This window comes from Monodelphis domestica, chromosome 4 (genome assembly GCF_027887165.1).
Source record: "Monodelphis domestica isolate mMonDom1 chromosome 4, mMonDom1.pri, whole genome shotgun sequence".
Classification (NCBI taxonomy): Eukaryota; Metazoa; Chordata; class Mammalia; order Didelphimorphia; family Didelphidae; genus Monodelphis; species Monodelphis domestica.
In genome coordinates, this window is record NC_077230.1 from 299,253,580 (window position 1) to 299,509,560 (window position 255,981).

Here is a 255,981-nt window from a genome sequence, read left to right on the forward strand (position 1 = left end):
TGATTTCTGGGCTGCTTTCCCCAGTTGGGAGTTCCTGTCTTTTAAACTGTTTTCTTTTTGAACTATTTCCCATTTTTCTTGCCAATATTCTTCCATCTTTTGGATAGGCTCCTATTTAAATTCTTCAAGAGCTTGTGGCCAATTTCCATTGTTTTTGGAAGGTTTGGATATATAGATTTGAAGGTCCTCTTCTTCTATTTCCTCTGTAGTCTGGATTTTTCCTCCATAAAAATTATCCAGGGTCAAATTCATCTTCTTGTTCTTCTTGGTGTTGGGAAGTTGATTTTTTGCCATCACTCGGCTGTTTTTCCTTCCCTTTCCAGTCAGAAATCTGAGTGAAGAGGGCAGGCTCTCTGTGTGCATGGAGCTAAGGAGCATGGTTTTTCCCTGAGGCCACCTCTTGAGACTCTGTGGCTTCTATTGTTTGCAGTCCTTCTCTGCTCTATCTCTGGACCAGAGGTCTGTGCTCTTCTACCTGTTGGGGTCTCAAGTCTAGCTGCTCTCAGGGGTAGACCTTTGATGGTCTTAGTCAGCTGCCAAGGACCTAGAGATGCCTCTGGCTCATTCACTGATTCTAGCATACCCTGGCTCTCAATCTATGACACTGGCTCCATTGGTGGGATGGGAGAGGGTAGATTACCTCGCATATTAATGGAAGATATTTCACCCCCTTATAGTGTGGAAATGCCCAAATCCCACATACCTTCAATGCTGCACCCTACTATGAAGTTCTTTTGTTCATATGAATTCATTTTTTTTTGTCCTTTTGAGGTAGTCTATATCAGTAGGCATTGAAGAGAGGAAGAGTCCTGTGCAAAAGTTGCAGCCATGTTTACCAGGAAGTCCCATTGCACACCTTACAAATGGGAAAAGATGACAAAAGATGGAAATGGTTAATGCTGAAGAGGTTGTTATGTATTAGGCACACTAGTGTATTGATGGTAAACCTGTGAATCAGTACAGATGTTTTAGAAATCTCTTTAGAATTGTATAAATAAAGTGACTAAAATGTCCATACCGAGAGTCAGAGAATTCATTAAAAATAATATACCCAAGCAAGTAATTTATAAGAAGAAAGTCCCCATACACACCAAAATACTTAAAGCAATATTTTTTTTAGATATCAAAGAACTGAAAATGAGATAGATGCCCACTGATTAGTGAATGGATAAAGAAATTGTACTGTATACATGTTATGGAATAATTATTATGCTGTATGAAATGAGAAAATTGATGAATAAAGAGAAGCATAGAAAAATCTATATGAACTGATGCAGAGTCAAGAAAACAGTGTACGCAGTTACTACAACAATTAAAACAGAGTAAACAAACACACACACAAATCAAAAGTAAATGTCACAAAATCAGAAAGAACAATCATAATTTGAAAGAACAAATATGAGAAGACACTCTTACTCCACCCATTTGCAGAGGTTGAGGTCCATAAGAATTGTACATGACACATATGTTCAGCTATTTTAACATACTAATCAATCATGATGATTTTTCCCCTTTTCTTTTTCATTTTGTCTTTTACTAAATGCTACTTGCTATATTGGATTGCTCTTTCAGAGGGATGTAATGAAACACTGGGGTAAATTATGGTATATTCTTAAAATGAGGGACAGACATCAATAAAACTCATTTTTAAGTGGAAGTTGCAAAAATATAAAGAACAGTCATGCTTGGTTGCATTCTGGGTGCTAAGATGGCAGAATAAAAGATGATATGCTCCCCCAATCCCCCAACACACAAAATAAATCACTTCAAAACTAAGCTGGAGGAATACATCTCACTGGGGTAAGAGAAAAGAGCAGTTCAGGCAGCATCTGTTAGAATTGAAAGAATTTGGAACAGTCCAATATGTGGTGACTCCACCAGAAGCAACTAAGCTGCAGAACAGGAATGAATCCAGCCCAAGCCACTACACAGGTATAGAAGGCAGGAAACCTACCTCTCCCATGGCAGTCGAGTTGCAGCTCTAGGGCTACAACAAAGCAAAGAAAGGGAACTGGAACTTCAGAACTTCACTTATACTCACACATAGCAGAGCCCTGGGCCTGAAAGAGAGCAGAGAAGAACTGGAACTATAAAGACCTACTCACTCCACCTTGTAGCAGAGTACCTGAGGTGGTGGACCCAAAAGCAGGGGACCTGCTCATACCAAGCTACTTGGCAGGGGCAGAGAATCAGAGAAAAGGTATCATACCAGCATATCAACAATGGGGGAATTGGTAGCACAAGATCCTGAATATAGCTGGAAAAAACAGCAGCAAACTTCCCCAGAGCAAGCCAACAGGGCCACTTCCTCAATAGAGACGCACTATGAGGATCAAGGGTAGTTGGGTCTATCCTAGACACCAGAGAAAAGTACTCTGTGAGCATGGAGCAGTGCACCCTCTACCCCAGAAACAAAGAAGAACCTCAACAGATAGTATTAAAGTAATGAGGGTAAGACAACTAGAAAAATGAGCAAAAGATAAAAACAAATGAACCATAATAACAACAAAACAAAATCAAAAACAAAAAACCCACCCTGACTGTAGAAAGTTACTTTAGTGATAGGGAAGGTCAAAATACAAACTCAGAAGAAGGCAACAATGTCAAAAAGGAAGCATGCAAAGCCTCAAAGGAAAGTGGAAAAGAATGTCAGGCCTCAAAAGAACCCCTGGAAGAACTTGAAAAGAAATTTAAGAATCAAATAAGAGGATTGACAGAAAAATTCAGCAGTTGGCAGAAAAAAAATCACTGAAGAAATCAACTTCTTAAAAACTAGAATAGACCAAAAGGAAAGTAAGGCACAAAAATACCTTGAAGAAAATAACTTCCTAAAGCATAGAATGGACCAAATGGAAATGGAGGCAAAAAAATCCCTAAGAAAACAACTCTTTAATGAGTAGAAGTGTCCAAATGGAAAGGGAAACACAGAAACTCAAGGAAGAAAAAAAACTTCCTAAAAATTAGAATTGGACAGATAGAAGCTAATAAAACCATATGTAAAGGTTAAATTTAGGGTTGAGACTGAATGTAATAATTATTTGGTCACCAAGGATTATATTTATAAAATCCTAAATGAAAAACACTCAAGTTAGAATGGAGTTTTATGGTGATTTAATTACAACAGGATGGAGAGAGAGAGAGAGAGAGAGAGAGAGAGAGAGAGAGAGAGAGAGAGAGAGAGAGAGAGAGAGAGAGAGAGAGAGAGAGAGAGAGAGGAGTTAACTCAAAACCCCTCTGGCTCAGGCTGAGCCAGACAGGAGTTTAAGGCCTTGGAGAGTCAAGGAAGTCAGTCCCTTTCAGTCACTCGACTGATTTGAAGGAAAGCTGTCTGCAGGGCTCCTCCAAGCTCGAGCTCCAGGATTGAACTTGTGTCTAGCCCTTTCCACAGGAAGTGACGAGAACTCCAAAGGCAGTTCTCTACCTCACTTCCTGCATCTCACATGTGCCAATGGTGGCTCAAGCTTGGCTTAGGACAGCCCAAGGGACAGTCAGTTGTTTCTGATTTGTCATTTGCTATCACATGCCCGTGTAGTGTAGGTATGCACATTCCTGGGTGCTAGACCAAGCCAGATGGAGAAAATCTAAAAATCACAATCCCCCTGATAATGATTGGGGAACTAGTCTCCCCAGTTGATCACTAAACATAAGCATCCTGTACCTCAAAAATTTCTAACAGCAGGTGTATACGAAATTTTACCCTCTAAGAGGAAAACTATAATAGTTAGAGATAAGGGGGAAATAGAAGAGAGAGAGACAGCAAAACCAATGTTTTGCTGGATGCATTGACAAAAGCCAATTAGGGGGCAGTCCCCTTTGACATAAGAATGTACATTCAAAATAAATATTCAATCAAACTTCAGTTCAATCAACTGTACCCCAAAGTTCATTCTGGATCTTCCTATAGTGTAAGGGTTTAGGTATATTTCTGCAAACAGTTCATTCCCTGGATTTAGGAGTTAGCAAGCTTCTTCTCTGAAGATCTTTCTCTAACAAAAATTTAAATCTTGGATTTTATGAAAATACAATCACCCCTGAAGAAGTTGTTGAACACCCAGTTCAGCTCAGGATGCAAGGTTTAGTTATGGGGGTGTGTGAGTCAATTCAAAGAACAAAAACAAAAGAAAGAAAAAAATAATGAAAGAAAAATTGAACCCTTTTAACTTATATATATATATATATATATATATATTTATTTATTTATTTATTTAAAGAATTCAAAATCAGTATCAAAATATCAAAAATCTATGTATACAAAATTTTGAGTAAGCAAGAATAAATTTCTAACAGGCCCTTGTATTAGGGTTCAATTAAAGTAATTTCTAATCCCACAAGTCTGTAGGACAGAATTCAGTAATATTTTATTTACCCATTTGCAGCTAAGGCTCCATACTATAGGAGAGAAAAAAGGACCAGATTTTTATTTTGATAGGGAAGTGTCATTTCCTGTTCTGATTTTACCTTCATTCTCAGGGATAGAGGGAGCCAGGATGATAGCCAAATGTTGGAACTTGTCTATAAGTATTTTCATGAAAAGTGTGGATACAAGGAAGGCCTATGTCTTAATATATGTCAAGCATCGCAACCTCGAGTCTCACACTAGGTTCAAGTCCTTAGTATTGGCTTAGAAGTACATCAATCCTACCTGGATTGGTTTCTTCTTTTTTTTTTTAACCTGTATGCTCTTTTGGTACTATTTCAGGTTAAGTTTGTGCTCCTTTTTGATCCCATTTCCTGTTATAGATTTAATTTTCCTTTACTTGGAATTTTTACATATGAGACTTTGATAGTCTATATTTCATCCAAAAATTATCTTTTTTTATTTTTATTTTTTTATGTTTTTGATTTCTCTTATCAATTGATTCATATACTTTATAACTCAGCCATGCATCCCTAAGTGATCCCTGTGTTTTTCAATCACACTCATCCGGGGGGAATGTAAAATTATTATTATTTTAAATTGCAAAGTTTAAATTCCTTGAGAGAGAAATTTTAGGTTAAGAAACATGCTACCTCTCCGAATCCAGAAACTGAACTATTTGGAGAAAACACCATGAAGATGCCTCCACAGACCACAAGCTGCACAAGAAGATCAAAAATGAACTTTGGGTGTGGTTGATTGAACATTTATTTGTATGTATACTTTCATGCCAAAGGGGACTGCCCCCTAACTGGCTTTTTGTCAATGCATCTAGCAATTATTGGTTTTCTTCTCTTTTCCTCTTATCCTCAAATTATTGTAATTCCAAAGTTGGTATGTTTACAAGACCCAGTGGAGAGACTAGTCTTCCTCGGGCCTCAGGGGGAATTGTAAAATGGAGATTTGAACCCTAGACTTCAATCCCCAGAAGTCCTTGGTATTTCCCAGAATTCCCTATAATCTCACCTGAGTTTCCACCTGGGTGATGTAAAAATGGAGATTTGAATCCAGGACTCCAATCCCCAGAAGTCCTTGCCCCACTTCCCCAGAATACTTTGTAATCTCACTGAATTCTCACCTGGGCTGAGAGCAAATTATTATTTAAAGGGTCTCCACCTATGGTGGGGTCTCTCTTCTCTTTTCTACTTCCTCTTCTGAGCAGAAGCATCTCTTTCATTATGTAGGTGAGGTTGTCTAGGCCTCTCTGGACCTAGACATGTGCTTTTCTTATTCTGTATTCTTCAATCCTTAACTTTTAATAAACCTCATAAAAATATAATACTCCTTGCAGAGAGAAACTAATTTCTACCTGCCTCAGTTTCCCCCTAAATTTTAATCTTTACAGTTGAATTTTAACTATTACAATGAGATCACAATTAGTACTTAAACTGGCAGTAACACCTACCTGGCCCTCTTCTATGCTCTCGCTCAGTCTGCTCGGCCATTTGCAAGATATAGTAAGTAAGCTTTGAATGGGCTAATCAGCCCTAAGCACGTGGTTTTCTTATTTGTATTTTCTTTATTCATTGATTTCTAATAATCCTTTAAAAATATAATATTTCTATTACTAGAGACCAAATTTATTTTTTACATGTAAGACATCAGGAAACAATAATACAAAATCCAAAAAATGAAAAAAAGAAAAGACAATCTAAAATACTTCACTGGAAAAACAACTGATATGGAAAATAGATACAAGAGAGATAATCTAAGAATCATCAGACTACATGAAAGCCATGATAAAAAAAAAGAGGCTGGATGCCAAATTACAAGAAATCATCAGGGAAAACTGCCCTGATATCTTCAAACAAGAGGAAAAAATAGAAACTGAGAGAATCCACTGATCACATACTGAAAGAGACCCCAAAATAAAATACCCTAGGACTATTGTAGCCAGATTCCAGAACTCTCAGGGGAAGGAAAAAGTACTATAATCTGCTAGAAGGAAATAGTTAAAAGATTGAGGATCCATTGTCTTGATTATACAGGACCTAGCAGCTTTTACATTAAAGGACCAAAAGGCATGGAATATGTTCCAAAAGGCAAAAATCTAGGACTATAATCTGGAATTACTTACTCAGTAAAACAGCATAATCCTCTGGGGGGAGAGGGCAGGGAGAATAGATATTTAATGAAATAGAGGAATTTCAGACTTCTCTGACCAAAAAAACAAAAATGAAAAAAAGAAAATTTGATGAGCAAATTTGATACTTCAGAGAAGCATAAAAAGACAAAATGGAAACTTATTTTGATAAGGTTGAATATAGTACATTCATACCTGGGGAAATGATGTTGAAATACTGAAGATACCTATAATACTTTAAAAATGTAAGGTACCTAATGCAAGATGCAAGATACCTAAAGTACCTACAATACTTAAGATCTTTATCACTATTAAAGCTATGAAAATACATAGAAAGAAGAAAAGAAGCTAACTAAGATGGAGTGATATTTTTAAAGGGATAGGAAAGAGGAACACATGGGGAGAAGAGAAAAGGAGAAATAGAAGGGAGTAAACTACATCTCAATAAGAGGTACATAAGTGACAAATACAGAGGAGGAGAAGATGGGGTGGTAATTATGACTGAATACTCTCATTGGAACTAGCTCAAAGTGGGAATAACACAACACACATACTCAGTCAGCTAAAGAAACCTACCTTACCATATGGGGAAGTAGGAAGGTAGGGAGCATAAAGGGTGGGGGTGGACAAAAAGGAGGGTAAATTTGGGTGGCAGTCATTGAAAGCAAAGCATTCATGAACAGTGAATAGTTAAAAGGAGAGAGTAAGAATAAACACAGAGAAAGTAAGATAGAGGGAAATACATAATTAGTAATCATAATTGTGAATGGAATGAATATACCTGTAAAATGGAAAAGGATAGCAGAGTAGATTAAAAACCAGAACCCTACAATATGTTGTCTACAAGAATCACATTTAAAACAGGGAATCACACATGGAGCAAAAGTAAGAGGCTGAAGCAATATCTACTATGCCTCATAAAGGAAAAAAAAAAGCAGGCTTAGCAGCCAAAATTGATCTTAACCAAAAGAGATGAGGAAAGAAATTATGTCATGATAACAGGCACCAGAGACAATGAAACAATATCAGTATTAAACATATATGCACCAAATGGCATAGCATCTAGATTCCTAAAGAAAATGTTACATGAGTAATAGGAGGAAATAAAGTTTTGCTAGGAGGGACCTCAACCTTCCCCTCTCAGAAATAGATCCAACCAAAACATGAATAGGAAAGAAGTTAAGGAGATAAATTGAACTTTAGAAAATTTGGATATGATAAATCAAGGGGGGGGGAACTGAATGGTAATAGAGAGGAATATATGGCACCTTCACAAAAATTGACCACATAATAGGGCATGAAAAATTCTTACCCAAATATAGAAAAGCAGAAATATTAAATGTATACTTTTCAGACCATAATGCAATAAAAATTACACTCAACAAAGGGCTGTAGAGAGACTAAAAATTAATTGGAAACTAAATAATTTTATCCTAAGAATGATTGAGTCATACAAACAAAACCAATGTAACTAAAATTAGAAGGAAAGCAACAAATTAGGAAACAATCTTCATAACAAAAACCTCTGACAAAGGTCTAATTACTCAAATCTATAAAGAGCTAAACCAGTTGTACAAAAAATCAAGCCATTCTCCAATTGAAAAATGGGCAAGGGACATGAATAGGCAATTTTCAGTTAAAGAAATCAAGACTATTAATAAGCACATGAAAAAGTGTTCTAGATCTCTTATAATCAGAGAGATGCAAATCAAAACAACTCTGAGCTATCACCTCACACCTAGCAGATTGGCTAACATAACAGCAAAGGAAAGTAATGAATGCTGGAGGGGATGTGGCAAAGTAGGGACATTAATGCATTGCTGGTGGAGTTGTGAATTGATCCAACCATTCTGGAGGGCAATTTGGAACTATGCTCAAAGGGCGATAAAAGACTGTCTGCCCTTTGATCCAGCCATAGCACTGCTGGGTTTGTACCCCAAAGGAGATAATAAGGAAAAAGACTTGTACAAGAATATTCATAGCTGCGCTGTTTGTGGTGGCCAAAAACTGGAAAACGAGGGGATGCCCATCAATTGGAGAATAGCTGAACAAATTGTGGTATATGTTGGTGATGGAATACTATTGTGCTAAAAGGAATAATAAAGTGGAGGAATTCCATGGAGACTGGAACAACCTCCAGGAAGTGATGCAGAGTGAGAGGAGCAGAACCAGGAGAACATTGTACACAGAAACTGACACATTGTGGTGCAAGAGAACGTAATGGACTTCTCCAGTAATGGCTTTACAATGTCCCTGAACAACCTGCAGCGATCTACGAGGAAAAAAAAAAACCTATCCTCAGAGGACAAACTGAGGGAGTAAAAACACCAAGGAAAAGCAACTGCTTGACTACAGAGGTTGAGGGGACATGATCAAGGAGAGACGCTAAATGAGAGCCCTAATGCAAATACCAACAACAAGGAAATGGGTTCAGAGCAAGGACACATGTGATATCCAGACGAATCGCCTGTCAGCTAGGGAAGGGGAATAAAATTATCTGTTTCCAATGAACAATGTATGAAAATGACCAAATAAAATAATGTTTTAAAAACTAAAAAAAAAAAAGAATGATTGAGTCAAAGAAAAAATCATAGAAACAACATTTTCATGAAAGAAAATGACAGTGAGGAGACATTTCAAAATTTAGAGGATCTAGCAAAAGTGATACTTAGGAGAAAATTTACATCTATAAATCCTTACATTAATAAAATAGAGAAAGAGTAGATCAATTAATTGAGCACACGACAAAAAAAAAAAAACTAGAAAAAGAACAAATTTAAAATCTCCCATTAAATCCCAAATTGTAAATCTTGAAAATTAAGGGAAAAGTTAATAAAATTGAAAGTAAAAGAAAAATTGAACTAATAAATGAGAAAAGGAATTGATTTTATAGAAAAAAGATAAACTATTGGTAACTTGATTTTAAAAAGAAGAAAACCAAATTTCCAGTATCAAAAATGGAAAAGGTGAAATCACTACCAATGAAGAAGAAATTAAAGGCTCAAAGGGCCACAAAACTATCCATACCCTTTGACCCAGCAATATAATCCACTACTAGATCTGTGTCCCAAAGAGACGAAAGATAAGGGAAAAGGATATGTCTGTACCAAAATATTTTTAGAAGCTCTTTCTGAAGTGGCAAAGAATTGAAAACTGAAGGGTTGTCCATCACTGGGGGAATGGATGAAGAAATTGTGGTATATAGTTGTAATGGAATAATATTGTGTCATAAGGAATGATGAACAGAATGAGTTCAAATAAACCTAGAAAGACTTATAGAAACTGATGCAAAATGAAATGAGCAGAACTAGGAAAATCACGTATACAATAATAGTAATGTTATATGATGGTAATCTGTGAAGGACTAAATCATTATCAATTAAGCAAATCTCCAAGATAACCACAAGGGACTTATGATGAAAATGTTATCCACAGCCAAAGAAGGAACTGTTGGAATCTGAGTGCAGATCAAAGCATGGCATCTTCCACTATATTTCCTTCATGATATTTCTATTATATGTGTGATATGTATTTTCTATCATGACAGGAGAAATATGGAAATATGAATTACATGAAAGTATGGCTATAAGGAAATCAGCCTAATGGGGGAAGCAACATACTAAAAACTTTGTGCAAATGATATGTATATTACATAAATTTCAGATAACTTCTAGGGAAAGTCACTAGAACTGTGATGGTGAAACTATGTGTGCCAAATAGGGCATGCAGCACCCTCTCTATGGGCATGTCTATAGTCACTTGCTAGAGTTCATTACTAGAAAGCCAGAGGGACTCAGGATGGAACTGTTCCCTTCCCCCTCTCCTGAAGACCTGAAGACCTAAAGACATTTCTCACTTTACCTGCCCCTCTACCCAGCAGCCCAATAAGAACACTTCTTCCCTCCCTTGTCTGGGGGATGGGGCCAGGAAATCTGTCTCTAAAAGGTTCACCATGATTGCATTAGAATAAGGAGGAGCAGGAAAGGCTTCTTGAAGAAAATGAGACTTTAACTGAGATTTGAAAGAAGCCAGGGATGCCATGAGGTGGAGATGAGGGGAGAGTGATCTAGGCATGGGGAACAGACAACCCATGAAAATTTAGTACTAGAGTCTTGTATGAGAAAAAGCAAGGAGGCCAGTCTAAGGGAAAGTGAAGAGGAGTAAGGTGTAGGAATAATAATTTAGTTCCTCTTGTGGACAAAGCAGAATTAGGGTCTCATCCAAAGAATTGACAGCTCAGACTCTCTGTGCTGAGGGAACAAATTTTATTATAAGAGAATATAGTAATAGAGTACCTAGTAAAAGAAGAAGCATGTAAGGGAGGGAGGTAAGGTTAGGAGGTGAGTAAGGCAAGGAAGGGAGGTAAGGAGGATGGTTATGGGTTTTTCAGGAAATGCTTTTTTTCTTGATTAGTTACTAAGGAAGGAGTCATTTGTTTGGGTGGTTGTTGCCTTGTTTCCAAGGAACTGATGTCACTTTATCCATGGTTCATTTTGGTCTGCCTGGCTTTATCCATGTTTCACTCTGTTTGCTCAGGATAGAGGGGCAGGTGAAGTGAGAAATGTTTTCAGGCCTATGGAGAATAGTGTCAGAGATTGGATATGAACTCGGATCTTCTTGACTTCATACCCAGCACTCTATCCACTCACTGCCCCACTTAGTTTGTAGTTTGTAACTTTTTTAAATGTATAACAGATAAACAAACATATATAACAAATAAATAAAATATATACAAATAATTGTGGAAGGGAAAACACTAACTGTGGGAGAGGGAGGGGAGGTTGTGAAGATTGGATTTAGCTATCTCCTGATTTGTAACAATGAAGATGTTTAGCCTAACAAAACCATGCTTGAAGACTGAGTGTTTAGCCTTTGATAGAGAAATTGATAAATCAGAAACCAGCTGACAGACCCCTAAGCTGTCCTAAGTCAAGCTTAGGCTACAATTGGTGCAGAAGAGATGTAGGAAAGGGAGGTAGAATCATCTAGATTTTTTTTCACAGCGCTTCCTGTCGTCTATCTCTTTCCTCAGAGAGACGGCTCTGGCTGGCAGCGTGCTAAGCATTCCGACATCTTGGCTTGGTGGCAACTATTTGTCTTGGTTTTGGCAGTGAGTTTGCCCTTGAACTAATTCAGGTTCAGGCATCTTGGCTGAGCCCCCTTGGCATTCAGGCTGATGCTTTCCTCCTTTACTCTCCAAAACCTTATCTTCCTAGAGCCCCTAATTTCCCCCCTGGCACAAGCCAGGCGGGAGAAATCCTATACCATTTCCTTCTCCCTTCTTCTTAATTCCTTTCCACTATATTAATTAAATCACCATAAATTTCCAGCTGACTTGGGTATTTTTTTATTTGGGATATCCATGGTGACCAATAATTAATATAGTTTAGGTCACAATGCTAAAATTATCCTTTACAAGATCCGAATACAACTAGTTAGAAATGACAGTTGAGCTGCGCATTGAAGGAAGGTAGGGATTCAATAAAAGGATATAAGAAAGGAATGCATTACAAGATTAGAGAATAGCTTATACAAAAGCCCAGGCATAAGAAATGGAATGTCATTAAGCACATACATTACTATGTTTATATTGCTCTTTTCTTCTTTCTTTTTTTTATTAATTGAAGGTACGATTTGATCAGCATTCGACTAGCAATTTATTAAATATCTACAATGGGCCATGTATCATGCTAACCTCTAAGGATACAAAGAAAGGCAACAACAACAAAAAATCACTGCTCTCACAACCACATTCTAATGGAGGTGGGGTAGGGACATTCAAATAATTATATACAAAAAAATCCTAGAGAGGATAAACTGGAGATAGTCCCAGAGATAAAGCCCCAAATTAAGGAGGATTAGAAAAACTTCTTGAAGGTGAGACTTAAACTGAGGCTGAAGTAATCCTAGAAAACCAAGAGGCAGAGATAAGGAGGGAGAGTGATCCAAACACAAGTAACAGCCAGACAAAACACTCAGAGTAAGAAGATGGAATTGCCTGTTTGAAGAAGAGAAAGAAGAGTAGTGTCAGTGGATCAGAGAGTACCTGGAGGGGAGCAAACTATAGGAAAATCAAAAAGATAGGAGGAACCCAGAAATAAAGGACTTTAAAAGCAAAAGTGAATATTTTCTATTTGATCCTGGGGGTAATTGGAAGCCACTGGAATTTATTGAATAGGACAATGACATGATCAGACTCAAGGTTTAGGAAGATCAATCTGACAGTTAGGTGGAGAAGGGACTGAAACAGAAAGAAACTAGAGGCAGAAAGACCAACTGGCAGATTTTTTAAATAGTCCATATGTGAGGTAAGTACCAGATGTGGGTTTGTACCAGAGTGGATATAGTGTCAGAAGAGAGAAAGAAATACAGTCATCCTTCACTATATCACAGTTCACTTATAACGGCTTCACTATATTGTGGGTTTAATAAAAAATTCTAATTCAGTATTGTGGAGTTTTCACTATATCACAGGATTTTTTTAAAGAAACCACCAATTTATTGAATGAAAAATCCAACAGCAACTCCTCCACCCACCCACCCATGTCCCAACAAGAGAGGAGGTTAGCCTAGAGCTTTGGACAGCTGGAAGGGGGGGGAGGGGATGAAGGGAGAACACCTTTCTGTCCAAACCTCTGGGATGGCAATGAACTTAGGGGATCTTAGTGGACAGAGCACTGACTGAAGGACCAAGGCCTATAACCTAAGCACCTTGAGTTCAATCCCCTCCATCTTTGGGGTGGGAGAAAGGGAAGCTAGGGCTCAGACTTGTACTTGCCATGAGGAAGAATGAGGCCTGTGGACACAAAGCCAGCCTGGGGCAAGAACAAATGGTGGAGGGATCCTAGTGGGGTTCACCTGATCTGAGAGGATTCCAACAGAGGGAAAAGATGGGGAAGGAACAGGTAGGAACAGGGGGGAGGCAGGACTAGACCAGAATGTGAATGCTTAGAGAGTGCAGGGCTTGGTGCACAGGGAAGTCACACCTAACGGGCCAGAGCAGGGTGGTGGGAGCAGAAGCCAGAGAGTTCTCAAAGACACCCATACAACATCAACCGAACACTTCCAAGGACACTGGGGATGCTGGGCAGGGCCCCTAGAAGTGGGGCCCAGGGACAGATGGGTCCTTCCCTATGTGAATCTAAAAACTACTCAGACTCTACTTCAGAAGATTTGATTAAGCTATTCCCCATTTTTAACAATGAAGATACTTATTCAGGAATGTATTGAGAACTTTTAAAATTACTCCACCCTACTCAGACAGTGCCTTAGGGGAAGATAAAGTTGAAAACTCCTGGTTGAACAATGAAAAGTCTCTAACTCATACCTTATAGTGAAGCCAAACCCTTAAGCTAGGTCATCTATTTTTAGATCTAATACAAAAGGGTGCTAAGTACCTATAAAGGTTAAATTAATCATTTAAAGGTCAAGCAACTTACAAAAGGCAAGCTTAACAAAAGAGGTGTGAAGTTTTAATCTAACCAGAGAAGGTGAGAACCAAAGAAGATGAGAACTAAGAATGGGCAGTCCTGGGAAAAAACGTCTACTGTGATTGGTAAATGTGAAAATTTAGGGGAGGTGACACAAGAGAAATTTTCTTTAAAAGGAGAATTCAGTTCAGTTTGGAGTTAGTTCAGTTTGGAAGTTGAATTGGAGTTAGTTGGGGTTCAGAAATTCAGTGGAGAACTGGAGCTTGCTTGAGACGATCTTGTGGTGAGTGATAAAGACTGACTCGCTCTCCCTTAGGCTCAGGCCTAGGCCATTTGACCTAGGCCCTTTCTACTTTTTTCTCTTCTCTCTCTCTATCTCTCACTCTCTCTCTCTCTCTCTCTCTCTCTCTCTCTCTCTCTCTCTCTCTCTCTCTCTCTCTCCTTCCCTTAATTCCTTCATTTGTATCAATTAAAATCTCCATAAAACCCAACTGACTTGGGTATTTTCATATTTGGGAATTTTCCCATGGCGATCACTTAATTTTAGATTTTAAATCAAGACACTAAAAATTATCTTTACAGTTTGGCCGAAACCTTTACAGTTTTGGCAATTCATAGTCTTGGCAAACCACATTTTGGCGGTTTTCTACGGTTACACCTATCATGCCCAGCTAGCCAGGAGATGGAGAGGCTCGGCCACCTTTCTCCCTTTCATTCTGGATGGCCAGCCTCAGGCCACCCCTTCTTTCCCCCTTGGGACAGGCAAGCTGATGAGACAGAAATGACATTTGGGGGTGGGGGTGGGGGTTGTTGAACTAACTCCTAACTAATAGCTGGGGGTCCATGGGTGCCCCTCACCAGCACTGTGTTCTCTGTCCTGGGTGCCAATTGGTTCAATGACTGTAGCATCCATCTGTTTGCTCTCTCATTTCTTTGTGGATTTTCACCTTTGACAGGGGTCAACCCACAATAGGTGAGGAACCACTGTATATATGAGAGGAATTATGAAATAGAAGCTACAGGACTAGGCAATTGATTGGATATGGATGTGAGAGACAGATTGGCACTGAGGGTCACACCTAGGTGGAAAGCCTAACTATATGGGAGGAGAAGGATGCCCTCAACATTATCAGGGAAGTTAGGAAGAAGGAAAGGTTCAGAAGAGAAGATAACAAGTTTAGTTTGGGATATATTGAGTTTAAGTTTCTGTCAGTCTCCTAAGTCTAGATGTCTGATAGACAGTTGAAGATACACACCTGGAGATCAGGAAAGAATTTAACACTGGAAAGTAGATCTGAGTCATCTGGACAGAGATGATCAGTGAATCCATGGGAGCTAATGAGATCACCAAGAGAAATTGCATAGAGGGAGAATAGAAAAGGGTCTAGGACAGAGCTGTCATAACATGGATACTCAAAAGAGTATCTCAAAAGATCTCAAAGAGAGCAAAGGAGCCATCATACAAATAAGAGGATAACCAGGAGAGACCAATGTTATGAAAACCTAGAGAGAAGAGAATATCAAAAAGAGAGTAATTGACAGGGTCAGAGGTTTCAGAGAAGTCAAGACAGATGAGGACTGAGAAAAAGCCATTAAACTGGCAATTAAGATCATGAGTAACTTTGGAGAGAGCAGTTTCAGTTGAACAATGAGATCATAAGCCATCAGGTGGCAGAGAGTTAAGAAGAGAGTAAGAGGAAAAGCAGACATCAAATGGAGGTTTCAGTCATAAACAGAAGCGATATGGGACAACATCTAGCAAGGACAGAGGAATCAAAGGTTTTTGAAGACAGGAGAGACATGGGTGCATTTAGAGGCAATAAGGAAGCAGTGTGTCTCAGTGAGAAAGTATAGAAGATAGAGAGGGTGATCCACTGGAAAAGACTTCTCTTAGCTCTTGTCCACTACAAGGTATCATCAGGATAATATCAGCATTAAAATGAAATGGGGAAGAGTGTAGCTTCAGGAAACTGAAAGCACTACACAATTTTCCCAAAATGCTCAAGCTTCTTTCTTTCCTTCTATGGATAAACAAAATTAATTATCCATTCATAGTATCTGTCCTAATATATTTATTAATAGACCAAGTCAATGGATTCCCTATTCTTCCATGTCATAATCTGGGAAATATATTCTCTTTATCTATTTGGTTTTTTCTGTGTGAATTGCTAGGCCAACTGCTTTTGAATAACTGTCTCTCATACCAAATAGATATGAAATGGAACACGTCTGCCAGTTTTTATATAGTGATCTACTCATGTCATCAATGATAATGAAATCATTTTAATTACATTTCCATACCTCAGTGCCAAATATGTTATGTGTGGAAGTGGGAATGCCACTTAAGAAGTAAAAATGTGATGTAGTGGAAAGAGTTTTAGATCTGAAATCAAAGCTTAGGGTTCAAATCTGAGCCTGTCTACTACATACTAGTTGTATGAATTTGGGAATGCCACTTTATTTCCCTTTTCCTTATTTTTCTGACCTATAGAGTAAAAAACTAGATGTTCTTTTCAGTTCATTTCAATTCTGCCTTTTAATTCTGCAAGTAAAGAAGAGTGGCTAATGATGAAAAAATATATAAGAAAAGAATTTATGCTAGATTTAATACATTTTTTAAAGCACTAGAGAATCAAATTTCAAGCTATCTCAGAGAGGATCTTGTAAAAAATGGGTTAGATAAGCAGAAGCATTATTACCATAAAGAGAATAATGGAAGCTGATGTCATCAGCAATTATTGGCTTAAGTGTCTACTATATCTCTATAGAACTATTTATGAGAATGGTTTACATACATATTAAGGATAGCCTTGATAAAAATGTGAGAAGAAAGCAATATGACTTTTGCTAACTATTTTCCATGACTGACTACATTTTCAGCGTCATACGATTGTTACCAAACTCTATAAGAATATTGTCAATTCTCATGTTAAATTCATTCATCTTTCAGCCATTCAGCCAAGACCAGCCCACGACTTATTTCACTCTACTTGTCACCTCACTCTCTACCTTCTTCTTCTATGCCTTTGGACTTACAGCTCTTCCTACTCCTGACTACCTCCCACATTCCCTTCACTAAGAACATATCTTACATTTCTTACAGTATTCTTATGTTATTGTCTCCTATAATGTTGTTTCACCTAATGTGTTCTCACAGTACCAATAAGCAATGTAGATAGAATAGGATTTGTTTGGACCTTACAATGAATTGCAGAACATCCCCATTTTACAAATGAGGGAATTGAGGTTAAGTGACTTGCCTAGGTCACCCTGCTAGTAAGTGTTTAATACCAGACTTGGACTCATTTTTAAGACGCCAGGTCTAGTGCTCTCTCCTCTGTGACACTTAAGGAGAAACCTAAATAGACGCTTGTCAAGTAAGATTAACAATAGACACTATTTGATGAGAACAGTGAAAGAAAGCTCCATGTTTTGTTGATCTGTCAAAAATTCATGGAAGAGGAGGGTCTGGAGCTGGACTTTGAAGGCCAGATAGGACTTGGTTTGGTAGAAAGGAGAAGAGAAAGCATCCCAGGATCTAGGAAAGATGTGAGAAAAGGCAGAGAGGTGGGAAATAATCATTTGTCCCCAAACCAGTCCTTGAAAACTATAGGGCTTTTTTTTTCAAATAAATTTATGACAGCATTTTAATATTGAATACTTGATTCTAATCTTGATTCTGCCTCTATATGATTTTGGGTGAATCTCAACTTCTCTGTGTCTTAGATTCTGAAACCTTCAAATCCTGGGAACAGCGCAAAAATGGAAGATTCTTAAAACCTCTCTATGTTAAAAGGTTTGAGGTTCTGTTTTATTTTTAAATAACTGCCTCTCTTTTTGGTCAATGGGACCTGAGAGCTTGGCAGTCACAGATGCTAAGCCACACAGTGGACTCAACCTTCAATTCTCCACTTGACAAATCAGAGCTGAATAATCCAAGAATGAATGGGATATTAATCAGGGAAAGAATAAAGTAGAATTTCTCTTAATTTTACAGTGAGGAGTGTACCCTTTCCTTTATATTGTTATTTTTTTCAATTTCCTTTCATATTTTTCCAAGTTGGAAAGAATTTGAAAGCTAAGTGAAAATTGAAAGGATAATATTTAAAGTAGGGACAAGTCTGTGATCCATTGTAGTAGTGCAATCAGTAATGATGATTTTCCTTTTATTTTAACAAGTAGAATTAAAGCATTGAGACATATGTCTGGTATAGAATATGGCTCCAAGAGAAGAGATAAGCTGAGTTTTGACAAAAACTATTATGCAAAACATGAATAAACATTTTTTGTTGTATGATATGTAGGAATGGCAAGAATATGGGACTTCTCAGTAGGGAATTATTAATGTTTTCTGTCATCCTTTTTCTGTCAAATCCTTTTTAAGGTCTGGTGAGCTATGGACCCCTTCTCAGAAGAATTTTTAATGCCAAAAATTAAATGCAAAGGATTACCAAAAAACAATTATGTTGAAATCCAGTTATCAAAAATCCCTTTTTTAAGTTTGATTAATCCCAGGCAAAGGCCCTCTACTCTAAATTCATTTAAAATATGAATTACCTTCTCTACTGTGAGGAGGGAAGGGAAAGAGAGAGATAGCTGGGAATTTTAATGTAACTAACAAACACATAAATTAATAAAAATAAAATAAAGATAATTTTAAATGTGTTTTTACATTTTAATTAAAATGGAAGTTATTATTCAATTTAAAATACATAATTAATGTTCTTAATGTGTTTTAAAATGAGTTAAGCATATCTGGAAGGTTAGAATATATTTTATACCCAAGTTCTTGGTCTTGTCCCCTATGGAGAGAAAGGTAGCTTTGCTTTCTCATGAAAATTGATTATTAACCAGCTCTGTGAAAGATATGTTGATGTGGGGATTTAAAAAATCAATCCTTGGAAAAGCTCCATTTCCTGATCCTCCTTTCCCTCCAAACCTCCCTGCCCCTCCTTAACCCCTGGACCTTCAAACACCAAACCATCATGTTTTTCTTGTTTTCAGAATTTTCCCCCACCTACTCAGATGAACTCTTGGTTCATATCAGAAACAGTGGGGGTAGGAGGAAAAAAATAGTAAATAAGAGCCAAATCCATTTGCAAACCATTAGAATGGTCAATGAAGCTCATTATCAGCTGTAAGTTCCTCGACAGCAGGAAATTATTTTTTTTATTATTGCATGCCCACTATGCCCTATCTTCTTAAAAAATAATTTTCCCTAAATTACATGTCATAATTTTAGCATTATTTTTTTAATTTGAGTCCCAAATTCACTTCCTCTTCCCTACCTAAGAAAGAAAGCAGTCTAATAAGATTTTACATGTGCAATCATGTAAAACATTTTTCCATATTAGTCCTTTTGTAGAAGAAAACTAAAACAACAAAAAAATGAAAAAAAAAACCATGCTTTGGTCTATATTTAGACTCCATTAGTTTGTCCTCTGGAGGCAGATGGCATTTTTTATCATGAGTTCTTTGAGATTGTTTTAGAAAATTTCTATTGTTGAGAAGAGCTAAATTATTCACAGTTCTTCGTACAGTATTGCTGTTACTGTGTACAATGTTCTTCTGCTTCTGCTCAGTTCACTCTGCATCAGTTCATGAAAGTCCAGATTTTTCTGAAATCATTCTGTTCATCATTTCTTATAGCAGAATACCATTCCATTGCAATCATCTACTGCTGCTTGTTCAGTCTTTCCTCAGTTTATGGGCATCTCCTCATTTTTCAATTCTTTGTCACCTCAAAAACAGTGTCTATAAATATTTTTGTGCAAATATGTCATCTTCCTTCTTATTTTTATTTCTTTGGGATAAAGCCCTAGTAGTGGTATTGCTGAGTCAAAGAGTATACATGGTTTAAAGCCCTTTGGGCATAGTTCCAAATCACTCTTCAAAACAGTTAAATCAGTTCACAACTCCCACAACAGTGCATTAGGGTATCAACTTTTCCACATCCCCTTCAATATTTGTAATTTTCTTTTTCTGTCATAATATCCAATCTTCATAGGTATGAGGCATCACCTTAGAGTTGGTTTAATTTGTATTGCTTGAAAAAAGCATTAATTTAGACCATTTTCCACATGACTATAGATGGCTTTGATTACTTCAACTGAAAACTATGTGTTCATATCAGTTGGAGAATAACTGGTTTTCTCATATACTGGACTCATTTCTATATATATTTGAGAAATGGGTCCTTTATTAGGGAAGCATGTCCATTTTTTCAGTTATGATTATTGTGTGTTTCTCTCTAATCTATTCCAGCCCTACTCCCTCTCTCTTTTCACCCTTTCATCTTCAAAAATATTTTGCTTCTAATTACCTCCTTCCCTAATCTACACTCCCTTCTATCAGTCCTACCCCCTTCTCTTGATACCTTCCCCTCCTACTTTTCTGTAGGATAAGATAGATTTCAATACCTGAGGGTGAGTTGACCCCTCTTTGAGTCAATTCTGATGAGAGTAAGCCTCAAGTGTTCCCCGCCCTAACTTTCCACCATTCCTTCCACTATAAAAGCTCTTTTGTATCACTATTATGTGAGATACTCATTCTATCTCTCCCTTCCCTCTTTTCTCAGTGTATTTCTCTTTCTCACTCCTTAATTTTTTTAGTTATTATTCCATTATATTCAACTTCCAACTCATGCTCTCTATCTCTATTCTTTATAATCACCCCAATAATGATAAAATTCTGAGAAGTTACAAGTATTATCTTCCTATGTAAACTTCAATAAGTTTAACTTTATTGAATCCCTTATGACCTCTTTTTCCTGTTTATCTTTTTATGTTTCCCTTGAATCATATTTGAGAGTCATCTTTCTATTCAGTTCTAGTCTTTTCATCAAGAATACTTGAAAGCCCTCTATTTCAGTAAATATCCATTTTTTTCTCCCTGAAGGATTAAACTTAGTTTTGCTGAGAAGATAAGATTCTTGGTAGTAGTTCTAGCTCCTTTGCCATCCAGAATATCATATTTCAAGTTGTCTAATCCTTTAATTTAGAAGCTGTTAAATCTTGTGTTATCCTGACTTTGACTTTGAATGGGGGGGAGGGAGGTGGCTGCTTACAACATTTTCTTCTTGATCTAGGAGCTCTGGGATTTGGTTATGTTATTGCTAGGTGTTTTCATTTCAGGATCTCTTTCAGGAGGTGATCAGTGGATTTTTTTCAATTTCTGTTTTACCTTTAGGTTCTAGAATATCACAACTTTCCTTAATAATTTCTTGAAAGAGAGTATGTAGGCTCTTTAAAAAAAATATGGCTTTCAGGTAGTCTAATAATTCTTAAATTAATAATCCTGGATCTATCTTCTAGGTCAGTTGTTTTTCCAATGAGATGTTTCATATTTTCTCCTGTTTTTTTTCTATTCTTTTGACTTTGTTTTATTGTTTCTTGGTGTCTCGTGGAGTCATTAGCTTCCACTTGCCCAATCCTAATTTTTAAGTTATTATTTTTATTAATGAACTCTTGTACCTTCTTTCTCATTTGGCCAATACTACCTTAAAGAAGTTCTTTTCTTTAGTGAATCTTTACACCTTTTCCATGTGGCCAATTCTGCTTTTTAAGTTCTTCTCTTCTTTGAAATTTTAAGCCTCTTTTTGCCTTTTGACCTATTGTGGTTTTTAAGGTGTTAATTTATTCAGTATTTTAGTGCCTCCTTTACCAAGCTGTCAACTCCCTTTTCATGATTTTCTTGTATCACTCATTTCTTTTCCCAATTTTTCCTCTATCTCTCTTATTTGTTTTTAAAATCTTTGGGGGGCACTTCCAGGAATTCTTTTTCAGGCCTAAGGCCAATTTACATTTTTCTTTGAGGCTTTAAATGTAGCAGTTTTGACTTTGCTGTTTTCTGAGTCAGTGTTTCAATCGTCTGTTCCCATAATTGCTTTCAGTGAATTTCTTTTTTTAATGTTTGCTCATTTTTCTAGCCTTTTTGTAGACTTCTAACTTTAAAAACTTTTAAAGTTGGGCCCTGCTTCTGTGATGAAATGTTCCAAGCATCAGGTTTTTTGTACAGCTCCTTTCAGAGGTAGATCTAGGGATCAATAAGGTTTCAGTTTTTCCAAGGTGATATAATCTAAGGAGTGGTGTGTTTACTATTCTGCTCGCCTATGCTCTGATCTATGATTGACTACAAGTACTCTTTTCTACCCTAGAATTGTGACCCGGGTCCCAACTCCTCTGCTACTATGTACACATATACTAATACTCCTCCTAGCCCTGGGACTGAGACCCAGTACCGCAACCTAGAACTGTATATGGGTAATGCAACAGAGTCATGCACCCAGTGCCATTAAATGGACCCTGTAATCTCCTTCTGACCAGTTATCTGACCCCCTTACTATCTGTGGGCTGAGAACTCCAGAAGCCTTTGATGCTTATTCAGCCACCCCCAAGGTCTGAACTGGCTTGCCAAGGTGGAACTTGCCTGGACACAATAGTCTGTATTCCAATCACACCCCTGCACAACAACCCTTTCCTTCAAAATTTCTAAGTTGTCTTGGGATAGGAAATTGTTTTACTCCTTCTTTTTGTGGGCTGTACCACTCCAAAATTCATTTTGAGGTCTTATTTTAAAGTTGTTTAGAGGGGAATTTGGTAGAGATCAGAGGGTCCCTGCCTTTTCTTTGCTATCTTGACTCCATCCTCCTGATAAACCCTATCTTACACAAAGCAACAATAAGTGTACCCATCACATAGCACCTTAAAATTTCTTAAGTGTTTTTCATACATTTTCTCATTTTGGCCTTAGAACAATACCATGAAGCAAGTACTACAAGTTTTGTTATTGTCCCCACTATATAGATGAAAATGTTGAGTCTGAGAGAAGTTAAATGATTTTACAGAAATGAAATTGAAATCCACACCTGTTCAGACTTCTGATCCAGTTCTCTATTCCATTATGCTATGATGCCTCTCATAATAATCACATAATAAAATTGTAATTAAATGAGTGACATTGAACAAATATTCATTGAGCCCTTACTCTATGCTATAGCATTATGCAAGTTAATTAGGACAAAGTAAGATAATTCAATTGACTACAATAAACCTTATAATTCTTTTCATCTTTTAGAATACAGTCAGTATGAACTGGTGAACTAAGGCTTTGCTCACCCAGCATGTGAAGACCGCTTCGGCGGAACAGGTTGAAGAAACCAACAAGAAGGTTCAACAGCTGAGATGGCGATACAGCAAAGCACTGTGGAGTGCTTAGGGTGTGTTGGAGCACAAAAGACAACACGGCCATCCAATGCAGCTGAGGAAGTCTCCAGGTATAACAACTTTTCATACCAATGGACTCAGGTTTCCAACGCCGAGAGAGTGGGACTATCTCTGTGCATCGACTTTTCCACTTAAATCTTCAAGCACAGGTGTCTTTGTGCACAAAAACGCACAACAACAATCGTCTTCCTCGGTTCGAGAGACAACCAACAGTATGAAATATCAAACTTTTGTTATAATCACTTGTTTTATCTTATGGCAATGAAATAAGATTTTGAAACATATTTTAAAATTCTTCATCCTCAAACCAAGTTTATCACATTAGATATTAATTGTAACTTCTATGAATGATCTATGTTTCCAATTCTAGCCTTGGTTTTTAATAGGTTTTAAATCAGGTGAGTTCTCAGATCATTTCAGCATATTAATATCCATCTATCTCTTGGATAAATTTTTAACCTGTCATCACATAAGTCCAAGGACAAGGCCATATTGTAATATGTCATCTTCATTTGGAATGTCTATAATTCTGGATCAATTCCCCTTCTCAGTGTATCAATATATGTATTGGATTGCATCATTCCCTTAAAGAGGGCAACACTTCCAGTGTCAGTGTAAATTTAAAAAAATTTTCAAAACATTCTCTGGATACATGTTTTACAGTCTGATGAAAATGCTCCAATCGTCTAGGTTCAACTGGACTTCTTTTGAAAATGGTTTTTCGCATATCCTTGAATGAAATAGGCAGGTTCATAAGTAGAAATTATCTTTCTTTCTTTTCTAATAATAAGTATTATAATCTTTGTCTTGTCCATCACAAGTATTTTTTTTCTTCCTGGCATTTCCAGGAAGTTTGTTTGTTTTACTGGTCTTGTTTTTCCTCCACCTTTAAGAAGCTTATGCTACAATGTTGAGGAATCAATATCATCCCCCTAAGTCCCTCTAAAGATCTTGTTTTCTGATAATTAATTAAGCTTTTTTAAACAGCAGTTTCTCAGTTCTTCTACCATTGTCTCTCTTTTTTTGTCACTTACCTTAGTGCTTCTTAGTAACTGATCCTGTTTCTTTTGGGACTTGAATGATCCTTGAAATACTTGACCTCCTTATACCAACAACCACTACAATACCTGTAACTTTCATTGAAGTGTGCTCTTTAAGAGCTATACAAATTTTGCCTTTTTTTCTTGGAGCAATGGTTGTTCTTTGAAACTACAAAATTAAAAAAAAATACACAACAAAAGGGAGCAGTGAAACATACACATGTGGCATGAAGTTAACTGACAGAGAATTAATTAAAGGTGGGAAAGCAGGATAACCTGACTTCATCTGCTCAAGGTCAGATTTTCTGAGTCCTCCTGAGTATCAGCAGAAACACACAATAACCATTCTATCACAGATTAAATATATCAGAGTTATTGCTTGCCACAAATAATCCCCATATTCCAGAGGGTTCTATGGGTGTACAGGGGTATAAAACATGGTTCTTGACCTACTTGGACTCACAATCAAGTTAAGTAAATAGGAAGTGTACATTAAATGATGAAGAAATGATATAAGATACAAGTCTCCATACCACACTGCCATTAATAATTTCTTTGGGCTTCAGTTTCCAGGCACAATTTAACAATATTTATTGATTGAGATGACTGGATGATGCAGTTTTTGTATTTCATAAAGTTGGAAAATGTACAAACCTAGTTGATTTTAAGCTTTCTTTGTTGTTGGGCCAACAACAAATTCTACTAGATATTTAGTGGTCTAATGAATGTTTAATACAGAATTGCATGGCTGGTATAAGTGTACCTAGTTAATTGTTTTAAACTAGGACTACAAACCCCAGGAGCTTACTGTTTCTCATCTATATCAGCTCTTAAAGTGGATCCTGTTGATCAAACTACAGGTATTTATTAAAAATCTACTACTATATTTCAAATGCTGCTCTGGGGTTAAAAAATAAGCGCTGACCTCAAGGAGTTTACAATCTATTGATCCTAGTGGTGTGAGATGAGATGATGCCCTCACTTTCTTCTTTTTGAGATCCTAGAGCCATCCAAACACTTTCCTCTCACTTCATGACCTGATTCCTCCCATCCCCCCACAGCATCAGGAAAAGAGGGATATTATCAGTAGGGAAATTATTCCTCTGTTCAAAAATTTTCAGTGACTTCCTATTGAATTTATCGCCTGTTCAAAGCCCTCCATAATCCACTCCACCTACCTGACTAGCTTTATTTCCTAAACAGAGGCTACATGATCACCTCTAAGGGATATTATAGATAGGATTCATGATTTGAGTGTGGAGTAGAATAAACAAGATCCAATCCAATCCTAAAATTCTGTTTCTATGGTTCTGAGACCTTTTTGTGTTGGAAAAAGTTGATCCAACAAATAAATTCATACTATTTTATTGACAGATAACAGTTTAATTTATTAACTCATTCAGGAAAGACATAAAGTAAACCTTAACCCAAAGGAATGAATCTCAAAAAGTAGACTTTCATGTATCAGCTATGAGGCAATAGGCTGTTAATTATTTGATGACAATAGCATGAGGGCCTTTTCTTTCTCCCTTATTTAAAACCACAGTCTACTCCACATATGTGTAGACAAACTATAATATTTTCTGTGCTGCATATATAGGTATGTATGTATAATCTATCCATCCATATATATGTATATGTATAAAAACAAGTCTTCTTCATCTCCATTTAGTGTTCTTTCCCCAGAGCTCTGAATTTGCAGAGACCTGACTTAAAGTCCTTTCTCTGCTATTTATTGGCTTTGCCATCTTGTATAAATCACCTAGGTCTCAGATCTGTAAAATCATGTGGTCAGATTAAATTATCACTAAGATCCCTTTCAGCTCTAAATCCTGTGATCCTATATCATTAACGCAATTCAATTCAACAAGCACTAGTAAATTCCTATTATATACAGATGGAAAGGTCCTACTATCTTTAGAGTGCAAAAGCAAGGCACATGATAAGGCTTCTTCTTTAATGTCATTTCCACGATGAAATCATCTCAGTCCCTGATGTTGGACCTTTTGGCATTTGGTGGCAAGAACATTCTCTTCTGGGTCTTCAATAGTAACTGGTATCTATAAGAGCAGTTGTCAGGTTGCTGACAATAGCCTCATGGGGGTTACTTTCCAGGATGATGGTGCAGGGACTAAGCTGGGAGCAAATTTGAGCAGGGGAGGGATATTGCTATGCCAAAGGCTCTTGAGTTTGAGTACTGGGGAATTTCTATCAGAATTTGAGAGAAGATGATGGTCAAAGTAATGGGGATGGTTTGACTTGTCTGGCACATGCTGCCCCCAATCTCTTTCTCTCAGGGTGTCTTGCTGCTTCAACTAGGCTCGCTTGATTGACTCTCTGTATGACAGCTGGTTAGTGGTTGGTGGAGATGCTGGCCCCTTTCCAAAGGAGTCATTTCCCTGAATGAGGGCTGTGAGGGCTGGACTGAAAGCAAGACCAGAAGCCTGTGGCATGCTTCTCCTCTCTCAGGTTTTTGTCCTTATCTGCTTGGTAGTGGAAATTGGGAAGCAGTTGTTGCTGGTGGTGATGAGGAAGATAGACTCCTTCACAGTGATTTCTTCTCTCAAATGAATTTAGGTAGGGTGATTCTTATTAATTAATTACTATCAGAAGTATAGGGGCAGCTAGATGGCATAGTGAATAGAGCATTGGGCTTAGAATCAGGAAGATTCATTTTCATGAGTTCAGATCTGTCCTCAGACACTTAACCCTGTTTGTCTTGGTTTCTTCATCTACAACATGAGCTGGAGAAGGAAATGACAAACCACTCCAGTATCTCTGTCAATAAAACCCCAAATGGGGGGAGTGGGGAGAACAGCTGGGTAGCTCAGTGGATTGAGAGCCAGGCCTAGAGACTGGATGTCCTGGGTTCAAATCTGGCTTTGGACAATTCCCAGCTGTGTGACCCTGGGCAAGTCACTTAACGCCCACTGCCTAGCCCTTACCACTCTTCTGTCTTGGAACCAATACACAGTATTGATTCCAAGGCAAGGATTTAAAAAAATAAAAATAAAATAAAACCCCAAATGGGGTCACAAAGAGTCAGACAAAACTGAAAAATGACTCAACAAAAATGAGAAGGATATCTGAAACATTCTCTGGGTTGTTTCAGAGATTAGGATAATATTAAATATGGGAATAAATAACACTTCAGACTGAGAGGTAACCTACAAGTGAATGCTAGCCAAACTAATCTACTCTGCTATTCAATCAAGGCTCAAAAGCTTTAGATGACAGTAATATAAAGGAGGCATGATTTTCAAAATGTGCTTTGGAGAATACAAATACTTTGTCCCAGATCTTTAAAAAGGTGCCTGTCACCAAATATTTCCCAATTTCCCACAATTGTTACAGTATCTCTTTAAAGACCTCTTGTGTGAATCTGAATCTTAGTTGTATGAAATGATCATGTTACATTATATATGTTTTAGCAACAGAATAGAAGGCGAATGGGAAGGAGCAAAATCTTATTGAATAATCCATGATCAACCACTGTCATCTAATAGAATAGAATGAATGGACCATAGTTATATATTCTTGGATAGAAAGTAAGCTGAGAAAAGGGTTATAAAATGATAACCAAGAGAGAAAAGTTAAGTTTGAGTGTTCTGGGGAAAGGGGTTGAAGAAAGAAGAAAAAAAGTAATGAAAGAATGCCAAAGAAACACTATCTGCTTCATAGTAAATGCAACCTTAGAGCTAGAAGGAAAATATTAAAGATGATCTCATAGTCCAACTCACTCATATGCCATATGAAGCAACAAGATCCAGAGAACAGAAGTGATTTGCCACATGGTCTCATCACTAGTAAATTTAAAAATCATTATTCAAATTTAAGTTTTCTAGTTCCAAATATTGGACTCTTTCTAGTATTTCAGGTTTGCTAGCTTCAAATATTAGACTCTTTCCAGTATTTTCAAGCTGCTTCATATAAAATAATGTCCATAGAGATGGACTCATTTAATCAAGGTCCTTTAGATAAGTTAGAATTTAAATTCATGTGATCTGTGTCCAGAATCAATATTCTTTCTAGTATTATACACCTGCTATCCCTCAGAATTTCAGAGACCAAATCTTTGTTTGGCTGAACTTGGTAAATGTAATTATTAACATTTATGTAATTATTTAAAATTGATGAAATGTTATATGTATATATTTATATGTGTATAATATATATGTATACAAATTTTTACTCTCATTTGACAACAGTCCTGAGAGGTAGCTATTGTCCCCATTTACAAATGAAGAAATTTGGGCTTAAACAAGCTAAGTGATTAGTCTAAGATCACACACTTTATATACTAAGAAAAAAAAAAGAAGAAATCTCTCCCATAGTTTAGAGGACTAATAAGAATAGCTCAAATTGATATATTACTTTTCAGTTTGGGAGCATTTTATATATGTAAGGTGGAAATTTCCATCCCCACCCAAATGAATGGAACAAGACTTGGGTTAAAACACGTACTTAATGGATTTGAGAAGAATAAAATGTTTTGATCACTGTATAAAAACAGATGATGCCACACAGGTAGTATCTTGTGATTGACTGAAAGAATTAGATGCACCCACAGGATTATATATAAAAACAGCAAACCTATTCATTCCAGCAACAGGCCTATCTAATGGTTGAGGGGATACAGTCAAACCCCGGAGAGGAAATCACCTGCCCAGGCAACTATGAAAGTTTGGCAGATCTATCAGAAGTCCCACCACTGACCAGAGTTGGTCCCTCCAAATGCTAGCAGTGAGCTCTTTGGGGATACCAGCTTTCAGAGTCCAGCAGATTAAGAGAACCCTCAAGAGGACTCTAAAGGCAAAAACAAAAAACAAAAAAGAGCTTCATCAACCAGTTGCTGTGAGTTCACTCTTTGGTACAACATGTGCCCTACTGTTATTATTTGTTGTCTGAGAAGCTGCTTGTCTTTGAGAGAGAATATACTCCAGATTTTTGGAAGACATTTTATACAAACTGTTCTTATTATATTGCCTTAGTAAATATCCCTTTTCTACAACCTAATTGAGAATACAGGCTGATAACCAATGGGAAGCACATGGGGGTGAGGGGGCTCATGAATGACAGTACTAGAAACCTTGGCCCCAGTGTTACTCTTGGAACCTGGCCCACCAATGGATGTGGGAAGTAGAGAAGCAGCCCCAAGTGAATGTACATTATTTCATTTTACTATCTACAATAACACAATAAGGTGGGCACTGTTAGCCTCATTTAAAAGGAACTAATGAAATGAAACAGTTTGACTAGGATCTTTGCTCAGCACTGTGATGGTTAACATTTTTTTATCTATGATTTGGATTAAGGGACAGAGATAATATATTTATCAGAATTTCAGATGACACAAAGCTGGGAAGGATAGCTATCATACTAGATGGCAAAATCAGGATTAAAAATGGTCTCCACAGACTAGAATATTGGGCCAAATTGAGTAAGATTAAATGTAATACTGATATATATATATATATATATGTCTTTTGTTGACTCATTTTTCAGCCATGTTCCACTCTTCATAACCCCATTTTGGGTCTTCTTAACAAAGATACTACAGTGGTTTGCCATTTTCTTTTCCACTTAATTTTACAGATGAGAAAACAGAGACAAAGAAACAGAGTTAAGTGACTTGCCCAGGGTCTGAGGACAGATCTGAACTCATGAAAATGAATCTTCCTGATTCTAAGCCCAATGCTCTATTCACTATGCCATCTAGCTGCCCCTATACTTCTGATAGTAATTAATTAATAAGAATCACCCTACCTAAATTCATTTGAGAGAAGAAATCACTGTGAAGGAGTCCATCTTCCTCATCACCACCAGCAACAACTGCTTCCCAATTTCCACTACCATTATTTCCACTACCAAGCAGATAAGGACAAAAACCTGAGAGAGGAGAAGCATGCCACAGGCTTCTGGTCTTCTTTACTCCAGGTCCAATACTCTCTTCACTGTGCTACCTAGCTGCTCCACTTGCCACATACAAGTACTTAATAAATTTATATCAAGTGAGACATTTTACTGTTCTATACCAGATACTTTCTTGGTTGTCCAACAGCTGAGAGACAATTCTAAAAGGAACCATGAATGAGCCAGAAAACACTGAACCAAGTCATCATAAAATCCCAGCCTTGGTTCTGCTCTCTTCTAAAATACCACTCTTTCCCCACTCTACCAGCCACAACCCTGTGGTAGACTGTGTATTGCAAAGGGGCTATATGTTTTTGTGGATTAAGAAATAGAGAAGGAAGAAGGGAAGAATCTGACAGATATTCTCTTTCCTCATCTATTACTCAATGGGAGTTTCCTTTCTCTTCATAGATAGATACATGATAAATCTGAAGATCATTCAACAATGCTAACAGATGTCCTACAAAAGATACAATTCTGAGATTTGAAAGTGTGAATTTTCCATATTTTTAACAGAGAATAGATGAGGTTACTAAACTAAGTGAGGATCTAGATACAAATTAGAACAAACTATACCCAAACACCTATAGGTTTTAGATTAAAGATTTGTTTTAGAGAAATAAAAATGAAATATTTGGAGTATGATATCCCCAGAGATTATATGATATAAAGGATAGAGTGATAGACTTTGAATTATAAAGATCAAGGTTCAAATCTTGACTTGATTTATTAGCTGTACAACTTTGAGACAAGTCACTTAATATCTTTGAACCTGTTTTCTAATCTGAATAAGGGAATGTTTATAAAGCACCATACAAACAAGTGTCAGGTATCATTATTTGGCAGAAAGGCATCTTGGTGAACTTGATATAGGGCTGGTTTCACAGTCAGAAAAATCTGAGTTCAAAAATTCTACCTCTTACACATACTAGTTGTGTGACCCTGAGCAAGTCATATAACTCCCTAGGCAGCTCTCTAAAGCAATGAATTGCAAAGCCATTGCTTCTTCCCAATGGCAGAGGAAATTTCCTCATCAGGAGTTTCCCATGCCAATCAGAGGTCCAGTACAAGAAGAAAATTGGCAAATGTAGCCAAAAAGGAAATTTCGCAAGCAACAAACTAGATTGAGCAAGACAAACACAGCCCCCCTCTTTCTGAGCTTGTTTCCTCAACTGTAAAATGGGCCAGAACATGTTGGATTAGATGACATTTAAGGTCTTTGCTAGCTCTAAGACTCAGTGAAAATAATTGTCTAGGTAACTTTATGACCTGGTCAAGTCACTTAACCTCTCCAATCTGAGACTATAAATTGCAGAACAAGCCTCGATCTGCATTTATAGAGAAGTAATGAAATTGCAGGGAAATTTTCTTCCCTTCCCCCACCCAACAGAGTTATAGGAAAATAAGTCCTTAAGGTTATTAATACATCTTAGCTGTTGCCCCATCACCAGAAACTATATGTATCTTCTCATACTTTTCAGAATCTCAGAATTGGAAGATCCTCCAGAACCCCAAACATTTGTGAACAGAATATTGCTATTGAATCTGATCTCCTTCATGCTAATACTTTGTTTTTTACTTGGTACATTTTGTTTTGACACAATAGTTCAATCCTCCCAAACCCCTAAACAACCCCCAAAGGCAGTATAAGTAGTACTTTCTAATAGCATGATTGTGCCTGATATTACACGTCCTTTTCCACTGTGGTAGTTGACCAGTTGTTGATGGAAAAGGCAGATGTGGGCTTTCACTCTGCTTATATGGTACTCCTGGTAATACTTAATCTTTAAACTGACAGCTGAAATGACCTCACCTGAGGCAAGTATCCTTCCAAGTAGGTTGTCAGACCACCTGGCTTAATGACAACAGCTGGCAAACTGGTAGGCTCTTTTGTTGTTGTCTGGTCTGATTCAACAAACATTTGTTGAGTTTGTACTGCTTTTGGAAGATTGAGTGGCAAAATCACCTTGTTTCAGGAAGATACTGTGATGAAGGAAACATATTGTGATGATCAGGAAGATATTGTAATAAAGGAAAAATCCTGCTTTGTCACTATGGATTTTCCCATGCTAAATAATATTATAATATTATGTTCAAATACTATGGCCCTAGGGCTAACATGCTAAAGGACAGCTCTTACCCATACACCTTGAAATGGAGTGGAATTTCACATAACTGTAGTTATTTTATCTACAAAAACTTTATATTTTTGACTTGATTTCTGGTTTTGCTTCTCTGAAGAATTTCCATCCTTTTCCAGAAACTAACAACAGAAGTGTCAAGAGGGGGACTGGGGAAATGGATAAGTTGTCTGAGCCAACAAAGAAATTCTCTCTTAAAGTATAAAGTGAGAGAGGTTGGTGAAGTGAAAAATAAGAAGATGATTTCCAAGATTGCTCCCAATACTAGGATTTAATAGTTTCTCATTCATCTCTTTAATTCTCTTTAATTAATGGAGATTGCCTCTGTATTCCCATATATGTTCTTATAGTACCTGGAACCAGGAAGGCTGTGTGGTGAAACAAGAAGAATCCTGAATTGTAGAGTCAAGAGATATGGAGTTTCAATCCCAGCTTTGATCCTTAGGAGCTGTGTGACTTTGGACAATGCATTTAAACTCTTCATCTCAAAAGTGAGAGAGTTGGACTGGATGGTCTTTACTGCTTTAAATCAATGACACCTTGTTCTACTACTAACTACCGTTTACATAGTGCTTTAAGAATTACAAAGTGCTTTACAGATATTTCATTTTGGATCAATAAGCATTTATTAAATGTATTGCATGATAATACATGCATTACCCAGATTGAATCATCTGCCAGCACTGGGAAGGGGAAGGAAAGGGAGAAAGGAAGATAAGTTCTATCATATAACTTAGTAACACTTTTATGGAAATTTGTTATTATATAATTGGTATAAATAACAATAGAAAAATGGAAAAACAAGCATTTATTAAGCATCTATTTTGCATTGGCAAAGTATGGGCACTTGTGCCCAACCAGCACTTGGGGAGCTGCTCTGTTCCACCTCTTCCCAGCACCTGAGGACATTTTTATATGCCCCATCCCTCTGTCCAGCCCTCCAAAGCAAACACTTCCTCCCTCTGCTCTCTAGGATAATGCTGGGGACTCATAAGCAGCTTGAAGTTGCAATTTGGGCACCTGACCTTGAAAACCTTCACCAACACTGCCAATAAACTAATTTCTAGGGTTTCAAAGAAAGACACGGGAAAAGTCTCTGCTTCCAAGGAGTTCACATTTAGTGGGGGTGGGGGAAACAAATAACTATGTAGAAACTAGCTAGATATATATGATAAATTAAAGATAATCTCAGAGAGAAAACTCAAGATTAAGGAGGAACAGGAAAGATTTTGTACTGAAGGCAAGATTGTAGCTAGGACTTGTTGTTTATCCTTGTTTCAAAGGGAGTCATTGACATCATGGGGTGACATCTTGACTTGCTGGTAAATTGAATTCAAGTGAGGCAATGGTGCACAAAGTCATCAGCCTCACACCCTCTTTCAGAGTCACTGAAGTGCAGTGGCAAGACTAAAGTCAAGATGACTGGCAATGGCCCTGCCTTAGGGATGTGGTGAGTGACATCTTTGACATCTGTCCAAGCTCTAAACAATACATTGCTTGGTCTAACTGCCTTCATGGCTGTCAGGAACAAATTATACTCATCTGCCCATTCCTCATGAGGAATTCACCACATGCTTGGAGTAGACATTCCTCTAACTCACTGATGGGTTTGAGGTTTGTCAGCTACCCTCAACCTGGTGTAGCCTACCTGTCAAGACAATCTTACTGTGGTGTGGCCACTATGCATGCTGCAACTTTTTGGAGTCACCAGTTGAGACTTGGGTGAAAGGCAAACATCAAATATGGATCAGTAACCCTGAACAGGAATTGGCAAGCCCTTTCACCAGAGGTCCTAGTCCCCTCCAAATACCTGGGACTCCTCAAACTAGGACTTAAAGGAAGCCAGAAAGTGAAGATGAGGAAGAAGGTTATAGGCATGGGAAACAGTCATCTGGGAGGTCATTTCTTGTTTGAGGAACAGCAAGGGGGCCAATGCCACTACGTTGTGCAGTATGTGAACATACGTGAAAAAGTAAGGAGTAAGAAGACTGTAATTAAGCAGGAAGGAGCCAGAATATAAAAAGCTTTAAAAACCAAACAGAGGATTTTCAATTTCATTGTGTGGGTAATAGGGAGCCACTGCAATTTATCAAATATCAGAGTAACATGGTCAGACCTAAGTTTTAGGAATACTTTTACCTTGGTTTGAATACTGGTTCTGTATGACACTAGGCAAAGTCCTTAAATTCTTTGAATCTCAGTTTCTTCATCTATAAAATGGAGATAATACATATTTTTGTGCCTTCTTAGTTCATGAGCTGGTTGCTAGGCTTAAAATGAAAGAAAGCATGTGAGTACTTTTATAATCATAAAACATTATGTAAATGTGATTGTTATTGTTTCTATGATCCATGAAGGAAGTGAGATAGAAATTAAAAATAATTCCAAGGATTATCTCCCTTGTTGAATATCTGTCTGACTAGGATGTCAGGGTACTGCTCACAAAAGTACAATATGGTTCTGCCTCACTTTCTTGGTAAAACAAACAACACAACTTCAGTGTAACAAAAACCAAAAGACAGGTTATACAGAAGGTTATAGGTTTCTGTTTGCTTCTTTGTTATCACCTGTCACACTTTACTGGGAAGTTAGGAAAACAGAGCTGTTTATCTGACTTGGTAGCAATCTCCAATTCCAACTTTTTAAAAACTTCAAGGTTTGAAGGTGACTGTGTTAACACATTTAATAAATTGCTTTGTAAATGAAGCAGCCCATACTGATTGATTGTGTTTTACAATGCTGTATTTGTGAAAGAAATTATTTCCCCCCCTAAAATGAAACAGTCCCATACATAATCCTTTCCCAAGAAAGTCAATGAAAATGATGCAACCTTATATGTTGCTCGGTGCAGCTGGGAAAAACTGAGGAAGCCTGTGAGCTTAGCAACCCAGTTCACTTTGAGTTTAGGTCTCTACTGCAAAATGTGAATGAAAACACCAAGACAAATAATGCAAACAATTCATCCAAATCCAGTCTAAACCACAGGGCATTTATTGGGCTCATTGTACCAAATAGGTGAAGATCATTTTTTAAAAGATAAAGCTCTAAAGGAACTTGTGTGCTACTGGAAAGTGTTAACATGTAAACAGATAAGAATATACATGATAACCCCACAATGCAACACGTCAATAGATGAGTAAGTACAATTTCCCCTCAGTTATCTGGATAATTCAAAGAGAAGCCATCTTAATTATCCGGTACAATGTCTATTTGGATACCTCTACTAAGAGAGATAGGACTTCTTTCCCAGGTTTTAGAGTTAATCATAAATACTTGCATGGATACAAAATGATCAATGTGTCACTTAGCTCCTAATCAAATATAGTCCATTCTCTTGATATTTAGAGAATGAACTGTTTTGCAGATAGCCTTCTATGGCTCCAGTGCATATTTTATATTTAGCTCAGGGAAACTAGGTAGTACAGTGGATAGAATGTTGGGCCTGAAATCAGGAAGATTCATCTTTGTGAGTTCAAATCTGGTCTCAGACACTTACTAGCTATGTGACACTGAGGAAGCCACTTCACGCTCTTTGCCTCAGTTTCCTCATTTGTAAAAAGAGCCGGAAATGGAAACATCAAATAACTCCAGTATCTTTGCCAAGAAAACCCCAAATTGGGTCACAAAGAGTTGGGATAGGACTAAAACAAAACAACCACAAATATTCAGCTCAAGTTTAGAAAACTTTGTATTTTCATGTGTTTGTTACAAAATCAATTTAAAACAAAGATAAAGCATTCTCTCACAAGGGAATCATATTGTCTAGTCACTTTAGAAGTTCACTTTCTATCCTTTTTTTTTTCATAAACATCAAAACCCTGAAACTCATACTGAATAAATATCAGCATGCTCCTGGCAGAAAGGTGGTAGGTGATGATTGTGGGAGGCATACATTTCTTTTTCTTTTTGCTTAACTATACAGCTTTGCTACAAGAAATGGATTGACTGGGTCTGGAAGTCATTAAAGTTTTTTAAAAAGAGATAGAAAATCCATCAAGCATCAAAACAAAGAAATAAATGCCAACATGTGCTCTGCCCCCAAACACCTCTCTAGAAAAAGGAATTACAAATATTTTCTCAATAGTAATTTAGTATTCAGAATATTTCTAGGTTTCCAAGATAAGAAAAGAGCCTCTTTTACTATCTCAGCAAGCAGGAGCTATTTAAGTAGTTAGATAATGGAACTCTTATTGATTCGATCATTTCTATTCTCCCTGATTCTGCAGCCCTGCCTTCCTAAAGTGTCTGGGTTGAGGCAAGAGAAGCTGACTCCTCATTACATTCTTACTGTCGTCACTGTGCCAGATGGGAGCCCAGATTTTTCTCTGTTGCCCTTTACTCTGGAACTAGGGTCACAGAAGGCAAACTACCAAGAAACTGCCACTAGGAAAAATAATCAGGATTTCTCTGTGCTGAACCACTTGTGCCTGGAAATCAAACATTGGCCACCTCCCGAACTCCCCATTTATTCTGTTGTTGTTAACTAGTTTAGCGTTCTCTTATCACATGCTCATGTGGGCAGAATTAAGTGGAATTAGCTGAAAATTATAGAAAATTCACTTACCTTTAAAGGAAGCTGTTTGGTCATGGTTGCTGCAGAGTGAGTGCTGCATTAGGACCCAAGTGAATGGCACTGCCTGGAGATGAATCAATTTGCCCTGGTTTTATTGCCCATCGTTATTTGCCCGGTTTCCCTTTATGTGTTAGCTACTGTGGTTGTAAATGGCCTGATCAGCTTTACATAGTCCAAATTGGAGACAGATTACATCCCAGGAAAAATCACATTGTTTCAAAAGAAAGTAATCATAAGTACAATAATAAAATAATCTTCTGTTGACCTTTACTAAGTTCTTATTTGCTTAAAGAAAGGATATGTAAGAGAAAAGAAGTAACCTGCAAGGAATACTTTCGAGGTGTATTAAAGTGGCATGGGCATGTAGTTGGATTTTAGGGAGCACAGTAGATAGAATGCTAGGACTGAATGCTCAGCTTGGAATCAGGAAGACCTAGGTTTAAATGTTGCCTCTGGGTTCAAATCCAGACTCAGAGACTTCTTAGCTGTGTGACCTTGGGCAAGTCACTTAACCCTAATTGCCTAGTCCTTGTCACTCTTCTATGTTAGAAATGACACCAAGACAGAAGGTAAGGGTTTTTTTTTTCTTATGTTGCCTCTGACGAGTACTACCTATGAGATCCTGGGCAAGTAATTTCACCTCTCTAAGCCTCAGTTTCTTGATCTGTAAAATAGCACCTCCCTCATATGACTGTGTAAGAATCAAGTTAGATAATACATGTGTTTTGCCAACATAAAAAGTACTATATGAATATCAGATGTTATTATTGCTGTGGTTGTGGTGATTGTTAATTTTTTACTATATTTTACCAGTGTGTATTTGAGAAGCATTCTGGGGCACTGGATTAAGAATCAGAAGATGCCGGTTCCTGTTCCAGCACAACTAAGGAAGGCTCTGAGGTCTTAGATAGGTCACTTTGATTTGGTAAACCTCAGTTTCCTCATTTGTAAAATGCACATAATAATTAACAGTACTATATCTTTTCTATCAAATAGGTCATAATGAGGATCAAATGAATACACTGTATTAAAAGCATTTTATAAAATGATATAAAATTCAAAAGTGCTCTGCAAACTTTATAAACATATAAATATATAAATGCTCACTATTGTTATCTGTAAGTCATAAAAGACCATATAAATGCAAAGTAATATTACTATATTTCAAGAAAGCATATATATTATGTATCTGTTCTATGAGCATCTTTGTGTTTGTTTCACCTGCACGTTTATATTTATGTAAAAGCCAACATTTTTGTATGATCTATACATGTAGTTGAGAATGTATGGATATAAATACAAATATCTGAAAATGAACTGAAAGTAAGAAATGCACATCTTAGATTGATTCTCTATATTCCCAACAATACTCTTAAGATATTAAATCTGTCTCAAGAAAAATTGCATCACCAGAAAATGAATCATTCTGATACCACTTCTCCCTCCCATCCCAAGTATATAAAAATATAAGGGATCCCTTCCATGCCCCTCAGAAATCCTGCCTTCTCCTTGCCTTCAGGGGATTAGTCTAGAAATGAATTCAGTTATCCCACAGCCATTGCCCTATGCATACAGTAGTACCATCCAATATATCCTTAGGGTTATCATCTGTATCATCATCATCATCACCATCATCTTGTTCTCATCTTTATGTTCAATGATACTCAGACAAAATAGTAGTACGGCAAGTCACTACCTTTTCATTATATTTTTGTTTATTTTTTGGTAAATTATTATACAGTTGGATAACATGATTGATCTATGTAATTGAATGAAAGGACTGGGATTCAGGGCTAATGTTCTAAAGGTTCACTCAAAGCATCTTTGGGACAACAAGAAGAAGGGCAGGAACTTAATATGGATTTCCTTTGGTTCCTCACAGTTTTCAATTCTTCCACCAGGTCTCAATATTCTGCTTTCTTTTTTTTTTTTGAAATTTTTATTTAATTAACTGGTTTGGAATATTTTTCCATGGTTACAAGATTCATGTTCTTTCCCCCTTTCCCTCCATCCCCCTCCCATGTCATTGACCAAGACCTATTTTCATATTCTTGCTATTTGCATAGTGATCATTTAGAGTCTATATCCCCAATCATATCTCCATCAATCCATGTGATCAAGCAAATGTTTTTCTTCTATGTTTCTGCTCCCACAGTTCTTCCTCTGAATGTGGATAGCATTTTCTCAGAAGTCCCTCAGAATTGTCCTGGATCATTGCATTGCTGCTAGTAGAGAAGTCCATTACATCTGATTGTGCCAGAGTGTATCAGTGTTTAAGTTTCTCCTGGTTCTGCTCCTTTCATTCTGCATCAATTCCTGGAGGTCATTCCAATTTGCAAGGTCTCAATATTCCGAAAACCGTGTACGTTCCACATTCCTGGGAGATTATGAATGCTTGGTTATGGCAACATTTATTTTAAAAGAATCTTTCTTCAATTTTTGTGGATCTGTTAGTTTTAAATGATTATGGATGATAATTTAATTATGATAATATTCAAGTTGCAATAGAATTTATTACATATTCATTCTTTATTATTGTTGTTATTATCATCATCATTTATCTCATTCTTTGCATCTTTTTTAATGGAATCCAGATTAAAATTATTCTGGGAAAAGTTACTAGGGGCAGCTACATAGCACAGTGGACAGAGTGCTAGACCTTGTTTCTGAAGGACCTGTGTTCAAATCTGGTTTTAGATACTTCTTAGCTGTATGTCTCTGGGCAAGTCACCTAACTCTGATTACCCAGCCCTTAACTGTTCTTTTGTTTTAGAATTGATAAGTCAGAAAATAAGGGTCTAAAAAAAAGGAAAGTTACTATCTTGCTATATTTGAAGAAATGCAAACGCTCAAACCACAATCACACTTTCATTCTTTAGCCTGGCTCTGCTCCTCATTCTGTAGTCTTCTCCATCCCTTTTATATGTTGCCTTCTCTCATCATAATATAAACTCCTGAAGGATAGGAACTAACTAACTTTCCTTTTGTTTGTTTTTCTACTGAAAATACCTTCTAATAACCCAGATTCTCCAACTAGAGTTCATCCTCAATACTTCCCTCTCCTTGACTTCATATTTAATCAACTAATCAATTAATTAAATGACTTTTAGGCACTGAGGATACAAAGACAAAAATGAACAGTCCTTGTCCTCAATGAGCTTGCACTCTATCGAGAGAGACAACATCTCTGTATGTATATACATGGTCTGACAATTAACATGAAGAAAACAGAGGTTTTCCACTAGCCAGCACCACACCATCCATATGTGAAACCATCTGTTACAAATTTTGAATGCTATGGATAAGTTCATTAACCCTGGCAGTGTATGCTCCAGGAATGTCTACATTCATGATGAGGTTGACGGATGCATTACCAGAGCTCACTCAGTGTCTGAGAGGCTCTGAAGGAAAGTGTGGGAGAGAAGAGGTGTTCGACTGCCAACCAAATTAAAGGTAGCCATTGCTTGGACCTCATTGTTGTATGGCTGTGAAACCTGGACAGTCTACCAGAGCCAAGCCAGGAAACTGAATTGCTTCCATTTGAATTATCTTAGGAAGACTCTGAAAATCACCTGGGAAGATTAGGTCCTGGACACTGAGGTCCTTCCTCTGCCAAGCATTCAGACTCAACTGCAGAGAGCTCAAATAATTTGAGTGCCAAATGTCCTTTACCTAAAAGAACTCACACGAGGCAAATGCTCAAATGAAGCTTAGAAGAAATGATACAAGGACACTTTCAAGGTCTTTCCGAAGAGCTTTAGTATCTTTTGTGAGACATGGGAGACACTAGCACAGGTATCATACTGCATGGTGTGCCTACATCAAAGAAGGCGCTGTGCTTTGTAGGCAAGGCAGAACTGTAGTAACTCAAAAGAAACATGAGATGTGCAAATTTAGGGACATCTTCATCCCAAATGTTCATACAGGCTATTGGTGCCGAACCTGTGGTAGAGCTTTCTGAGCTTGTATTCATCTGATTATCCACAGGACATGCTGTACATTGACCCAGATACAGAGATGTCATCTTGGTCCTCTTCAAATGTTAAGGCAAACAACAACCAACATGTGTGTGTTCAAATATACAAAATGAATACAAAGGTAATTGAAAGGAGGATGAACTAGTGACTGGAAGAAATCAGAAAAAGGTTGATATTGAGTGGAACTCTGGAAGAAACTAGAGGTCCTCAGAGGCAGAGGCATGGGGAAGAGCTGGTGCAAAGGCTCCAAGATGGAAAACAGAGTATCATCTGTGAGAAAGAGCAAGAAGAACAGTTTCGATGGACTGGGGAGTCTTGGGTAAGATGAAAAAAAGACTGAAAAGGTAGATCAAAGCCAGACCATAAATGTCTTTGTGTCAGACAGACCAGTTATCTATTTGATCCTGGAGGTAGCATAAAATTAATGCAATTTGTTGAACAGGGAAATGACATGGTCAGACCCCACAATTAGGAATATCATTTAGACATCTGTACAGAAGATGGATTTGAAGAGAAGGGAGGAAAGGGAGTAGAGACTTGACTTAGGGAAATCAATGAGAAGGGTATTGCAATAATTCAAGCAAGACAGAAATAAGTTCCTAGACCTTGTCAAGTCTACATTTACAACACCCCTTCCGTCCAACCCTGTCTCTTCATTCATATGAAGTCTCCTCTAGGTCACACTTCATCATATCTTGAACAGACTATGGCTATAACCTCATTCTTAATCTCCCTGCTTCCAGTCTCCATCCCATTCAATCATTCTCCACTACACAGCCAAATTGACATTTCTAAAACATGGATCTAACCAGATCACTCCTCTGTTCAGAAATCTTCAGTGGCTCCAAGTTGCTCAAGGATAAAATAAGAGAGTTAAATACTCGGGAATATGAGATCACATTCTTTTTCTGTCTTCTTCACTTTCTTGCGAGTGAGCACGCACACACACACACTTCATTCGTAGAAGACTGACTTTCCCCATATGTGGCATTTCTTCTCATTCTTATGTAAAAGTAAATCATTACTAGTGTCTAGAACCAAAACCTTGAGACACAGACACAGTAGAATCATTAAATTGGGGAGACCTCTCTCCAAATCTTATACTTTACAAAGTACAAAGTACAAAATATCTAGAGAGTATTCCCTTTTCTCCTCTGCCTTCTAGAATTCTGAGTTTCCTTCAAAGAAGCAATACACAATATATATTCCTTGAAGTCAGAAGCATTTAGGAGGTGGGGGTACATTGCCAGCAGCTAGCCCAGTGTCTAGCATATAGTAGACACTTCAAAAGTGTTTGGGAATATAATCAAATTCAAAATGATTTACAAACATATGCCTGCTATCTTATGATAATTATGGTCAGTTATTCCTGTCCTATAGGTTGGGAAAATAAATCATTACTAGTGTCTAGAACCGAAACCTTGAGACACAGACACAGTAGAATCATTAAATTGGGGAGACCTCTCTCCAAATCTGTGGGTTGCTTACAATTATCCACACATTTTCCTTCAAACCAATCATCCTCTTGAATGATAGATAATGCTCCTGTAATAGGTGGGTTTAGGAGAATTCTACACTCCCCCTGCCCAATCTCCCAGGAAGGAGTATATGCTCTTGACATTTGCTGAAAGACATATACTTTATTGAAGTGATGCAACAACTTATGATAAGCTTAGAGGTACCATTGCTGATCTGAGGGCAGGGAGAGAAATTTCCCCTGCCTTTGTCTGAAAATTCGTGTGTGTGTGTGTGTGTGTGTGTGTGTGTGTGTGTGTGTGTGTGTGTGTGTGTGTGTTTTAACTCTTACCTTCCATCTTAGAATCAATATTGTGTATTGGTTCCAAAGCAGAAAAGAGGTAAGGGATAGGCAACGGGGGTTAAATGACTTGCCCAGGGTCATATGCCTAGAAAATGCCAAGGCCATATTTTAACACAGGACCTCCTCTCTCTAGGCCTGGCTCCCAAACCACTGAGCCACTTAGCTGCCCCAGTTGAACTTATTTAATTTTATTTTTTAAATTTATGTAATTAATTAATTCAGAAGATTTTTCTATGGTTACAAGATTCATTTCTTTCCCTCTCCTTCCCCCACCCCCTCCCATTGCCAACACACAATTCCACTGGGTTCTACATGTGTCATTGATCAAGACATAGTCTCATATTATTGATATTTCCACTAGGGTGATTGTTTAGGGTCTACATCCCCAATCATATCCCCATTGACCCATGTGATCAAACAGTTGTTTTTCTTCTGTGTTTCTATTCCCACAGAGTTGAACTTATTAAAAAAAATATGATAGCATAATATATGATAGTAATCTGAATTATTTAGATAATTAAATCAAACTTACATTTCACTTTGATAATTCCTAAGTGATCCTGTGATTATCTATATAAATATAATGGAATGAGATTCTAAAATGGCAAAATAAGGGGATGAAAGCATGAAGTTGAGGGTTTGGGAGAAGATGAAAGAGCCCATTCAAATTCAAATTCCTGTTCATCCATGGAAAATCTCAGTTCCTGCCACAGTTAGAGACTTAAGACTTATTCTCTGGAATAAAAGTCTCTGGGAAATAGCCCATCTTCCTTTTTAATCTTCCAGTGGATCCGATAATGCATAAAAATGATTATTTACTATTAAGGGAAAGGAGTAAGAGTGAAGGAAAGCAAAAAAATTCAAGTGCCAACTTTTTCTTAATATCCTTTTCTTATTTAAACTATGTTGTTGACCTGTCTAATCTCTCAATGTATCCCTCTATAGCAAGCTCTTTCTCAAGGGTTTCCAAGTAGTAGTGCAAGGCTCCTGGCACAGAATGTGCCATTTCCCTTTTGACCTTAGGTCAAGCTAATTTGCTTTTTTCCCCATTCAAATTCATCACTTTCCCTCCTCCCCTCTTCCCCAGCTGATATGTACAATCTCCTTTGTTCTCCTGGGACCATCTTGACTTTTGATCTGGGCTGGAGGCACTCTCTTTTTCCTTCCAATCCAAGAAGGAAAGCTCTGTCTTATGCATCTCCGGTCTAGAGACCCAGACTTTTCTTTTTCTTGAGAATGGTACCTTGAATTTATCATCACCTACTACTCAGCACACTGCTAGATAGTCAAATCGGCTATCCAATTCTTGGAGGCTTTTGTACATTCTGATAATGTTGCATGAACCCAAATAGAACTTCCACTGCCTCATTGTCCCATAGAGGTTCCCAAAGCTATGTCTGTCCAAGGCAACCTTCTTAACAAAACAAAAAGGTCTACTGTAGGGGCATAGAGAATATCTGTTGCTAGAGAAGAAGCCGTGCTACATGCAATGAGACCAAAAACCAAAAGAGTGGTCACCAGCTAATTATATAGATAGATATGTATGTTTGTGTGTGTGTGTGTGTGTGTGTGTGTGTATCCACAGTAACTCGTGAAATCATTTACTATGCTAAAGGGACTGTGGTCTATATTGTTAGAAGTAATATCCATAATGACACCACCTATCCTTGAAATAATAAAGCCAATATTAATTCAGTCATATAAGTGTTGTACAATAGGGGTGATCAGAGAACCCACAGTTCTGTGGTGCTGAGGTACTTCTCCTAGAACTGGGTATTCATTGTAATCCATCCCTCTTTGTGGGACATGTATTTTTCCAATGCTTGCTGGAGCATATGTATGTATCTTGTTAAGATGACATAGAGAAGTCTGCTTCTCCTTTGCTGCAACTCTCAACTGGTCATCAGTAAGGGTGGGAGATGTTGCTTTGAGAATGATTGGCCAGAATTAGGATGCATTATGCACTAGTCTGCTTTCAGAAGAATAAAAGAAAAATAGCCCCACCTTCCTGTCTTTTAAAACTCTTTCAGGGACAGGTAGGTGGCTCAGGGGATTGAGAGCCAAGCTGAGACAGGAGGTTGTGGCTTCAAATCTGACTCCAGGCACTTCCTAGTTGCATGACCCCAGACACTTTGTCCCCATTGCCTAGCCCTTACAGATCTCCCCTTTTTGGAACCAATATACGGTATTGATTCTAACACGAGTTTTTTTAAAAAGTTCAGCTAAATTATCCAGAGAACCAAGGCAAATATGTGCATGGTTGTGGCAGAAGTACTGATTTGGGGATCAAAAATGTGCATGGGATTACTGTTTTCTATTTACCATCTTTGTGATTTCTCTGAGCCTGAGTTTCCTTTTCTGTAAAATCAGAGAAGTGTGCTTGATCTTGAATGTTCCTTCCAACTTTAAATTTTACAAAGCACCTAGAAATTAGTTGTTTCAACTATCTGAAAAACTGAATCCATTTTTCATTTCATTTTTCTAGTATTGTCCAGCTCTGTGAGCCAGTGGAAAATGTGAGATTAGAATTCCAAGGTCCTCCCTCCTGCCTGAGAGCTATGTCCCTCTCAAAGCTGAGTCTCAGACTCTGCACTTCCATATACAAAGTAGGAAGAAGGAAGCATGTTGGAAAACAAAATCAATTTGTGTTTTTCTCTCCTTAAAGAAATTATGTTACAAGAACCTAAACTCAAATCCTGAATATGTTAGAAAAGAATCTCTCTCATTACAAAAAGGATCCCAATTTACAAAATAGCTGGCTCACAATTGCCTTTAAAATGAACTCTTCTTTAAAACTTAATTATAAATTTCATTAAAATATTCACACATGAGCACCTGCACTAAGTTTCTACTCTGATCATGATGATCAGAAGTGACCTTCTGGCTATGCCAACCACCTGCCAAGCCTGGCAGAGCCTGTCAAATTGGCAAGAATTTGGTTACTGTCCAACAATTGTCCATGTGTGTCTGTCATTCAGAAAGTAGCATACCTAAGACTGGAAGTCATCACTAGAGGGTTAGTCAAAAGGTGATTTTTTTTTAACCACCAGGTAGGAAAACCTTAAAGGAGGTTTTGTTAAGGAAAACAAACTTCGTATCTATTATTTGGAACTAGAAATGTGAGTCAAAATAATATAGTGGACAGAAAACTGGTCTTTGAACTAGGAAGATATGTGTTCATGATCCAACTCCTATTTCCTCTGAAATATGGAAGGAATAGATCCACTTTTTTGAAATGGTATAGTGTTAGCAACCTAACTAGGAATGGAAAATCTTAGATAGCACATTATTCAGTGCTTACTTCTGCAACCTTAGGAAAATTGCTCCTTGAGCTCCTTATCCTCAGTTTACAAATCTGTAAAGTAAGGGGATTGAAGTAAATTTGTGTTTGAGTTCTACTTCTCTGTCAAGCACCATTATAGAATGGAAATTCTTCCAGGCTAGCAACTACTTTTGATTTTTGTCTTTGATGCCCCAGTTCCTGACTATTGAGTACCCCACACATAGAAAGGGCTTAATATGTGTTCATGGACCTAAATTGAACCTTTAAGGCTCCTTCTACCTCCAAATCTTTTAAGAACTATGAATCCTTAAAGGACATGAACACATTTATGAAGTAAAATCAGTACAACTCTTCTACTTCTGAAACAAGTTTAATTATTCAAATTTTTTTAATGAACCATGTCAAATCCCATTTCGAATTCCCGTTACACTAAGCAATATTAATGACTTGGCCTTGGGCTTCTCCCCTTGGAATCCCCCAGTAGCACCCAAATTTCCCTCTTCTAAAATCTCATCTCTTGGCAAAGGAAGAAAAGGAGAGAAAACAGGTGAGGAGTTGAAAATCAGTGAAGTCGATCGGTAATTCCTGCTAATAAAATACTTTTTCACTATCCACACTGTAATTGGTTTACAGCCCCTTTTGTTTATTTATCCATAAGAGCTGCTGTTAAATGGCTTGGGAAGAGAATTGCCTAATGGCTCCATATTGAGTCAAATGTTCAGCGTCCTTCCTCGGAAAGGAGGGAGGCCAGTGGAGGGGGCGGGAGCCCGTTCCCCATCTCCTAGCGGAAACCCATTTTAACTATAATGGACCGGCAGATTTTATGATATCATGAAACCATTCATTTAAGAAACGTAAAAATACTCCGCTCAGCTGCTTTACTGGATTTCTGGGTGTCTGGCACGTAGGAAAACTCGACTAGCAGTGGCTGAATATCTTCCCGACATTAGAACGTCTTCTTGGGGATTCCGTTCCCCCACCCTTCACACACCTTGCCTAATTCTCGTCTCTTGCAGGTATTATGATATCTAACAGTGGGAAAGTAAGAACATGCCCTTAATCGAAATGCCTTCAGCTTTTTAACCCCTGATGTTTGCACAACCTCCGTGTGTCATGTTCCTGACTGGGAGAGAGCAGCATTGGAGCTGGTTTTTGCTGAGTTCCTCCTTTATGCGGAGGGCCAAGCAAGAAATATTAAATGGAAGTAAATGAAGCATTTAAATGGAAGCCAATTTACAGAAATGTGTAATTAGTGGAGAAGTGCAAAGTAAATATGAAGTGTGTGTGAGAGGAAAAGAGAGGGAGAAGGAGACAGACTGAGGGAGGGGGTGGTGGGAGACAGGCAGGCAGGAAGGGAGGAAAGGAGGGAGGAAGGGAGGGAGGGAGGGAGAGAGGGAGGGAGAGCCTGTAATCGGGAGGCTGAGTGAGTGAGCGAGCGAGTGAGTGAGTGAGCACAGGTAGGAAAACGATCTTTGTCCTTTTCAGTAGCTCTCCGCCTCCCCATAGCCTCGTCACCAAGTCAACCAGCACCAACTTGGAGCAGATTATCTCCGAGGGTCAACACATTTCAGCCAAGCTGCTGAGAAGTCTCCCAAACTACCCCTTCAATAATCAATGTGGTCACTCCCGGTCACTCTATTGATAGCATTGTGGTCTTCCACAGCCAATACCAAACAATGGCCTTATTGACTCCCTGGGAAAGAGAGATTAAAAGTGTGGGAGGGGGCAAATCTTTACCTCCTTTCACTATCTCTGCCAGGAGATTGCCACAGATGGCCTTTTTCCCTGAGGAATACATCGAAAGTTACACACGTACACACTTAAAGTCGGCCTGATTTATATGCCTTTGCAAGTTATGGCCAGGTGGCAAGCACTTCAGAACAGTGACTGTCAGCCCCTGACTACTTGGGTGACTGGAAAAGAACTTCTTAGCTCTGGGCCTCAATATTTTCACTACAGATATTATCACTGGACAAGAGGGTGGGATGGATTAGAGCAGTTATTCTTAGCCTTTGTGTGCATGTACCTTAGATCTCTGGTAGTCTGTGGAAGCTTATGACTCCATTTAGAATATTTTTAAACGCATAAAATACATCAGATTATAAAAGGAACCAATTATACTAAAATAAAGATGTTATTCCCCTCTCATTCAAGTTCATGGATTCCCTGAAATTTATCTACATATCCCAAATGTAGAACCCTCTGATTAGATGGTCCCTTGGGTCCATTTCAGCACTAGTATTGTATGATTCTACTTTACATGGAAACCACAATTTTCAAATGCACCTTAAGGCCTTTTCTTATTCCCTTACCTCACCTGAAATGAAATCCTGTATTTTTTTAAAGATGAGAAAATTGAAGAATAAGTTTTCTGAAGGACTCTAAAAGCACAAAACAAAACTTGGCAGCCACAGAATACAGCATGACAGCTTAACATCTAACCCATTCAAGACAAATATTTCTGAGATGGTTTATAAAGAATAAACATATCCCATGCCAGACCACCAAACTAAATTTGCTTCCCTCTCTTTTGCTTCACAGTTACAAAGTTGTTGGTTTGTTGGGTTTTTTTTAATGCTTTGTCAATAAACAATGAGGCGCTGAGCTAAGCCCTAGAGATATAAAGGAATATTAGAAATTCCAAAAACTTTCCTTTGAGCACTCAATACACAAGCATCCAGCAAGGGCGTTTGGGTAATCAGAGGAGCCCAACCACCTACAGTCTACTTTGTCTTCGCTCTTGATGGATACAGCCATCCTGGATAGAATCATTCCTTAGGGATGACTCCATGGATTCCTCCTTCATGACTAGGTAATTGTACATTTCAAGATTTGTTCCACAAAACTGGTCTACAGGATTCTCACTTCGAAAAGGTTTCCATGCCCTAGCTTTGTACCTTTTTTTTTTTTTTGGTACCTTCTTCTAGACTGGGAGAATAATTTTTTTTTTAAAACAGACATTTCAGACTTTATGGTCAGTTGTCAGATTTGGGGCATTTTCATGAGTTTAGATGGAAATTTGTCCCCAAAATGCTAACCGAATTGGTAGTCTGTTGCTGAATCAACCCTTAGAAGTTTATCCATTGCCTGCTCACCACTTGGGTCGGAGGAAGTTGAGTTTTAACCGGTGTTTTGTGTTGTTTTGTTTTCCAATAATTGACCTTTCATAGAAACCTCAATGTGAGCTGACCAAATGACAGCTCAATTCTCAAAGGTAAAATGGCTTGTTTTCCACAAACCCAACACGTCTGAAACTGACATTTTGCTAGTTGGCGAGATTCAAGCATCGGATTCAAAAGGGGGCTCTCATTCACTAAGGCTATTTGGAATAATTGCCTATTTAAGAATAAGGACTTTTGCTGAAAGATATTCATAGTATTTACATTGAGTTTAATAAAAGTTCAAGTCATTGCAGAATTTTAAGGACTGCAAAGCAGTTTCTTCATCTTATGATAAGTAGTATGAATATTGTTATCCCATTTTACAGCTGAGGAAACAGATTTAGAGAGGGGAGGGGAGATGTCTCGTTAGTTTAGAAGCTGGTTCTGAATCCAACTCGCCTGACTCACAGGCTGGTGTTCTTTCTGTCACGCCACAGCATTCCACGCCAAGCTACTTCTAAGGCTACGTGTATGCGCGCATACAAGCTGTGCGGTTTTTTGTTTGGTCTGTGCTTTGCAAAGATAAGAGAGCCCCGAGGGAAAAAAAAGAGGTAGCCTGAGGGCATACCGGTAGGGCACCTGTGCTGCCGTGGTTTGGGCTACTGGCTGACTCAGTGGGAGAAAGGTGGAAAACGAAACAAACTAGAAGAAATCAGAGCTTTCAGGTACCGGGAGTATGCTCTTTAAGGTAGTTGGCTGGCCCAATAGGGACCTTGGGTGGGGCCACGTGAGTTACAGCAGAGCCTATGGAGCTGAAGCACTGAGCCATTCAGTCCCCACCACCCCCCAGCTTCAGGTGAGAACAGCACGAAGCTGTCAAAGTGAGCTGGGCAAGTGTTAGGTGAGGGACTGCTTGTGGGCCGGGGGCAGCTGAGGGGAAGTAGGAGGGCTGCGAGACGGACACGCGACGCAGAACTCTCTCACAACTCACAACTTCTTGGTCCCTTGCTAACCATGAACGCCGAGGAGCAGTACTACGCTGCCACACAACTCTACAAGGAGTCGTGCGTATTTCAGAGGTGCCAGGTGCAAGATTACAGTCCCAGTCCCCCGGCGTGTTTGTACATGGGACGCCAGCCTCCGCAGCCGACGCAACCCCCTTATCCAGGAACCCTAAGCGCCCTGGAACAGGGCAGTCCTCCGGACATTTCCCCTTATGAGGTGCCCCCGATTACAGAGGACCCAGGGATCTCCCACCTCCATCTCCACCATCCCTCTCAACTCCCTCACCCGCACCAGCAAACTGTTCCCTTCGCAGATGGGACTGAGTCCGGGACGCTGGAGGAACCCAGCAGAATTCAGCTGCCTTTCCCGTGGATGAAATCGACCAAGTCTCACGCCTGGAAAGGGCAATGGACGGGTAAGCTTGGTTACTTTTTTCCCGTGCTCCTCTTCTTGTCCACCATACTTGCCTCATTTCCACCAGTTTCTAGTTCAACAATCTCACAACCCTATCAGTTTTTCCTTACTTTACACCTCCTTCGCCTCCTTCCAGCACAACATCCCCTCTGGGTCTTGGGAAAACCTGCATGACAAAACTCCGTCCTTTTCAACCAGACGCCTCTCTTCCAAGAAAATCTCTTCGTATTTCCTGTTTAAGTAAATATATATACACACATATATATGTATGTATGTATATATAATTTCCTCAGTAAGCCCTAAACAAAAACACCAGCCTGACCCAACTACACTCTTTATCTGATCTTCCCATCTGCTGCCAGATTTTTTTTCTCCAGATGTCGGCCTTTAAAAGCCAAAGCCAGAAATGGGCTTAGGGGCCAGGGTGATTCCCTGACCCTCCTGCCCACATCTGGAGAAGAGATCCAAAGCCACAGACTGACTGCTCTCCAAGAATTCAGAGCACTGCATAATGGTAGCCCACATAGCCCTAATCAAACAGAAGTAGCAGACAATAATAACATGAATGTATGATAATTAGGATTACAATGAGAAGCACAATGATAATTAGTAACACACTTTAACTATTGGTTGTAGGTGGCACCTCAGGCCTTACACCAGGCTGATTGCTTTAAAGTCTTCTGACTTCACCAAGGAAGGGAGAATTTTGGACAGGACTTAAGGTTATTGCAGAGTTGAGAAAGAAAAACCAGCATTCAAGAATACAGAAAGAAGCTGGAAATGTGGGACAAGAGTCAGGGAAAAGAAGCAAGAGCTGGGAACAGCATTCTTCTCCCTGAATTTGGGTTACTCCTTATGCTTGGAGATCCAGAAAAGTGAGAGGATGGTGCTGGAAATACCTTGGAAGATCATTTAGGTCTGGGAGATTTTTTTCGTGAATAAAGCCTTCCCATGAATTCCACTTCAGTGGAAAGTTTAAGAGGCTCATTGAGATAGAATAGTGAGGTTCAACCAATAGGATTTAAGAAACCCATGCTCTCTCACTCCTTTGCAATGCTCCAGGGCCCAAAGACATTGGTGCCAGGGTCAGATCTCCCTCACTGCAAATGAGGAAAGAAGTGGGGGGAGGGGGCAGGCCAACTGTCCCCCAGTAGCTTCAGGCCCCTTGGCAGGGCTGTCTGAGTCCCAGGTCATTCCTCCCCTGGTTCTTGCCCACCCTACTCCTCCCCCACCCCCTGCAGAGCTCAGGTTGAGAGTTCAGCTGCCGAATACCCAGTCTCTGTCTCAGTAGCTGCACAATGTTATCACGTCTTGACTGGTGCACTTCTGGTCACACCTGCACTGCAAATATTTCATTAATCCTTTCTTTCAAATAGACAGTTGGGACAAGGGGGTGGGGGGGGACAGTCTCTCTATGGAGCTCATTGCTCTTTTCACCTGGGATTGGCCTGCCTTAACCTGTCCTAAGACAGGGAAGGCTGAGTGTGGAAAGTAGGATTTCAGTGGAAGCGGGATATGAGCCTTCAGGATGCCAAATATTGTGGATTTTCTCCTTTTATTTTTCCTGTAGGGGCCTGGATAAAGAGTCAAATAAATGAAGCTAGTGCTAGCCTAAGACAAAAGGATGTTCAGGATTTAATTAAAATTTTCTCCTAGTGGGAACCCTCTAAGAAAACATGTCCCAGATGTTTGGGGGTAAGATAGGAAAGGCTCCTACTTCCCAGAAGGATTCCAGGTTTACAAATTCAGTGGGTTTGAAAATGGTAAGTTTTTCTTTGGAATGGAAAGATGCTGTGAGTCCCAAGTCCTTTCCATCAAATGGACATTTAAATTCTCAAGGGGGTGCTTCCCACTCTGCATCCCCACCCTCTGCTTCTTCCTAATATTGAGGGGATGAAGACTTCCACAAATTTGGGACCATGGCACCCTGCTTTGTTATTGTCTTGGACTAAGCATCCCTCCTGTTAAGGGAAACATGGGGGTGGAAGTAATTGGGAAGCCAAGTTCTGAGTTGGGGGCAAGGACAAGATCAAAAACACAGCCCCTCAGGGGAAGAAGCGTGAGCTTGGACTAGCCACATAACTGGTACCTTGTGCAAAACTCAGAGAATTTCTCTTGGGTATTGGGGGCACTAAGAAGGAATAGTAAACAGGAGAAAATCATTGGGGTGGACAGGACAATTGTCTGTTTTTCCCTTCAGAGGTGGGGCTGGTCCTTTTGTCAGAGCTCCCTTTCTGACCTTTATTTGCTGCCACTGATCTGGCACCTTCCACATAAAATCTGGATCAAGATAATCAGTGCAGATGCACTGGGAGGGATGTTTCTGAATCACAGAAAGAAAAGAACCCCCCCACCCCAAAGTAGAACCTCCCTCTCAACAACACTTCTCTCTCATATTATTTTTAAGAACTTACCCTAAGCCTTGTCCTCTTGAATTTCTGAGAATAAGAAATCCATGAGATCAGGAAATTGCTGGATTGTGATGGAAGGAGAGGAGGGGACAAAGGAAGTAGAGGGCATGAGGGGATAGTGATAAACTATTGTCTTCTGGCTTCTGGCAGCAATGGACTCCCACCTACTCCTACGGTTCCTTAGTATTAGAATGTCATAGTCAAAGCTGCTGGGAAACTAAGAGATCAGCTGTGATGAGGAGAAATTATCGACAATTAGGAGATTTTTTAAGTGATACATAATCATTATGCAAAAAAAAAAATATGTTGCTCAATAAAATCTCCTAGGATCCTTTTCTCTGGCATCTCCTCAGCTCTGTATACCCTGCAGCAAAGCAAGAGAACAGAAATCTTGCTGCCTCTGAGTCTTTGTAGATTGGAAGTATTAATAATCTAGCAAAACTGGGAGCTGAAGGATAGGGGTCATTTGCATGGAGCTTCTAAAACAAAAGTAATTATAAAGCACTTCTGTTTGCTTTTTTCCCCCATCTGTGAAGCTCAGAGCCCTGCTAGAGGCACCAAGTTAAGAGAGTAGGGTGATGTAGTTAGATGCCATTGTTAAAATGTGGTTGGAATGATAGGAGATAGGACCACCAATAAGGATATGGAAATACTGCAACTCATAAGAGCAAACTAAGTATTTCTGTGTTGGGTATCTAGGGGTTGGGGGGAGGATGGGGAAGTTGCTCACCCATAAATTAACAGATCTCTAGAATATATAATCTTGGTAATTATCATGGCTTCTCCAGACTCTAATGACAATGAGAATGTGTATTTGACTTGAATTATTCCTTTTACTTAGGAGCCTTTTTTTTCTTTTTTCTTTGGTAGAAGGGAGGGATAATAGCTCTGCTTCTCCTCTGGGCCTGAGCCTGCTTCCAGGCTCTCAGGCCCTTGGAGATAGGCACCCCACTAAAAGCAAGTGCCCTTCCCCAAGTATTTATCATTTTTTACTTCCTCCTTTCTGAATGTAGGAGGAGCAAAATTATTAGCCAGTTTTTGTCTAGTTTTTTTTTTTTACATTCTCTACTCCCTTTTACATATGAGAGTTTAACTGATGTTGGTTGATTCCTAAAGCTGAAATGACCCTGTCTCTTTCATATTAACACTTGAACATTTTCCAGAGTTTCCTACTTCATCCAAAGGAAAGAAACATAGTGTAAGCCAACAGAAGGCTCCTTTCACCTCTTGAACACTTTAATGGAGCGTTTCTCACTCATGCTAAAATAATTGTTTGTTATTTAATTCGATTGAATAAGAAAAATCACACCTGAGCCACTCAGAGACACCATTCCCCTAAACTACAAGACTAATGTAGCTTTCAGCAGCACAGATCTGCTTCTGGCGCCCTGATAGGATCCAAAGCAAGCAGTAGCCCTTTCACTTTACCTTCAGTCCTTTCCACCAGGCCTCCGAGGAACCCGGAAAGAGATGAGCCCTGGCTCTCTGCCTCTAGTCTTTCTCTGCTCCGCTCCTCAATCCAGATTCAAGAGAGTTGAATTTGGTTCGAAGTGGAAGCTGTTGTTATGTAGGACGCCTTCCATTGCCGCACAATTTGACATCTGGTTCACTGCTCGACCCTAGAACTACCCGAATAGTCGTTTAGTTGGACTGTTGTTTAAAACTGAATGGGTGGATGAATTAGCAATCCTAAAATGTTAATGGATAGGTTATGTTCAAGTATGGCCTCCACATTCACTGGCTGCCGTGTAACTCTGGAGAAATAAATCACTTAAGCTCTCCGTGCCTCCAGGCAACCCACTTTTCGAGTCTATAAACTGAAAGACAGTCGTAGGTCATTGGTAAGCAGGAGTTTCTTCCCCAGGAATTCTTAAGCCAATGAAATCCCATTGTCGAAAAAGAATAAAAGATAGCATAATGTTAGGAATAGCCTCCGTTTCTTCATATATAAAGTGGGCCTATTCATGCCTCTAGTGTCCGGGGAGTCGGTGAAGTTCGAATGTAATAATGTAGTATGGAAAGTGGTTGATGTAATAACTTTAATTCGGAGCAGTTGTGGTGATAAGGACACCCATGAATACCACCGGGAATCGAATGGTTGCTGTTTAGACTGCATTGATGGTGTGGGTCAGAGATAAAGAATAAATGAGCAATGTCACTAATCCATGCGTCCGTCCGGTCCCTGACAGGCGGCTCCTACGTGGTGGAGCCGGAGGAGAACAAGCGCACGCGGACCGCCTATACGAGAGCGCAGCTGCTGGAGCTGGAGAAGGAATTCCTCTTTAACAAGTACATCTCTCGGCCTCGCCGGGTGGAACTGGCCGTCATGCTGAACCTGACCGAACGGCACATTAAGATCTGGTTCCAGAACCGCCGGATGAAGTGGAAGAAAGAAGAGGACAAGAAACGAGGTGGAGTGACAGGGGCTGGAGCTGGGGCTGGCGGTAAGGAGCCAGAGCAGGACTGTGTGGTGTCATCTGGGGAGGGGGCCAAAGAAGAGCTACCACCGCAACCTCCGGGGATATCCATCCCGGCCTCGGCCCCTGCTGCCGCCTCTGCGCGGGAAGGGAGACTGCCTCCCAGCCTAAGCATCTCTCTCCAGCCCCAGTCTCAGTGCTCCAGCGCCCAGGCCGCGCGGCCTCAGGAATCTCGGTGAGAGCTTGGGCTCCTCTCGTAGCCCTTTGGGAAAGAAGAGATCAGGACTAGGGAGCCCCGAGTGTCTGCCTGCTGGGGGGCAAGAGTCAGGAAGCATTCCCTCCCCCACTCTCCACTTCTGGGCACAGCTACTGTCTGAGTAGAGAGGAGAGAGACTTCGCAGCCTCGTGCGCGCAAACTTGTGCGCAAACACCCGGAGAGAGAAAGAAACTGAAGTTTATGTGTTTTTGTTTTTAAGATTTAAGATTCTTTTTCTGTTGTGTTTGGGGGCGACGGGAGCAATGTGGTTATGCTTTGAGTCACGGGCCTCCCAGGCGCCCCTGAAACTCCTAAATAGGCTTCCCCGAGCAAGCTCCAGAGAGTCTCTGCTAGGAGCTTACCCTAGGAGCAACCTCTTCGAAATAAAAGTAAATTAAATTAAACTGGGCTCTGCCACCTTTATAGGCCGATGTTTGCTGCTGCCCATGTAGAAGGACGCAGGAAGGGGAGGTGAGGGAACTAAGGAATCTACATCCCTCCCAAATAACTATTCATCTCAAAATCTTTGCAGTCTTAAGTATGACAGATATAGAAGGAAATATTCCATAGCCGTCTATTTCTGGTTTTGCATCAATGTAAAGCTGAGGCCATCATTGTCTTTAACGCCATTGGTGTATCCGGTTACAGAGAAAGTGATACATTTGAAGTTTAAAACAAACTTATTCGAACAGTCTCAAAAGTTGTCACCCAATGGTCGTCTTTTTTCCTGAAGATATTAAGACAACAGTGGGGGGAGAAACTGCTGTAAAAGGAGGGGAGGAGAATGGGACGTTCTACATATCTGTTTTCCATCCTCTCCTGCTTGAGAGCTCCCAGGTAGAGGAAAAGATAGGAGGGGGCATTTAGGAGAAAAGTCTGGTAGCAAAGGGCCCCTAAGCAAGGACTCTCTGAACAAGATTAAGATTATTTTTTTCTTTTTATGATCCATATTTATTCCCCAAAACAAAGCATCACAGGAACTCCCGGGAAAGAGAAACTTGAATTTTCTGGAGTTTATGAGGAATTTGAATTGTATCACTAAGGAAGGCTGTGAATTCCTGCTGAAGGTGGAAACCTAATATTTGCACTAAAATATATGTATATGTGTAAATATACATATGTGCATATATGTGTGTGTAGGTGCCAATAAAAGGTTTCAGTGTTTTTTAAGAATGAGAGAAATGAGTAATGAATCTCAGTCTTGAGTAAAATGATTTCTCACTGTGGATTAGGGAAAGGAGAAGATCAGATCTGTTTTATTATCCTGTTATGAAACTCCCTCAAAGTTGGCTCAATCCCTTGAAATCTTAGCAGTAAGGAAAATTAAATATTAAAGGTCACCCAGGCAGTAGATGTCAAAAGCTAGAAATGAATTTGGTTCTTCCTGCCTCCCACACCACGAGTCTATCAGCTATGTTATTCTGCCTCTTAATAATTTAAGAAATAACTCAATGGTATTTTATAAAAGGCTTTTTTTATGCTTTGAGAAGAATTCTCTGGTTTCAGACACACCAGACATTGTTTTGACATCAGGTGATGTTTCTGGAAAATATTTAATAAATCAAACCAACAAAACCCCACCAAATAAATGTAGAGGTGCACTCAGCTGCCTTCTTATCCTTGTAGAGACTCAGCTTATCAAAGCAATCCTAACCAGCAGTTTGATTTTATTAGGAAGAAATATAAATATCCATACTAATCATAGGAAAACTAGCAGATATTTTAAGAATACTTATGTGATGAAATACATCTGGAAGGTGATTTTTTGGTTTGGTTTGGTTTGGTGAGGATTAGTTGCAGTTTACTTACGATAAAAGAGTCCTCTACATCCCTTCAACACCAAATAGTAAGGGCAGAGAAAAAGAGGGTAACCTGAAAGCCTTTGAGCTGGAGGGTATGAGAGGGGAAAGGAGAGGATAATTAGCATTAGCATGGAATTTAATATTGACTATTGGCTAATCAACAAAATAGGTAACTCGTGGATGAATAATGAAGAGGTAAGTACAGTATATAAAGACATTATGAAGCCTAATTGGGAAGCCATCTCTGATGAGAATTGGGCCACTAGGCTGCAAAGATGAACCAATCTAATAAAACCATTCTTAAACATTTATTTTATTCCCCTAATCTCTTTAAGGGTTCCTCCCCCCCAAAAAAAAAACATTCGAATGAATATTCTGAGTCTCCAGATTCAAATTAGCGATCTATTTGTCAGGACTAGTAATTGATTTCGATACCAGTAGACTTGGAATAGGATGCATTTGGAGACTTCTAGGAGCCGCTATCTTTATCCTCTCTCCTCATCTATTGAGGACTAAACGCAGGAATCATAGAGCTAGAGCTTGAGCTAGAATAGATCTCAGAGGTCATTTGGATCATTTCCTCATTTTACGTAAGAGGAAACTGAGACCCAGTGAAGTGACATAAATAATCCGAGGATACACTGAAAGACCGCAGACCCGGGGCTAATAGGCTGAGTGAGCCGATTCTGTCCTGGGAGCGAACAGAACCCCTCCGGGCCCTGGTTCTCTGTCTATGGTGTTGAGGGGGAATAGCAACCAAGGAGAGAGCGAGTCCAGCGCAGATGAGCTCCGAGCAAGGTAGCTGCTGCCGGGGCTGCGAGTCTCTCTGGCGTTCTCCCGAGCTTTCTTTTGGACAGCGAAGAACCCGCGACTCTGGAGTGCTAGAACACAGCCCTTCAGTCTTAAGTAAATCCTAAAACCAAAATTCATTTTTTAATCCCCCTCCAAAGTTCTAAATTATCAATGTTTTCGCCCTACAGTATTGGTCCCCTCAAGTGGTACTCTCAAGCCCCTCCCTTTCTCTCCCTTGGAGAATCCTGAACTCTCGGTCGCAGAGTACTGTTGTCGCCGCATGGCTTTCGTGGCTCTGGGCTAAATTGCCGTTGGACTGGGTCAGCATCTGAGCGTGTGAATGAGGGATGCCAGCGTCTACAAAGAAATTAGCTGGCCGAAGAGGAGGCGTGGGCGCTCTGGTTAAATCTCCCTGCCCTTTCCTCTCCAGCTTCCCATGGTTAATCCTGCTAACCTGAGGCCAACCCTTCCCGTTACATCGTTGCGTAGGCTTTTTTTTTCCACCGAGGAAATTTTCCCCAGCTCTCACCCTATTGCCAGATGTGGTTTAGAGACCTCCAGCTGCCAGGCATCTGAGAAAGGAAAAGTTCTTTTGAGTCACAAGGCAACTGCCCCGTCTAGGTCCAGAGCGATCCCATGGGGCTCTGATTCCTTCTCTCCCCCCTTCCTAGAAGAACTCCCCACAGAAGAGGAACCCAAGCACCTTAACAAATGGCCCAAAGCAGGAATGATGAAGTCAGTGGGAAGGCACTGGTCGAGAGGTCCATGCTGGCAACATCAGCACCACCTCACTCTAGAGCGTCTGAAAGGAATCTTGAATCTTCTCACCCCGGTAAAGTCCCCAAGTCCTCCCAGAGGGGGATAAAAGGAACTTTTGATCTTCCCGGTGAAACTCCGAGGCCAGACTTCCCTAATGGCTTCAAGTCGGGTGGGAAAGGGTGAAGGGGAAAAGGGATGAGGCAGAGGCCAAGGAGCAAGGAAGGCACCTAGATCAAAGAAAACATAAAGGAATAGAAGTGAGGTGGGAAACGATGTCTCCAGCTGCGGGGAGACTCTGTCCTAAACCCATCCAATACTCTCACCAGAAATTGGAGAAAGCCATTCTGATAACCCTAGTCAATATGTCAAAGTGATTTCGCTTTCGAGATAGATCCTTTTCGGGAAACTGGCTCTTAATATTTTATTACCAGAGTCTAAGTGACTAGCCTACTTAAAATCAGGAATTATTTTCATTTCAGCTGCCTCTCCTGTCAATCTGAATCAACCTGAATCATTCCTGTAGTGCCTTAGGACCACAGGAAGGAGGCTAGTGACTAGAGAGCCCAAGTTCCTGGACTGGGGATTGGCACCCAGCTCTGGAGAAACAAGAGGGGGTGCTGAATGACCCAGAATCTCTGGGTTTGCGTTCGAAATCCAAGGCTATTAGCTCCAGGCCAGAAAAACCGGTTGGAGGGAGCAATTTCTCCTTTGTCTGAGAACTGAGGATCTCCGACTTCAGAACTTGATCTCAGGCTTTGAAAAATAACCAAAACCAGAAGGAAAAGGAATCAAGGAAAGCTCTGTCACTTCTGCCATTCGACCTTCCCTGGCAAAGGTCTACAGAGGCTTTCTTCCGGCAGAATGGAAATACTTCTGAATTGGGATTCAAAGGTACGAGTTCTGCATCCTTGACTAGTCAACTCCTGAGTTTTCTCATCTGCAAAATAGGGCTAATAATAACTTCCACTACCTACCTCACAGGGTTGTTGTGAGGCACAAATATGATAATATATTTTAAACCCCTAATAAATTAGGTGGAGTAGATGACCCTGCTGGCTTCCATTTAAATTTTAAGAATTATTCCATTTCTTTGTAAATCTAAACAAGGAAGTCTAATATTTTGGCCCATTATACAACGCTGCTTTTGAGTATTAACAGCTAATCTACTTACTCAAACATGAAATGGAGGTCAATTCATTTATTACTATTGCCAAATTGCATATATTCTTTACTTTCCCCCATTATTATCCTGGTACCTCTAGTTAGAGTCTTGGTAATTAACGACAAAAATTAATAACCTGACCGTTTAATCTATATAAATATTATAATTATATTTCTTCTCAGACCCAGAACAATCCACACGCTACTTTCCGCCCAGAATCATAGCTGAGTAAGGAACAGCGACCGTGGCTTTCTCCTGAAGCTGACTATGCGGCCACGGGAGAAAGTCAAACAAGAACCTGACTCAGAGGGTGCTGTTTTGGTAAACTTGGGATCCCTTCTTTGAGTTCTTGAGTTTCCTATCCAGGAAAGGGGGAAATTGGAGTTGCTTGATCCCACAATCTCTTCTAACTCTCCCGCTAAGTAGGGTCCTACAATCTATCCTATTACACCCCTGGGGGTATCTATTTTGGATCCTTTTTTGATCTATATAGCCCCTGGAAAGACGTTTCCCCCGACCTCCATTGCCTTCTATTTGTTCTTGCAAATAAAGGAAAAAAATCTAGACGCACACAAAAATGAAATTGCCCCCTGCTAGAATCAGAGCTTCATGAAGATTCGAGATAGAGGGAAATCTAACGGTTGTTCTCTGATTTCCAACTTTCTTAGCTGAGAATGTGCGCCTGATCAAGAACAGGCAACTGATCCTTGCGTACAATGTAAGGTTTCCCTGCTCTTTAGACAACACTTAAACCCTAATTTGTACTCAATGAATAGGACCGTAAGCCAGTTCCTATCCTCATCCGGAAGCCCATGAGAGAAATCTCGAACCGTGCTCCTACCCCACTTTTCGTGCTGTTCTTGATTCCGGAGTAAAAAACAACAAGCATTGTGGGTCTCTCCCCCGAGGGCATTGGTTACTGGTCTAAGACCTTACTGGGTAAGACAGTAAAGAGCCGGTATCCCGGTGTCCCTTAATTGTCAATGCAATGCAGACTAGGAGTGCTGAAATGCATTCAGGTTCTAAGCTTTACGTGTTTTTCTTGCTGCGCTTCTTAAAATCACCGTGATAGAGATGGGATGGAGGCCACTGTAGAGTGGAAAATGTGGCTGCAGCTACGGACTCCGATGTTTGGGGATTGTCCTTTCTTATCACTCTCTGCTCCCACTTGCAGGGACCTCGTCCATCTCAAAAGTTTAGTAGAGTCAAGACAGATGAAACAGGTCAGTAACTTATAGAGAGGGTTGTCTATCTCCAAGAACGACATAAATTAATGTTTCTAAAAGTATGGTATTAAGCGCTTACTTGCCCTTGGAAGGCACAGTAAAGCGGAACTTAAGAGAGACAGATTTTATACTTGAATGTCAGAATATGAGGTTTGGAGTTAGTATTTTACTTTTGTTCGACGGTCTGATTTCAGTATAAGTAGTGCCAGGTGTGGTGTCCAGAATTCGCTTTCCGAGATTTTTTAAAAAGATGAATTGCTGTCTTTTCTCTTTTACACCTGTCATTTCCCGATCTTCCTCTCCCAACTCTACCTTGTAGGGTACAAGGAACAAGTAGGCAAAATTGACACAACGACCTGGTCTGTGGGCGCATCTTAGTGGCCTCCCCGCTTCTCTATTAAAAGAAAGGGTTTCATCATCTAGTATGGTCATTTCAATTAACCAGTTGAGTTACTGGTCGATGATGTTCTACTTTATTTCATTCACTGTGGTATTGTTCTCTTGGTTCTACATCAACTTTTCCAGGTCTTCCCATCTTTTTCTGCATTCTCCAAAGTCATCATTTCTTGTAAAATATTAACTAGCATTCTGTTATAGTTATCCCCTGAACCATTGTCATTTAGCTTTATTTCCAGTTCTTTGCTCCTACAGAAAGTACTTGTAGGAATATCCAAATCTTTATGGGTTCTTCCTTTCTGTCTTGGACCTCTAGGGAGCATGTGCTTAAAGGTGGAGTAGTTCAAGAGTAGCTCTAATTTTGAAGCTCATCTAGTTGCTCTGTCTGGTTCTTTTCCAATGCCAACAATCCTAAACAAACACGGAGGTCTAATATCTGTGTTTTCAAGGTAGAGATTGGATGTTTGATTATTTTATAAGTGCATTAAACGACTAACTTGGACCATTCAGTGTTCCAAATTTTTCCTTTGGGATTGTTGTTTTTCCATATTAAATTTTTCTACTCCTCTACAACAAAACTTCTCTGGGGTTTTCTCTATAAACAAAGGCATGAATATATATACTCAGGGAACTGCTCTACCATGTTTGATTTCCACTCCTACCATTTAGTTGTTATGAGCAAATTACTTAACCTATCTGGGTTTTTGTTAGCATAAAGGATTATTTAAAAATATATAGCATTATTTTATTATCCATTTCTGAAATCACCTTTTTCCTTGACAAGCATACCATCAATTAACCTATATTGTTCCTGGAATAAGACGACCCTCTATAGAAGATGCTGGCCTGTTTCATCTGTCTTTACTATAATTTTCAGATGGACCAATGGCTCCTGGTCGAGGTCCCTGGAAGTGAGAGCAGAGAGTGATAAAGCATTTTCAAGTACTTATGTGCCAGGCACTGTACTAAATGCTGAGGATTCAAAAAGAGGCAAAAGATAGTCCCTATACTCAAGGATCTTGCAATTTAATGGGGGAGAACACATACAAACAAATATATGCAAAGCAAGCTATGTACAGGATAAATAGTAAATCATTAACAAAGGGAAGGCACTAGAATTAAAAGCAGTTGGGAAAGGCTTTCAGTAAAAGAAGGGTTTGAGTGGAATGTAAAGGAAGCTACTATTACATTAACTTTCCAAGGACTGGCTAAATACACTCTTTTGCTTTCAGCATATACCTTGCAGGAGGCAAGATTGCTTTAGATTGTTAAATGCTAAGGGAGCAAGAGTACTACATAGCACCACATGCAAGTGATTAATCAATATTCTTCAATGAACCAGATGAACTAACTAGATAATTGTCTGAACCTTCTTGTCTGTGGAAATACAATCTTTGAAGACCAGCAAGTATGACTTCTGTGGGAAAGAAAATTGAAATAAACATGTGGGGACATATGGAGACCAATTTTAAATAATTAAATTATTTAAAGGGGGATTCAAGTTTCATTTTATATGAAAAGGGCAACATGACAGTTTCTTTGACTTTTACTAGATCTTTTTCACCTAAAATGATTGTCCACCAATAAGTCCAAGATCTGCACTGAAAAAGATTTCTCATTTGGTCACTTGCTGTCTGTGTGACCTTAGATGAACCTTCATTTCCTCCTTTGTACAATGATGCTAATGATACTTCCGTGAGCTACCTCACAGGGTTGTTGGAAGCAAAGGACTTTGTAAATTTCAGAATTCTACTGAAATCTGAGTTCTCCTTCCTTCACCTTAAAATGTCTGCTAGGCTTGACATTACAGTGGGGAAATAATAACAGCTCTCTGGCAGTTAGCTGAGTCGAGCAACTGAGAGCAGAGAAGGTCCCCTTAAGTCCAGCTCTTGGAACTGAACTTATGTTCCAGCAACAATTCAGCCAGTCCATCAGCCATCAAAACCTTCTGAGCTTTGTAACCAAGGAATAATGTTTAAAATTGACCAAATAAAAAGGTAATGTAAAAAAAAAAACCCTTTTGAGCAAAGGCATGGGGTCGAAAGGTGTGGGGGACTTTTAAATAGTGAAAATAACCACTCCAACTTCCAACCAACGGGAATCATGATGTGTCCCAGGCACAGAAAGAGTGGATTGTACTGCCAAATTTTAAACCATATCCATATACACCTGTAATGTCATCCTTCAATACAAGTGACATGTTTGTTTGTACATATGTAAGTATACAAAAGGTGGATATTTGCTTAAAATTCCATTACATACAAATATCTATAATTATCTATCTACATATATATGGAGGGAGGGAGAGAGAGAGAGAGAGAAAGAGAGAGAGCTTTCAAAGTTTTTTGAAAACCTTCTCTTATCCTTAGAAATAAGAAGTCAAAGTTTTTAAAAAGCATAATAAACTTATAATCAAAAGTTTTATTCCAGGCTCTACCATTTACTAGTTATGTGATCTCAGCGGTCCTTAATCCATCTGAAACTCAGTTTCCTCATTTGTCAGATGGGAGCAATCATACTTGTACTCCCCACAGAGGATCATCAATCAAACTTGTACTCCCCATAGGATGGAATGAGGTTAAATTTGTAAAGCTCTTAACACAATGCCTAGCACATAGTAGGCATTTAATAAATTCTTGTTCCTTTCTCCCTCCCATTTTTCCCTCCCCCTTTCCCCTCCCAATTGTGGCAGTTGGGTTTAATGGTCTCTAAGGTTTTCTAATTCTAATTCTTATCAGGCAAAGAGTAGGGTTTCTGCTCACAACAGGATGTTATTTGGTCCCTAATAGGGCAGTTCTCTGCCCAAAGATCAGTTACTGACTAATCTTATTTTCCCTAAACAGAGGACAATGGGCAGAGAGCCAAAAGGCATGCAGTCATGTTCAGTGTAATAAGTCTGAATGCAGAGAAAATACCACTTAATTATTTTCAGTAGCAATATATGGTTGTCATTTGAATGTCTTCAAAATTTTATATTTTATTTAAATGTCCATTTTAGTAGATATCTTCACCGAGAAAGGAGTGCAGAAGATGAAAGTCCAGTATAAATATGATTTCTTAAATGTGATAATTATCTAGAGAAGTCAGTTGTGCCTAAAGGGTAGTCACTCAAGGGAAAGTTACCTATACAGTAATTATTAGGGTCATATATTTCCACAAACATTTGCTGCATGTGGTGCATGTGTCTGTAATCTCTTCTACTAGGGAACTAACTGGTGGATCTCAAGCTTTCCAGTTCTGAGCTGTAGTTGGCTAAGCCAGATGTCTGTCCAAGATCTGGCATCAATATGTCCAGCCATTGGGAATGGAGTGGGGTGTCACCAGGCTGCCTAAGAAGAGGAGAAACAGCCCAGGTCATAAAGGGAGCAAGTCAAAGTTCCTGTGTCAATCAGAAGGGGGACTGAGCCCAAGAGTCTGGTAAGATTAGGAGACCTAGCCTAAAACAAAACAAAACAAAAAATCCTTTATCCATATGTGACATTATATCTCCTCTGTCTGACCTTTTCTAAGACTATTCTCTATCTGGCATGTACTCCGTCCTCCAACTCCCTCAAAACTCAGCTCAAGAATTCCATGTGAACTGGAATGATCTCCAGGAATTGATGCAGAGTGAAAGGAGCAGAACCAGGAGAACCTTATACACAGAAACAGATACTCTGTGGTACAATCAACTGTGATGGACTTCTCTATTAGTAGCAATGATCCCAGACATTTCTGAGGGACTTATGTGAAAGAACGCTATCCACATCCAGAGAAAGAACTATGGGAACAGAAACGCAGAAGAAAAACATATGATCAATATGATTGGGGATGTAGACTCTAAAAGATTACCATAGTGCAAATATCAATAATATGAAAATAGGTCTTGATTAATGACACATGTAAAACCCAGTGGAATTATGACTCGGCTTGGGGGGGGGGAGGGAGGAGGAGAGGGTAACCATGGAAAAATATTCTAAAATAATTAAATAAAATTTTCAATTAAAATAAAACCTCAGCTCAAGCATTTTCTTCCCTTCATGGCCTTTTCTCCATTCCCTCACTTGCTGGTTTCTTTCCCACAGTGATCATTTTATGTTCATTTGCATGTATGTCTTGTATTTATTTATCTGTGAACATGTTATACCACCCCTTCTCCAGTGGAATGTAGGCTCCTTGAAGTAAGAGACTGTATCTCTTTTGTACTTGCATCCTTAACACCTTGCACTATTCCTGGCACATGGTGGTGATTATTGTTTGCTGACTGACTGATCAAATAACTTCCTTCAGATCCAAGACTAATTTTTTGTCTTGCCTTAAACCTAGATGGCAATCTATTGAATGCATCCATCTGCATAGAATTCTAGAATATAATTATGGTTTCATGTAATCTATCTGCCACTCTTAAAGCATCTGAGAAAAATAAGGGACATTTCATTTTTTGAATGACCAGAAAAGAGATTCCACAATCTCCCTTACTAATTCTAGAAAGGGCAGAGGTATTTCATGCGACTTGAGGTTCCTGATTTCCTCTCCTCCCCCAAAAGAATTCACTATTTTAATGTTGTGGATGAGAGATGGGAAAAACCTGCAACAGTGCTGACTCACCAAGGACTGCAGAACTGCCAATCAAGGAGGACATTCTAAAATGGAATGGTGACTGGGGGAGGACAGTTGAAGAAGGAGAGCCAAACTGAAGAAACTTGGTCTCTTGCCCTTGGGACAGAAAGGAGGAAGGACAGAAAAGTTCTGCTCTCTCATTTCTCCCTACAATATTCAAGGGACTGAATCTTCTAACCTGTTGTCCAATTTCCCAAAATCTAGACTATTCCACCATCCTCCAATTTAGGAATTATTTTAGGATTAGGGAAACCTCAAACCCTCTCTCCCCTCAATACCCCTACTTTCCCCTTCTCCTAAATAAACCCCTTTTGTTTAAAGTTATTAAAGAGATAGTTATCTGTCTGTTATATCAGGATACTCAGAGCAGATTTCCAGTGATACCAACTATAGAATTAATTTGATGGGGGAAGGGAGGAGGGAGGGAGTAGGAGAGGGAGGAGAAAGGGAGAAGAAGAAGGAGGGAAGGAAGTGAGCAGATTTGATCTTTAATTCATCATCTCCCTCTCAGAGTAATTCCTAATACACTATCCAATTATATAAACTTTGGTATCAATATGAAGATCTAGGTATTCACTGAGTCATTCAGCAGAGTTATGGTAGTAACTGCAATTCCCTAGAACATATAAACAACTTCCCTCAATTTAGCACATCATAGTTATATTAGTTTAATTTCTCTTCCTCTCTCAATCACCAGTCATTATTTTCTATATCTCTAAGCTTAAAAAACAAACAAAAATGTTTGTCCACAAACTATTCTCAAATTTCCTTCATAGGCATAGTTTTCCAAGAAAACAGAGAAAATGAAATATAAAGAAGAGTTAAATGACTTTAGATTTCTGTTTGTTGTTCAATTTCTCTTACTTTTAAGCAGAACTAGGCCACACAGACGATAGAATGCTGAATTTGAATTCAGAAAGATCTGAGTTCAAATTCTGAATCAGACATATACTGTGTGACCCTGAATGAGTCATTTAGTTTGTCCCAGTTTCCTCATCTATAAATTGGAGATAATAACAGCTACATTCTAGGATCATTCTGAAGATAAAATGAAATAATGCAGACATCCCTTCCACATTGTAGGAAGATATTACAGGTGTCCTTTCTCATATTGTGGGGATTAAGGGCGCAGTGCTCCTTTGACCTGGAAATTTTTTTGGCCTTCCTTTTGTACCAGAGAAGAAGTCTGAATTTTTCATTTTTCTTTTATGAAGTGTTTATAGTACCTTCCATAGTTAGCATTTAGTTAATAGCTTAGTAGCATAATAAAAATTTGCATTTATAGGTTATTAAACTTCTAAAGATATCTCTACATTCCTAGTCTTTGTGTGTCATCTGCTAGTTTTTCCATTCTTTTTGAAAATTTTAACTTTTTTTTGTATTTTAGGTTTAAAGATAAATTATATATACTTATGGTATTAAAAGTTAAAATATGTTAATATGATAACATACTGTATATATATTTTTTTCATTTCTGAGTTTCTAAATCTTTTCCATATTGTCTGTAGCTTCTGCATAATTCCCAAAAAACTCCCATTTAATGTTTTATGCTGACCATCATTATATCAAAACCAGAATGGGGAAAGTAGAGATGTGGAAGGTATACCTGTATTTGCAGAGTGCTATATAAACACTAATTATTTTATTGTGCTACTAAATGTTAACTATATTTTTATAATGACTTGAAACATTATTTAAATATTATTATAACTAATTTAAATCCTAAAGAATACAAAGAAAGAATTAGAGCCTTCCCACACATAGTTTGGGTTTTGTTGTTTTCAAATCACTAATGTTCTTTGAGAAGATCATAGATTGGTTGATCTGGTAAAGTTCTCTATCAGTATTAAGAGATGGAGAGATAGCCTTGGCGAGCAGAAGACCTGGGTTTGAGGACTGCCTCTGATATACTAGCTGTGTAGTTGTAATAAGTCATTAAACCTCTTCCTATCCTAGGAAACTCCAACAGAAAACTGTACAGCTTACATTGAACTTGATCTCAAAAAAAATAGTTTCGAGAAAGCGTGCTTCAGAAAAGTGAAAACAGTCACAGCTACAGTTTTGTGAACAAAATTCCAGCCAAACCCTAACCACGCAGATACTCCCATGGAGTGCTGCATGGAGGGCAGAGCTAATTAGAGTAGCACAGAACCTTTTTATCCCCACAAATGCCTCATCCTAAACACCACCCATCCAGAGACCATTGCAATATCTCATTCCCAACAGTGCATTCTAAAGCTTCTCCACTCCCCTACCCAAACCTTGCAACTTTGCCATCTGTACCCAAGATCTATTGGACCTTGCCATTTGCTCTGCAGCCAAACTCTCCAATATGTCTGCTCTTCTAATTACATGGACTCTTTGAAAGCTAGAACTGATTTTTCTCTTTGTATTTCCAGTGCTTCAGCACATAGTAGACACTTATAAAATATTTTCCATTCCTTTTTTTAAATCCTTACCTTCCATCTTAAAATCAATACTATCTATTGGTTCTAAGGCAGCAGAGTTTGGAAAGGTCTAGGCAATGGGGGTTAAGTGACTTGCCCAACGTAATACAGCAAGGAACTGTCTGAGGTCAGATTTGAGCCTAGGACCTCCTGTCTCTAGGCCTGGCTCTCAATCTACTGAGCCATCCAGCTGCCCCCCTTCCATTCCAGTTTAAGTAAATTTGATGATTTTTCAACCCATGAAGTAGCATTTATTCAGCCATGCTGTCATCAGCTGCTCTGCGACCAAAAGTTGCTCCAAAGTAATGGATTGTTTTATCTAAGACTTTTGATGAAGGCCCTCATGGAGGAGTTGTAATCTGGATGAGCTGAGAAAGAACTTGTGCCAATGAGTTCATATATCTCTTGAAGTATGATTCAAGTTCAATATTTCCAGCAGGAATATCAGAAGAGAAAGTCTAAAGACAGGAATAAGCTAAAGACGTCCAAAATAAGTCATTCATTAATATGTAAAATGAGATCAAAACTTCATTTTTCAGTGTCAGCTTTCTCATCTTTAAGATGGAATTACTGATGCATGCCAATAAAAAATATCGCTATCGTGCTCATTGGATGTTCATTGTCATCATTTCCCTGCACTGATATTGACTAACTATATCTGCTGTAAGTATCAACTATTTGACCCATAAAAGGCATTCAAACTCTCCGTGCTAAGGACCCAGAGCTACTCCATTTTGAGAATCATTCCATTTTGTTCAAATATATATGTCTTTAAAAAATAAAACAAAAACCTAACCTTCCATCTTAAAATCAATACCATGTACTGGTTCCAAGGCAAGAGTGATTAGGGCTAGGCAATAAGGGTTAAGTGACTTTCCCAAGATCACACAGCTAGGAAGTATCTGAGACTAGATTTGAATCTAGGACTCCAGTCTCTGGGTCTGGCTCTCAATCACCCGAGCCATGCAGCTGCGCCCCCATATATATTATGCAGCATTAGTAACCCAAAATAGGATATATCGTGGTAATCTGTTGTGCATCCTGTTCTAAGAAACAGCCTAGCCCTTCCCTATTCTGTTATGCAGAATGACTGCCCTAAAACTGGATTCCAAGGGTAAAAGAATTACTGTAACAGATCAGCCTCAAACTCTAGCAATAGGAATCTTGATCAATCAACTTTTGCCCTGTCCCCTCACTCTGTTCTTCATTTCCTAAAACCTGTTATACACAGTTCATTTGGGGTGTCTTTGCCTGTTTAGGTGAGATTCCCTTGCTGGAAAACTCAATAAACCCTTGTTGGTCCAAATGATGTTCATCAGCCAATCTGTTGTCCCCATTCCCAACACGGATAATTCCCTATAGAACTTTATAAGATTATTAGTTGAAAAGGAAACACAAATCTACACTGGGAGTTGGCTCACCAGGGAGTTGCCTATGCCAATAAAATCACAGGCTCAGTTCCTATCTCTGTAAGTGATTTATGGAGCTTCATAGGACAGAAGGATGATGGGATCCCTGACCATTAGTGTTGATCTCTGAATTACTACTAGATGAGTTATAAAAATATATCCTTTTCACAAACAATTTTCAGCACTGTTTGGCTAATATTTTAGCAGAAAAGAGTTGTCTACATTGCATATTCATTTAAAAGCTTTTTCTATTAGCCTTTCTTTAGAACTGTTCCAAGTTACAGGAAGCTGTAGAGCTCAGGAAAGGTTATCATTGTTTCTAGTGGGCTGTAAAACTTTTTAAAAATGATTAATCACCTGGGGCTCCAGGAACTTGTGGAAGTGAGCTCAAAGTGAGAGTAGTAGGAAAGATTATTTGAGATGTAATGACTGCAGACCTGGAAGGTCAAAGTCAGACTTGTGAGGCCAGTAGGAAAAGGACAAAAGGACAAAAAAGGCTTCCTTCCCATTCAAGGTAGGCAGTTTATCCACAATGCCCCTAGACTGGAGATCCAACTCTGATCAGGGCATTCAGCAGCAGGTTGTTGCTAAGCTGGTTGCCCAGAGCAATGCCCTACTATGAAGAGTTTTGTCTGTATTACCATGGTAATGCAATGCCAAAATATGCAAACTTCCCCAAAGAGTCCCAGGTAGTTATTTGATTTGAAAGTTGCTTGTATAGTGGGATGCATTAATATGGCTTCCAAAGCTTTAGAGGTGTATTTATTTAGAGTTTAACCTTCACTGATGGCCTATAGTAAACTGAGATGTTTGTTTGTGGACACCTCTTCCAAACCTTTCTCAAGAACACATAAATTCAAAGTCTTCTCCAAAGAAAGTCATATATATAGCAAATTGGAAGAAAAGATAAGCAACACTAACTAAATGGGGAAATTAAGCTGAATACATAAAATAACCTTTTACCCATGATACTCCAACACTACACTTGTTATTTCTTACTTGGTTTGTTTGGGTGGTGCAATTGCTGGACAAAGAAAAACCCTCACTTAATATATCCATCTCCAACTTATGAGAAAGAACGCTATCCACATCCAGAGAAAGAACTGTGGGAGTAGAAACACAGAAGAGAAACAATTGTTGGATCACATGGGTTGATGGGCATATGACTGGGGATGTAGACTCTAAACGATCACCCCAGTGCAAATATTAATAATATGGAAATAGATTTTGATCAATGACACATGTAAAACCCAGTGGAGATGCTCGTTGACTATGGGAGGGGGTTGGGAGGAGGGAAGAGAAAGAACATGAATCATGTAACCATGGAAAAATATTCTTAATTAATCAATTGACATATTAAATAAATAAAAAATTTAAAAATATCCATCCCCAGTAGCTAATATTTCTTTGTAGTTAAACTTCTTGAGAAAGCCATCTACAATAGAAACATCTATTTCCTTTTTTCTCTTTCTTCTCATCTCTCTTCAATCTAGCTTCTGACCTCATCATTCATCTAAAAATGCTCAAAATTACCAACAATCTTTTAATTGCCAAATATAATGGCCTTTTCTCAATCCTAATCCCTTCTTAATTTAATTGAAGTCTTTTGACACTGATCATCCTCTTCTCTTTGATACTCTTTTCTCTAGGTTTCTATGAGAGCACATCCTGTTTCTCCTGCTTCCTATGCAATCACTCTTCAGTGTCCTTTACTGAATCTTCACCAACTGGATAATCCCCCAAAGCTCCACTCCAGATTCTCTCCTTCTATACTATGCCCCTCAGTTATTTCATCAGCTCCTTTGGGTTTAATTATTATCTTTATGCTAATGATACTCAAATCTAAGTAGCCTTAGCCTATCTCCAGACCTCCAGGCTCATATCCCCCTATTGAAATAAATGATCCATAAATATCTTCAATTCAACATGTCCAAACCCCAAACTTTCCCATTTCTAACTCCCCTATTACCGTTGAGAGCACCATCATCCTCCCAGTCACTCAGGCTCAAAACTTAGGTGTCATCCTGGACTCCTCACTCTTTCTCACCCTCCATACCCAATCTGTTCCCAAGTGTTATCTCATGTACCTTTTAAACATCTCATATCTGTCTCTTCTCTTCTGATGCTGCCACCACAGTAGACCTTCATCACCTCCAGGCTGAACTACAACAGCCTGCTAGTTTGACTCTACCTCAAGTCTTTCTCCATTCCAGTTCATCTTCCATTTAACTGGAAATTTATTTTCTTAAAGTGAGGGTCTGCCCATGTCATCTTCCAGCCTTTCAATAAAGTCCAGGGGCTTCCAATCACCTCTGGGATTAAATATTCAGTCCTCTGTTTGGCATTTGAAGCCCTTCATAACCTGATCCCTTCTACCTTTCTAATGTTCTTATATCTTACTCATTAGAAGGTACTCTTCAAACCACTGACACTGGCCTCCTTGTGTGTATCACACAAGATACTCCATCTCCAGACTCCAGGCATTTTTCACTCATTGTCCTCCATGCCTGGAATTCTCCCTCTCCTCATCTCTGCCTTCTGGCATCCTGGTCTCCACTAAAATTCTAGCTTCCAATGCAATCTATCCACCACTAAAGAAAGAACTGATTGTAGATGGAAACATACTATTTTTTCCCTTCAAGAGTATTTTTAAATGATGTTTCTTCTTTCACAACATGACAACTATGGAAATACATATTATATGAGAGCATAAGTATAACCTATATAAAATTGCTCACTGTCTCAGGGAGCAGGAATGGAAGGGGGGAAGAAATTAGAATTCAAAATGTAAGAAAATGAATGTTAAAAATTGCTTCTCTGTATAATTGGAGGGGAAAATAAGATAAAATCCTACCATCTACAAGAAGCCTTTCCCAATCCCTTTTTTAAAAACCCTTACCTACTGGTTTAGAATCAATATTGTTCCAAGGCAGAAAAGTGGTAAAGGCTAGGCAATGGGGGTTAAGTGCCTTACCCAGCGTTATACAGCTAGGAAGTGTCTGAGGCTAGATTTGAACCTAGGACACCATTCTCACCCTGTCTCTAGGCCTGGCTCTCAATCCACTGAACTATCTAGCTGACCCCTCCCAATCCCTTTTAATCACCTCCCCTCTATTAATCAATTACAATTTATCCTATACATATCTTGTTTGTACATGGTCGTTTATAAGCAGTCTTCCCGTTAGGAAGTGTCTGAGGCTAGATTTGAACATAGGACCATGGGGATGGCCCCATCCTGTCTCTGGCCTGGCTCTTAACCCACTGAGCCACCTACCTGCCCCTTACCAATCTCTGAATGCTATCACCTTCCCTCTGTTAATAAACTACAATTTATCCTATATATATTTTGTGTGTACATGGTTGTATGCATTCGATCTTCCCCATTAGACTGAAAATTACTTGAAATCAGGAGATTCTCTGTTGTCTTTCTTTATAATTCAACTGATTAGCCCAGATCAAGGCATATAATAAGCACTTAATAAATATTTATTGCCTAAATGAATTAGTCAATTGCCTCCTCCAGTTCATAACACAGTGACTTACACTTGAAAATTCTTAGAATTGATATTTGTAATAATAATAGCATTTTTATACAGCTTTAAAGCTTACAAGTCCTTTACCTATGTTATCTCATTTGATCCTCACAGTAACCCTGTAAGGTAGGCATTGTCATTAGCTCCATTTTATAGTTTTCATAATTCAGGCTGAGAATCTATTACATATTTATAGTGATATACATCCTTTTAGCAAAAAGTAACTTTTAAAACTGAGGGGATCAGTCTTTTTTTAAGTCTTAATTATTTATTTGTTGGTTTGTTTTTGCCAGTTACATGTAATAACAAATTTCCACATCAGTTTTCTGAAGTTATAGGATCCAAATTGTCTCCCTTCCCACCCACCCCCACCCCCAGAACTGGTCAACAATTCAATCTGGGCCATATATCATTATGCCAAACGTACTTCCATATGATTCATTTTTGTAAACTAATAATCTTGTAAAACTGAAACCCCCCAAAATACATGGGATTACAAAATAAACTAGTTATATTGAAATATAGTCATCAAAATATTTTAATAGTTCATCAGCAGTATTGTACAATGATCAGCTGTGAATGATTTAGCTATTATGAGCAATAAAATGAACCAAGACAACTCCAAAGGACTCATGATGAAAAATGCTATATACTGCCAGAAAAAAAAAACTGATGGAGTCTGAATGCAAATGAAAGTATACCATTTTCACTGTATTTTCTTTGAAATTTTTAGTGATATATAACTTCTTTCACAACATGATAAATATGGATATACATATACATGATAGCACATGTGTAACACATCAAATTATTTTCTATTTCAGTGACAGGGGATGGATGAGAGGAAGGGAAAGAATTTGGAATTCACAAAGTGAGAAAATTAATGTCAAAAAATTGTTCCATGAGTAATTTGAAACAAAATAAAATGTTAATCTAAAAAATCCAACAACAACAAGCTCATGGATTCCCACCATCACCACCACCACCACATTCACCATTAAGAAAACATTATGCTAGAGACAGTGGGAAATATGAAGTTGTGCTATATTCTGAATCTCTAGTCTCTCCCTCCTCTCTAGGGAAATTCTTATCTTTCCCAAACAGGAGATATTTGGAAAAGATGCATTGCATAGTCCTTTGCCAGGATTGTGAAAGGCATTGTGCAGTGTTGGTTTTCTGTTTTTGTTGCTTTCCCCCCCCTTTGTTCTAGAAGAAAAATTATAGTACACTCTCAAATGATTTTTGCAAAGAGAAAGGGAGAAAAGAATCATTCCACACTCTACCAAATTACTAACTTCAGCAGAGCTATTAAAGGATAATGCCAGTATAACATAATTTTAAAAATAAAAGTAAAACAAAAATTTATAATTTAAATTTTTATTTTTTTACAGTTGGCAAAATGTTTTTTTTTTAATTTTCCAGAATTCCATGCTACTTTTATTTATTTATTTGTTTGTTTTGGGGAAATTCTAATTAATTTAGAATATTTTTCCATGGTTACAAGAATCATATTCTTTTCCTCTCTTTCTCCCCCACCCCTCCTGTAGCCAATGTGCAATTCCACTAGGTTCCACATGTGTCATTGATCAAGACCTATTCCCATATTATTGATATTTGCACTAGGGTGATCACCTAGAGTCAACATCCCCAATCATATCCCCATCAACCCATATGATCAAGCAGCTGTGTTTCTACTTTCACAGTTCTTCCTCTGAATGTGGATAGTGTTCTTTCTCATAAGTCCCTTTGAATTGTTCTGGATCATTGTATTGCTACTGGTAGAGAAGTTCATTACATTTGATTGTGCCATGGTGTATCAGTCTCTGTGTACAATGTTCTCCTGGTTCTGCTCCTTTCACTGCATCAGTTCCTGGAAGTCATTCCAGGAATGGAATTCCTCCAGTTCATTATTCCTTTGGGCACAATAGTATTCCATCACCAACAGATACCACAATTTGTTCAGCCATTCCCCAATCAAAGGGCATCCCCTTATTTTCCAATTTTTTACCACCACAAAGAGCGCAGCTATGAATATTCTTATACAAGTCTTTTTGTCCTTATTATCTCCTTTGGGGTACAAACCCAGCAGTGCTATGGCTGGATCAAAGGGCAGACAGTCTTTTATCGCCCTTTGGGCATAGTTCCAAATTGCCCTCCAGAATGGTTGGATCAATTCACAACTCCACCAGCAATGCATTAATGTCCCAATTTTGCCACATCCCCTTCAACATCTATTACTTTCTTTTGCTGTCATGTTAGCCAATCTGCTAGGTGTGAGGTGATACCTTAGAGTTGTTTTTATTTGCATTTAAATTTTAAAAATTTAAACAAACACACTCAAAAATTCTACTGTGTAATCAATCTTTGGATTCATTATTCTCATGTAATAATTTAAAGAAAAGAAATTGAATTTATGATTGTCAACACTTGAACAATTAGCTTTCGAATGAAAATTTTACAGTAAAAAAAAGAACACATGCTCTATAAAGGAATACTTAAATTCTCATCAAAGTACATTTTGGAAAAATAAGACTTTTAAAAGTAATCTTTGATATGAACTGATGCAAAGAGAAGTGGTTTTATCTGAACGAGGCCCTACAGTTCTTTTCATCTAGGAATCTTTGCTTTCAAATATGCTGACTCCCAGATGCCTTATCTCTTTTACCTTTATGCTTAACAGGGAGGGATGAAGAAGGGACTGCTCCCTTGTGGCTGGCTGGCTACTAGGTGTATGCTTGCTTCTTTTGACCTTTGTGACTTTTTTTGCTGACTTGATTTGTATTTTTTAAAAAACCCCAACAGATCAGAACTTTAGGAGACACAATCCTACTAGTTCCATATTCCAGTTTTCTTTTCAACTGGTTTTTCAGAATGCCCTTCAAAATTAAAGAAGAGTTAAAAATACTAAAACATAAAACTGCTGGGGAGTAGTTGAGACACTTTTGCAAAATGCCTATTAACTGGCCTTTTTTGAGCTCCATCAAGATTCATAAAACATGGCCGGGAGTGATGGTGAGAGTCAGGAAAACTCACCACTGAACAAAAACTAATATTTAACCTCTAATACCCTTGGGGTTAGGAATTTTATCCTCATCAGTTGTGAGATGTCACAGTCAGTTTCATCTCTCAGAACTCTAGTATCAGCCCCCAAATCTTCACAATCTTAATTTGAAAGCATAGAAAGAGTGAAGAAGGGGGAATTTCCTGGAACCCATGAAAACCAAAGGAAATCATGCAGGCCCAGAGAGTGGCAAACTGGAGGGAGGCTCTGTAGCCAAGATAAGAAGCTAGCCTGCTGGGCGCCAACCTCAGACTCCTGCTTTCCCCCTAGAAATCACTGGCTTAACACTGAAGAAGGAGAATATCAAAAGCTCCCTGCCCAAGTATTTTTTGATGATGAATGCGCCATGCCCAGTGGAGTCTGGGAAATGCATGTTAATATAGTCTCCAGACAAGTGAAAAACAGCACCATTTTTTTTATGCCCAACTTTTTGACCAAGGATTGTTTCTTTTAGACTGTAGTTCTTAACACGGAGAATCTATGATCTTTTTTTAATTGATACTTATATTTCTACATATCTAGCTTCTTTTGTAATTCTATTATTTTATTTTATGCATTTAAAAACATTGTACTGAGAAGGGGTCCGAGAAACAAACAAAAGATAAGATTGAGAATCTCTACCCTCATTTCCCCTCTCCCAGTCCTTTCCTAGCAGAAACAAAACATAAAACCTCTTTTCTTATGAGTTGGAAAAATGATTCCTGGACAGCAAGTGCTACCAGGAAGTTTGGTCGGGGATGTCAGTAAACCTCCCGCAAACAGCCTTCTCGGTCAAGCCTCAATCACTTTCGTTCTGTACGCCCCGCCAATCCTCTGAAATTCCGAACTATCGCAACCTTAAGTCCCACAGTGCCCCCCGAAGTCGGCGAGGTAGAGATGCAGCTAAAGACGAATAGAAAAGCTCTGGGTTGGAAAATCAACCTGTGAACATCACCTCGGGCTTCCCCCAAACCACCTCCCATCCTCAACCCTTCCTCTGAACACCCCCGCATTAAAAACAAACAAACAAAAAAATACATAACAAGGAACTTCCGAGGGAGGGAGTATTGTTTAATTGACTTTACAGAAGACTAGGCTGCCTAGCGGCTGGGACTCACCGAAAAGCCTGGGGTTACACTGCCACCTGCTGGGAGTTTATCCGATCCTCAGTCTCGTTTTTCCTCCATACCCCCTCCCCCATCTTTTCTGGTCCTACCTGGAAAATGGGAGACAGAATCAGGGGAAAACCCGGTCTTTGTCTGTCTGTCTGGTTGTCTTCCTTTCTTTCTTCCCTCCTTTCTTATTCCTTTTTTTCTTTCCTTTGTTGTTCCCTTCCTTTCCTTCCCTCTTTTTCTTCCTTTTCTCCCCTCTTTCCTTTCTTTCCTTCCTTCCTTCCCTTTCTTTCCTCCTTTCTTTCCTTCTCTCTTTTTCTTCTTTCCTTCCTTTCTTTTCTTCTCTCTCCTTTCTTTCCTTCACTCAGTCTTACTGTCTGTCATTCTCTTTCTGTCTGTCTCTCTCCCTCCAATTTATGAAGCATGGGACAAATCATCTAGGGTTCCTTATCAAATCTTCTAGTTCTTCTGGATCATTTTCTGGACTATCTAGTCTAATCCTCCCATTTTTCAGATTATTTGGGAGTAGTATTAGTGACTTGCCCATAGTCATTCCATGTTTACATATTCTATGGCTGCTATTAAAATCCTTGGAATCTTGATGAACACCAGGAAGACAGTAGAGTCTCAGTCAGAAAAAAAAAAAGTTGGAGAGAAATGGACACTAGATGTGTTGAGAGGAAAGAGAAGAGAAACGGAGGGGAGTGGAGCCAAGAGTCTGGAAACTGGTGCAGTATCTTCTATAGGGCTCCTTGATAAAGGAAAAGAGAATATTGCATCTCCTTAGGAAAAAGAGGGGGGGGGTCACAGCATTTAAAATGCCAACAAACTGAGCAGATAAAGGCTTTCCTGAATAGATACACAAGGAGCCAGAGCTCAGGAGGAAGGGAGGTGTGGAACTGCTGTTTAGTGAGTTAGACCTTTGTTAGGAACCAACAAAAGCTGTTAAAGGCAAAGAGGGTCAAAGCAGTTGATGCCATACCAGAGAAGTCTTTCACTTCTGACACTCACCTGCCCCTCTATACCAGGACCAAGTTTCTGAATGGACACCCTGAGAAGTAGTACTTTAGCCTCCCCAGACCAGACAGTTACTTTCCAGGTCAGCTTGTAGGAACTTTGATGAGAATAGGGCATCTTCCGCTTCCATGTTTCAAATGCTTAGGAAACATGGTCATCCCTACAAACCCTATGGAGAAAAAGTAAGATCTCCAGCACTTCTGAATAGATTGTTAAAAGAGAACAGTTCAAAGAATTCAAGGTGGTGTGCAAACTAAGGAAAGGTAAAGGCATATTACTTGGCTGGCCTGCAAACCAAATGGAAGCAGAAAGATGGAATGGAAGGTTGCTCTGTAATATATTTGAGACAGAAGAAGCAGCTCCGAAATAAGATGAATCTCTATTTGAAAGCGAGTTTCAAGGGCAGCTGTGTGGCTCAGTGGATAGAAAATCATAACTAAAGATAGGAGGTTCTGGATTCAAGTGTGGACTCAGACACTTTCTAGATGTGTAACCTTGGGAGTCAGCCCCCATTCTTCTGCCTTAGAACCAATACACAGTATTGAGTCTAAGATGGAAGTAAAGGAGAGGGGAGACAGAGAGGTGGGGAAGGAAAGAGGAGGGAGACAGAGACAGAGAGACAAAGAGAGAGACAGAGAGACAGAGAGAGAGGAGACAGGGAAAGAGAAGGAAAAGAGACAGAGGCAGAAAAAGAGGAAGAGAGAGAGAGAGAGATTGAGATTTACCATAAGATCATAGATATGCTCAGCAAACACTTGTGACCTGTTTGCTTTCCCCAAGAAGATAGATAAATAGATATGTTGAATTTATATATCACAGAGCATTTATAAAGAGATCTGTGTTGGAGGAGGGAAAAGAGGGCTGGAGTGTGTTAGGGGGTAAGAAGACTCTGAGGGGTCAGAAGGAATACCGACTCTGTTACTTCTCATTTATGAGTCAGAGGATCTGTGTGATATCAGATGTTTCTCTGTGCCTCACTTTCCTCATTTGTAAAATAAGAGGATTAGCTGGATGTAATAGGCATATCCCTAGTCCTTGTTATTAGGGAGGCTAAAGTTGTTAAATCTCTTGTGCTTTATAATTCTAGGTTGCAGCAGGAGTGTAGCTAATCTGATACCTACACTAAATTCTGCACCAGTATGGTGAACCCTTGGGAGTAGATACCACCACATTTTCTAGGAACAAGCCCAGACCAGAAAAAGCAAGGTAAAGTTTCTGTGGGGTCGAGCTGTGAGCAGTCATAGTGTTTACAATTTGGGAGAGCCAAGGGTCCTAGTCCCAATAAAATAAAACCAACTGAAGAGGTTGGACTAGATAGTCTCTGAGGTCTCTTCTGGCTAAATTTTGATGGTATAATCCTGTGATCTCCCAGTGTTCAGCAAATTAACCCTGTCTTTTATCAAGAGTCACCAAGGTAGGAACAGCAGGATTATAGAGTTGATCCATATACAGTCAATCTGAAGAAACAAATTCAGATTTCACAACCAACTCTGCAAAAACAAATGATCACTCAGATTTATATGCCTTCAAAGGTTCCTTCACCATAGCCCACTAATCCTCTGAGGTGTTGTGGGCCAGTATTTTCATCCCATTTTACAAATGTAAAAAAATGGTCTCAATTGAAAATAACTAGCCCAAGGCAGCTAGGTGGCTTAGTAGATTGAGAGCCAGATTTAGAGACAGGAATCTTGGTTTCAGATCTGACCTGATACTTCCTGGTTGTGGGACCCTGAGCAGGTCACTTAACCCTCATTGCCTAACCCTTACTATTGTTCTGCCTTGGAACCAATATATTGAGCCACCTAGCTGCCCCCTGGACTAATTATTTCTTACTGTCCTTTACAATATTGTTGTCCATCTATATTCTTCTCTAGTGTTTTTTTCATCCTGTACTAGTTCACACAAGTCTTGCCAAGTTTCTCTGAATTCTTTTCTCATTCGTTAGATGTGATTAAATGCTATTGTGCTTAAAAATCATAATTTGTTCACCAATAATCCAATTAAGAAGCATCCATATTGTTTCCAATTCTTTTTTTTTTTTGCTACAAAAGAGTGACTCTATACATTTTTGTCCATTTATATCCTTTACCTTTGCTTTGATCTCTTTAGGGAGACGGCATAAACCTAATAGTAGCATCAATAGGTCAAAGAGGGGTGATATGCATAGTTTAGTGCATTGTGGGTATATTTCCAAATTGCTTTTCATTTCAGAGAGATGTATGTAGTTCAATATGTTTTTTTACATTTTTTTTACAAATTTTACAATTTTACATTTTACATTACATACTACATTTTACAATGTAGTTCAATATGTTTTAAGAGAGTGAAAATAGTATACTTAAAAAATGTAGGTTGGATTTTAGTGGAATTTAAGTCCTATCTAGAAGTTCTGAGGACATGTAGGAGTCAACAACTTTTCTTTTCTTTTCTTTTAATCCTCTTTTAATCCAGGAGATAACTGTAATCTAAATCTAGTTCATGGAATTATGTATATTTCTAACACCTAGCAAAAGTCTTACTATCAAACCCCTGAAAGTTGTAGGTCATTTTTTTCTTTACTAAAATGATTTGAGAAATATGTTTCATCTTGATTTTGGTGGAATACAGATAACTAATCTCTCTTCTTTGCTCCTCCAAGATTTTGTATCAGTACTTTCAGACCAATGGAAGGTCTTCTATACCAGAGGTATCCATGTCAGGGCTGATGCTGGTGTGGACCTAACCAGACTAAAATGTAATTGGGAAAGATTTAACCAAAGAAATAAATATATAATACAGAAAAAGAGTTTGGATTCGCATTGTTATTTCTCTTATAAAATATCGCCTGGTTTCCGTCTGCATCTTTTCTTTTTTTCATGTTCAACACTGTGAGCACACCCTATCCTAGCTCTGCCCAGGGAATTCCCAGTGGTGGCAAAAGAACTGAGCCCTTATCCTTTATAAGCCCCCCCCTCCCTGCTGCTCACAGATGATATAGATTATCACAATGTGGAATAACACTCTAAGTGTCATAGGAGAATTGCAAGTGACTAGAGTCCTGGATTGTGAATGGCCTCTAATCTGTTGCTTAGACACTTAATACTTGTCACTGATTCCACTAATCATCAATAAATTGAAATTATTTAAGTGCCCCACAACAAGAGATTGTATGTTTGCACAACAGTAGTGCTGGCTCCTACATTGTTGCTCACTGTTTGCTTTAGTTGAGTTGGAAGGGAATTTATCAAGGATCACTTGCATAAACCCTATTATTGTTATACTTCAGACACAAAGTGTTAAGATAGCAGAATGGTGATGCTGAAGGTTCTCAGATAACGAGTGAATAATTAGAAAAAGGCTCCTTTTCGAGCAGGGAAAACCCAGCCAAGGTCTGAAAGCTAAATAGCTGAAGGTCTACGCCCCTCTTTCCATGCATAAAATGCCCACATGTCCTCATTACCTAGAAAATGCTGAAGAGATAGGGTCCTGCCTCCATGTAAGATAATCTTATTGCTTGGGAGTCCTGAGAAAGCTGGGCATGAGCTGAATTCCTTTTCTTTACGGTGATTATGTGTGTATGGTTATCTAGATTGTCAATGTGAGGCTAGGGATCACTTCTTGTCAGGGCAAGGGCAGTTCATGTAACATAATTGCCTGTAATTTGAGGACAGGATTTCTGAGGAAAGGATTGCGCTGCAGATTGAGTTGCACCTATTAATATTATCTTTAAAAAACACCACGGCTTTATAAGATTATTCACTTAAAAAGTAATAATTTGGAAATGTTTTGTGTGATAATATATGTATAACCCAGACTGAATTGCTTGCCAGTTCCAGGATGGGGGGATGGGGGAGGGAAGAAGTAGATAACTTCGGAAAACTTACATAGAAATTTGTTATTACATGTACTTTATAAAAATTTATTTAAAAGGGGGCGGCTGGGGAGCTCAATGGATTGAGGGCAAGGGCTAGAGACAGGAGGTCCTAGGTTCAAATCTGGCCTCAGACACTTCCCAGCTGTGTGACCCTGGGCAAGTCATTGCCTTGGAACCAATACACAGTATTGATTCCAAGACAGAAGGTAAAGGTTTATTTTTTTTAAATGATTTTTAAAAAACCCTGCCTTCCATCTTAGGATCAGTGCTGCAGAAAAGTGGTACAGGTAGGGGCAGCTGGGTGACTCAGTGGATTGAGAGCCAGGCCCATCGATGGGAGGTCCTGGGTTCAAATCTGACCTCGGACACTTCCTAGTGACCCTGGAAAGTCACTTAACCCCCACTGCCTTAAAAAAAAAGTGGTACAGGCTAGGCAACAGAAATGCTCGGGGTCATATTTGAACCCAAGTCTCTAGACCTGGCTCTCAATCCATTGAGCCACCTAGCTTCCCCACTAATATTGTCTTTAATTATTGCTGGTTAAAAGACACAAATTTCACTTTGAATAAAGTACCATCAAATTTGTGTTTGCTGCTTCCAGGAACACATGAGCCAAAAGGTCACCTGACCTTTTCCTCTGTAAACTAATCTATTAGCTCTTGACCTAGAAGTCCAAGAAGAAGGTTAACATGATGCATGCAACTGTCATAAGATTTGGACTTTATGTAGATTTTATTTTCCTTAGAGGACCTGCCTGAGATTGCTTTCTAGGCTTAATTTTAGCATCAGCACATCATCTACGGAAGATTTTTGATATTCACAATTTATAAGGGAGTGTTGGAGTGACCCAATATGGCGCAGCTAGTTAATGGAGATGAACCAAAATTCCTCTGCCTTCTAAATCATATCACCTCCCTTATTTAAAAAAGAAAAAAAGGAGAAGAAGTAAAAAAAGAAGAGAAGGGACAAGAAAGAGAAAAGAAGAGTAAGCTCCCTGAGACCAGGAACCAGGGTTTGAAGGTGATGCAGAATGAGTGCCCATTAAGGAGAATCCTCTAAAAGCTAATTCAAATGATGAGAATTGCATACTTCTTCCTTGCGCCTTCCCTCCAACCCCACTGCACAAAGCAAAAATTGTTGAACAGAAGTGATACTAATAGTATTCCTCACTCATACTAAAGAAAAATCTTTTACTGTGGAGATGATAATTTAGGCTAAGTGGCCAGAGAGAGTAAATTTTTTGCCTAATTTAAAGCCAGTCTTAAAGAATTATTGTCACATCAACTTATAGATATGGCTCCAGGTAAAATGTAGAAGAGAAAGAAAGAATGTGACTTATAGATATCTTCAAAATGGAAGATTTTAAAGAACATTAACCATTTATTGTGATTAGAGCCTTTTCTTCTTTTCTCTAATAAGATTTGGAAGTATTATGGTCTATTGTGGGAAGTCTCTTTGACTACTTGTTCTTTTCTATTAGTTTGGGGAAGGGGGAAGAGGAGGGAAAGGAAAGTGACATAGGCATACATAAACATAAAATGAACTTCTAGGCAAACATATGTAAAGAATATGCAAAATAAATATGACAGTTTAAGGAGGAAGATCAAAAAAATCTTATGTAAAAGGTAATGTTGCCTTTCACTTGTGTCTGACTCTTCATTTCATGACTAGTACACCAGATCCTTCTTTTCTCCCATATCTCCCAAGGTCTGTCCAAATTTATATTTTCTGCTTCCATGACCCTGTCTATCTATCTTGTAGTCTTCCATCCCCTTCTCTTTTCACTGTCAATCTGTCCCATCAGTAGGGTCTTTTTTTTTTTAACTCTTACCTTCCTCCTTAGAATAAATTCTATGTATTGGTTTGAAGGCAGAAGAGTGGCAAGGGCTAGGCAATGGGGGTTAAGTGACTTGCCAGGGTCACACAACTAGGAAGTATCTGAGTTCAGATTTGAACCTCCCATCTCCAGGACTGGCTCTCAATCCATTGAGCTACCCAGCTGCCCCCATCAGGGCCTTTTATAATGAATCCTGTCTTCTCACCATGTGGCCAAAATATTTAAATTCAATTTTCAATATTTGTCCTTCCAAAGAATAGTCTGCATTAATTTCTTCAAATATGGACTGATTTGGCCTCCTAGCTTTTAAGGAACTCTCAAAACTCTTTTCCAGCAAAACTCAAAAGTGTAGATTCCGTGATACTCAGCTTTCCTTATAATCCAACTCTCATAGCCATGTATTACTACTGGAAAACAACATATATTTATGAGGAAAAATAACTCCGAGAGACTCTACACCTCTCATCAATTGTAAGAGAGGAACTTGTCCAATTTGTGCAAGGAGAAATCTCTGACAGAAATCAGCTGCAGAGAGAGAGCAGGGAAGGTACAAGAAGAAAAAACTCAAGATTCCAGTCAGAGAATCAGAAGCTTGGAGAACTCCAACTGGTAAACACTCTTGTACTTCTTCTAGCTAGGAGCCAGGGAAAAGAAGCAGCTCTTTCATGCTAGAAAGAAGCTTGGGTCTCTGGAGATCAATTGTTTCCCTGTGAACCCCTGGATATCTCTCAATCAGCTCTCAACAACAGCTCAGAATCATCAGTGAATATTGTGGACAGGGACTTGAAAAAGCCATCCACTGAGGTCCCCCTTGTCAAGGATCTCATTTTCCATCTGTCTCCCTGGACTCCAGTCCTCAAGCTAGTCAGCTCAGGAGTAGGGACCAAACCAGAAGCTGGCCGGAAGAGTGATCATGGCCGAGAGACTTGAAACTCCGAGACCTTGGGGGGGGGGTCAGTCTGCCAGAGGGGACAAGTCAATAGGGCTTCCTGCTCACCCACTTCCCTTACCTGACACCCTTACCTCTCCTTCCCGGTGTGAAAACCCAAATAAAATGTCTACAACTTAGAATCAAATCTAACTAGTTTCTGATACTAGGAAAGGGGACTAAAGATTTGGGGAGATCCATACCTCTCCCTAAAGAGGAGGGTTAGCTCAGGATCCCAGGGATCCAAACAACCAGACTCAAGGAGCAACCATCTCTCCTGGGCTGTGGAGTAACAAGGTTTGAGGTGGGGGAAAGTGGCAGTTGGTGTACCTGAAGGATCCAGAGGCAGAAGTGTCCATCCTGCCCCTCAAGAATAACTGAGACTAAAGGAGGGGCAATGTGTCATTTTACCAAAGCTTATCCCTCTAGCTATTATCCCCCATCTCCCAGAACTTTTCTCTGAGGAGATATACTCCTTCCCTCAGGGAGACAAGACTGGGTTACCTTCCCCCAAAAGGAAGAGAGGGGAAGGTCAATCTCTTCTCCCCTCTCCATCCTTTCAACTCTTTCTATCTCTCCCTCCATTTCCCCTGTGTGCTCCCTTTCAGGCCCATACATTACACAATGCAATAATAAATCACTAGTACAGAGGATTGGAGATAAAACATACTACCCCATCCTGCCAGATAGATGATAGATCTCAAATGAAGAATAAGAGACATTGTGCACCAATTCAGGAGTTTTGGGGGATGACTATATATATATATATATATATATATATATATATATATGTATATATATATATATATGTATATATATATGTGTGTGTGTGTGTGTGTGTGTGTGTGTGTGTGTGTGTGTTTGTTATAAGGATGTTCTTGCTTTTGTTTTTTTTTTACAAATTGTTCATTGTAGGCAGTGGAAGTGAGAGATGATAAAATTGTTTATTTCTTTAATTTAAATGAAAAGAAGATGGTACTTGAGCTGGGCCTTGAAACAAGTTAGAAATTCTAAGAGAAGGCAAGGAGAGAGTGCATTCCAGGCATCAGGAATGGTCAGGGGGAAAGCAGAGATGGGAAATAGAGTGTCTTGTGAAAGGAATGATAAGAAGGCCAATTTGACTAGACCATAGAATACAGGAAGGAGAGTAATATTTAATGAAGCTGAACATGTAGGTTGGGACCAGGTTGTGAAAAGCTTTAAAAATAAAACAGGAGTGTTTAGGTTTGATCCTTCAAGCAAAAAAGAGTCACTGTATTTTGTCAAGTAGGAGCAAAATGTAGTCAGATATGTGCTTAAGAAAAAGAAGTATGATTGATCCCACCATTTTGGAAGGCAATTTGGAACTATGCCCAAAAGTCATTAAAAGACTGTCTGCCCTTTGATCCAGTCATACCACTTCTGAGTTTATACCCCAAAGAGATAATAAGGAAAAAGACTTGTACAATAATATTTCTAGCCACACTCTTTGTGGTGGCAAAAAAATAAATTGAAAAATGAGGAGTTGCCCTTCGATTGGTGAATGGCTGAACAAATTGTGGTATCTGTTGGTGATGCAATACTATTGTGCTAAAAGGAATAATGAACTGGAGGAATTCCATGAGAACTGAAAAGATCTCCAGGAATTGATGCAGAGTGAAAGGAACAGAACCAGGAGAACATTGTACACAGAGATGAATACATTGTGGCACAACTGAATATAACAGACTTCTCTACTAGCAGCAATGCAATGATCCAGGACAATCTTGAGGGGCTTATGAGAAAGATGCTATCCACATCTAGAGAAAGAACTGTGGGAGTAGAAACAGAGAAGAAAAACAACTGCTTGATCAATGGGGATTTGGGGAAGTAGACTCAACAATCACCCTGTTGCAATTATTAATAATATGGAAATAGGTCTTGATCAATGATACCTGTAAAACCCAGTAGAATTGAGCAATGGCAACAGGAGGGAGGAAGAAGTAGGGGAGGGTAAGAACATGAATCATGTAACCATGGAAAAATATTCAAAATTAATTAAATAAATAAACTTTTAAAATTATAATACAAAAAAAAAGAAAAAGGAGTATGGTTGCTGTTTAGATAATGGGTTGGAATGGCTAGATGGAGACAGGATTGAAGATCGTTGAAATTGTTCTAGGAGAGGGTGTAAACTAAGATGGTGGCTGCAGCAGTAGTAAGAAGGAATCAGATATGAGATGTGTGGAAGTAGATGCAACAAGATTTGGTAACTATTGGAAATAAGAGGTGAGAAAGAATGAGAAGGAAAACATCAAGGTTTCAAACCTATGAGTTTGAAAAGTAGTAGTGTCCTTGACAGAAATAGAGTTCAAAAGTGGGAAGGGCTAGTGTGGGGGTAGATAATGGTGGTTTTGTACATAATTTCAGGGGATTTCTGGGATATCCAGTTTAAAATGTGTAAGTCGGTTCTGATTTTAGCCAACCAACCTACTAGTTTTTCCATGAATTCAATGTGCCATCTTCCATCTCCAAGACTTTTCCCTATGTTTGGAATGTGTGCCTACCTGCCCTCTGCCTCTTAGAGTTCTTTGCTCTTTGACTTAGAAGCCATCTCCTAAGAGAGACCTTTCTTAATCTCCCTCAAGTGGAGTGTTCTTTATATTTAGCTTAATATGTTGGCCCTTCCCCTTAAGGGAGAGCTCTTAAATGACAGAGATTACTTCATTTTTGTCATTAGTTCCAGCTCTTTGCACAGTACCTTTCACTTATGGGGCTCTTAATAAACGTGTTTATTAGAAGAAGAAATGTTTTATCTAGTTTAACCCCTCACTTACAAATAAGCAAACTGAGGTACAGAGAGGTTGAATGACTTGTCCAAGGTGAAATAAGTAGCATGTGGTAAAACCAAGAGTCAAACTCAGGTCTTATAATTCCAAACCTAGAGTTCTTTGACATTATAGCAGTGGTAATGATATTTTTATAGCTCTGTAAAGTTTGCAAAATGTTTTATTTTATTTGATCCTTAAAACAACCTTGTGGGATAGGTGCTATTATTGTCTAAATTTTACATATGGTAAAAGTGAAGTTCATAGTGACTTATCCTGAGTCACATTGCTCCTCTGAAGCACATTTTACATTTCCACTATGTGATATTGTCTATGCAGAAAATGCTGTTTATTCATTTGCACAATGGGAAAACAATCTTTGTCTACTTCACTAGATTATGGTAAGAATCAAGTGAAATGATGTAATTCAATTCAACGGAAATTTATTAAGCAAATACTATGAGCAGAATATTATCACCAAAGGTGTAATGTGCTATAAAAGGATAGAATGCCTAGAGCTTTTTGTAGATTTGCATTTAGCAGACATTAAAGAAGCAGAAGTTATTATTATTATTATTAGGCAGGATCTACTAATTTGCTGGTCATCAGGTATTTAATTTTACTCACTCTTAGTTCTAGTGGAATAATAAGCTCCTTGAGGGTAGAAAATGTTCTGTTTTTGTCTTTGTATGCCCAGTGATTAGAACATAGTAGGTGCTTAAATGGGTTTATTGAATCAAACTCATGAAATAGTCTACCTCGGACTGGAAAGTTCTTGAATTTTCTGAAAAAACCTACGAAATCAGGGACTTAAAATATTTTAAAAATTTTAATGCCTTCATTACCTCATTTAATCCTCATAAGAACACTAAGGTAAATAGGGATTATCTCTATTTTACAGATAAGGACAGTCACAGAGGTTAAGTAGCTATCTTCACAATATGGTAGAATCTAGATGAGAACCCATATCTTCTGCCTAATACAAGTTCTTTCCACTACCCTGGACTGTTTCTTTTCTTTTTCTTTTTTTAAACTCTTACCTTCCACCTTAGAATCAATACTGTGTATTAGTAATGGGAGTTAAGTGACTTGCCCAGGGTCACACAGATAGGAAGTATCCAGGGTCATATTTGAATTCAGTACTTCTTATCTCCAGGCCTGGCTCTCTATCTACTGAGCCATCTACCTGCTCTCCTAGTGTCTATTATAAACAATATGAGATATAACTACAAAAGAAAAGGAACAACACTGACTTCATACTTCTTCTCTATCAATGTTCCTTTCTGACTGTGCTTTGATATGGATCATTAATATTCTACTCTCTTTAGGTTTAAAACTGTAGTAGCACTTTTTATGTTTCATAATATTATATTACCATTTGAAAGAATCAAGCTAGTGAGACTATACTCTAAAGAGATCAAAGAAAAAGGGGGAAAGACTGTATAACAAAAATAGTTACAGTAACTCTTTTCCTAGTAGAGAAAAACAAGAAACCAAGGGGATGTCCTTTTATTGGGGAATGGCTAAGTAAACACTAGGGCAATGAAGAAATGTTGAAATGTAATAAGAAATGTTGAAATGGATAGTTTCAGGGGAAACTGGGAAGACCTCTGAACTGATGCAAAATGGAGTGTGCAGGTCAAAGAATTTCTGTGATGACAAGATAGTGGAGAAAAACAACTTTGAAATGAATCCAATGAAAAATCAGAAGATGAAACATGACAAACATCCTGTCGGATGCAATGGACTTAAAATACAAAATGACAATATTTTTTACATTGCCACTGTGGGAATTTGACCAACTAAATAGAAATATTTGTTACCAGTTTTCTTTTTCTTTCTTCTTCACTGTTTTTTGGGGGAGGGACAATGGAAGAAGTAATGAAAGCCTGGAAAAAAGAAACTTTTTTTTTTTAATCAAGAGCCATTCCAGGTAAAACAATAAATAGTAGATTTTCTAACATCTAATGAAGAAGTTTCATAGAGTGGTTCTCAATCTATTTATACCTACAAGTGTTAGACCTTGGAAAGCTGTATCATTTCTCCAGGCCTCAGATTGCTCAACTATAAAACTAGAATATTTGTTAGGATAGCTAAGGTCTCTAACAACTTTGTTTTCACCGATTTAGAAACCAGGAAACTGAGATTCAGTTAGTTTCACTTGCGCAAAATAGTGTAGCTATCAAGTATGTGAAGTTATTCTAACTGGTCTTTCTGACTCCAAATCCAGTACTCTACCCCCTACAAGCATTCAGTATTTACCACCCCCCAACCCCCCATCCCCTCCATCCCCACCTTTTTTTTTTCCCCTGGTCCAGAACTGTGATTTCACTGAGTAAAGTAAAAACTAAGTGAGGCCATTCATGCCACCCAAACAGATCAGTAACATTTCTGAAATTTATAGTTTTAGGTACTTGCCTGGGGCACCAAAAGGTCAAGTGACTTGTCAAGGGTCACACAGCTAATAGGTGTTAAATCTTAATCCCAGGTTTGCGTAACTGAAGCAAGGCTATCGACTGTGCCACACTGCCTTGGTACACAGTTAAGGCTGCGATCAATTGGAAAGGACTTTTTTTTAAAAGGTAATTTTCAAACCTGGTTTAACTTTAATATTCCACTTAGCAAATTCCTCTAGAGAGGATACTCGAGCGCTACTGATTTTGAAAACAAAACTCAAGAGGAGAGAGATGGAAAGGAGCCCATTCTCCTATGGGGGGAAAAATGTGTCTGGGTTCTGGACCCTCCCGTAGGTGGAGGGCGAGAGGAGGAGCTCAAAGCGGTCCAAACTGCAGTCAAGGGCTTTTCCCAGCCTACTTCAGTTTCAGAGAGCAGTCTTCAAACTGCACAACTGGCAGGATTGCACATGCGCTCAAGGCCCCGCCCTCACCTTTCCCCACAGCTCGCGCCTTCTAGAGGTCCTGGCAATAGATCGCGAGCTGCTCTGATCGCTAGCCAAAAGTATAGAAGGATTGGGATCGAGGAGCGGACGCACTTCGAAAGTTGCGTCAGCTTCAGAAAAATAAACTTGACTACCTCAGTGTTCCATCCTCCCTAAAGCAGCCTCCAGGTGGCAGTTTCCTACTCGCTTCAGATTCCGAAGGCTCCCTTCGGTACGGGTGGCCTCCTCGGATTCCAAGGGGGAAAAGTTTATGGCCCGGCGTCGGAAACGTGGGGCAGTTTACCTTGCCCTGGGGGCCATAATTTCTTTGCATTTCCTGTGGCCTGGGAAATTGGCCGCCTGAGCTCAGCGGTGGCCAAGGATTTTTGCATTTCACAGAGCTTGGCCCCCGAGCTCTACTCCTCTAGGGTAACCTGGGGAGTCTGGGGACCAGGGAAGGGAAGGAGAGGAGGAGGGAGGGAGAGAGGGAGGGAGGGAAGAGGTGGTACTAAGGAAGGGGAAGAACTAGTTGTAATCACTTGCAGCGGGACAATGCCGACTTTTGAACCTCTAACCACTAAGCAAACAAACCTTGTGCTCTTGCTCCACTATCCAAACAGGGTTTATTGATAGGCGTTTCACAGCAACGCATAGCAACGGCTGAGGCTACAGAGGCAGCGAAACCCCTTGGCCCTGCCCTGGGATCAACGGCGTAGGCGGGGTCCAGTTTGAGGAGGGCCGCACCACAGCCTGGCGCCCCAGGGACTGCCAGGTTGGGCTGTATCGCCCTCTGACCTTGTGCTGCCAGCTCAGGAGTGCCAGACTCTGGGGTTCGGACTGCGACTTTCCTTTTCATGGCACTTTCCTCCCTAAAACTCGTGGCCTAGGGAGCATAATTGGAAAATGGATTCATTTTTTTCACGAGTATTCCTTCACAATAAGTCCATCCAATTCTTCATTTAGACTGCTAAAAAAAAAAAAACACCTAATTTTGAATAGTGCGAATCCAGGAGGCAACCTCCTCCAGGACCAAAGGGGAGGATTTGAACTGGCATATCTATCATAATCTGACGTAAGATCTAGATGCGATCTTAGAGGCCACTGGGTCCAACCACCCTATTTTCCAGATGAGAAAACGGAAGCCCCAGAGAGATTGTGACAGGATTCGAACCCAGGACTTTCTCACTCTAAGTCCTGCATTCAACTCATATTATAAACCCTGGGGCTCCAGAAGCGCACAGGCAATATTTTCTTCGGAACTGAAAAAGAATAAGAACCCACTCTCTCCCTAGAACTCCTGCGACATTTAAGACCTTTCTTGCTTTTTAGTTTTTCACATTTCCTCAAGTCCATCCTGCGAAAAAGTGGCTGTCAACCATTCCCCTGTGTCTGCGAGACTGTCCAGGAAGGCAGCAGAGACCAACGAAAAGTCTTTGATGCGCTTTCCCTCGGCTTCTGCGGCATAACCGTAGATACTCTAACTAGCCAGGCGCCCCTCCCTCAGCCCCGGGGACTATCAGAATATGCACCACAGAAGATTGCTGATTAGGGTCTTGAAATTCAGCTAGGCGGGAATGCAGTTCCCTGTCTCCCCTCCCGGGAGGTGAAGTGCTGGGTTTTTGTTGTTGTTGTGGTTGTGTGTGTGTATAGTTGTTGTTGTTTTCCTACAGGCACTGTCCGACAGCCCTTCACTTTCAAATCTGGCGCTTGTCTTAGCAAAGGACTCAGCTTCCCCAGAGGTGGAGAGGAAAGCCCAGAAAACAAATTGGAGTGATTAAAAGACTTTCCGATGCCTACCTTTTAATTGGGTGAAAGAGGGACGAAAGGAACCTAGAAGGGAGGAGTGGAAGGGAGGGAAAGCTCTAGAAACTTTGAAACAACAGCAAGAAACAACCAGCAAGACTGATGATGATGATTTGTGGGAAACTTGCCGTATTTAGCAGGATAAAGGTGAACAATTTGCATTTCAGTCGATGTTTTTCTTTCAGATAACTGGTTTGTGAGAGACCTGCTGGGGAGGGACATGGGTGGTCGAAGATAAAAGGACCTGCCGGTGGACTGGGCAGTTGGCTAGGCTTGAGGTCAGCCCGGGTTGGGTCTCTTTCCTCGGGCAGGGGTGGCCCTAGATAGCTCCAAAGATCTGGGACAGAGCAGCTGATAATTCAAATGCATTTTGCCCCAAGACTTAGGGTTAGAAACTACAAATTCCTTGGGGGGGGGGGGGAGGGAAGGCCCTGCATGACAGTGAGGGCACTGAATCTCCTCCCTAAAGCTGACCCTCCAGGAAAGTGTGAGGCTAGTCATTTAATCCCCCTGATTCTTCCAGCTTTAGCTCATGGCTGGAGTGAAGATGTTTAATTTTTTTTTTTAAAGATAACTCCAGATAAAATCTCAGGCAGATAAATAGGAGTCTGAAGTCTGGCAAGCTCATTTATCTCCCTTTTTTCTTTTTTTTTTAAGAAAATATTCAAATGTGTTTCAGTGTACTTTTCCTCCCCCCACCCACCCTCTTCTCCATTCCCTTCTATATCAAATCACTTTTTCCCCCCTTCTCAATCCAGAATAATTTTAAAATATTGCAGGAGGTCTCCCATGTGGGAAAGAGCAACTCCAGAACAGGAGTAACAATAAAGAAATCTCTAGGCCAGCCTCAAGTTTGTGAAAACGACAGGAAACCCAGGTTGGCTCTGGCATTTATGACACCAAACATACATTCAGCCTGGAGAGGTTAGGGTGACAGGCTTTCTAAACAATGTCCAATTCTCCAGACTGTGGTTTCTCCCAAAGTCTGGAGCCCAGAATACCCCCTGATGACTACCCTCCTCCTCCCTGTGTTGCTTTAGGAAGAGAATGAGGAGGGAGACACCAATTGCTTTGGGTTCAGCTGCCTCTTAGGTCCAATTTTCTGTCTTTTTCTGCCCTGGCTTCTGAGTCCAAAGCTTCTGAACCCAGACAAATTTGGGCCTCCTTGTCTTTAGAGGGAGTAAGAAAAGTCACAGATTGGTCCACGAATCTGCTGGGCTTCTTGTTGACCAGGAAGCCTTTAGATTTTGGAAGCTGAAGGTGCTAAAGAGCAAGAGAGAAAAGGCCAAAACCAATGTCTATTCAGTTTTGCCAACCCCATGGAGTCTTAGTGTCCATCTTGTGCTTCCCCAGAATGGAAAGAGTCATGAAAAGTCAGATATTGGAGGCTAACTTCTATGGGATTCCCCAACCCTCTTGTTCTGGATCCCATTTTCCCCTGGGAGGACAGGCAGGTGGGTGTTACAATGGGGATAACATCTCCCAGGTAGGGCAGAAGCCAGTCCTTCCCAGTACTCCTCTCCATACCCAGCCTGAAACCACTCCAGTCCTGTGACTGTCTCAGTAAGCATGGGTCATTGTGTGATGGTGGGGGCCAACACTCCTCCAGCAGGCCCCATAACTCCAGGGACAGAGCCTGGTGCTGAGCCTTGCAGGGAGGCTACTGGACTCAGTGGCTCTGGGCCACTTCTCAAAGCACCAGGCTGGGGTTGTGACTGAGGTGGAGGCTGCTGCTGCTGCTGCTGCTGTTGCTGCTGCTGCAACTTCTTCTTGTTAATTTTTCTTTCCTTGGCTCTTCGGTTTTGAAACCAGATTTTAACCTGGAAATGGGGAAATGGAGGGTGGGGAGAGAGAAAAGAACAAGGCAATGTGAGAATGAGAGGACGACAGCAGTATCCCCAGAGCTAGCATCTGCCATATACCTCTCACACTGCCTAAAGTGGAGTAAGGGTCTGGGACCCCACATGAACCCTCAGAAGATGTTTCCATTCCCAACAGTTTTATAGAAATGTTCCTATCCCATGTGAATCGCAATTTAAAGGGTTTCTCTTCTTCTCCCAGACTCTGATGTTCCCCTGTCCTTTTATCAAAAGTGAACTTTGCCACAATTTTCACTGAAAAGGATCCAAAACCAAAAGGTACAAGACCCATGCCTATCCAATGACCAAGCCAACTTCTGGGAGCACTTTAAAAGACAATTCGGGGCCCCTAGAGGGAAAGTAGCTACACTCTTCCTATCCTAGAACTGGAAATCTTATGGATTATGAATTTGAAATTCCCAGTGTGACCTTTCTGTGACCAAATAAGACTAACTTTCTGGTATTTGATTCTACTTAGTGGTTTCATATGTCTAAGCTTCAGTCTTTTATTAAACTGTAAGCTCTTCTGGGGTAGGATATATGTCTTACACCCCTAATTTGTCATCTTCCTCTAACATAGTGCTCCACAATATATGTGAATATATGTACATATAGATATATGCACATATGCTATACAACATACATATGTGTCTGTGTATGTATACAGTATGCTCTCAAATCCTGGAACAAATAGAGAACCTCCTTCCTCACCTCCCCCTTCACACACAAAAACTTCTGATCAATGGGAAAGAAAAGGAAGATGGGGGGGGGGGGAAGGGTGGAGCAACAAATACAAAGGCCAGAAGGAAACTTTGATCTTCCAACCCTTCCCATCCTGCTAGTCCCACTAGTTCACTGAAAGCCCCCAGAACTTGACTTCTTATCCTACCCTGGTCACAGAGTTGCGCCATCACTTCCACCAGGAGAAAGGTACCCACCTGTCTCTCAGATAGTCCCAGTGTAGCAGCCAGCTCCGCTTTCCTCCGGATAGTGATATATCGGCTATAGTGAAACTCTTTCTCCAGCTCCAGACGTTGGTGGTCAGTGTACACCACTCGGTATTTGTCTTTTGTCCTGGTTTTAACTGCAGAGGAAGGAGAAGTCAAAACAGGGAAACTAGGCCAGAGCCCATCAGTCAAAGTATAATGACAAATCTCTTTAACCAGGAGGCCATTTTTCTTCCTCAACCGCCGCTGCGTGGGGCCTGCTTGGATAAACCAACCTAGCAGAATCTGACAAGGTGGCAGGAGAAGGCCTAAGGACATCTAGTCCTCTGGGGAACTAAACCAACTCTCAAGTGGTGGTGTTTTTTGTTTTGTTTTTTATTAAAATGAAGTTAAACCAAAACTACTCATATATAAAGGGAAAATAGTTCTACCCTGTATAGAGGAGTTTGGGTGGGGGTGGGGGTAATGGAGATCTATCTCCTTACTAAAACCCAGTAATGAAAAGTTTTTCACCAAGGGAGGGGGGGGGAGGAGTGGAAGACATAGGAAACATCATGATTAGCAACTCCTTCCATGGAGCTGAGATTGTTAGGAGGTCCAGTGGAACTGGGGTTGATTTTTCTTTTATTTAGATTGCCTTTTTTAATTAATGGGAGGCTCGTGTACATAAAAAGAGAGGGGGGGGGGGGGAGAAAGGAAAGTAGAGAAATACTTTCCTAAGTAGAGAAAGGGTTCTCTACTTTCCTCCAGATTCCGTCATTAAACGGAACCAGTGAGAAGACATCGGAATACTCAAATATTCAGCGTGACTTTCCAAAAACGAATAAATGTATAGCGACTAAACCCAGGTATGCTGATATAAGAACTCCCTATTAGGACATTTTTACCCTAAACAGACATTGTTTTGGGCCAGCTTATCAGCCCTACCCTCTTCTTTCTTTCTGCAGCAAACCCAGTTATCCCGAAAGGTGATCTGTGCTTATGGGCCTGAGTCAACATATTTAATCTCAGAATGATTGTTTTCCTTAAGGGCCATGACAAATAGAGAGGATGATGATACCGAAGTGGTTGTCCCAAACCAGCCCTCTCCCGATTTTTGCCTGATCCCTTTGGCAGATGTCATTTGTTCCACTTGCCCCACCACCCAAGATTTTTCTCCTAGATCCGTTCCTTGAGGAACAGGTTCCGTAGCTGTAGCAGTCCAGTAGGCGAGGAAGATCTAAGAGGTCCCCGGGATATGCCCGTAGGTGTTTAATGACCTGGAGGCTGACTTTGTTCAGGTAAAAACCCTTTGCAAACCACAACAAAAGCGTCCCGGGAAGATACAGGATTGATCAGAGGGAGCTCCGCGGGCAGCAGAAAGGGGAACACCGGCTCAAACAATGCAGAACAGGGCGATCTTATCAAAGAAAAGCCCTTTCAGTGCCTTAATAACAACTGCATTCTGTTTGAATTACCACTACTGAACAAATGGCGGCGGGAGCTTTCATCACCAACCCCCACGGCGCATATTAACATAAACACGGGTTTTGGAAGCCTCCTGTGAATAGACTCCACCGTCCACCCACCCGCACCTTAGAGGACAGGAAAACAGGGCTCGGGAACCCCGAGAAACCCAAGAGCAGGGAGCACGCCTATTTGCTTTGACAGCTCTATAGAAAGACTGATTCCCTCCCTGGGCGCCCGTGTGGTTGGCTACTTCGGGGTCCGTAGGCCTTCCTGGTTAGAGACCGAGTTGCAGGTCAGGGGAAGGAGGAGGCTGACTCGTGCAGACTGTAGCCAACCGCGTCCCCACCAACCCCCTTCCTGTCATCTCTTCCTCTTCTCTCCTTCCCTTCAGAGAGAGCCCGCACCCCCTGAGAATGAGGGTGGGAAGATTTGGGGGAGGGAAGGTCGAGAGGGTGAGATGGTCATGCCAGAATTCATTATTGACTGCTAAAAGTCACCACCCTTTTTCCGGACAGTAAAAGGGACAATGGCAGGCTGGGAAGGTGTATATCAAAGCAAGCCCGGCAACAAGCCCCCTCCCCCGCTTTTTGACAGATGAAGCTCAGCAGAGTAGAAGGCCACTGGACTTGCTGGCTTGGGTCTCCGGAGACATTAACATCACAAGAGGAGTAAGGCGCCGGGCGGTGTCCTTGCTACCTCAACGCGGGATATCACAGTATTCTCCAGTGACCCTGGGCAGCCCCAGCTCCCACGGTTTTCCTCCCCCCCCCCCCAACCCCAGTCCCCCCAGGATATACAAGGAATTGGCCTTCAACTCCTTAAAGTCCCGCCTCAGTCAAGTTTTGGTCTTCTCACCTTTGGGATGCTAAAGGAGGTGGTCCCCATAGGAATCATAGTAATTCCATAGAGGCATTTACTCTAGGCCTTGCGCCTCCCCAGTGCCCCCCAAAAGAGTTACATTTCTCAACTAATTTTTTCCAACTCAGACTCTCAGAGAAGTGTCTTGTTCGTTGAAGCGTGTATCCAATGACTCAGAAACCAATGCCCAGCGACAGCTACCAATGATTTATATGGCAGTAATTGGTTATAAAAAATCTAAGTGGCTGCCACTCCGATTACAGGTGAGAAGAGGAAGAGGACTTGGCCTCCGAAGAAAATATTTTAGAAAAAGTCACTGAGCCTCTCTCCTACACTCTTACCCTGCTTCCCCTCTCAAAGCCAATGCTTGTGACCTCCCAAGAGCCAACCAAGAGAAAGGAGTAACTGGCGATATTGTCTTCCGCTTTGACACCCACTCTTCTGGAGACTTCATCCCTCTCTCTTGCCTCTCCAACCTCGGTGCTTCCCCTTCCCCCACCAAGCACCTCAGTACAAAGGTTCAAAGAACAGGATAAACTGAATTCTCCCCCCCCCCCCTTCTAGCTCCTCTGGACCTTACCCGAGCCAGGGCGGGGCTCTGTCTGCAGCAACAGAGCAGAGTCCCCCTACTTCCCTCATACACTGGAGGCTTAACTCCTAGCCTTGAACCACATAGAGAAACAAGGCCCAGTATTCACTACCTCGCCCCACCCCCAGCCACGGTATCAATCATTCTACATTCTTAGGAACATGAGGAAGAACTCAACTTCAATTTGGAACCGCAAGTCTGGTGTTCGAATCCCCGGTGTGCTATTTACTATTTGTGTGATCTTAGGCAAGTCCCATGAACAACCTCTCTAGGTCTGAAATGCCGCAAATGTAAAACGAGGCATTTGGAGCAGGCGGCCTTTAAGTCTTTAAATCTATGATCCTATCACTGACCACCTTGGTCAGGATTCCATCTCTTTTTGATTGTACAGTTTGGGACCAAAAAAAAAAAAGGCTAAGAAACCATCCTATACCTGGACCTTGGAAGACCTTAGAGTTTTTGGTTTTGGTGTTTTTTTTTCGTTTTCCTTTCTTATTCTTTTATAAGGAACTAGAAAATCAGAGAGAATTACTTGGATTTGCATATTTCTCTTAGTTTTAGGGTTATGCTCCAGGAGAATAAGGTGTTGGAAGAGGAAAGGGGGGAAAGGATTCGGAATCGGAAAAAAACAATAGAGGGAAAGATCTTGAACAATTCTATAGCCATTTGGAGTTCACCAAGACTCTAGCTTTACCTGTAGACCCCTGCTCCTACTCTCCCAAGTAGGGAAAGAGGGAGACAATGATGGAACTGTCGAGTCAAAAAGATAAAAATAAAAAATAAAACGTGTTCATTTCCCTAGTCATTCTTTACTTTGGTTCCTGGATTTTTTTCCCCGACGCGTTCTCGGCATGCCCATGGGTAAATTTACTACCCCGGGCCTCGAAACTAGAAAACCCAGGATTCGTTCCCAATTTTCCATCTCTCCCCCAAGTCTCTGAGGTTCGAGAGTCTATAGACACTCTTCTCTATCCCCTCCAGGACTCCAGCCTTACTGGCTCATGGAGCTCTGGGGCGCATATAACTGCCCCTGAAGTCGAATTTCCTGCAGGCTTTGCCCCCTTCTGCACTTTCAGAGGTCCTGGTCCCCTAGCCCCGCGCAGCTAGCAGCTTACCCTGGCCGCCCAGGGAGGGCTGCGTCGGTTTCCGCATCCACTCACACAGGTTGCGCCGCTGACCGCCTGGAGACAGCTGTTCAGCGGCAGTGGCCACAGGCGGCCCGGGGTTGAGTGTTTGCAGTAGCCCCGAGGCACAGGAGGGTGCAGTGCCAGGATGGTGAGGGTGGTGGTGCGGATGGTGATGTGAGTGGTAATCAGCCGGGCTGCTGTATCCCATTGCTGCGGCAGGGGAACCCCCATTGAGACCGTGCGCCACTGAATTGGTTGTGGCGGTGGCTCCAGGCGCGTAGCCATTCCAGTCCTCCCGGAGAGGAGCGCCGTAAGGAGAGGGCCAGGAGGGGCCCGGGGACTGGGCGCTGTCCAAGTTCGCAGCCGCCACGTGGTAACCTCCGTAGTCTGGGTACTGCGGGGGGCTGACGAAGTTCTGCGGCGCCAAATTGAGCCCGCTAGAATGGCGCACGGAGCTGGGGTACATGCTCATGTCCTTATCCAATAGGTAGCTCACGTACATGGTGGCAGAAACTCCGGAGCAGATCTCACCATGCTGCCTGGGTGGGGATGCTGGAGGTTGGGAATGAGGAGGGAAGGGAAGGGAAAAGGGAGTGGGGAAGGGAAAGGGTGGAGTAGGGGGGGGTGGTTGGTCGTGTCTGAGCCACGCTCAGCTCCTCCTTGAGTTTGTCCCCTGCGAAGTGGAAGAAACTTGGCTGCCGAGGCGGAGAAGTTCCTGAGACTAGCAAGTCGAGTTCCCCGGCCAAAGCACTTACGTGATTAACGAGTGTTTACAAGACTCTATTAGTAATGGCACAGACACCAATGGCAGGAGACGTCGAGGCGCAGAGCGCATAAAGCATTCTACCCCCCTAAACAAGATTTGCATTTAAAAAGATAAGGAGGGAGCTAGGGAGAGGGCAGCGACCAGATCACAGCTAAATATTCAAACCTTTATTGTTTAAGAGCTTCCTCCTTCCAACCTGGTGCACTTTAACCTCCAATCACAGGTTCAAAGAATTAAATCAAGAGGGTTGCAAAAGAGAAGGAGGGGAAAGAGGGAAATATCTTGGTGGGAGTCTGGGATCTAGGATTGGAGCTGAAGCGTTCCTGTTTATGCACCAAGGGTGGCGAATAAACTCTTTCTGGCCTTAAAAAAAAAAAAGCGGAGGGGGGAGGAAGCATTTCTTTGATGATTCCTTTCTTATTCCCTTCAGATGGTGGCCGAGGGACCCAGAGCAACTAAAGATGACATACCGAGGGAGAATCTTTTCTTTGGAGCCAGTTAGCCAGTGCTTCTAGCAAAGGCGACACACGCCCGCAGAAACCTGTCACTACTAAATTATTTATTTTCCAGCTCAAGGAAATGACCCGCTGGTGGCACGAGATAAATCATGGTGCTGGCTCTGTGCTACATCTCCTTCCCATGTCAAGCTCGTGTGTGTTCGGTTCTCTTAGAACGAAACGATTTTATTCTTTAGGTCATTCGGTTTGCCTGTTTGGGGGGGGGGGGGGGGGGTTATATTGCTACAAAAACACAAGAGTTTCTGTTAAAAAAAAAAAAGCAACTATCTTCTCAGTAAAGTTGAATTTTCCAAGTATTCGAAAGCCTGTCCTTCCCCAAAACAAACATTTTCCCCAAAAGAACCCGGTCCTCCCCACCTTTCCACTCTCATCCCTTAAGCCGGGGAAGAGACTTCTCCAGGCGGTGGACTACGGAAAACTGAAACAGGGAGAGTCCTGCTTGGACCTCCTGCTGTTGCCCGGAGTCCTGAACTGGTTAGCAGCTAATGTCATTGGCTGGTTCCGAAAACAACCCACTGGGGACGGAAACTGCATGTATCTTAGCTGGGAATTCGATTTCGTTGGAGATGATTTTGATTGTTGGACGCTGACTAGTATTAGATACCCCTGGGCAGCGTTGAAGAGAAGCTTACCGCAGCCACCTAGAGGGTTTCCCAACTCCTAAGAAGACCAGTGAATGGATAGTAGGCTACATCTGGCCTGCTTCTTTACTGATTTCACTAGAACTTTCCTCTCAACTTCGGCGAGAGTTCGTGCCCTACAGCACTTGTACATTCTTCTTCGTTAGTTCATCGCAGGCAATTTTGAAGAGTCTTAGTCTTTACTTTCCAAAACTCTGTCCCATACTTGAGCTCTTTTGAGCCGCTTAGAATAATCCTGCGAAGTAGAGAGACAGCAGGAATGCCACACTTTACGGAGCAGGTAAGTGAGGCTGTAGGCAATTTCTTGCTGGAGTCGGGACTAGAATCCAGGTCCTCTATGACCTAGCCCAGGACTCTGGCGATTACACCTCCTAGTTTAAGAGCAGCGCCCCTAGTCCTTATCTCACCTTTCCATTTGGAAGGGAAGCAATGATATTCCAAAAATATCAAGAACTCACTTCTCCAGCAGAAAGCTGGCCCATCTCAAAAATGTTGTCCCAAGCAGCCTAGGCTACTAGCTAGGGGGAAAGAGCCAGTTGTCCGCGAGCCAAACTACCCCCAAAATACCCAGGGTGAACGTGGCGAAACAAATGCGGTCAGAAAGTGTCATCAGGCTACATTCCCGTCTTCGCTTACAACCGAAGTCATAGAAAGGGAAGCTTTTGCAGTGGATGTTTCAATCTCTTCTAAATATTGGTCAGAATGAGAGGTAATGGGGTTAAAGAAAGACTCGGAGGTAAAGGGACTGCTCCTGGCTGGGATAGGGAGAGGGGGAGATGGGCCATTTCGCAGACTTTTGATCTAGCAAACACCTTTCTCTCTCTCTCCCTCTTTTTTTCCCCTGAACACAATCTTTCTGTTGTTCAGCCCCCCTCTTTCGCCCCCCACCCGCTCTGTCCGCCCGGAGCCCAGGCAGAGGGCGGAGGGCTCTTCTTTGGAATCCAGGACATTCTTTGGGAAACAATCGGGTTTATTGGGGAAAGCCATTCCCCTTCACCCTGGAGTAGTCGCTTCCTGCGTTTTTATGGCCCCTTCGGCAGGCCGCAGTCTAATTGCTGGGGCTTCTCAGTCGGAGCTCAGGAGGCTGGGGGCTCTCTATTCCGGAAAGAGGGCTTCCTTCGCCCCAGCCGAAACGAACATCGAAAAGAGTGGGGAGAATGGGGGCAGGGAAGAGGCAGGACACCAAACACTATATACAGTGTCAGAGATGTGGCGAAGATTCACGCCACAGAAGTGACTTCTTAAGCAAAATGAGCCTTTTCAGAAATGGTCCATTGAACCCCTGATTGGGAACTCGTGTCTATTTCAAGTAATTCCCTTGGTGTAAGGGGGCTATCCCTCTGACTGCTCCAGACTGGAGGTCCAGGTGGTGAAAGGTTGAGAGGGGAGAGAAGAATGCTGGGGGAAATCAATGATTTAGACAGTCTAGCTCTTCCCCCCCCCACACACACCAGTTGAGTCCAGCGTCGGAAGCTAAGAAATGCCTTTTCTGCCCCACTCCAGAAAATTTCTGGAAAAGCACTTCTTTGATTAGGAACTGGGTCTCCAGAGAAGATATTAGGGTCTTCGTGCCCTCCGATCTGAGAGATAGGCTAGGGTTAAAGGTAGAGAATAGGCAGGAGGGTGGCTTGGTAGGGAAGGTGAACCCCCACATGCCTATCTCTCACAGAAGGTTGGAGATTGGTTCTCTTTCCTGGATACTTCATACTTTGGGCTCTCTGGACTTCTGTAGACCGTGGTTTCTCCTTACTAGCAGGTGTTTTGGCAGACAGAATGGAGGAGGCAACAATATACCAAACCGGAGAAGAGGTAGAATCTACCGCGATAGGAAAAGCTGTTTTTCCAGAACCAGGCCTTCTCTCTTCCCAATGGGTATTGCAATCTAAAGCTTCTTAGCTAATTATTGGGGCTTTCCAAAATCTAAAGCGTCTTATTCCTAGGACCATTAGTTCACGCTTGAACCGAGAGGAATGACCCAACTGCCTATGGTGTATTTTCAGCCTTCTTCAAATTTCCTAATCAAATGAATTTGGCCCTAAAACACTTTTGTCCTTGCAATATATGGCTGGAGGCCATAAATTCTGGGAAGGGGGGAAAATGTTGAAGTAGAAAATAGAGTGGTGGGCCATTGTCCAGGATAGATAGTGATAGTGAAAATTTGGTGCAAAACAAAGGAAATTAAAGCCTATTTTCAAATGTAGGAAAATGCTTCAGTTAATGAACATCCTTGGGCAGCAAGTGGCTCAGTGGGTTGAGCACTGGACCTGGAGTTGGGAAGATCTGAGTTTAAATCAATTCTTAGAAAAACTTACTGTGGCACCCTGGGCAAGTCACTTGATCTCTGTTTGCCTGAACCTACTGGAGAAGGAAATGGTATACTACTCCATTGTCTTTGCCAAGAAAAGTCCATGGATGGTATAATCTATTGAGTCGCAGAGTCAGACACAACCAAATAGTAACAAATAAGCATCTTTGATATACACATAATTTAATTTTTAATATTTTAGGGGAAAACATTACAGGGCTTCCCAATGCAATCTGAAAAATGATACTCCATACTGATTCAATCAATAAAACTTTATTTCCTTCCTCATTGTATAAATACATTTGAATGGAAATGGATATCCTTAAATAGCTTACTCCCTAAAGAAGGGAAGGTCAGAGTTAAGTTGGAGCTACATTATTTTACAGAAGTCTGGAGGTGTCTGAGACCAAGAGGACACTTTAATAGTATTGGAGATGGTGGAGGGAATCAAGGTGGAGAGAAATGGGGCTGTCATTCCCTTTCCTACCAGAGGTGATAGAGTTGGGGATGCAGGTAAAATGTTAATGACCAATAATACCTCTTAACAAAGAGATCAGTTTATTTAAGTGAATTCTGCTAGATCCCAACATTTCAAGTGGTCAAAAGATTTTTGGTTACGAGGGTTATCCTATTCTGAGACTCTGGTTCTTAAAAATATAGGCTGGAGACATTGGGATGGTATACTGTGGAAGGAGGAGGGAAAAGAATAGGGAGGTAGTGTTCCCAGAAGAGTGAAGAGACACTCCTTGAATTCACAGATCATTGACTCAGCCCAGCCTCCACAGCTCCAAAGGTCTGTAATGTTTGTGCCTGTTCTCTCAGACCCCCCCCCATCCTCAGAGCCACTATAGCTCCCCAAGCACAGGGAGGGGGACCCTGATGCTCATGCCACATATTTTAAGATTAAAGTTTTAGTTTGATATGCTTTTTAAGCCTAAATTTAGATGAGCACGATTCATTATCTGTATAATTCAGTCCCTACCTCCATCCCCATCAAAGCACTCCATATTGTATATTTTTTTGAATTGCGTAGAAAATTAAGGGAAAGGAAAAGGAGAGGAGGTCTGCATTATTGGCCTCAAACTTATTTAAAAAAAACCTCCAAGTCTTCTCTTCACTTGAGGTTAGAGAGTTTTCAATCACTGTTCAGAGTTGGAAGGCTCCCTCAATCTAAATGAGCATAGGTCTATTAAGTAGCAATAATCTATAATCCCACAACAACTGGACCCCCCATTCAGTTGGAGAACCCAGGTCTGTTTAACAATGTACATTAACAGAATCAATATAACTGTTCTTTCCCAATGCTGTCTCCCCTAAACCTACCACCTGCCCACATGCATTAGGCTTCAAGGAAAACAGATTTGGTATCATTTAGGAACAATAGGAAAGAGCCTCAACTGCACCCATCTGCCCTCTTTTGATTTACAGGAGAGCAGACTATTTACCAAGAATGAAGAATGCTCCTCCACCTCCCCCCAAGCAAATGAGGAAGGGAATAAGCATTTATACAGCACCTGCTATGTGCCAGACACTGAGCTAAATGCATTTACAAATATCCCATTTGATCTTCATAACAACCCTGCAAAATAGGTGCCATTACTATACCCATTTTACAGTTGAAGAAACTGAAATATACAGAGATTATGTGATTTTTGCCTAGGATCACATAGCTAGAAGTTTGTGAGGCTGGATTTGAACTCAGATCCTTCTGATTCTAGGACCAGTACTCTATCCATTGTACCATCTATTGTCTCTGTGCTATGTTGTCTCCTCTACTTGAAGGAAGGAGTAGTGAGAGGAACATCCAGATTTAGAAATGAAGTATTTAATTAATTCAGTTTTACTCTCAAATGGCTGAGATAGGGGGAACAGTATAAGAAAATACAACTTTCTCACCTTTCAGATGAGATCTTGAAGTTTCCAACTTCAGACCTTGGATTCCCCTGTCTAAGACGTTTCTTTTGCTATTCCTTCAGAGAAAAAAATGTTCTAGGTCATAATAAGTCATTCTCAGTGAGATAAAATGGGGGAATAAAAGGATCTGGGAAAGATCCTTGTGCCAGTATTTAAAGCATCCCTTGTATATATTTCTTCTACCTTTTCTTCCTGTCAACAGGACTGTTTGTAGGGATTACCAAAGGTAAACCAGGCCATCATAATATAATAAACAAAGAACTCAACTAGGGTCTGAGTAGGTTGGGTAAAATTTAGGTTAATACAGAGGGGCCTTTCCTTGCCTGGATTCCCCAGGAGGAAAAACAGAGCAATTAGAAATAGCCCAGCAGTGTGACCTCCACCCAACTCTTCAGTCAAATATCATCTTGCACTGACATGACTACCAGTCAATTAACATTTGTTCACTAGCTTTTTGTCTCTTGTCTGTGTGAACTTTGTTTCCCTATCCCATATGAAAATATGTTCTCTAGAAGCACTGGGGAAGCATTATCCAAGTAAAATTAAATACTGATAAAGATGCATCCAATAGCAGACACCTAGAAAATCCACAGCAAGTCTTTCTTGCCCCCATAGCAAGTTTTATCAGAGGTATTTCAAACCCTACCAAGTGGGAAATAAAATATAATAACCCAATTGTAGAGATCATCTAATTGAACCTCATTATTTTTCAAAAGAGGAAACTCAGAGGTACGATACTTTGCTCCACATAGCCTTGCTGGGATATCTTGGTCCCCGGTTTACTGTTCCTTCTTCTTTTAGAAGTAAATTTTTATTGATTTTGTAATATCCTCTATGTGTGCCAAATGTCACTCTATTCTCCCCCGTCCCCAGAAAGCTATTCCATTTAACAAAGAATAAACAAAAGAAAATGCAGAAAAAACTGTTTGTTTACAAATGTCTTTTGAGGGGACCAAATTTGGTCATTATAGATTGTTAGCTAAGAGTCATAGTGATATTAGCAGATTGACCCTGGACAAGTCTTTTAACCTGTTTTGATTTCAGTGTCTCCATCTGTAAAATTGGGATAATAGAGACATTAACATCTCCCTCACAAGGGTATGAGTGACCGTTAAAGCCCTAAATAAATTCAAAGTAGTGTTCTTTCAATTGGTTCATTATTGTTCTTTCCATCTACAATGTTGTATTAACCATAATCCTGATTCTACTTACTTCACTTTTTCTTAGTTCATTTCAGTCTTCCTTTATTTATATTCCCTATATTCAACATATTCATCATTTCTTAAAGCGCACTAATATTACATTACATTCAAGCTCTATAACTTGTTGTCATTTGATATTCAATTACTGTTCCCAGTTCTTTGTTTTTTTTTTGTACACAGTGCTAAATATTTTTATATACATGAGATCTTTCCTTTTTTTTAAATCATTTATCTTCTTGAATTATGTGCCTAGCAATGAAATCTCTGAGCTAAAGTATATGGACATTTTATTCACTTTCTTTATAAAACACCAGTTTGCTTACCAGAACGATTGGACCAATTTACATCTTCATCATCAGTGTATTATTGAGACTCAACAATTCCTCCAACATTGGCTATTCCTATTTTTCATTATACCAGTTTTATGAGATGGAGATCATTTGTGCTTCAGAGTGTTATTTTACATTGTTATTAATGTTTTATAATTATTTTGTTCATATCCTATGGCCTCTTATCTATTGAAGAATAGTTTTCATTCTCATATATTTTTTCTAGTTTCCTATACATCTTAGATGTAAAACCACTATCAAAAATATTAGATGCGAAGTTTTTTTTTAAGTACACAGCCTCCATTCTTGTCCTCATTGCATTAATTTTATCTTGCTCAAAAAGCTTCAGTTTAATGAAATTCAAGTTGTTTATTTTATTTATTATAATCACCACTACTCCTTGTTTGATTAAGAATCAATCTTCAAGTCAGAGTTGTGAATGGTTCCTACTTAGGTTCTTTTTTAAATTAAAAAAGAATAACCTTTAATATTCAGATTACTTATCTATTTTTGTTGACTGTGCTATGTGGTGTAAGAAGTTGGTCTAAGTCTTATTTCTACTGGATTGCCTTCCAATATTCCTAAAAATTCTGGTCAATTAGGGAATTTTTTTCCCTAGGCAATTTATGTTTTGGGGTTTATAGGACACTAGACTATTGAGGTAAATTATTTCTGGTTTTTTCAACATTTAATGTATTACACTGATCCATTTTCCCCTATTCTTTAACCAGTACTATTACCGCTTTATAATATAGTTTGAGGTCTGGAACTGTTATTCCCCTTTTATTCCTACTTCCAATAACTTTTTCTGATATGATGCAGCTGGTAGATAGATTAGTTAGATATAATGTTGTGTGCTTGCCTCAGTCTCAACAAATGTAAAATGAAATAATAAAGGCATCTAATAGCACCTACTTCAAAGGGTTATTGTGAGGACCAAATGAGATAATATTTCTAAAAAGCACTTAGTACAGTACCAGGCATATAGTTGGTGCTATATAAGTGCTTATTCCCTTCCCTATGATGTCTCAAAAAAAAAAAAAATCAATCTGTTGAGAACCTTCCTTTACCAAAATGAGAGACTAGATGTAGTATACAGGAACTTTCACATAAATTTTGCCACTCTAGTCTAGGTGTAGTCTCAGAAAGCATTGTGTATCTCTTGAGTACCATTCTTTTCTCTACATTTGCTGACCCTTTCTCATAGATACTCTGATCCACGGTGTAATTGTAATTAAGAAGGATTTATTAAAGAAAGCAAAATCTAGAGCCAGTGGACATTTGAGTTTTCCTCCAGTCCTTGTCTTAGCCACAGAGGGAGAATGCTTCTAATTTGTAACTGCATAATAATCCATCTTTGAAAACGATTCTAATATGTGCATCCTATGAACATGATATTCTAGTGCTTTTGGAAACTGGAAAAGTCTGAAGTAAATGAATGAAATTATTTGGGAAGAAAGGGAGTTGAGGACAACTACAAAGATTTATTACTTTGCCTGTTACTTTCCAGTGTGCAAGTGCAACATTTTTCTTTCAATTCCCTCCATAGGCATTTTTTTCATATTCTGAGTTCTCTTTATGTGGTCTCCTTAGCATATAGACTAGGACCATAAAGTCATATGATCTAGAGCTGGAAAGGGGCCTTAAGGATTATGTAGCCATGACCCCTTTTATTCATCGTTTGATTTCTGAGCAGCGGTGATCATCAATCCATATCTTTTGTTGATCGTTTCCATTCCCTCTTGAAGTTAGAGCACCGGGAAGTCCAGGCTCAGAGAGAGGGAAAAGGCTGTGCCAGGTAGCAAAATGGAAAGGAAAAATATACTGGCTCTTCTCCCCCAGGACCCATTGCCGCAGCTCCACACAATCTTATAAATTTATTCCCCCAGGTACCCAGGTATGAATCTCTTAGCGAGGTGACAGAGAAAGATAATTGAAGTTGCTGCTAATCTTCTAATTATTTTTTGCTTAATTGATTTGCATTTATTTAGCACGTACCTGTCCTTGTATATTACCTATAGAATAGCAGAGATAAGGTAAAGCATCAGAGAAACTGTACCGGGGGTCTTCGGGATCTGAGCAAGAAAGCGTATAATATGAATGAGTTAGTCATGGGAGACTATTTTCAGCCTTTGGTGCTTCCGCCAAAAACAAGAGAGAAACAATCTCAGTTTCCTCTAAGAGAGAGGAGAGGTAAGGTAGTGAGTGAACTGTCTAGTTTTTAAGCTTTGCACTAATCCACTTCCCAGGGATTCTTTGAGCCGAAGCGGTTTGTGTTGCAACTGGGAGGGTGACGCCCAGAGAGGGTTTAAGTGCATATTCTAGCGGCCTTCCTCACCTGGCTTCGCTCTGTCCGGGTTATTTCCCGGCTGGGTAACCTCCAGGATGAGGAGATCTCATTCCCTGGGACAAGGGTAGGTCTTGTTGTTTCCCCGGTTTCTTAGTTCCTCCGGGAGGAAAGGATTCAGCATCCTTTCCACTTGAGGGTCAACATAAACAAACAATTTCCGCTGGGTGGACTTTGAACTCATGAAATGTCATTGGAAAGCCAGGGTTAGGGTCCTGTGAAGTCTAGATCAGTGTTAGAGCCATACTTTCGAAAGGGAAGGGAGGGGGCGGTGCAGAAGTTTCGGCTTGAATCTTGTTATTTGCATCTCCTTTTTTGAAAGTCGATAAAGAAAAAGAAGTTACTTCCCATACACTGGTTAGGTTATCCAATCGTATTATTAGATACAAATCAATTTTCTTATATGACATGGATCAATTATTTTCAAACTCCCAAATCCCCAAATTAAAACTGACCAATTGAATTCCCTTCAGGCTTTGGAGACAGCTGTTCCACCTGCTAGGCTGTCTTGTTTGCAAGACCTGAAGCCAGAGCCTTAGAAACATTCACTCTTCTGAAGCTCAGGCCCATGCATGACAAAGAATGGAGCTAACTAGTGTCCCTTCCTGGTCCTCATAGCTCTAAGTTGGGGTCTACTGTGTGGGTAAGTTTATATACACTGACCCCATCTTGGAATCATAGCTGAGCCAACATGCAGAGAGGTTGGACAACCTCCCAACTCATTTATCACAGAAAATGCACTGAACTAGATTTTCTTGAATTTAAGTCATAGCTCTGTTCTATACAAGCTGTGTGATTGGGCAACTCACTAAATCCTCTCTGAGACAGGACTCCCAACCTGAAAAAATAACCTCAATATCTCACAGTTTTAAAGATTAGATGAGATATAATTTTTTCCCAAATAACAAAAATCAATTTTCTCTAATTCTCAACTCCTCCCTAAAATTGAACAAGAAAATTAAAACCCCTGTAACAAATATTCATAGTCAAGGGGGGGGGGGTTGGATCTTGAATCAGGAATCAACTAATTAGATCAGAAATAAATGTGAATTATGGAATATTGTATTTGGGGAAGAGTTGAAGAATAGGTTAAAATTTCTGATAATTTTGTGAACATTGAATGTCTTTCACCTCCTAGACCTATGATTGGGATAAACTTTTTCTGCTTTGCCATGCCTTGCCTTTCTTCATCAAGTTTCTGGTCCCATTCTAACAAAGCCCAGTCCAGGCTTGAATGTCAGGCATATTGACCACATTGAGATTTGTCCTTCTCCAACACCAACCCCCCCCCCCAACAAACAAAAAAACTGTCTTTCCCAAGCACATAGCATAGATACCTAGTGGGTACTTAATAAATGCTTAATCAGTGACTGACTGAGAAAGAGGAAAAATAAAAAGAGGAAGAATAAAATACCTAGTGGATAACATGTTAATTGTTCATATTGTTTGATTAGTTCCTTCTTACTCTAGTTTTAAATCCAGTATATACCCAGATAACAACCAGTGTTTGAAAAATGGTTTAATTTAGGGGCTCCTGGAGAGTCATTTGATTTTCCAACAAGTACTTTTCTGGATACCAGTTTTACTATATTTTCTAGATTGTAAGATTCTTGGAGATCTTAGCTGTGTGACTTTGGGCAGATATTAAAACTATATCCCAACAAAGCCTAACTCATTACCTTGTAGAGTAAACTCAATGAAAACCAAAGGATGGTAGATTGTGTTTGATGTTTTAGAATATAGCAGAGGAAAGTTTCCATAGTCTGGGCTTTGATAGACAGCACTGTGATACTCTCTAGCTGAACAGTGTCTGAGGTGCAGCTGGTTCCTTCTCCAAACATATAGAAATGACACCACTCAGACATCCAAGATTCACCAAATTCTTGAACTATTAGCTAGTCTTGAAGTCTCTAAATCTATTGGGCCCAAAGGTTCTCTGTAGTTCTCCCAAGAATGCCCCCCTCCCAAGTTTTCAGGAGAGGTATTCCTCTTACCATTAATTCTCCATCCTCTAAAATAATCTAAAGCATCCTTTCCCATCCAAGTACAAACCCTTTTCTATTAAAGCAGGTGTTGGATGCCTAAGAAGAGAGGATACCAAAGAGGAGAGGGACATTTCCTCTCAAATGCAAATGCCTAATGTATACAAGTCTGGGAAGAGGAGAAAAAACAAAGGAACAAGGGTGTGAAAAAATGACACCCCCCCCTTTCCCCTTCAAGCCTCACTTTTGCTCCAGGGTTACTGGGAGCAGGTTGGAAATACTTGGTGAGGTAAGAGTTTAAGAATCCTTTGCCGTCTTGTGTCAACAAGCTCAAAGCAAAGGAAAACTGAGACAGTTTCATCCCCCTTGTAGCCCCTCCTCCTTCTCCACACTTAACTGGCTGTAAGCCTCAGTTTGATCATCTGTAAATGGCTAAAACCTACTCTGCATGATTGTCTTAAGGAAATCTCTCTTTATTAAGGAATTACATAACTATCTTTGGTTTTTAAAAAAAATTCTATGTTTTTAATTTTATTAATGAAGGGAACGTCTAGTGAGAGAAACCTGTCTACCAATGCAGAACAGCAAATACTCTGTAATTTATAGTCTTACAGAGAGGCTAAGTGACTTGCCTAGAGTCACACAGTGAGGAATGCATATTAAAGATGTTTGAGCCTACAGCTGAGCTTTTCCTGACTCTGAGGCCAGCTTTCTACTATCTCATGCTGCATTATTAATAAATTGGTTAATTTCGTGCAAAGTCTACTTAAATTTCAAGTTATTGTGACCCATTGAATTGGAGAGCTGGTCGTGTCTGGGTAGTTACTTAGATTATCCAGTTCGGTTCATGCTCGCGCACACTTTCACCACCTGCGTGTTCGCACTCACTTTTTGGATTCCTAGTCCACCTAGGGAAGGCACGCTACGCTCTTCTTCAAGCGCTGAGGGTCCTTATTTTCTGATGTGAGGTTAGACTCTTCCACTGCCTGCCTCTCACTGTCACCGCACCCCACCCTTTTCCACCTTCTGTTCCCTCCCCTCCCCCCATCGTTTCCCCAGGACTCTACAGTTTGGCGGGGTCTTCCAGGGACTGCCGGATGTCCTCCAGGCGGAGGTGACATATCTTGAGCACCTCCTCTAGTGCTGTGCTCAGCTCCTGGGCTGGCTGGTTTTTCAGCCGGCGCTCCAGCTCCTTCAATATTGTGGCTTTGTCGCTGAGCCGCGCCGCGATCACGAAGGGGAAGCCAAAGCGCGTCTTGTACGCGCTGTTGAGATGGCCCAGTCGGCGTCTCTCCTCCAGGCTCAGGTCGCTCAGGCCCGCCTCTCTCTGCTCCCGCTGAGACTGTGGGGTCAGCGTTCCCTGCTCGAACTCCCGGCCTGCTATATCTGGGTGGCACCTCAGGATTCCTTCTTTCCCTGAAAGACACACAGGCCCCCAAGTCAGCCGCGCCGCCCGCCTGCCAGCGCGTGGCTTCCCTCAAGCTGGCTTTAATCTGCCTCCCGGGGCATAGATCTGGGAAGAATTGGCTGGTGCTCAAGGGGAGGAAGGGAGGGAGCTGAGGGAAGGGATGGGAGTGGGGCGTAAGATGGGGGTAAGATTGTCCACTTTCAGTAACGGATGCGCCTATCTCTTAAAATATCCCAGATCTCTCCTTCCTTCCTCCACTGTGCGCTCAGTGCACTCCTGGGGGAGGGGGGAGTCTGCTATAAAGCATGGGGGTGGGGGGGGGGGGAGAAGGGTTGGCGGGCAGGGCTGTGCTAGAGTCCTCAGAGACCTGCAGGCGGAACAGCCAGGGAGAGAGGACCCGGAATTTATGGCTTGCCTGGGAGCAGAGACTAGATAAGAAGCTCTGAACAAGTTAGACCTTTTCAAAGCCGCTTCTTTGGAAGTGGTTGGGGGAGGTTGAGGACCAAGGTAGAGAATCGAGGAGCTTTGATCTCGAGACAGAAGAGCCCATGCTTCAGTCAGATTGGATTTAACTCTGTTCCAAGAGGAATGGGGCCCGGGATAAAGCCTGACCTCGGCGTACCATCTTTAGATATCTGATCAAACATGGGGCCTCTATTCCCCTTAGCAAATAAACACCCCAGGAACCTGTGATCCCAAGTGGCAGTTCTGTGTTTCTAGAATCAGACAGCCAAAGGGCAATGCAGATGATTAACTGCAAGGAGACCTATTTCCAGATTTAATTCTTTGGCCCTTTGAACCAAAGCCCGCTTTCCTCCTCCCAGAACTGTACCCTAGTCCCTTGGCCATGCCCGCCCTTTCCAAAGATATCCCAGACTCAAGCTTCACTGAGATCAAATTGCCCCAGATCTTTTAAGGATTAGAAAAAAATGGGAGTGAGGGTGCAGGAATTTTTCACGTGTACTGAGGAGTTTGCCCTGAGGCAACTGGTGTGGCCTGGCCCTGTGGTGGCTCTGTGACTTTGTTGGCACCTCCTGGAAAAGAAGAGAAGAAGGCTTGCCTATGGAAGAGGTTAGGTTGGTTATGTTAGCACAGAATATATGGAGAGAACAGAGAACTACACAGTTCAATTAATTTCCTAGTCTTCCTTAAGTTCAGGAAACCTGGGCCCGCAGTCCTTCAGTTGGATCAGTAGCACAAAGGGCCCTGATATTTTCTCTGATCTCAAATTAGAAATCTGTGGGGAAAAATGAGGAATGGTTAAGACAGAAGATCATTAGCAACTCCATTATTATTGTTGTTGTTAATACTAGCTCCCTCATTTAGGTAAAAGGGGAAGGGAGCAGACTAGCCAAATAAGTTAACAAAGAGAAGTGAATACATTTGAAATGATTCGCAAAGGACTATCCACTTAAAAGAAATAACCAAGGGATCCCTTTTAATAGATGGCTCCACTTGTGCATTTAAAAATAAAGTCCTACTTACAAACATTGATTTAGGCTGCTGCGATTTACTCCTTAGGCAGGATTTGAAAATTGCACATGCCCCATCTCCTCTCCTCGAGTTCTGAGATTCCATGGAAAGGACATAAAATAAATATCTTCCTTGCCAAGGAAAGCTGACTTTGGGGGCATTGAAATATTTATACCAATAATAAAAAATGTCCTTAAGCACGCTTTCTCCATTGTGTTTCTCTTTAGGTGGCTGCCTATCTTTCCTATCCTTAGATCTCCCACTGTTTGTACACACAACCTGCTCAAGAGCACACAATTGAGAAAAGAGGATAAGCCTATAGTGAATAGAAGGCTTGTCCGGATCATTTGATGTTCTCTGTCCTGGGTGGCAGAAAGCACAATATGGGAATACACAAAGCATAGATAACACAGACTATCAACCACCACCTTGTAGGTACTGGATTTGGGTGCACCAGACTTTGTTGTCCTGGAGTATGTGGACTGGTTCAAGCACTGAATCTAAACTAAGCACTCTGTGGGGACACAGGATTGAGGTGGGATGGAAGAACCAAATCTTTCTGAATCCAGTTTGCCCTGGGTGGTGTTTGAGCAATAGTTTGCTGTGATGGGAAAGGATTTGGCCTCAAAAAGTTTCAGGAACTTTTTTCTTTTTAAAAAACTTAATTTTTATTTTCATTTCTAAATCATCTCCTTCCCTCCGGTTGCTCCCTCACCCATTAAGAAGGCAAGAAATAGGATACTTGGAATTTGTTTTAAAGCAGCCTCTCTCTAAAGGATTCTTGTAATAACTACTCCTGGATAATAGGGCTCTTGAGGAGCTCCACTTCCCTCTCTCTATATCAGGGTAGAATACAATGATTGAACAGAACACATTTCCTTCCTTTCTTCCCTTTTCCCTCCCTTCTTATTTCTTGAGCATCCAACTGTCAGATTGATCCTTTGGTCTTTGAGGGTATCAGTGGTAGAAATTCCTGTATTTGAGGATCTACTCTCCTTTTTTCTCAAATCTTTGTTTTTGCTCTCTTCCATCTTTGCATGTACATACTTTCTCTTCTCAATCCCCTCTTGGTCTGATTAACACCTCTCCTTGTTAATATTTATCAAGGGTTGGAAAATCTGTTCCCCTGATACATACATTCATATGCATATTTTAAGTCCTTTCTTTAGGCACTTAATTCCACTTTCACTCCCTAATTCCAGTTGACTGTCATAGATCCAAACAGATGGCAGTCATCACTTTAGCCAGTCCTGCTGCCAAACATCTGGTGGCAGCAATGAATTGGGGTTGGAATAGGGAAAGAACCCAATCACCTATTATGGAGTTGCTAGGGGCCAAAGAGGTCTTGGGCAGTAGTGTTACTAAATCACAGAGAATTAGACCTTAAAAGGTCCTTAGAAATTATTTAACTCAACCTTATTTTACCCACTTATAACTGAGACCAGAGATTTAAACCCAGATCCTTTAACTCCAACACCAGTGTTCTTTTCTACCATACTATGCAGAGTTGTTGGCAGAAGTGGGACTAGAATTTACTTTTCTTTTGTCATAAGGTCATAGAATCACTGAGTTGGTGTTGAAAAAGGATCCTGGAGATTATTTAACTCAATCCCTTCATTTTATAGATGGAGAAGCTGAGGTCCACAAAGAATGCCTTGCCCAAGGTCATACACAGTTATTACCAAAAGCAAGCAATAAAATCCAATCTATTGACTCTCAAACTAGGACCATTTCTGGTATAATTCTGTAAGAGGTTAGCATAAAATCTTTCTCTGGAGAAATCTCTAGGAGGACTCTTTTGATTCTTCTTAGATGCCACTTGCTTCCAAACCCGATCCCTTTAAGTTGCTTGAAGAAAAGAGGATTCATCCTGGGCTTAAGTAGGATGGTAGCAGGTGAAAGCTCTGAAGGTACAGCAAAGAGGATGCAAAGAGAAAAGGAGACACAGAGCAGTGAGGTGGGAGTAAAACGAGGGGGAAAGAAAGAAGAAAAAAAGAGAGTGGGGAAAAGAACTTTTCAAATAAGGAGGTAGGGGAGGGAGAAGAGAGGTAGAAATGATAGAATTACACTTGTGACCAAGGAAAGAAAATAGGGGCAGTCATAGAAGAGATAGAAGTGAGGTATGGGAGGTGGGGTAAATAACTGACAGTATAGGGGCCCAGGAGAAAATTGTGGCAGGCATATACTAGCTTATACCCCAGCTCCTTGAGGAGAAGGCAGATCTAGCAATTCTCATAAATAATTTTGCTATACTGATTAGATAGATATAAAAGTTTCATTAGTCATTAGGTGAGTACTCCTTGCAAAGATGTAGATCTCAATCCATCTATACTTCCCTTCCCTTGTATCTCTTCCTATAAATCTACCTCAGTGTACCCCCCCACCCTTATTTCTGGAAATGTCTGAATCTTCATGAATTGCCTCAGACACCTCACCACTAACCCATCTTACCCTCATCCCTAGAAAGTCCTGAGTTCTGATGGAAATGCAAACAGAGGAAGTAGCATTAAATCCAAATAGGTACAAGAGAACTAAGAACAGGCTTCAAGGAAGTTAACATGACCCAGGGTTATATCTTCTTAGCCAGAGAATCTTGGCTTCTCTTACTTTGATCTTAGAACATAACTGATTCCATCTTCCTCATTTCCACCTATCAAATTCCCATCTATCCTCAAATGCCATCCCCTTCACATGATCACAGAATTTAGAATTAGAAGGGACCTTGATTGGACCACTAGTCTAATCCATGCATGAAAGGAATCCTTAGGAGAATATATATTCAACTAACAGTCATCTCAAACAACCTCTACTTAAAGACCTCCAAGGAAGGGGACCCCACCAGCTTATGAGACAATCTATTCTACTTTGGGACAACTTTTGTTGTAAATGTTAGGAAGTTTTTCCTAATATCAAGCCTAAATTAGGCTCTTTGAAAGTTCTATAGACCCTTTGTTCTTGCTTCTGCCCTCTGGACCAAGCAAAATATATCTAGCCCCTCTTCCACCTGAAAGCTCTTCAAACACTTGAGGTCAGCTGTCATCTCCTCTCCAAATTTTTTTCTTCCCCAGGCTTAACAAGTTCCTTCAACCAATACTTATGGGGCTGTAGATCTAGAGTTAGAAGGAATCTTGGAAGTAATCCTGTCCAACTCTTTCATTTTACAGATGAGGAAACTGATGTCAGAGAGGTTAAATGACTTACCTTGCATTATATAGTTAGTAAACTTCTGGGACAGGATTTGAACTCAAGCTTTCCTAACTCCAAGTCCAAAGCTATTTCCATTTTATCATGCCATCTCCATGCCCTTCACTCTTCCACTTGCCCTCAATTGGAACCTCTTCTCTAGGAAGCTCTCTGATCTCTGCCAGACAAATGGAACCTCCCTTCCCTCAAACTTGTATATCTCTTTGGACTGCTATAAGCTCATTGAGTGCACACACTAGTACTTGTTCATCTTTGTGTGTGCATTTTTTGTATATTTCCATAAATAAAAGGAGGATAATAATGTTTGAACTGCCTAACTCAAAGTCTCACTGTAAGGATAAAAAACAAACAACCCCCCAAACCAAAAAATGATAAGATGCATAAAATGCTTTGTAAATTAGGTGGGACAGTGGATAGAGCTCCCAACAAGAAGACTTGAGTTCAAGAGACACTGTGTCCCTGGGCAAGTCATTTAACCCTGTTTGCCTCAGTTCCCTCATCTGTAAAATGAGCTGGAGAAGGAAATGACAAACTACTCCAGTATCTGCCAAGAAACCACCAAACTGGGTCACAAAGAGCCAGGCATGACTGAATAACAACAGCATTCCTTTAACCTTTTATTACCATAGTATCTGCCACATAGTAAGCATCTTATAAATATTAATTATTGTTGTTGATAGTGTCAAATCATGGGCCAATTAGGTTCTGAGCTTAAGTTTGTGGCAAAACCACAAGCTAGGCCAGAGACCAATATTGATCCTGGCCTGCCACCTATTGGCTATTACTCAATGTAGCTTAACCAAATTTACTTCCACTTTTGGTTTTCCCTAGAAACTTAATTTTTAGCTTTTACTATTCAGTTTTCAGGTTTCCAGTCAACCAGTTCTTGAAGGACTTTTGTTCTTCTTCCTTGTTTTCCAGGACTTTTCAGCCAAATACATGGAAAATTCATGTATTTAAAGTTGTCCCAGTGATATATCTGTGTGTATATGTGCTTGTATGTATATATATATATATACAGCCATGTATATACATATACATGTGAGGACCTATGCCTACAGAAAAAGCTTTAGTTATTATAGGATAATGGTTTTTTAAATAAAAATTCCAAACAAAAGTTTACAAAGTAAAATGATAAATCTGGAGTTCTTGCCCATTGACTTTAAAAACTGAGTTCAAAATTTAAGATTTTTAGCCTGAACACGCATTGTGTTCTCATATCTCCTTACCTTTGTTTGGGTTGTTCCTGTGCCAGGAAGACTGACTCTCTGTTTCTTCATCTGTTTAATTCAAATGCATCACTTAAAACCCAACTCACATTCCATTCTCTCCAGAGAAGTGTTGCTTAATCCCCACTTCTCATCTCCCATAGGACTTTACTTTGTAACTCATTGTGAAATACACTCATCAGGTGATACTAAATATTATAGCTTCCAGTGTATTGTGCTCTCATCTCCTTATTTAGTTGCAAATTCCTTAAGGGTGAGAGGCATATCAAATTATTATTTTTTGTGTGTGTCTTCTTTTGTATCTTTTTTAGGATATATCACACAGTATTCCTTATAATCGGGGGCTTTAAATGCTTGTCATATTTGTGCTGTTGTACTCCATTGGATCTTTTTAGCAGAATATACTTTTTTCTTTTTAAAAAATAAATATTTATTTTAGAACATTTTTTCTGTGGTTCCATGATTCATGTTCTTTCCCTCCCTCCCTCCCATTCCCCCCCTCCCCCAGCCATCACACAATTCCACTGGGTTTTATAAGTATCGTTGATCAAGACCTATTTCCATATTATTGATATTTGCACTTGGGTGATCATTTAGAGTCTGCATCCCCAATCATATCACCATCAAACCATGTGATCAATCAGTTGTTTTTCTTAGCAGAATATACTTTTGAAAATAGCTAATTAATTTGATCAATGGGTAGGACAAAATCAGAACCTGAGGTCAGAAAATTAATATTGAAGCCTCAATAATTTGACTGAATAGTTGCAAATGCAGTTGCGTTTGTAACTAAAACTTAGTTGAACGTTTCTTCTATCATATGAACAGCATCCTGTTAATTTCTCTCTATTCCCATTTATTAAGTGAATGAATCATACAAGAAGACCACTAGATGTTATAAGACTACATAAGCTCTGGGCAGCTAGATGGCTCAGTGGACTGAGAGCCAGGCCTAGGTTCAAATCTAGCCTCAGACACTTCCCAGCTATGTGACCCTGGACAAGTCATTTAACCCCAATTGCCTAGCCCGTTAACACTCTTCTGTCTTGGAACCAACACTCTATAGATTGTAAGACAGAAAGTGAGGGTTTAAAAAATATATATGTAAGTTTTTTGAGAGTAGGAATGATTGCATTCTTTGAACTTGTACCCCCACCACTTAATACTTTGTCTGAATCAGGTGATACTAAATATTATAGCCCTTAATCAATACTTGTTAATTGATTGTCCTTTGGAATATCCTTCAGAAGCAATTTTATCAATATTATCTTCCTTACATTACTAAGCTTGTAAATAAAGAGAATTGCTAATAACCTAGCCCTGAAGATTTTCTCCTTGAAGCCTACCTTTACTTCATCTGAATGCCAAATCCTGGATGAAGACTGCCAGTGAAGAATGCAGAAGTAACGCATTAAAGATTTACCACCAAAGAAGAATTTGCCTGATACTTTGTAGGGTGGGTACTGATAGCTGGGCAAGTCTGACTCCAAAAATAGAGGGAATGGGTACATGTTTACTCATAGCTACTGAAAGACTTTGGCTGAATGCAGGAATTTGTTTTGCTTGACAATGCATATTTGTTACAAGGTTTTGCTTTTCTTATTTTTTCTTTCTAGAGGCAAGAGGGAAGAAAATAGATTTTTGTTTATTGGGGGCAGGGTGGAAAGCCTTTGACTGTTTTCAAAATCAACACAATTCTCATCATTCCAAATGCTTCTAACAGTTAAGTTGTTACCTATAATAATCCTGGCTAAAAGTGAATGTTACCTGAGAGGGATAACATTAATAGATCAATATCCATGATCCTTGTTGTGTCAAAAATAATCCAGATTCCTTAGCCTGACATTTAAGGCTCTCTAGGTTCCAGCTAAATTGGAAATTCATGACTGCTTGAAAATTCCTTGTCCTTTGATAGTAATGTGCCTGAAATGCCCTTCCTGACTGTCAGAACCCTGTGTACCTTTTAAGTCCCAGGCCTCTTTGGTCACCCAACCAGGAGCTCTCCTCCTCCCTTGAATTCCTATGGCACTTATTGGCATTACTCCCATCCCATCTTGTGTTAGAGTAATCGGTGCACATATCTTATTTCCCATCATAGGCTTGTAAATCCATTGAGGGCAAGGGCTGTTCACATTTAGATAGATAGATAGATAGATAGATAGATAGATAGATAGATAGATAGATAGATAGATAGATATAGATTAAGATATTGTTTGGAACTGATGTTACTCCTACCTCTAAATTTTATAATTGTATGAGCTCAATCTTTGTTTACTTTTTGGCTATACTTTGTATATACTGGCTATATTTTGTATATACAATACAATATGTTGTATTTTATTGCATTATATATACGTATACAATCAGTGCTCACTAAATTTTCATTTAAAAAAAATCCTTAACTTTTCCAGAGCTGTCTCTCCTATTTTGACTTTGTAATAAGAAAGTACATTTTATACTCTGCAAATTGACAAAGTTGACAAAAGAAGGGAATAGCCATTATTGGAGGGGGTATATAAAAACATCAAAAACACTGTTGGTGAAGCTATGAATTTGTCATTCTGGAAAATAATTTGAATTATAGTAAGAAAGTGATCAGGCCCTTTGTCCACTGGTGGGCATATGCCACAAGAAGTTAAAGATAGGAAGATAGATTATTAATATATTTTATGTAGACATATATAGTATGTATGTATCGTACACACATATTGTTTTATATATCTATAAAAGTACTTTTTTTACCAATAAAAACTGGAAACAAAGATGTCCATAGAGTGGGAAACGCCTAAATAATTTATAAGCTATGTATATGATGAAACATTGCAACACCCAAAGAAACAATGCAATCAAGAATACAGAGAAGCATGGGAAGACTTATAAACTGATAGAAACTAAAGTAATCAGTATCAGAAAAAAATCAATATACACAATGACAACAACAATGGAAATGGAAAGAACAAAAATGAAACTGAAAAATGCTACATAATAGTTCTGATCACTAAGTCTTTATTTTTATTTTTTGTTCTTTCCATTTCCATTGTTGTTGTCATTGTAATACTGTTTTTTTCAACTTAAAAGTTAAAAGGTGCCAGCTTTCATTGGAAGAGGTGTTTTTTAGGTTTATCTTTTACATTAGTAAATGTCAGAGTTGTGTTTTGAAACCAGGTAATTTTCTTTCCAGATTTCCCTATATTAATGAAATCATTGATTCCCCCTAGTCCCTATCTAGTATTTCTTTCATAAAGGGGTTATAACCAAAGTACTTTATACACCTTAAAGCTCTATTAAATTAATATTGGAGTTATTATTTATCAGAGCCACCCTTGGATATCAAAAATCAAGACTTGGGAATTATTGATATGTTACTTTTGCCCTATGATTAAAAAAAACAAAAACATGACTCTTCTCTAACCAGAGATCATCACTAAGTGCCTACTATGATGATTAGACTTCCTCTTTCTCCATTGTCTCTTTATTTCAACCTTCCCTAAAGATGGAGAAAGATTGAAAGAAAGAGTAGGGGATAAGCTCCTAAAATATACAGCTTGGACCAGGTGTCATTCTTTGAGTCATGAGGACTCTGGCTTCCTTCGTTCTCCTCCAAAATATGCTTTGTTTTGCCTATATATTCTCCACTAGGTCCCATAAGATCTTCTCCTTGTACCCAGCCCTCAGATGAGGGGAGTGGAGTTAAATTAACTCTGTCTCATTGCCCTGCTCAGTCTAGCCCAGCTGAATGAAAAGATCAGTCATGTGTTCTTTTCCTCTTGGCTCTTGAGAGAATCTCACCCTGAGCTGGCTCTTCTCTTGCTCTCAAGACTTTCCCAGTAAGTTCATTTTGTGGAAGAGGGAATGAAGTACTTGAGCCTGACCTTTAGCCTTAGAACTGAATGACAGAACCAGGCAGCAGCCTTTAGTCCATGCAGTCATAGAGGGAAGGCAGCTGCTGCTCCCCTATTCTTGTAAATGCTTATCTCAAATATCTGAGAGCCACTTGACCTCAGACTATAAATTATGTGTAATTCCACACTCTGTACAGCACTTTGTATGTTCCAAAGCCTCAATGGAAATTCATTCAACTTTAAGATAAATATGTTTTAACTTTTTTGAAAAGAGAAAAATGTTTTACGTCAGTCTAACAGAAACTTACCTGATTGTGGAAGGGCTTCAATGAAGTCAAACACATGCTTCTTTAAATCAGTCAGGTCCTTGAATGGGCGCTGGGACCAGATGGTTGCAGCAATCAGGGGACAGTTCTCTATGATATTTCCCAAAATATCAATAAACTCTTCAAAGTCCATGGAATTGATCATCTGGATACTCATGGCTCACTTTCCAAAAGGAGAACAGCAACGTCTTACTAGGGAGCCAGAGAAAGAATGAGAGTTAACTTGGTTTTATTTGCTGAATATGCAAGTTTAAAACTTGTTTGCATGCACTACCAGTTTGGCATGCTTTAAATGCCCTCAGGTGAAGGTGATCAGGAAATGTTGTGTAATAAACAAACACCAGGGAGAAAGGTGAAATCAGACAGAGGAGATATGTGCAGCTAAACATTGCCAACCTGTTGACATAATTAGAGCTTGTTTGGGATGGGGTTGGGTGGGGAGACAAGAAGAACAAGACTATTTGCAATCTTTGAAATCTATCACTCAAAGCCTTTGAATTACATGTGTCGTTGGTGCCATTAATAGACATGTCATCATAATATAGATTATTTTTCTCTTAGGAACCAAAGAAAAGCAACTTGTGTCAGTGAGATTGGTAAGCAATCCAGTGTAGTCTATTATTTTTTATGTCTGTCTGCTATGGGCTCCTATATTTAATTCATAGATCTATATTGATATCCACTTCCATATCTATTTTTATATCTTTTTTCATAATAATTTTTATATGTGTGTGTATATATTACCAATTACATGTAGTAACAATATTCCACATAAGTTTTCCTAAGTTATGTTATGAAACTTATCTCTCTCCCTCCCTTCCTTTTTCCCCCTCTAGTGCTGGCAGGTGATTTGATCTGGGTTATACATGTATTATCATGCAAAACATATTTCTATATTGTTTATTTTTGTAAGTGAGTAATCTACTAAAACAAAAGCCCAAAACATAAACCCAAATAAATAACTGAAGAACCATATGTTTTCATCTGCATTCTGCCTCCAACTGTTCTTTCTCTGGAGGTGGATAACTTTCTTTGTCCTAAGTCCCTTAGAATTGTCCTGGATATTTGTATTGCTGAGAGTAGCTGGGTCTATCACAGTTGATCATTCCACAAAATCACTGTTACTGTCTACAGTGTTTTCCTGGTTCTGCTTATTTCACTCTGCATCAGTTCACATAGGTCTTTCTAGGTCTTTCTGAAATCATCCTGTTCACCATTCCTTACAGCATAATAATATTCTGTCACCATCATATACCACAGTTTGTTCAGCCATTCCCTAACTGATGGACATTTCCATCTTCTAATTTCCAATTTGCCTCTACAAAAAGAGGATGTCTAATTTCTTCCTTCTATTGTAATTAAACCACCATAAAATCCCAAACTGACTTGAGTATTTATTGGGATTAAATTCAAATCCCTGGCGACAAGAATGACTTGTATTCTTATAAATTTGATTTAGTTCTTTACATATTTGAGAGATGAGAACTTTGTGCTGTTTCTTTGTCTTTGAAGAAGTAATCTGAATTCCTAGGAAGGAAGACTTGGGTTCATTTCCTTTGCCTAGGGTTAAGTGACTTTCTTGAGACTAGTGCTGCTGGAAGTTAGGCTTAGGTCTGGGTCTTCCTGATTTTGAGACCAACCCTTTCTTTATCCCACAAACATTGTGTTTTTTTTTTAAGAAAAAATTATCTTTTTCATCAGTTTTTCCGTCAGTTCTCTAAGTATATATATATATATATATATATATATATATATATATATATATATATATATATATATATACACACACTCTGGTACATACTGGCTCTGTGATCCTGAGGAAGTCATTTAATCTCTCAGTATTCCAAATAACTCTCTATAACTCTTAATTGCTATTGCAGATCTGAATTGAAAGAGGATGTTTTCCTCCTCAGCAGTTACCTATACCGGTTAAATCATAGGTCTTATTCTCCCCTCCTCCATCAATGTGTGTAAATGCTTGTACACCTACACATATATGACATGTAACATAGATATTACATACAAAAGAACTGGTGTTAGTCATTAAAACCCATGATCCTTCATTTTTTGCATCTAAATAAAAGCTTATTGCGAGGAAGAGAAGAAAAAGAAGCAAGATGACCTTTGACTTAGAAGATGAACATTGACATTTTTTCTTTAGAACAGAATATTAAAAAATTTTTAAATCAAGTTTATCAATTGCACTTCACAATCAAATTCAACAATAAAAGAAAGCAATAGCATCAGATCAATAACTAAATCCTATGGAACGACATTGTACAAAATAACAGCAATATTGTATAATGACTATCTGTGAAAACTTGACTACTCTCAGCAGTGCAATGATCCGGAAAATCCTGAAAGACTTATGACAGGGAATGCTACCCACCTCCAGAGATAGAACTATGGGAGTCATCTTTCACATTAGGGTATTTATGATTTTATTTGGGGGTTTTGGTTATGTATGACTTTGTTCTTACAATAATCATCAATATGGAAGTGTGTTTTGTATGATAATAAAAATAAAATTAAATTTAAAAATCACTAAACCCTGTATGGCAGTTACCAAGGCTTGTACATTCGGTATCTACAATATCTCCTACTCAAGTTCCCTTTTTTTCCACTCACATGGGCACTGTCATGGTCACTCAAACTCCTCTGTCCTCTTGCCAGTTGAGACAACTTAACTGACTTCTGCCTTCTCCTTTGCCAATTGACTTTTCACAAACATGCCAAAAGAACAAGCTTACTCTGTTACTCCTTGGCTCAGCTACCTCTAGAATAAAGTAAGCTCTTCAGCTTGGCATTTAACTCCCTGCATATTCTGGCTCCAGTCTACCTCTTCAGTTGCATTTTAAAAATTAAATTTTAGTTTTTTTCAATCAGTGAAAATCTGTCTCCTTTTCTCCATAAAAAATCCAGTCAAGTAAAACAAATTTTCACTTTGGCCATGTCCAAAAATATATGCCTCAGTCTATACTGAGTCAATCACCTGTCTATCAGGAGGTAGTTACCATGTTTCATCATGAACCAGTTATCTCTAGAATCCTGGAATCATGTTTGATCATTACATTGATAAGAATTCCTAAGTCTTTCAAAGTTGATTATTGTTATAATATCCTTGTAATTTGTTCTAATGGTTTTGCATACTTTACTTTGTATCAGTTCATAAAAGTCTTCCCTAGTTTTTCTGAAATTGTCCCTTTCACAATTTCCTATGGCACAGTAGTATTCAATTATATATAAAATATAGAATAAATATACTATAAGTTGTTTGGCTATTTCTCAACTTATGGATGCCCTGTCCATTTCCAATTCTTTGCCATTACAAAAGGTATGTATATATTTACCCATATATATATATATATATATATATATATTCTTTTTTTCCCTTTTCCTGGATCCAGAACTGGACCAGGAATCAGGAAGACAAATCCAGCCACAGACATTTACTAGTTGTATCAATCTGGCTAAGTCACTTAACACAAGGTGTTAATATTTCTACCCATTATCTGGAGATATTGGCAGCACCTACCTTTTCAGATTGTTGTTAGAAAAAAATGAGATAATATTTATAAAGCACACTATAAACTTTAAAACATTGTATAAATGCTAGCAATTATCATTTCTTCTTTCTTGGATCTCTTTGGAGATCCAAATAAATTAACAAATTAGATATAATAAATCTAGTAGTATGTTTTTGGGTCAAAGCATATACATAATTGAATAACTTTTAGGACATAGTTCCAGAATGACTGGATTGGCTCACAGCTCGACCAATAGTGTATTAATGCATTTGTTTTCCCATAGCCCTCTAAACATTTGTCATTCACTTTTTTTTGCCTACTTTGCCAATAAAATGAATATGAGATGAAATCTCAAAATTGTTTTAATTTACCTTTCTCTTAACTATTAGTGATTTGGAACATTTTTATATGACAATTAATAGCTTGGATTTTTTCCCATTGAAAACAACCTGTTCATATTCTTTGACTATATTTCAACTGGGGAATGACTTTCATTCCTCTGTCTCTTCAGCCTTATTACACATTGCTCCCATTTTTGCATTCAGTCTAGACAAACTGGCCTGCTTGCTATTTCTTGAAGTCATGTATCCTTTTCTCACTTCTATATTTTTGTGCTACCCTCCTGCCTTCTCTTTTTAGACTCTCTAGATAACTTCAAAGGTCAGTTCATCTATCTTCTTCTACAGAAAGCCTTTTTTAATCTCTTTAGTCGGTAGTACTCTCTCCCTTCTCAAGATTATTACCTATATCCTTATTTGTTTGGACCTTGTTTCCTTCCCTCTTTCTTCTCCCAGTTCCAATCTCAAGGCTGCAGATTCTGACATCCATTTAGTGCTGCCACTTCTTGTGACCTCCACTGCCAATATTAAACACCATTTCCAACAACAACAAAAAAGCGTTACCTTTTTTACTCAGCTAAGAATTGTCGGTGATAGAAAGTTTGCTATATGTCAAGTTGGGGCAGAGGTGATAAAGATCAGGAGAGAGATAGAGAGGTGGAAAGTCCCTTAGCTAAGTTCCCATCTTGGCTTTTCATTAGCTCTCCTAGAACCATAAAATTCCAACAACAGTGGGCCAGCATCAAAAGAGACAAGAAAATCTCAAGCTAAGACTCCCTTCTCTTTTCTTATTGGTAATAAAAAGAATCTTTTATTAAACTTAAATTGATTTCAAACTGAAAATGAGTGATTGGGCAAGAATACAAGGTAATTTCATTGAACAAATTTCTGTTAAAAACCTACCATGCTTCTAGTATGGTGTCTCAAGGAAAAACATTTCCAAGTATTTATAATTACACAAAATGTATTAACATTTTGTTTAGTTTTATAATATCCTAGAGCTGAAAGGGACAGACTTTATAGGCCATTTGGTGATTCCCATCCCCCTTATTTTACAGATGAGGAAACTGAGACCCAGAGAAACTAGAACTTTTCTTGGATCAATAATCATATAGGACACGTGTATAAGTGGCAAAGTCAGGATTCCAAGGTTGGCCCTCAGACTCCAAGTCCAACCCTCTTTTCCAAATTTGGGAAAAAATGTAAAGAAATTTATTGAATTAAGATAAAAAGATGTATGATATTGTTGAATTCCATGTAATTATATTCACTTCCCCAAGCATTGAAAGTATCTTCCCCTTTGATTCCTCAGGTTTTAAACCTGATCGCATCAGAGAATTATGAAAAGAAGTCAGTAAACTGACTTGGGAGAATCTTGGGGGAATAGTCATGCTTCCTTGAGGGAGTCAGGATTAGGCTGGTGGCATCAAAAGAGAAAGCAGAAGAAGCTTCTTCAACAGCTCCTTAAGGGTTTAAGGGCAGATGCTGCTCTGCATCTCTAAGCAAGAGGTTATATCAGCAGTTGTCAAGAAAAAATATTATCTGAAGCAAAAAGCAGGCTCATTTTATAGTTGTAACATTTCCTTCTATTTCAGGTTAGACAGTAGAGCTTAAACTGAAGCCTTTTAGATGAAAGATGGAGTGAATGAGTAAATAGGAGTTTATTAAGCACTGCATGCCAAGCACTGTGCCAAGCATTGAGGATATCGAGAGAAAATCAAATTGGTTCTTGCTCTGCAGGAGCTCGACTTCTAACAGTGGCAGATAACATGTAGGAGGGCTCTGCTTTAGGATAGATGGAAAGGCCCAAGTGATGGGGGGGAGGAGGGAGGGAGGGGGGATATCAGCAAGGTAGAAATGAATCAATCTTCTTTATTCTAATCATTGAAAAAATCATCTCTGTTTCTGACACTGAACAAACGTTTGGCAATGGCAAGGACTGTGGAAGGAAGATTTTTTTTCTGGGTCTTCAGTACCTAGGGCTCTGTGCAAGCAGGGGCTGTGGAAGTTGCCCAGTCCCGTCTCCATAGAGCCTGCTGGGTCATTGGTCCACTTTTGGACTTTCCCTCAGGGTAAGTTGCTTTGCCATCTAGATTGATTTTTCTGTCTGTTGGGGTGGGTGAGGTGAGGATGGGGTGGGCACTCCACAGGGCTTACTGTCCTGGATAATGATTGTAAAGGCTGGGATGGAAGTAGGGATGGTGGCTTGGGGGGCCTTGACCATTTCTAGGGCTCTTCAGCATATCTGTCTCCACTGGGGGCTGAAGGTGATCATTTGACTTCTTGGACTATGAATCTTTGATCTGAGACTTTTGGGTAAATCTGGTGGCAGTTTGGTATAGATTTGAGGTGCTAATTTTGGCATAAGCAGACCTGAGTCCAAATATGAGTTCTGCTACTTACCACCTGTGTCACCTTGGACAAGGGGAAGGGAATAAGCAATTATTAAGCACCTAATATAGTAAGCATCTAATAATAATCCCAGGCACTATGCTAAATGCTTTACAAATATCATATCATTTGATCTTCACAACAACTCTATAACATGGGTGTTATTATCATCCCCATATTACAGTTGAGGAAACTGAGGCAGAGGTTAAGTGACTTGCCCAGGGTCACACATTTATTTTATTGTTGTTGTTTTTAAACCCTTACCTTCTGTCTTAGAATCAATATTGTATATTGGTTCCAAGGCAGAAGAGTGGTAAGGGCTAGGCAATGGGGGTCAAGTGACTTGCCCAGGGTCACACAGCTGGGAAGTGTCTGAGGCCAGATTTAAACAGGGTCACACATTTAGCAAGTGTCTGAAGCTGGTTTTGAACTCAGGTCTCCCTGACTACAGACTCAACATTCTCTCCACTGAGTCTTAAAGTCAATGAATTCCTTTGGACCTCAGTTTCTTCATCTGTAAAATGTCTGTAAAATGAGGAGAATTAACTAGATGACTTCTAATATCCTTCCCAGCTTTAAACTTATGACTCTATGATTAAAAGTTAATTATTTTTCTTATATACACTGATGTCTATAGAAGGATATTTAACTTTATGACAATTTCTGAAGATAATGACAAAAGTATAATTTGAAAATAAAAAACAAATGAGAGAGGCAGGCACTAAGAGATAGAGAGCCAGAGAGACAAGAAACACCCTAAACACCAGGTTTGGGGACATTAATGGAGCCAACCCTAGATATAATGTCACATATATAATGCTGGTCACTAACAATGAAGAAGGGCTCTAGTAATTATTCTTGTATTCAAGAAAATAATAAATTGAAAAATAAATAAAATAGATGAATTAAAATTGTTTTAAAGATGAATTTTTAAATGTGATATCAATTAGTTGGATGAGTTCAATGCTTAATAGGAAATAAGGAATTGACCCCAGGAGCTGGACTAGTTCTGCAAACAGCAATCCTGGGGCGCCACCTACTGGTTGCATCGATGAAAAGCCCTTCCTTAGACTCCAGGTTATGGTTGTTGCCTCTGCTTTGGATCATGGGATCCTAGATTTAGCGCCGGGAGGCATCTAGACACAACCTAATCTGGCCTCCTCATTTTACAGATGAGGAAACTGGGGCCTACAGAGTTTGAAAAACTTGGGCGCAGTCATATAAGTAGTAACAGAACTGATAATCGAGTTCATTCCACCGCCCCACGCAGAATTGCCCCACTGTTTGGAGACTCTGCTCTATTTGACTTTTCCTGTATGCAGTCCAATTAAGGGACCAGAGTTATGCTTCAGGAGCATAATTTGATCTTTACTCTATTTGAATCTACCCAATAGTGAGTGGTAAAACAAAAAAAAACTTGATTGTATTATCCAGGGTCTAATTTAAGGCTCTATTTTTAATGCCTTCATTCTATGAATAATGTTTTTCAAGAACCAAGAAAAAACCATTTTGATTCAGTCAGTCAGTTAATAAATGTTTATTGAGTGTCTACTATGTGTTAGGCAAGGTGCTAAGTGCTAGGAATTCACACAAATTCATAAAAAGAAGAAAGTTAATCTCAAAGAGTTTACTAACTGAGGGAAGATTAGGAAGGACATCCAGTCAATACCATGGACCATTTTCATTAAAGGGATTTCTTGGTTGGTAGCTACAGGGATGAAGTTATTGCAAAGTTCTATTACTCATACACTAGCTGTATGAGGCCTGAGTGAATCCACTTGGAAGAGAGGAAACTTGGGAGAGAGATAGGATAACCTCTATGAATATAAAAATATTTTTATTTTAATTTTTATCTAACAAATGGCTTTCTTGCCTATCACCACCACCATCTACTAATATGCTTAAGTACTTGGCAACTTTGTCTTATTAGCAAATTTAACTGTTTTGGTTTCGCCAAAGAAACTAGGATGCTACAGATGGTTGCCTGATTTAAGGGCAGGGATGTCCCAGTATTTTATTCCTTTTTTTAACATCGCCCCAAGGAAAGCTGTCATAAGTTGGAGACTGGCATCAGGGAGAGCTAGATGACTCACAGACTTATCTTCCTATGATAAGGGTCTCTGGACAACTAGGGGGAGAGAGAGAGACAGACAGACAGACAGACAGACAGACACAGAGAGAGAGACAGAGACAGAGAGAGAGACAGAGAGAGAGAGAGAGAGAGAGAGAGAGAGAGAGAGAGAGAGAGAGACAGAGAGACAGAGAGACAGAGAGACAGAGAGAGAGAGAGACAGAGAGAGACAGAGAGAGAGAGAGACAGAGAGAGACAGAGAGAGAGAGAGAGAGAGAGAGAGAGAGAGAGAGAGAGAGACAGAGAGAGAGAGAGAGAGAGAGAGAGAGAGAGAGAGAGAGAGAGAGAGAGATCGCATGCCTTCACTAGCAGCAGAAGGGCATCAATGAACTGAGAGAAGGGCAAGAAACTCCAGTGGAAGCAGGGGAACTAGAGACTGAGAAAGCAGAAGCTTTAGCGGGAAGCAACTACAGCTGTGAGATGCTCAGCACTGGGCTCTAGGCTCCAAGTTATGGAAGGAGATTGTACAAGAGGTATATGAAATAGACATTTTTTCATTAACATCTCCCCTGTCTTTCACCTCCTACTATACACACTCTCATTTCTGACCTACAAGACAATTTTTCCTTCTTCCCTTTCTCATGAGAAGACCAGTGCCTGTTTCCCCATATTTTTCTTTGTTTTCTTTATCCTCCAGTTGACTTTGTTTTCATAAGAAAATGCAGTTCATTATTGTATTGCTAAAATTTTGTTCAAATGCAATGAAAAGGGCTTTAAAGTATGTCATTACCTTGGGGGGGGGGAGAGACTGAGACACAGAGAAAGAACTAGAAAAACAGAGGCAGAGAGAGAGAGAGAGAGAGAGAGAGAGAGAGAGAGAGAGAGAGAGAGAGAGAGAGAGAGAGAGAGGGAAACAAAGACAGAGGGAGAGATAGGGAGACAGAGATATAAAGAAGAAAGAGGGAGAGAGAGAAGCAGAGCCAGAGAAAGAGAAATAGATAGAGATGAGAGAGAGAGAGAGGCAGGGAGAGAGAGAGAGAGAGAGAGAGAGAGAGAGAGAGAGAGAGAGAGAGAGAGAGAGAGAGAGAGAGGCAGAGAGAGGGGGGGGGGAAGAGAGAGAGACAGGGAGAGAGGGGGGGAAGAGAGAGAGAAAGAGAGGGGAAGAGAGAGAGAGGCAGAGAGAGAGGCAGAGAGAGAGAGAGAGGGAGAGAGAGAGAGAGAAGAGTTTTATTGTGTTATTTTTGCCTTGTCTGTGGGCTCTTGGCACTAAAGAAAGGAGAATAGATTTAAACAATTTTCCCAAGGAAGAGGGTACATATTGTTCAGTTCCTGAGGCAGAGTCAAGTCACCTGATTGGAGAAGGGGTTGGCAATCACTGGGCTGGTATTGGAGTCTCTAACCCTTTCTTACCTATTGACCACTTCTCCAAAGTGGAGACACTAAGAAATTCACTGGAAAGAAAGTCATGTCTGAGGGGGGAAATTGGGGGAACAACTCAAGCAAATGTGGGGAGCAAGTTAAGTGTGATTGATAGGCCTGAGAAATCTGCTGACTAGGATAACAAAGCATCTCTACCATTGCTAGACCAGGAGGCTAGGCCAGGAGTTTAAGATATGCTCGGTTGGTGCAAGGACCTCAGAGGTCCTTGAGGAGGTGAGGAGGCAAGACATAATGCAGAAAAGGCTAAATGAGGGAAGTTTAAGCTGAGTGCCAAATGAGCCATCTGGGTGCAAAGCCCTAGGATCTCAGAGGGCCTGACAGGACGTGGGACTCCAGCTGGGCCTTGAAAAAAAGGTGAGGCTTCTACAAGTGGCCATGAGTAGAGGGGCCATTGGGATGAGGGAGGCTGATTTTGTTGTTGGTGTAACTGGGGAACAACTGAGTAGACTAATTTGGCCAAAGTAGAGAGTTTGTATTGTTTCTGAAGGAAAGGTGATGAGACTGAAAGTTAAGTTAAGGAGAACATTAGGAAGAAAAAAGTGACAACTTTTTTTTAAGAAAAAAAGAGTAAAGAATGAGTTTGTGTGTGTGTTTTATTGTTGGGGGAAATGTATCACTGCCCTGTGGAGCTTTGATGGGAAAGCAGTTTAGAAGGGAGTTAAGTGGATTTAAGTCAATAGAAATGCTGAAATTAAAATTAAACACTCTAAAACTTGAAAAAATTCAGTAACAAACATTTTTAAAATGCAAAGTTTATTTCTGTCTCATAAAATCTACACAAAGAATGGCTAAAAAAGTACATGCTATTTTCAAAGTTGGATTAAAAAATCATATTAGGCACTTAATAAAATGTTTTTAATTATTTACAAAAACACAGGATAATTCAAGTATGTAATTTCCACATAGGCATCATGGGAAGGCCTTTGGTTGCAAGTACTTATACAAACTAAGTAATAACTGATCTGTTTTCCTTGCTTTCCTTTTTTCCTTTTTGTCTTTTTTTTAAAACAAGTTTCCTTTAAAATAAATGAAAACCCTGTCTGAACTTCTAGAGAACATCCCAACATGGCAGCAGCTGATGATTCATTTTGCTTTAGTGATTACACCAGCCTCCTTTTGGCAAATACAGATGGCATAAAGATTTGAGAGCGAAGTCAAGAAGACTTTGTTGATTTTCTAGGAATCTTTATCCTGAGCCTGAGGAGGAGGTTGGCCTGGACTGACGTGACTGCTGCAAGATGACCTGTTTTGGTAACTGGACAAAGGTTTAGAAATTCCATCTCCAATATTTTGATACATCTAAATATGAGAAAGAAGAAGAATGTTATGACTTGGAATGAAGTCATTTACTGACACAAAGCATTTTTTTTACCATATAAAATTCCACATTGCTTGCTTTCCATACACAGGACTCAAAGCACATTGGTCACTTCTGTTTTGTTTCTGTTCAGATCTGTGACTTCATCTGCTAAAATGGGGAACTCCAGGGTGTGGAAACTTTACCAAGGCAGACTGGCATTTGTAATTATAGTCTTTGAGAGCTGGATGGGATGTTGAAAGGTCAAGCGATTTGCTCCCATGACACAAAGTTAGTATATGTTTGAGGCAGAACTTGAAATCAGACTCTCCTGATTCCAGGACCAACCCTCTATCCTTTATGTCCCACATAGCATATTATATTACATGGCAAGTAATTTTAGTCCTCATGCTATGTATGAAGAAACTGGGTGAGGGTTAAATCCTTTATTCCAAACTTGGTGATACTGATAGCTTTATTTAACAATAAACCTTTGCAGTGTCAGAGGGTGGGGGTGGCAACAAATTGAGGTGGCTCCTTTCCATTGGTGATTTGTTCATTTCACAATTAATGGGAATAAAGGGATGAGAGAGAGAAAGGACTTTTCTGAAAATTTTCTAGGGGACTCAAAATTAGGTAGTCTTGGGAAAATTCCAGAATCTCCATTCTTCCTTTTTTAAAATGGAAATTTAAATTGCCCTCATGTTCAATTTAATAAAGCTCTACAAGCCAGGCACTATGCTAGGTGTTAGGCATACAAAGATAAAAAATAAGACAGTGTCTTATTTCATGGAATTTACATTCTACTGAAGGGGTAGTGAGTAGATGGGGGAGAGATGCAATACACAGAGAGCAAAATACAAAATATTCACAGAGTAATTCAGAATCATAGAGAGCATTAAAAACTAGGAGGAGGAGGAGGAAAGGTTCAGAGAAAGCCTGTGAGGAAGTGGCACTGGAGTGGGGAATTGAATTTCAAGGCATGGAGGTGAGGAAAAGAGAGGGAAGAAACATTTGTTGAGTACCTCTTTATGTACCTCTTTATATGGCAGGAAAGGAGAGCATGGAACAAAAGAATGGAGATGGAGATGAAATGTGCTCAGTTATTCTCAGCTATAGTCTTATTGGTACAGTTATACACAGATTCTAAAATTTAATATTCTCTGCCTGGGGTAGATCCAGTCTTCCTCCTCTCAGATCACTTGTCTGTGACCATCTTGGATTACTAGTTCTTTAACAATTTCATGCTAAAGCAGCTAAAATCAAGAAAGAGACCAAGTGGTTTTTCTACTAAAAATGCTCCATTTCTTCAGTCTTTCTAATTCAAACCACTGGGCAATGATCCTTAGTTTCAAAATGTGACAAAGTGTGTCAACACAAGGAGAAAGGGCTCTTTGGGCTCTCCTTCAACTACAACTTGGTGAAAAAAAGGTAAAAATCAAACTTAAACTTGATCTATAGTGTGCAAGGGCTGCTAAACAGGATCTTATCTGAAGGGGCAACTGAAACATTATAGGAAGGAAGATCCTCTTCTATCCCCAGGTGATGAGGAAGAGCCTGGATAGTGCCAAATCTCAAATATCTAACTTTTGACATAATGGGTTAGTTTATTAGAATAAAGGGATAGGCACAGAAGTCTATTTCTATTTGAACCTGTGGTTTTACTCTACAGGGAACTCCTGGATGAGAAAACTTCTTCAAATTTAGGTTGGTAACTTCTCTTCGGTTTATATTTATAGAGAGATGACTGAGGTTAAGTGAGTTGCCAAGGATCATACAACTAGTAGTATACTACTAGTAAGTATCATGAGCATGAAACAGACTCAGGTCTTTCTAGCTCCAAAGTAAGTTCTGCATTTCCCCATGATGCCTCTCTAACAGAATAGAAGGCTAAAGGGGAGAACAGCTAAAAAGTAGCTGATTTTCCAGCCAATAGGAAATGAGTTTTAGTTAGTTTGACATGTCTATGACTCTCTCTTGGTTGGCTAATTGGTTGTTGTCCTTCAAAATGGTGTCACTATGTTGGGGTCAATGTATAGTGTGTCCAGCTGTGACTGATTGGACCTATACTAGTTTGGAAGGCTGTACCGCAGGTGAGCACAAATAGCACATATGAACATTAGGGATGGAGATGTCTCAATATTATTTTTACATTTCCTTTTAAGCCTTCAGGGAAAACTACTGTTTTCATAAAAGTATTCATGACTACGGATTTGGTACCCTCAGAAATATTGAAACAAACAAATTTTAAAATTCTGGAGATGAAAAATAATTTATAACTTTTGTTCAGAGATGCCCTTGGTTGAGCACCAATTTCCTTCCCTTCCCACCTCAACCAAAAAAAGGACAAAACCCTCAAATTTGACAGATTCCCGTTGTACTACATACCGCAACTTCTGCATTTGCTAGTTGACATCCCAGAAAAGAAGTCAGATGTGGGAAGGATGGCCTTTTCTTGGAGTCAAAAGACCAGCAGGACTGCATTATAAAGTAGCTGCAGTAGCAATGGAACAAGAAGAAGGACCGAGATGAATAAACTAGTGAAGTAAATATGAGTAAACATATGAAGTCAAATCCATAAACTTCCATTTGAAGAAGTGTCATTTTGGCCATAATGAGAGATAATTATAGGCTAAATTCTATTATGAATACTTTGAATTTAATCACCAAGACAAAAAAGATATTTAGGGAAAGTACAAAGGTATATTTAAAGAAAAGAAAAATGCCCCAGTGCAAAAGATCTTGAATGTTGATTGGCAGAATTTGATCACCCCAAAGAAAGCGAGTCCTATTATAATTGAACCTGAACCATCAAGTCAGTTGGGTCTTTCAGGGTGAGGATAAAAGAGACCAAGAAAGATGGCCCTCTCACAAGAGAGGGATCATAAATTTAGAAAAGGGAGGGACCTAAGAAGCTCTTTCGTACAACCTCCTAATTTAATAGATGAATAAATAAGCCCAGAGAAGTTAAATGACTTGTCCAGATTACACAGATACTAAACATTGATAGTGGGATTTGAACCCAGGTTCTCTAAATCGAGAGCCAGTTTTCTCTCCTCTATACCAGGGCCTCATAGCAAAATAAAAATTACATGTTATGCTGAAATAATTTTCTAAGGCACTCAAGTGTAAAGACAGATTTTTCTTATTCATGAGAAATCATTTTTTGACTGTTGTACTGTCTCAGCATTTTCTTTTCCCTGGGACTCTTGGGAGAAACTAATATTTGTTAGAAATGAGATCCAATGTGCCATAAATGTCAACTGAAGTTTCCACTTACATTTCTTCTGTAGCATAAAATGGCTGATCCATTTTAAAACCACTTTGAATGAGTTTGTAGAAATTGTTGTCTACTGGAATGCCAGGGTAAGGATTAACACCTGATAAAAAACATCAGGGAAATAAAATCAGTATCCAAGTGGAGTAAAATTACCATTAAGCAAACCCTGCTTTCAAGCCCTTCTATTGAAATGGTTTTCTTGGGGGGGGCGGGATGAGAGGTGAGGTAGGAAGGCTTAAAAGATCTTTAAAAATCTAGAGCAGGAATACAGGAAGATGAGACTCCTTCCAGAGAGGGATCACAGATCTAGAGCAAGAAGGCACTTCAAAGGATATTTGGACCAACCCCTTGACTTTACTGCCAGATTAAGTGACTTGCCTAAAGTTACACAGATAGGAAGCATCAGATCTGAGATTTTAACCCAAAGCCAGAGACCTTAGAAGTCACCATAGAGATGTGAGATCTACCTCTTGGGACCCAACTAGGTTAAAACATAATTGAGAAATGTTTTAACAAAATAAATAAAAATATAATACACCATAGATAATGTTCATTTGTGGTTTTCTAAATCAAATTATAATTTACAGTGATTTTTTTCTATTTCATACCTCTGATGTTGTCACTTTCAGTCAACCTCCTCATTTGATAGATGAGGAAACTGAGGCTAAGTGAAGAGGAGCTTCCTTAAGGTCATGCCCAAGGTGCTAAGTCACAGAGTCAAGTTTTAAACTTTGGTCTTTTGACTACACATGCAAAATTTTTTCCCCACACTACCTCTTAAAAAACATTTTTGTTTTAGTCTTTGAATAGCACTTTGCACAGCACATTTTTTTTACATTGATTAAAACATACCAAGAGAAAATATTTCCCAGAGCAATATTCCAAAGGACCAGACATCACTCTTAATTGTATATATGCCTTCAAATAGGCTTTCAGGAGCCATCCACTTCACAGGTAACCGAGCCTGTATAAATAAGACCAAAAAGGAGATCAAAAAGTGATTTCCATTTTCAATTGATTTAATTTTTTTCTATTTATCAAGATTATTTTAATAAATTCACAGTCATTTTAGTAATGCCACTTTTTAAAAATGCACACAACAGCTCTTTTTGTGGTGGCAAAGAATTAGAAATTGAGGGAATGTCCAGTAATTGGAGAATGGCTGAACAAGCTTTGGTATATATGATTAAGATGGAAGGCTATTGTGCTATAAGAAATAAAGAGCAGGATGGTTTCAGAAAAACCTGGGAAGACTTCAATTAACTGAAGAAAGTTAAAGTGAGCAGAACCAGGAGAACATTGGACACAGTTCAAGCAATATTGTACAATGATCAAACTGAGAGTGATTTAGCTATTTTCAGGAAAACGATACAAGACAATTCTGAAGTACTTATGAAAAATACTATCCACCTCCAGAGAAAGAACCAATGGAGCCTGAATTGGCCTGAATTGAAGCATACTTATTTTGCTTTATTTTTCTAGGGTTTTATTTTTTAATTTATTTTATTTTATGGTCTTTGTTTTCTTTCACAGCATGGCTAATATGGAATTGTGGTTTGTATGACTGCATAGGTATACTCTATATTGAATTACTTGTCTTCTTAAGGAGCCAGGGAATTAGGAAAGGGGGTGGAAGACATTCAGAACTGAAAAATTTTAAAAATAAATGTTAAAGATTGTTTTTAAAGGTAATTGGGGAAAAAGAAAAGTCTTTCCCCAAAAAATGCATACTTAGAACACTATCTGGAATTTAGGATTAAAATCCTGAAAAATTCACAATTAGTACCTTTGAAAAACACATTCATTTTCAAATAAATCTAGAAGCACAAATGTGCATAAAATCTGGTTGACTCAGAAGGAGATAATTTCAGTTAATCTCACAGCAGCCAATCAATTAATCAAGGGCAAGTAAGTATTAATGAACGTATGGAACAATTTGCCACTGAACGTCTGGGAAAACTGATCATCCTGTAAATGCTTCCATACACAAGATTGTGGTGGGGTTAGCCTATGTCATAATTTCCAGAACTGACAGCATGTTGGCTTCTGTGGTTTTATTTGCTTCAAATTTTATGAAAAAGGACTTTTAAGCCAGATTGCGAGTCAAGTATAGTAACCAGATGATGAAGATGTCTGTTAAGGAGGAAGCCACAAGATCATAGATCCTAAATAAGACAATTTTTAAAAAAATCTTTCCTTTCAGACAGAAAAAACAAAGAAATATGCCTTCCATTGGAGTAGCTGCTCTTTATATGGCTTGAATGACTTACATATGTTCAAAATTTGTGGAATGAATTTCATTTTGAGTGATCTGTAAATTGCTTTTCTAAGTAGGTAATTCTAATCATTTGATTAAACCCAGAAAAGTGATTTGCACATTGTGAGCAGTCATTTCTTCATGTCAGTGACAATTTTTCAGTTAGGTGAGGTTGGCATTTCTGAATTGTCTTTGGCTAATCAATGTAATTGTATTATTGACTTTATCCATAGAGGACCAGAAGAGTTTCCCAGGACCAGTCAAGATGACTGAGACTAGTGAGAAGAAGAATCATTCTTGTAACTAGTAGAACTGATTGACAACTTTAGCAGGAATGGAGTTCTCATACAATGGGTTCTCTGTTCCCTAGGTGAAAAGAAACATTCAGAAATGGCAGTCACACAGTATGTAACATTCAATACTGTTGTCTTTATGTTACAGAGATCCTATTTGATTTAACAAAATCTAATATATTTATTCTGTGCCTACTGTGCTCTAATACATTTATTCTGCACAGGAATTATAAAGACAAAAGTGAAATAATCCCTGCCCTCTAGGAGCTAAAGGACAGGTACACAGATAAGCAGTACAAAGTAATTTGGGGAGAGAAAGTTCTAAGAACTGGGTGATTGGGGAAGACTGAACAGATCAAGTCTAAAGTGAGACTCTGAATATTCATAGCTGTGCTCTTTGTGATGGCAAAAAATTGGAAAATGAGGGGATGCTCTCCAATTGGGGAATGGCTGAACAAATTGTGGAATATGTTGGTGATGGAATACTATTGTGCCCAAAGAAATAATAAACTGGAGGAATTCCATGTGAACTGGAATGACCTCCAGGAATTGATGCAGAGCGAAAGGAGCAGAACCAGGAGAACCTTATACACAGAGATTGATACACTGTGGTACAATCGAATGTAATGGACTTCTCCACTAGTGGCAATGCAGTGATCCTGAATAACCTGGAGGAATCTATAAGAAAGAACACTATCCACATCCAGAGGAAAAACTGTGGGAGCAAAAACAGAAGAAAAACAACTGCTTGATTGCATGAGTTGTTGGAGATATGTTTGGCGATGCAGACTTTAAATGATCATCCTAGTGCAAACATCAACAACATGGAAATAGGTTTTGATCAAGGGCACATGTAAAACCCAGTGGAATTGCACATTGGCTACAGGAAGGGCTAGTGGGAGGGGAGGGAAAGAATATGATTCTTGTAACCAAGGAAAAATGTTCTGAATTGATTAATTAAATAGAATTTAAAAAAACAAAGTGAAGCTCTGAGAATGACCAATACAAAGAAAGATAAATGTTGAATTCAAGGAAGAGTTCTGTTGTTAAGTCCTGTCTGATTATTACATGGACCATGGTCCAGGGGGTTTTCTTGGGAGTTTTTTGTTGTTTGGTTTTTTACATTTTTTCCATGGTTACATGATTCTTGTTGCCTTCCTCCTCTCTTTCCTCCCCTCTCCTGGAGTTGACAAGCAATTACACTGGGTTCTACATATATTATCACTCAAAACCCATTTCCATATTATTCATTTTTGTAATAACCTTTTATTTTTTAAAGTTTATTTATTTAATTAATTTAGAGTAGTCTTCTTTAAAACCAAAACCCCAAATCATATATCCATATAAACAAGTGATAAATCATATATATTTCCTCTGGATTTCTATCTTTCTCTAGATGTAGATGGCATTCCATGGGATTTTCTTGACAAAGATACTAGAGTTGTTGGCCATTTCCTTCTCCAGTGGATTAAGGCAAACAGAGGTTAAATGACTTGCTCAGGGTCACATTTGTAACTATCTGAGGTCACATTTGAACTCAGATTTTCCTGACTCTAGGCTCAGTGCTCTACCTACTGAGGCACCAAGGAAGAGTCAATAGGCTAGTTTACTGGAATGGAGAGTGACTAAAAGTTAGTGGTAGGACTTGAGACTGGAAAAGTAGATTGGAGCCAGATAACTGAAGGCTACAAACTTAAGAGTTTGCACAATTATTCTTAGGTTAATAGGGAGTCACAGAAGATTTTTGTGTACAGGAATGACATTGTCAGGTGTGCCTTTTCAAAGATTATTTTGGCTTCAATTTGGAGGATAGATATGATAAAGTAGAGAGAAGATTCAGGGTGACCAATTAGAGGACTGTTGTTATAGCAAATGAGAGGTGATGAATTAGAGTAAAGGTCATGTGAGAGATGAGCAGGAGATAGATACAAAAAATAAGACTGAGGTAGAATCAACAAGACCTATCAACAATTGCATATTGTATAATGGATATTTTGAACCTTAGACTTCATTCCCCAGAAGTCCTTGGTATTTCCCAGAATTCCTTATAATCTCTCTTGTGTCCCCACATTGATGAGATCACATTATTGGTATTTAACTGTCAGTAATGCCCCCCACATCCTCTCTTCTTGCATGATGTAGCATCAGCAATGATGGTGGTAAGGCGGGGAAAATTTGAAAATGGCTAATCAGCCATGGGCATGTGATTTTTATTTTGTATCCTCTTTATTCCTTGATTTCTAATGATCCTTAATAAGCCTTATAAAATATCATATTTATTATTGAGATTTAATTTTAACTTTTACAATATGGATTTGGATGGTCATGATTCTGGAATATTTTAGTCTCATTTCAATCAGAAAAATTAGAACAACTTCATGATTCATTACATTTTGGTCAAAAATAGAAAAAGGAACTTAATGATAGTCATTAGCATGGTATCTGGCACACAGTAAGCACTTCGTAAGTACTTTTTCTATTCACTTATTAATATCTATTTCCACTATTTGTAAGGTAGCTGGATGTTTCCTTGTTTTGTAACTAAAGGAATTGGAGTACATACCAACAAATGTAATTTTTTGAAGAAATGACACCAAAATGTTGGAATAGAGACTTCAAAATGTGTGATTTTATATTAGAATTCAGTAAAAATGAGCTTATTTCTGGCTAGCCTGTGAGATACGGACTATTTTGGTATTTTTTGTTTGTGTAATTCTAGAATTATTCTTTGAAGCTCAAAAGATTTCTTGACATAGAAACCAAAGCTGTTATTAGGTATATGATTAGACCTTACTACAGGTGGGGGGGGGGACTAATTCCTAAGTAGTGAGGTTATTTTATATCAACATAAAATGGATATGATAAAACACATTCATTTACTAGGTGGTAAGATTCCTGAAGACAAGAACTGTCATTTTTTTCCTCTATCTTGTCTAAATCTTGCACTCAACAAATACCTAGTGAATTATTAATTAAATGAAATTGAACAATGACATAAAAATAAAAATGTATACAAAACATCAGCCTCACATTGCCCCTGACAACGTAGTTGGAGTCATTCATTATGTCTCTGGCCAATCCAAAGTCACATATCTTCACCACTTTCCCATGAGTCACAAGGACATTCCTGGCTGCAAGGTCTCTGTGAACACACTAGAAAGAATAAAGATTATTCACTATGAAAATAAGCTTCCTTCTCTTTCAGGTTCAAGAAGGAAACATTTCAGAACTCATTAATTTTCCAATTTTGCATATGATTATTATTTTAGTCCCAAATTCAGCATAAAGTATAACAGATGAGGAGACGAAATATATGTGGTTCATTTCTCCACCTGCTTATGGTGGACATGGGTCTTCCATAAAGGTCTTATTGAGCCATACAAGGAAAGGAAATAGTGCCACTGTTCTCAGATTGGTCACATGGCCAAAAGGAGCAAGTGACAAATGATGGAGCCTTAGAAAATTTATCTATTGATCTTTCATTACAAGGAGAAGCCCAAGAAGTGGCAATGCCAGAGCAGCAAAGGATAGAGTAGAGAAAGAAGAAATAATGTGAAAGTTCCAGGAGAGACTCAGATATATATTTGGAGAAAACTGAACCTGAGCTCTGAGTCATCCTTAAGGGGAATGGGTAGGGATGTCAGCACACTAAAGAGAAAGCATAATCAAAGTGATCTGGCAAAAAAAATGAAAGTAGGAAAAAAGATCAGGCAAAAGTTGGGTCAAAATAGACTGCATGAGAGCAGACAGACAAAGGTGTCTAAGAAATCAACAAAAACACTTAATTTTGATGTAATGCTTTAAAGGCTACAAAACCTTTTACTCATTTGAACCTCATAACTCACAGCTACCCTGTGAAGTAAATGCTACAGGTATAACTATCTTCATTTTACAGGTGAGGAAACTGAGGCTAGGAAAGATTAAGTGATTTATCTGTGGTTATACCATAATTAAGAGTTAGAGGTATGATTTTATTTGTGCCAGCTCTTCCTGATGCAATTCAAGACTTAGTCCACTAGGATCACATGATTATATATCTAGCCATAAAAAGAACTTTAGAAGCAACCTTTCCTGGCACCTTCATATTTCTAATCCTTGCTCTACTCTATCCTTTACTGCCTCTGGTATTGCCACTTCTTGGGTATCTCCTTAAAATGAAAGGCTTTCCTACCCTCATTTTATATATGGAGAAACTGCAGTCCAGTGAAGTGAAGCAACATGCCCGTAGTAGGTAGTATCAGATGCAGGATTCAAACCCAAGTTCTCATGATGACTATATCACCACAAAAGCCTTAGATCTGCTTTAAATAAATATGTATCGGAACAAGTTCTGTTATAATATAGACTTATCAAGGCTAAGAATTTTGCCAAGTAAAGATAGGAACAAAGGATAGACAAAAAAACATCAGTCCTGAATAATTTCTATGTTTTCCAACTAAGGCTTGGGCTTGGGCCATGCAGACTCTAGAGATGTGTTCCTAACAACCCTATAGATGTGCTGATGGAGTGAAAGATGAAGAATGAGATTAAGACCAGGAAGAAGTTTGGACAGAAGGAACAACCAGAATTGGAATTCTGGCTTTGCCCTTACTTATGATTTGTGTGACCTAGGGCAAGTCACTTAACCTCGATGGGTCTCAATTTCCTCATCTGTAAAACAAGGGGTTTGGATTAGATGCACCCCTCTTCATTCTGAATTCATGGTGTGATGTTTAAGAGTCAGGGAAAACCAAAAATGAAAAAAAAAGTCAGTTTCCACAGTGTAAAGGAAAAATAAGTTGAAGCTTAAGGGGCATCTTCATTTTGCAGCCTAGATTATTTAAAGACTAGACATGCTATCTAAGCAATATAAGGAGAGGAAAAAAGTGATGAGGGAAGAAATGAAGAGAGGGTAGGAGAATGGAGGAAAAGAGGGAGGGAGAATAGAAGAGGAGGAGAAAGGAAAGAATGGGAAAGGGAGTGGCAAAAGGGGGAGGGAAAAGAAGGAATAAAAAAGGAGAGAAAGGAAGATAATGAAAGGAAAGGCTATGAGAAAAGTGACTTAAATTGGACTGTGAGCCTAATAAATATATTGATGGTTGAGAAGGGCATTACTAAAGGGAGTCAGGGATAAAGATTGAGAAGATACAAAATTGAGGGCAGAGGGAAAACTGTAGAAGTCATAGTCTCTGATAATGTTCAAAGAAAGTCAAGGTGAGGATGCAGGTACTCTGATTGTGCTGCTTCCACAAAGTCCTAAAAAATGCTTATTGAATGAAGAAGTGAAGTCCTAGAGTTCCTGATGTGGCTTTGGACATATCACTGAACTTTGTGCTTTGGAAACCCTGATTCAGCTCCAGAAGCCTTTTAAGGCAGTGATGGTGAACCTTTTAGAGATGGAGTGTTGGGCCCTGCTCCCACTCCATCCCCCAGAACAAATGTCATGCCTTCCCCCTGCCAGAGATGGGGTGCTGTACCCCAAACAGTGGATGGAGAAAGTGCTCACATTGGACTGCTGGGCAGAGGGGTGGGTCATGGGAGAAATGTCCTCAGTACAGGTGAAGAGGGGGAAGAGGGTGACCTGAGAGCTCTGCTCCCCTCCAGCTCTGCTGCCTGTGAGCTGCCCACCTTACCCCTTGGGCACTCCCACTGGGCTTCTGGGCAGAGGCTAGAGTGATATGAAAAAATGTTCTCAGGCATGGTGGAGAGGGAGAAGGGAGCAGCTCAACCTGAGTCCCTCTGCCTTTCTAGTAATAAACTTGGGGGGGGCAGCCAAGTGCCCACAGAGAGTACTCTGTGTGCCATCTTTGGCATTCATGCCATTGGTTCTCCATTACTGTTTTAAGGAATTCCATTTTTACTGCAAAGACAATGCATAGATTTAAGGCAGTTTTCTTGGGGTGAACAAGAAAGAAAAGACAGAGTGAGAAGTTTGCAAGTTAGAACTCAAAAAGAAGCATTAAAGCAACTCTCCATCATCTTTTATCATCTTTTTCCTTTGTAAAGATATCTCTAATAAGGAACATACCGACTTTAATTCAAGAAATTCCATTCCTTTGGCAACTTGATAAGAGAAGCAGAGAAGATCCTCAAATGTAAGCACATTGAAGTCCTCTTCTTCAACCAGTCTTTTTTGGTTTTCATATTCAATTTCTTCTGTAAAATACAAATAGACATCACTTTTATAGGAAATACCAGGAAAGCTATCTGCTGGAAAACATTTGAGAGCTCACCAAAGCCATGTTTTAGTGGTTTTCAGCTCAAGCTGGGAGGAAACTGCAACTGGGCCCGTAGTCTTCCTCTAGTGTTCTGCCTTTTTTTTTGGCAATTCAACATGTTTTTTTCTATTTGTAGTAATAGTTCTATTGCTTTGAAGGTCAAGTAAGGCATATTTTTACTCATCTATATTAGTTGGAACAAACCACTTTAATAGTATGGCAATGATAGTTCACACTTATGCAAGTATCTCATGATTTGCCAACTATTTCCGTCAAAACTATCCTGTGAGATAGAGTAAGGATTATTATTTCCACTTGATAAAAAGGGAAACTAAGGCTTAGAGAACGACATTACCAGGTTCACACATAAGTACCTCAGGCAGGATTTGCATCCAGGTCTCCTGACACTATGTCCTATACTGATGCTGCCTCTGAGAAGCTGTCTAAATTAAACTAATAAGCTCATTTACAAAGCAAAATTTCTTCTTTGAAACTCACCTCCACTCATCTTTCTTCTTAGATTTGAAATTAGAAGATGTATAAAAATCTATCACAATTTTCACAAAAATATTTACAAAACAACCTACTTGTATTGGTTGTTAGTAGGGTAACCACACATGCACGCACGATCCTTGCTCACTAAGTATCTAACATCCATGGCAGATAAATCAGTGCAAACAGAAAAAGGATACTTTCTCATATGAGTAAAAAGTGACACATGAGGGGGCAGCTGGGTGACTCAGTGGATTGAGAGCCAGGCCTAGAGACAGGAGGTCCTAGGTTCAAATCTGGCCTCAGACACTTCCTAGCTGTGTGACCCTGGGCAAGTCACTTGACCTCCATTGCTTAGCCCTTACCACTCTTCTGTCTTGGAACCAATACACTGAATTGGTTCCAAATTCCAAGACAGAAGGTAAGGGTTTAAAAAAACATTTTTTAAGTGACATGGCATATATGATGATAATTCTAATCTATGCTAGAATGATACTGGAGAGGTTTTACTTGGTTCTTTAGGAGATATCTTGGTTGACCTTTTACTGTTTCAGAAGCCAGGTGTCTTAGCAGTATTTTTTTAAAATGAGGCAAAGTTCAACATTGGAAACCACATTATTTCTGATTGGTCACTTTAATCAATTGAAAATAAAATTTAAGCAAAATAGTCCCATGACCACAGATAGATAAAATGATCTACAAAATTTAAAGGGCAGGTTTGACACAATCTTTATGTAAGTAAAGTTTTCTACTTTAACTATAAAATAAAGACTACACTTTGCCTGTGAAGCCAACAATTGGAAGAGAGAAGGATGATAAATCAAGTAGCTAATATTTGTAGCACAGTTTTAAAAACGGCTCTCCACATCTCCTTGTTTGATCTCTATAATAATCCTAGGAGGTATCATTGCCATTTTACAGATGAAAAACTGAGGCTCAGAAATATTAAGAAGCTTGCTCATGATCATACTGCTGGCAGAACTCGAACTTGAATCCAATTTTTCTAATTGCAATTTCATTTTATTTCTATTATGTCATGCTGCCTCTCCAGATGTTCAATAGCATTTCCACATGAACAGTGGTATGGATGAACTTGTGGCTCTTGGACCTATATTTTTAAATTTTTATTTATTAGAAAAAATGTTTTCAGTATTGGAATCTTGGCATTGGACTGGACCTAATGAGTCACTTGGTAATTCTTTACCTTCAGAATAAAATGAATTCCCGTTGAATCCAGAGGTCAGATCTATATCTTGGCTTATGTGAAGACCTCCTAAACCAGGCATTCTGTTCAAAGAAACACATTCCATTATTTAAATTCTTCTTTTGAATCAATGTTAGCTAAATATTAAGGTTTATCAAAGAATGTAACTCAAATATACCTAGCCTTTAAAATAAAAAGCAAGCTATTTGCTCACTCTATTTATATGATTAAAAACATTTAGGTGACTCTGGAGTTGGACATTCTTGGCTCAACCAGAAGAAACTGTTTATTATTAGAGTCAGTTTTGAGCTCTTGAAAAGCTAGTTTTCTATAATCCATAATTAATTCATAATTATAATAAAATGGGGAAGATAACCAGAAAGTTAATTTTTTTTCTCATTCCATGTTTGGTCTTGAGATTTTATAACTCTTTTCCAAGAATTTAATAAACAGTATTTATGATTATCCTGTGCAGATAGATACAACACTTTTCCCCAGAGATTGACAATGCCCAGTGACCAAATGGATCCCTTTTTCTCATTTTGATGTCAATGTTAAAAAAAAAAGCTGTAATTCTCATTAAGATGTCCACAGTAGTACTCAATGTATTATTGCCACATTGTATGTATTATATCTATAATATAATTGCATGTAATTTAGGATTAATAAGGGCTCTTAGAACTGAAAGGGAACTAAGAAAAATAAGAGGGCAGGGCATCACATTCTTAATATATGAATAAGAAACTCTTCCATACTCTTGTGCTGTAAAAATATTAAGAAAAATCTGGAAAGATTTGTATGAATTGATGCAAACTGAAGTGAGCAGAACCAGAACAATCTACACAATATCATCAGTATTATGAAGATAATGAGCTCCAATTTAGTAAATTTAGATCAGCATAATGACCCACTACAATTCCAAATTACAATGATGAAACATGATATCTACCTCCAGATGGAGACTGAGTATAGACTGAAGCATATTTTTTCTCTTTTTCTTGCTTTTTTTTGGTGACATGACTAATAAAATTTTTTTTCATGACCATACATATTAATAATAAGTTTTTTCACTGTGTGGAGGAGGGAGGAAGAAAGAAAGACTTTGAAATTAAAAAAAGAATTAAAACATTTCTATGTTGAAAGAAAGAAAGAAAGAAAGAAAGAAAGAAAGAAAGAAAGAAAGAAGGAAAGAAAGAAAGAAAGAAAAAGAAAGAAAGAAAGAAAGAAGAAAGGAAATTCCACAGGAATGCACACAATTATGTCTATAGAATTTTAACAAAGGATTTTAATAAATTATTAATAAAAGCTTAGTGCTGAAAAAACCCTCATTAAGGTACTTTTTTGGGGGAGATCAGATCTGTGATTGATTTTATTTGTATGGGGAATTTCTCAGTGAGGAAACTCCCTCTAAGAACACAGGATGAAACTGGCTCTCCATAATATTAGAGAGTTAACCGGGGCTGAGGCAGGGTGGGTGGGACTGAGAAGTTAAATAATTGGTTCAGGATCTTACAGCTAGTATGTGTTAAAGGTGACCTCGAACATAGGGCTTTCAAGCTTCAATAATGGCTCATCATCCAAAGATATTGCAGGAATTTAAGCATCAGAAAATGCTTAAATAACAAAATTGTATCTTCCATACATTTTGGAAAATATCCCCCAGAAACACGCAGAAGAGTTTTAGTTCACACCAGAACACAGGTGCTCTCCTCTACCCCCAAGAATATAAAGGGTTGGCCATTTTCACATGGTCTTGATCATTGGTAAGATGTGTGTATTTTTATAACAAACTCAATACCTAAGTTACTCTTAGGCACTATGTAATTCAAATCAACATTTTGAAAGTAATAACTAGAAGTCATGATTTAATGCCCCATTGAAATGAACTAGAATGCTTCTACGGGCATTATTTAGGACTAGAACAATCTGTTACAAATTGTAATTGTACCACTTTTTAAAAATGAGAAGATTCTAAATTAATTAATTAAAGATTTTCAAATAAAAAAATAAATAAAATATGCAAATTATATGTTTGCTAATATATTTTAAAAAAACAATAAAAATGGACCTTTCAAATTTAAAAAAAAATGAGAAGGAAACAAAGAAAATTATTTTCCAAAAGTTGTTCAGGATGTTAGTTCTTGAGCACAATCTTTGGATTTTTAGCCCACTGAATAGACACAAAGATGGGAATGTGCCTCTTTAATATTTATTTTACACTGCTATGTATGAATGATTTTCTATTATACTGTTTTTGAAACTATCACTCATCTTTTACCTGGAACTTGAATGGAAAGTGGGATAAAAGCTGAAATTGTGCTGTTTGAAGACTTCAGTCCATGTCCTATGAAATTTTTCTCTTTTACTTCTTAAGTAATTTAGAAGATCTCCATAGCAACAGTATTCAAATATCAAATAAATCGGTCCTGAAATAACAATAACAATAATAGTAATAGAAGCTAGTGTTAATATAATGCTTGAAGGCTTATAGAGTGCTTTACATATGTTGTCTCAGCTTTAATCATAAATATGTAAACAGATAAGATATGCTACAAGAAAGTGATTATATAAGACAATAAGGAGCATGATGGGCACATTGTAGGAACTTATTAAATATTGTTTAGTGGTTGACTAAGAGAAGAGAATTTTTTTTCTGTTGGGGTTCTCACTTTCTCAGTAGTTTCTGTCCTAGAGAAAGGGAGAATAGCTGTCTTCCCTCATGAGTTATGCATATTATATCAATACTAAAATTGGCCAGGATAAGGACATATGTCTTGAACATTCCCAAGCAGGAATGAACCAAATTATGTATATTCAGACAGTGGTGTCAAACTGAAATAGAAATCTGTGGGCCACACGATGATTTATAAACCTGCAAATTAACATTATGTTTTATTGTAACTTTGTTTATTTTGTTAAATATTTCCCAATTATGTTTTCATCTCATTCAGGCCTCATTGTGGAGCTTTGCTAATTGCAGGGGCTGTGTCTGACTTTGGCTGCCAGAATTTTCAGGTTCTGTTCTGACTACACCTTTTATGAAGAGGGAAGTAGGGAAGAGAACCATTTATTAGATGCATGCTTACTATGTGTTAGTCACTGCATAGTCAGAAATACTATTTAATTTGTCTCATTTGATAAGATTGCAGACCAAGACTTCTATCCAACTGCTTCAATGCTTGATATCAGTGCATTCACCTGTGTCTGCCTGCACCCTAGTCCCATTTCTGTAGTTTAAGAAAGATGGAAGTTGGGAGAGTTGGGGGAGACATATTTCATAGACATATCTAGTTTAAATAGCTTAGGGTTATATGATTATGTCCATATAAAATAGATATCTATCTAGTTATCTATTTCTATAATATATAGTGCCTATTTTTTGAACTTTTTGCTTTTTGTCTCTTTTTGGATCCCTAGTGCCAAGCACATAATAGGTGCTTAATCAATGTTTATTAGTTGATTGATTGACTGAACCATGCAGGAGGCTCTCTGACTCTCTAACTAAGAAGTACAAAACAGTGTGCTCAGGTCCAGGGCTGTGTCTACTTCTCTCACCTTCAATGGGACCTTCACAATTTAGTCCCTTAGAGCTGCTGGCCAGTAGAGTGGGAATGGATGGTCATTACCTGATAGTGTGCAGGCTCCTAATAGGTTCACAATATTCTCGTGGCTTCCAATGTGAGTCATCATCTTGAGCTCTGACATGAGAGCATCTTTTTCTGAGCTGTCAGACTTTTCTGTTAAAAAAGAATATGTGAAAATCTCAAAACTAAAGCAACACTAAAGACAGAAATTCCTTAATTAGACTTTGTTTCCTGGCTCAAGAAAGGTTTGGTTTAAATTATTCATCTAAGTACAAAATTATGAAGAAAAAAAAAAGAGAAGGGAGGGAGTGAATTGCTAAAAGCCAGCTCACAAACAGTAGAAGTAAATTTAAAAAATAATAATAATTAAAAAAAAACACCTGAGATCCACCTATCACCTTTCTTGTTCTTTAGACTTGTGGTTTGGGGGTTGGAATCAATGGCTTCTGACATCCCTTCCAGGCCTGGATGTATGGTGTTATATTTATATATCAGTCCCTACTATCTTCAAATGAAGTTGGCAAATGGAATCAATTTTATAGGAATCTACGGATTTTAATTAAACATTCCTAAAGACCACAAATACCGTGACAGCATCAGCTTCTTAAAAACACTTTTTCCTCTACACATCTCATTTTTTTCCTTGAAACCTCATGAGATGCACAGCACTGGCTGTTACAAATAAGTTCTCTAGTTTACAAATGGTCAAAGACTAAATCGCCCGTCGCCCCACAGGTGAACTGGCCCTTCTCCTGGCTTTCAGGTAGGAAATGTATTTAAATAATGTGAGGAGTGTATAATTCTAGTTTTAGCACCAGAGGCTAAAATTTGCTGAATTCTACTCTATTCACTTGGAAGAATGTAAAAAACTTTGTGCTCCCTAAGAAAGAAGGGTCTCCACTTGTAAACCTCAAATTTCCTTAGACTTATAAATGTTGGAAATTTCACCATTGGGATATTTCATACTTGGAAAATTTCTTACTGATAGTCTATTGGAATGGGAACCCCATTGGCATGGGAGGTTCCTTCTCTTCCCTTCTTAAGATTTCTTTAGGACAGAAACCCTTTGCTGAACAATGGAAAGGACTTTGACCTATGCTTAAGCATAGAACAGGAATTTCTTTGAGTCTTGATTGATTTTAGAATTGATACAATGGAGATACTTGGAATAAATCTCCACCCTATTCAGTCCTAATAGGATTGAGTAAGGGCTGCAGCCTAGATCAAAATTTAATTATTCCAATCTCTACCCTACTCAGGTTAACAGGATTTAGAAAGGGCTGTAGCAAAGGAGTAAAGATTTAATCATTTGAAAATATGACCTTCAACAGACATGTGCAAAAGCCAGAAACCTCTGGGCGGTCCTGGGTTAAGCTAGAGCCTCCATTGGCACAGGGAAATTGATGAACAGGGATTGGTAGATGTGAGGACTGAGGGGAGGCAACTTGGAGGGTTTCCTTAAAGATAGGGGGTCTGAAGACTTGTGAAGGTTGAGGTTTTGGTCGGTGTGGTTCCTGTGGGCTCTGAGAAGGTTTGCTCTGAAGGAAGCTGAAGGTGGGGGCCTCTGAGACTGTTTCTCCATTTTGGACACGTGAGTAATAGGGACTGATCTCTTTTCTTTGCCCCAGCTATCTAAGGGCTTGGGCCTTTTGGCCCAGCCTAAACAGAAGGGGTATTTAAGTCCTATTCCCTTCTCTCCCTTTTTCTCTCTCTATCTCTAATTCCTTTCTTACTCCTATTGTAATTAAACTCCAAAAAAGGCTGACGGCTGACTTGAGTTTTTCACACTCATCCTTCTCTTTGGGAACTCTCCAGCCCAAGTTCCCAAGAGCAGGTGGAGAATGATTAGCCAGCATCCTTGATCTGAATCCCCTAAAAACTCTTTTTATACATATAGGAGCCCAGAGACCCGAGAGTCTAACCTTCTCATTTGACAGAAATGGAAACTGAGGCCCAGAGCGGAACAATTTGCCCAAGGTCTCAGAGGTAGTAAGTGCCACAGCCGGGACCTGAACTTTGGTCTCATAATGCCAAGTTTGGAGTTCTGTCACTGTTTCTTCCTCTTGAAGGTAGATGCTAGTGTTAAAGCTTCTTCTCATCTTCTCTTTTCTAGGCAGAATCAGGTCTTGAAGGTTTCTTCCTATGTCTAACTTTGCACCACCAGAATAATAATATTACTGTTACTACTGACAATTCTGTAGCACTCTAAAGTTTCCAAAGCTGCATGCACCCATTATTTTAGTTGAGCCTCGCAACAGCTCATATTAGGTCATTTTACAAGGATTAATATCCTTTTACAAAGGAGGAAACTGAGGCTCTAAGAAGTTATCTTTATGGCTACCCTTTCTAACTTATGATAGTGTCATAAATTAAAAGAAACTTGTTTTTTTTTTGGGGGGTTGAAGTTAGGTCTCCCCAAGCTGGAAATACAGAGACTATTTACAGGCCAACTCCATTGCTGATTGGCACGGGGGCTTTCAGCTGCTGTTTCCAGTCTGGACCAGTTTGCCTCTCCTTAGACAGTCTTTTGGCCCTACTCTACTCTGTTCCCAGGATCTCATAATTTTGATGCCCAGCTTGGTTCAGACACCCAAATGCCTTAGCTCACCACAGCTCAGAACTCCCCAGCATGAAAACACCATCAGTCTTGGCCTCTCTTAGTAGGAGTGGTATCCTATATAGCCTATAGACTACAATGCCCAGCTAAAAGAGCCTTTAAGGGGACTAATGGAGTACCCATAAATTGATGAGCAGCCAAACAAATTATGAAATATGAATGTAATATAATATTATTGTACCATTAAAAATGACAAAATGGATAATTTTAGGGGAAATATGTGAGCTGATGCAGAATTTAGTGAGCAGAACTCTTAGAACAATTTATAAAATGATGAAAAAACTCATAAAGAACAACAAAACCAAAAATAAATGAATAAATAAAATAAAAGAAACTTTAAGAGGCTATCTTGTCCCATTCTCTCATCTATCAAATGAAAAACTAAGCATCTGCATCTTTGTAGTACTGGAGTCCCAAGGCTGTGATCTTCTACAGACTTGACCTTTATGACAGTAACAGAAAGGGTAGCATCTGCTTGTAACAAATACACCCTTAGCTAGTTCCACGGCAAACAGACTCTCATGAATTCTAAATAAATCATTAATGGTAGCATACACTTTTTACATTTTACTTTTAACATTCTCTATGAGAAAAGTAGAAAATCATCTTATATTCTTGTCCAGATTTTACAGGTGGGGAAATTGTGCCAAAAAGAATAAAGGAGGCTGCGGTTAGATCCATCTTATTTTCTCCTTTTGCCTCATCTGTAACATCTAGTAGCTTTAATATTTAAGGTTTGTGAAGTGTTTTATAAATATCATCTCATATTGTTCTCATAACAACCCTGGATTATAAGTATTATCATTAACTCCATCTCACAGTTGAGGAAACAAAGGATGACAAAGGTTTGGTTACTAGATCAGGGTCACACAGTTAGTAAGTATCTGAGGCTGGACCATGCCACCCCATTGCTTCTATTTATCATGGAACAAACCCATTAAATAATTTAGGGACCCATCTGAAAATGGAAAGTCTCTTTGGTAAGGCCACTTGGATTTACTGTACCTTTCAGCATTTTGACAGCCACTTGGATTGAGACTCCAGTCTCACTGATTCCATAAGCTGTAGCATTCATCACTTTTCCAAAGGCACCAGAGCCTAGGACCTGTCCTGCAGGATAAACATGAGTACATATCTAATTGAGTTTGTATTCAGGAGGGCAATTCCACTATGCTGCTTGTTTACAGCTTATATCTCTTACCAAATTCTAAGTTTTCTCTTGGAAACTCCCACTTGAGGTCATATTCAAATTCTCTGAAATTTACATAGAAGTATTCATTATCCGAAGAGCCCGTCACTTGTACCATTTGCAGTTGACTTTCATACCTATATTGCTACAGAAAAGGAAAATTGAGCCCATTAAGAATAATGCTGAATGTTGCAAAAATAAGGAACAATTTTTTCCTTTACTTTCTTGGTTTTTACCTTTCTGTACTTGTGAGAAATGAGTATGAGTAAGACAGCAATGAAGAGAAGACAAAATCCAATGGTGGTATAGAAAGAAACCTTGTCCTGGATGATATAATAAAATCCTGCAACAAAATAAGATTACTAAGTGATGATTTATTTTTTTGGTACCACACTTAAATCCATGACTTCAATGAAGGTACAATGATTAGGTGTTCAGGAGACAAAAATGAGAGGGATAGCTATGGTCATTGGAGAGCAGAAGACCGATCCAAAGAGGTTATGGCATCACAACATGGGGTTAACCCTAATCAAATTAAATTTAGGCACAGAGACTGGATTTATGATTTCACTGGAATATGGAAAACTTCTAGATGAGGAAATTCCCTTTGTCTATGTAGGTCATTGCCTGAATTATGGTTCTTTGCCAAGCCCTGAGGGGTGAACTGACTTATTTCGGGTCATGTTGTGGGTATGTTTCAGGCTGCATTTGAATTCTGGTTCTTTTGGTTCTGAGGTTGACTCTCAAGTCATTTTTCTATCGTACTGCTTTTCAAAATGAGATAGAATAGAAATAAATATAGAGTTCTGCATTTGGATTTAAAAAAATCAACTGTCTAAGTACATGATGGGAAAGACATAGCAGACTATATGGAAAACATCTTGGGGAATTACATGTTCAATATAAATTCATAGTGTGAAGTACCGGCAACAACAACAAAAAATAGCTGCATTGTTTAAAGAAATATTGTTTTCAGAATGAAGGATATGAGAAGCCCTCAGCCTGGTTAAGTCACATTTGAACTGTTTATCTTCAGTTCTTTAAGTTACAATTTGGGAGAGACACTGACAAGGGAGAATACACCAGAGAGCAATCAGAAGGGTGAGATGAATTTGAAACTGATATGAGTTTGAAGGAACAGGGAATATTCAGCCTAAAAAGGTAATACTTGGGGATTAATTAGGTATGATTGCTGAACCCAAATACTAGATGGATTGCCCTGTAGAAGAAGGATTCGACATGATTGGTTTACCAAGCAGAATTAGAGCAAGTGAATAGAAAGGATAGGTAGGTACATTTCATCTCATTCTAAGAAAGAACTTTCCAAAAATTATGGGGGCAGTGAATATGAAATGGGTTCTCTTATGAGGAAGTGAATTCCTCATCCTCATCCCTGGAGGGATTCAAACCTAGACTGGACAAAGTCAGGGATATAAACTAAAGGGAATTTGTACTTTAAGAACTGGAGATCTACTGGAGAACAGTAAGATTCTATGTTGCATTATTCTAGGAATTAGTACTTCTGTTTATTATTATTATAAACAATGATGCTTATCAAAATTTCAATTCCTATTTTAATATCTAAGATTATCAATCCTCACCTCCATATACAAATATTTTGAAGAGGCAGCTAGGTAATGCCATAGATAGAGCTGTGGTCCTGGAGTTAGGAAGATCTGAGTTCAGATGAGCCCTCAGACACTTATTACCTGTAGGGCCCTAGGCAAATCATTTAACCTCTGTTTGTCTCAGTTTCCTCAAGTGTAAAAAGAGGATAATAATAGCATCTAGCAGGGTTGTTGTGAGGATCAAATAAGATAATATTTGTGTTTTTTTTTAATTTGGTCATTTCCAAACATCATTCATTGGAAACAAAAATCATTTTCTTTTCTTCCCTCTCCCCCATCCCACCACCTCTCCCATAGCCCACGTGCAATTCCACTGGGTGTCACATGTGTTCTTGATTCAAACCCATTTCCATGTTGTTGGTATTTGCATTAGAGTGATTATTTAGAGTCTCTCCTCAGTCATATCCCCTCCTAAGATAATATTTGTAAAGCACTTAGCATAGTGTCTGACAGATAGTAGGCACTATAGAAATGAATATTTCCTTCTCTTCCTTACAGATCACCTAAGACCCTTGAGGCATTCTCTTGCCAAAAGTCCCAAGTATTCTGCATAGATTATATGCAGAATAACAAATCAAGCAGGATCCTTATTTGAGATGCTATCAATGGAAGGGAGATCCAACTTAATTTTAATTTCAGAGGGCAAAACTGGGACTGATGACTGCAAGATTTATTGAGGCAGATTCTACTCTACAAAAGGCAGAACTTTCTCACAATCATAACATTATACATGGAAAGTGAAACATTATGGAACTACTTAATGTAATGGACTTTACTACTACTAGTAAACTACTAGGACATTCCTGAGAGATTTATGGGAAAGAATGCTATCCACATTGAGAGAAAGAACTGTGGGAATAGAAATCCAGAAGAAAAACTTACAACTTAACAATTGTCCCTTGTTTATATGGGTATATGATTTGAGGTTTTGGCTTTTAAAAAATCGCTTTATAGCAAAAATGAAAAATATGGAAATAGGTATCAAATGATAACATTTGTACAACCCAGTGGAATTCTTTGTCAGTTCTAGGAGGGGGAAGGGAAGAGAAGAAGGAAAGAAAATGAATCATGTAATATTTTTAAAAAATAAAATAAATTTTTTAAATGAAAAAAAGGGGGGAGACTTTCTCCTAAAATGGAAAAGGCTGCCTCTAGGGAATGAAAAATCTTTCAGTAGCCTAGATGACCCCAGTCAGGAACCTTGCAGAAAACATACCTCATAGGTGAACTCTGAAATTCCTTTTAACTATATAATTCTGTGATGGGAAAGAAAAGATGGAAACTGTTTCTTATTGATGCTATATCTTATATATGGAAATGGAACTTTATTTATTTATATTTATTTGCATTTTATTTACATATATATACATATAGATTTACATAGACTAAGCAATTCCAGGAAGTTTTAGTAGAATGCCTTATTACATGGCTCTTGGAGATATGCAAAGTTAAATGCAGAAGTTGTGTTTTGGTCAACCAGTTAAATATTATAATTTTTTAAAAAACTCTTACCTCTTGTCTTAGAATCAGTACTGTATATTAGTTCCAAGGCAGAAGAGGGGTAAGGGCTAGACAATGGGGGTTAAGTGACTTACCCAGAATCTCATAGTTAGGAAGTGTCTGAGACCAAATTTGAACCCAGGACCTTCCATCTCTAGACCTGTCTCTCAATCCACTGAGCCACCTCACTGCCTCTTATTTTAAACATTATTGCAAGCTTGCTGATGTTAAATAAGAGGATATATATATAAAACAAATCAGGCAGCAGCAGGCAAGCAAGAATGTGAACAAGAATGGAAAAAACAAAGTTGCCAAAGTGCTGAGTTTGGATATGGAAAATATCACCTCTCAATTTCTATTGATTTTGATGGGATCATGGTATTTTCTAAGTATTCAGGTTTTAAAAAAAAAACAAACTCTTACTTACTGTCTTAGTAACCACTCTAAGACAGAAGGGCAAGGGCTAGACCACTGAGGGTTAAGTGACTTGCCCAGGGTCACACAGCTAAGAATTGTCTGAGGCCAGATTTGAACCCAAGATCTCTCAACTCTGGGCCTGGCACTTTATTCACTGTACCACCTGGCTGCCCTTTAGGTATTTTTTTTAGAGTTTTAAAGTTTTATTATTTGATCATAATTTTATAAGTTAAAAAAGAGTTAAAATCACCTGAATAAGGGTAAAATAACCCAAAATACATGTTTAACATATCGAATTTTTAAAAGTGGCTAGCCCCTCTTTTAGTTAATGACATCAATTTGAATACTATATTTCTTTTCATTTTATTTGTATTGATATTATTTGTTTATACATCATGTTCACCATCAAATATCTCCCTCCTATTCAGTAACTTTTAACAGATTGTAACAGATTTTTTTTAAAAAGAGGCAAAGAAGCAATATAGTAACATTAATAGTCACATTAACTAAATTTGACAGCATATGAATATTCTACACCAGTAATCTCCCATCTCTTTTAGGTACTATTTTGACCTTGAAGGCAGAGATGGCATTCTTATCAGATTGCTAGGTAACAGAAAGCTGAAAAGCATGGCTAATATATTGGATGACAGCAAAGGGTTCCAAAAAATAATATAACATACTAGAATAAAATGAAATTAAGACATAGGGGCTAGTTCTGGGATTTTATCGGTTGGTAGAGAGCTCCCAGGTGAGAAAATTTCCTTTATTTTTAGTATTTTACAACTCTTCCAAGGGAATCCCAAACTCTTGATGTCACATGGAATTCATGTTTAACTCAGAACTCTCATACATTGAATCTATTATCCTTCATAAGGTCCTTTTAGCTTTAAAACAATGCCAGGTGACAAACTGAGCTGTCTAAGCTAAGTTCCCTTAGTTTCTGCATCAAAATGGGAATGGCACAGTACCTGGGATACTGAGAAGTTTTGAGTCACAGGAGGAGCCCAGTGAATTATTGGCACAGCACTCAACTAGGAGTCCTTGGTACTGCTCACTCAGATTTAGGGTGCTGCTTGATGTCCACTGTCCAAACACTTCTCTGTTAGCTCTCTTATTCCAAATCCCTTCTGTGATTTCTGTGCAGCTGAAAAGAAATGGCATCCAAAGAAAATTAGGCCACTGTCACCAAAGGTGTCCAGCACAATGCATCATTAGATTTCAATACGGAATCTCTGCAGAACCTCGAATCTATATATTTCAACAAAAATCAGCCGACATCAGATCAGACATTCATCGTCCTGACCAATCATGGCCCTAGAGAACAAATGAGGAAGCAGGTTTCCTGCCTCTTGGTAAAAAGGTAGGTGACTACAGTTATGGAATGTTACCTATTCTATTGGGTACTGAACCAATCAGTTTTGTTCAATTGCTTTTATTCCTTATGAGGGAGGATTCTATTAGTGAGTAAGGGGAAAGATGCTATAGGGAAAGGCTTGTGGTACAAACAAAAGACATAGATAAAACCTTGAAAAAAATAAACTTATTTCATAGCTTCTGTAATTTAGACTGTTTCTTCTTTAATTGTAGGAATTCTTTAAAAGCTTTATATTTTATTTTTATTGAAATTTTTAATTAATTAATTTAGAAGATTCATATTCTTTCCTTCCCCTCCCCCCACCATAGCTGATGAGCAATTCCACTGGGTTCTACATGTATCATTTATCAAGACCTATTTCATTATTATCAATAATTGAACCAGGGTGATTGTTTAGACTCTACACCCCAAATCATATCCCCATCAACTTACGTGATCAAGCAGTTGTTTTTTTCTTCAGTGTTTCTACTCCCACAGTTCTTTCTCTTCCTGGATCATTGCATTGAAAAGTTTTATATTTTAAAAAGAAAAAATAGCAGAGGCCTAGAGATGTTAAAATCTGGCCTCTTCCTGGACAAGTTACTTAACTCCAATTGCCTTGCCCTCATTGCTTTTCTGCCTTGGAACCAATAATTAGTATTGATTCCAAAATAGAAAAGAAGTTTTTTTTTAAATTTAAATAAGTAAATAGAGAACAGCATAAAGAAGAATGCGAGTGGTTGTATCTGTGAATTTTAACTTTTTGTTTCACAGAAAATTCTGCTAAAATTGAGGTGCATAAGGAGGAAATGTTTCTCCAAAGGTCACACAGTAAAGAGTAGCAGAAGCCACCAAGTCCATGAGTCCTTACTCTTATTATAGTGCTCTTTATACTACGCTACACTGTCTGCTTTCAAAGATGACCAAAGAACATACGCTCCTTGAGGGCTGAACTTAGCTTTGGATTCCCAGCACCTCTGCTTAATAAATACTTGTCTTTCAGTCAATTAGTGACTACATGTGTAACGTGGATTGCAGTTGCAAAAAGCTCTGCCAACATAAGAGAAGGAAATATCTTTATTTACTTGGGAGACTTGTCTGTACACTTCTTCCAGGTCCAAGATTGTGGAAGGTAACCATCAGAGTAACAAGAAGCCTGATTTGCTGATGTGTCCATTTTTACTTGAGGTTTCCCTGAAAAAGAAAGTAAATATGGAAAAAAATCCACAAAATATCGTACATCTAGGATGGGGTCTACAAGACCAGCCTATGAATACAGGTGGCTTTTGGGAGGCACAGAGGTCTTCCCTAGGAGGGAAGCACACCTCAAATCTTCTGCCATCACTCCTGGAAAAGCATGGGCCTCCTCTGGTTCTCTCTTCTACCTCTGAGTCATAACAAGCCTTCTGGGAGCTGTTTCGCTTTCTCCATGCCTTAGCTCAGGTTCAGGAGCTACATAAGCTTCAAAATGTATGTGCCACAGTATTCTTTTCTTTTCAAAAACCAAAGAAATGGAAATGAAGAGCAAATGAATTCTGAAGTAGCAAAGCAGTAGTTTCATTTTAATCAACACCAATACTATAATATTGGGGCCACTGTAATGAGCTGACATATTTCAGAAAGCACAAGTAATGAATTTTTTTAGGTGTTTACATGACAAAACAGGGAAGAGATTTAATACAATACACTAATGTATTTCAAAGTACCATTATAAAAGTTTTTCAGCATTATCTTTTCACCATTCTTTTTGTTTTCTTAATTACAGTTTGTGAATGAAAGAATTAAAGAATTATAACATGCTTAAATTTTATTCATTTTCAACTTACTTTTTACATAGAGTGTAAATGTTTTCGTAAACTGAGCATCACCATTTTCTGCATGGAAGGTATATTCTCCTGGCTGGTTCTTATGGTCACAGAACTCAGATACGCTGTTGGAAAAAAACAATTGCACAGGGTTAGATAAGATAAATCTTAGAATGAAATGAGACACTGAAATAGAAAAATAAAACTGAAGGGAACTATTACTTGTTGAAATAGAGAAGTAAACTGACTGGAAACTGTTCCTTGTTGAAATAGAGAATATAAACTGATTGTAAACTGTTTCTTCTTACAATGACTGCTGTTCTCTGGCTTTGACTAGAGAGGGCTGCTACAGGAACCCGAGGCTGCTTATTTGTAATGGAGGTAGAAATGAGAAATGCTAAGGGATGCCATACAGAGATAATGGTACACAGGGAATTGCTTATAAGGGTATGCTCTAGGGTCTGCTCTGGGGTTCTGCCTGCAAGGGAATGCTGGTACCCAGAGGACTGCTCTGGGGTTTACTCTGGGGTTTGCCTACTGATCCCTACTGATGGCTGATGGATCAATCTATTTCCTAACCTCCTTCCTCCCTCACTCCCTCCCTTAACCAACCCTCTCTTCCTGCCACACTCTCCTCCCTATTCTTCCCTGAGTGAACTATAATAGATACTATTTTTCTTTCTCAGGTAAGGGGTTTATTGTGATAACAGGATGGGAAACTAAGGTAAGAGGGATGAGGATTTCCCTAAACTATAGGGATAATTTTAGGAAGGTTTGAGGAAATATTCCAGTCACAAACTGTGACTCTAAGACAGTTAGGGAGATGGAGGACAACAGCAGTTCGAAATCTTTTTTCTTCTTCTTCACAAAATCAGCCTGACTTGTCTCCTTTCTCAGCTTTAACCCCAGAGAAAAACAAAGTTCAAAGTCTCTCAGTTTCTCCTGGCCAACTCAATTCTCAAATAGACCACCAACTCAAAAACCAAGTTTCTTTTTCTTATCAGCTTCAACTACCCAGAGTCAGAGAGACAGAGACAAAGTCCAAAAGCCAAATTTCTCTTCTCAGTGTGGCCAGCAAACCCCCAACTGCCACTCTTGGGAACATTCCATTGGGATCCTCTCTTGATTGACAGATAGAGCTAGGTCTTCAGCCTTGCATTTTCATCTGCAAACTCTCTCTCTCTCCCCCAGCCTCTACTACAACACTCATAACTTATTTAAAAGTAATAAAGGAAGCTCACTCAATTATATCCTTCAAAAGGTGTATATTTGAAAAAGCAAATAGCATAAAGAAGAATGTGAGAGGTACCTCTGATTGAATCTGTATTTTAACTTTTTGTTTCATAGAAACTTCCATTGAAACCGAGGCCCACACAGACTAAATGCCTCTCCCAAGGTTGTACAGTAAAGAGTGTTAGAAGCCACCAGTTCAAGGATCCTTGTCCTTAGTATAAAGGTTCTTTCTACACACTATACTGTCTGCTTTCAAAGAAAACAGCAGAATGGAAGTCCCTTAAATGTAAGGATTTGAGGATTTGTCTTTGGAGTCAGGGAATGAAAGAGATATTCAGTATTAATTCAGGTGAGTGGAACTTCTTTGCCTTTGTATGGGCCAGTCCAGTATGCCAGTTAGAAACGTGAGGAAATCATTCCTGATTCCTTATATGATGACTTTTGTTGTTAGGCTGCCAGGAAATTGCATCAAGAGTCCAAGGCTTAGTATTCCAAGTCAATTAAATCTCCAAGACAGTTTCAATATCTTTTAAGGAAAAATGAATCCAGCTTACATGATAGATCTTTCTTGTGGAAGAGGCATGCATGCAAAGGACAGAAGCTGGAGATGGATCAGCTGTCAATCAAAGGAAAATTCCATTTGGAATGTGACTGGGAAACAGTTGGAGGCAAGAGCCAACTGCTTGATTGGATTTGAAGGTTTGGGGGCTTTCTGGCTGACTGAAGGAAGAAGCTGGATTTATCTCTGAGACTTGGGATAATCAAGTTGGAGGTGACCTTGGCTGATTTGAAGGCAGAAGAAGAAGGACAAGAGTCCTTATATCTCTTTCTGACTGGCTCTGTTTCATGCTAGTGACTGGATTGCCATTTCTCTCAATATCCTCCAACCTCTTACCTTATCCTCCATCTTTCCTGTTTTCCCCAATAAACCCTTACTTGAGACAAAGAAGAGAAAAGAGTATTTCCTCTGAAACATCATAGCTCACCCTGAGTGATTTAAAAGGAGGCTGAAGAAGAGGGAAGGAAGTGAGATTAGAAGAGGGGAGGAAGGGAGGTATAGAGGAAGGAAGGTAGGCAAAAGGAAGATAGTTGCCTGATCCATTAGTTAGTTAGTATCAATCAAATATACCCCCTCCAAATATCATTTATTACAGTCTTCAGTGGGAAGCTTAGCTATTCTTTACTCTCCTTCATATTTACAAGGAGTAAGGGTGGTGACAGATACTTCCTGAGCATGCCAGGAAATCTCAAGAGGTTTACCTCTTTACTCCTTCACTGTCTTCATCTTTCAAGGGAGCTCAGACTTGTAGGAATATTCTGGAAAGGTGTGAGGATTTTTTAGAAAGGGATCTACTTCCAGCTCAGGCAAATTTCCAATGTAGAGGTTCCCTAGGGGAATCTTCCCTGATTTTTGGCTATTCTATTTGGATTAAATAAATACAGTCTGACCACCTAGAAAGTCAGAAATTATAGAGTGTTGTAACACCTTAAGAGTATAAGGGTGGGGTTAATTAAATCTATCAAATAATCCCAACTTACTTTTTAGAAAAGTGACAAAGTACCAGAACCAGGTGAGAACACATTGCAATCAGTTGCATAATAACAGGTTTCAGGTTAAATATGAAAAAAGCTCTCAATCAACTGAAATAATGTCACACAAGAAGCTGAGGCAACTAGAAATCACCCTGTGTCACCCATTAGTTCAGAACTTGAGAAATTCGAGCAAGTGGAGAGTAGAGAAAATTCCAGTCAAATTCCAGAGAAAAAAATTGTTGAGGGACGAGGGGAGAAGAACTCCAGTCTTGGTCTTTGTCTCCCACCTCCCTCACTTGAACTAAATCTAAATCTAAATCTAAAGGACCTTGTGGACTTGAGAAGGTCCTTATGGGGAACCTTAAGAGGTCTAGAGGACTTTTCCTTACTGTCCTAGTAAGATACCCAGATCAACTAATGGTAGTATCTACAATGGGAACCAAAAGTCCATCAGTAAAGCTACACCATACATAAGGGAAAATCATGGGTAATACTGTACCAAGGGGAAAAAAAGACTTCTTTGCCACATGTGCTTTCTAAGACTAAGCCGACTTTCCTTTGAATCACATATATCATAAATGTGGGGGAAGGGGATTATATTTTGTCAACTGATTGTGTTTACTATACTACCTTAGTAAATGCCACTTTCTAAAATTGTCTGGCTGACTAACAGATATCAACCAACAATGATGATGGAAAGCACACCAGTGGAGTGAGTAGTATTAGAGAAGAATTCTACTACCCCCTCAGGGGTATCCCTAAATCCCAGATTGAGGTGAGGCAGTCAGCCTTACTCTGGGAAACCCGACTCATTGGTGTATGAGTTGGGATGAAGAGTCTCAGAATCTATATCTTCTGTAAGAGCAAGTGATTTTTTACAACATATACTACAAGGATATAATTGCCTAGTAAGAAAATAAATGAAGTAATAAAAAGAATAAATCTAAAACATTTTCTAGTCTCAAAGAAATCAACAACAATAGAAACAGATTTCTATTTCTATGATATTTATGAGTGGTTTGCCATTTACTTCTCTGAAGACATAATGATAAAAATGGAGTTGTGAGGAGGAGGATGTGATAAGATACTTTGGTGTCCACAAAAGTATCTTTTAACTCTCCTCTCTGAAGGAAAGCCAGGGATGGCTTCCCTTCCTTAGGAAGGTCCTTGGAGATACACAATATATATATAAAAAGCTATTTATTTATTTTTAATGAGATGAAAATAAGGATTAATAACAAGGAAACTTTAATACTAACTGGGAACTGTCTCTATGCACCTGCTATGTTCACCTCACAATGGAGCCTTCGGTTCTTCTAGCTACACTAAAACTACACTGACACTTGCTAAAAACCCAAAACACTGACTATAAATCTACCTAAAATCCTTATTCAATTAACTTAATTTGATAAAGAGATTCTCCAAGTACATATAAATTCAGTTAGCCAAGATGGCAGCTTCTAACTGACAATCTGATAGCCCTGGTATGGCCCAGAGTCCAGACCAAACAGCTTCAATCTTTCTCCTTCTCCAAAACTGTTACTCAGCAAAGCAGATCTACCAGCTTCTTCTTAATGATAACTTCTCTCGATCAGGAAAGTAGAAACACTCTTCAGATGGGATTCAGAGTTCTCTCTTCCCTTTCACCAGCTAAGAGTAAAGTCGCAGATGCCTGTCTACACAACAGCAGCCAAAGAGAGCAAGCTCACTAACCAAAGCCTAGTGAGTGTCCCAGTCAATCAGAGACCCAGTCAGTCAGCAATCCAGTGAGAGGACCTCACCAACTGACAGAACCTTTTCCTGTGTTCTTCCTTCCAAATTCTGGCCTCATGCACTGCTCTCTACTTGCTTGTACCCTCAGAGATCTCTTTATCAAATATTTTATTTTAATCAATATCTTAATCAATATCCTAATTTCCTTACTACATCTCCAGCTCATTTTACAGATGAGGAAATGGAGATGAACAAGGTTAGACTTGCCCAGGGTCTAGTAGTATCTGAGACCAGATTTAAATTCAGGAAGATGAGTGTTCCTTTCTGTAGGCCAAGCATTTTACCCACTGTGCCACCTAGCTCCCCTAAGATTCATGTAGCTTGAGAAAATTGTGAAGCATAGGTAAATAGTTCACTTTCACCAAAAAGGAATAGGTAAGGAGGAGTATCAGACTTGGACTCAAATCCTGAGTCTGCCACTTACTAACTGAAAGACTTTGAGTGAGTCATTCAGATCTTCTGAGTATCAGTTTTCATATGTGTAAAATAGAGATAATACTCCATATACCTGATACACCTCAACTAGTGGTTGTGAAAAAAGGGATTTATAAAACTTGTGAAATATATATTGATATAAAAGTTCAACAAGCATTTAAATTCCTATTATGTACAAGGCATTGTGAGTTATTATCTAAAGTTTGCATTTCCTCCATGATCCAGCACAGTGTAGTAGGTACATTATAAATATTTGCTGAATTGAATTGAATGAACACACACACACACAAAAGAATACTAAGAGACAAATCAAATTAAATCAATTCCTGGTGTGAATTTTCCTTTCAGGCATTTGGTCTATCTTTCTGGGGCCCTATGGAAGGGGCCACATTTACCATGATTCTCTTCCCTGCTGCTCCAAAGTGCCCTATTCTCTTACTCCACTTCTTTCTTTGCAAAGGGGTTCTGTCTGGGTAGTGCTTACGCCATATCAAAACCACCACTCCAGTCTTAGTGGTGTGTGGTATGACGCCAGGCATGCAATTCTACATCAAGGAAACTTTCCATCCTCTTATCCCTGGCAAAAAATAATCATCTAAAAAATAGCATCAACCCTCTGCACACAATCAAATCACATAGGGTACTTTACTGTTTTGTTGTCTTTCATCTTCCCCACCATTCCTCTACCTTTTATCATGACTGAGCTTAGCACAAGATGACTCTTGTCTTTCTAATATCTTGTCTTCCTGAACCTCCCCTGGGATTTTTAAGGGGACTAACCAATTAGGTTGTTGGTATTTTCAAAGCCTCAATTTTCCCCTGGGGTCTTTCCTAAACCTGGCCATCTAGCAGTAGGCATGAGATCAGGAAATTCGAGTTGAAGGTGAAAGAATATCTTTGTGACTAAGAAAATGTATTGTTGTTCCAGCTATGAAAAGGTTTTCTCCTTTTTATGATCAAAACAGGTCATTTTTACTTTTCCTTTGGTGACTTAGAGAATTGCTAAGAGAGGTTGGGAGCTTTTCTGGTGGTTCACAAGGTAATTTTAGCATAAAGCAATGAATGACTTATTCAAAGAGCAAAGAATTATCAAAGGCCCATCAGAATTGAGAGAATAATAGAGAAGACATTCAGGAAGCTGAGAGCTTCTGAAATAGGAGAACTAAGAGCTGACAAGTTCGTAGGCAGTTTTACACAGAACCAAAAGACATATGATCAGGAAGCCAGGGAGTGATTCTATCTCTATCCACCTCTTGATTCAGAGAGGCTAATTGAATGTAGTTGGCTCAGGTCTAACTTGAGCTGTTTAAGTTTCTCCTCTGGGTTAGACAGAGTTAATAGAGTGAGACTGGTACTTCCCTCTGACTTTCTACTCTATTTTGCTCAACAGGTGATTGCCCCCATTCTTTACTCCATTTCTGAGGAGGTAGATTTGCAGAGCTCCAACTAATAATTGGTTAGCAAAACATGACAAACACAGTGAAAAGATAGCACATTTAGTTGTTGTTTTTTTAAAAACTCTTACCTTCCATCTTGGAATCAATATTGTGTATTGGTTAAATACATACATATTGTGTATTGGTTAAATACATAAAAATCAAGGGTAACTTTGATGAAAATATGAAAAGGGAACTAGTGGTTTTTCACAAATAAATTTCTATAGTAGAATATATTTTCATAGTGGCACAATTAAATGAAAAGGGCAGAGAATATAAGATCTCACTGAGTTTCATGATTATTGAGTATTTTTAAAAATTTTATTCAGTAGATGAAACAAAGCCTTAAAGGCTCTCCTTCAATGAGTTCTCTCATAGGCAGATGTTAAGAATACATGAGATTCTTTAACAAATACATCAAGAGAACTTTGACTAGTGCTCCTGTGATTATCAGTATTAAGTGAAGTACAAAACAAGCTCAACAAAGATGTTTGTCACTACTGTAGAGGATGTGCAGCTCAAATGGAAGCCAGATTCTTTATAACTGGTAAGGGTTTCAGCTACTCCTCTATGTAGATGATATTGTACAGATTGCATCAAGCCCCTGAACAATACAGAATAGTATTCACTTTTAATTCTTTAGATACCACAGTGTTCCATGACATAGAGCAAGGAGAAAATATCAGCATTAAAAAGATGGGCTTTTGTTGAGGGAGAAGTCTGAAGTCATTAAAGCAAACATGCAATTTCTAAAGGCAATACAACCTTGCTTAATACACTTTTCCTATTTACTACTGGGCCCAAATAATTGACTATTTGCAATGACTATTCATGGCCCAAAGGATGAGCCATATATGATATCCATTGAATGGCTTGTCACAATATGGACTAGAACAATCTTAATCCATTTGATTTTTCTTTTGTGAATTCTGACACTCAGCAATTTGGGATGGTTTTAGATCTCACCCAGATGGCTCTTCAAGGTACTAGAATTCTTGATGAAAACCCTTAGAGCAATCCATAGGTAAGAGCATTTGGGGGCCTTCATCATCACTATGAGGAATCCTCTGTGTTGGATGTCTTTCTGCAGATCAACAAACACCTTTGATGTTTCCTCCTGTTGCAATTCAGTTGATTTGAAAGATCAAGGGTGGAGGCAGCCGGGTGGCTCAGTGGATTGAGAGTCAGACCTAGAGATGGGAGGTCTTGGGTTCAAATCCGGTCTGACACTTCCCAGCTGTGTGACCCCGGGCAAGTCACTTAACCCCCATTGCCTAGCCCTTACCACTTTTCTGCCTTGGAGTCAATACACCGTATTGATTCTAAGACACATGGTAAAATGGTATGGATTGGGGAATTGAGGTAAAAGGTCAATCAGAAAGAAGAGACTGAGAAAGTGGATAAAATTAACTTAGGCAGAGAGAGAGAGAGAGAGAGAGAGAGAGAGAGAGAGAGAGAGAGAGAGAGAGAGAGAGAGAACTGTAGGATGAAAGAACTGTGATCCAGTAGATCAGAACATGGGAAAGGCTATTCCACTCTGGCCAGGGAGGTTAGAAATTCATACAGAAAGAAAAAAAGCTTAAATGCTTATTCAGTGTTCAGGGGAACTACATAGAAGGGCTCTAACTTTGACTTAAATATAGAAATAATATGGAGACAAGAAGGGAAAGTAGACTTCTCAAGATGTCAAAGGACAAAGACCTGAGCAGGTACCAAGCAACAACAACAACAACAACAACAACATGGGAAGTGTAAGACTCTGGGAACTGGACAAAAGGTTCCAGGACTGGGGAAAGCCCTCAGAATGATATCCCCCTAAAATGGATGTGGATATATAAATATATATATACTTATAATTTGCTTACAAGTATATAGTTTATAACTTGAGGTGCCTCACAGTATAATAGGTTATTTTATGTACCCTAAGTGAGTAGGATATAGCTAATCATGCACTACTGAAAAGGAGTATGAAGAAGAATTACATTCATAAAGACTGAGAACAGCTGCCTCTGGTGATGCAGCAAAGTGATAACATTCTGATCAAGGAAGCTCATCTTGGTGTGCTTCTTGCATTTCATCTTTCCTCCTTTAACTAGAAGTTCAAAGTTTGTCTCTTCCAGAAAACCTTTCTTTATTAATCCATAAAACAAATTCTCTTTACCTCATTACCCCAATCTGTAAATGCACCTTCGACATATTTCCATAATTATATATCACTGATTACATGCTTTTATCTTCATCAATTCTAGGAGATTGTGTGATCGCTAAAGAAAGATTATGTCTGCTTATGTATATCCCATGCCCTTGTTAATACATTATTATTTTATGCAGAGGAAAACATATGATTTATCACATGTTCATTTGGGTATATGTTTTGGGGTTGGAGTTTTATGGGATTGTTCACTTACAAGAATAAATAATATGGAGATTAAAAATAAAATATAATACTTTATTATTTTCCCCATCAGCATCCAATTGATATGTTTGTCAACTTACAAGAACTGAAGTAATTTAGGCAACAAGGTATAGGGGAAAGAGTATTGACTCTAAAGTCATAGTACCTGGGTTCAAGTTCCATTTTTGATTCTTATTACTTATACTCTTAGGTTTTATCATCTTGGACCTCAGTTTCCTCAACTGTAAGAGGAAATAACCAGGCTAGATGGCCTCTGAACTCTCTTCCAGAGGAGCTATGATGCCTATGAAATGAAATTTATTCAAGGTACAGTAGGTCCAAGTGATATTGCATAGATGATTACATTGTAGCATCATTCTAAATAGTTTTGACTCCTGAGTCAGGGATGAATTAACTTTTGTGCTCCTGATGAAGTGCACAAACCTCAGAAATTTTATAAACTAACAGAATAGGCATCTAAATCTTTGAAACACCATTCATCACACACTGATTTAACAAGCATGGGGCAGAATGTCGGGACCTCTGGAAAGTTATAATTTAATCAAGTATAAACAAAGTAAGTATTCAAAGAAAGGTCAAACTCAATTAACTTTAGTATGATATTTTGAGGAAATAACTGGTAAAATCAGAGAAGTGAATCTTTGAAGGTAAGGAAGTTGTCAAAAGCTTCAGAGCAGTTAAATTGTGCTAGGATATTTAACTATCATAACATCAATGGCAATTTAAAAGATGATTTATTATTGGGTTCAATCAGATTAGAAAAGTTCGTAGGCAGCATAACGGAGAAGCAAAGCCTCTGATAGATAATAGAACTAAGAACACAAAACAATGAAGATTTTAGCACATCACCCAAAGATTAGGAAGCCAGCATATAATTACATCTTTATGAGCTTTATGAGCTTCTAATGACACTGAATATCATCTGGCTGAAGGGGCTTCCCTCATTAGCCTATGCTGAGCATCTCTTGTGTGCTAGGCACTGTACAAAGACATGAGCAAACTCTAAAATTCTAGAAATTTGAAATTCTTTGTAGATCTATTTAAACTTCCCATTAACTATTAAAGTTTAAAAAAGCCTCAGAGATCATGTAATTCAACTCCCTCCTCTTTTGCAAATAAGGACATTGGCCTAGAAAAGGGACTTGTCCAAGATCACACAGTTAATGTGCTGCTGAAACACCAGTCTGGAATGTAGTCCCTCCTTATTATTCTCTTAAAATCTCTCTTTTCCTTCAAAACTTAGTTCAGGCATTGTCTTCTGAATTAAGTCTTTTCTACTCCCCTTCACTATTAATGTCTTTTTATTCTATAATAACTTACATTTATTTTGTATATATTTATATTTGTACAAATTTTCTCCCCAGATAGAATGTAAGGGACTATTTCCCTTCTGCCCTTGTATTCTCAGCTCCTGTCACAGAATCTGGCACTTAATAAATAAATGCTTGTCGATTGACAGATAGTAATGAAACCCAAAAGTCTTTTGACTCTCATTCCACTAGGTCACACTACCTTTCTTCTGTGAGTTATATGTGATATAGAACTTCAGGATGGTATTTTTAATGTTGTTCCCCACATGTTGTTCCCTGCATGTTTTTACATAGTTCTTGATTATATTTCAGGGAAGAAGAAGAGGGAAGTTGCTACAATATGGAGGAAAACCGCCTATTGCTTGTGGTTATAAATGCTATACCTAAAATAGAGTTCCTTTTCTCCTGATGCTTTTATATGATGCCATTGCCCTGGACCATTATTAAGGCAATTTTCAAACTCTACTTCATAATTTAACTGAAAAATATAGTACTACAAAATAGAAGATAATATTACTACAAAAGCTTATATGGGTTTTCCTGCCAAACCAGAGAGGAAAAACAAAATATCCATAACACTTTAAAAGAAAATCAAGGCTGAACATCAAATAAGAAGGTAGTTTGAAAAGCAGGAGAGGATGGAGGTAGCTAAGTGATAATAATAAAAAAAGTGACATTTTATGCTTCATTTTTTCTGGCTTTGAAAGATGCCATAGCATCCCTACATTTTACAGGTTCATTAAAAGCCAAATTTCTGAGAGATAAACAAGTTTCTCAATCACAAATCAAAAACATTGCACCGAGTTAAAAATACTTACATTGGTCAAAAGGAAATTTTATTACAGAATTATTTAAAACATCTCTCCACCACTATTAGTTCACATGAATGTCAGCAAGATATACGCCAAGTTGTGTGAAGGATCATGGGACTGAGACCTTCAAGAGCATTGAGCTTGATTGACTCTTTCATTTTACAGATGAAGCAAAGGACAGGAAAGATGAAGAGATTTGCCATATATCATGTGTGTTGTAAGAAGCAACACCTGGTCTTTTGAACTCAAATCCAATGCTCATCCTCTATACTGCCCTGCCTCTAAGATAACTAAAATTTTCTTGACTTTTAATTTATATGATTTTTCTACTACTTCAAGTTCTCTATTTCATGTTCTTGCTACATAAACAAGGTAGCTGGTTGCAATGAGATCATTGCAGAGAAAAGGTTGGCAATCTAGGTGGTCAAAGAGGACCTTCTGATCAGTCATTACCACAACACCTGCAGCTAACAAGAGCTATCACAGTCTGCAGAATAAGTCCTGTAACACTTCTCTCTTCCAAGAGATGGTAACTGTCTCCCCAGATAGGAAGGAGACTTAAAAAAAATCTTTTTAAACCCCTTTTTAAAAAAATCTTTTAACTGACACCATTTATATTTTCACTTCTGAAAACATCTCTACCTTCAACCCCAGTGAGACCTTTCCTTGTAATAAAGATTTGAAAATAAATATTTAAAAAACAACAACAGTTCAGCAAAAGCAAAACTTATACACTAACCACAGTTGGATGAAATATGCAATATTCCACACCCCCAATCCCTCAGATCTCTAATGAAGGGAGGGAAGTCACATAACTTTCAAAGAAAAAGTTGCTTTCTTTTGCTTTAGAGAATGGTGTTTATGGCTAGGATGTAATCCCCATTGGAATTGATAGTTTCATTGGGTTTATTTATCACATACTGCATGCTTTACTGCCTTGCAAATGGGTGACGTTTGGTCATCAGGGAGCCCAGAGGAGAGGGATTCTTCAAAGAGCAGCGTACATCTATCCCCACCATAATAAAAGCAATGCAAGGAACATACTCTATGAAAAATGAGCCAGCATCACCTTTGTATTTGAAGGAGAGCACATTAAAACATTTTAAAACAGAGAACAAATTTCAAGGGGCTCAGCTCAACCTTGATCTGTAGTGATATGTCATTTGCCCAGAAGTAAAAGCATAAACACCACTGCCATTCAATACCTAATTTTCATACCACAAAACCATAGCTAGACACTCATGAAGGGGTTGTGACATAATGGCTAAGGGAAGGTGTAAGGGAGGAGGAATCAAATATTCCTAAACTCCCTGTGCTAAGAGTTAGAATGTAGTTGCAGAACTATGCAGATTCAACTTAAAAAAGAACCTAGCTTCTGCATTTGCTCTTATTTCTGAATAATTTGAAAACTTTGTTTCACGGGTTGAAACTTATGCTAGCACACCTAAATGCAATGTTCCCCACGTATATTTTCCTGTTTTAGGAGTTTTACTTCCTCAGTAGTCTGAAAATATTCTAAAGGAGATTTGCCGCACAGGAATCTCAAAACCCTCAGAGCATTGAGCTGCATGTGACCTCCTATGGCATATTATGCTGCCTGTTGTCCCTTTGTTCTTATTAATATGTGAAGAGAAATAAAGATGTCAATAGTGGGAGTTTAATCATGATATAAATGAAAACCAAACAAAACTTGAATTTGAGACCAGCACAGTAGAAGAGTCATAGAATATTTGAGCTTAAAGGAGGAATCATGGAATGCACCCCACAAATAAGAGAGAAATTTTGTGATTCAGACTATGCAAAAGAAATCTACCCAAACTGGGGATCTTCAGAATTGCTTTCACAACTCTAATAGGTATCTATTTTAGGTATTTTAGCTGTCAGCCTTCAATTTCTAATGAATAAGAATTTATATCAACTGAATAAACTTTGATACTGCATACCATAAATCTTCCTAAAGCTGCCAAAGAAACAGAATCATAATGCCAATTATAACAGCAATTAGTTTATTGTCTCACCTGAATCCATTCTTGAGACTTTGTTTACAAGGAACTGACTTTTGAGAAAAGGTCCATGTGCAAACAACTTGTGGATATGCTTTAAACTGTACTGAGAAGCAAAATTCTTCATGTTCATCAATTTCATAATCTTTACTTAAGTTGGAAGCATTTATAAATCCTTTTTCTGTAAAAAAATAAAAGAATATGCATTTCTTTTATTTATATGGTTAAGAAAAGTATACAGACACATGCTGGGACTAGTAGATTTATATTTTTTGTTCATAATTTGAGAGCAAGGGAATTCATAGGAGGGCAGTTTATGGGTGACGCCTGCTAGTCCAAAGTGGCATATATCTTTCTAATTTGTCTCATTTCTGATCCACAATTCCAAATCTGTGACCCAAGTGAGCTGTCTCTTTCCATTTCACACTCACAGGTATAAACTTAGGGATTATATGGATCAGATGGGTGGAAGAATGAAAACTACATAAAGGAAAGAACTATTTCATTTTTGGTTTTATATTTCCAGAGTCCTATGTGCATGGTAGACATGTAATAATTGGTTGAATTGAAGAGCCAAGGAATGTGCAATCTAGCCAGTAGTATTTTAAAATTTTAATTTTTGATGAAAAGTTCTTCTTTATCAGCAGTAAGGAAATTTCCATATTTGTTTGCATTTTATTCTAGTTCAATGTTGAACCTGTAATAAGGGATTATTTGAATGGTAAATGATAACTAAAGATCAGAGCGGTTATCTTCTTCTTTCCTCCCTTCCTCCCTTCTTCCTCCCTCCCTCCCTTTTTCCTCCCTTCACCCTCTCTTCTTCCCTCCCCTTCCTGATGATTCTTCTATTGCTTTCTTTAAATCAACCCAGGGTGAGTTTTATAACTTCTCAAATAAAATACTCTTTCTCTTCTCTAAATTAAGTAAGGGGTTTATTGGGGAAGAAAGGAAAGAGGGTTTGGGGCTTCCCTAATACTAGAATAAGTCTTAGGTTGGAGGATGGTGGATTATAGTTCAATTTGGGAAAATGGGCTGACAGGTCTGGAAGTTCAGGCACTATCACAACAGAGAAATCAGAAAGAGCTGAACCTTTGTCCTTCTTTCTTTCTGTCTCCAAACCAAGAGACCCATCTCCTTTCTGTCTTCAAGGCTAAAGCCTTCATACTTCAGTTGGTCTGATCCCCTTCTTCCAACAGTTTCTTCCGGTCAGATTTCAAACAGAATGTTCTCGTTTGAATGACAGGTCATCAGTCCCAGCTACTCCAGCTCCTGCTGCAAACCATTCCCAATTTCTCACTTCCACAAACCTTAACTTGAAACACTTCAAAGTGAATCAGAGCACAGCAAAACCAATTTGGCCAGGAGTAAAGGAATGACAACTTTAACTCCAACTTGCTCTGAATCCCTGGGACAGTTCCTTCATCTTGCTTCTCACTGTTCTCTTTCTTTTCACTATTCCCACCAACTTCCCTTGTTTGGGATAACCAGGGACATATCAAAGGAATGTTTTAATTTTAACTAATTAATGTCTAACTATGGCCCTAAATTAATTAAATGGGCCCTGTAGAAAACTAAACTAATCCATCTACTATTTCTGCTTTTGTGAAACTCACATCAAGTTGCAAGAAAGATTCTTAGTGGCTTTTGTGGACACATTCAAAATACTACAATCAATGAATGAGAACACAATTAGAGGTTGTGTTGGAAACATGACTTACCTAAAACAGTAACCAAAGCTGATTGATTGGGATGCTTTGATGAGGCACAAGTATAACACCCAGTATCACTTCTTCCTACTGATGCCACAAAAGCAAACAGAATCCGAATCATAGTCCTGTTAGTTGAATAGGTGCTCATCTTAAAAAGGTTTTCCTAGATTTTAATTAAACAAGGTTGTAATTTAGTGTTTTCCAGTTAAACTGACCATGTTATTACACTTATTTTGTCATAATATGAGCTTGACTTATTTACCTCTTTTAATGTCCTGTTTTCTAATTTCCAGGCAAGCCTGAATTCATAGTTTTCATAAATAGCTTTGCATCTTATCAACAAAGGTTCCCCTTCCTTAATGAATAATTGTGGTAAAGTTGATCCAGGGTTTTGATTTAGATCTGGGAAATGAAGATATCAGAAGTAAGAAAGGGAAGAAAGATTTTTCCCTCCCAAAATATCAGAACTTTTTGAAAGACGGTCTGACATCAAGACTCAACCACCTCTCGTCACTTTTTTTTTTCTTCCAGACCTGTGATTTCACTGGTGTAGGAAATTACCAGTTAGGAAATTGCCTTAGCCAATTCAGATGACAGATGGGCAACTGTTCTGCCACTCATTTTCTTAGAGAAGTCCCTGGTGTGCTGAGAGGTTAAGTCCCTTGCCCAGCATCACATTGTGAGTCACTTAGGACTTGAATTCAGGTTGTTGTGACTCTGAGAGCCACTCTTTATCCAATGGGCCATGCTACCTCCTTTTAGCAAGGAATAGTTGGTTTTTCCCAAGACCTGTGTGAGTATCCCATTATGAAGGAAACATTTACAATATTCCCAATGTGTTCTTTATCTATTTCATGGGTTGCCTTAGACAAGAAATTCACCTACTGATCAATTTTCTGGTGAAGACCTTCTCTGTACTTAGCAAGACTAGTTCTTGAGCAACACAATTCCATGAAACAAAGTATAATATCAGCATTTATTTTTGAGAAGGTAAAGATAATTATTAGACTTCTGAAGATAAACAAGAGTCTAAGAAATGTCATTTTGGTCCTGACCTAGATTATTTTCTAAGCAATAGTCATGTCCAGATATAATCAACTCAGCCCCCTATACAGAAAAGCTAATCTTAATTCAGAGTTACCTAGTGTATATAGCTTTGTGCATTTCTCGCCCAAGTCATTTCTTGCACAACACCATATGTCTGTTCCAAATAAATCATCAAGTACTCTTTCCTTCCTTCTAATGACCACTTGACTTTCTCTTTGGCAGCTGCAATTAAAAAACAAATAGCATTTGAACAAACCTATAAGAAAAATCCAACTGAATATATAAGAGAAGGAGAAAGTTAAATATTTACTCATTGATCAATGTAATAAAATAAGGAACATAAAAGAAATCACAAATTCTCAGTATTGGGAGAGATTTCAAAATTCACCAGATCCAACCTATACCTAAATAGGAATTAGCTCCACAATTTCCCTGATGAGTGATCATTCATTTTTCATTTAACTGTTTCCATATGTAAGGAAGATATTCTTTAAAACAGTATGAAATTCAGCACAAGAGTTATGAGTGATCTAGGTGCCATTCTTATTGGTCTCAGAAACTAGGTAGCATTATGTAACATTTGGGGTTTAGACCAGAAGTTCATGTGCTTTTTTTTGCTTAGGTACCCACCCATAACATGTATGTTATCAAATGTGCATCTGTAAAATAAAGAAGGAGGAAGAAAAATAAGAAGAACCATTACTGGCCCTCCTACTTTTGAAAATGGTAAATACAACAGCCACATATGTCACATTCACAAAATGCTTGAAGATTTACAAAGTACTTTCCCATGATATCTTTTAGACCAACTTCTTAATTTTAATCTCTTTTCTTGCTTTAAATATTTTTCTAACAAGCAATGCATTGATTTATTTTTTTTTTTTACAGAAATCTAGACCATTCATCTTCATTGTCATCTGTTAAATTTAATTTGGTTTCAATAAAAGTTTTCCTTCAAGGACCATTAACTACTTTCCTTTTTCATTTTCTTTTTTGATTGTTAATTGTTGGTTTAAATATTTTTAATCACTAAATCAAACTTTAAATTCTCTTTCTCCACTTATATTTTTTCCAATCTTTTTATTTAATTGATAAAACTTTTAAAAAATAAATTTAATTTTTTTAGACAATTTAGAACATTATTCCTTGGTAACAAGAATCATATTCTTTCCCTCCCCCCAACCCTTCCCATAGCTGACATGCGATTCCACATGCGATTCCACACATGTGTCCTTGATCAGAACCTATTTCCATGTTGTTAATATTTGTACTAGGATGTTCATTTAGAGTCTATATACCAATCATATCCCCTCAACCCATGTAATCATGCAGTTATTTTTCTTCTGTGTTTCTACTCCCGTAGTTTTTCCTCTGAATATGGATAGTATTCTTTCTTATAGATCCCTCTGGGTTGTTCAGGATCACTGCATTGCCACTAATGGATAAGTCCATTATATTTGATTGTACCACAGTGTATCAGTCTCTGTGTACAATGCTCTTCTGGTTCTGCTCCTCTCACTCTGCATCAATTCCTGGAGGTCATTCCAGTTCACGTGGAATTCCTCCAATTTATTATTCCTTTGAGCACAATAGTATTCCACCACCAACATATACCACAATTTGTTCAGCCATTCCCCAATTGAAGGGCATACCCTTATTTTCCAATTTATTGCCACCACAAAGAGTGCAGCTATGAATATTCTTGTACAAGTCTTTTTCCTTATTTTCTCTTTGGGGTATAAACCCAGCAGTGGTATGGCTGGATCAAAGGGCAGATAGTCTTTTAGTGCCCTTTGGGCATAGTTCAAATTGCCCTCCAGAATGGTTGGATCAATTCACAACTCCACCAGCAATGCATTAATGTCCCAACTTTGCCACATCCTTTCCAGCATTCATTACTTTCCATTGCTGTCATTAGCCAATCTTCTAGGTCTGAGGTGATGCCTCAGAGTTGTTTTGATTTGCATCTCTCTGATTAGAAAAGATTTAGAACACTCATGTGCTTATTAATAGTTTTGATTTTTTTGTACAATTGATTTAGCTCTTTATAAATTTGAGTAATTAGACCTTTGTCAGAGGTTTTGGTTATGAAAATTGTTTCCCAATTTGTTGCTTCCCTTCTAACTTTGTTTGCATTGGTTTTACTTGTACAAAAACCTTTTAATTTAATGTAATCAAAATTATTTATTTTACATTTTGTGATTTTTTTTCTAGATCTTGCTTGGTTTTAAAATTTTTCTTTTCCCAAAGATCTGACATGTATACTATTCTGTGTTCACCTAATTTACTTATAGTTTCCTTCTTTATATTCAAATCATTCACCCATTCTGAGTTTATCTTGGTGTAGGGGGTGAGGTGTTGATCCAAACCTAATCTCTCCCATACTGTCTTCCAATTTTCCCTCCAGTTTTTATCAAGTAGTGGATTTTTGTGTCAAGAGCTGGGATCTTTGGGCTTACCATAGATTTTCTTGCTGAGGTCTCTTACCCCAAGTCTATTCCACTGATCCTCCTTTCTGTCTCTTAGCTAGTTCCAAATTGTTTTCATAACCACTACTACTGCTTTATAGTATAGTTTGAGATCTGGGACTACAAGGCCACCTTCCTTTGAATTTTTTTTTTCATGATTTACCTGGATATCCTTGATATTTTGTTCTTCCAAATGAACTTTGTTGTGTTTTTTTTTTTTCTAATTCAGGAAAAAGTTTTTGGTAGTTCAATGAGTATGTCACTAAATAAGTAAATTAATTTGGATAGGATTGTTTTTCTCCACTTATTATCATCCACATTTATCTCAAAATCAAATCTGTTTTTTCTCTTGCAAAAGCTGTTGGATCTATTTATCTATCTACAAAAACTTTGTATTCTTAATTATAGACAATGACAGACTTAAAGAGTTATATACTAATTTTGTTAATAATCTATTGTTCCATCTGTATGAAGTTCCTTAACAATTGGTCAGGATCTTTTCTATTGTGTATTGTTATCAGTGAATTCTCTGAGGGCTTCCTGATTTTTTAATATCCTTTTGCATTTAGTCACAACATTTAAGTTTTCAGCATACATAATTTCTGGATCTAGTCTCATGCTTTTAAGACACAAATACCCTTTCTTGTCCAATTTTGCCATTTTATTCCATCTTGTTTAGGTAAGTAGATAGATTGTTGTGTCCCTTCTGTGGGTATTCCCTCATACTGGTACATATAGAAAACCCTCTATGCCTTCTCATCCTATACAATTCTTCTATATATCTTTCCTCTTTGGGCTCAATCTCTAAATCTTTATAGTCTTTTCCTTCTAAACCATAGTCACATTCCTTTCCTGGAAATTTACTCTGTTTCTGTAGCCTCTTCACCCAAGTTTATATCGCCCCTGCAGACCTCTTTATCTTATGGGTTGATTCTTCCCAGAACTTCCCTTTCAAGGAAAGAGGGCAAGTCAGCTATGTTTGTATTACTCTCGGGACTCCACTCCGAATTCTCTGAACTTTTGCTGTATGCTAGAACAATCTATGCACCCTGAAAGTTCTCTCTGCCCCTTCAACTCCTTCCTTTGAATATTTGGTTCCTTTCAAAACTTCCATTTTAAGGAAAGTGCCCAGTTAATCCATTTATTCATTCCTCTGGGCTCAATTTCTGACTTCCCATGTGTTCTCTACCATGCTCTCTCCTCCTTTTATGTATTGTCTTCCTCCATTAAAATATAAGCTCTCTGAAGTCAGCAATTGTCTTCCTTTTTACTTGTTTTTGTATCCCCAGCACTTAGCAGAGTGCCTGGCACATAGTAAGCACTTAATAAATGCATATTGAATTGTTATTAATTCTTTGATTCTTTTCACATTTTAGAAGAATCAATACCTGGTTGGTCTAGAGAACCGCACCTAGACTATTATCCTTCCTTCCCCCTACATGGCCAAACTACTTCCAGCTCTGTTTATAAATGTCCTTAGTGATATCTTTGTGCCACTTCTCATGTGCAAATCATTCTTGATCATATTCCTACATAAACCAACTATCTGTCTTTTTATTCCTCTGTGAGCTCCTTGGAAGCAATGGGCAGTTCTCTTTTTCTCTTCTCCCTTTTTTGGGGGGAGGGGGGATAGGGGTTATTATTCTAGCACTTAGCACAGCACCTGCACATATGGGTGCTTAATAAATGTTTGTTGCCTGACTGATTAAAAAAAAAACAACACAACCCTTACTTTCTCTCCTAAAACTGAAACTAAGTAGTAGTTCCAAGGCAGAAGAATGGTAAGGGCTAGACTGACTTGCCCAGGATCACACAATTAGGAAGTGTCTGAGGTCACATTGGATCCCAGAATTGTCCATCTCCAGGTCATCTAGTTGTCCTTCTGACTAAATGCTTTTTCATTTACCAACAATTTTGAATTTTTTTTTGAGATAATGACATTCCATGATCTCTGGCCATAAAGGAGAGAAGAAAAGGAATAAGCATTCATATTATGCCTGCCCTATTCCAGGCACTGATTGTATTAAACGATTTACAAATATTATCCCATGAGATCTTTACAATTACTCTTTAAGGTAAGTGCTGTTATTACCCTCACTTTACAGTTGAGAAAACTGAAGCAGACAGAAGTTAAGTGACTTGCCCAGGATAAATTTGAATTCAGGCCATCCTGATTCCAAGCCCAGTTATTCACTCTGCCCCCTAACTGATTTAAGGCAAGAATGATTAATGATTAAAAGTCGGGCTTTTATTGATACAAGTGCCTTAAGAAATTTAAGCAATTTAATTTTCCCTTCTGATTCAAATCTGAGCCCATAGCAGCCACTGTTTATAGGACACTCATATATGTATACTAAAGGACTGTATAAATGTAGAAACATGTTTCTCATGTGCTTTCTTTTAAAGTTCCTTACATCTGGCTGCAATCTATCTTTCTAGCATCATTATAAATTACTATTCTTCCCATAAGGCATTCCATCTTCTATCTCCACATCTGTGTCTTGACCATCCTCATGCTTGGAGTGTACAGGAAGGCTTTTCTAAGTTCCCTAAAATTGCTAGTAGCCTTCTGCCCCAATGACTTTGCATTTGATTACTTTATATTTAGTCTCTATGTACTTATTTATGTAGATATTATCTCCCTTTATGAAATAAGCTTCTTGAGAACAAGGATTGTCATACTTCTGGTATTTGTGTCCTCAGCAACTAGCATAATGCATGGCAATTTGTAGGCATTTAATAACTGTTGTTTGATTTATCAGTAAGGATGGTAAGCCAGATCACTTTCAAATGACTGTAGGTTTCATTGAGGTGTCCTTGTAACGTCCATGACTCAATGTAATTACTATACAATCATCTGTAAATAAGAACACTTGGAGAACTTTGCTATTGAAAAGGATTCTTTCCTCTCTTTGAACTCTATGCAGGATATCCTCCATGACACTGGTAATATTTTCTACTTTTATGCCTTGTTGCATGCTGATTTTTAGTAAATCTTTGGGGAATAAGTGATCTCTAGAGTCACCTATATTGTAAAACACTGTGGTTTTAAAATATGAACAAGAGACATTTTATTTCAAAGGAAAGCTTTTAATGAGAGAGGCATCTAGGAGACTCAGTGACTAGAGTACCAGGCCTGGAGTCAAGAAGTTCTGGGTTCAAATCTAGCCTTAGATACTTCCTAGCTGTATGACCCTGAGCAAGTCACTTAACTCTGTTTGTCTAGCTCTTGCCCTTTTGTCTTAGAATCATTGGTAGGACAGAAAGTAAAAAATGTCTCTAATGAGAACAAACTGTTTTGGGCCTTCATTGCAGGCAGGATGGTCACCAGAAGCTTTACTGGAGCAAAGTTGGCCAGGGCTCTCACTTGTATTCTACCTTTTTCAATTGGCACATGCTGATTTAGAAGTATGGCCTCATCATGAGCCACTGGTGCTAAATAAAAGATGTAGTTTTCATCAGGTTGGTCTAAATTATCTTCAGAGATACCACTTCAGTGGTTGAATACTCTGGACACTCTACAATTGCATCCTGTACATCTGTTTGATCTAACCTAAAAAGAGATACTACTGAATGCCTGAATTTTGTATATAAAATAAAAAAGTCTCACTTTAAAAAGAAAATTAATGGAAATTATATATTCTGCATGCCAGTTTTCTGAGTTCAAAGATGTAGATTGCAGTAATCTACTATGGTGCTCTCAGAATGATCCTAGGCACTACTAAAATATTAACTAATGTCTGCTTATTTTATCTACTTTAATAATTAAGATCTGAATTTGATGGCAGAAAGAAATCAATCAATCAGCAAGTAGTTATTAACCCTCTACTGTGTGTCAGGTACTGTGCTGAGCACTGAGAATACAAAAAAAATCAACAACAAAAAAGAATAAAACCCAATCCTTGCCCTCAAGAAGCTCACATTCTAAAGGAGAAACAACAAGGAATTCTATAAAGCAAGTACATTCAAGATAAAAAGATAATATATAATAAAAATAATAATGTGCAAATATATAACATATAATATATAATTTACATAAATTAGTAGTAATAATAAAATATAATAGATAAATATTAACCTTAGCGAGAAAGGCTTTAGTTACTTGTAAAACAGTGAAGGTATAATAGAGAAACTTTCTCCCAGCTTTCTCCCCTCTGTCTTCTTTTCTGCCTTACCACTTACCACTTCTTTCACATAGTCTGTAGTAAATTTATTAATCATAGGAAAATCTATGTATGATGTTTCCAGTAAAATTTAAAAGCTCCTTTTTAAAAATTAAAAAGTGATTTGCTATTGAAAACAGGCTGTAAAATTCTTTCTATATCTTTCTTATGTTTTTAAATGGGAAGTTTTTCATCAGTCTATTATGGTAGATAATTTCTTTATTCTCTCCTTATGCTTTAAGACTCTATTATTTGTCTTTATCATTTTGAAATCTGCTATATTTTGCATTGAGGAATCATAAGAATTTTCCAAATATTGAATCTATTTTATATGCATTTCCATTTTTATTGAATTTGTTAACATTACAGAATTCCTGTACTGCCGAAACTATGCCTGAGAATTCAAGTAATGAAATAAGGTAAATTGGAGAATCTGAATCTATTTTTAATGAGCTTTCGAGATCATTTGAACTTCTCAATTTATCTTCCAAGTCTATTACTTCATCCTTCATTGTAAATGTTTTTCTTAAATTCTGTGACATTCTCATCCTGTTCTTCCCTCTTATTCTTACTATTCATTGATTTCTGCTCTTATTAGTTTTGTGATTTGACTGTTTTATAGAAGGAAATTTCTTTATCCAGACAGAGGTTTGTTCTTTGATTTGTTGGTTGTGTTTTGGATGTGCTCTTCAAATCAATCTAATTATTTATTAAATGAGTAATATATTCCAGGTACTGTGTTAAGCACTTGAGATAATGAATAAAACAATCCTCACAAGAAGCTTATATTCTAATAGAGAAGATTACAATATAAGAATATACAGAAAAATAATTTAAAAATAAATATAAATACAAGTTTTATAAAAGGAAATTGAGAGGAATGGCATTAGCAGTTGAGAGAATTAGAAAAGACCTCACATAGGAGATAGTGTTTAAGCTTCACTTTGAAGGTAGATGTGTGGAGGAAGTACAAATCAAGCATGGGGAACGGTCAAAAAATAGGCATTAAGCAGAGAGATGAAGCATTGGGTGGATAGTAGAGAAAGTGTCAGTTTGGCTAAACTGTGGAGGTTGGGGGCAGTTCCTGAGAAGGGAAGATATATAATGAGGATGGAATGATAGATTGGGCCCAGGAAGTGAAAGATTTTAAACAGAAAATTTTATATTTGATTCTAGAGGCAATAGGGGGTCACTCAAGTTTATTGAGTAGAGAAGTTACACATTAGCTTAGCATGTAAGAAAAAATCACTTTGGCAGCAGTGATTGCTCAAGCCTTAATTCATCTACACAGAAATGTCTGTAGTTGCAGAAAGATGTTCCAGAGAGAGTTATAGCATACCAGGATTCAATAGAAGTGAAGACAGCACTGCCCTGAAACAACTTTTAGAAGGGTACAACTAATAAGACTAAGATCAGAGGTCTGCAATTCTCCACCTTTTAAGTACATTAGGCCAAGTTGGGTTTGAGTTTCAGACCACCCAACTCAAACAGGAGGAGGAATCAAGAAGAAATCATCAGCAACACTGTAGACCAAAAGCGAGAGTGAGAGTGCAGAAGTCACAGCTGGTGATGATGAAGAAGAGGATGAATATGATGGCTAGTCATTAACATGCATACTCTAAGGTGGGGAGTGGAGGGAAAATCTGATGTTCTATTTTGTGGATATTGAGTAGACCCAAATTCTCTGTAGACCTGAAATTGGAAAACAATAAAAAAAAAACAACTACATATTTTGGACTACTATGCCAAAATTTTTCTTCATTAGTTCCTAGCTCATTATGAGAATTCCTCCAGCTACTCTTAGCAACATGGGAATAGGAATGGAGGAGAAATATAGCAGGAGAAATTGAAGGCTGAAGTTTAGACAGGAATGAGTGGCTACAGGAGAAGGGGACAAGGGATTCCAGAGAAGAGGTCAATGCAGAACTGAATTGGTTAAGTATAGGATTGAGAATAGAAAGGGAAGAAAGTGATGTCAGATTAGGGTTACAGCCTGAGAAAGTACTGAGGATAAGTGGAGAGACTGAAGGTATCAGTGACAGTAAAAAGAATATGTCTAGGAGAGGTGACACATTGGAAGAGAAGTAATAACAGGAAATTATTGGGCATTTTATAGTCAAATAAAGGAATGTTACATTTTCAACTAGGGAAATGGGAACATGAGTAAAAATGAAATGGCATGTGATCATCTCTAAGTGACTAAAGGGAGTGAAGGAGAGGGATATGGGGTTTGAGGAGGACTTGGGAGGTTAGAGGATTTGAAAGAGCATCAACTTCCAATTAGACTGAATCCCTTACTATAAGGGGTGTGAGAGAGGAGAAGACACTGATTTTGAAAAAGGAACAAGAATGAACTGGGAGCCAGTACATCTAAAGTGAATTGGATAGACATTTTTCATAGTTTAAACTTTAAAGAAGGGGAGGTTGTTTAGCGATTAGAGTAAAGGAAAGTGGAAATTCTAGCTCTTCTCTTTCGCTCCAAGCTCATTATTTGAATTGATGCTTTTCATTAAAGGACTGATACCTCCATGAGCCTAGACTTTAAATGATACTCTTTCTCCCTTTCTAGTGGTGGTATTTATAGGAAGAGAAGCATTATATTTTCTTCTCCTAGAAATAGGGGAGGATGAATGAACAAATGACACCTGCCAGATGTTTAAGACTGATATACCATTGTCATTAATAGGCTGTAACTTCAGGGTTTCTCCAGATTTTCCCTATGTGGCCTCCTCCTACTCTTTGCTGCTTATTTTCTTCTCTTCTCCTGCTCCCTCAGTAGTTAGGGAGGGGAAGGAGGACAGAAAAGGTAGCAGTTATACCTATAATAACTTTATATTCTCTCCCTTTTATTAACCCTCAAGCAGTAATGGAAGTTCACCCTCTCTTCCTGTCTAAACCTTCAGTGCTGGTCTCCAGGGAAAACCTAGTGGTGGCAGTAGCAGTTATGGTGGTTCCAAGCTCCTCCTTCATATCTTTTCACCCCTGGTCCTGGGGGAACATGGGGGTGAATGGAGACCATGATGGCTACAGCAGGTGCAGAGGCAGGTTATATAAGCTTTTCCCCAAACTGTCCTTTATACTTAGGTTCAAGAGGAACAAATACCTTGCAGAGGGCCCTGCCTCTTTTCTTCCTCCTGATTTCAGTTCTGGGGCACTGGAAGCCACTTCCTTCCTCTATGCTCCTCTATCCAAAGGCTGTCAGAGAAAATGTGGTGGTAGTAGTAGGGACAGTTGATGGATCCCTTTTATTAGACTTTTAAAAGTTTGGAGGGGGAATGTATGTTTAATTTTCTCTATATAATTTTTCTTTTCATTCTTGGCTTCTTAAGAGTTTTTGTTGCCAGATACTAAAGGAACTGATTCCCTGACTTGTGACTACTCTGCCACCCCCCCATAGTTCATACATAATTTTTTCAGATAGTTTCTCCATAAATCATTAACTTATCCATTAGCACAAATCACATTCTCTGATACTGATTTTCATTTGTTGGCATGGGACACCACTCTTAGTACCAAATATACCTATCAATTTAATAGTGTACTAAGGAATGAAAAAAGTCTAGCAATGTTCTTTCTACAATTAGTATCCTAGTCCTAACTTCAGTTGCCCCCTAATTCTGTGTGATTTCTCTCCTACTTAACTCTGTGCTTTAGCAAAAGCATATGTAGTAAAATTCCATCATTTCAGATTTCACAAATCCAAAAGAATATAGGCTCCTTGAGGGCAGAGGCTATGTTTTCTTATTTTTTGTCTCAGTACTTAACATGATACTTTGCCTATTTTAGGCTCTTAATAATATTCACCAAATTAAAATGAGCTCTCAATTTGCAATAATTCATATAGGATTCACACAAATCTCAATGAGTAAAAAGGTAATTGATTTCTCTGTAATTTTTTTTAATTTTATAGTATTTTATTTGATCATTTCCATGCATTATTCATTAAAGACAAAGATCATTTTCTTTTCCTCCCTTCCACCCCCCGTAGCCGACGCATGATTCCACTGGGTATCACATGTGTTCTTGATTCGAACCCATTGCCATGTTGTTAATATTTGCATTAGAGTGTTCGTTTAGAGTCTCTCCTCTGTCATGTCCCCTCAGCCACTGTAGTCAGGCAGTTGCTTTTCCTCGGTGTTTCTACTCCCTCAGTTTGTCCTCTGCTTATGGATAGTGTTTTTTCTCCTAGATCCCTGCAGATTGTTCAGGGACATTACACTGCCACTAATGGAGAAGTCCATTACGTTCGATTATACCACAGTGTATTAGTCTCTGTGTACAATGTTCTCCTGGTTCTGCTCCTCTCGCTCTGCATCACTTCCTGGAGGTCGTTCCAGTCTCCATGGAATTCCTCCACTTTATTATTCCTTTTTGCACAATAGTATTCCATCACCAATATATACCACAATTTGTTCAGCCATTCCCCAATTGATGGGCATCCCCTTATTTTCCAATTTTTGGCCACCACAAAGAGTGCAGCTATGAATATTTTTGTACATGTCTTTTTGTCTATTATCTCTTTGGGGTACAGACCCAGCAGTGCTATGGCTGGATCAAAGGGTAGACATTCTTTTATCGCCCTTTGTGCATAGTTCCAAATTGCCCTCCAGAATGGCTGGATCAGTTCACAACTCCACCAGCAATGAATTAATGTCCCTACTTTGCCACATCCCTTCCAGCATTCATTACTTTCCATAACTGTCATGTTAGCCAATCTGCTAGGTGTGAGGTGATAGCTCAGAGTTGTTTTGATTTGCATCTCTCTGATTATAAGAGATTTAGAACACTTTTTCATGTGCTTATTAATAGTTTTGATTTCTTTATCTGAAAACTGCCTATCCATGTCCCTTGCCCATTTATCAATTGGGGAATGGCTTGATTTTTTGTACAATTGATTTAGCTCTTTATAAATTTGAGTAATTAAACCTTTGTCAGAGGTTTTTATGAAGATTTTTTCCCAATTTGTTGTTTTCCTTCTGATTTTAGTTACATTGGTTTTGTTTGTACAAAACCTTTTTAATTTGATGGAGTCGAAATTATTTATTTTACATTTTGTGATTCTTTCTATGTCTTGCTTGGTTTTAAAGTCTTTCCCCTCCCAAAGGTCTGACATGTATACTATTCTGTGTTTACCCAATTTACTTATGGTTTCCTTCTTTATGTTTAAGTCACTCACCCATTTTGAATTTATCTTGGTGTAGGGTGTCAGGTGTTGATCAATTCCTAATCTCTCCCACACTGTCTTCCAATTTTCCCAGCAGTTTTTATCGAATAGTGGATTTTTGTCCCAAAACCTGGGATCTTTGGGTTTATCGTATACTGTCTGGCTGAGGTCACATGCCCCCAGTCTATTCCACTGATCCTCCTTTCTGTCTCTTAGCCAGTACCAAATTGTTTTGATGACTGCTGCTTTGTAATATAGTTTGAGGTCTGGGACTGCAAGGCCCCCCTCATTTGTGTTTTTTTTTTTCATTATTTCCCTGGATATCCTTGATCTTTTGTTATTCCAAATGAACTTTGTTATGGTTTTTTCCAAATCAGTAAAGAAATTTTTTGGGAGTTCCATGGGTATGGCACTAAATAGATAAATAAGTTTGGGTAGGATGGTCATTTTTATTATATTGGCTCATCCTACCCATGAGCAGTTAATGTTTTTCCAATTGCTCAAGTCTAGTTTTAGTTGTGTGGCGAGTATTTTGTAGTTATGTCCATATAGTTCCTGTGTTTGTTTCGGGAGGTAGATTCCTAGGTATTTTATTTTGTCTAAGGTGATTTTGAATGGGATTTCTCTTTCTAGTTTTTGCTGCTGAGCTGTGTTGGAGAAATATAGAAAAGCTGATGACTTATGTGGGTTTATTTTGTATCCTGCAACTTTGCTAAAGTTGTTGATTATTTCAATTAGCTTTTTGGTTGAATCTCTAGGATTCTTTAAGTAGACCATCATGTCATCTGCAAAGAGTGATAACTTGGTCTCCTCCTTGCCTATTTTGATGCCTTCAATTTCTTTTTCTTCTCTAATTGCTACTGCTAGTGTTTCTAATACAATGTCAAATAGTAGAGGTGATAATGGGCATCCTTGTTTCACTCCTGATCTTAATGGGAATGGATTTAGTTTATCCCCATTGCAGATGATATTAGCTGATGGTTTTAGAGATATACTGTTTATTATTTTTAGGAATGACCCTTCTATTCCTATGCTTTCTAGTGTTTTTAATAGGAATGGGTGTTGTATTTTATCAAAGGCTTTTTCTGCGTCTATTGAGATAATCATGTAGTTCTTGTTGGTTTGCTTGTTGATGTGGTCAATTATGTGGATGGTTTTCCTAATATTGAACCAGCCCTGCATCCCTGGTATAAATCCTACTTGATCATGGTGGATGACCCTTCTGATCACTTGCTGGAGTCTTTTTGCTAGTATCCTATTTAAGATTTTTGCATCTATATTCATTAGGGAGATTGGTCTATAGTTTTCTTTCTCTGTTTTTGACCTGCCTGGTTTTGGAATCAGTACCATGTTTGTGTCATAAAAGGAGTTTGGTAGAACTCCCTCTTTGCTTATTATGTGAAATAGTTTGTATAGTATTGGGATTAACTGTTCTCTGAATGTTTGATAGAATTCACTGGTGAATCCATCAGGCCCTGGGGATTTTTTCTTAGGAAGTTCTTTGATGGCCTGTTGGATTTCATTTTCTGATATGGGATTAATTAAGAATTCTATTTCTTCTTCTGTTAATCTAGGCAGTTTGTATTTTTGTATATATTCATCCATATCACTTAAATTGGTATATTTATTGCCATATAATTGGGCAATGTAATTTTTAATGATTGCCTTAATTTCCTCTTCATCAGAGGTGATGTTCCCCTTTTCATCTTTGATGCTGTTAATTTGCTTTTCTTCCTTCCTTTTTTAAATTAGATTGACCAGTACTTTGTCTATTTTGTTTGTTTTTTCAAAGTACCAGCTTCTTGTCTTATTTATTAAATCAATAGTTCTATCACTTTCAATTTTATTAATTTCTCCCTTAATTTTTAGGATTTCTAGTTTGGTTTTCTGCTGGGGGTTTTTAATTTGGTCACTTTCGAGTTTTTTTATTTGCATTTCCAATTGATTGATCTCTGCTCTCCCTAGTTTGTTAATATATGCACTCAGGGATATGAATTTACCTCTGATTACCGCTTTGGCTGCATCCCAAAAGGTTTGAAAGGATGTCTCGCCATTGTCATTTTCCTTGATGAAATTATTAATTGTTTCTATGATTTCTTCTCTAACTAAATGATTTTGGAGTATCATATTGTTTAGTTTCCGATTAGTTTTTTATTTGGTTTTCCATGTACCATTACTGATCGTTATTTTTATTGCCTTGTGGTCTGAAAAGGCTGCATTTATTATTTCTGCTTTTCTGAATTAGTGTGCCATGTTTCTGTGTATGGTCAATCTTTGTAAATGTGCCATGTGGTGCTGAGAAGAAGGTGTATTCCTTTTTATCCCTATTTATTTTTCTCCATATGTCTATTAATTCTAATTTTTCTAAGATTTCATTCACTTCTTTTACCTCTTTCTTATTTATTTTTTGATTTGATTTATCTAAATTTGATAATGGTTGGTTCAAGTCTCCCACTAATATGGTTTTACTGTCTATTTCTTCCTTCAATTCTCCTAGTTTCTCCATTAGAAATTTGGGTGCTATATTATTTGGTGCATACATGTTGATTAGTGATATTTCCTCATTATCTAAAGTCCCTTTTAACAAAATATAATTACCTTCCCTATCCCTTTTGATCAGGTCTATTTTTGCTTTGGCTTTATCAGATATCATGATTGCCACTCCTGCCTTCTTTCTGTCAGTTGAGGCCCAGAAGGTCTTACTCCATCCTTTAATTCTGACCTTGTGGGTGTCTACCCGCCTCATGTGTGTTTCTTGGTGTAATTTTTTAAAGTGTCATATTTATAAGTAAGGAGATCATAGGATAAAATTATATCCTTTTATCAAGTCAGGCTTTCAAGGAATTAGCTTCTACTGTCTGAAAATTCTTTCATGTTAAAGCCCTTCATTTGTATAATGAAAATGGTATAAAATATGTTCAGGACTCACTTTAAAACTAGAATATGGAGTATGACTTAAGGGGCTCCAAGAGTACCCCACCCAAGAATATTTCCTCCTTTAGCCTTCCTGAAAACCTCACTTTAGTTGCTAACAGTGGTAAGCATCATAATGTACAATTATGAAATTTTTTATCATACCACACTTATATGATAAGGCCTTGAGAAGCTAGCACAGAACATTTAAGCTTTGATAGGGTCTAGGGAAATAAAAATATTTTGATCATAGACCTTTAATAAGGTGCCATAGTTAGGGATCCTGGAATCATCATATCTTAGAGTTAAAAAGTCAGCTATTCCAAGAACTTCCAGGTGAACATGGTGGCAGTCTAGACTCAAGACTCTTCCTCTCCTCACTACCTACTGATATAGACTACCTGAAAAGGCCAAATAAAACAAATTCATATGAACGAAGGGACTCTACAATAGGGCACAGCATTGAAGGTATATGGGATTTGGGCATCTCCACATCATAAGGGGGTGAAAAAGCTTCCACCAAAACGTGAGCTGATCCACCCTCTCCCACCCCACCTATGGAGCCAGAGTCAGAGCCAGCATGCACTATAATCAGTGAGTGAGCAAGGGGCACCTCTAGAGTGAGTGAGGGGCACCTCTAGGTCCTTGGCAGCTGACTAAGATGACCAAAGACCTACCCCTGAGAGCAGCTAAACATGAAACTCCAGCAGGCTGAAGAGTGCAGACCATGTGCACCTGCAGGGAGAAAGCACAGAGAAAGGCAGCAAACAGAAGAAGCTGCAGATACACAATAGCTGGCCTCAGGCAAAATCTTTGCTCCTTAGCTCCATACACAGAGAGTCTGCATTCCTCACTCAGATTTCTATCTGAAAAGGGCAGGAAAAACCACCATAGTGATGTCAAATCGTGCCCAGGAACAACTTCCCAACACCAAGAAAAACAAGAAGAAGGGGTTGACCCTGGATCATTTCTACAGAGGAAAAATCCAGGAAATAGCAGAAGAGGAAATACAAATGAATGCACCAAAACCTTCCAAAAAATGCAAACTGGCCACAAGCACTTGAAGAATTTAAATTGGAGCTTACCAAAAAGATGGAAGCCTTCTGGCCAGAAAAGTGGGAAATAGTTCAAAAAGAAAATAACAGTTTAAAGGACAAGAATTCCCACTTGGAGAAAGAGCTGGAAGACACAAAAAGGAGGATAGACCAACTGAAAAGGAAAATCAAAAGATTATAGCAGACAACCAGGCCTTAAAGACCATAATTGGGCAATTGGAAACCAAAGATCTTGCAAAACAGCAAGAATTAATAAAGCAAAGTCAAAAGACTGACAAAATAGAAGAAAACATGAAATATCTCACTGAGAAGATGAAGGATCAGGAAAACTGATCATGAAGAGACAATTTGAGAATCATTGGTCTACCTGAAAACCCAGAAATAAACAGAAATCTTGACACCATACTACAAGAAATTATCCAAGAAAACTGCCCTGATATACTTGAACAAGGGGGCAAAATAGACATTGAAAGAGTTCATAGAAAACCCTCTACACTAAATCCTCAAAAGACAACTCCCAGGAATGTAATTGCCAAATTCAAGAGCTTCTGAGCTAAGGAGAAAATTTTACAAGAAGCCAAAAAGAAACAATTCGGATATCAAGGAGCACCAATCAGGATTACACAAGATCTACCAGCTTCTACACTAAAGGACCACAAGGCTTGGAATATGGTATTCAGAAAGGCAAGTGAATTGGGTCTTCAACCAAGGATCACCTACCCATCAAAATTGACTATATACTTCCAGGTGAAAGTATGGGCATTCAATAAAATAGAAGATTTCCAAGTATTTGTAAAGAAAAGAACTAAGTGGAAAGTTTGATATCTAAACACAAAAATCAAGAGAAACATGAAAAGATAAATAAGAAAGAGAGGGGAAAGGGGAAAAATGATTTTTATTCAAACTTTCTTCTTTAAGGGCTTCAATAAGATTAAATTTTTAATATAAATATATAGGGAAAATATTATTTGTAACTCAAAAATTATATTCATTATTATAGTAATTAGAAGAATCATTCACAGGAACAGATTGGGATAATAAGTGGTATAAGATGATATTTAAAAAAAAAGAAAAAGGGAAAGGGGGTAATTGAAGATGGCACCAAGAGAAAATTGAAGAAATAAGATAAATAGGATAATATATACCACACAAAAAGGCACATGGGAAGGGGAGGGGAAGAATACTATTATAAGAAGGAGAGGAAGAGAGTGCTAATAGGTAATACCTAAACCTTACTCTCAGTGAAACCAATTATGAGAGGGAAGAGCACCTAGATCCATTGGGGTATTGAATTCTATCTTACCCTACAGGGAAAGTGAGAAGAGAAAACTAAGGGGGGTAGAGGGAAGGGAGTAGAAAAGGGGAGGGAAAGAGGGGGGGAGGGAACTTAATGGACTCTAAAAAATAATAAGAAGGGAACAAAAAGGGAGGGGGCAGAAAGGGAAGCATATTACAGGTGGGGTTTAGGGGAATTGATTAAAAGCAAACCACTTGTTTAAAAGGATATAGCAAAAGAAGAAAGGACAGAACTAGGAGAGGATATCAAAATGCTGGGGAACACACAAGTGGCAATCATAACTTTGAACCTGAATGGGATGAACTCACCCATAAAATGAAAACAAATAGCAAAGTGGATTAGAAACCAAAATCCTACCATATGTTGTCTATAAGAAACACACATGATGTGGGTATACATGCACAAGGTTAGAATTAAAGGTTGGAGTAAAATCTATTGGGTCTCAACTGATAGAAAGAAGGCAGGAGCTGCAATCATGACATCTGAGAAAGTCAAAGTAAAAATAGATCTGATTAAAAGGGATAGGGAAGCTAACTGCTAAAAGGCAGTTTAAACAATGAGGAAATATCACTAATCAAGATGCATGCACCAAATGGTACAGCATCCAAATTTCTAAAGGAGAAACTAGTGGAGCTGAAGGAGGAAATAGATAGTAAAACTATACTAGTGGGAGACCTGAACTTACCACTATCAAATCTAGATAAATCAAATAAAAAATAAATAAGAAAGAGGTAAGAGATGTGAATGAAATCTTAGAAAAATTAGAGTTCATAGATATATGGAGAAAAATAAATAGGGACAAAAAGGAATTCACCTTCTTTTCAGCAGCACATGGTATATTCACAAAGACTGACCATGTACTAAGGCATAAAAACATGGCAAACAAATGCAGAAAAGCAGAAATAATAAATGCAACCTTTTCAGATCATAATGGAATAAAAATAATAATCAGTAAGGGTAAATGGAGAGCCAATTAAAAATTAATTGGAAATTAAATAATGATTCTACAAAATTGGTTAAAGAACAAATCATAGAAACAATTAATAATTTCATTGAAGAAAAATACAATAATGAGACATCCTTTCAAAATCTATGGGATACAGCCAAAGCAGTACTCAGGGGGAAATTTATATCTTGAGTTCATATATTAACAAATTAGGGAGGACAGAGGTCAATGAATTGAACATGCAAGTCAAAAAACTTGAAAGTGAACAAATTAAAAAACCCCAGATGAAAACTAAATTAGAGATCCTAAAAATTAAGGGAGAAATTAATAAAATCAAAAGTGAAAGAACTATTGAATTAATAAATAAGACTAGAAGCTGGTATTTTGAAAAAAACAAACAAAATAGACAAAGTACTGGTCAATTTAATAAAAAAAAGGAAAGAAGAAAACCAATAATAGTATCATAGAAGAAAAGGGAGACCTCACCTCTAATGAAGAGGAAATTAAGGCAATCATTAAAAACTATTTTGCCCAATTATATGGCAACAAATATGGCAATCTAGGTGATATGGATGAATATTTACAAAAATATAAATTGCCTAGATTAACAGAAGAAGAAATAAAATTCTTAAATAATCCCGTATCAGAAAAAGAAAATGAACAAGCCATCAAAGAACTTCCTAAGAAAAAATCCCCAGGGCCTGAGGGATTCATAAGTGAATTCTATCAAACATTCAAAGAACAACTAATCCCAATACGATACAAATTATTTGACATAAGCAAAGAAAGAGTTCTACCAAATTCCTTTTATGACACAAATATGGTACTGATTGCAAAGCCAGGCAGGTCAAAAACAGAGAAAGAAAACTACAGACTAATCTCCTTAATGAACATAGATGCACAAATCTTAAATAGAATACTAGCAAAAAGACTCCAGCAAGTTATCACGAGGGTTATTCATTATGATCAGGTTGGATTTATACCAGGAATGCAGGGATGGTTCAATATTAGGAAAACCATCCACATAATTGACCATACCAACAAGCAAACCAACAAAAATCACATGATTATCTCAATCGATGCAGGAAAAGGCTTTGACAAAATACAACATTCATTCCTATTGAAAACACTAGAAAGTATAGGAATAGAAGGGCCTTTCCTAAAAAATAATAAACAGTATGTATCTAAAACCATCAGCCAACATCATCTGCAATGGGAATAAACTAGATGCATTCCCAATAAGATCAGGAGTGAAACAAGGATGTCCATTATCACCTCTATTATTTAACATTGTACTAGAAACGCTAGCAGTAGCAATTAAAGAAAAGAAATTGAAGGTATTAAAATTGGCATTGAGGAGACCAAGCTATCACTCTTTACAGATGATATGATGATCTACTTAAAGAATCCTAGAGAATCAACTAAAAAGCTAGTGGAAATAATCAACAACTTCAGCAAAGTTGCAGGATACAAAATAAACCCACAAAAGTCATCAGCATTTTATATTTCTGCAATATATCTTAGCAGCAAGAATTAGAAAGAGAAATTCCATTTAAAAACCACCCTAGACAATATAAAATACTTAGGAATCTATCTGCCAAAACAAACACAGGAATTATATGAACACAACTACAAAACACTCTCCATACAATTAAAACTGGATCTAAACAATTGGAAAAACATTAACTGCTCATGGGTAAGATGAGCTAACATAATAAAAATGACCATCCTACCCAACCTGATTTACTTATTTAGTGCCATACCCATCAAACTACCAAGAAACTTTTTTTCTGAATTAGAAAAAAACATAACAAAATTTATTTGGAGGAACAAAAGATCAAGAATGTCCAGGGAAATAATGAAAAAAATGTGAAGGAATGTGGCCTTGCAGTGCCAGATCCCAAACTATACTATAAAGTAGTGGTCATCAAGAGAATATGGTACTGGCTGAGAGACAGAAAGGAGGATCAATGGAATAGACTTGGAGTAAGAGACCTCAGCAAGATAGTCCCAAGATAAGCCCAAGATCCCAGCTTTTTGCACCAAAATCCACTATTTGATAAAAACTGCTGGGAAAATTGGAAGGCAGTATGGGAGAGATTAGGTTTGGATCAATATCTCACACACTACACCAAGATAAACTCAGAATGGGTGAATGACCTTAAAAAAGAAGGAAAATATAAGTAAATTGGGTGAACACAGAAGAGTATACATGTCAGATCTCTGGGAAGGGAAAGATTTTAAGATCAAGCAACAGTTAGAAAAAAATAACAAAATGCAAAATAAATAATTTTGATTACATTAAATTAAAAAGGTTTTGTACAAACAAAACCAATGTAACTAAAATCAGAAGGGAAGCAACAAATTGGGAAACAATCTTCATAACAAAAACCTCTGACAAAAGTCTAATTACTCAAATTTATAAAGAGCTAAATCAATTGTACAAAAAATCAAGCCATTCTCCAATTTAAAAATGGGCAAAGGACCTGAATAGGCAATTTTCAATTAAAGAAATCAAAACTATTAATAAGCACATGAAAAAGTATTCTAAATCTCTTATAATCAGAGAGATACAAATCAAAACAATTCAGAGGTATCATCTCACTCCTAGCAGATTGGCTAACATGACAGCAAAGGAAAGTAATGAATGCTGGAAGGGATGTGGCAAAGTGGGGACATTAATGCATTGCTGGTGGAGTTGTGAACTGATCCAGCCATTCTGGAGGGCAATTTGGAACTATGCCCAAAGGGCACTAAAAGACTGTCTGCCCTTTGATCCAGCCATACCACTGCTGGGTTTATACCCCAAAGAGAAAATAAGGAAAAAGACTTGCACAAGAATATTCATAGCTGCACTCTTTGTGGTGGCAAAAAATGGGAAAATGAAGGGATGCCCTTCAATTGGGGAATGGCTGAACAAATTGTGGTATATGTTGGTGGTGGAATACTATTGTGCTCAAAGGAATAATAAATTGGAGGAATTCCATGTGAACTGGAATGACCTGCAAGAATTGATGCTGAGTGAGAGGAGCAGAACCAGAAGAGCACTGTACACAGAGACTGATACACTGTGGTACAATCAAATATAATGAACTTATCCATTAGTGGCAAGACCATATAAGTTCCTCTCCAAGCGCTTCCTGAATTGATAAAATCACACAACCAATCAAAAAGTTATATTGCACATATATCTCCTTGTAATTTCTATCTCTGAGGCCCAGTTTTAGCCATTAGAGCTTCATGGAAAAAAATCTAGTCCTTCTTTGACTGGAAAGGAACAAACAAAAATGGCTTATAAGGAGTTGACATCCCAGACAAGAACAGATATAATAAGAGGATACTTTGCTATCCTCAGTAAATTCAAGTCACCAGATGTAGACCAAGTCCATGTCTAAGGACTTGCAGAACTAGGAAGTGTGATTGCTGAAGCAATGTCTTTGAAAGACCATCGAGAAGAGAAAGGCACAACAAAATGTAGAAGGACAAATGGTGTTCCAATATTCAAAAGGGGGAAGGGAATGAAGTCTGAAAACATCAACCAATAAAGTTGGTTTTGAATCCTGGAAAAATCCTAGACCATATTAATGTCATTTTATGTTTTTCCAAGTTTGATAGATTAATAGATCAGAAGATTGCTATAGATAGGGTTTGCTTAGATTTTAGCAAAACATTTGAAAAAGTTTTTAAAGTTTTTTTGTGAGGAAATATGGAGATGTGCTCTACAGGACATGTGTTTCTCTATAGGACAGTTTTGTTGTTTCGTCAATTAGTTATGTCTGACTTCAACTCCATTTATGGTTTTCTTAGAAAACATACTGGAGTGGTTTGCCATTTCATTCTGCAGCTCATTTTACATATGAGGAAACTGAGACAAACTGGAATAAGTGACTTGTCCAGGGTCACACATGTCTGAGATTGGATTTGAACCTAGGTCCTTCTGATTCCATGACTGGTGCTTTATCCACTGTGCCACCTAACTGCCCTTCATAGAACAATTAGGTGGATTTAAATCTAGTCAAATTACTGGATCCATAAAATGGTCATTAATGATGTAATGCCAACTTAGAAGGATGCCTTATTAATATTAGGAAAATTATTACCAAAATTGACCATATCAATAATCAAAACTAACAGAAATGACAAGATTATATCAATAGATGCAGAAAAAGCCTTTAACAAAATACAACACCCATTCCTATTAAAAACACTCGAAAGCGTAAGAAAAATGCTCTAAATCACTACTGATTAAAAAATGCAAATTAAAACAACTCTGAGGTACTGCCTCCCACTTTCAGATTGGCTGATATAATAATAAAGGAAAATGATAACTGTTGAAGGGCATATGGCAAAATTGGGACACTAATGCATTGCTAGTGGACTTGTGAACTGACTCAACCATTCTGGAGGGCAATTTGGAATTACACCTAAAGGGCTATAAAATAATTCATATCCTTTCATCTAATAACACCTCTGTATCCCAAAGAAATTTCAAAAAGGCAGAAATGGATCTGTTTATACAAAAACATTTATAGCTGCTCTTTTTGTGGTGGCAAAGAATTGGAAATTGAGGGGACATCCATCAATTCGGGAATGGCTGAACAAATTGTGGTACATGTTGGAATGCTATAAGAAATGATAAGCAAGATGGTTTCAGAAAAAGCTAGAAATATCTACAGGAATTGATGCAGAGCAAAATAAGTAGAATTGGGAGAACATTGTACCCAGTAACAGCAATATTGGACAATGATCAACTCTGAAAACTTGGCTACTCTCAGCAATGCAATGATCTGGGACAATCCTGAAAGACTTATGACAGGGAATGCTATCCACCTTCAAAGGAAGAACTGTTGAAGTTGGATGGATATGGATCAAAGAATACTCTCTAACATCAGTGTATTTATGTTTTTATTTGGGGGTTTTGGTTGTATATGAGTGTGTTCTTACAACAAAGAACAACATAGAAGTGTGTTTTGCACTATAATAAAAATTTTTTAAATTTAAAGTAAGTATGTTATTACGTTATTAGATTGGCTAACATTTGACCTGTATCTTTGAAAAAATTATTATAGAGAATTTAATCTGTGAAGTCCACAAATAGAATTATCAACATGAGTTGCAAACATCTTACCTTTTACTCTGTGAGCTGCAAAAAGACCACTCTATGACTGGATCTGGAAAGCTTTCTGATATGCAGACTACTGCATTCTGGTTTTCCATTTTTCTAAAGTATGGCTTTCCAAGTTTTCCTGTTAAATTAATTGGTTACATTTTAAAGTTTATAACAAGGTTTTTTAAAAGGCATCATTGCTTATTTATAATTAATGATTTTTAAACAATTTTTTCCAGTGGTAATAAAACATTCTTAAACCTTACATCTTAAAATTGAGTATGTTATTTCATTTATCATATCAAGCCTAACACTGCCTAAAACCCTAAGTATCACGATCATCTTCTCACCAACATCACTCATATGGGATTATGATTGGCATTAAAACTGATAAAGGGAGAAGCTAAATTGTGTGCAGTGTGACAAGATGCAAATTTCAAACCAGATAAAACAACAAAGGAAAAGAAATTATCAGTAACCTATAGTTCAAAATGAACACTTTTAGGCAGAAAAATGTAATGATTCCCACCTCCTTCCTGTATTATGCTTCAGCCTATATAATTTTTTTAAAAATACTGAGATAAATACCTAGAATCTTAGAGTTGGCAAATACCCTAAACATAAATGTTATATAATGGAAAGACTGACAGACTTGGAATTAAAAGAATTGTTGCTCCTCTGGTTTTTAATTGGGTTTCTACTGGCAAATTGTTTTAGATCTCAGGTTCTTCATCTGTAAAATAGGGTTGAAAATGCCTGCTTTGACCCAGGGAAGTTGCTGCAGAGGGTCAAATGAGTTCATTTATGTTAAAAGGTCTTAAAATAATAAAGTCCTTATATAATGCCATTTATGATTGTTATTGTGATTATTATTCATTTGTATTCAATGGATGAGTCCTATTGGGCCCCAACAATAACAGTCCAGAGCCAAAGCAATAGTCAGTAAAAGCCTAATACTACAAAGATCAAGGGAAAGGGTCTAAGCTCTAATTTCTCACTAATTGTGACATGTAAAACTTATTACGTCTGTGCTTCTTAAAATGCCATTCCCTTATTCTTTTGGAAGAAATGAAGCTGTGGACAGCTCCCTCCTTATTAGTTGTATAGCAATTTGCCTCCTGTTCTCTCCAGAATGGGAATATATATTTTTAGGACAATAGTGAAGATACCCTCTTTAAATAAACATCCATTCTGTTTCAATATTTTCAATAATGCAGAATTCACTATCTTTCAAGGAAACATACTCTATTAGAAAGTTATTCTTCATGTTAAGCCAAAATCTGTCCTCTCTAACTTGGTGTTGATTCTTGTTCTAATCCTTTGAGACACAACATGTTTAAATTCTCTTCTACATAAAAGTTCAAAAATTATTTTGGATCATACAATTTTTATCTTAAAACTGGAAAGGATATTAGAGATCACCTAGTTCAAACCTGCCACTCAATTCTATTCAGTATTATTCCTGAAGAAAGTTCATTTCATGTTTATCTTTGTATCACCAGCACCCTGAAGAGTGATTTGCATAAAGCAGGAGTTTAATAAATGCTTGCCAAATTGAACTGAAGAGAATTGAAACCTCATCTAGTCTATCAGTCAGTGAAGAAGGCAGGATTTGACCCAGGTTTCCTGACTACAAGTCCATGAAAATCTAGTCACTAATTTATCGTGGAGGTTATGATCCTTCCCAAACAGTAAGAAGCCCAAATTGGTTAGAACACTGCATTGGCACAAAGGTGTGCTAATAGATAGGAAACACCACACACACACACATACACTCTTTGCTCTGTATGGGGTGGGTGGGAATGTAATGGAGTGTTGATGTGCAATGCTATAAAGTCAGTCATGGGAGGAGTCAGACACCACACCAAAATGGAAATCTCATACTCTTGGAGGAAAGGATACACTCATTTGTAAGATTGCTAGGCTACTAGTTGATTCTGTTCCATCCAGTGAAGGAAGATGGTAGAGAGAAGGCAAGCAAGGGTGGATGAAAGTATTTTTTGTCTCTGTCCAGTAAGGTGCATTGCTGGTACACTTCTGAAGAGAAAATGGACAGCTAAATTTAACACATGTCCACTTACTATCTAAGAGTCTTTCTCAGAAGGAGCTAATCACGTCTCCTCTGCACCTCAGATCCTTCATTTGTTAAATAATGGGGTTGGACTAGATGATCCTTAATATCCCTTCCAGCTCAAGTTTTATGGTCTCAGGCACTAAAGCATATGGAAGTATTGAATCTTCTCAGTGAACAACTACCACAATGACAAAGTATGAGACTGGTCCTCCATCTGTACTTATGTTTGCTAAATAATTTTAATTTAATTATATTCATATGTTGACTTTCAGTAAATTACTCGAAGACATAGAACTATACTCAGAAAATTCTCATAGGTCATTCCAAGGGGGCCCAGAGAACATAATCAATCCAACTTTGTCAATTAAAAAAATTGCATCTTCTTTCTTGGACAACTGCTAAGTTTTGTAGAGAACAACAAAATAAATCAGGACAATGAAGTCATTCTTTCAAAACCTTGTAGATAGATCTCTGTTATTAAACCCAACTTACTTCTTACACTCACTGTAAACATCACAGTGTAATTCATAGCTTCACTTTGAATTGAGAGTAGATATTCTCCAGCTTGAATTTCTGTCATTTTCAAAATGACTATGGAAACAATTCCTCTGCAAAACAGGAAATAAAACTTGTTATTATGGAAAGTTAGTGAACTAAAAAAAAGTTATGCTGAATCAAAGCACTGGTTTATCAGGTCTACTGTTCAGTCTCTAATAGTGACCACAAAGTACTCTTTGTACAAGTGAAAGTCCTTGCTGTCTCCAATTTAATTCAATCTATAGGATGATTAATATCATCATCATTACAGTTGCCACTTATGTGGAGGTTTTAAAGTTTGTGAATGCTCTAGATTCTTGACTTAAGGAGTTCAGAGCAAGTCTGCCTTAGGAGTTATCTAGATCAAATCCCTCAATTAAAGATGAGGAACTTGAGAAGTGAAGTAGGCTCACTGAAGAGCACACAGGTAGTAAGAGAGGGAATCAGGATTCAAGCTCAGGTTTTCTGACTCCATATGAACAGTTCTTTCTAATATACCATATTACCTTCAAAATTCAGCTCAATTCAATTCAATTCAACACAATTCAGTAATAATAGCTAACTATGTACAAGGCACAATACTTTGTGCCACAACACAGTCTCTGTTCTCACAAAGCTCACAAATGAAAAATGGTGGAGAGGGGAGGAGCAGATGGAGCTCAATAACTATGAATTTGAGGCAATATGAGATGAGTGCTAAAGAGTGCTATGGAAATTTCTATAAGATTTTGTGTTTCCACTTTATAACTACTCAGTCATTCCTCACTTCGCACCACTGTAAACTTACTGATAATTCCACTGAAATTGCTCTATCCAAAGTCTTCAATAATCTCTTGTCAAAGTCTATAGCCTTCTTAAACCTTCATTCTCATTTTCATTGACCATACCACAGTTAGCTGATGCTATTGATCATCAACTAATACTACTCTCTTCTAGTTCTTCCTATCTGACTATTCCTTCTCAACTTCCAAAGCATGAGAATCACAGAAATCTCTCTCTCTCTCTTTCTCTCTCTCTCTCCCTCTCTCTCTCTCTCTCTCTCTTTCTCTCTCTCTCTCTCCCTCTCTCTCTCTCTCTCTCCCTCTCTCTCTCTCTCTCTCCCTCTCTCTCTCCCACTACTCCCTCATTCTTCTCCTTTCATGATCTTCACTGGTTTTACTATCATTTCTTTGCAGATGCTTTCCAATATATAAAAAAGAGATTTGAGGGTGTAGTAGACAGAGGACTAGTCTTTTACTCAGGAAACCATGAGTTTGAATTCCAACCAAGCAAGTCACTTACTCTCTCTCAGTCTCATCTGCAAAACTGGGATAAAAATTATATCCATCTCATAATGTGTGAAGATCAAAGGAAATAATATAAGGAAAGTGCCTTGTAAACCATAAAGCAGTACATAAATATTAGCTATTATTATTCTTTACCCAGATCAGTCTCTTTCCAGAACTTTAGTATCATATTTTTGGACATCACAGACTCAACTGAACCAATTATCTCTCCCTCACTCAAAAGTTGACCTCTTTAAGTAGCATCAAGTATACTACTACCACCATCCCCCCTCATCTAGGTTTGAAACCTCAGTCATGTGTATATTTTTCTTTCTCCCTCATTTTCCCTACATACAGCAATTTGCCAAGTCCTCTAAATTCCACTGCTACAATATCTCTCCCATTGGTTCCTGCTTCTCACTCCATTTATACTGCCACTACTAATCTGGTTTAAACTTTCATCACTCTTCAAATGGACTACTACAATAGTCCCTTCACTTATATCTCTGTCTTCGGGTTCTTCTTCACTCCAATCCATTCTTCACCCAGCTACCAAAAATAAGCTTCCCAATGGTCAGATCTATGTCCCTCTCCTGCTCAAAAATCCTCCAGAGCTCCTTTATGCTTCTAGGATAACCTTGACACAAGGTCCTCCACAATCTGACTGCATTACCTTAAAGTCTTATTTATACTATGTTTAATGCTACTACACATTCCAGACAAATTGGACTAACCTATTTCTTAATCTTGTCTTGGGGGCAATGAGGTGGCTCAATGGATTCAGAGCCAGGCTCAGAGATGGAAGGTCTTAGGTTCAAATCTGGCCTCAGATACTTCCTAGCTGTGTGACCCTAGGCAAATAACTTAACCCCCATTGCTTAGCCCTTACCACTCTTCTGCCTTAGAGCCAATACATAGTATTGATTCCAAGACAGAAGGTAAGGGCTTAAAAAAAAATCTTACCTTGCCATGTTCTAATCTCATGCATTGTGCACCTCATACCCAGACAGCCTGCCAGCTTTATCTCTACTTACTGAAATCCTTCTCCTCTTTCAAGGCTCAGTCAGATGCCAAGACGTCTATAAAATCTTCTCTAATTCCAACCTCAACCACCACACACACATACCCATAGCTTCCCCCAGCTAAAATTTCATCTCTCCCTTCTCAGAGTTTTCTGGATCACCCTGTCTGGATCTTTCTTTAGTCCTCACTACATTCTATCTTATACAATATCTATTTATATAAATGCCAAATCCCTCAGTTTAGAGAACAGTTATTGTGTTGATTGTCAAGTTTGTGTTCATAGAGCCTAGAGAAATACATTATTTACAAATGAATGAGAAATTTGAGAAGGGAGAAATCAGCCAAGAGTCAGCAAGCATGTATTAAGCACCTGATATGTGCTAGGCACTTGTTAGGGGTTGGAGATAAAAATATAAAGAACAAAACATCCCCTATTCTCAAGAAGTTTACATTCTAATGGGAGAAATAGTGTTTTCAAAGAAGGCTTCATGGAACAGGTGGCCTTGAGTTGAACTTTGAAAGGAAAGGAATTTACAAAATCCAGGAGCTTAGTGTAGGAGTAGCCCAGTCCAGGAATAGGGAATGGAATTAGCAAAAGCCCAGAAGATATGAATGAATATGGTAAATTACAGAGGGCCTCCTTGGACACAATTTGGATGGAAGTGTTCAATTCAAGTCCACCTACTTGGATTTACCACCTTCCCCACAGCTGAAAGAAGTAGTCATCCTCTGATAATGTGTTCAATTGAGGTCTGGTTGTTACTACCAACTCACAAAATAATTAATAATAAATATGATGCCCTTAAAAGTAGAGCTTCTCACAACTAGACAGCACAACTACTTTTGAATATGAGCTTTAGAAATCTGACTTGCTTCTCATATAAACATTCTAGTTCCCTTGTTTTTTTTTATTTATTTTTTAAACAATATTTTATTTGATCATTTCTAAACATTATTCATTGGAGACAAAGATCATTTTCTTTTCCTCCCCCCCCCACCTCTCCCATAGCTGACACGCGATTCCACTGGGTATCACATGTGTTCTTCATTCGAACCCATTTCCATGTTGTTGGTATTTGCATTAGTGTTTATTTAGAGTCTCTCCTCAGACATGTCCCCTCAACCCCTGTAGTCAAGCAGTTGCTTTTCCTCGGTGTTTTTACTCCCACAGTTTGTCCTCTGCTTGTGGATAGTGTTTTTCTCCTAAATCCCTGCAGATTGTTCAGGGACATTGCATTGCCACTAATGGAGAAGTCCATTACCTTCGATTGTACCACAGTGTATCAGTCTCTGTGTACAATGTTTTACTGGTTCTGCTCCTCTCACTCTGCATCAATTCCTGGAGGTTGTTCCAGTCTCCATGGAATTCCTCCACTTTATTATTCCTTTTAGCACAATAGTATTCCATCACCAACATATACCACAATTTGTTCAGCCATTCCTCAATAGATGGGCATCCCCTTATTTTCCAATTTTTGGCCACCACAAAGAGTGCAGCTATGAATATTCTTGTACAAGTCTTTTTCCTTATTATCTCTTTGGGGTACAAACCCAGTAGTGCTATGGCTGGATCAAAGGGCAGACAGTCTTTTAGTGCCTTTTGGGCATAGTTCCAAATTGCCCTCCAGAATGGTTGGATCAATTCACAACTCCACCAACAATGAATTAATGTCCCTACTTTGCCATATCCCCTCCAGCATTCACTACTTTCCTCTGCTATCATGTTAGCCAATCTGCTAGGTGAGGTGATAGCTCAGAGTTGTTTTGATTTGCATCTCTCTGATTATAAGAGATTTAGAACACTTTTTCATGTGCTTATTAATAGTTTTGATTTCTTTATCTGAAAACTGCCTATTCATGTCCCTTGCCCATTTATCAATTGAAGAATGGCTTGATTTTTTGTACAATTGATTTAGCTCTTTGTAAATTTGAGTAATTAAACCTTTGTCAGAGGTTTTTATGAAGATTGTTTCCCAATTTGTTGCTTCCCTTCTGATTTTAGTTACATTGGTTTTGTTTGTACAAAACCTTTTTAATTTGATGTAGTCAAAATTATTTATTTTACATTTTGTGACTCTTTCTATGTCTTGCTTGGTTTTAAAGTCTTTCCCTTCCCAAAGGTCTGACATGTATAGTATTCTGTGTTTGCCTAATTTACTTATAGTTTCCTTCTTTATGTTCAAGTCATTCACCCATTTTGAATTTATCTTGGTGTAGAGTGTGAGGTGTTGATCTAAACCTAATCTTTCCCACACTGTCTTCCAATTTTCCCAGCAGTTTTTATTGAATAGTGGATTTTTGTCCCCAAAGCTGGGATCTTTGGGCTTATCATATACTGCCTTACTGAGGTCACTTACCCCAAGTCTATTCCACTGGTCCTCCTTTCTGTCTCTTAGCCAGTACCAAATTGTTTTGATGACTGCTGCTTTGTAATGTAGTTTGAGATCTGGGACTGCAAGGCCCGCTTCCTTCACATTTTTTTTTCATTATTTCCCTGGATATCCTTGATCCTTTGTTCTTCCAAATGAACTTTGTTATGGTTTTTTCCAAATCAGTAAAGAAATTTTTTGGGAGTTCCATGGGTATGGCACTAAATAGATAAATAAGTTTGGGTAGGATGTTCATTTTTATTATATTGGCTCGTCCTACCCATGAGCAGTTAATGTTTTTCCAATTGCTCAAGTCTAGTTTTAGTTGTGTGGCGAGTGTTTTGTAGTTATGTTCATATAGTTCCTGTGTTTGTCTTGGGAGATAGATTCCTAGGTATTTTATTTTGTCTAAGGTGATTTTGAATGGGATTTCTCTTTCTCGTTTTTGCTGCTGAGCTGTGTTGGAAATATATAGAAATGCTGATGACTTATGTGGGTTTATTTTGTATCCTGCAACTTTGCTAAAGTTGTTGATTATTCTAGTGCCCTTGTTAACAAGTACTTTGATCTCTTTTCACATGAGACTTTGGAAAAAGTAATTATGTAATTTATGATTACCTAGGCAGAGAGTTAAGAATCTGAATCAGCTGCAATCAGAGGAAGTAGGTTTGCAATCAGCTCTGCCACTTATAACTGTGTGACCTTGGACAAGTCCCTTAACTCTCCTCACCTTGATTTCCTCATTTGAAAAATAAGAGAGTTGGTTTAAGGTCCTTTTTAGCTCTAAATCTAGATACAGTTTTCTTCTAGGGTCAGAGATGTTGAACAGAATTGTATAACTAGAAGGTAGCTTAGCAGTCATCCAATTCAGGGATCTCCAACAATTCAACTAAGGTCAACTGGTCAATTGTGACACCCTAATCAAGTGATTAAGGGGAAGAAATAACCACCATAACCCCATTCTCAAAGGCCACTACCATTGGAAACAGACAAAGCATTCTATTCAAAATCAACATAGCAGAGTCAGCCTCTTTCCCACAAAATCTCAAGATTTTGAGGAACTAAAAAGTAACTCTTCCCCACAAAAACAAGACAGAAACCAACCACATATAGTCCAGTCTCATTTTACAGATAGGGAAATTGAGGTGCAGAGAGATTGACTTGCCCAAATTGACCTAACTTGGTCAGGTTAACAGTAATGATTTGGAACCAAGTATACTCTAACAAGCTCCAAATTTAAAACACTGCTATTGATGTTAAGATTTTGCCCACAATCTTATGTTCCCTATAAATACAGCTGGGGAAATTAAGGTGACTACCCAATCATATGACTAGGAAGCATAGCAGGGTTGAACCTCGCTTTATAATTCATTAAAACCATTCCCTAGCTGCTATGTAAACATGAAAAAATATTTTCCCACTAAGCCCCATTATAATTTCAGAGAAATATTTCAATTGGATAAGGCCCAGAGTAATTTTTAACAATCACAAAAAATTTAACAATTTTTTTACCCTAACTTTTTTTCAAGGAACATTTTCCTTAGTCACAGTGCAATCTGTATGCATTTAGTTCTTTTTCTCAAACCTTAACATATGCTATTTAAATAAACTATAACATTTACATAATCTTTGTTTTTTAAAATAGACTTAATTTCCATCTCACTGGGAAAGCTCACAAATTCCAAGAAACTTGAATATTTAAGAAGTCACACTGTCTTATATCCCTTATTCCAATTAAAACAAAAATATTTTCAGTTCCAAATTTTCTCTCTCCCTCCATCCTCTTCCCCATCCATTGAGGAAGTGAGAATTACAATACTCATTATGCAAACAATCTACTTCCAATATTTAATAGAACTCTCTGGCTCCAAGAGCCCCATATAAATGTTTTTTAGACAGTTGTTAGATAATGTAAATCATTCTGAAATCCTAAAATCTAAAAAGTCACAGTTTTAACTTCAAGTGATAGCTTTGTTATTAATAAGTGTTTATTGACCTAATGACTAACTGATTAATAACAAAGAGGTTCTAAAGATCATAGCTCATTTGAAGTGAGGATTGGGCCAGCAGGGGTCTTTAAAGTGATTTCACTCTCATTTCCTTTGGTGACCTGCAGGCAAATGGGACCTTCAGAAGACCTTTCCTGGATATTGTGAGATACCAGATTAACAAATAAGATGACTCCCTAGCCCTTCTTAGATGTGTAAATGTAAACCTGAAATAAACCAGGATGGATAAAGCCAGGTCATCATTCACTGTGACCATTATGGGCAAATGGGCAGTGACTATGGGTTCAGGAATAGGTTCAGGAACTATAATTAATAACAACAGCAATAAATGATAACAATTACAATTTTGTTGTTCAGTTCAGTTGTTCAGAAGAGTCATGTCTAACTCTTCATGGCCCCATTTAGGTTTTTCTTAGCAAAGATACTAGAGTGGTCTGTCATTTCCTCCTCCAGCTAATTTTACCTATGAGAAAACTGAAGCAAACAGGGTTAAATGAAATGCCCAGGGTCACACAACTATTAAGTGTCTGAAATATCTGAAACCAGATCTGAACTCAGGAAGATTCATCCTCCTGACTACAGGCCTAGTACTACCTAGTTGCCCAAGCTAAAATTTATAAAGTATTTATTATATCCTAAGCATTGTGTTGCACATTTTCACAATTATTATCTCATTTGATCCTCACAATTCTGAGAGGTATGTGCAATTATTATCCCCATTTTGATGAGGAAACTGAGCCAGATAATAGTTAAGTAAGTTGCCCAGGTCCCACAGCTATGTCTGAGGCCAGATTTGAACTTAGGTCTTTGTGACTCCAGATCTGGTATGCTATCCTTTTACCCCCTAGTTGCTCCTGGTCCAATGGAGTCATTGCCTTCAGCCCCTCAATCTTAAAACACAATCTTAAACACCTAGTCGCAGAATGGAGTTGCTGTTAACTACTATATTTTTAAAATAAAATTTCAAAATTAAAATTTTCTTGAGCTCTAGACCCAAATTACTAGAAACAAGCAGGGAGATATTATAAATGGCAGCCACTATGAGAGTCCCAAAGCATTGTTTTTGCTTTATTCTTCCATCTCTTCTCACACCTCACTTTGTTCCTTTTATTCCTCTATCCCTTTTCTGTCATCTGTTTGAATGGATATTTCTTGAGAATTAGGTCAATCAATCTCCCCTTATCAAAACTAGTAATAGTGATTACTGTTCTAAGGGAATTTCAAAAGAATAGCACTGATGCAGAGTGAGGAGATTTCCATTCCCTAGTTATTCCTTCATAGTAAATTAAGAGAATTATACATACTCTATTTGGCTTTTAGGGCACCCACATCATCCACTATACACACATACACATACACACAACAGTATTATGGAAAGTCATTCATATTTGAAAATGATGCTGGCAATGGGCCAACAGAACATTGGTTTTATCATGTAGTGATGAAGTCCTGGGTGTAAGCCATTCCTACTCACCCAGGATATTTTGTGGCCCTGCAATAAGAACTCCCACTTTCTGTGACTCCTTGAGCAGATTATGAATACTTCCAAGGCTAGACCAATAGCTGTGAAACAAAATCTAGTTCGAAAACTCTTTGATTCTATTAATCACTTTTTATAAGAAATAAAATTGTGGGTTTTGTTTGTTTGTTTTTCATGTAAAAGAAAAGCACTACATTCAAACCAATACCATCAAGAGTTAATGCAGATTATTTCTCTCTGGTAAATATTCTCCCTGACACTACCCCCCAAACTCACACACACACACCCCCCAAAGGATCTTGTTTCTCATTTGCTTTTTAGCATACTCTGATGAGAAGAATTGTAGAAAACAGTATCAGTAAAATTTAGCTAACAGGTCTCTGAGCAACAAGCTTTCAGCTGTTAATAAAGTACTTAATTTTAACTCAGACTAAAAGAAGTAACTATGCCACATCAATCTGAAAAGTACTTTAAAAGAGGAAAAGAAAATGAATGTGTCCAAAGATCTGGAACGAAACTTCAAAAGCATGTGCACTGGCCTGGAAAATAGTTACTGTTTTGACTCAACTTGAACACTGACTGACCTCAGTTCTGCATACAATTCATAATTATATATGTGTGTGTGCATATTATATGCACATGGTACATATATGTATAAATGCACATACTCTGATGCCTAAGCTGAATTTCAGGGATAGAGGCTCTACCTTTCTCAGGCCATTTAGTATAGCACTCCTAAAAAGTATTTTCTTCTCTACTTATTGACTGCTATAATATACCAAATGGTTCCCTGTGTGCATAGAGAAGGAGGTGGAGTTGTTAGTTCTAATAAGATGGATACAGATGGATTGTATCCTGTCTGCCCTTCACATCTGTGATGGTTGGTTTTTAGGGAGTAATAGCAGCAGGGAAGTAAAAAAGGGAAGCAAAATTCAAAGAATTTTAGAGATGAAAGGGAACTTAGGGATCATCTTGTAATTCTAATTTTAAAGATGAGAAAACAGAGAACCAGAGATGCAAAGGGATTTGCCCAAGATTGCCCAAGCTAGATAGCAGCAATCTCCTGACTCCTGATCAAGAATTCTTTCCACTAAAATAAGCTACTTTTTAATTGGAAAATAATCTCTGAATCAATTGCATTTCAGTTTAGAGCAAGATTTTTTTTTTTTAGTTTGTTGTAGATAGTCCAAATCTTCCCTGACATACTGATCGAGACATTAAAGCCCTTTTCCTTTGTTTGGTGCTACCTATGAGCATAACTAAAATGAAAGGTTGCTACTATGTGTCATGTAAGCAAAATAATTACTTAAAAAATAAGATATCCCAAGACATTCTTTGTGCAAACTCAAGAGAGTCTTTTCTTATCTGCCTTTCATTTTGATATCCACTATACAAATAGTCATTGCCTTTGACCAATGGTGGGGAGCTGTCCACATGTGAAATCTGCACTGACTGAAATAGTCAAAGTTAGGAGTGTGTTGCTGTTTAGCTCAATACTACAGGACTAGAAAGGACAGAGTTGTCATTTTTGTCCCAGATCAGTCACAATGGAAAGTACCATTTGAGTCTTTTCCTCAGTAAAATAAGGAGAACTAAATCGCCTCAGAGGTCTTAAAACCACTTGGAGATCCAATTTCTTGGGCTCTTGACAGACCTTGTTCCAGGCTTGTCTATTTTGCCCTTTGGATCTTGATGGTGCTACTGCACTGATGATACATACTCTGGGTCCTTGGACAGCCCTCCTGCTTCTGGCCCCTGACTGCTTACTTTCTAATGGAAAAGCTTATTCCTTAGTCACATCAGACCATCCACTTGCTTCTGGCCTCTCACTACCATAAGTGTTAGCATTGAAGATGAATCCTTTCACACCATTTACTATGTATACAAGAGAATCTAAAGTAATGAACAATTAGTGGGCCCTGCTGATCCTGAAGCTTATTCCATGGAGAGCTCTTGACCACAGCTTTGGTCAGTCTGGAAAGTATTTATAAATAATACACTAGTTTAAATTTGTCTAGAATAGATCATTCACCAGTTTGCTGGGATAAATTTTTATTTACATATTACTTTTCATTTGATGAGAGGCAACAGAGTAATGGATAGAATTCTGGATTTGGGTTCAAAGTCAGGATAGTTTGATTTAAGAACCTGCTTCTGACACTAAATATATGCCTGACCATGGGTATGTTGCTTAACCTTTCTGAGTGCCAGGAAATTCTATAAAGCTTATTTACGAATCTATAGGTAAACTATACTTTACCCCTTCCCCACCTAATGGAACCATTAGATGTATAAATTAAAAGAAACTTTTAAAAATTACAAGTGAAATAGATTTTAGGGTATGCTTCCTCAAGGCTGTTTGCTGTGTGTTTATTACTCTGCTTACCTGTTTTGTACATCAAAATCAGGATGGCAGACAGTTGAGTTATTCTTAAAGAACCAAGTACATGAAATGTTCCCTGGGATGCTCAACATCACTTGCAATGTAATGGCTGCAAAAATGTCTACTTCAACTGTCTCAGCTGCTTCATATACAACTCCTGTGCTTTCAGGTCTCAAGGAACATCCAAGGTCTTTCATTAGATCTGATGCCTGCATTGCAAAATAAACAAATTCATACATATGGCAGTAGGGAAGTCTATAGCCATATTTTTAAAACAAAAACTTTATTGAATACTTATATTTTTATATCACAGAACAAACACTTAGCTCCACTATTTAGAATATACATACATATTTATAATATATACACATGAAATACATAGAGCTGAGATATATATGAGCTGAAAGGTTTTTTAAAACTAACTTCTAGCTGCATCTTCAAGTAATTTCATAAGCATTAAGCAATTATTGCAATATTCAAAAGGAGTAAGTAAATGGTAGTTTACTGTTCAAAACCATTTGATAAAATGATTAAGAATAAGGTAGGACCTAGGTGGCTCAGTGGATTAAGACCCAGACCCACAAATGGGAGGTCCTGAGTTCAAATTTGGCCTCAGATACTTCTTAGCTGTGTGACCCTGGGCAAGTCACTTAACTCCCATTGCTACCCCTTACCACTCTTTTGCCTTGGAACCAATATACAGTATTGATTGTAAGACAGAAGATAAAAAGAATAACATGGGAAGTGGGTCAACAATGATCAGAAATCCATAATGATTTTTTTGGATCTCATTTTTTTGCTGCCTCAAATGTTAGTGAGACTGATGAAAGAAGGTAAAGTAGTTTCTGTCTTCCACCGACTATGCATCCTGCTGTCATTTCTTACAGAATCATGGGATTCAGAGCTAGAAGAGATCTCATGAATTCAAGGATTGCTATCTCTAAAAGGGATCCTTTCAATCCACTCATGTTATAGATAAGGAAACAAAATGAGCAGTTAAGTGATTGTGTGTCAATATCAAACCTGTAGAAGAGCCATAATTTGAACCCAGTCCCTCTGATTCCAAGTATGTCATAACACATTACTTATAGTATGGAGCAAAAAACTCTTCATTAGAAAAAAAAGGTTTGGTCTTTTCCTCTTGGACACAGGCTACATATGTGTTTTGATGTTGGTTTTACTGTAATATTTATTCTTAGTTCTCTGTTTTGATCATGTCTGCAAAATACCTCAGACACAGGCATAGAATTTTAGAACTTGATGACCTTTAACATGGAACCCAATTACCACTTGCATGAAGAGGAATAGGGGTAATTCTTTGTGCCTTTGATAAAGGGGTAGAACAAGGGTTTCAGTGTTGTGCAGCCTGTATATACCATTCATGAATTGTTCCAACTTCATATAAGTAACATTTGTTCCTTGATCAGAATATGCTGTTCTTTAGGCTTTTCAACAGCAATTGCTCTTTTGTGAGGCCTGTATGGGGCTGGAGCCAGTGAGGCAGGCCTGGAATAAGTGAGTCTAGGATAGAAATCTAGAAATAGAGCAAGCTGTCTCACTGGTACATACTGGCTCTTCCAGAAGCAAAGGTGAGAACCTATTGCTACATTTTTACCTGTCTCAAGAATTAGACAAGTTAACATTTAGCCTAATCATCAAATGTTCTACTCAGCAAACACTACCCTATGAACTACCCTACCTCTCAAGACATTTTTTTTTGGTTCATATCTGTAATTTCATCAGTTTAACCCTCTACCAATTTAGATCAGCAACAGTTCTGAAAATTACAGCCTTAAGAGAGTAATTGGGGCATTAAAAGATTAAGTAACTTTCTCAAAGTGAAAGAACTTGCCTAAAGCCAGTATATGCCAGAGGCTGAGCTTGGGCCCAGGTTTTCCTGATTCTGAGGCTGGTCTTTTATTCAGTAATGAATTTTTAAAGGAAAAGTTCTCTTTAAATCAATTTTTCACCTGATTATTGAAGTGTGTGTATAAGCAGGAGGCTGCTTGGGAGGGTAGTAAACAGGGAGGTGATCTGAGTCAGAGTCAAGTTCTTCTATTTTCACTTAAAAACATTTTTTTTCCATAAGGGGGGGTGGGGTATGGAAGACCTTAGAGACCTGGAGCAGACAGACAGGAGGGTGTGTGTGAGAGAGAGAGAGAGAGAGAGAGAGAGAGAGAGAGAGAGAGAGAGAGAGAGAGAGAGAGAGAGAGAGAGAGAGAGACAGGGAGAGAGAGAGAGAGAGGAGAGACAGAGAGAGAGACAGAGAGAGAGAGACAGAGAGACAGAGAGAGAGAGAGAGAGACAGAGAGAGAGAGAGAGAGAGACAGAGACAGAGAGAGAGACAGAGAGAGAGACAGAGAGAGAGAGGTTAACATAAGTGTTAAAAATTAAAGAAAGGAGAGCAGCTAAGTGGTTCAGTGGATAGTGAGGAGGTTCAAGAGACAGGAGGTCCTTGGTCCTTGGTTCAAACCTGACTTCAGATACTTCCTTGTTGTGTGACCAGGGAAAGTCACTTAACCCCCATTGCCTAACCTTTATGGCTATTCTGATTTGGAACAGATATTTAATATCGATTTTAAGACAAAAAGTAAGGATTTTTTAAAATGTATTTTATTATTACTTCATTTGATGTTGGTAATGACTTACTGTGTTTACTTTATCAATTAAACTTTATTATACATATGTATTATAATATATATGGGGTGAGGAGGTGTTCATTTATATCTGTGGTGTTAGCCATCCATAGTAAGTCTTGGAATATATCCTGCACATTTATAGATGTCTTCATAAAACTACATACATGCATACATGATAGAGGGAAGTCACTAGCAGTAGGGAGGACAGAGAAAGTTGTCTGAAAGTTGAAGGTGAGATTTGAGCTGAGTATTAAAGGCAGCCAAGAAACTAAAGAGGCTAAAATGAGGAATAAGAGTATTTTAAGGCTGGAGAAATAGTGAAAATGCTTGGAAGAGACAGATGGAATGTTATGTGTGGGGAAAGCAAGCAGGCCAGGGTCTGCTGAATTGCATAGTTATTGGAGGGGAGTAAAGTGTAAGAAGATTGGAGAGGCAGGAAGGGAGCAGCTTGCGAAGGACTTTAAATGATAAACAAAGGAGTGTATATTTGATTCCAGAGGTAAAAAATGCCTCTGTAGTTTATTGATCATAGGGATGACAGAATCAGTCCTAAGATTTAGGAAAACCATTTTGGTCACTGAGTAATAATAATAATAGATTAGAATGAGTAGAGATTTCAGGCAAGGCAACCAGTTAGAGAGCTCTTGCAACAGTCCAGGCAAGAGGTCATGCAGGCTTGCTCTAAGATAGTGGCTGGGTGAGAGAAGAGAACAGAGGTCAGAGATGTTGTGAGGGCAGAAACAAAAAGACTTAACAGATTTGCATTATGTGACATGAGTGCAAGTGAGGAATTAAGGATGACATCAAGGTTTCAAGCCTCAGTGATTTAGAAGGAGAGTGGTGTCCTCAATAGTAATAGGAAAACTGATCAGGAGAGGAAGGTTTGCGGAGAAAGATTAGTTCTGTTTTGATTATGTGGGGTTTGAGATACCTCTAGAACTTCATATTCAAGAGCTAGAAGGAACTTTAGATGTCATTTAATCCAATTGTTTTTTTTTTTACAGATGAGGTAACTAAGGCTTAGATAGATGAGGTTAGGTAATTTGTACAAGGTTGAACAGGTAGTAATGTCAGGGATGAGATTTTTAACCCATGTCTTCTTGTACAAAAGTAGTTCTCTTTCCACTATACCATGTTGACATACTTAACCACAAATACACAAAGGTATTTGTTTTAGGTATTTGTAAAGTCTATTCAACCTCGTCAAAGGCTTTTGGACCTAAACAAAACCTAAGCCTAGACTCTGGAATAATATCTTCTATTGTCTGGTTTAAAAAACTATTAATGTTATTTTACCATAGATATTGATGATGTCCTTATTGATGAATCGCTGATCTTGTTATCAATTAACATACACTTTATTAGAGGTGGTTCTTGGCTTTCAATAAATCCAAATGCCATTGCTGAAATAACAACTGCAAAACAAAATCAAAACAATTACAATGATATCTATAGCCTCACAAAAATGGTGCCTATGATGTGACAAAACCAAAGAAAACACAGAGGAAATGGTCATGTTAAAGTCTATGAATTCAGAATAATTTTGAAGTAATTAGGTTTCAAAAAAAAAAAAAGATAAATCCCTTGTATCTTCAGTATGGTTCTCACAGTTATGGTATTAAAACCAGTTCTAATAGCCTCCTTATTGGGGCAAGAAGAGTGAATTCAATATTCAAATTCAAAATATTAGTATAATAGATTTGGAAAGGACTCTAGAGCTCAAGTCCAATCTCTCTCTCTCTCTCTCTCTCTCTCTCTCTTTCTCTCTCTGTCTCTCTGTTATTCTCTCTCTAATTGTCTCTCTTGGTCTCTTTTTATTTCTGTGTGTGTGTGTGTGTGTGTGTGTGTGTGTGTGTGTGTGTGTGTGTGTGTGTGTGGTGTGTCTTTCTCTCAACCGGTTTTGATAGGTTTGTTTTGGGACTGGATTTCCCAATCTTGCACAAGTGTGGTAACCACTCATAGTCCCAATCCTACTACTGATTAACATAGAACCTTTAACCTACTCCCTTTCCAATGAGGACAGGTTTGCTCCTTTTTAAGCATTTGTTGCTACTGAAGGCTATTTTTATGTTTATTTTAGAGGCAATGGGTAACCAGAAGGGAATTAAATGCAAGTTGATAAAGGAGACAAAAGGAATATATACATATGCAAAAATATTTTATAATTATTTATATCATCATATATAAAGGAAGAGGGATAGTAGCATAGTTAGATTTGGTCCCTGAGTCCTAGTTTCAAGTATTGTTTCTGCTACATATGGTCTGTATGATCCTGGGTAAGTCACTTAACCTTTCATTGGCAATAAGCCATTGTATAATTTTATAAATTATTTGACCAAACAAAAACCAGGGATACCATATTTCAAGAAACCATCAAAGAAAACTGCCAAGACCTATTAGAAATAAAAGGTAAAGAAAAACAAGGATAATCATTGTCATTGCTTTTATTTTACATAAAGTTAGAAATGCTAAATGAAGCAATAAAATGGAAAAAATAAATTGTGAGACGAAGCATAAAGATGAAACGAAATGATCACTTCTTGCAGATGATTTGTTGTCTACTCAGAGAACCTCAGAGATTCAAATAAAAATTAATTAAAATAATAACTTCATCAAAGTAGCAGGATATTAAAAAAAATAACATAAATCATTAATCTTTATATCAATAAGATCTAGTAGGTAGAAATAGAGAGAAATTCCATGCAAAATAACTACAGAATGTATAAACTTCAAAGGCCATCTATTAAGATACATACAGGAATTATATGGATACAACTATAAGATACTTCTAACAGAAATAAAAATTATTTCAACTAATTTGAGAATTATTAATTGCTTATGATGAGGCAATATAATAAAACAATATAATAAAAATAAAATATATAAACAATATAATAATAATTAATATAAAATAATATAAAATAATATAATATAAAATAAAATATATAAACAATATAATAAAAATAATTCTACCTGAATTCATTTACTTGATCAGAGCCATGCCAATAAATTAGCAAAAGGTTACTTTATAAAGCTAGAAAAATAATAACAAAATTCATCAATTCTAGAGAAACAAAGGTCAAGAATCTTGAATTATACTACAAAGCAGTAATCTTTTTAACTTTTTGAAAATAGCTACAAAATAGAAAAGCTCATCAATAGAACAGATTAGGTATACAACATTCAGAAGTAAATTAAAATAATAGTGTGGTATTTAATGGACCTAAGAACCCTGATTACAAGGTTAAGGACTCGCCATTTAATAAAAACTGCTGGGGAAAATGGAAAATAATCTGGCAGAAATTAGAATTAGATCAAAATACAGTAGCTCTATTCGTTGCAGTAAAGAATTAGAAACAAAGAGCACAAAACAATTGGGTAATTATTGAAAGAAATATATAGTATATTAATATAATGGAATATTATTGTATTGTAAGAAATTATGAAAGGGGTGGATTTGGAGAAACAAGTATTTGTATCAGCTGACATAGAATAAAATAAGCAGAACTAGGAAAATTATTTATGCAATGACTACAACATTATATAGAAAAATAATTTTGGGGGATGTAAGAAACTTAAATTTGATCAATGAAATGACCAGCCATGACCTTAGGGACCAATAATGGTCCTACCTACTGAAAGAGAAGTGATGATCTTAGAAGGAGACATATTTTCAGATATGGTCAATATGTGAATTTATTTTGCTTGACTATGTTTATTTGTTAAAAGTGTTTTATTTTTCCTTCCATCCATTCCAGTTTGAAGAGAAGAGATAAGGTAGGGGGTAGAGGTTAGCAACATATTATTAAAAAAATGAAAAAGGTTAATTGAAACACTTTTTAAATGTACAGAAGCAAATGGAAGTACTGAAGGAAAATGATGAGCAAGAATGCTCCTTTTGTCCCATTATTTCATAGAGTTCTAGAAAAGTAATCAATAGAAATAAGAATAGATAAATAAATTAAAGACCAAAACATGGGTAAATAAGATGCAAAATTATTCATGTTTATTCATAACATAGAGCTTTATTTTTAAAAAATTGAATCTTCAAGGAAACTAATTGAAACAATTATTGGCTTCAGTTGGGTATGAGCACCAGCATCTCTAAACAGTAATAATAAAATCAAAGATGAAATAGTTATCTCATTCTAAGTAATTACAAAATACATAAAATATCTGGAAATTAATCTGGCACACTTGAAGCACAAGAGATTTATGTAAATACAATTATAGAATTTTTTAAAGAAATAATGAATGACTTCAATGCTCATGGGTAAGACATATCAGCATAATAAAATTATAATACCACATAAATAATTTTTATTTGGAAAGTAGCATATATAATTTATATATTTAGTACCTTGACCATCAAAGGAAATGTTTTATAAAATTAGACTAGAATAAAACTAGACAAAATAATAACAAATTTTATTTGGAGATCCAAAAGGTCTCATCTCAAGGAAAATAATTTTTAAAAACAGGAGGGAAGAGGTAATAATACTTCTAGACCACAAGTTATATTATAAAGTAGTAATGATAAAAACTATTTAGTATTGGTTAAATAAAGAAAAGTTACAAACTGACAAAAATCACATAATCATCTCAATAGATGCAGAAAAAGCTTTTGACAAAATACAACACTCATTCCTATTGAAAACACTAGAAAGCATAGGAATAGAAGGACCTTTCCTAAAAAATAATAAACAGTATATATCTAAAACCATCAGCCAACATAATCTGCAATGGGGATAAACTTAGAAGCCTTCCCAATAAGATCAGGAGTGAAACAAGGATGCCCATTATCACCTCTATTATTTAACATTTTACTAGAAACATTAGCTGTAGCAATTAGAGAAGAAAAAGAAATTGAAGGTATTAAAATAGGCAATGAGGAGATCAAGCTATCACTCTTTACAGATGATATGATGATCTACTTAAAGAATCCTAGAGAATCAACTAAAAAGCTAGTGGAAATAATCAACAACTTCAGCAAAGTTGCAGGATACAAAATGAACCCACATAAGTCATCAGCATTTTTATATATCTGCAATATATCTCAGCAGCAAGAATTAGAAAGAGAAATTCCATTTAAAATCACCCTAGACACTATAAAATACACAGGAACTATATGAACACAACTACAAAACACGCTCCACACAATTAAAACTAGATCTAAACAATTGGAAAAACATCAATTGCTCATGGGTAGGATGAGCTAACTTAACAAAAATGAGAATCCTACCAAATTAATTTACTTATTTAGTGCCATACCCATTGAACTACCAAAAAATTTTTTTACCAAATTAGAAAAAACCATAACAAAGTTCATTTGGAAGAACAAAAGATCAAAGATATCCAGGGAAATAATGAAAAAAAATGTGAAGGAAGGGGGCCTTGCAGCCCCAGATCTCAAACTTATACTATAAAGCAGTGGTCATCAAAACAATATGGTACTGGCTGAGAGACAGAAAGGAGGATAGGTGGAATAGACTTGGGGTAAGCGACCTCAGCAAGACAATCTATGATAAGCCCAAAGATCCCAGCTTTTGGGACAAAAATCCACTATTTGATAAAAGCTGCTGGGAAAATTGGAGGACAGTATGGGAGAGATTAGGTTTGGATCAACATCTCACATCCTATACCAAGATAAAGTCAGAATGGGTGAATGACTTGAATATAAAGAAGGAAACTATAAGTAAATTAGGTGAACACAGAATAGTTCTGTGTCATGTCAGATCTTTAGGAAGGGAAAGATTTTAAGATGAAGCAAGAGTTAGAAAAAAATCACAAAATGCAAAATAAATAATTATGATTACATTAAATTAAAAAGATTTTGTACAAACAAAACCAATGCAAACAAAATTAGAAGGGAAGCAACAAATTGGGAGACAATCTTCATAACAAAAACCTCTGACATAGGTCTGATTACTCAAATTTATAAAGAGTAAATCAATTGTACAAAAAAAAAATCAAGCCATTCTCCAATTGAAAAATGGGCTAGGAACATGAATAGGCAATTTTCAGATAAAGAAATCAAAACCATTAATAAGCACATGAAAAAGTGTTCTAAATCTCTTATAATCAGAGAGATGCAAATCAAAATAACTTTGAGGTATCACCTCACATCTAGCAGATTGGCTAACATGACAGCAAAGGAAAGTAATGAATGCTGGAAGGGATGTGGCAAAGTTGGGACATTAATGCACTACTGGTGAAGTTGTGAATTGATCCAACCATTCTGGAGGGCAATTTGGAACTATGCCCAAAGGGTGATAAAAGACTGTCTGCCCTTTGATCCAGCCATACCACTGCTGGGTTTGTACCCCAAAGAGATAATAAGGAAAAAGACTTGTACAAGAATATTCATAGCTGCACTCTTTGTGGTGGCAAAAAAATTGGAAAATGAGGGGATGCCCTTCGATTGGGGAATTGCTGAACAAATTGTGATGGAATACCATTGTGCTCAAAGGAATAATAAATTGGAGGAATTCCACGTGAACTGGAATGACCTCCAGGAATTGATGCAGTGAGATGAGCAGAACCAGAAGAGCAGTGTACACAGGGACTGATACATTGTGGTACAATCGAATGTAATGGACTTCTCCATTCGTCGTAATGCAGTGATCCTAAACAACTCAGAGGGATTTACAAGAAAGAACACTATCCACATTCAGAGGAAAAACTGTGGGAGTAGAAACACCAAAGAAAAACAACTGCTTGATTACAAGGGTCGATGGGGATATGATTGGGGATATAGACTCTAAATGATCATCCTAGTGCAAACATCAATAACCTGGAAATAGGCTCTGATCTGTAAAATTGAGATTTGAACTCTGGACTTCAATCCCCACAAGCCCTTGCTCCACTTCCCCAAAATGCTTTGTAATCCCACGCAATTCTGAGGTGGGCGAGATCGAGGAAGGTTTTAAGCTGATGGCAAAGGCTTTTGAGCTCGCTCCCTTTTTTGGACTTCCGTTTTGGAGCAGACGCGTCTCTTCTGTGATGTGAGGTTATCTTGCCTAGGCCTCTGGCCTAGGCATGTGTTTTTTCTTATTCTGTATTTTCTTTAATCTTTAACCTTTAATAAACCTCTAAAAAATATAATACTCCTTGCAGAGAGAAACTAATTTCTACCTGCCATAGTCTCCCCTAAATTTTAACTGTTACAGATCAAGGACACATGTAAAACCCAATGGAATTGTGCATCGGCTATGGGAACGGGTAGGGGGAGGAGAGGAAGGGAACGAATATGATTCTTGTAACCAAGGAATAATGTTTTAAATTGACTAAATAAAATTTTCAACAACAACAACAAAAAAGAATTAAGCTCAATGTGGATATATGGCATACTACTAGGTATTACATCATGAAAAAAATCATAAAACAATAAGAAAACTATTCATAGTTTGGTGAGAGCAAGTTCTTCACCAAACTCTATGGTGAAGAGATGATCACAGGAGAGAAAATAAATAATTGTTATATTAAATTGAAAAGATTTTCCATTAATAAAATCAATGCAAGTAAGCTAAAAAGAGTTGTCAGTTATGAAGCATTAAAAATTTATGATAAGTCTCTGATATCCAACATATATAGGGAACTAAAGTGAACAAATAAGACTAAATGATTCTCCAGTGAATTAGTGGTCAAAGTGATGGAGATGTGCAGTGGGCAATGAGGGGTCAAAATACAAATAGGACCCTCATACTCTGAAATCTTGTATTACTCATCAGTTAGCACTAGTTAAGCATAAACTGCAAGATCTGTAGTTTCAGCACTAGTCAAGCATAAATTGCAGAATCTGTATTATCACTAATCACCTCTATGTTCTCTACTGGGCCATCAGGTTTTTTGCCTGCTCTGCATTATTAGTTACTCATATTGCTCCATATTTACTTTAGTTCTGAACTGTGAAGCACTATTAATTACCTATAGTGGTCGTCTACTGAAGGATAGTGAGAGGTCTTCCATATTGACAAATGATGCCAGATAGGGCCATCAGGAAGCATGGGACATGTGCACTAAAGGCTCTGGCATTCCAGAGGGATCCCCCAAACTGAACACGCTCCAGGTGTCCCCAAGTTCACCTAAGACATGTCAAAAACCACACCCCTACCTGAATTTTACCATGCTGGTTTTGAAGGGTTTTCAAGAAAAGATGGAGATTTCCCTGGAAATCTCCTGGACCCTAATAAATATGCAAACCCTGCTACTCCACACCTGGGGAGCTGCTACTCCACATTAGGAGCTGCTACTCCACCTGCTCCAGGGCAGCTACTCTGCTAGTCCCAGGGCTAACTCATAAACCCTAAGGTCATCTGATTATCCCCCAGGCTATTCCATCAGCTATTATACTACCTTAAGAAACTTTTCTTCAAATAAAATTCTTTCTCACTTCTGGATTGAATGGAGTTTGAACCTCCCATTCTTGGAGTGAAACCCTGCTACAAATTTGGGTGTGTTTCTCCCACAACAAAAGGATAGGAAATGTTCTCCAGAAAAAGAGGCAAAGTATTAATAATCATTTGAAAGAATGCATGAATTCCCTAAAAATAATAAAATGCAAATTAAAAAATTTAAACCACCTCAAACCTAGAAAATTTGTAGAAATGGGAAAAGTTGGAAGTAGTCGATGCTAAAAAGATTGAGAGAAAGAAGCACACTAATATACTGCTGATGGATCTGTGAAGTGATACAACCATTTTGGAAAGCAATTCTGAATTATGCTAAAAAAGTGACTAAATGTCCATATACTTTTGACTGGATGTTCCACTGGTAGACACATACTATTCCAAGGTCAAAGACAAAAAAATTGCCATATACACCAAAATATTTATAGTTTCCCTTTTCTGGTAGCAAAAATAAAATAGATGCCCTAAAATTGAGGAACAACTAAACAAACTGGAACATAAAAAATAATGTAATTGTATTGTCATAAGAAATTATGAATTCAGAGATTAGGAAAGCTTATATGAACTGATAGACTGAAACAAGAATCAAGAAAATACGACTACAACAACATACTTTAAACAGAAACAACAACAAGAAACTGAGCATTACATAATTATAAGGAACAATCTTGGTTATACATGGAGAAGATGAGAAAATATACCTCCTTTCTCCTTCTTTGCAGACTAGGTAAGATATGGGTATGAAAAAATTCTCATAACATCAGACTTCTTTGATGTACTGCTTAATTTTGCAAAGTTGTTTTCTTCCCTCTCTCACTTTTAAAATTTTGGTTACAAAGGACAGCTTACTGGGCAAGGAAGGAGAAAACTATACTTGGAAATGAGAGCAATATCAATCAAAATATATTTTTAAGGGAGCAGCTGGGTAGCTCAGTGAATTGAGAGCCAGGCCTAGAGATGGGAGGTCCTGGGTTCAAATTTGGCATCAGACACTTTCCAGCTGTGTGACCCTGGGCAAGTCACTTAACCCTCATTGCCTAGCCCTTACCACTCTTCTGCCTTAGAACCAATATATAGTTTTAAAAATATACATATTTTTAATTGACCTCCTGGTATTGTCCCTAATAATGTTCCCTATCACACATAAAGCTAAGGTTATTATCAAAACTACAGCAGGGTGAAAAGATACCAATTTAAAGCTGAAATGATCCTATTTTCCTTCACAAATTAAACAGTCCTAATTCCTAGTAAAAAAAAAAAACAGTAGGTAGACTATTAGTCACCATGATATTCTAATCTCCAAATAAAAAAGAGAGATAAAGAACTAGACGACTAACACAAGACTATACCAAATACCCCGATGACCCATCCTCTCTTCATTGTTAACCCATCACAGTTACTATCATTAGCTGGCACCAACTTAGAGGAAGAGGAGAGTTTGGTAAAAGAACTAACCAATGGCTATTATGTAATTTAAGCCCTCAATACATCATTCTTATAGCTGCCATCTCAAGTTATGAAGATATTATTTTTATGCTTTATGTGCTTTCTTTTATTCACAAAGAACTTTCCTCCCAAGGAATTCAACAAACTTTATAGATCTTATCTGATCAAGGAGTAAGATACCACAAGATATCTCCAAGGAATAAGATACTACCAAAAAATGGAAGCTGGTATGCAACAAAGTTTTGTATCAGGGGAGAGAAAAATCAGGAGAATATTGCTCATCACTAGAGTTGTATTCATTATACATCTGTATCAACTCCTATAGCAAAATAACCTCATTTAGATAAGCACAAATTAAATAGTAAAGTTCCTGAGGACTTAATAAAATCAACATCTTGTTATAATCAAGTTGAAACAATCTCTCTCCATAAATGTAAAAGCATCATATTTTTAGTTTTATGCTGAATCTTTCAAACATTTTATAGGAACCAGTAGATCTAGGCAGGATGGCATTGTAGAAAGACAGTTGGCTTTAAAGTTAGGAAGATTTTGCTTTAAATCCTGCTTTTGACACAGGTTCTATGACTGCGGCCAAAGCCACTTAATCCCTAAGTGCTTTAAGCAGCTCTCTAAGAAGGTAAGGCTTTTCTGAGAAGATGCCAACCTCTATTGATAGAAAGAATTTCCTCATCTGAGGGTTCCATATACGAATAAAATCACAAATCTTCTCCCTTTTCCACATATATGTGAGTGGATGCATTCACAGAAATAGAGATATAGATATAGATATAGATATCCTGTCAAAGGAGTCTAGAGAAATATATTCCCTGGGATGCATGTTGGCAAGGTTACAGAAATAAACTACCTGGTGATAGAAATGACAAAAAAAAAAGATATTTCTTTCTGTTAAATTGAATAGTTCCTCAACTTAGACTATTAAATAGTTCCATTAGGCACAAAAGGGGAACATTGAATTGTCCCCTTCCATAATTTTTGTATTTACTTTGTATTTGTTCTATATGTATTTATTCTCTACAGACTTATATTAGGGCCATATAATCTTTCTTGCCATATCATAGGCTCCTTGACAGTAGAGACTGTTTCATTTTTTGGCCTTTGCATCCTTAATGACTAGCACATTATAAGTTCTACATAATGCTTGTTGATTGATTTGCTACAGACCAAAATGAATAACACATCTAGCTAAGTTGGCTACAGAAGAGTATAAGAAATGGCTGAGAAGACTGATTCTAATGCAAGTTTTTTGGACTTCTCCTGCAAATGATTCCTAATTTGTTCAAGATTAAACTTGAAGTTATCTTCCCTAATTTACTCTGAATATGCTAATTCCTATAAAACAGTTGAAAGATTGGTTCTAAAAACCATCACTATTAGTAGATGCTCAAGAAAGTGAACAGAATCCATTACCTTCCAAGGAGAGGTAACAGAATATGTAAAGGAAAAGGGAACTTTTTAGCGAGAGAGCTCTATTCAATTGATTACTTGCTAAATAAAACTTGGATGGAAGCTGGGTAGAATTTCTGCTAGGTAACCACAAATTCTATGGTTAGAAAGTTTTATCTCTTATTCAAATGTATCTTTTGTGTTGGAATCTATGAGCATTTGGTATTTTGGATTGAAGACAAATGAAGGAAATAGCTACCCGGCAACTAAACTAGACACTAGAAAAATAAGCTTAGTAGGTAAACCTAGTCTTCAGTATCCCATAGCCCCATGATGGTAAACCTATGAAACATGTGCCAAATATGGCACACAGAGACCTCTCTGTGGGCACACATGCTGTCCCTAGCAGTTAGTTACTAGAAAGATGGAGGGACTCCAGAAGAGGTGCTCCCTTCCCCCTTTCCACCTCACCTCCTCAACTCTTTGTGCTTACTCTCTCCCCTGAGTGGAGTGCTCAGGCCACTCTCCCTTTCTCACTCCCCTGTCGGGAAGGGTGTGGGACACTTGGTCCCTAGGTGGGGTGGGGCAGGGAGCTACATGCAGTCTCAGGGATGGAGCACATAATCTGGTGGGATCTGGCATAGCACATCATCTCTAAAAGGTCATCACTGCCATAGCCTCTCTAGGCTGCTGAGTTTTCCTCCCCTCTCCTCAACTATCACTTTAGAAGTCTACTTTTGATTGCCAGAATTCTCATTCCTCATCATAAACACATGTTTTAGGAACTGGTTTCATACCCATGTACAAAGACAGGTCCTGCTTGCATACAAAAATTGGGATATATGTAATATAAAGTAATTGGTTAGATTGATACTCTATTCTTCTAAAGTAAATAAAAATGTCCTTGGACTAGATAACTAGCAATACTGTCCAGTTTGAACTTTTATGATTTTCCATTTTACAGTTTAGGAAACTAAGGCAAACAGAGATTATGTGACTTGCCTAGAGTCACACAGCTAATAAGTCTCTAAGGATGAATTTGGATTCATTTTTTCTTTGTAGAAGTAAAACATATTAATTTATTCAAAGAAAACTTTTCATAAATGGCTAATTCCCAAGTATTCTTAATAGTTTCCAAATCTTTTTATGCATTGGTCAAATCATATCACTCCCTAGATTAAAGTCTTCTAATAGCTCACCACTATTTAGCTACTCAATCCTACTATTGTAGAAAGAGAATTAGAATTGTTAGAAGGCTTAGGTATGAGACCTGGCTCTGCCATGTACTACTTTGGGTGACTCTAAGCATTTTTATTTTTCTGAGCCTCGGGTTCTTCATTTACAAAACAAGTATCTAAACGATCTAAGGTTCCTTCTAGTTCTAACATTCTACTGTCCTGCAAGTGAAAAAAAATTTTTTGCCTGGCAATAAAATTTGGCTACAATTTACCTAATAGTTTTATGTACTTATTTTCCCAATATGCGATTATTTAAATTCTTCTCTTTCAAGACCTCAACTCAAGATCAAGTATCACACTCCTCCATTCTTCTTTTTCTGACTGCTCACATTCCAAGACTAGAAATCAGAAATGATTCTTCTTTCCTTAAGTCACTCAGTTCATTGTTACATACTTAATCATTTTTCTAATTTAAATCTTTGTGAATATCTCACTCCCCTTCCTAACTAGATTTTAAGGGCTTTGAGGATAAGAACTACTGTTTTAAATCCCTGTATGCCCATAAAGATTGGCATGCAGTAGTGTAGTAGTAGTAGTAGTAGTAGTAGTAGTAGTAGTAATCACTTGGTCTGGAGCTATGATTTTATCAATGTAGCAAAATCGCAGTGTGGCAATTCTATACATCTATTCAAAAGGGCAATTCATCTCTAGTAGGTATTTGTTTGTTTGAAAGACAATTTCCTAAAGCATTAAGAAGTTAAAAGACTTTTCCATGGTCACACCATTAATATGAATCAGGGGCAGGACTGGAACCAGTGCTTTCTGACAACAAATCTAGTAAGCAAAGCAGGACCCTTATCCACATTACCTCCTAATCGCTTAACATTTATTGAATTGAATCCAGATGTTCTGAAAGAATTAATTCATCCCACTCCTAAGAAGCATTTTAATTTAGCAGATTTGTATTAAACATGGATGGAAGGTGCTTAAAACAGGGTTAGTCAGCAACTCTCTTCCTTCTCTAGCATTTCAACATGAGTTAATTAGGTTTTGAGTGGATTGGAAAAGGATTTGGAAAGGAAAAAGATTTTTCAGAGTTTGTTTTTTTTTGGGGGGGGGGTGAGAAATGACAAAAACAAAGGTAGTTTTTGTTTGGGAAATACGAACTTCAGGGTCCCTAATGAACCATTTATCCAAAACCTGTGTTTAAAAGCTGAAAAGGACTTTGGAGATGTCTAGTCCTACCTCCTCATTTTACACATGAGGAAACTGAGGTCCTGAAAAATAAGAGACACAGTCAGATAGTAGACAATTAAAAACCAAGACCTCTAACTCCACCTTGCTCGAGTCAAATTACTGAGATTAAGAGAAATAATAATTCAATATTTAAACAATAAATGAATATTTTGTATTTGTAATTATACAAAGCGTTTTCACTGCCCGGTAACTGTTAAAAAAAATTTTTTTTTTTTGGTCGAGGTTGAAAGAGTGCGGAGAGCACGTTTTCCACTACAGTTCTATTACCAAAACCATTAGGGAGAGATGGATGCCTTTCACAGCTCCGGGATGTACTCTCACATGAAGTCCACAGCGAGACCATCCGCTGCCAGTCCACACTCGACCTCAGAGTCTGATTTCTCTCACCAGACTCAGGACGCCAAACTCCCGCGGCCACAGAGTGCCCCCAGGCTGGTATGGACCCAGGAGAGAGGGGAGTTTCTCAGGGGACTGGCTGGGAGCGGGGGCAGGGACGGTTAAACGGGACAAGACTTGAAGAAGAGATGGCCGAGAATCATAGTACTCCTCTTTGGGATGGAGGAAAGAGCAAGAAGCATAAGTTCCAGAGGAAGGAATAGGAATGAACGAAAGGGTAAAGCAAGAAAAGGAGAAAAAGTAAGAGGCGATTGGAGGGGGAAGGAGAAGGCCGGATGAGGAGGGTCAGATGAAAAAGAGGAGGGGCAAGGAAGACGCCAGAAAATCTGGGAAGAAAGGAAGGCAAAGGAGTGGGGTAGAACGATTGAAAGAGATCGTAAAATGGAGCTGGATATAGAATGCGCTTGGTGTTTGGGAAGGCAGGCAAAAAAATAGGCAGGAATGAGAGAAAAGAGAGCTTGCGGCAGTGGAAGGAGGGAGAGCAAAGGAAAGAGGTTGGGAGCGTGGCTCTGCTAGGGGAGGTCCTTACCGAGCAGCCGGAGCTGGCCGCGGCCGCCTTGGAGCCAGAACACCAGCATGGCCTCCCGTGCCACAGGGGTCCCCAGGCCGGCGGCTGCGGGCTCGGAGCCCGCAGATCCCTCCCCAGTCTGGCGCGCCAAGCGCTGCAGGTGGCTCTTAAGGCTGCGCGTCACCAACCACAAATTCCCTCGTAACTGCTGCAAAGTAGATGAGCGGGGGGCGGGGGTTGGGGGGGGGGGGGGACCCTGTTATGGGGCTGCTCCTTGTAAAGACCGCGTGCAGAGCCCAGGGGCTGGTCCAGGAGGAATACAGCTGAAGTAGGGAGTTGAAAATACTTTGCTGGGGGAAGTGTCCGACCTGCCCGGCAGAGCCCCAAGTGCAAAGAAAGTGGCGTTGGCATGGAAGCCTGTGGGCGCGGCTTTAAAGTTTGCATACATATATGCAGTATCCCAGATGTGCCTCCTAACAACTCGATGGCAGGTATTGTTTAGCCCATTTTACAAATGAGGAAAACGAGACTCACAGAGGCAAAGGGACTTGCCGATAGTCGTACAGATAATGTCAGAGGCAGAATTTGAACCTAGATCTTTCTGTTCTCGGATCCATCACTATGCATTACACTACTATTTCTGGTTTCTCTGTGAAGGAGCTGATACGTCTGGTGGGATTTGAAGAGTGAATATTTAGCCTTCCACAGTGAGTCAAGTGATGAAATTGAATTCAGGAAACCTAGTTCTAAATCGTGCCTTGAATACTTAATAGCTCTGATCATAAACATCACATCCTAAGACTCAGTTTCCTTCCCTTTAAAATGCTTATTTTTTTTTTTACCCAACTAGTTGTAGTAAAGCTAAAATGAAATAATGTATGTAAAACCACTTTTCAGAGTTTAAAATACCATGCTAACATCAGCTACTGCTACAGGAATTATCCAGGATTATCAATTGAGTCCTGGGCAGGGGATTGAGGTGGAACTCTTCCAAAACAGTTCATAGGAATCTTATAGATATGAAGCTGAAAGGGACCTCCCAGGCCAAGTCCAACTTCCTTCTTTTGCAGATATGAAAACTTGGGCTGAGGGAGTTTAAGCAATTTGCACAAAATTACACAGGTAATAAACTTCCCCTGGAAGATTCAAATGCATTTCCTCTGACTTCAGAGCCTGTGATCTTTCTACTATATCTACCATCCTACTTCTAAACTGCTAGGAAGAATAGCACCTAAGGCATGCAGCCAAATATAATCAGAAAGGAAGCTCTTTGCCTCTTCCCTAAAAAATCAAAAGCATGAACTTCATACATTTTAAAGCAAATTAGAAATTATGGTTAGGTTATTTGTGATGCTGTGGGATCAGAAAGTTGAACTGAATGTGAATTTCTAATTTGTATGAAAATTCAAGACAAATGGTGCAGCAGAGAAATGTGATATAATTCTGATTCCTTCTCTATGCAGTTGTAAAAGTGAAAAAAAATTAATTAAGTACTTACTATCTACAGATCATTGCTTTAAATGTTGGGTAAGATTAAAAAAAAGATAAAATTCATTCCCTACCCATGTGGAGTTTCAAGTCAAGTAGAACAAACAATTAAACCTCTCCCAGTCTCAGTTGCTTATTTATAAAATTAGTTGTTAATGGTATCATAGGACCACAGACTGAGAAATTGAAGGTTATCTTAAAAGCCCCTCATTTTAGAGATAAACAAATTGAACAAGTAGCATCCCCAAGGTTATACAAGTAGTCAGTGGAAGAACCAGGATTTGAATTAATTTAGAGCCTATGACTGCATCTAAAACTTCTTCCATGATCCATGGAAGTCCTTTCTGGCTCAAAAAAATCCAATTTTCCAAATTATTTAAATTATATTTTTCTCATATAACATGATAGTTGATATTCTAATTTAATTTGTATATTTTTTAGTTGTTCAAGAAGTATAAAAATTAGAAATGGAAATTTTATAAATATTTGATCATTAGCTCATAGAAGCATAAAATCTGGGATAGACAAAATCTCAGAGGACATTTAGTCCAATTTATACATAAGCAGAAATCCTCTTACAAATGGTCACCTGTTCATAAAGATTTCCAGTGATGGGGAGTTTACTACTCCATAGAAAAACTCCAAAGTTCATTCTACTTCTGGATATTTCTGATTTTCCTTACATTGAGCTCAGATCTCCTTTTGCCCTTAGTTCTTCCATCATCCAACATGACACCCCTTCAAATACTTGAAGACAGCTGTCATGTCCCCATAAGTCTTTTCTCAGTTCCCTAAACTGATCCTTGTATGGCATGATTTCAAGTCACCTTTGCCTCCTGGAAATGCTACAGATTGTCAACATCCTTTCTAAAATATAGCACACCAAACTTAACAAAGTACTCCAGATTTGATCTTATTGGGACAGAGGGCAAAAGAAATATAACATTCCTTGTTCTCAATTCTATGGTTTTGTTAATGTGGCCTATAATTAGAGTAACTTTTGACTGCCATGTCACATCATTTGTTGCCTCATTGAGCAAGTATACCACTAAAACTAGGTCTTTTTCATTTGAATTGTTGGGAAGCCAAATATTCCCTCTCTGGTATTTTTGAAGGTAGTAATAGCATTTGGGGTTCTCTTTCTCTGCATGTGAGCATGTGTGCATAAATTTGCATGTATATATGTATTTATAATCTTGTGGTCAGAAGAAACTAGAAATAATTAGGTACCTATGGGTTGTAAAATGGATGAGTGGTATATGAATGTACTGTAAGAAATTACAACTATATGGAAGTCAGAGTGACATGGGCAGAATTATGGGAGAAATATAGGCAGAATTATGGGAACTGATACAGGGAAAAGAGAACAAAATCAAAAGAACAATATGCACAATGACAACAGTAACATAATTTTTTTAAAAAACACTAAAAGGAAGCTTAAATTAGGAAATATGATGACCTATATTGGTTCCAGAGGACACATAATGTAATACTCCTCCTTCCTGTCAGTAGTGGGAAGTGAGACTGTGGGTAGTAAATATGAGGTATGATTACAGAGGTGGTCATTATATCAAACAGTTTACTATAACCATTTTATTGTTTTCCTTTATTATAAAGGCAGATTTAGTGGAATAGAATAGAATATGTAAGGAAGTGATGGCAGTGTAAAAAAAATAAACCCAGGATCAATAAAGTTGAAGTTAAAAGATTGTAAGTTGGGTGTGGTAGTGCACACCAATTGTCTGTGCTCCTTGGGACAAAGGTCCTTCAATCTTTTCAAGTGTATCCTGGCCCCCAAACTCAAATCCCCTCCATTGGTGTTGAAATTATAAATTAACTAATTTAGAATATTTTTCCATTGTTACATGATTCATGTTCTTTCCCTCCCCCCTTCCTAAACTGTCGAGCAGTTCCACTGGGTTATACATGTATCATTGTTCAAAACCTAGTGATGAAATTCTAGCATCTTTGGAGCTCAGAGCTTTGAGAGAAATAAAAGGAGCAGAGAAGCAAAAGCATTTCCAAGAAAGAATAGCCTTCTAGCAGAGATTGAGGGACTGGATTCCTTCTCAAACTTGACCTTCCTCAAATGCCCCTATCATCATCCTACCTTCTTAATTACAATGACCTGAAAGGCTGTGGAGAAATTCTAGGCATGAGGAAGCATTTTCTCTTCCTCAACCCAGTTTGTCTTCATAAGTTTCCTAAAGTGGCTTTTTCCATTCCAGTGCAGGTCCTTATCACCACATTTGTTTATTGGAATAGTCTGCTGAGGGGTCTGCCTGCCTCAAGTTTCTACCACTAGTCCATCCAGTGTTTTCCCATTTTTTCCAAGAGCAAATATAAAATGCTCTGTTTATTATTCAAAGTCCTTCATAACTTTCATAACCCTTCCAACCTCTCCAGGCTTCTAATTATTCCTTACTCCCAACATATATTCTTTGATTCAGTGACACTGACCTCCTGACTGTTGCATGAACAAGACACTTCCTATCTTGACTGTTGGAATTGACTCTGGATGTCTGGAACACTCCTTTTTCTCTTCCAACTACTGACCTCTCTGGCTTCCTTTAAGTCCTAGCTAGAATCCTACCTTCTAAAGATAGCTTTCCCTAACCTCTCTTAATTTTAGTGCTGTTAATTATTTCCTATTTATCTTATGTGTAGCTTGCTTTCTATATATGTGTTTGTTTGCACATTATCTCCCCCTTTCAGTTGTAAGTTCCTTAAAAGCAGGAACTGTCTTTTGCCTCTTTTTTTGTATCTCTAGAACTTAGCACAGTGCTTGGTCCATAGTAGGTGCTTAATAAATGTTTATTGGGTTTTGGTCAATTCCTTTTCCTCAGGAAGGAGACTTAACCATACTTTCAGACTGATCTTTCTGCCCAACCCCAAGCTTCGGGGCTGTACTTCAAAGGAAAGATAAGGGTGGGGTAGAGGAGGGGTAGCCTAAGGCATCCCTAGAAAGGTATGACCCTCCGACAGGGACAGAAACTCATTCTCTTTTTCTTACCTTGTCCCTCCAGGCCCTCACTGTTTGATCTGACAATGAGGAGTACAGATGTAACAAAGCTAACTAGTAGCTTTGCAAATACTTTTTAAGTTCCAAAGAAGCTTGAATGTTAGTCTCCAAATTGATTGCACTTTTGAGAAATCAAGCTACTGAATTTTGTACTATTAATTCTCGGAGTGCTATGATTTTCTTAAGCCTATCATTACTTTTTTTCAGGTAGGAATACATCATTTGTCTTAAACCCTATTCATCTTTGTACACTGATTCTCTTGTAATTTTTCCCTTTGGAATAAATCCTAGACCAGAGCCAAGAGTAGAATTGGTCCTGGAGTGGGGTAGGGGGAGTAGGGATGGTAATGAGCCAATGAGCTTAAGAATGGTAAACCTACATGCACTATGGACAAGTTTGGCTCCTTCACATCTAACACCAGGTAAATAACTTGTTAAAGTATAGAAAGTGAAGTAGGTCCTAACCCCCTCAGTCAGTGATGACCATCTTTTTAGAGATGGAGTGCCAGGTCCTGCCCCCACCCCCCAGAAGGAGTGCCCTGCTGGCATCCACCAGAGTCCTTGTGCTATGCCCCTCCCCACAATGCTGGATATGCCCTGCCCCTCCTTACCCCACATAGGGGAGGAAGCACTCCTATTGGGCTGCTGGCAGAGGGGCAAGTGAGGTGAGGAATGTCCTTAGCCAATGTAGATAGGGGGAAGGGAGTGGCCCTGGTGCTCTGCTCTTCTTCATCTCTACCATCTGTGAGCCACCCACCTTGCCCCCTGTGCTCTCCCATTGGGCTGCTGGGCAGAGGGGTGAAGGATTGAAGGATGTGAAAAATGTTGTTAGGCACAGTAGAGCAGGGAGAGGAGCAGCTCTGCCCTAATCCCCCTACTCTTCTAGTAACAAACCCTAGAGGGGGGAGTACATGTGCCATAGGTTTGATGGCACTGCCCTAGGTCTTTAGCCAGTTGGTGCTACTAGCTTCTATGACAAAATGGAATGAAACTTCTCCTCAGGCAAAGAAGTCTTTGGGTCACAGTTGAGAGAACAGAGGGTACAGACTTGCTGGATAAGGGGGCCAGCATCTGGTACCAGGACTAGGCCACTTTCTCTACCACAAAGAATAAACCTCTGCTTCTGCCTTAAGAACCTCCAAAAACAATGAAGATGTCCCTTCACCCCAGGAGCCTGCTCCTGCCTCCATTGTCAACATCTTCTCATAGGTTCCACATAAGTCATAGCTCTACCCTTGTCCCAAGATCAGTCAGCAACAAGCCAAGCCTATTACTGTCTAAGGGTTTGTCAGCTTCCCATTAAATATCTCACTCAGTCATGTTTTGTTCCTCTTGGGCAATTGTCCACTTTGTGGGACAAAGTACCATTAACTTCTCTCTAGTCATTGCTCTGATCCTATACTGATCATGAATAAGGCTTACAGAATCAGATGGATTTTGTAATCTTCAAAGAAACTCAGATGGTTAGGGAAGAATCTGTGGAACTATACTCATATGTACTATTTATTAGATCATATTTTCCATGAGCCTCAGGAACTAGCTTCATTTGTCTTAGGCTTCTTTCAGAAGCCAAAAGAGAATTCTTCATAGAGAAGATGCTAAATACATTCTGGTGGTAAACAAAATATACCACAAAAAGCTGGTTTTACAAAAGATAGAAACTTCTTACAAGAGCAAGAATGGAAATTTCTGGAATAGGAAGGCAGGAGGAAGAAATGAAAAAGGGAATATCAAATTAGAGTTTTTAAAAAAAACAGACAAGAAGAATGAGGAGCCTGAAAAACACCTAGAAAAAAAATCTGTTCTTTTTTCATGTTGATTTGATTAAAAATCTTATTGGTTCTATCAAGATTCTGTTCTGTCTGGGATCTTAGCAGCAAAGAATTTGGGCTTATTACCTATGAACAGCTTTTTTGACATCACATTCTCTTACGTCTCTTTCCCAAGCCTGACATATATTCTTTTTGACACAATAAAAAGCAAACAAAAAGAAGTGAAATGTTTGGCTAAATATAGCTAAAAAATTAAGTTTTGAAGGATAATTTTTTAAGATGAGAGCCAAGAAATGAAAGAGACAAGTGAGGCCATATTGGACTTGAATAGGGAGATTTGAGATATCTTGGTTGAAATAACATTAGCATTGTTCTCTATCTCCCTGTGAAGTAAAGTCTAACCATAACACCTATAATATTTGTAATTAGGAATAGTTGATCATGCATGTAAGGTGGGTTTAAAATTTTTTATTATTGACTGCATTGAAGATAGAGTTTAAGTTAATCAATCAGTTGCACAGATGTCTCCCTAAAATTTTTTCATATGATTTTTGAATTATGAAAATAATAAATTAAATGAAGACAAAAGAAGGAAAAAATTCCAAATAAAACCAGAGAATCCAAAAAGAAACATATAGGTCATATTTGCTTTGTTCATCAGTATATTGAACTCTCAATGTGAAAATTCTATCCATTCACCACCCCCAACCCCCTTGGAGGTGACAAACTTCATCTGACAACTTTTGCCCCAGTCATGCAGCCATTGTGGGAAGGAGGCAATATGGAGGTAAGTACAATAGAACCGAGCACCCTGGAGTCAGAGTTTCTGAGTTTACAACTTAGTTCAATGTATCCATTTAAGTTACTATTGTATCTGGTCAGTCTTTTGCCCTCTTATGCTTGAAAAAAAAAAGTTTTGTTTTGTTTTTTGCAAAGGATAGCCCATTTTCTGTCAACTAATGGAAAATGATTTGTTTGTAGTTTACTGTGACTTTGTTTTTATCTTGGTGTCATATATTGGGCTGAACACTTCTATTTTAAAAGAGAAAATTGTTGTTGGGAATTATTGTTTTGGGGTAGTCCATATAGGGGTTCAATGCCTGAGGCAGAAATCTTTTCTAATAACCCATGGTTCATTTCCCATTCTTACACTCCCTTGGAGGGGCAGTCCTGACTTGGTGGGCAACGGGCCCCCTCATCCCCAGTGGAATGTTTGAGGCTTAGCTATTTTCAATCCAGACATTTTCCAGACTCAGAAAAACATGAAAGCAAATCACATCCAATGTAATTATATATGATCAGAGCCTGGGTTCTTATATTGGGGTCTATAGATAGGTTTTAGGAGGTTCATGATTTTAAAAATATTTTGATAACTTTACTTCAGCATAATACAATTGATTTATTTTGTAATTCTACATATTCCATTACATACACTTAAAACATTATTCTGAGAAGAGATCCATAAGCTTCACCAGACTACCAAAGGGTTCCATGACACAAAAAAATGGTTAAGAACCTCTGGTCTAGACATAGTCTCTGGAAGCACCCGAGCTTGTGGCAAACAATGTAGGTGGGATGCAAAAGGCCTAACAGTGATATGATGCTGACCAAAGCAGATTTTAGTGTTAGAATGCCTTCCTCTGGAGGCAATTTGAGGGAAACCAAAGGTCTCTTTTTGACTATATTTCTCCATTACTATGAAATGCACAGTTGAGAGAACAGTTCCCCTTAAAAGATATAAATGGGATACTTTTTTTCTGTACTTCTTCCACATGCCACAATTAATTTAAAAGGAGGCTCGTAATCTTAATCCACTACATCATGCTTGAATGATGGTAACATTCTGATTGTGGGACTTACTTCCTGCTCTCTGTTATTGTTGTAATGTTTCACTTCACAGGATTTGCATGACAGGTGATGTATTCTCTAAACTTTGTCATTTTGGCAAAACACAGGATTTGTGTGCCCACGTGGGTCCAGTTGAATATAGTCGTACCTAATTATCCTAAAGTTACTTACAGGAATAGCCAGCGTGTCAAGGAATGTACTGCTGTAGTCCAGAAAATTCCCTAGTCTTTCGGGAATTAGATTCTTTGTTCTAAAGATATCTTGTTTTCCTGCTTAGTATTTCCACCTTATCCTTCTTGGAACAAGTCACACATAGGTGTGCGCATGCACACACACACACACACACACACACACACACCCTTCATATGTTACCAACTATGCCTGAAAATTTCCAGTTTGTATTCTTCCAGATTTTTAATCCTTTCTGTGACATCATAAACTGAAAACTGATCATATGTGTCTGAGTGGGACCCTTCTCCTCCCTGTGAAATATCTGGCCTTCTTTAATTTACTAATGTGGCTCTGATCCCTGAGTTGACAGCTCTAAAAGTCCCAACCATTGAACTAGTGGAAGCTTGGTTTAACAATGCACCAACTTTTGAGAGCATCTTTTTTCAATTCTCTTTTTCTGCCATGGCTTGAAGACTATCTTGCAGAATCTTTCTGTTGATGTCTCTGATAATATGTAGGTCCTGTTTTCCCTGGTTCTACTTATAGGCATCAATATTTGCTTCAATGTTGGGAATCTCTGTGTCTTTCTAATTTAGGAAGTGTCAGTTTTTGCCCCTATTTGAAGAAAGGGACAGGATACTGCCCTGTACCTTTCCCTATTATCCTTGTCTCTCCCTTCATGTTTCCTTGAGAATCTCTAGTTAAGCCACATGGCCTTTCCTTAAATGTGACAAATAATAGGGCTTTTTTTTCCCTTCTGTATTAACTGACTTTTCTAACTCTTAGCAAAAACTTCTTTAAGTTCTAGTTACCAACCATAATAACTAATTAGAGCAAAATGGAACTTTAAAGGTTTTCTTCCAACAAGATGTTTCTCTCACATGTATTTAGAACACATCAGATTATCTGGATAGATACAATTTAATTAAGTGATCCTCCATTCATCAAGTGAGGCATGAAACCAACAGACTTTCACTCAGCAAAGATATTTGTCTCATGTCCAAAAAGTCCAATTGGATGAGAAATTATCTATGTGTGATGGGATTCTTCAAAGGTTCCAGCTTACTTATGGTATGATGCAATTACATAAAGTCTCAGAATATTTCAAGTTTTCCTCATTAAAATTGTTCATCCTAACAATCCATGCCAAATGGATGAAAATGGATATTGCCCGAAATCTGACATGTAGTTAGTTGTGCATTCAAATGAGTTAGTAGATAAATACCTATCTCTTGGATGAATTTTGGAGATGGACTATGAGATGAGCCTAAAATTGAACAGGAGGAAAAGACTGGACTGAATCGCATCTCAGAAAATTATTCAATTTTTTTTTAATGAATCCAAATTGCCCCCCGACACAAAACTCATCTTTTTGGTGCCAGTTTTCTGCTGGTGATTCTTCATTCTCCCTTTGATTTTTAATGCCCTTTATAACCTGGCTCCAACCTGCCATTTCAACTTTATTATAACTTATTCCTCTTCCTTTACTCATCAGTCTATTACTCACATATGGCACTCTGTCTTCATACTCTGTATCTGTGCTAATTGTCCTCCATACCTATATAATGGGCACTTTGCTACACATGCCTAAAGGCCCAGGATGTACCCTACTTCTGGGAGAAGACTTTTGCCTTTCCCTACCACATGGGAGTAGCTTTTTTCCACTGACTACATCTCTGGAATAGACTGCTTTTAAAAACTATGGAACTGGAACAGTGAGTGATTCCTCCTACTCCACTCCCCTCCCCCAACATTTCATCCTCTATCCAAAAAGGGCAAAAGTTCTATTCATCCTCAGCACAGGAACTGTGAACTGAACTGGTGAATGGAAAAGTGCTACCTTCTCTAGCTCCCCTTTTTTATCCCATAGCCTGAGAAATGAACTTTGAGTTTTGTTTTAATCTATTTTGTTTTCCTTTTTCATTCCAAGTGCAGGTGAGAGAATGCCCACTGGATCTGGACTCCCACCATGGAAACTTTACAGGCAAAATTCAAGGCTGGATATTCCTGCCAAGCCAGCAAGGAAGTCCTGAGAAGCCAACTTCCTGGATCAAACACAAGGCAGTCTTTGGACTTGGAACTAGGTGGAACAGAGCTAAACTATGAATATGTTCCTCTTCTTCCAGAGACTGAGGTGGTCAAGGGAGAGATTAGGCCTCCAAATGTTGGAGGGAATTTTTGTATTGTTATTCTTGCTATAACCTTTGACATAAATATTCTTTTGTTAAAACTAATCTGATTGCTGAGTGGTTAAATGGAATTGAGGTACAGGGAACCCATAAAACTGAGAGAACACTACCAATGGAGGCTAGAACCAATAATAAAGAGACTGGATACCCTCCCCAAACTCCCTTAAAATACCAAAAAGGGGTAGCTGGGTAGCTCAGTGAATTGAGAGCCAGGCCTAGAGACAGGAGGTCCTAGGTTCAAATTTGGTCTCAAACACTTCCCAGCTGTGTGACCCTGGGCAAGTCACTTAACCCCCATTGCCTAGCCCTTACCACTCTTCTGCCTTGGAACCAATATACAATATTGATTCCAAGATGGAAGGTAAGGGTTTAAATTAAAAAACAAAACAAAACACCCTTAGTTAGAAATAAAATGTAACATACATGACCTTCAAGCATTTGGGGCCAGAATAGTCTTCTGGAATACACTTTCTTCATCTCTACCTTTTAGAACCCATTTTTGTTTTCCAAAAGTCTCCTTGAGTGCTACATGTTACATAAAGTCTTCCCTCATCATCCAATTGCTAGTAATCTCCCTCTATTAACCATTTTTATTTTTTATATATTGTGTGTATATTTATGTACTTATCTCCTCAATAGAATATAAGTTCCTTGAGGGTAGGAACTACTTCATTTTTTTTCTTTGTTTTCCCAGCACACTGCTTGGCACAAAGTAAAAGTGCTCAAAAAATACTCATTGATAGATTGTTAGATTTTTTATAACTATAATTCAAAACTATAATCTCCAAAGAGTCAAAATTAGAGTAACTCAAAGAACAATGGAGAAATGTATGGTGAGCATAAGTAGGCTACAAAAGAAGTAGCAAAAAGGATGTCTGTCAATACATTACTTATCTGTGATTTTTATCAGCATAGGAACTCCCTCCTTCAAAACATATCACAACCTACATAAGAGATGTAAAAAATGAAAGTAAAATTATTAAATATAATATTAATTTTAAAAAGAGATTGTGGTCACTGTCCAGAAAATTAACTCTCAAGTCACGAATCTGTTAGTAGCTCTTAACAAGTAAGTTCTAATCAAAATGAAGATAAAATAAAAAGAGGGAAATGTAGGAAGGAGACAAAGGGTATCACCTAGCCAAAGTAGCCTAAGTCACATCAGGAAGCCCACCAAGCCACCAAAGTCCACAAAAAACCCTCCAGCACACAGTAAGCACCTGAGCTCCCCCTAAAGACCAGACTTTCCACCACCCAGCTAACCCAGAGAGCCCATGCAAAGTATGCATGTAAAATGATATTCGGGGTAGGACAAACTTAGGGAGTGGTTTCTATCTACAGAGGTAAGTCTTAGGAAACTGACTGAGGCTATGAGAGGTCAAATGACTTGCCCATGTACTCATAGCTAGTAAGTGTCAGAATGAAAATTTGAACCCAAGTCATCCTGACTCCAACATCAGCCCTTTCACTATTAATTCACACTTCCTCTCTAGTATAAAGGATAAAATTCAGAAACCATATAGTTAGAAAAGAAATGATACTGGTCTTGTAGAAGAGTGAGAAATGACCATGAGGCAGCAAAAGTGCTATACTGGTACCCACAAAAATTTAGAAGGTATTTGGAATATTAAATATTCTCTTCAGCAAATTTTTGACATGATATAGAAAAGAATATCACAAGATGAGAAGGCATAGATGAGTTGTAATCTGCATTGGGTGATCTAGAGTGTTCACAATGTGATAACCATGAATATGTTAAAATATTTATATGAAACACTTTTTAGACATTCCCTAATCTTTGTTTTAGACATGTTGGTTGTTTCCAAAGTTTTTCTACTCCAGATGAGGCTACTCTAAGTATTTCTGTACAGAGGTTCTTTATTTTCCCAGGTGGGGCTCGAACCTACAATCTCTGGCTTATGAGGCTAGTGCCTTATCCATTAGGCCATCAGGACATTCATTTTTTATGTTTAGGGAGGATTAGCACCTCTGGTATGAGGCCTTTTTAAGAGCTGCTCATCCATCTTTGGTGTCTACCTCTCACCCAACTCTCATCTGTGGCTCTAAGAAACCATAGCATGTATAGCAAAAAACCACCTTGGAAGAGCGTAACTGACAGGCCTCAAATCCATCATTAGTGAGTTAGAACATGTCTACCCCAAACATGTGAACACCTTCCCCAGAAGAATGGGTAGATGAGAACAATTTTTTCCAAAAGCCATGAAGGTAACTTGAAGCAAGCATTGTGGAGGGCTTAGAGTTTGGTTAGACATTAGAAATGTGAAGAACATTCTTTGCATCCTGTGCTATCGACAGTCATCTTGCCTTTTGTCTTACCACTGGGCTTTGATGATTCTGGAAGAGAGTGAGACGGATGACTTTGTGCAACTCTGCCTCACTTAAATCCAATTCATGAACAAGTCAAGTTACCACCCTCATGATGCTCCGCACGATAGCCTGTCAAATGCTCAAGGAAAGCAATTTTCCCTCTTAAATTTTCTCTTCTTAATAAAAAAAAAAATCCTTGGTTTCCTCAACTGAATCTCAAGGCCCTTTACATTCCTGATTGTCCTTCTCTTGACACTTTCAATGTATTAGCTAAGTTAAATTGAGAGGAACTTTGTATAAAAATGGAGAGAGGTATTTCCTTCTGATGTCAATTAGTTGCCATCCCAAGGCCTCTAAGTATGATACTGATCCCATATTCTCCTTCAACCTCCACCTTCTTAAATGAATTTTGCCAAGTGCCAGAATTTTCAATTATACCTATACCGTAACTATACATATGCCATGTACATATATATACATACACACATATGCATATATTATATTATGATTGTCATTTTCACATAGGCTTTAAGTTAATATTGGGTATTCACAAAGAATCTTTGCAGGAAACACTTTTAAATGTCAATAATGTCAAGTCTTGTTAGTATAGAATTCAGAAAGTTCTGCCAGGAAAAAATTTAGTTAGTGGTATTCTTGAAGTACTTGGGTATTTACTATGTACACAGATATTTTTCATTCCCTTGCTACCCAAAAGCTATTCTCCAAAACTTCATTTTTAGGTCTATTTTGAATTCTAAATGTGATGTGGAAAAATTATGTAGAAATACTAGATATGGTGGCTAGACCCCTAGGCCAATCTGTAAATATCTTTTTAACACATATTATAGCTGAAATAGTACTGAAACTAATTCTAAACCCCATATCCTTCTAGGAAGGCTGAACATGATCATCATCTAAGTTCTCAATGTGGTTTCCTGTGCCTTGTGTACCTTTTGAGAAAGGAAGTAGTTAAAGAAGAGGGGTAGATGGTCAAGACACTAGTAATTGGGCAATAAGTACAGATGCGGGTTCTAGAAGGAAGAAAAAGAGAAGAGGACTGTATCTGGGACAGAGAGAGGACAGAAGTGGCATCCACAGTGACATCAGGGAAAGGAAGCATTGGCGAGATACCTTCTGGGCTAGAGTAAATGGGAGCATTGGTTCTGGGGAAGGTCTCTATAAATAGTGTAAGGCAGCAACAGCCATCCCTATGTATTGTCACTGGCAAATCAAGTATTTATAAATTGAAGATTGCCTGTATTAGTCAACCCCAGGACAAAATAGGAAAGTAGATGAAATTTATTTTCATTGTTTTCATTACCTACCTCAATTTTCTTGGTTTGCTGTTTCATCCCTTCTCTCTTCTAGCTAGACACTTGGAATTCTCACTGTTCCTCATCTACAAGCACAAAGTCTTCCACCACTACTGACCTTTCCCAATATTCTTTTTTTCTTCTATATTTTCTCCAATTATTGATATTATATCCCATTTCCTTTTGGTTTGGGTGGCACTTAGTTGAAATGATAAATGATATCTAGGGTTTTCAATGGGCAACATTTATATTTTAACAAGGATCAAATGGAAACAATGACAATACAAAATAATGTGGTGGTGTTTTTTTTTTTTTAACCCTTATCTTTTGTCTTAGAATCAGTACTATATTTTGGTTCCAAGGCAGAAGAGCAGTAAGGGAGAAGATCTTGTCCACAGTCATAAAGTTAGTACATGTCCGAGTTCATATTTGAACCTAACTCCCTTCTCTAGGCCTGGATACCATTTTTAATAATTGACATTTTAAACCACCAAGGTAGGGTATAGAATTTTTTTTTTATATGCCTCCACATCAGGACCAGCCCCCCAGTGCTAAAAAATCACAGGAGACAAAAAATAAATTTAAAAAAAAACTATGCTTTCTTTTAAAGAACTTAAATTTTATAATGCTAAAGTCAAGACAAACACAAATGTAAAAACATTTTAAGGAAGAAACATATTACACATATACATATACAAACAAGCAACAATTATTAAAATCCATATTCCGAACCACGATCTGTACCATTAATGTGATTGTTCAGTGATTCAGATTGTCACTCACTTGTACCTGCCCATCTTGTGCAACTCTTGTCCATCATCCCCCTCATGTACCTCTCACCCTCACAGAGGATACACCTAATATGGCAGAGTATAAGGATCTTTTTGGCTTTCTCTTAACATTTCAATACCAATGGAGTTCATGGACTGTCTATTGATTATTCCTTGTCCCTGACCCTGTGACCAGTCCTTTATTTTTTATTTTTTGCTATTTCTTTGATGGCCTTCTTTATGTCACATTGAAATTCTTTCTGCAGAAGAGAAATTTTATTTCCATTACCACCAACCTTTCAACCCCCATACCAGGTCAGTTGACACTGTCTTAAGATGTCATAGATGATATGGTGTTGATGTAGTAACAGGATGTGAACATAACTCAGAGAATTAGGAATAACTCTGACTGATATAGAATGGGCAGTAGGCTGGGCCAATAATTGGCTATAACCTTTGAAGAATTTAAATAGTTAAGCCCTGGGGACAATTACAGGTTAGAAATTTTGGAAACTTGGATAATCCCAGGCTGAAAGCAGTCTGTGGGGGAGACCATTGTAGGGGAGGAGAGAGATGGGAATTTTTCTTATCATGCTTCCTAATAGCCATTCATCTATCAGTGGAGCTATTGCTTATAAGGAGATACTCCATCTAGCATTTGGAGAGAGAGCTGAAGAGTTTGAAGTACAGCTGAGAGAGCAGAGATACATATTCTAGATAGATATTGATACAGAGACACTATCAATCTGGGTTAAAAAGTAGCTTTCAGGAATGGGACCTCTGACAATAAAGGAAAGAATCAGCTATAGATTTAACTAAAGACAGTTGAGAGTTGAACTGAAAGAAGCCTGTATGAAGAGAGAAAGGTCTTGGGAGCCCAAAGAAGTGAATAGCTTTGGATTTATATGTTCCCAACATATATGCCTTACTTCCATTATTCTCTAAGTACATTCTTATCATGGATACAGTTGTTATTAGTGGGGAAATGCATCCCATGTTTTTTTCAGTGGCTATTGTTCTTACCTTGCCATGTTAGTAAATGTCTAAAAACTGAGTGTGTCAACCAAACCACATGTCCTTCCATTGTCTGCCAGGTGACATAACCAAAAAACAAAGAGAGATCCACAAAAGTACTAAATAATTGGAAAGATGTATGGCTCCACTGGTTGCAGTGATAAGAGTAACTAAAGATCATATGAGAAATTTTCCCAGATGGGATAGTTTTAGCAGAGTTAAAGGGAGTGAGCAAGATTTTGGGCACAAGGAAATAAGATAGTAGGTGGGATGTGATAAGAAATCTTTTTTTCAGGAAAGAACTAACAAGAATGGTTGGAATTGGGAACTCCCCGGGGACAGTAATAAAAAATGAAGGCAGTTAAATTAGTGGCAGTAGGTTGGAAGGAATAATTTGATAGAAGGGTTTTAATTTGATGTAAAAAAGCATTGGGTGACACTATTGGAAAAGCACAGAGAGGCCATTATCATTCATAAGCAGCTGGCATGTGGTACTATGACTTATCATTAATATATTCCTAGAGGCAACAATCATAATACCTTTGATAAAAATTATTTTTGATATTTTTGACTCCAGATCTTGAAACTGTGAAGCACTGAGATATTTGATTATAGGTCTTCTCTGTTTACAATCAGTTTTCAATTATTCAAAGTACTCTATAGTTTATCTAAGTCCCTTGGTTCTTTTGTATTTTCTCTCTTAACTATTTAACTACTTGTTACCCAATATTTTTTTTATGAAAGTGCTTAGGGATTGAAGTGTAGGAAATAGTTTAATGTGCAAAAATTGTCTTTTTTGGTCTGGAAATGATGCAGGTTAACAACTCATATATGATTAATAATCTTAGAGAGTTCTAAGATTACTAAGAGAGCACTAAGAGATTAAATGACTTGTGCAGTCATACCAGTTAATATGCATCAGTGGCAGGACTTGAACCCAGATCTTACTGAATCCCATATTAGCCATGCATTCACTACTTCATTCTGTCTTTTGTTTAAATTTTCTACAGTAGCAATACTTTATAAGATATTCCTTCTCATGATATTGAATAACCATTCATTCATAGATTCCACACACATTTATTAAATATCTACTATGTGCAGAACATGGTATTTGATACAGGAGAAGAAACAAAATTTAGTGAAGACATGGTCTCCATATTCACAGAGCTTATAGCTTAGCAAGGAATGTTGCTTTCAGTCCAAGATGAGGAAAGATAACAGAAATAACTATAACATTCAGTACTATGTAAGTGTATTAAAGCAATAGTTCCCAACTTTTTCAAGTGTAAGGACTCCTTTTAACATAAACAATTTTCTAAGATTCCAATATAAAAACTGTGGAACTATTAGTCCCTACTCACTGGGGATTTGCAAAATAATAAAATGACAAATTTTGGTGAGCTTACAGATTGCAAAACCCTTTCCAATTAATCTGCTTCATCCAGGGATCCAGAGGCAATAGGTTGAGAATCACTGCATGTAAGAGTTGAAAATAAAGTGATACATGAAGTCCTAGAGGGAGGGTTTCTATTGGAATGGAATAAATATTAAAAGGAGACTTTCTGGAGAAGATGACATTTAGATTGGGCTTTAGAGGATTGCTGGGAGTTCATCAGACAAAGAAGTCAAAGAATATGGACATTTCCGGTATAAGAAATTATGAGCAAATTATGGGAGGATGTCAGGCATATTCAAGGAAATAAAATAGTTTACTTTTATTGGAGCATAGAGTGTGAAGAGGAGCAAATATTGTAAAGTAAGTATAGAAAGGTAGGTTTTTACTTACTTGTATAGAGCCATGAATGTCAGGCAAAGGGATTTTAACTTTGCTCAATAGGTAAAAATAGGTAGATATTTTAGTTTACTGAGTAGAGGAGTAATATGATCAGATCTATGTATCAAATCTGAATCACGGCAATTTGGAGATAGCCTTTGGTGATAAAGATAACAACTAATCCATGTCTGTCTATCTTGTATTATTCTTCTCCACAAAAGCAACAATATTCAACCATTTATTTTTTAGCATATACACATATATAGCATTTTGTTAGTAATTGTGGATCTCATTTAGAAGGCATTGCAATGTCCTACATATAAGAAAGATTATTTTGTCAGTATTAGGGATGGATTAGAACATATGTCACTGGGGGCAGCTGGGTAGCTCAGTGGATTGAGAGCCAGGCCTAGAGACGGGAGGTCCTAGGTTCAAATCTGGCCTCAGCCACTTCCTAGCTGTGTGACCCTGGGCAGGTCACTTGAACCCCATTGCCTACCCTTACCACTCTTCTGCCTTGGAGCCAATACACAGTATTGACTCCAAGACGGAAGGTAAGGGTTTAAAAAAAAAAAAAGAACATATGTCACTAACTTAATTTGACTTGGGGAGTGTTCCTTTAAACGCTTAAAGTCCAGAAAATTCAGACTTTGTCATAAGAGAAGGAAAAGTAAAATTATTTCCCCTTCCATTTTGGTTCCTTACTCAATTGCTATTGAAACCTGAATACTATGTTAGCCTTAAAAGCAAAATTAGAGTATATTTGTGGAAAATGTATGATTATTTAACCTTTAATTGTGTTAGTACATGTGCTCCTTGTAGTTTTTATAAGGAAAAACTTAGAGCCTAATATAAGAATGAATTGGCAGAACAAAGGAGAATAGTGAAATCTACTTTATTATTAATAAGGGAAATCAACTCTGCAAGGGTAGAAGGAATATGTTAAACTAGATAGCCATGATCATTTTCTCTCTTATATAAACAAAGATTATGACTAACCTAACATAAATAAGGCATTTGAGTTCATTTGTTTAACATTGTGCTACTGATTAACATAGAAATTTAATATCAGAGTCACAAAGGTTCATCTAGTGAATTCCTTTATGTTATTACTGGCATTAGGGCTGATTCATCTCCATTCACCAAACACCCCATAGGCTAACCAAGGGCACATCTTTGTAAGTCCACTACCTGGGATCTGGGCTACAGTTGGTACCTAAAGAAAGAGTTGAAGTAAACCAGCTTTGGGAAATTGGAACCCTGCCTTTAGCTCCCACTGTAGTCTGCCTTCAACAACTGAATCACCTGGTCAGAGGGTGAAAAGCACAGTCAAACTCAACTCTTTCCAAAATAAGAACCACCAGTAAGACAGAGCTAGTTTGCTTTCTTAAATCCTGGGGTCTCCTTTTAAGACTTCCTGAAAAGAATTCAAGTAGACCATATTAGCATATTGGTTAGTCTATTTCTCATTGTTACTATAATATTATTCATTAGGATTGGACTACAGAATTTCTCAAGTTGCTTCCAAATCTACTTTTATTAAGATGCCTCATATTCCTGTTTTGTTTTTGTTTTGCTGTGATTTTTTTCACTGTCTGAGTCATTAAAAAGTCCCTCCAAATTTTTTACCTTTTTTTAAAACCATTACATTCTGACTTAGAATAAATACTGTGTATTGGTTCCAAGTCAGCAGAGTGGTGAGGGCAAGGCTATAAGGGTTAAGTGACTTACCCAGGATCCCACAGACACAAACAGAAGTGTCTGGGGTCAAATTTGAACCTCGGATCTCCTGTCTCTAGGTCTGGCTCTCAATCCACTGAGCCACATAGCTACTTCCTTTTTTACCTTTTTTTGATAATTAGTGTGTGTTTGATGTTTATATGATAATCTGGACTATTAGAATTCTCTGGAAATGCCAATTACCCAAACGTTGAACTGAAACACAAATGATAATATGGTGCTGATGATAATGATGACTGATATCACAGTGGAAGATCAGTCATACATATCCAAAAGCACGTAATTGTTCCCCTCCCCCTGCCTTTCAACCACAGAGCTCTTCATGAAAATCTTATAGTCATGGATATAGTATATCATCTTTTTTTAACTCTCCAAATCATGCTCATTTGTTTCAGATGTTTCATCTATAATATAACTGTGATAAAATAGAAGGCCAAGTTAAGCTTTGAATTGGAGTGTGATTTTTCATTTGGGGAGTTTGCAGAAGATTGGGTAGAATGATCTTTCAGAAGTTAGTAAACAGAAACTATTTCTGGGCATTTGACATTGTATTGAGGTATATAATAGGGAAGTACAGAAAGTACATCTTACCCAGTTACTTAAATTACTTTGCTGAAGCTAAAGCTATTTCTGTCCTTGTGGTGAGGGTAAGGGGTGGGGAAGAGAGTCTAAAAGAGAATTAGTATCATCATAACAAACTTAAACCAGGTATCCAAAACAAAGCAGAGGTCTGAGGCATATAACTTTTAGTAGAAATTCAATTTTATTCAACAAGCATTTGTTAAGAACCTATTATTATTCCCTAGCCAAGTGCTAGGAATGTAAAGAGAAGGGAAAAAAATATTTTTGCCCTCTAGAAGTTTACCTTCTATTGGAGAGAAAATGAAGCATACACAAATTAGTAAATGTAAAAGATCCACAAAATAATTTGGATATTGGGAAAAAAGAATACTGAAAAGTGAAGGAATAAAGAACTTCTCCTTATGTGGAGAAATTAAATCAGGCCTTGAAGGGAGCTTGGGACGTGAGGAAGGAAAGCATTCCAGACAAATAGAGAATAACTCATACAAAAACCACATAAGCAAGAGAGGAATATTTCTGTATAGGAAACAGGAAGCAAGACAACACATACCACACAGAATAATGGGAATTTAGTCTGGAAAGATTAAGTGTCCAGGTTGTTAATGACTTTGAAATCCACATAGAAGCATATAGAAGAATATATTTTATCCCAAAGATATCAGGAAACTATTGAAACTTTTTGAGTAGAGAAGTATCATGGTTAGATCTATACTCGATGAATATTACTTTGGTAACTGTGTGAAGGATGGACTAAAAAAGGAAAGTTGCCAGAAGCAGAGAAATCAACTTGATGACTATTAAAATAATCCAAATGAAAGATGATAAAGGGAAAAATCAAGGCAGTAACCATGAGAGTGGAGAGATAGGTGGAAAAGATGTTGTGTAGATAGAATCAGTAAGATTTAGCAAGTGATTAAGAAAGGAGGAAGGTGAGAAAGAGTGAAGAATAAAGGATGACTCCAAGGGTGCAAGCCTGAATTATTGCCAAGGATGATCTTGGCAAGGTGTCCTTGGCAAAAATAGACAAGTTAGGAGGGGAAATAGATTTCAAGGCAAAAATAATGACGAGATAGAAGATGGCCAATATGTTAAGCATAATTTTTTTTTACCAAAAATGAACTTAAACATATCTTAACAAAAAATGATGAGTTTCTCACCAGACAATCATTTCAGAATCAGATTTGTGTGTGCAGTTATACAAGCTATTGCTATGGTGAGAAAAAATTAAAATCAACATTAAAGTAGACCAAAGATTAATAATAATAATATCTTATATTAAATTAAAATAGACCCAACTTGACCTATGTAGCTGCTGACTATAAAATTTTGAAAGAGATACAAATAAAGATACTACATTTCTTTTTTTTTTAATTTTTAAACATTATTTTATTTGGTCGTTTTCATACATTATTCACTGGAAACAAAGATCATTTTCTTTTCCTCCCCCCCACCCCTTTCCCTCTCCCATAGCTGACACATGATTCCACTGGTTAACTCATTTCCCTGTTGTTGGAATTTGCATTATAGTGTTCATTTAGAGTCTCTCCTCAGTCTTATCTCCTCCAACCCTGTAGTCAAGCAGATGCTTTTCATCCATGTTTTTACTCCCACTGTTTATCCTCTGCTTGTGGGTAGTATTTTTTAGATCCCTGCAGATTGTTCAGGGACATTGCATTGATACTAATGGAGACATCCATCACCTTCGATTGTACCACAATGTATCAGTCTCTGTGTACAATGTTTTCCTGGTTCTGCTCCTTTTGCTCTGTATCACTTCCTGGAGGTTGTTCCAGTCTCCATGGAATTCCTCCACTTTATTATTCCTTTTGGCACAATAGTATTCCATCACCAACATATACCACAATTTGTTCAGCCATTCTCCAATTGAAGGGCATCCCCTCATTTTCCAATTTTTGGCCACCACAAAGAGCACAGCTATGAATATTTTTGTACAAGTCTTTTTGTCCATTATCTCTTTGGGGTACAGACCCAGCAGTGCTATGGCTGGATCAAAGGGCAGACATTCTTTTATCGCCCTTTGGGCATAGTTCCAAATTGCCCTCCAGAATGGTTGGATCAATTCACAACTCCACCAGCAATGAATTAATGTCCCCACTTTGCCACATCCCCTCCAGCATTCATTACTTTCCATAGCTGTCATGTTAGCCAATCTGCTAGGTGTGAGGTGATACCTCAGAGTTGTTTTGATTTGCATCTCTCTGATTATCAGAGATTTAGAGCACTTTTTCATGTGCTTATTAATAGTTTTGATTTCTTTGGCTGCGAACTGCCTGTTCATGTCCCTTGCCCATTTATCAATTGGAGAATGGCTTGATTTTTTGTACAATTGATTTAGTTCTTTATAAATTTGAGTAATTAAACCTTTGTCAGAGGTTTTTATGAAGATTGTTTCCCAATTTGTTGTTACCCTTCTGATTTTGGTTACATTGGTTTTGTTTGTACAAAAACTTTTTAATTTGATGTAATCCAGATTATTTATTTTGCATTTTGTAACTCTTTCTAATTCTTGCTTGGTTTTGAAGTCTTTCCCTTCCCAAAGGTCTGACATGTATACTATTCTGTGTTTGCCTAATTTTCTTATAGTTTCCTTCTTTATGTTCAAGTCATTCACCCATTTTGAATTTATCTTGGTGTAGGGTGTGAGGTGTTGATCTAAGCCTAATCTTTCCCACACTGTCCTCCAATTTTCCCAGCAGTTTTTATGAAATAGTGGATTTTTGTCCCAAAAGCTGGGATCTTTGGGTTTGTCATATACTGTCTTGCTGAGGTTGCTTGCCCCCAGTCTATTCCACTGATCCTCCTTTCTGTCTCTTAGCCAGTACCAAATTGTTTTGATGACCGCTGCTTTGTAATATAGTCTGAGATCTGGGACTGCAAGACCTCCTTCCTTTGTATTTTTTTTTCATTATTTCCCTGGATATCCTTGATCTTTTGTTCTTCCAAATGAACTTTGTTATGGTTTTTTCTAAATCAGTAAAAAAAATTTTTGGAAGTTCCATGGGTATGGCACTAAATAGATAGATGAGTTTGGGTAGGATGGTCATTTTTATTATATTGGCTCATCCTACCCATGAGCAATTAATGTTCTTCCAATTGTTCAAGTCTATTTTTAGTTGTGTGGAAAGTGTTTTGTAGTTGTGTTCATATAGATCCTGTGTTTGTCTCAGGAGATAGATTCTTAAGTATTTTATTTTGTCTAAGGTAATTTTGAATGGGATTTCTCTTTCTACTTCTTGCTGCTGAGCTGTGTTGGAATTATATAGAAATGCTGATGACTTATGTGGGTTTATTTTGTATCCTGCAACTTTGCTAAAGTTGTTGATTATTTCGATTAGCTTTTTGGTTGAATCTCTAGGATTCTTTAAGAAGACCATCATGTCATCTGCAAAGAGTGATAATTTGGTCTCCTCCTTGCCTATTTTAATGCCTTCAATTTCTTTTTCTTCTCTAATTGCTACTGCTAGTGTTTCTAATACAATGTCAAATAATAGAGGTGATAATGGGCATCCTTGTTCCACTCCTGATCTTAATGGGAATGGATTTAGTTTATCCCCATTGCAGATGATATTAGCTGATGGTTTTAGATATATACTGTTTATTATTTTTAGGAATGACCCTTCTATTCCTATGCTTTCTAGTGTTTTTAGTAGGAATGGGTGTTGTATTTTATCAAAGGCTTTTTCTGCATCTATTGAGATAATCATGTGGTTCTTGTTGGTTTGCTTATTGATGTGGTCAATTATGTGGATAGTTTTCCTAATGTTGAACCAGCCCTGCATCCCTGGTATAAATCCTACTTGATCATGGTGGATGACCCTTCTGATCACTTGCTGGAGTCTTTTTGCTAGTATCCTATTTAAGATTTTTGCATCTATATTCATTAGGGAGATTGGTCTATAATTTTCTTTCTCTGTTTTTGGCCTGCCTGGCTTTGGAATCAGTACCATGTTTGTGTCATAAAAGGAGTTTGGTAGAACTCCCTCTTTGCTTATTATGTCAAATAGTTTGTATAGTATTGGGATTAACTGTTCTCTGAATGTTTGATAGAATTCACTGGTGAATCCATCAGGCCCTGGGGATTTTTTCTTAGGAAGTTCTTTGATGGCCTCTTGGATTTCTTTTTTTGATATGGGATTATTTAAGAAAACTATTTCTTCTTCTGTTAGTCTAGGCAATTTATATTTTTGTAAATATTCATCCATATCATCTAGGTTGTTATGTTTATTGCCATATAGTTGGGCAAGGTAGTTTTTAATGATTGCCTTAATTTTCTCTTCATTGGAGGTGAGGTCCCCTTTTTCATCCTTGATGCTGTTAATTTGCCTTTCTTCTTTCCTTTTTTAAATTAGATTGACCAATACTTTGTCTGTTTTTTTCAAAGTACCAGCTTCTCATCTTGTTTATTAGTTGATTGGTTCTATCACTTTCGATTTTATTAATTTCTCCCTTAATTTTTAGGATCTCTAGTATGGTTTTCTTCTGGGGGTTTTAAATTTGTTCATTCTCAAGTTTTTTGATTTGTATTTCCAATTCCTTGATCTCTGTCCTCCCTAATTTGTTAATATATGCACTCAGGGATATGAATTTTCCTCTAAGTACTGCCTTGGTTGCATCCTATAAGGTTTGAAAGGATGTTTCGCCTTTGTCGTTTTCTTCAATGAAATTGTT

General features: G+C 38.2%; 4 protein-coding genes across 5 annotated transcripts; 1 reads left to right on the forward strand and 3 right to left on the reverse strand.

The window, feature by feature from the left end:
• The first annotated feature begins 49,798 nt into the window (after positions 1–49,798).
• On the forward strand, positions 49,799–55,888 carry PDX1 (pancreatic and duodenal homeobox 1). Its single transcript, XM_001376134.4, has 2 exons — positions 49,799–50,421; positions 55,021–55,888. The coding sequence occupies exons 1-2, from the start codon at positions 50,016–50,018 to the stop codon at positions 55,485–55,487; spliced, it is 873 nt and encodes a 290-aa protein (XP_001376171.1). The 5' UTR covers positions 49,799–50,015; the 3' UTR covers positions 55,488–55,888.
• Positions 55,889–90,503: 34,615 nt separating this feature from the next.
• Positions 90,504–100,736, reverse strand: CDX2 (caudal type homeobox 2). 2 transcript variants are annotated; one of them, XM_056794722.1, is made up of 3 exons: positions 99,701–100,736; positions 95,687–95,826; positions 90,504–94,705 (listed from the first exon to the last, which is right to left on the reverse strand). In XM_056794722.1, the coding sequence occupies exons 1-3, from the start codon at positions 100,212–100,214 to the stop codon at positions 94,574–94,576; spliced, it is 786 nt and encodes a 261-aa protein (XP_056650700.1). In that variant the 5' UTR covers positions 100,215–100,736; the 3' UTR covers positions 90,504–94,573. The 2 variants fall into 2 exon arrangements, with proteins under 2 accessions (XP_056650700.1, XP_001367105.2); XM_001367068.5 differs by having other exon boundaries at positions 90,504–94,703; positions 95,681–95,826; positions 99,701–100,553.
• A 7,879-nt stretch (positions 100,737–108,615) lies between these two features.
• On the reverse strand, positions 108,616–123,446 carry URAD (ureidoimidazoline (2-oxo-4-hydroxy-4-carboxy-5-) decarboxylase). The gene is made up of 2 exons (XM_001376209.4): positions 123,181–123,446; positions 108,616–113,132 (listed from the first exon to the last, which is right to left on the reverse strand). The coding sequence occupies exons 1-2, from the start codon at positions 123,353–123,355 to the stop codon at positions 112,780–112,782; spliced, it is 528 nt and encodes a 175-aa protein (XP_001376246.1). The 5' UTR covers positions 123,356–123,446; the 3' UTR covers positions 108,616–112,779.
• Positions 123,447–133,701: 10,255 nt separating this feature from the next.
• FLT3 (fms related receptor tyrosine kinase 3) lies at positions 133,702–231,513 on the reverse strand. The gene is made up of 24 exons (XM_007495258.3): positions 231,300–231,513; positions 217,978–218,096; positions 214,046–214,251; positions 203,469–203,584; positions 200,924–201,041; positions 177,884–178,011; positions 177,005–177,144; positions 176,752–176,905; positions 175,049–175,214; positions 162,104–162,207; positions 161,363–161,471; positions 159,892–160,067; positions 155,612–155,718; positions 155,388–155,520; positions 155,192–155,296; positions 151,612–151,722; positions 150,264–150,411; positions 147,986–148,068; positions 146,100–146,227; positions 143,123–143,245; positions 138,395–138,506; positions 137,543–137,642; positions 136,651–136,756; positions 133,702–134,264 (listed from the first exon to the last, which is right to left on the reverse strand). Exons 1-24 carry the CDS (start codon positions 231,346–231,348, stop codon positions 134,142–134,144), a joined length of 2,964 nt encoding a protein of 987 aa, XP_007495320.1. The 5' UTR covers positions 231,349–231,513; the 3' UTR covers positions 133,702–134,141.
• Between the last annotated feature and the right edge of the window lie 24,468 nt (positions 231,514–255,981).

Excerpts from the sequence above, each read along its gene's own strand:
- CDX2 (XM_001367068.5), bottom strand. The coding sequence starts at position 100,214 with ATGTACGTGAGCTACCTATTGGATAAGGACATGAGCATGTACCCCAGC. Across the intron at positions 95,827-99,700 it reads GCCCTCCCTGGGCGGCCAGG|TTAAAACCAGGACAAAAGAC; the intron begins GTAAGCTGCTAG and ends CTTCCTCTGCAG. Across the intron at positions 94,704-95,680 it reads TGGGACTATCTGAGAGACAG|GTTAAAATCTGGTTTCAAAA; the intron begins GTGGGTACCTTT and ends CCCCATTTCCAG.
- PDX1 (XM_001376134.4), top strand. The coding sequence starts at position 50,016 with ATGAACGCCGAGGAGCAGTACTACGCTGCCACACAACTCTACAAGGAG. Across the intron at positions 50,422-55,020 it reads CTGGAAAGGGCAATGGACGG|GCGGCTCCTACGTGGTGGAG; the intron begins GTAAGCTTGGTT and ends GGTCCCTGACAG.
- FLT3 (XM_007495258.3), bottom strand. The coding sequence starts at position 231,348 with ATGCTGGTGTTCTGGCTCCAAGGCGGCCGCGGCCAGCTCCGGCTGCTC. Across the intron at positions 175,215-176,751 it reads AGCTTTGGTTACTGTTTTAG|AAAAAGGATTTATAAATGCT; the intron begins GTAAGTCATGTT and ends ATTTTTTTACAG. Across the intron at positions 146,228-147,985 it reads GAATTCATTTTATTCTGAAG|AAGAAATTGAATATGAAAAC; the intron begins GTAAAGAATTAC and ends TGTATTTTACAG.
- URAD (XM_001376209.4), bottom strand. The coding sequence starts at position 123,355 with ATGAGTATCCAGATGATCAATTCCATGGACTTTGAAGAGTTTATTGAT. Across the intron at positions 113,133-123,180 it reads TGAAGCCCTTCCACAATCAG|GGAAAGAAGGAATCCTGAGG; the intron begins GTAAGTTTCTGT and ends TGTGTCTTTCAG.